This window comes from Pelodiscus sinensis, chromosome 21 (genome assembly GCF_052426305.1).
Source record: "Pelodiscus sinensis isolate ZL-2025 chromosome 21, ASM5242630v1, whole genome shotgun sequence".
In the NCBI taxonomy this organism is placed as follows: domain Eukaryota; kingdom Metazoa; phylum Chordata; order Testudines; family Trionychidae; genus Pelodiscus; species Pelodiscus sinensis.
Window position 1 is genome coordinate 12,865,596 of NC_143072.1, and position 283,226 is coordinate 13,148,821.

A 283,226-nucleotide genomic window follows, 5' to 3' on the forward strand; every position below is an offset into this window, starting at 1 on the left:
CCTCGTGGCGCTGGGTTGGTGACTGAGGCGGGGGCCTCGCAGGGCTGGGTCGGTGACTGAGCCGGGGGCCTCGTGGCGCTGGGTTGGTGACTGAGGCGGGGGCCTCGCAGGGCTGGGTCGGTGACTGAGGCGGGGGCCTCGCGGGGCTGGGTCGGTGACTGAGGCGGGGGCCTCGCGGGGCTGGGTCGGTGACTGAGGCGGGGGGCCTCGCGGGGCTGGGTCGGTGACTGAGGCGGGGGGCCTCGCGGGGCTGGGTCGGTGACTGAGGCGGGGGCCTCGCGGGGCTGGGTCGGTGACTGAGGCGGGGGCCTCGCGGGGCTGGGTCGGTGACTGAGGCGGGGGCCTCGCGGGGCTGGGTCGGTGACTGAGGCGGGGGGCCTCGCGGGGCTGGGTCGGTGACTGAGGCGGGGGCCTCGCGGGGCTGGGTCGGTGACTGAGCCGGGGGCCTCGTGGCGCTGGGTTGGTGACTGAGGCGGGGGCCTCGCAGGGCTGGGTCGGTGACTGAGCCGGGGGCCTCGTGGCGCTGGGTTGGTGACTGAGGCGGGGGCCTCGCAGGGCTGGGTCGGTGACTGAGGCGGGGGCCTCGCGGGGCTGGGTCGGTGACTGAGGCGGGGGCCTCGCGGGGCTGGGTCGGTGACTGAGGCGGGGGCCTCGTGGGACTGGGTCAGTGATTGAGGTGGGGGCCTCGCGGGGCTGGGTCAGTGATTGAGGTGGGGGCCTCGCAGGGCTGGGTCGGTGACTGAGGCGGGGGCCTCGCGGGGCTGGGTCAGTGATTGAGGTGGGGGCCTCGCGGGGCTGGGTCAGTGATTGAGGTGGGGGCCTCGCGGGGCTGGGTCGGTGACTGAGGCGGGGGCCTCGCGGGGCTGGGTCAGTGATTGAGGTGGGGGCCTCGCAGGGCTGGGTCGGTGACTGAGGCTTTTGGGCGGTTGGCCTGGCGACATGGGTAGTGCAGCAAGCCCATCCGAATGAGCAGCATGTGGGCTTGTGACACCAGTGGCGTCTGCTGGGGCTGAGGAGAAAGATGAACGGTGATGCCGGGGGCGACGGAGAGCAGGCCATACTCTCCGGAGGGGAGTTTATTGGCGGTGCTGGTGTGGGGCAGGCGGGGGGGCGTTTCAGTGGCGGGAAGGCTTGGAGGGGCTGGTCGCACCCCAAAGGCTCTGCTGTCTTGTACTAGGCCTGGGGATCCTCCCCGGACATGACGGCTCCACAGGGCTGCGTCTGGCCGAGGAGCCGCCTCCCCTCGCCGAACTCCAGGGGCCCCTGGGCTCATGCCGCCTCCGGTGTATCTGGGCCCGCTCAGGACGCCAGCTCTGCCCCGCTCCCCAGTGCTGCTCGGAGCAGAGGCTCTGCAGGGAGCTGGCCGGAGATTTCAGCCAGGCTCTGCACTCCCAGCCTGCAGTGGGCCCGTCGCCACCCTGCAGAGCTTGGCGTTGCTAGCTGCAGCAGCCTCGACCGCATGCCCGCTGGTGCTGGCGAGCCCTGGCACCAGGGCCGTGGGCGGACTGGCTGGAATGAGCTTTTCCAGCAGAGGGCATCAGACCCCTTCCCATCACAGCCTGGCATGGGCATCCAGGCGAGCAGGTCTGACACCCAGAGATGGAGGGGAGAAGGTGGAGCCTAGGAGAGGGATTGTTCCCGTATAGCCCCCCCTCCCCAGCTCTTTCCTCACAGTGACACGGTCCCACCCCCTGAGCCCCAGGGGATATGGCGCTGGGGCCTGGACCAGCTGGGGCGGGGCAGGGGGAAGAGAGGATACAGCACACGGACCTCTCCTGGGAACATCCTCCCCAACCAGTCTACGCCCAGCCCTGCTCCCAGCCTGGTCTGCTGGCTGACGCCACCTGCCTCGTCATGGCCTGCCTGGTGTCTGCCAGCCTTGCGGAGCGCAGGGGGCTGCGTCTGGAGAGCGCCGAGTCCAGAGTCTTTTTTTAGCCAGGCTGGAAGTGCTGCCGATGCGGGATTGAGCTCAGCTCCTTAAATAAGAGCTGACATCTGGGCCCTGACTCGCCTGCTTAATTATTAAAGCTCCCTCGGCTCGGGGCGGGGGGGGGGGGGGGGGCACCGGGAGCGGCTTTCCAGAGCCCTCTGGAAGCCACGTGCTGCAGGCGGACAAGCGCAGCGAGGGTTTGTGCCGGGGATGGCTTGGCTGGGGTTGCTAAAGGGGGGACAGCGCCGTTGCTTTGGACTGCTCCGACTGTAACAGTGACCTGTCCATCTCTGTCCGTCTGTCTGTCTATCGTAGCTGTCTGTTAATTTGGAGGTGCAAGGGAAGGCCTGTGTTTAGAGGAAGTACCCGCCCGCCAGCAGCCCAGCCCAAGATCTGAGACAGAAGGTGTTTGCGGGGCCCTAGGGACTGGCAGCCCCAGGGATCGGCTACACCCTGTTTGTGGCAGCAGGGCCATGGCTCGGAGGGATCCGGCTCTGCGGTCCAGGGGACTCGGTCCGTGTGAAGGACGCTGATGCAGGGGCTGCCAAGGGGGGATTTCACTGCAAGGCGAAACGGGGCCTCAGCCACGCTCCTCCGACTACCCCAGCAGCGGCTGGAGGGGCGGGGCGCGGGCTGCAGGCCCTGGGCTCTGACAGGGGCAGCCTCAGCAGTGAAGGAGTCAGAGCCTTTTCACACAATCATCCCTTAAAGGGAAAGGCTGCTGCAGCTTGCAGGTCCCTGCATGGCTGGGGTAAAGGGGGGGTCCTGCCAGGAGGAACAGAGGGGCAGCCCCCAGCCAGACCACAGGCCAACAGGGGCCAGTCCTGTATCGGAAGAGGCACTCCATTCGGTAGCACCGCTGCCCAGCTTCGATGGCTTCTCCCTGCAGCCTCTCCCCCAGCAGCCCGTGTCACCTCAGCCCGTGGGAGGGGAGGAGGCATAAGTCTGCCCCCCTCAGGACGCAGACCCTCATTCCTGGGCAAGGGTTGGCCTTGCCCCTGAAACACACTCCACCGGCTTCTTGTTCTCCAGCCCCGGCGGTAACCTAGCCACCAATGTGCAGTTACAGACAGGCAGTGGCGAGTTAACGGCCAAACACTGCGCAGGCGACGGCAGGCAATAGCTGTCTGGCTCCAGCCTGGAGAGCAAGGTCCGGGCAGGCAGGACTCTTGGGTTCTCCTCCAGCTGCCCCTGAAATCTCTCCTGGTTTGTAACTCTGCCCCTGGAAGTGTGACATGGCTGGACACACACCGCGCGGCCTTGTTCTCTCTCTTTGCCGGACTATTTCCCTAGGGCAGGGGTGGGGAAGAAAAGGCCTGGGGGCCAGATCCAGCCCCCAGCTTGCCTGGATTTGGCCCCCGCGCTCCAGCCTCCCCACGAGTCTGGCGCGCACAAAATTGAAAATCTACTAACCAGGCCCCGCCCAGGCTGTGGTGTGCGAGGGGAATGTGGGGCGTGTTTGATTTTTGCTTTGCTTCTCACCCGTGTGCAGCCCCCCAACTGATGTTTCCATGGGTCACTGACCCCTGACCCAGGAAAGGTTCCCTGCCCCAGCCCTGTGGGATGGGGGCAGTGAGTTAATTATCCACAAGGTGCTCTGAGGTGAGCAGAGGAAAGGTGCTGCCGCAAATGCAAAATGGGGCTGTGTCTGACTTCCAGGCCCTGCGCTCAGGCAGGGAATAAGGTAGATGGGTAAGGCTCCTCTCTCTCTCTAGCTCTCCTCCTAAGTGTCCATCTCTATCTCCATTTCCACCCCCTTCCCTGTCCCCGCTGAGCAGTCAGCCACTCAGGTGCCCCCGTGCTGGGTGTGGTGTCATTATCTAGAGGAGCAGATGGCAGAAGGGTTCCCAGAATGATCATCTCCAAGGGAGAAAGGCCTTCCTTGGGTTAAATCCCTCCCCTCCTTCCCCAGGGGCCGCTGCCGGGGAAGGTTAAAAATGTATTTCTCTCCCTCCGCTTTATTCATCTTCTCCCCCTTTGTTGTTGCTAAGTCAGCTGCACACGCCTGTTGTTGTGTAATTTACAAGGTGTTTAACGGTTTAATTAGCGAGGGGGCTACGGGGTTAGCTGGAAAGCCAGCCGCATGGGACAGGCTGAGCTGTGCCTCAGACACCGCACCGTGCTCCTGGGGCTGCCCTGGGGGAACTTGACCTATATGGGCGTGCCAACCCAGCTCCCATATGCTAGAGCCCCAGGCACAGGTGGAGGGGGGAGGAGGAAGCAGATGCCTGGGCGTGGGCGGGAATCTGGGATGTGATGAATTCCCCCAGGTCTCAGCTTGTGTCTGCCACTGTCCATCCTCAAAGGATCAGTGTTCCCAGGCTGTGGCAGTTTGAGACTGGAAAAGAGGGTGAAGGGGTGGGACAGCCACCCTGCCGAGCTGCCTTGCTGTGTCCAGGTGATTGCTGCTGGTGATATGGGGTTAGTACCTGTTGTGTGACCCCCCCCCCACACACACACACACCTGTTAATGGAGCAAGAAAGAAAGGGAGTCTGGGGCACCTCCCTCTTCAGCCACACCATTGCCTGGGGAGCTGATTTCTCCTCTCTACTGAAGGCAGAAAGGATCTTACAGGGGCTGGGAATGGAGACCTAGGGCAGCCCCATCCCCAGATCTCAGCACAGACTGAGTGGGAAACTGAGGCACAAGGCAGGGCCCATACCAGAGTGGGAGTCAGTGAGGCTGTGTGTAACTCAGTGATGTCAGGATTGATTGGTTGACAGAAGAACCTAGAGGCACTGCCGAGATCAGGCCTCTAATTTACAGGGCGCTCTACAAACAACCCCCACCCAAAGAGCTTATAGCCAAGAGACAAGGGTGGAGGGGAGGCAGAGTGGAAGTGAGTTGTCCAGGAGCTCCCCTCAGTGCTGGCTAGGGATAAATCTCCCCTCTCCCAGTCCTCTCTCCACTGGCAGCAGTCATGGAAGTCTAGATGTTAACAGATAGCAGAGCCCTCTATGAGTCCACTGAGGTTGCCACAAGATAGTCCTCTTGCTTCTTTTCTGGTGCTGTGCCTGCTGTGCTCTTTAGCACCCAAATGGGCGGTATCTGCAGCTTGAAAGGGGAAAAGCAGGGATCTTTGGTTCTGGATGGCTTCAGGCACCACTTGGCAGCTATTTTATTCAGGTTTTTACTCCTCCCTGCGCACCTTCGTCTCTGAGCCACTTCCAGTCGCCCAGCATAACTAACCTATGTCACGTGGCTGGTCCTCTCTCTCAGCCTCGCTGCAGGGGACAGCTCTGGAAGTAGGGAGTTTGGGCCAAATTCTCCACTAGGATCACTCAACTGAAGGCAAGGGCATTCTATGTCAGCAAAGAATTTGGCCCTTTCACTCGTGAAAGTCCTGTTCCTAACCTGATGTCACTGCTTGGCTCTGTGCAAAGGAGGTGTGAGATGCTGTCCAATCAGAACAGCTGCATTTCACACCCATTGTGCACAGTTGTGGTGGCTACCACTACCCAATGTGCAAATCAGTGGAGAACATATGAGCCAGTTTGTTTACAGGAGCTGATCTTACTGCTATACTGGCAGAGTTATACAGGTATAACTCACTGTGAGGACACTCTTACACCAGAGTGTTAAGAGGAGTGAGGGAATTGGTCTAATTCAGCTGGTGTAAATTCCCACCTTAGGTTATGCCAAGAAAAAGTTCTGTGATAGACAAGATTTTACCTTGCCGAGCAAAGTTCAGAGGAGAGGAGGAAGACAAAGGTTTCAGTGAGTGGCTGTTGAAATGTCTCTGTGGGTCTTAGAAATCAGCCCCATGCACCCACTGCATGATCCCTCCTCATTTCCTTTGTGTCCTTAACTCATTAATTATGGTGATTTAACATCTTACATTTAGGCAGTGCTCTTCACCCCCAAAGGCCTGGAAGCTGCTCTGCAGAGTGGTTACTTCTTACACCACAGCAGAACAGCCACCATCGGGGAGGGACATGGCAGCTGTTATCAGAGCCTCATTTAGAAAACGAAGGAGGCTGAATCCAGTTCATAGACTGACAGGATGCAACTAGCCACAGCTCAAAGCCAGGTAGCTGGTAGAGGAAGAATTCTCCTGGCACAGACATAAGGTAGCATGGGCAGCCCTCAGGAGGCTGCTGTGAAGGAGAACAGCTCCTTGCTGCCCTATTTTTGGCCAGACTGCAGCTCAGAATAGGGACGGCAAGCAAAAATGGCTGCATCAGAGTCGATTATAGCCCTCCGAGGCTGTATACTAAGCCCAGTGAAGTCATGGGTGTCTCTGCACTGGTGTTTTGAATCAGCCACTTGTCTCCAAAGCACTGTCCAGATATTAGCTATTTTACTGTCGGCATCCCCGGCCCCCCAAGGCAGGGACTTCGACATGATCCCCTCCCCATCATCCAGCTGGGAGCCAGCTAGGGAAGTGTGGCCCGGCCTAGTGCTGGTGAATGAACTAATTCCTCAGCACCGTGCCTGACAGAACCGGGGCTGGCTCATACCAGGAACCAGGCCTCCCTGACGGCCAGCTGGCTCACTGCCTCCAGGGAGTCATGCTAAGCAGTACAAAGCTCTCCTGTGTGGTTTCATTTATGTAGAAACCTGGCTGAGAGAGGCCTTTTAAACTCCTGGGCTTGAGTTATCCATTACCGGAAGGCTCCTCTCCACCACTGTGGCTGTGTCAAGTGGGCATGGGGGGCCCTGGGTTTCTCTGAGAACTCCGACCTGCGTTTAATTCGAGGAGTTTGTGTTGACCAGGCTTGGAGAGGCTCGTCTTTCCCAGTCAGACTCCTGGGCTCCCATACGTGGCTCTGGGCTGGGAATGGCTGGAGCACCTTCCTCTCAGACCTGGCAGGTGGCCACAGCGGTGGAGAAGTGACTCTGGAACATAGGGGATGGGCTTTCTTTAGTTTCTTGTGGGGATTTACAGAGAAAATATGCCCCGTTTCCAAGCCCAACTTGCTTGTTTTCCCCTGCGCTGGCAGCAAACTCACTCAACGTAGATCTTGCACCTGGGTTCCACACCAGCCTGGCAGGTAGCCCATCGGCTTGTAGACAGAGATCAGGCATGGGGGGAATATATTACAGTAGCTTTCTGCTTCCCGGCATCTAGGATGGGCAGCCCCAACAGCGCTAGCAGTGAGCACAAAGGTGGCTTAAAGCCAATTCCTGCCTCCTGAGTGGAACTACAGGGTGAATTTCACCCGAGAGGCCTCACCATTTCTATCCAGAGTGGGATGAGTCGGTGCCTCAGAACAGCTATTAGGGATGTCCATGGGTATCTCCGGTACTTCATTTCCCAGCATGGGCAGGACTTCCACATAGATCGCTGCATTCCTCCAGGTCCCAATCCAGTGGATGGATCTCCATCGGCAGACCCTGATCAGAGCCACAACTGGGCTCAGGATGAGCACGGGGGTCTACTCATGGGGATGACGGCAGCGGGGTCTGGGTTAGTAAATGCGGTGTTAGGCTTTCCAAGACACAACAGCTAATTACCCTAATTTCACCTGTCGGTGGGAATGTCTCTTGCTTTCCTTGTGGCTCGCTCTCAGCTGCCCATCGGGGCTACTCTCCCCTGGAGAGTTTTGCATAATTCCTTCTGATTCCAAGCACACATGAAGAAAGGGGAGAATGCTTCTTACATCTCCCTCAGTGCTGGCTTCTCCCACCCCCCACCCCTCCCAGGGATGGCAGACCATGCGAGTCACTGCAATAGATTTGGCGCAAAAGAAATCCCCTTCCGCTCCTGCCAGCACAGCCCCAAATCAAAGGATGTAAACCAGCCATGATAAGCATCAGCGTCTTTGAGCTCTGCCTCGCCCCATCCCCCGCTTCTGCTGTCCCTATCTGTGCACACACACACACACACTCCCCCTCCTTTGCCTGTGTACTCTGCTGTCCCTATCATTGTACACGTACACACATACACACACACACACACAGAGCTGCCAAGGGGGGCTAAAATAATCCTATTTTCTTTCTTTCTTTCTTTCTTTCTTTCTTTCTTTCTTTCTTTCTTTCTTTCTTTCTTTCTTTCTTTCTTTCTTTCTTTCTTTCTTTCTTTCTTTCTTTCTTTCTTTCTTTCTTTCTTTCTTTCTTTCTCAGTTTAACCAAAGGCCTTGCAGAGTTTTATCTTGAGCATACACTCTCTTAATGCTTTTTAAGCAAACAGCCTTTCAAGCTGGTTTCTGGTATTATAGATGGCAGCTTTCACCAGGGGCAGGAGGAGACTGACGAGGCGGTCTCGCGACTTTGTGGGGAAAAGTGCAACCAGAACTTCAGCAGGAGGCTCTGGAGGAGGCAGAAAAGGGGCTGCAACCTAGGGCATTCGAGGTAGGCGTGGGGAATGTACCACGTTCTCCTTCACGCTGCAGAATGGGCAGGTGTTGGGGATGGGGTGAACCATGCCAGGTACATGCCTATGCTCACGGTTCTGTGGAGGAGGCATCAACTTATATCCCCAATGGGCTGTGGGATCACAGTGGAATACACACTGGCCCACCGTGGTTCCTCACCCTCTGCAGGTGTTAAATAGTCCGGCCATTTGGTATCGGAATGGGACACGAGGGTGAGGAAATGCAGCATGTGGAGCATGAGCATGTACAAATGGTCTCTGGGCGTGGTTCAGAAACAGACTGGCTGCAGATCCTGCAGCCAGCTGGGGGTCCAGGGCCTGGGAGGCCGGGGTGGGGGAGGGGCATGGAACAGGGACCTGAGAAAAAGGGCTGGAGGGTTTGCATGGGGGGAGGGCATATCCTCTCACAGGACTTGCTGCAAGAAATTGAGAGTGGGCTGCGACAAGGCCACCTTTACTTCCTGGAGTACGCGCAGGGGAGTTCTGAGTGTGGAGAGCCCCATGCACTGAACGAGCACTCGGGGATCCACCCAGTCCCCCCGTCATAGTCCAGGTCTCCGATCCTGGTGGTTTCTGCCAGAACCAACCTCCAGCGCATTGAGGGAGACTCCGCCACCTGCACACACAAGGCTGGGGGGCATGAGCTACTTTTTAGCTACGCAAGGCCCATATACTCCAGCAGAGCAACACCAACATCGGCATTCAGCAGAAAAGGGCGGTAATTAACTAGCTCCAGGTGCAGATTAGAACACTAGAGCCAACAATCTCTCCAGCCTGACTGGGTCTCACGGTGGGAATGAGGCAGATTCCTGGTGGGAGAGAGGAGTCTAGTGGTCAGAGCATGGGTCTGGGAGCGAGGGCTGCGGTGTGCTGTCTCCTGCTGCACAGCTTTGGAGAAAGCACGGCCCCTCTCTGTAAAATTGTGATAAGTGATAAAGCCCTCAGGGGGCTGGCAGGAAGCTCGCATTCATTTATGCCTGTGAAGTGCTTTGAAATCGTCTGATGAAAGGCCCCATCCCAGCGCAAAGCCCGATTAATCTGCAGACAAGCGGGACGTTCCGATTCAATCCCTGACAGCGGCCGTCTGGCGTTTTCCTCTTTCCCTGCCCCCTCCATTGCCTCCTGTCTCCAGTGACGGATGCGGCCCCTAATTTGCAGGATGCTTTCTGGAGCCTTTTTCCTTTCCGCCTTGAATGCATCTGCCATGCACAGCAGCCAGACTGGGGGCCTGTCAGGCTTGGTTACCGTGGTTACACCAGCACCTACTTGGAGTAACCGAGTGAGGAATCAAGCCCGGGATCTAGAGATGGACCCAAGCCAACGTGAGGGGGGGGGGGGGGTCGAACTCTAGATCCAGCGCCAGATCCTGCTCCCTGGTGTGGATTTGAGTCTGGCTTAAATTGCAATATTCATCGCTGTGCCGTGAGCGCAAATGGAATTTCTTACATTAGAACATGAACGTGGGGGTGGAGGGGCGTCTGTGTGTAGCTCGGCAGCAGCCAAAATGGAAGGGTCAGTTTGTTTACTGCAGGGGTGAGCAAGATACGTACGGCCCGTGGGCCACATCCGGCCCACCAAGCTATTTGATCCGGCCCACGGCTGCCCTGCCGTGCTCCCACTCCCGGGTCAATCGAGATCCAGGGGTGGGGAATGTGCAAAGTCATTCGCTGTCCAGAGCGGCTGGGGGCTCCCTCCCCCTCCCAGGGGCACGCAGTGCCTAGAAGGAACTGCCCCTTTCGCTTGAGGCCCCACCCCTTCTGCCTGAGGCCCCACCCTTTTCCCAGGGGGCCAGGAGCCAGCCCATGACCACTACCCACAATTAGTGACATGGCCCCCCTGCAAAAATTATTGCTCGCCCCTGTTCTACAGGCTGAGCTGGGACACACTCCCCCGCCTTCCCACCCCCTTCCTCCCCTGCCCCACCTTTCACAGGAGAAGGCCTTCCCCTTCTGCAAAGTGCCTCAGATGAGGGAGAGGCCAGCGCTGGAGCTGAGAGAGCAGGCCGGTTCCCACGCAAATTCAGTCCTCTCCGAGGAGAGAGAGGCAGCCCCTCAGCAAGGCCGACGTGGGTGATGTGAGCCGCTGAGCGCAAGGAAGCAAGCCCAGAACCTGCCTGATTTATTTCTCATAGGCCATCAGGCAGCCATTGCACGTCGTGATTTCCAGCCATCACCGGTCTCCGGCAGACAGGGAAAGTCTCTGTGTGTCAGTAAGACTCATCTGAAAGAACCAAGTTTGGGTGCTAGGGGCGACCAGAAGAGCCTGAACTCAACGAGACTCTTTCTCTTGTCTTCAGTGGTGGAGGCAGGCCCAGAGAGGGGCATGCAGGGATGGTAGGAGACGGGTGCACATTTTCCAGGTGCCGTTGGGGGCAGCTCTGAAATGGAGTCTGCTCAATGCAATTGCCCTGTGCCCTGTAGGGAGGCAGGAGCTGGTGTTCCCATGCCAGGCAAGTGGAGCCGGCGATGCCTTTTCTAGCTTGCCCTGTGTTCTCCTGCCTCAGTGCAGCTTTGGGCTGCAGTACTGGCAGCTATCTTACTAGTCACTTATCAGCGGCCCAGGAAGGAGAGAGATTTGAGAGCATTAGCACTACTAACCCAGTTAGGTGTATATCACTCCAGCCTGGCCCAGGCCATGTATAGGGATGGAGGCAACGCAGGAATAAGCCGGAGACTGTGAATCGGGAATCCCAGCCGGGCCACTGACTCCCTGGAGAAGTCACATCACTTCTCTGTGCCTCAGTTTCCCTCCCCTGTAACATAGGGCTGGAACCCGCCCAGCTTTGGAAGGCTTGGAGGAATAGCGCTAGGTACATGCAGAGTGTCATTGCTCTCCTGGCTCCCTTTTCCAGCTGTGTGAAGTCTAGAAGCTTGGATCAGAGCAAAATGTTTCAGCATCCCACGCCACCGGCTACCACTATCACAGCTCCGGGGAGGGCTGCTGCCATCCACAGCCGAGAGGCCCCCTGCGGTTGTGGATCAATCCTGGCACAAGGGGGTGGTCTCATTAAGAAGCCTAACATCAACTGGCATCCTCACATAACGTGCTAGCTTGCATGCCGTCCACGGTGACAAGAAGGGACATTCCTCCTCATGCCGCAGCATGCGACTGGGGGATTTCCAGGAGTGTCCTGTCTGGCTGGACATGTCTCTCACGCAGCAAACCCCAGCTCACTTTGGGAGAAGCTGCTACAAATGCCGTTGTTTTGGCATTGGCTCCTCATCACATTGTGGTGCTTGGATGTGACACTCCCTGATTGTACCAAAGAATCAAGCAGGGGGATCAAAGAAGTTGCAACACACAGCTTCAAGCTTGTCCCATAGCCAGGCTGATGCCCAACGGTGTTAACCTCAGGGTTGTACTCTGGCCATTGCTCTGTTCTGTGGCACTCTGCGGGTTTCAGAGTTATCATTCCTGGTGAATTTTTTAAAAATGTGTCCATAAAATGCATGTTCCGACTGGAACAGTTATGAAAAAGTCCTCCATGAGGAATTCAAACCCCACAATAACGAGCAAAGTTTAAATGCTTAGAAAGATAGGAAGTGCATGCAGATGGATTAGATACAGAAAATAAATCCTGGAGGTAACCAAGCAGATAGATCAGAAGTGGGCAGATAGATTAGATAGGAAAGCTACCCTCAACACAGGACTCCTTAATGTTCCCAAAATATGTTAATGAGATGATGTGCCAAGCAAATTAATTAGTGCTTCAGCCTCTTGGGAAACCTGTAAGGCCAACCCGCTGGATCTGGGGTGAGAAGATAATAGTTTCTGATGACTACATAACATCAGCATGCGAATGTAGCTGGGCATTTGCAGAGACGGTTGTGCTAGAGGCCTGTTCCTCGAGTGCTCAGCCGGGTCTCACAAGAGCCCAGTTTTCAAGCTCCAGTGTAATGTTTGTCACTGACAGGCATGTAGCACTAGTGAGTGTGGTAGTGACCTGCTATAGCACTACGACATGAGATGCCTGGCAAGTGGCACCCAGGGTTCTGTGACATGCCTGAGAACTAAAGTTACTGACGTAAGATGGACAGAGGGAAAGTCCTTTGAAGTTGTAATGGGGACAGGTAGGGAACTCAAGAAGGCAGGAAAGTAGAACCAGGAGCACCTGAAAACACCATTCATACAGTTTTCTTACTGTCTTCAGGGTAACCAACCCTCGCGTCAGGCACAGAGACAGCCCTGTTGACCTTGATCACCAACCTGATCTTGGAATGTTCATGCTGGTGTTAACGTATATTATAGAGGGGAGCTAGGATGCTTATGGTTGTTTACATTAAAGCTGTGACACAGGTTGGGAAGACTAAAATGCAGTAATAGGCTTTGCAATATGCTTGAGGCCTAATGGGTCCCAGCAGTAGCAGGAAGCATAAGAGTTAACATGAGTGCCAAGGTCAAAGCAACACGTATCTTGTGATAAACAAGTAAGCCGCCAAAGGACAAAACCAATGGATTGCTAATGGAGTTCTGGTACATGGAACCACAGGGTTATCCACCTTAGCATGCTGGAAATGCACTGGTGCAAGTCACTTGTATAAGAACTCAGCACTGTAATTTTGGGCTGCTGGAATACCATACATGGGCAGGGGGCAGAGACTTATTCTACATACGGCCACTGAATACTGTGGGGGTATGGAAAAGGGATGTAAAATAAGGTACAATCTCTGGGGGCATGCGGGGGTGACAGAATGGCGGAACCCTGGCCTTTCACATCCCGCTTACGATGTTCTCTACTTCCTGGTCTTCTAGCTTGTCTTCAGTCACTTCTGATGGTCTCCATAAGGTTGGGAGAACCCACCAAGCAGGAGATCGGTCTGTTACATTTATCTGAACTTTGGAATTTTGCACCGTATGTTATTCAAGGGGCTACCTCTAGGGAGAGGGGTAAGGGACAGATAGGCCTTCTTCACAGGAGGGAATTTTCCTCTGTGTGTATCTGTCTCTATGTGGTTGTCTGGACCCTCTCTGATTCTGACACTGATCTTGTATTACGTACCTTAGCAGCTGTTCCAGATCAATATAAACCACGTGACTCTGTGCACGTCTGTGGGGCTGCCCATCTGAGATTAGGATCAGCTGGGCTGTGGTTTCTAACTGGCACTGTCTGAGCAAACCCTCTGAGCTGGAGTGTCCTCCCAATGCATTTTAATGTTCTTGTTTCCATCCACTATCTGCTCAGCAGGTTTTCTCCTGACAAGGGTATAGACATGACAAGAGTCCGTTCTTCAGGGGTCATCACATACTGATGCCCTGGAGGAGAAAGAATACTGCCTGGAGCAGCCCGTGGGGCATATTAGTTCCTGGCAGGGCAGCTGAGAGGGTGAATGTGACCGGTGCAATGGTGGGAAGCTGGAGCTGAGGAGCTCCACAGCACCTCAGATGCTGGAAACACATGGCGATAATTTTAAACCAGAGACTAGGAACCTGAGCTAAAGCCCACCATAGCCAGTGGAAAAAACTTCCAGGAACTTCTTGGATCAGGTTGTGAAAAGCAAGCACAACCATCTTCTTTTGTGATGCACGGAGCAAACGGAAAGGAATCTGCTATGGAAAATAAACAGGGAAAACTGGAACCTGTTTGGAAGAGGCTGTTGTAAAATTCACTGTGGGGACCTACTGCTGTCCAGGAGGAAACTCCACAAGCAGTGGAGAGTCCTTTCAGCCTCATGTTTCCTTGGCTGCCATTTTCCACTCCCTTGCTGATCAGCTTCCCCCAGTCCACACTGTGTGGTACGGCATTGTGCCTTCTTCAGTGAGTGGGCGATGTGGAGCTATCAATGGGGAAGCTACAGCTGGCTTCCTCACAACACCCTGCTTGGAGAGCCGGGGATGGCACAGTCCCTTCTAATTCCTGGTGAAATTTGGCACACAGAGGCCAGATGTGCTAACCCACCTTCAGAGGGGAGTCGGGGGCACATGAAACAGCTCATCAGTGAATACAAAAGTTTTCTTAAAAGATCTACTCTAGGGATTTTTGGGGCTCTCAGGGCTGTGTCCTACAAGAGGCCAAATGAGATGGTCACAGTGGTACATTCTGGCCTTGGAAACTATGATTAAGAAGTTACCTCTGGTGCCTCCGGTGTCTATTCTGGATATTCAGGTCCCTCCACAAACGAACAGGGTCTCTCGAGTCCGTCGCTCATGTCCCCTCTTTTCTGTTAACGGACCATTTCTTGGGCTTCCAACCTATCCCCCTTTGAATTCTGGCTGCAAAGGACTGATAAACAGCCAATAAACAATAGTCCCGTATTCTTGAAAGTCCCTTGTTCTCAGGCTCTAGAGCTGCCACCAAGATGCTTAAATGCGTGGCTGTGTTGCAGCAGTGGGCAAAACATTTCCCTCTGCAGTGCCCTGGCTCTGCGCAAGGTATTAGATTGTAAGCTGTTTGGGGCAGGGTGACTCTTTTTCTTCCATGTGTGTACCACACTGGACCCGAGTTGAGTCCTGATCCATGAATGGGGTGACCAGGAAATGTCACAATAGATATAATATGGTGGTATCAACAAATTAATTTAAGGCAGACACACACACACACACACACACACACACACACACACACACACACACACACTCTCTCTCTCTCTCTCTCTCTCTCTCTCTCTCTCTGCAGTGTCTTTGACAGGTTTGTTGTTTGTTTCCCCAGCAAAAAGGCATTGCAGGATGCTAGGGGAGTCAAGGCATCAGCATGACTCTCTCCTTCCTGCTGAAGTTAAGGGCTGATTACGCAGCCAATCAAAACAAGCCTCCGAGTCAGAGCCGATTCAGAATATTCCTTTAATATGTCACAAGCCATTTACCACGCGCAAGATGAGAGGAGAGAAGATGCGAAGAGACGACCTCTTCTCCCAGGCCACGGGAATTAACAAAGCCAGACATTTGAATGCTTTGGAGTTATTTTAACAGTGTAGGCATAATCAGGGTTATTAGGCCTTTCTGGGGGAACTACTGAATATACATTGGAATCTTGCAAGTCTTCTGGTTGTTTGTAACTGTCTGTAGCCAGGTATTCATTCAGAACAAGCAGCAGCCTCGACTTCTCGGGTTATTCTCTGTTCTCAGCTGTTCTTTATGCAGTCTCAAGTCACTGGGGTTGCATCTGTGTCAGGGGTGGAATCTGGAGACAAACGTTCATTAACCAGCCTTTGTAGCTTCCTCCAAGTTAAAACCTTAATGTACAAATTGCTCCGGAAGGCTGTCTGATCTGGTGGACTGGTGATCAGCTCGGCTTGACTGCTAATCCTACCACTGGCCATTTGCTGCGTAGACCTCAGGGCCAGCCCACAACATTTTGGCACCTTATGTGGGGAGCTCAAATGACTCTCCCATGCCCCCTCACTTGGGCCAAAACTTTGAAAGGTGTCAATTCTGCCTTCTTCCTGTTCTGCTCCTCTCATGGTACTGCTCTGCTATCTACCTATGCACCAGCAGCAGACACAATTTTCTACACTCTGGGTCCTAGTGGCGCCCCCCACAGTCTGGCACCTGAGTTGGCCACCTCAGTTCGCCTCATAGTAGGGCCAGCCCTGGTAGATCTTGTTGAATGACTTGACTTCTCTGCCTCAGTTCCCCTACCTGTAAAATAAGAGTAAGGATATTTCTTATCCACCTACCAATGATGTTACCAGGGTTTATTTGTTGAGTATTAATTATAGATCGTTACACATGTGCTTAATTGCACTGCCGGGTCCCTCAGTCCTAAAGAGCTGACAATACAAGTAGTACAATCTGAGTTGAAATATTTTCTGTGTGGAATGAATTTCTCTGCAACGTGGTATTTGTTTATCACTTTCATGCTCTGACCTCAATAAGTCAGTGTTTGCACAGCACAGGACAGATCCACAGGTTGCATACATTGGCGGAGCTATGATAATTTACCCCCATGGAGAATCTGTCCCATATATATAAATGATTACATACGTGTTATGTTATGTGTAGCTATTTATCAACACCAGTTGCAGTAGTAGCTAGAAGCTATTTTTTAGTATTATTTTTGCAAAGTAGAACAGCAATTCATTCAACCCAAATTTAGCAGCATTTTTTTACAGCAGCCTTCAAGTCCAAGCATTGAGAATCAAGCTGCAGTCCTGCCTCACAGTCAGAGGAGGGGAGGATAGTTTTACAACAGGAAAAAGAAAACCCATGTCCCTTAAAGACAGCTCAGTCCACAATGTCTCCATCCTTGGTGTGTTCCCATCTCCCCCCCAGCACCTTTGTGATTTCTTCCATGTTGCCCCTCGGGACTGCCTGCAGGTATCAGTTCACGAAGCTGCCGTCTTGTCCTCTTTCAAATCTCTGCTTCGGCCTCGTTTCTACCACAGTGTCTCTGGGAAACTGTCAGTGGATGTAGATGGCTTGGATTTATGTTAATACTAGCATACTTAGCCAGCGTTGCCCGGGTCCTCAGTGCAGGGAGCTGGCGGTATGGGGGGTGGCTTCTGGGATGGGGGGGGCACTGCAGGAGGCTGGGAGTGGAGGGGGGGAGTGTTTGAGAGGGTTGGGGGTTAGAAGGGGCTCAGGGTGGGCGGGTCCCGCGGGTCCCATCTAGCATGGGCCTTTTTTCTCCTCCCAGTCCTCCCCCTGCAGCTGCCAGGGGCATTTTCTCATCCTAACCCCTCCCTCCTGGCCGCCAGAGCCTTTTTTCTTCACCCCAAAGGCCAGGAGGGAGGCAAAGGGTTTGGAGCAGGGAGGCTACTTACCCAGTCTGCAGGAAGGCTACTTAGCCAGTCTGCTGGCTACTCCCTTGGTGGTATGGCTGGCCCCACTGGACACTGCACCACAGCTCTCCCCTGAGGGCTTATTGTCCCATCCCCCCCCCCCCGTGACCACTCTCAGTATCGTGTCCCTCCCTTAGCATGTTATGGCATACAATCCCTTTCCCCAGGCTGCTGATTGTCCTGGCACAACCAAGCCCTGACTCTACTTTAACTTAGGAGAAGAGGAAGCTACATACCAAATTTGGTGGTGCTAGCTCGTACCATTTAGGAGTTCTTGAGCAAACAGACGTGCACACAGACAGACACAAACTTCTAAAATATATAGAGAGATAGGTTGACCTCATTGCTTATTAATTAATTAAAAACTGAAATTCATCTATGACCTCAATTTTCCAACACTTATGATTCCACTTTACTACTGTATGCAATCCCATTCACTTGGGTATAAATTTAAGCACATATTTGCAGGATCATGCCCTAACTCTGCATCTAGCTGGTCTATCTAATCAAATATTTCCTGACAGTTTTCTCCCTTCCCTGTGACTTCTGTTTGCCTGTTGCACTCAGTGTTTTACTGTGTCTTAAATTAGACTGTAAGCTCTCTGGGACAGGGAGTTTGTCTTGTGTTCTGTTTTTATAGAACCTAGTATAAGGGAGCCCTGATGTGATTGGACTCTGTAGACACTGTCATCATATAAATGAAAATGACACGTGCTAGTCCTTATCTGAAACACTACTGTTAATACGGAACCCACATAATGGGGCTACAGATTTGCTATGTATACACTCAACTTCTTCCTATTCTCCTGTTTCTGTTAGTTTGAAATTTTCAAATACTTCCTTGTGTTCTGAAATGTATTCCGATGCCGATTTTTGTTTTCTTGCCATTTTAATGTCAAATCTTTTATCTTTTATCTGCTACCAGCTTGAAATGCGTCTTTGTTGGGTATGAGGTTCATCAATGTGTTCAGATGCGCGTGTACTTCCGAGTTTGTGTGCACGCCTGGTTTTTTTATTCTGTGTATCTTCTGGACTACTACAAAGTCTTACTTGAGCAGGAAGCTCTGTGTGTCTACACAGACTATTGTATTATCGTAACACATATATCTCATGCAGTGTGTTGTATTTTCCTAATAAAACATGTTATGTTTTATGTATTTGGATGATTGAAATGTAGGGTGAAAATTGGAAAAAAAAGCGAATAATACTTTTTGTAAAACCTGGGATTTATTAAAAACTGAAAATGAAGGAGCTTCCAGTAACACAACTCCGTGTTTGTACAGAGCCAAGCAAAATGGGGGTCTTGGGCCTTAAGGTAATGCAAATACAATAAAATAATAATAATAATTAATAATGCAACACGAGGCAGGAATTTCCTCCTCGTGTCCATTTATGAATACTTAGCAGTACATGTTTATATTGAGCTATAAATGTGTTCAGTGCTTTCCAGGGATTAAGAATAAAGACATGGGGTGAAATCCTGGCTGTGGATTGGGACCTAAGAGCAGACCTGACCAACTGAGCAGACCTTCCTGGCAGAGATGTCAGACATGATCACTGAGGTGTGGAGAGCCTAGTAAGTTTATGAAGGGCTTTATATGCAAGTATGAAAACTTTGACTTGTGGCTTTTAAAGTAACAGCCACGATGTAGTTCATAGGCGGCAGGTGCAATTACCGACTCCCTTGAACCCTGAGGAGGCACAAGGTGCTGTATTCTGCAGTTATTGTAGCCTGCTCATCAGGCGGAGGGAACCCCGGTTAGGACTGTCAGCAACTAGATGACTCAGCCACATCGTATCCTTCATGTCATCACACACTAATACAAGCATCATGATGTTGCTTTTTTTTGGGGCTGTGGGACAAATGGCCAAATTTCAATGATACTTTGGACTTCTGTAATAGTGTACTTTTCATCTGAGGATCTCAAAGCACTTTACGAGAATTAACTGGGCCTCCCAGTCCTCTAATATAGCAAATCAAGTATTGACAGGCCTAATGATTCAAAACTCATGAGGCATCTCTCCAAAATAATGAGATCGGGGTTCCTTTTGTTTGCGTTCTGTTTTGGGGTGCTTAGGGTCATGACACTCTGGTCATGTTTTCAAGCTTTTTTCTGCACCCACGAGAGCTAGAAACTCTATTTGTAAAGACAGTCTGAAACTCCCACATTTTCTGTAGGATTTGAGGCATAAAGAAAAACACCAAATATTGTGAGACTCATAACATAATCACGAGAAGTGGCAACTCTGGGGGAGGCATAGCAATGTTAAGTGACTTGCTCAAGATCACCTGGGAAGATGTGGCAGAGCCAAGTACAGAATCCAACCCTCGTGGCAGAATCACTTATCAGCATTTTTTCCTCATAATGGCAACATTGGATGGTCCTTAGGCATAGTCATAGTATCCCAGTATGGTGTGGCATGGAAGTGAGAAGACTTGAGTTCCATACTTGGCTTTGTTATTGAGTGACAATGGACAGATCACAAAGGCCTGAACTTTTTAAGCATTCACTCATCTGAGAGTTTTTGGCTGCCCACCTTGAAACGTCCCAGTCCCGATTTGCAGAAGCGCTGAGCCACAAAGACGACATGAGCTGTGTGCGTGTCACACCTCTGAAAACAACGCCCTACGCATGGCAGAATGGGCACACAAAAAAGCGGCTTGCTCAGCTCTTTGCGCCTCATCTTCTCTAGTGCTACAATGGGTGCTTGAGACCCACAGTCAGCTGGGATGTTTCAAAGGTGCGGTAGGGGCTTAGGAGCTACCATTGATTTTTCAGGAGGGTTTAGCCGCTGACTCCCATAGGATTCTCCGACAATCCCTATATGTTACATGTAAGCACAAGACATGATACAGTCTCCTCGTGTGACCCCCCCCCCCTTCACTACAGTGGGAGTCACCCATGTGCTAGAGCAGGGACAGGCCACAGAGGGGCCCAGCTATTCAGGTACCAATACCATTGCATGGAGGAGCTGCGCCCATGTCTAGGGGGAGAGGGCTGGTGGCCCCCCAGGAGCAGTGGCTGGGGCTTTCGCTGGGTGGGGCTGGAGGAGCAGACACTGCAGGGGCTTTCTGCTGAAGCTGGGAAGGGGCACAGACAGCCCATGCTGGGCTGGGGGGGCTCTCAAGGAGGGGGTGTCCCTGGACCCTGGGGGGAGCAGCTGCAGCCCTGCCAGGCGGCTGCGCTGGTGAGTCAGCACTCGGGCCTGCTGGCTGTGCCCGGAGCCCTGCAGGGGGGAGGGGGCGCGCCAGCCTCTCTGGCACCCACAGCCTGGGGGTGACACTGAGCCCGGGCCGGGGGGCGCCCCGGAGCGGGGCGCGCTGGGAAATGGAGTCTTCCCCGGCAGCCTGGGGCTGAGTCCTGCCCCGGGGCCGAACTGCCGCTCCCAGAGTGCCCCGCGCGGGAGAGGCGGGGGAAGGGGGCGGTGCCGGGGAGAGGCGCGCGGGCAGGGGGCGGGGCCGCAGGGGGGTTGTCCTCGTCGCGGGCGGCGCGCGCACAGCAGCCGGGTGCAGCCGCCGCCGCCGGAGCCGGAGCCGCAGGAAGAGGAGCCGCCGCTGTCGCCGCCTCAGCCGGAGCCGCCCCGCTGCGCGCCCAGGGAGCCGCCCGCCGCCTCCGCTTCGCCCGCGAGCCCAGCCCCGCTGCGCCCCGGCCGGCACCATGGTGGACCGCGAGCAGCTGGTGCAGAAAGCCCGGCTGGCCGAGCAAGCCGAGCGCTACGATGACATGGCGGCCGCCATGAAGAACGTGAGTCCCCCCCCCGCCTCCCCGCTGGGCGCTCTCCCCGCGGGGGGGGGGGGCGCCTCGCCCGTTGGGGGCCCCAACCCCCACAAAGCCCGTTGGGGTCCGTGAGCGGGGCGGCGTGGGGCGGGGGCTGCGCCCCCTGGCGGGTACTCCTCGTGAAGAGGGGGAGGGGCGGGGACCGCTGGTGGTGGGCGGGGGGGGGGAGGGCGGGGCAGGTGGTTCTGCTCTGGCGGGAACCGCTGGTGTGTTGGGGAGGGAGGGGCGGGGGCTGCGGGCCTCTGGCGGGAGCCGTTGGTGGGTGGGGGGGGCTTCCCGGGCGGGGGTCTCTGGTGCTGTGGGGGAGGGCCGAGGAAGGTTGCGCGTCCCCCCCCCCTCCAGGCGGGGGTGGGGTGGGGGCGGGGGCGCTGCCTCCTCCCCCGCACGAGGCCGCTCCAGCGGAGCCTGGCGCTGAGCGTGGGCTGTGGCTTGCGGGGCTCCCCCGGCTCGTGTCCCCTTTGGCTCTTCCCTCCCACCCCCCCCGCCCGGCTGGGCTGCCCCCGCTCTTGTCCTTTTGCAACCCGGCGTGGGGGGTGTCCCCTCCACTCTTCCTCCCCGCCTTCTGCGCCTGGAGGGGAGAAGGGATTTGGGCCCCTCCCCTGGCTGGCCGGGCTTGCTTAGTTAGCATTGTCCCCTTCTGAGGTAGGGCTGGGAGGGGGAAGCGGTAGCGCAAGCGAGGGGACATGGGTAAGAGAGGGGAAACCTCCAGCATTGCTCAATGTGGGTGACTTATGGCTCAGCTCTCCCATCCCATGTGTTTGAGGGAGGGGGGGGGGGGGGGAATCGGTTTGTGCTGCCTTCTCTGCAGGGTTGGACAAAGCAGTGGAGCTGCAGTCCTTTTTTCCCCCTGCCTTGTATCTGGGCGGTGCCCTCCCTGCCAGTTTTTTCCCATTAGTCTGCTCTTCTCTCTCTTCTCTCTCTCCTCTCCCCCCCCCCCACCCAACATCATCCTCTGCCACCTCCCTTAAACTGCTTCTCCTGACAGGTCTCAGTGAGCCTTCTTCTGGAACTTTAGATCTTTGGATTGTACATATAAAACCTCATCTTGGAGATTGACATGTATGTTATCTCTAGCAACCTATCTCACATCATTTAAATCTTTCTTTCTTAGAGGTCACAGTGAACCTACTCAGGGGAATTGATAATTGTATGTGCAATTAGTAAAAATCATACTGAGGAATTTTAATGCATGTCTTTCCCTATAGCTATTAAATTCTTCCTAGTTTCTCTAATGCACCTCTTTTTCCTGTTTCTGCCTGTGGCACATTATCCTTTGTTTGGGGGGGAAAAATACATGTCCTTCAATTATTTTATTTTTATGATGTTTGTTTCAAAATTTATTAATTTATAATTTAGTTTTGTTTGTTTTTATACTCCTAAAATAAAGGCTCTGTATTTAGCAGACTGATCTGATTTGTGATTATTAAGGAACATTAATACAGACACATTTTGAAAATCAATAAGTAGAAAAATCTCTTATCTGATCTTGCAAACAAAGCAATCGTGGGAGGCAGTATCAAGTCATTCCAGAAGATTCTGCATTTGTCATATTGCAGAGAGGCTAGACTGGGTGGAGGGAGGGAGGGGTAGCTTTAAAGGGGAAAACTGTTCTTTATATTTGCCTTGTTAGTCAGGTCTGAGCCTTTAAGAGAGAAGCTGGGTGTCCTCCCTTGCAGAAGAAAAGTGAATGCTGATCTTGGAATGTCGCAGTCTGTGTAGGATGCAGCTATCTGTGCCTGTATTGCACCATTTTGTCAATTACCTTGCATTTTTTTGAAGACAGAACTGTCAAAGCCTGACAGAATGGGGAAGGAGATACGCCAAATGAAATATGGAAAAATCAGAATAAGATAATAGCTTGACAGTATTCACTGGTGCTAATATCTGATGTTCTTCTCTACCGCAGTATGAATTTTATGCAGTTCTGAGACTACTGGCAGCTTTAGTTATCAGTTTAAAGCAGCTGCTTGTTTTGAGTGCAAGAATTAAATCTTTTATATGGGTAATTATTACTATGGAAGAAAGAATGTAATATGGCTGAGCACTTAACAAATGGAAGCCTTCTCACAGTATTTCATTTCTACCAAAATTTCACTGGCACACTTACACCTTTTCTAGATTTAAAAGAAGAATTCTCAGTTAATCAAGGACAGGGTTAATCTTTTATTGGCCATCACTGAAACAGCGGACTGGCATAATGCTGCATCTCCAATTGATGCAGTTCAACTAAAACTGATTCACATTGGGACTTGTTTGTGCTAAACCCTGCTTCAGCACATGAAAAGTAGATCTTTGTTCTTACAAGACTTGTAAAATACTGCTTAAATTTGAGCTCAATCCCATTAATGTACTTGTCAGATTTAGTTGTGCTTAATATTTGTCCTGTCCAGTTGTGCAGGAGGCTTATGACCTCTCACTCATTTCTGTAGCAACACGTGGGTGTCTTAAGTAATGAAAGAAGCTACAATGTACCCAGGTGGTAGCAAAGAGGATGCAAGTTGTATATGTTCATGGTAAACCTGAAATAATGATTCAATTGGATTAATATTCTCCCCAGAAAACTACCAGTAGGTCTCTTTCAGTTGTCCTTTCACAATTGGTGCATGTCACTTCCTGACAGGTAAATAAACTTTTACATCAACAATTTCCTGATTTTATAAGACATTAAATATTTGTAGTGATTGTTCAATTAGCTATGGCTCTCGAGTTTGCATTGAGCACTAGATATTTGAAGCATTAGCTTTTTAAAATGGCAATTCAAAAATTTTATTATCAGTCACTTAATGATTGATGGTTCTATGTGATGCAACTTCCAGTCACCTAATTCAGTGAGCACCAACATGTACTATTTTGGAAGCTCTTAAACGCAGGCATTCTATTAAGGGCTTCAGAATCAGTCTGCTACATTAGAATCCTGATTACATCACCCAGTGGGTAACCATCAATGTGCAAGGAGATTGTACTCTTCAGGCCTTCTGAAAATGCTTTAAATAGAAAAATGTACTGAATGAAAATGCAGTCTCTTTATTCAGTGTTTCAACTCTTGACTCTAGTAGGAACTGTCTATATTAAAAGCAGGATTGTAACTTGATAAAACCACTTAACCCGTTGATGCATTAATGTGCAGGGCATATGCAAACTGAACTTGTTAGTGATTCCTGTTTAAGCAGGTCAGTATTGCCATCCAGTCTTTGAGTTCTATATGGTTATTGAAATGTCCCATTAAAGTGTGGTGTACTGAGTTGCATTTGCCATAGTGGATCAGGGTAAAACTAGATTCTTGTAAAGCTCCTGGTGGTTGGTCTGTCTCTGGAGTAGTCTGTGTATTCTAACTATTCAGTCAGTCATAATGTTAACTTGTAACTTGATTTCTAGGAAGCCACCTAGAGAAGTTTTTTTTCTCCTTGAGTAGACTACTAAGTCTGAACAGAGTATCTGTATGGGCGCTTATGTCACTGATACAGTTCCTAAGTGGAAGTTTGAGCTCTTTTGTGTTTGAATTAGGGCTCTAAAAGGCTAGCCTTAACTCAGAGCTAACTGTTATACAACTGCTTATTCCCTGATGGATAGATCAATATCCATTAACTGTGATAGTGGTATTGCCTATGCAGGCTTTTCAGAGGTAGCATCCTTCCAAGTCATTAACTGTTCGGGGAATTGTTTCCAACTTCGGGTATATAGATCTATATCGCTGTTTTCAACCTATTTCTTCTGTTCTGACCGATAGGAGTGTCTTTCAACAGATACTAGCAATCTGTAAACGTCTGAACAGTTTTTGGAAGCATTTTAGGGCTTCAGGACTGGTCTTTGTGTTCAGTGTCCTGTGAGCTTATTTTTATAGGGACTGCATTTATGTAGTATGTAATAAGAGCAGTACAAACCGTTGTAATTTCCAAGGAAATTAAATTATGCCATTTTAATAGTGAATCACCTTCATATTTGAAACAAAGAGAAATTTGCTAGTCTTCACTTAATTTAAATTCATGGACACTAATAAACCCAATATGAATGTTTCTCTGGGAGAAGGTGTCCCCAATACTGTTCTTAAAGGAAATCCTCAAGCTTTGTTTAATCTTGCATGTAAATTGATGGAAAGAATGGATTTAGGTGTGTGTTTAAGTTTTCCACTAATGTCCCTTGTTTGTTTCTCCTATTACTTAATTCCATGTGTCTAAATGTGCCTGTATTCTATAATAGTATTAGGGCATAGTGTGATAGATGGACCCTATGAAATTCATGGTAACGAAAACTGTCACAGACCATGAAGTTGGGTCTTTGAGATTTCACTGGGGGGGAGGGGGTCAGAGTTTTTAAAATTAGGGGTCCTGACCTGAAAAAGTTGCAGAAGGGGTTACAAGGTTATTTAAGGGCAGTGATTCCCAACCATTTCTATGCCACAGACCAGCAAACCCATTCACAAACTTTTGGCAGACTGGCAACATTGTATTTTAATATTCATTATGCAAATAAAGAACATGCAGATATGCAAATAAGATGTAGCTGTCTGCCTTGCCCCAACTCAGGCCCTTGCTCCCCAGTGCCTGACACCCTTTGACTCCCACCCTTAAAGCCCATGCCAGCATCCTCTTGCCCCGTGATCCCACCCCTTTGCCCACACCTCCACACTCCCCAGAGTGAGGTTGCCTTCTCTAGGGAGCATGGCTGTTACTTGCCATGCAGGCAGTGGGAGTGGCCCTCCTTCACGCCCGTTCCTCCCCAAGCATGTCTTAAAGCCCCATTCATGGGGTGGAGGGGGGGAGCATAGAGCCCAGGCTGGCTGCCATTACTGAGGACAGAGGGAGACTCCTCCTATCGCTGTCTAAGACCCAGTGCTGCCACTGGCAAAAGCGGCCATGTAGGCGGGGGACTGGCTGTTGGTGGCGTTCATGTTCCCTAAGGATGTAATAGTGTAGTCAATTAACCAATAAGCTAAAGCTTATAGGTTATGCTTAAACTACACACATTTCCCCCTCCTCCTCCAGCCAGTAAATTTTTTTAGCAGGCTGGCCAGCAGCCCAGCTCAGTTATGGTTCATGCTGGGTCTGGGACCTACCCACACTGTGGCTCTGCATTTAAAGTGTATTAGGAGCCAGGTGGGTAGGTAGCCTATCTCAGTTCCGGTTCGCGCTGGATCTGGTAGCTCAGACCCCACCCCAAGACAGGGGCTGCTTCTACCCCACACTGCTACCCCTTATCAGAGGCATCAGCACAGGGCGACAAGTAGCTGCTCTGCAAGAGGAGCTGGTTTTTAAACTGGCTCCCCTTGTGGACTAGCTCCCACCTGGCACCCTACGCTGCTGCTGGTCCTGCCCCCAGGGACTAACCGATTAGTTGAGTAACCTCATGAATTCTTTTCAATTAACTGATATTTAACATCCCTAGTGCTCCCTCCTCCTTCACGCCTCCTCCCTCCCCAAGCGGGGGGGGGGGGGGGGGAGGAGAGAAGAGATGCTTCCTGCTCCGCCTCCTGCTGTCGCCTCTGCCATGCAGGACCTGAGCCATAGTGAATAGCTGGCTTCAGCTTAGGCAGCCCCTGTAGCTTGGTAGCCAGTGGTTCGTGGACCAGCAATTGGGCTGTTTTAGGTTCATACCATACTGTGACATCATTATTTCTTCATTGCTGCTGGCAGAGGCTCTGCCCTTTGAGCTGGGCTCGCAGCCAATAGCTGCAGCTCTCCAGCTTCCCAGCTCTGAAAGCAGTGCTGCAGCCAGCAGCCATGCAGAAGAAAGGGTAGCAATACAGCAACCCACCTACAATAAATGTGATGCCCTCCCTTCCTTTTTGTGTCAGGACACCTAAAATTACCCATGAAACTTCAGATTTAAATAGCTAAAATAAATGAAACTTATGATTAAGAGGCTATGCCCATGAAATTGATCAAAATAGAGTGAATTTTGTTGAGCTGTAGCAATAGATTAGTAATAACCTATTAGTAATAACATAGTGCATTATACAAATACATAAATATTAGACTTCTGCTTGAAGCATAGAATCTCTCTACTGAATTAAGAATAGAACACTAATAGCCTACAGTGAGAGGGGAGGTCATAATAAATATGTTCTTGGGAGGGCCTTGTACCAATTTCTGCTGTATAGGTTGGACCTCCCTGGTCTGGCGCTGTTGGACTCTGACTGGTCCCGAATGAATTTGCCAAACTGGGGAGATCCCCTACCCCTAGGGATGTTAAATATTGGTTAATTGAATAGTCACATAACCACATGGATTTGTATTGGTTAGTCAACTATTCTATAGTCCCTGAGGGCAGGGCCGGCAGCCACTGTGTTAAGAGGCAGCAGCATGGGGTGCCAAGTGGGAGCTGGTGCACAGCAGCCCCTGTCTATGGGAGCATCTGAGCTGCCATACCCAGTACAAGCCAGAAATGAGTTGGGCTGCCTGGCTTCTAATACACTTTAAATGAAGAGCCACAGCAGGGGTAGGTCCCAGACCTGATGTAAGCTAGGACTGAGCTGGGTGCTGGCCAGTCTGCTAAAAAACTTACGGGGGTGGTGGGAGGAAATGCATGTATTCTATAGCATTTTTGCTAATTGATTAATTGACTACACTATTACGTCCCTACCTGCTGCCAGCCCGCAAGCCTATTGCCTGCTGTGGGTAGGGTGCCCTAGCAGGCATCCTGCCTCCCCACCTCTTGCCTAGCTGCTGCTAGCTCCCTGGATGACCTGCCCTCTTGCTCCTGTCACAAGGCTCTGGCCCTGCATGCTGTGGGACTGCTGGGGCGGCTGCAGGGCCTTGGCCCCAGGCTGCTGATCCTGTTGCTCCCACCCCCAGCTGGCCCTCCATCCCATAGGCTCCTGGGCTCTCTGGTCCACTAACACATCTGTGGTCCTTGCTGAACCAGGGATGTTGCCGGACCGGAGTGTGCCAGTTTTCGGATCTGCAACCTGTACTAGTTTGCTAGCTTCTCACTGGTTCTTAAGATCTCAAATATTAATTGTATTACAAAATGTTTGGCTTATTGAAAGATCTCACTGAAGAGCAAAAATCTACAGAGGTATAGTTAAGAATAGTTGACTAATATAGGCTGTTCCAGTTCCAAGGGTCAATGTGGAAAAACATAAGTGTGGGTGAGAGATGAAAGGAATGACTAGGCAGGAATGAGTTGGTGGTAGGGATGGGAACAGATAATCAGTTACCCGGTAAGCATCACTCTTACGTGATGATGCTTACTGGGTAACGGTTAACAAGTTCTCCAGCCTGCCACAGGTGGAGCATTGCTCCAGCCAGGCTTGGTTCCCCTTCCTGGGATCCCACTTAATTAACCAGTTAAATGTTGGGTTAACATAATGTTTAAGTGGTTAATTGATTAATTTGGGTCTTTCATCTGTACTTGGTAGGCATGGGGAAGGAGAAAACTAGAGGAAATATGTCAAGTGGAATTGTGCAGGGCCTGGACTTGAGGGCGACTAATTTTTATATTTGTGCCTTCCTCAAACTGAAGGGAAGTGAAAGGTGGGGGAGGTGATTTTAGCCATAATGAGAAGTAGGGAAGTCAGAGGGGAAGTGGTTGCAGAGGATAAACTGGAGTGAAGTAGCAACTGTTCTTTATATCAGGACAGAGGAGCATCTACTAATGTGTAGTCAAGTAGTAAGATTATTATAATGCATAGGCACTAAGGGCAGAATTAAGGTTAAAGTACAGAGCAAATAGTCTTAATATGAATTCTAGAGGACTCTAACCATTATGGTTGTGTAGTTAGTCTTACATGTGAAAGCACCAAAGTTGTTTTGTCTGGAAATGGATGACAGGAGAAGGATCACGTGAGGATTACTTGTGTTCCTTCCCTCTGGGGCATCTGGTATTGGCCACTGTCTGCAGACAGGATACTGGGTTAGGTGGACCTTTGGTCTGACCCAGCCTGGCTGTTCTTATGTTTTCACAGGTGTAAGGAGCATATAAAATCATAGAGCTGGAAGAGACCTCAGGAGGTCAAGTCCAGCCCCCTGCCCAAGGCAGGACCAATACCAATATTTCAGGTTCTCTGTGTTAAAACTCTTCCCCATGACCTTAGCGCATGTCCACCTACACTAGTGTGTAAGACTTTCTTGAATACCATTTGTCTTCTACACCTGGTGTCCCCATTGTTTGGTGTGGATCGTTCACCAGTGAGTGAACTAATGTTAAGGACCCTTTCTCCAAATTCTGCAACTTTGAAAATTCTCTTGTGACTCTTTTGCTGGGGTGATACTGATGCTGGGTTCTTGTCTGCCATAAGAAAGGTCTTTCAGAGATCATGCATCTTAAATGAGTGAGGTTGCTATGAGCCTTAAGAAGGCGCTTACAAATAGTTAAACTTGACAAGATGCGAAGCTCCTGAGCCTGATATGCGAACACTCCCACTTGTTGCAAACTGTTAGCTTCTCTTAAGGCTTAATTTTTGTGCTGCTGTCTTGTTTCTCTGAATCCTTTTGAATTTCTGCTCCCATCCTTTTTCTGTTTGCTGAAGTGAAATAATGCAAGGCAACAGGGGGTCATGGAACACTGACTCGAAATGCTATGGCATAGCTACTTAATTTTTTATGAAAAGCCAGTATTGGATGTTGTGGCAAATTGGGCAGCAGCATTAAGTGTGTGAAGCATAATTTTACTAACCTAGCTAAAAATGAAGAAAAATCACTTCCTTAATGTTTGGCTACCTATCTCATGCAGCTGCAGGAATTGAGACTGCGGTGGAATCTGTGGAAAGGTATGCTGTAACTGTAATCTCTTCCTGATCTCTTTTTTGTAATTAAATTTGTAATACTAATGAGAGACTGACAGGGGGGCGGGATCATGTATCTGGACTGGATTGGCTAATTGGTTAATAAGCTTTGGGGGCAGCCAAGTTAGTCTGTATGGGGGAAGGGACAAATGGTCTGGTAGCACTTTATAGACTAACAAAACGTGTAGCTAGTATCATGAGCTTTTGTGGGCACAGGCCACTTCAGATGACTGGACATCTGAAGAAGACAAACTCTGGTCATCTGAAGTGGGCTGTGCCCACAAAAGCTCATGATACCAGCTACATGTTTTGTTAGTCTATTATAAAGTGCTACCAGACCATTTGTTTTAATTGGTTAATGTTATTCAAGGGACTAAAAACACTTGTGTAGGCACTTGGTACAGTTGAGAGATTTTGTAACTTGGAAAAGCAGGCAAGGCTGCTCAAACTCAGTACTCTATAATCCAACAAATGGTTTATTTGCTTTATCTTAGACCAAGTCCTCCAAAAATAAACAAGACTGTCCAATAGCCATAGATCATCTCACTGTCAGTAAGAGGTAGTCTTACTCTTGTGCTCTGACATTAAAAAAGGTAAATACAACTAACAGGTTAGTGATAATCTCTGTGATCAGTCCATGGATGATGTGGTTGTTACAACTCTGCTTGAAAGTTCAGGTCAAGACAGACTTTCAGATTTAAAATCCCTATGGTCAGCCAAGATGTTTGCTTTAGAACACAACTCTGGGGGAGAGAAACGTACTAGGGTGGTAGTTACTTTAATTTTGCTCATGTTCATGTTCTCTTTAAGGTGTGCTAAAGGTTTTTGATGACACCCACTGCTCATTTTACAGAGCAGGAAAGCACACACTAGGAATATTAAAATGCATTTTTTTTGTAAATGTGTAACTGCTCTCCTTGGCTACTAGCTCCTGCATGTGCCTCCCCCTCTCACATGGCTGCCTCTAAATCAGTTAGCAGTGCCATGGGGGGGCCTCCTTTTAATCTAAAAGGCAAGGTGGGGGTGGGCCTTGGGTGTAGCCCAGACTCCTTGGTTAACTGTTTGAACTTATACACTGTCACACCACTGTGTAAATAACACGGGAGCAGGATAGCTCTCTAAAAATACAAGTTACACTGGCTATCACCTTCAGCAGCCAAATCGTCTTCACTTGCTTACCTTCCAACAGAACTCCCCTGATTTTGGTTGTTTAACATATACGGGAAAATCTTCAGATTTATTTGCAAGACCGAAGCACACTGGATTTGTCTTTGAAATATATACCTGTTTACCATACTTAGCAGCACTTCAGTATGAGTGGCTTAGCCAATACAGTAATACTATAAAAAAATGAATAGTTAGAAGGTACATAGATCTTGAAGCTGAATAACACTAACCTAGCATGGCAGGATTAGGTGTAAGTAATGTTGGCTTAGATAAGAGACCTGCAGTTAGTCAGGAGCTATTGGTGGTGATTGCATATAAGAATGAGGAGGGACTCTATCAAAGTGAGCAGAATATAGCTTTAGGACTGTGTTCTCCAACCTTTTTAACCACAAGATCACGTTTTCAATTTAAGTGCAATGTAAGATCTACCACAAACCCTTACCCCACTTCCTTCCTACTCCTTCTTTGAGGCCCTGCCCCTGCTCCGCCCCTGCTCCAAGGCCTCACCCTGCTCAGTTCTATCCCTCTTTCTCCCTCATCCTCACTCACTTTCACCAGATTGGGGTAGGGGATTGGGTGCAGGCTATGGTCTTGAGCCAAGGGATTTGGAGTGTGGGAGAGGCTCCAGGCTTAGCCCAGGGCAGGGGATTGGTGTGTAGGAGGGGTTTCAGGGTGCAAGCTCTGGAAAGGAGTTTGCATGCAGAGGGACTCACATCTGGGCAGGTTGTTGGGTGCAGGAGCAGTGGGGTTAAGGCAGGCTTACTCCTGCCCTGGATCACTCCTGAAAGCAGCTGGCATGTACAGCAGGGCTCCATAGTGCCATGTGCTGCCCCTCATCTATAGGTACTGAGCTCGCAGCTTCTGCTGGCCATGGTTCCCCATTATTGATCAATGGGAGTTGCAGGAATGGTGTCTGCAGGCAAGGATAGCATGTGGAGACCCCCTGCTCTGCCTCTCAGGGGCTTCAGGGACATGCTAGCCACTTTCAGGGACGGCAGTTACCACAGGGATAATTGCTCCAGCCATGACATTAGACATTTTAAGAACTCACTACTCGAATTAAATTTACGCATAAGAGAAAAGGAAAATTATGAAATGGACAGATCAGTCAAAAAACCAAAAATAACCCAGTTTGCAAGCAGTAACAGAAGTAACAACCACCCCCCAGGTATGTGTTGGGTCAGGAGAGGAGAGTGAAGGACTGTGTGTTTGTGAGTGACAGATACGCACAGAGTGTGAGACAGTGTTTTGCATTGCCAAGCTTGCTCCCTCCCTTCCTTTCTCTCTGTGTGGAGATGGGGTACAGGAGTGGGGAGAAGGAGTACATCAGTACCCCCTTTTCCCTCCCAGACCCTGCCCAGAGAGCAGGAGCAGCACGAGAAGGTGGAGGTGTAGCTGGAAGTGCCAGCACTTGAGAGCTTCCTGGCCAAACCAGTCAGGATCATCTGTCAGGCTCCAAGATCTACCGATAGGTCCCGATCTACTAGTTGGTGACCACTGCTTTAGGACGTGCTGGAGCAAGCTACACTTCTAGTTTACAAGAGCAGGAGACTCCTTCCAGCTTGGCCATGACATTCATATAAAGTCATTCTTGGGGAATAGACCCTGTGTGTAGAATCACCAGAAGTCAGGTGTGGGCTTGAGGTGAGCCCTGCCTCAGTTTTTTCACTTGGGTATAAACAAATCCGAGCATGCTTTCTAGGGTTAAAATACCCTGTTTAGATGACTTCATCTTTTTCTGCTAAAGACAACACACAACTAAAGTCTTTTCTCATTGACTCTAATTACAGTGAACCACCCAGGATCACACTCAGGCCAGATTCCATCTGGGCATTCAGCCACATGCCAGTCTTCCCCCAACAGTGGGTTCTTTGCTGAGCAATTCCCTAGAATCACATGGTGAGGAGGGTGTCCAATGTCAATTGCATTTTCCTGGACTGCCTTGGTCCTTTGCCGTGGGTGCACCTTCTGTCTTTGGACTGTTCTGTCCTTGCACCTCTGTTCTCCAGGGAGACACGAAAGTAGCTTTCTAACCAGTGCTCCTGAAGAGGAACTGCTCTGCTCTAGGGCTCTCATAAGCCTTAATTAGATAAGGAGCTCCTGGACCTAATAAACTGCTGCCCAGCTCGTTAGACAATTGACTATCCAAAGATGGAGCTGAGGTGGCTCATTCTTAGAGCCTGTTACAGGTCAGCTGGATGTTGCACTCCCCCTCAAGCCCTTTTTGTCCTTGCCATAGCCCTGGCTGCTGCACTGGTGACAGTGGTTCATATTCCAAACCTGTGAAGTTACAGCAGAGATTAAGTGAATTTCAACAAGAAATACACCCTTCAACATTCAGCTCCACAAACCACTATAAACCAATCTTAAATTGATTACAATTCCTTGTGCAATTTCTCTTTCTACACAGACTATTAAACAGAAAACCCAGTGCCAATTAACCACTAAAACGCATCCTGTTGAGTTTCCATGCTATATTATAACCTACATTATTTGACACCTTTTACTGCTACTGTTAATTTGTCCTATGTGGCTTAAACTCAGGACTTCATTTTGCTCTTTGGCTTTTGGCCAAACGGGCTTCTCAAACTATGAAACAGACACTGTGGATGGTGACTTCTAGAGATGTTATCAGTTGCCAGTGGAGGCATTAAAGGCTAAGCCCAGTATCCTGGTGAAAGACTTAATGTTCACTATTCTAGGTATAGGAAGGTGGCTACTCCTATTAGTCTGTGGGCCCTGCTTGTTAGGCCTTGGTGATTTCAGATGGGACAAGGGAAAGAATCCAGTTTGTTCTGGGCTCAACTGCTAGGAGCAGGACTCTTTCTCTTAGGCATTTTGGCTCCCCAACTGCCACTCTTCTTTGGCAAGAAGACCTCTCTCCTCCACTACTGGCTTGTCTGTCATCAGGCTACTCAGTTCCTACCTACGCTGTAAATACCATAGCAAGTGACTGTTAGCAGGCCTGTCTTGCTTTCACCTCCGTGGTTATAAACAGGCGGTGTAACTCCTGGGTTGCCCTTAAATTCAAAAAGTGATCTTCACGTAAAAAAATTGGAAACCATTGCACTAGGGCAGTGTTTCCCAAATGGTGTTCCGCGGAAAATAAGGGTTCCGTGAGAATTCCATTACAATAACACTTTATTTAAATTTTTTTGTACACATTAAATGTGATTTTTGTTTTTAAATATGTGCAATTAAACTAAGTGGTATTCTCATGACCCTGTTTAGCATTTGTTTATTATTATCCTTACTTATTTGTGGTCTACTTTTTTCAGCTCCATATGACTGTTGTTAAGGATTCTGCAAATTTTTTTCGGGTTTAAAAGGGTTCTGTGGCCAAATAAAACTGGGAAACACTGCACTAGGGGGGTCTCACTGCTTTCCCAGTCTTTCTGCTTTTTTCCTTTTCAGAAAGCTACTTTACCTGGACTTTCATGTCTTTCTCCCTGCCTGTGTATTTTTGGATGTCTTCAGAGCCTGCTGCCATGCACAGCTTTCCTTAAATGCAGCAGTGTGAAAATGGCTCAATGCTGGTCAGTTTCACCACAACTGTTAATAGTCTAATAGCATTTTTGAATAAAACAGCAATATTGAGAGTCCTTGATTAATGCCAAATAATTGAACAGACAACACATTCTTTTGCTACTTGGTGTATTGGAATGGGGGTGGGGATTGGAGAGACTCCTCTTAGATCTTTCTCTTAAAGTGAAAGATTAGAACTTGAATGAAATGAATGGGTCAGCTTTAGGGCTGTTCCCTTGAGTAGTGAAACTGACTATGACAGTGTTTGTTTCAAGCTCAGACTGCTCTACCGCTCATGGCTGGGGGAGCATATGTTACTTGCTGTGAACAAAAGATTTTCAAGACTTGATACTTTATTGTGCCACTTTATCAAAGGAGTTGATGTGCTTCATATAAACAAACTAATTGTCTCAAGGCAATAAAACCACTTTAGAGAGTTAACAGGCAAAGGAAATTGTTAATGATTCCAGACAAGCATGGATAGACAGAACCTTGTTCTGTCTGCAAGGAGTATACTTCCATAAAGGCTTTGGGGAAAAGCCTAAAACTATCAGTTTAATTTTTAAACTTGGTATCTTAAGGATTCTCTCCTTCCCTAAATCAGGCAACATTCTTTGAGTTACTTGGGTTTGGACAGAACCGGTAATATTCTCAAGTGTAAAGTACTCAGATTTTCACACTGAGGCTCTAAAAAGATTGAGGAAGCATGTTAGTCATTGTTAGCTTCCTGTTTTGGTCATCATGTCATGTGGCTATGCTCTTGATTTCTAGCCTTTAGCTTTAGCAAGTGTCAGATTAACCCTTAGATGCTTGTGTACAACTGTTAGTGTGGAGTAGGGACTACTTGGTGGGCTGTCATTTCATCCTAAGTAAGGCTGTTGATCTCTTCAAAAGAAGGCTAGCTGAGCAAACGTGAATATTGACACAGGGATTCTAACTAGGGATGCAAAATCCTGTTCCGTGTTTAATGGATTGGGGGGGGGATGGGTGGTGGGACTGCTATAACAGGGCTGGAGTAGGGCTCCCCTCCCCCACCCACTGGGGATCAGGCTAAAACAGCAGCCTGGCTGCTGCAACTACTACTTCTACTCCCTTCCTCCCCCATGTGGCTGCTGGCTCCCAGCTTGCATGTGCTGGGAGCCTGCAGCCCTGCTTGCGGGGCTGGAGCAACCCTCCGCTGTTGCTGGGCTGCTTATGGGTACCAGTGAATTGTTACCCGGTGAGTGGCACCCGTTAAAGATTATGCTTCCTGGGTAATGGTTTAACTGGATATTTATTAACATTCCTGTTTCTGACTGGGCTGCATTGCTTTCAGCTCATGGGCATCTTGATGAAAAATGACTGTTGCAGGCCTGCTGATGGCAGGGCTCGGGGGAGAGCAACAGCACCGGGCTCTTAAATTACTGCCAGAGCCCCTGGGCGGTGCACTTTGACCAGTGCTGAAGGGGAGGCTAGTCCCAGCCCTGCTCCTTCTGTCTGAGACCCCAAGTAAGACTTGTTGTTGATAGAGGGGATAACGCGTAACTTATGCAAAGCTTGAAGGCAATCGAAATTAAGAATGGAATTCTGCTGTACTTCTGCATGTTATAGTTTCAGGGTGTTTTGAATAGAGAAGTGAAAGGTTAATTGGTTAACTGGTAACCATAATCCTAACAGGTGATGCTTACCGGTTAACCAGAACTGGTAAGCCAGTGGGGGCTGGGAGCTGGTGGCAACCCCAGCATGGGAGCTGGGAGCCCTGCAGGCTGAGGGCTGCTCCAGCTGGGCTAGAGTGCTGCTTAGCCCGGATACAGCTTAATCAGTTTATTGGTTAAGTATTAGGTCAACTAACCATTTAACCAGTTAACTGGGACTTTTACATTCTTAGTTTTAAACCTGATTGTGGCTGTCACATTTTTCCGGTGTCAATATGAATATAGTAATTGGTGTAGACCAGCGGTCTCAAACTCACTTTACCTTAGAGCCAGTGCTAGTCCTCAGATCCTCCAAGCAGGTCAGCAGTCCCCTCCTCTGGCGGGATTTGGGTTGTGTGACTTGTGCCTGCAACCCCATGTGGGCTGGATTGTGGAACTACTTGGGCAATAGATGGCCTGCAGGCTTTGAGTTTGAGACCCTTGGTCTAAAGCCTGGCCAAGACCATGTGTATGAGCCCCCTCCTCCACACTCTGAACAGTGATTGAATGTTCACATTGTGGAACGGGTGGATTTCATAAATATGCATTTGGGACACAAACCAGCTGAATAGTGACTATGCAACTAACTTCTTTAAGGAGTGCTTTCCCTGCACATACTGGCTTATTCTTGCTGAAGAAATTCATAATTGCTTAACTTCTTTAGTTAAAATTATTTTTGGACTAATTAGCATGCCCCTCCCTCCCTCCCTGCTTTTGTATTGCCTTTTTGGCTGGTAAGTGTAATCGGCGGTATGAAAAATAGTTCATTATATCAAATGACTTCTAAAATAACTCAACATAAATGAGTAGTTGCAACAAGAGTGGTCTTAGTATGGCATTTTCAAAACCACTGATTTACTTCCTTAAAAAGTCTTAAAGGTAAAAGGTCTCTTACGGGGGCGGGCGGAGGGGGGAGAGGGGGGAACTGGATAAACTATCCGCAAGTAAGGATTTCACTGACTCTCTCCAAAGTTACTATCAACAACTGCATACTGAGTCATTGCATATATTTGTACTGAGCTGATGTCCTCACTGAAATGCTTGAATTGGATGTCTGCCTTGGGGTGGTGATGAGGCAGAAAGCAAATGGTTTATCAACATTCGGTGGCTCCTTAAGGCTTTTAAAAATTTAGACTGCAGTTCTCTTCACGACAGTTCAGTTGTCTTTGCAATGTGCCTTGACACTTATGTGCCACTGTCTTTTACTGACTGGTATGGTGGAGCTGCCCTAGTATACATGAAATTGTTGCCTTTTAGTAGCTCTAGCATTAGAACCAGCTTGGGCAAATGCTGGCGCATGGGCCGGATCCAGTTCCCAGAGCTAGCCATGGCGGTCCACTGCTGCTATATTTGCATGCGCCTCCACAGGTGTGGGTGATTGCCGCTCTCGTTGGCAGGGAACAACAAAGAGGCCAATGGGACCTAGAGGAAATGGTTGCGCATCACCACCTTTGTATTGCCCATTCTTGCCTCCTGATGGCTAACAAGTATGGAAGCTTAATGGGGTGATATGTCTGATTACTTGTGCTTTTTGCATGAGTGAGGATCACTAAATATTTTGATATAGTTCCCGGTATATATTACGATGTTTCGTGTGAACAGCAAAGCATACATTTGAGACTAATCTGAGGAATTCGGAAAGTGAACATAATATAAGACTTTTTTTAAAGACATCCCTGCTAACTTGCAGCTGTTAATCCTTCTGAGGCTTACACTTCACTACAGTATTAAAACTAACTCTTATGAATTACAACTCATGTTGCACTAATCAGAGAACCAACTCTTGACTTCTGAACACTGAGGACATAGAGCTTTTATGTCTAATTGGTGTATACTGGCTTTTTAAAACTCTCTACTGGGAAAGCTACAACCTGCTATCATAAGTGGTGCATGACTGTTTCAAAGCTAAAACTATGACAGTGGCATCAAGCAGCTGAAAGGATAGGGAGAGTCCTCAGACATTGATTTATTGAATCTAAGCGCAGACAATAAATCAAAGGCTGGTGAATCAGTCACTGCAGCATCAATTCCCAGCATATTGGAGACAAGCCCTTAAGCTTGATTTGAACAAGGGACCAGTGGGCGCTCAATTGTCCAGATCACCCCCATTCTTTTTAAACAATACTGAAGCTTGAGAGAATCATCCTCCTACTTAAGAACAGTTGAACCCTTGCCTCTTTCATTGTGTAAAATAAGACTAAGCTGCAGGAAAAAAACGGTAAATGGACACAAACATGTCCAGAAGAATGGCTGTGCAAGATTCTCTACATAGTCTTGTGCATAGATCAGATGTCAGAGGACTGATTTAAGAGTAAATTAATTCCACTTAAGCATTTCTAAGACACTATGCAGAATGTATTTGAACCTGTGCTAAGGAGGTTTGTACCATGGTAATTTGGTAGCATTTTACAACAACTGCACAGATGTGAATGGTATACTAGGCAGTGAAGAACTGGGAGTGGGAGTTCTGATTTACTGCAGCAGGGTTTGCATAAAATCCTCATTCAGTCCTGTCTGACTGCATGCTGCTGCAGGCACAACCACAAAAACACTACCGTGGAGGAGCACAAGTGTAAAGTAGGTGGTAGGTGTAGTACACATTAAGTACCTTAGAAAGTAACAAAGTGCAAATTACAAAACCTTATAATTTGCCTACTTGAAAGGAGTATGAGGTGGATTTTTTTGTGAAATTGTCAGACAAGTTAGGGACTCTGTGTGTGTGTGTGTGTGTGTGTGTGTGTGTAAGGACAAGAACTGGCAATGGAACCCTCATCAGAAAAGGCTTGGTTTAAAAGGGGTCCGGGCCTAATCTAAACTAGCAGTTTTAAAAGTGGGTAAATTTTTAATCTGAATGCTTTAAACTATAAATCTCCTTTCTTGAAAGACAAGCCAATTAGCCCGTCATAAGATGGGATTTTCAGGTCTTCTCCCCTGAGCGCGCTCGCTCCGTGTCTCTCTGTCTCTCTCTCTCTCTCTCTCTCCTCTCCCTCTCTCTCTCCCCTACTGCTTCCCCCTCCTGCCTCTCACTCTCCCTTTCTCTCCTCCTCCTCCTCCTCCTCCTGCCTCTCTCCCCTCCGTCTCTCCCTGCCCCTCTTTCCCTTCCCTCCGCCGTGGCGCTCGGCTGAGTGTTGCCTGCTCAGCCTGGCTGCCGACAGAAAGGGGGGGGCGGGTGATGTACACGGCCGGGGGCAGAGCCATGTACGTCACCACCCTGCCTTCCCCTCCCGCCGCAGAGCCCAAACAGCCCCTTGCACTGCTGGCTCCACCGGCAGAGGGGCGCAGCACTCAGCTGAGCGCCAGAGCAGGAAGGGAAGGGGGGACAGTGACATACACAGCCCCGCTCCCTGGCCATGTACGTCAGCGCCCTGCCTTGCCCCTCCTCCCCCGCGGTGGCTTGGCTGAGTGCACAACACTCAGCCCAGCTGCCATGAAGGGAGTGGAAAGGGGGCGAGGCGCTGATGTACATCACCGCTCCCCCTTCCCATCCTGCTGTGGCGTTGAGTGCTGCGCCCCTTAGCCAGGCTCTGGTGGGTGAGCAAGCGGTGGCAAGCGGCCTTTTGGGGTCCGCGCTTCCTATCCATAAGGAGCGCGGACCCCAAATGGCCGCTTGCCGCCACTTGCTCCCCTACCGGGGCCCAGCTGATCATCTGAGTGCCACAGCAGAAGGGGAAGGAGGGCGGGGTGCTTACGTACACAGCCAGGGGTTACATCAGTGTTACAGACACTGGGCTACTATATATATGATGGGAGGAACAGTACTAGCACTCATTTCAAGTAATACCAGATACAATTGGTGCCATAATGTAGCTGGTCTTAGCTGTGTCTGTGATGACAGTGCATTTATTTGTCTTCTGCTCTGTTAAGCATGACAAGAATCTAGTTGCTAATGAGAAGGAATGGTCAAATTAAGTGCAGTATGTATATTCTGCTCTATTCAAAGTGCTGAACAATACTGTGCTCTCCTGTTGGGGGGGCTGTTCCTATTTCATACATTTTCAGCTAGGGTAGGATAGAAAAGTAAAGTGAAGCAGTGAATGAGTGGCAGAGCTGTTGTGGGAATGACTTTCCCTAGTACCGTGGTTTTTCAAACTGCGGTATGCGAGCTCTCATCAGGGAGCATACAAGAAAAATTTTGTAATGGCAGATAACACATGTTATTTAGTACTAGAAGTTTTACCTGGTGTTGCTCAGGTCCTTTTTTTGTTTGGAAAATAAAATGAAAATGCATGTGTGTCCTTTGAATCATTGCTCTGGTGTGAGGCTGGAGATGAGGAGTTCAGTATGCAGGCTGCACGGAGGAGAGAGGACTAGCTCCGCCCTACAGTTGTAGAGCTGGAAGAGAACTCAGGTGGTCATCAAGTCCAGCCCCTTGCCCAAGGCAGGACCAATCCCAACTAAATCCAGCTGAGACTTTAAATCCTCTAAGGATGGAGATTCCACCACCTCCCTAGGTAACCCATTCCAGTACTTCACCACCCTCTTAGTAAAATAGTTTTTTCTAATATCCAACCTAGACCTCTCCTACTGTAACTTGAGACCATTGCTCCTTGTTCTGCCCTCTGTCACTACTGCCCTCCATCCTCTTTGGAACCTCCCTTCAGGAAGTTGAAGGCTATCAAATCTCTTCTCCTCCCCTCCCCCCCTCTTCTGCAGACTAAACAAACCCAAATCCTTCAGTTTCTACTCCTAGGTCATGTGCTCCAGCCCCCATTCATTTTTGTTGCCTTCTGCTGGACCCTCTCCAATGTGTCCACATACTTTCTATAGTGGGGGGCCCAGAACTGGACACACTACTCCAGATGTGGCCTCACCCAAGCTGAATAAAGGGGAATAATCACTTCTCTAGATCTGCTGGCAGTGCTCCTCCTAATGCAACCTAATATGCCATTAGCCTTCTTGGCTACAAGGGCACACTGTTGACTCAATCCAGCTTCTCATCCACTGTAATCCCCAGGTCCTTTTCTGCAGAACTGCTACTTAGCCAGTTGGTCCCCAGCCTGTAACAATGCTTGGATTCTTCCATCCCAAGGGCAGGACTCTGCACTTGTTGGATCTCATCAGATTTCTTTTGGCCCAATCCTCTAATCTGTCTAGGTCACACTGGACCCTATCTCTGCCCTCCAGCGTATTTACCTCTCCCCTAGCTTAGTGTCCTCTGCAAACTTGCTGAGGGTGCAATCCATCCCCTCATCCAGGTAATTAATAAAGATGTTGAACAAAACCAGTCCTAGAATTGATCCTTGAGGCACTCCACTAGAAACCGACTGCCAACCTGATATTGAGCCGTTGATCACTGCCCCTAGAGCCAGACATTCTAGCTAGCTTTCTATCCATCTTACAGTCCATTTATTGAATCCATACTCCCTTAACTTGCTGGCAAGAATATTGTGGGACACATATCAAAAGCATTGCTGAAGTCAAGGTATATCACATCCACTGACTTCCCCATATCCACAGAGCCAGTTGCTTCATCATAGAAGCTAATCAGATTGGTCAGGCAAGACTTGCCCTTAGTGAATCCATGTTGACTATTCCTGATCACTTCCCCTCTTCCAAGTGCTTCAAAATGGATTCCTTGAGGATCCTCTCCATGATTTTTCTCGAGAGTGAGATAAAGCTGACTGGTGTGTAGTTCCCTGGATTGTCCTTTTAAAAAAAAAAAAAAAAAAAGATGGTCACTACATTTGCCTTTTTCCAATCATCCGAGATCTCTTCCGATCCCCACGAGTTTTCAAAGATAATGGCCAAAGGCTCTGACAAGCACCTGGCCATGGCGCCTGCTGCTCCAGTGGGCATATCCAAGTAGGGTGCATATTCCCCAGGTGTGGTGGGTCTGGGTTTGCCTGCCCCTTGTGCTCCCAAGCCGGAGTAAGGAATGGAGCAAACTCTGCACTTTTCCTTGCTCCCTGACAAAGGAACAGTCAGCAACATTCCTGTACAAATTGGAATCAGTTGGGGTGGGCAGAGAGCGGGCAGAATTTTAGGTCGGTCTGTCTCTCTCTCTCCCCAAAGGGAGTCTGGGGCAAGGGGCTGGGAAGCTTGGGACTGGGGCATTCCTAGCCCTTTCACTTGCCTGGTGATTCTCTTCTGTATGGTTTTCAGAAGAATCCCATTCAAGGCACAACCAAACCCTTACCTTAAATTATGATAACAGGATGCTATATACTAGGGATATGGTAGTGTAAATGATTAACCTTCAGCATTACAGGCAGGTTCTTCCTGCCTCCTAGCCCCACCCAGCAGCACGAGCAGGGCAAGTGGGAGCTGGTGAGCCCAGGGAGCTCTTATAAGCTGGTTCCCCACAAGCACCTGCCCCTCCCCCATGCTGTTGCCTCTGATGTGGGGGGAGATGCAGCTCCACAGAGCCAGTACACATGGAGAGCTGGCTTAAAAGGGTTCCCTGTGCACACCTGATCCCTCTGCACTGCTGGCTCTGCAGGACTTCCCCATGTGTAACCAATGAAATTTTCAGCAGTTACACATTTACCTGATACACACATTGTAACATCCCTACTGTATACCAAAGTTGGTGGTGCTAGCACTTACCATTTAGGAGAAGTTATTGGATAGGCTCCCTCTTTCAAATATATAGTAAAAGACTTGTCAGTCTTACCTTAGGTTCATAAAATATGTATCTCATATGGGGGAACGTAGTAGAGCACATTATGTGGAAAGAGGTATGCAGCCTAAAATGTTTGAAAACTGCTGCTCTAGTGCCATGTTCAGTTGGCTAAAATTTGCCAGTTATAGACTTTAACATCAATAAAGCACAAATGCACTTAAGCAGAGTTACTTCACTGATTTCCTCTGTACTTGAAGTGTTCAAGAATTGGAGTTAATGGCTTGGTCTAAAGTGTTTAAAAATACTCAGTACTAGACTAGATCCTGAAGACTTGAGACAGAATAAACTTAATGAACTTCCAGTCATACCTGTATTTGTCAGACCATTGCTAACCCATTTGAAACTGTCATCTAATGTAGGTCCTGATGTCCTGTGGTTGCAGAACAGAAATCCAAAGGCTTCAATACTTCTTCCTTTCAGCATATTTTTCACTTCCCTTTTCTCAGTGTAGTAGCCAGAGTAGAATAAAGTACAGGCAGTCCCTGGGTTACGTACAAGATAGGGACTATAGGTTTGTTCTTAAGTTGAATCTGTATGTAAGTCGGAACTGGCGTCCAGATTCAGCCACTGCTGAAACTGATCAGCAGCTGATTCCAGGAAGCCCGGGGCAGGGGCTTCCTGTAGTCAGCCACTGGTCAGTTTCAGCAGCGGCTGACTTGGGGACACCTGGGGCAGAGCAGCTGGGGTGCTGCTGGGTTGGTCCAGTTGCACCCAGAGCGGTGCTATGGGACCAACCGGCAGCGCCCCAGCTGCTGTACCACAGGCATCCGGAGCAAAGCCGCGGAGCACGGGGGCAGCGGGACAGCCCAGACGCGCCGTGGCTATCCTGGTGCCCTCGGGCTCCGTGGCTTTGCTCTGCTTTGCTCCCCGTCCCCCTGGTCTGCACCAGGGAGACGGGGAGCAAAGCGGCGGAACACGCGGCCAGCTGACAGCCCAGACGCGTCTGGGCTGTCCGCTGCCTGCGTGTTCCGCCGCTTTGCTTCCTCTCCCTGGTCTGCTGGAGACCAGGGAGAGGGAGGGCCCCGTTCGTAACTGCGGATCCGACATAAGTCGGATCCGCGTAACTCGGGGACTGCCTGTACCTCTGTCAGTCTTGGAGCCAAACTCCTGCTTCATACTAGTGGAGAACCTGCTCTCTTTCCTTCCCTTCCCCCCAAAGAAACAAGCTTTTCAGAGGACCTATTAGTTAATTTAGTAAAATAGTTTCAATTTTGTTCAAGTTTATAAAGCTTGTTTGTTCATACCTTGAACGAACATCTGACTCAGCTTTTCTTTAAGCAGTTAAATTATATATAACTTATGTTTTAAACTAGTGGTCACCATCTAGTCGATTACAATCAATTGGTCAATCCTGGGGAGACTCCCAATTGATTGATCTCTGGAGGAGCGGGGCTGCAGCCCGGGAGGGGAGGGAGATGCAAAGGTCTTGGTGAGCTGCTTCAGCCTGCAAGCATCCCCCTTCCCCCCACAGCTCCCACTGGGCAGTGTTCCCCATTCCCATACAAAGGGAGCTAAGGGCATGGCCCTTGCAAAGAGGAGTAGTGCATGGAGCCATGCCCCCCTCCCCCCAAGGGCCACAGGGGCATGTTGGCCCCTTCTGAGAGTGGCTTGGGGCCAGGGCAGGCAGGGAACCTGTCTTAGCCTCACTGTGCTGCCAGTTGGGAGCTACCAACCAGGGACCAGCCCCCCCAACCCCTCTCCCTGAACCATCTCCTGCACCCAAAGTCCCTGCTTCAGTCCTGAGCCTTCTCCCAGAGCCAGTACTCCTTTCCCCTCCTGCAACCCTGCCCCAGGCTCAGCCTGGAGCTCCCTCAGGCCAAGCTCAGAGCCTATGCCGCCTCCTGAACCCCAACCCCTGTCCCATCTGAATCAGTGGGGGAGGGCCTGAGGGAAAGGGTCCAGGTAGATCCTGGGTTTCCCTTCAATTAAAAAAGTTCTCTTGGGTGTAAAAATGTTGGAGGACACTTTTAAACTAACTTTCAAAGCCCTGCCTTGATTTTTCTTGTGGGAGAGCTGCCTGCCGAGGCCTGAGTGTCAGCACAAAACAGTTACAAAATTAGTGTGTACTTGCATGGAGGAGGTGTCTCCTTTTTCATTCTGGTGCGGCAGTCATTTGTCAGTTATCCTAACAGTGGCTTTCCCAAGCAGGAACAACTGAGGCAAACTTACAGGAGTTGCCTGTTTTCTATCCTGCTGGTGGCAAGCTGGCCTATTTTCAATAGCATGATAACAAGGTAGCAAAAGTATCACGTGCCAGAATGAAGAAAAGATTAACAGAGTGAGCAGGGGGGAAATTAAGATGGAAATAGCCCAGTAAATTGAAACAACTTCAGACTTACATGTATGAGCCAGAAGTGAAGTTCTGAAATGAGAAGAGGAAGGTAGATTAACAGGATTCATAGGTGTGTCTAGACTACAGGGTTTTGTCGACAAAACTATACCTGCGTCTACACTGCCGCTGAGTTCTGTCAACATCATGTCGACAGAACTCAGCAGTTTTGTCAATGGCTGTAAACCTCATTCTGTGAGGAATAACGCCTTTTGTTGACAGAGTTCTGTCGACAGAAGGTGTTGTTGCATCTACACTGTCCTTTGCGTCTACATTGTCACGTCGACAAAGTGGCTTGCTTTGTCAACAGAACTGGATGTAGTCTAGACGCTCATTGTCGACAAAAGCGTGTAGTCTAGACATACACATACTGGGTTTATCTCCAGGTGGCTGCTCCTGTACTCTCACTTGCTTCCATCGTAGCCCAGGTCTATGTTGAACACTTAGGTCAACACAGCTGTGATGTAAAAAATCGACATCCCAAGCACCGTAGTTATGCTGGCCTAACCCCCAGTGTAAACTTAGCTAAATCAGTGAGATACTCTTTAAGATCAGCCATGCTTGTCAGATCAATGGTTTGTCTACATCAGTATCCTAGAAGCCGACAGTGGCTGGTGCCAGATTCTTTGAAGGGTGTGAACAGGACAGGGCTGTTTAAGTGATCCATCATCTGTCATCTAGTCCTGGTGGATTCTAGCAGATGTTTAGGGATACCCCAATATGGGATTGTGTCCCTCACCATCTTTAATGGCCATCAACCTATCCTCCATGCTGCCATTGACTTAGCTACTGTTGCACTGGGAGGTAGTGTTTCCACAGCAACAGGGAAATCCCATGTGTTTCCATAGGCTGTCTGCACTAAGGGATTGTACCAGTGTAGTTGAGTTACTGTAGCTATGGTGAAGTATTGTCTGTCGTGTGGATGTGGCCTTAGTAGATATAATTTTTTCAAACTCTTGGAGAAACCGCTACAGTACATTATTATAAGAACTGCTACTGATCTGATGGAAGATACCATTATACACAGAAGTATGGGTTGGCTTCAGTGTTTAATTTGTAACAAGCTCAAGCAATTAAGTGCTGAGGTTCAAGGAATTTTTTTATATGCTTAACTCTAGCCTTGATGCATCAGTTATGCAAGTTAAGCACTGGTTAGTTTGTAATGAGACTAGGTGCTCTAGACTTGCTGTTGCCTTAAGTGTAAACATGCTGAGGCAGGCATGTGTTTCATGATGGCTAAATCTGGGAATCAATAACTACGTCCTTCTTTCTTTCCAGCTAGTGGACAAGGGTACAGATGAGCCACCTTCTATAGACACCTAGTGGAGTCTTCAATGGGAAGCCCTTTTTATATACAGGGAATGATGTGATTAGATTTAGTTCTGTCTCCTTCAGCTGTCAGGAAGAAACCACACTCAACTGTACATGGGTAGAAGAACTTCTGGGGAAAACTAATTGGTAAGAAGGCAGAGAAGTTCCTTTATACCTTTTTAAGACTACAAAACAAGGTAGAAATACATCCATATAAGTTTTTTAGGATGAAAGCTTTCTAGGACAATTTTACTCATATTGCTAATCGTGAACATTTACTGTTAGGTGGACAATCACTTGAATGTGGTAGAACTGAAGATCAAGATCATGTGTGGAATTTAGCAGCCTTAAATACCCTGACATGCTCATCGAATGAAGATTTTTAGATTCCATGATGTTACAAGATTGTGAAAGGGGTGGAATAATGATACGAAAAGAGCTAGTGGGTCAAACATCTCAAAAGGCACATGTGCAGGCAAGTGCTATTCATTCAGCCTGTGTCCAATTTGCGTTACAAATTAAATAACTGTCCACATCTGATTGTGAGTGAAGAAAAGTTTTTGGTTACAAGATAATTTGGAGACTGCTTGTGATAGGGATGAGGAGACATGGGAATGGAAGGTTTTACCAGCTATCAGTCTTTCTCTGTCACAGCTTTGGGGGGGAACCCCAAAATTAACTAGAAAGGGCTGCTTGTTACTCAGGGAGGGATGAAGGCATTTGTAAGCAGTTGATGGGGCTGAGCCTTGTGCTCCCATGACATTCAGCTGTAAGAAAAGCCTGACTTGCTGCTTGGTCTGTATGTACAAATTGCTTTTGGACAGATGAGACTATTGACTGTCAGGGGCTATATGTGTATAAAGTATACATGTACTAAGATTAGATTCTGTTCTCAGCCTTTGAAGCTTATTTTGGGGCCTTTGCTAGTGCCCTATGTATAATCAGTCAGTTTCCTTTATTTATGTAGAGGTCCAATACAGCAACAGGGAAGAAACTTGGCATGCCTCAGGTAGCCTGAATCTCCTCTTAACAAATATCTTGCTCCTTTTAACAAGTGTCTTGAAACTGGCTAGACTTGGAGTTGTTTTTAAAAGGTATACCTCCTTCAGTACAGAGTTCTGAAACTCAAAAGATAAAATGCTAGGCTATAAGAACTGATCTAACTTCATATCAAACGCTAAAGATGAAACGACAATTGTATTCTTGGGTGCTTGAGACACCTAGAAGAAAAGGCCAGTAGAATACTGAAAACTTCCTGCTAGACCCAGATATTAAAAATGTTTTAATTGCCAATGACCATAGTGAAAAACAGATTCAGCTGTCATAAGAATTCCCTCCAAAACTGAGCTCTATTTAGATCTTTGAAATCTCTGGCCACCATTAGCATTTTGTCTCTCTTCCTGATCGTAGAATACTAGGACTGGAAGGGACCTTGAGAGGTCATCGAGTCCAGTCCCCTGCCCTCATGGCAGGACCCAGTACTGTCTAGACCAGTGGTTTCCAAACTTTTCAGCCGCACTCCCCTGTTTTTTTGATTTTTGAGAAACCCTCAGCCCCCCCTTGCAAAAACTTGTTGAGCGCGCAAAAAAAACCTGACCAGGGTCAAAAACCAAAAATAGCAGCAAAACTTAAGGAGGGGATTGACCGGGGGGGGGGGTCACCTTGTGCCCCCCGAATTTCTTGGTGCCCCCCAGTTTGGGAACCCATGGTCTAGACCATCCTTGATAGACATCTATCTAATCTACTCTTAAATATTTCCAGAGATGGAGATTCCACAACCTCCCATGGCAATTTATTCCAGTGTTTAACCACCCTGGGAGTTAGGAACTTTTTTCTAATATCCAACCTAAACCTCTCTTGCTGCAGTTTAAGCCCATTGCTTCTTGTTCTATCCTCAGAGGCCAGGAAGAACAATTTTTCTCCCTCCTCCTTGTGACACTCTTTTAGATACCTGAAAACCGCTATCATGTCTCCCCTCAATCTTCTCTTTTTCCAAACTAAACAAGCCCAATTCTTTCAGTCTTCCTTCATAGGTCATGTTCTCTAGACCTTTAATCCTTCTTGTTGCTCTTCTCTGGGCCTTCTCCAATTTCTCCATCTTTCTTGAAATGTGGTACCCAGAACTGGACACAGTACTCCCAACTAATCAGCTAATTAGGCTGAGGCCTAATCAGTGCAGAGTAGAAGAGAAGAATGACTTGTGCTTGCTCACAACACAACTGTTAATGCATACTAGAATCATGTTTGCTTTTTTTGCAACAGCATCACACTGTTGACTCATTTAGCTTGTGGTCCACTATAACCCCTAGATCCGTTTCTGCAGTATTCCTTCCTAGACAGTCGCTTCCCATTCTGTATGTGTGAAACTGATTGTTCCTTCCTAAGTGGAGCACTTTGCATTTGTCCTTATTAAACTTTATCCTGTTTACCTCAGACCATTTCTCCAATTTGTCCAGATCATTTTGAATTATGACACTGTCCGCCAAAGCAGTTGCAACACCTCCTAGCTTGGTATCCTCTGCAGACTTAATAAGCATACTCTCTATGCCGATATTTAAATAGTTGAAGATATTGAACAGAACCAGTCCCAAAACAGATCCCTGCGGAACCCCACTTGTTATACCTTTCTAGCAGGATTATGAACCGTTAACTACTCTGAGAACAGTTATCCAGCCAGTTATGCACCCACCTTATAGTAACCCCGTCTAAGTTGTATATGCCTAGTTTATTGATAAGAACATCATGCAAGACGGTATCAAATGCCTTACTAAAGTCTAGGTATACCATGTCCACTGCTTCTCCTTTATCCACAAGACTCGTTAGCTTTCTTTGATAGGATATCAGATTGGTCTGACATGATTTGTTCTTTACAAATCCATGCTGGCTGTTCCCTTTCACCTTATTATCTTCCAAGTATTTGTAGATTTCCTTAATTACTTGCTCCATTATCTTTCCTGGCACAGAAGTTAGACTGGTCTGTAGTTTCCTGGGTTGTTCTTATTTCCCTTTTTATGAATGGGCACTATATTTGCCCTTTTCCAGTCTTCTAGAATCTCTCCTGTCTTTCATGATTTACCAAAGATGATAGCTAAAGGTTCAGATACTCAAGGAACTGATAGAGGAGGTATTCTAGGATGCATTTCATCAGGCCCCGGTGACTTGCAGACATTTAACTTTTCTAAGTGATTTTTAACTTGTTTTTTTATTTTATTTTCTAAACCTACTCCCTTCCCACTAGCATTCACTGTTAGGCATTCCTTAGGCATTCCTTTATCAGACTTCTTGGTGAAAACCAAAACAAAGATGTCATTAAGCACCTCTGCCATTTCCAGTTACTGTTTCTCCCTCCTCACTGAGCAATGGGCCTACCCTGTCCTTGGTCTTCCTCTTGCTTCTAATATAATTATAGAATGTCATCTTGTTTCCCTTTATACCTGTAGCTAGTTTGAGCTTTTGTGCCTTTGCTTTTCTAATCTTGCCCCTGCATTCCTGTATTGTTTGCCTATATTCATCCTTCGTAATTTGTCCTAGTTTCCATTTTTTTATGAGAGTGTGTGTGTGTGTGTGTGTGTGTGTGTGTGTGTGTCCCGCCTGTCCTTCCTGAGTTAGCTGTACCCTTCTGTACCAATATTTCAGTCATGAATATTATCCCACCAAGTCTCTGTGGTGCCAGTGATGTCATGGTTGTATTTATTTATTAGCACTTCCTGTTCTTCCTGCTTATTACCCATACTTCTTGCATTTGTATATAGGCATCTAAGGTACTGATTTGATCTTGTCTCCCAGTTCTGCCTTGTCGCTCCTTTCTCTCTGCTATTATAACCCACCCTCCCTCCCATTTCCGACCCCTCTCTTGAGTCTCCATGTTCTTCACTTACCTGTGGGCTTTGGTCACCTGTCCCCATCAAACCTAGTTTAAAGCCTTCCTCACTAGGTTAGCCAGTCTGTATCCAAATATGGTCTTCCCCTTCCTCGAAAGGTGAATGCCATCCCTGCTTAGCAGTCCTTCCTGGAATAGCATCCCATGGTCGAGGAAACCAAAGCCCTCCTGGCGACACCATCTTCGCAGTCAGGCACTCATCTCCAGGATGCACCTGTCTCTGCCTGGACCCCGACTTTTGACAGGAAGGATTGAAGAGAATACCACCTGCACTCCAAACTCCTTCACCCGTACTCCCAGAACCCTGTAGTCACTCTTGATCTGCTCAGTGTTACACCTCACAGTATCATTAGTGCCCATATGGATGAGTAGCATAGGGTAGTAGTCAGAGGGCTGGATAATCCTCAACAATGCCTCCGTACCGTCTTGGATACGGGCCCCTGGTAGGCAGCATACCTCCTGAGATGACATGTCCGGGCGACAGATGGGCACTTCTGTTACTGGTTAGAAGAAATTCTTAAATATACTGCAAAGCCACTTACTGCTCCACATGGGAAGATGGATCCAACCCTTCCACCCAAAACACTTCTTTTTTACATTGGAAATAAACTATTGCATAAACAAGAAGCTTAGAAGCAAAAAAGGGAGCTAGAACGTGATATAATGGAAAGGAACCTTGACATAAAGTGTTACTGAAACATGGTGGAAATGCAAATCAGTGGAGAATTGTAAATCCTGGCTGTGGTAGAGCATGTTAGGTTGTATAGGAGTGGGAACAGCATTAAACCTAGAATTCCATGGAATAGCCAAGTAAAACAGAGTGGAAGACCATGCCATGGAACAGTGTTTCTTAAACTTTTTAAGACTGAGGAACATCAAACAATTTTTTTTTTCATGGGGAACACCAAGGATGATTTTGGGGGGGGGGGGGGGGGAAAAAGCAGCCCCCAGGGAGAACTTTTCAAGCCAAAAAACAAAAACAAAAAACCCCCAAAACCAAAACCACCGGACCTGGGGGTCTGAAAACGTTCTGGGGGGCCTGTGCTGTATGGAGAGTACGGGGCCCAAACGGCCGCTTGCGCCGCTTGCTCCCCCATGGTGGCCCGGCTGAGCGGTGCAGAAGTCAGCAGAGTGCCACGGTGGGAGACGAAGGGGGGCAAGGCAGTGATGTGCGGTGTGACAGCGGCTCCAGGCCCTGTCCCCAGCTGTGAATGTCACCGCCCCCTTCACCTCCCGCTGTGGCACTCGGCTGACTTCTGTGCTGCTCAGCCACGCCGCCACGTGGGAGCAAGCAGCGCAAGTGACCGTTTGGGATCCATGCCCCCCATGCAGCATGGGGAGTGCAAAGCCCAAACGGTCATTTTGGCTCCGCGGTCCCCTGAGTGAGAGGCAAGAAGGGGAAGAGACAGAAGCAGGAGGCGGAGGAGACCTGAGAGAGAGGGGGGGAAGCAGGTGGAGGAGGGGGGAGAGAGAGCGAGAGACTGGAGGCTCGGGAGAGAAGACGTGGAGGAGAGACCTGAAAATCCTGTCTTATGATGGGCTAATTGACTAGTAGTAATAATAAACAAATACTAAATAAGGTTATGTGCTTGGCCAGGAGGAAGGGTAGAGGAGGGTCTCGGGGCAGGGTGTCAGAGCAAGCTGGGAATGCAGGGTCCTGGCAGAGGGAGGGCAGTGAGGAAGATTTGGGTGCAGGGTCTGGGCATGAGGGGGGACGCTTACCTGGCTTGGCACCCTGCTGCAGCAGGGAAAGCCTCCAGGAAGCATGCTCTTGTTCCTTAGGGTGGGGTGGAGAGCTCCGTCCCCCACCCCTCTCCATGCAGCAGGGAGACCAGTGCAGCTGCAGCACCAGGCCAGGCTTTCTGCTGGTGGGTGGGGGGGGAGTAGAAACCCTGACTGTCCCTGCCAGATTAAACTCTGCCACTTCCCCAGAAGACTGGGGAGGAGTGCAGGGGAGAGAGCAGCAGAGCCTGAGCACACCGGGGGTGGGGGGCACAGCACAGCCTGAACCGGGTTCCGCGCAGGCGGAAGTTTTAAAACACCGAGGTCCGGGAGTGGCTTCTCAGCTCTGGCCACCCCTTCCCCTCAGCAACAGTGGCTGCCTGCACATTTGGAGGAGGAGGCTGCACAGCACCCGAGGCCCTGTGGGACAGGGGCTGTCCTGCGGGCTGAGGTGGAGGGGGGCTGCTTATGGCCTCTGCATTGGGTGGGGGAGCAGAATTTTTTCTGGTCTCTCCACAGCACACCTGACTGCCTCGCGGCACACTGGTGTGCTGCAGAAAATACTTTAAGAAACATTGCCATGGAATGTGTAAGGAGACAAATCTAATCATAAGACTATAAACATGTTAGAAGGTTTGTCAGCAGCTCTGACTGGGGGAGGGTATTCAGTGAACGTTGAGGGAGATCAGATCCCACAAAGCCTAATAAAATTACATATGAGTTCATCTCTAAACTGGTCAGTGGGGCAAGGTTTAGAAGTAATTTGATACTTTAAATCAATGGTGGGGAACCCAAGGCCCAGGGGCTGGCTGCGGTCCACGGTTTGCCTGGATCTGGCCCCTGAGGCTCGGCCTCCTCCCCAGCATAGGGGAGCCCATGCTGGTACTCCAGCTCCCTCCCCAGGCCACCCAAGGAGAGTGTCTTTCTGATTCTCAGTCAGGGGCCATGCCGGTGAGTTTGAGGGTGTTTTCCTTGTGTGTGGCCCCTGACTGATTTTTGTTTTTATTTTATTTTTCTGTGTCCGCAGCCCCTGACCCAAAAAAGGTTCTCCACCTGTGCTTTATATGATAGCTTCTTGGAACAGAGCACACAAGGAGAGGATCTTTCCAACTAGAACTCAAGTACCACATAACTTAGTTCAAGGAGTAACTATAGTTGAACCACAGAATCACAAAAAAGGAGTCCCGTGGCACCTTAAAAGACTAACAGTTTATTTGACTCAGCTTTCTTGAGTAAAATCCACTTAGATGCATTGGAGTGGAAATTAGATGCAGGGAGATTTATAGATAGATAGACAACTTATCAGTTGTAGGACCAGTGTTAATGAGGCCAGTTCAGTCAGGGTGGATGTGGCTCACTCCCAGCAGCTGATAGGGAGGTGTGAATACCAAGAGGGAAAACTGCCTTTATAATAACCATTCTAAATTCTTATTCAGTCCCAATTTGATCGTGTTAAACTTGCAAATGAATTGCAGTTCTGCTGTTTCTCTTTGTAGTCAGACTTTGAAACCAGAAAGTGTATGCCCAAATCTGCTAGTCTTTAAGGTGCCACAGGACTTCTCCTTGTGTTTGCAGATACAGACTAACACAGTTATCCTTCTGAAAATAATAACAGTAAGTTCTTCTTGTGGGAAGAACTACTTTGAAAAAAGTCAACTGGAAGGTCATAGTTCAACTTGATTTTTGAAATACCTTTCTAATCAGAAGTGCAGAAACATAAACTCAAATTAACTAATGTATATTGAAGTTGAAAATAAATGAAGACATTTCTGTAAGAATTGAGGGGTTTTGAATTTTGTTTGGAGCAAATGAAGTGTAATAGAGATGAAGGAAGCATGTGTAAAATGAGTTCAGTTTTACATAATGCTTAACTGTGGAACTCATTGAAGTTTTGCACAATTCAAAAAATGAAGACCTACATCCTTGTGCAGCAGCTAGCAACCTGAAATTGTCAGTTAAGAACAAACTTCCATTATGGGCAGGTTGTTCAATAATTGTCATAGGGTGATTTACCTTCCTCAGCAGCATCTGGAACTGGTTGGAATAGGGTGCTGCACTACTTTCTTGGCTTCATTTAAGTTACTAAGGACTGGGGATGTCAATTAATTATTTAGCTGCATAAAACTGTAGTGGTGGCATGATTCTTTGATAGCCCCCAGGAGCAGAGCCAGCAGCCAGTGCACTCCTGGGGAGCCCCCTGCTACTCTGTGCGGTGGCCTCTGTATTAGAGGCAGCAGCACAGGGTGGCAGATGAGAGCCGGTTTCTGCACGGACTGTGCCAGCATCCCACAGAGGAGCCTCTATCTGCTGCAAGCCTGGGCCTGCTGCAGACAGGCAGCTCCACGGAGCCAGTGCTCTCAGGGAGCTGGCTTTTAAGCCAGCTCCCCCCAATCACCTGAGTCCTGCCTGCTCCCCTAACTTCCTCTGTGGGAGGCAACGGAGGGGAGGGGGGCAGGCAACTCCTGAAAGCTGGCTTAAAAGCCAGCTCCCTGTGCATATTGGCACTCGCCTGCCCTCATGCTGCTGGTTTCTCCCCTGGGCACAGGCTCCCACCTTCCTTTCCTCCCTCCCCCCATCAGAGGCAGCAAAGGGAAGGGGGCGGGGAATGCATATAGACCATAGAAGCCCAGGCTTATCAGTTAATCTTGTAGTTGATGTTGACTTCCCTGCTAGTCACATCAACACTTGGAAGCTTACTGTGGCACAGCTGTACTGATGCAGCGCTGCTGCTTTAAGATCTTAAGTAGTAACTCTGTTGCTGATGGGCGAGTTCTCTCTACATAATAAAGCCATTCCCAGTAAGCTACAGTAGCTATGTTGGTGGGCAGGGAAGGAAGAGTGCTGTCCACTCTGGTGCTTCTGTGGTGTAGTATGGAGTAGTTCCAAAGAGACTTAATCTTGGGGAACCTGAAAAGCTGACCTCCTAGGACTGCAGGTTGAGGCTGCCCCTGCTTCTCTGTTGGGAGCTTCATCTCACATCTGAGCCTGCCTCCCTGCCCTACAGCTGAGTCAGAATACTGCTTGTAATGCTGGTGGTAATTCTTTGTCATGCCACCCCACCTCTAAAATGAAGTTTCTTTACTGATTGTAACTACCAATGAAGGGTTTCATAGTTCCCTTCTCAATGCTTCAGATTGGTGAGCTTTCTCACCTTACATAATGAGACCATTAGATTCTATATGTCTATATAGGGCCCTCGTCCAACATGGTTCATAATAATTGAACTAAGTGAGGATAAAGCTGAGTTGTATTGATCTTAGTGTTTAGGCTTGTGCTTGTCGAATAAAATATTACCTTAGGTGTAGACCATCTTAGGTATCGTGTGTCTCTAATGTCCTAGTGAACAAAACAGCTACGACCCTGCATACAAGAGTTGTATGCACCTTAACATTTCAGATTCTGTTAGCCTGGGGAGGGCTAAAATTTGTTTGAAACTATTCTAGTATTAGAATGGCTTCCCTCTTACAGATTGTTTTATAAAAGAAATTTAAAAAATGGCTCTGTCTTTGGGAGTAAGAATTGTTTCAGAGGTACTAGCAAGCGCTACTTACAAATTACTGTGCTTGATGCTATGATTAAAGGTGGCCTGCAACACCCTAAAAATAGGGCTTGTCCTCCTGTACTCCTTCATGAAGGCTAGAGAGCTCATAAGGTAAATATAATAAACATGGTCTTGGCTTTCCATAAGCTCATCTTAGTGCATTTGGTAAAATTTTTTAACCCCTTTATCTCACGATAGCCAGCATTTATCTGAAACATTGGCTTGCCTTAAATAGGCATTAATAAAACCAAGCATTTTTAGCAGACTGACTACAAAGTGCCTTGATTTCTTAGCCCTTGCTCATGTGACTCCTGTGCAGTTTTGCTAGTTGGCCGACACATCATTGAAATTGGTTGTTTTGATGTTGATCTGTGTGGACATTCTAATTGTGGTTTTATTTTGATTTTAGCTGAAATTAGTAAATGCTTTAAAACTGCACGATATCAGTTAATCTAAACTAAAATTGATATCTGCGGTCGATTTAGGGGTCTTCATTAAATTCTATAAATTGACCGCGGTGGATCAGTTTGAGTGTTGATCCCTAGGTATGGTGCAGATGTAGCCTAAGTACAACTATGCTGCAGTAAAGTTGTTAGTGTAAACATAACCTAAATCAGGCCTTTATGCTGACAGACTAGAGCTGATTGTGGAAATGTTTTTATTAAGTTGTCCACAATCTCCATATCCTCACAGCTTTAATGAAGGACACAATCCCACTTTCTTCTTGCTTCTGAAAGGCTTTCAGTTCCTACAAACGGGCTTTTCTCTGTACTCTTTTTATCTTATAGAATTATCAACTTCAGTAGCTCTCCCAGGGCAAAGACCCTTTCCCCTTTCCAATTCAGACACTGGCATCTGTGCTGTTTGACCTATCTTGTGTAAGGTTTGATATTGCTGGAGAGAGGGGGGGGAGGGGGAGAGGGGGGAAGAGAGAGACCCCGACCGACCATTAACATGTCAGGTACTCCCTCAGCCTCTCCTCATAGGTGATATGATCCATTTTAGTTGCCCTCCGCTGGACCCTCTCCAATGCATCCACATCCTTTTTGTAGCGGGGGGGGGATTGTTCAAAATAAGTGAGAACAATCTTTAAGATCATTAAGATCATACATGGGGGAGGGGGGGAAGGAGTGCAGAATGAAATTATCACAAAGCAAGTCTCGTTAACTAGGATGAGGGTGGAGCCCCTCAGAACTAAGGCCAGCAACTACTTGATGAAGTGCAGGTCTAGAGAATACTTGTCTTAGACTGGCTCCAGTACCTTTACAGCTTTATACAAAACAGACTGAGAGAAATTGTTGTCGGGCAGCTGGGACTATTTACGGGAAGCACTGCAAATTTCATTCACTTTTGATACCAGTTTATCTTGTGACTTTAATCTCAGTTTATGCTTTTAGCCAAATCATATAGAACAAGATGGATTCAGTAAGAAGGAAGCATTGCTTTGTTTACTAAAATTAATCTGGTCTTGCTTGATTTAGTAGGGTTGTGACTTAATGGTGTAGATCATGTTCGTTTTCTACATGTGCCAGCAAATGCTTCAGGTAGATACATAGCCTGAAATATGGGTGTTTATAGACTAGCCATGCTGAGAACTACTATGTGGATCAGGCTACCTGCCACAACTACCCAAAGCAGTTACACTTGCTAGCTTAGGATACCTTCCACAAATATTGAAATTTACTATCTGCAGCTATGAAGGTTGTTCAGCAGAGTAGACAACATAGGCGGCAGCAGCATGTGTGCTTATCTTAACCTGACTCTGTTGCTCCATTCAAGCACTTTCCTCACTGCTGAAACTTTCAAGGAGAGTAACTAGAGACCGAGCAGTAGATTTGATGATGTGGGGACTGTTCATGAGGTGTCAAGCTCAAATATGACACTTGCCAGCCATAAGTTTGATTAGCTAATGATTGAAGATTATAAATTCGGCTGTTTGTAAACTGGCAGTCTAGTAGCAAAGTAGTTCCACTCTGGAGGATTTGGGTTTTTTGCTGTTTTCCCTGAGGCATCCCAGTCCCATGGCAATTAATCTTTCAGTGTACAGGCAGTCCCCGGGTTACATGGATCCGACTTACATCGGATCCCTACTTACAAACGGGGTGAGGCAACTCCACACTAGCTGCTTCCCCCCAGCAGACCAGGGAGACGCGAAGCTAGCGCCCCCCCCCCCTCCCCCCCCCCCCCCCCCCTCCCGGCAGACCAGGGAGTCGTGGAGCAGCTTTTCTCAGCAGACACCTCAGCTTGAGAATAAAGGACTGAGGGAAGTGAGGTGTGGGAGAATAAACTGAGCTCTGGAGAAATGTTTGGCTAGAGTTTCCCCTACAGTATGTACCAGTTCCGACTTGCATACAAATTCAACTTAAGAACAAACCTACAGTCCCTATCTTGTACATAACCCGGGGACTGCCTGTATGTATCATGATGTGTGGAGGGCTGCATGCTTAAACTCTCCTTACAACCAAGCACAAATATCTCCTATGTAGGAAAGAGCATACCGCTACCATGTGATCTTTTAACTGCTCACAGAGATCAGATTTGATAGATGTCTTGAAGAAATCCCAGACTAACACGGCTACATTTCTATCACTGTCTAAACTCAGTTTGCTGAAATATTTGAACATCTGAAAAGACAGCTTGCCTCTCAGAAAATTGCAAAGCTAAATGTTCAATAAGTTAGTTTTATAGTCTTAATATCTTTCAGCTTGTTTACACCAATCCTAGGAGTACAGGCATCTCCTTGTTTTACTACAGCTCTTACTTTCACCTCTTCTGCCTCATATTGAGGTCTAACATCCATCTAGTTAGTGTCAATCAAGGCATAACTTAGGCACCATCTTTTCATAACTGGAAAAATGAAACTAAAAGTGGCTAGATTTTCAAATAGGTTTTGGGTAAAGCTGCACAGTTTTATCATGTCCAGGTTGATGGTAAATAACAAATTGCTTCTTAGCTGTGTCTGAAAGATTTGAGTTTGTAATTCCCATCTACCGTCTTCCCCCAACCTGCTCCATTTGTGGGATGGGACTTCTGATATCAAAAGTAAAATGAACTAATCAACTAGCACCTTGTTCAGGTCATTCTTTTAGGGGTGGCAGGTGAGAACACCAGAATGTATGCGGTAGGGATAGAAAATGGGAAAGGGTACAGTGGAATTTAATTCAACCCTCTTTCCTCTCTTCCTTCTCACTCCAGGTTACAGAGCTGAATGAGCCACTGTCCAATGAAGAAAGAAACCTGTTATCTGTAGCTTACAAGAATGTGGTGGGGGCACGACGCTCTTCCTGGCGAGTAATTAGTAGCATTGAGCAGAAGACCTCTGCTGATGGTAACGAAAAGAAGATCGAAATGGTACGGGCCTATCGTGAGAAAATAGAGAAGGAGTTGGAAGCTGTATGCCAAGATGTCCTGAGCCTGCTAGACAACTATCTGATCAAGAACTGCAGCGAGACACAGTATGAGAGTAAGGTCTTTTACCTAAAGATGAAAGGGGACTATTATCGTTACCTGGCTGAGGTGGCCACAGGAGAGAAGAGGGCAACTGTGGTGGAATCTTCAGAGAAAGCCTATAGCGAAGCCCATGAGATCAGCAAGGAGCACATGCAACCAACTCATCCCATTAGGCTTGGTCTGGCACTTAACTACTCAGTTTTCTACTATGAGATCCAGAATGCTCCTGAGCAGGCATGCCACCTGGCCAAGACGGCTTTTGATGATGCCATTGCTGAGCTGGACACCCTCAACGAGGACTCCTACAAAGACTCAACGCTCATCATGCAGCTCCTTCGTGACAACCTAACACTCTGGACAAGCGATCAGCAAGATGACGATGGTGGAGAAGGCAACAATTAGACCCCCAAATGGACTGGCAGCCGCACGCTGATGCTACTACTGCAGTCTTTATTTTTTTCCCACAAGTGGGGGGGGGGTCGGGTGGGGGAGGGGAAGGGAGGGGAAACCTTCCCAGGGAGGCCCCCACGACCTGTCTTTGATTGCCTCTTTGACATTTTTGCCAAAACACCACTAGTGGAAAGTCAGGCTGGCTGTGCTGGTATGGAATGGCAGCCTCACACTGGCATATGGACTGTTCTGTAGATTAATAATACAAGTGGAGCTGTCTTTAATTTAACTTTATTGCTAGAAATAAAAGGGTTTTAAGATGAAATCACTTGAATGGAATGGCCCTCACTTTTAAAAATGAAGTTCTGTGGTTCCAGTAAGGTTTATGTGCATACGTCTCCTCAGTTCCAGTGCCGTATGTTTACCATGTAGGATACACTATGCCTGTCATGGCATAGCTTACAATCCCAAAATGAAAAGACTTACAATTTGGGGCTTCTGAAGTCCCAGGATTTAGGCCATTTAACTTTCTGTTAAGATGTTTATTTGGGTAGCTTACAGTATTAACACTAAATTACAGTTTACAGTATTTCTACATTACAGCCATATGTGACATCAAGCCATTGATTGTATATTTTCTTTTGCTAACTCTCTTGGCTTGCCATCCTTATCCAATCCCCTGTGGACTGGCTTGGCTATCCTTTGTCTCCCAAGGCCAGAAGACTGCCTGAGGAACATCAAAGCTTCTCTAGTTTTTGATCAACAAATTAACAGATGCTTGGCAAGCGGCTGTTTAAACTGAGTCCACAGCAAAAGGATTAAGAACTTAATTAGAAAGGGGGGAAACGTGAAACTAAAACACCACTAGATAAAAAGAATTCAGGTCTGTATGTCATGTACTGTTTGATATTTCAAAGACCATCCTGATTTAAGGTGCCATAGCTCCTTCCTCAGGGATTACACTGCCATTTCACTTTTTCCCTGACTTTCTCCCACTGTACCATGAGGTTTGTCAGCAGATTTCTGTAGCACCCAGACTCCTTGTGTTGTCTTCATGGAAGCTCGGTGTTCATTCTCCTGGGAAAGCTTTTGGTATAGTGAGTGAAATCTCAGGAGTTTAGAAACTCATTTGGTAGAGAAATCCACAAAGGAAGAGCTACAATCATAAACATTTCGATCAAATCTTGAGCCCTATTACTTAGTTCTCTTCTAAAACATCCTTTTTCCAGGTCCGTTTTATTTGGCTGGGAGAAAATGAAGCTTACCAGGTAATATTTACCCCCATCTGAGTAAAAGTTTTTTTTACACGATTGTTGGAAGTTCACTGACATTTTCTTCTGATTTTGCAGCTTGCTGAACTTCGTAGATTTTTAACTAAAACTACGCAGTAGAAGGAAACTGCACTCCATGAATGTCATTAAAACAGGCTTTCATTGTCCCATTTGGTAGTCAGTCTGTAAACAGAGCATCTTGGTGTTGCATATATAGTACAGCCAGTTTTATTGTACAATTGGATGGAGTCTGGCTCTGTTGGGCTTAGATCTTTTTGTGATGTGACAACATAGATAAGTCTTCTGTAAGAAAGTGAGCTAAGAGGAATGACCAGAAAAGTAGCTAAAACTCATAACCATTATATTGTCAGAGCTTTTTAATAGCATTTACAATGGAAATCATGCAAAGCTATGCTTATTAGAAACAAATGTACTACAGGCAGTCCCCGACTTACGTGGATCCGACTTACGTCGGATCCCTAGATACGAACGGGGTGAGGCAACTCCCGCACATGCGCAGCAGCATTCCCGGGGCTCGCTCACCTGGGTCCTAGGATCCTCCTGCTCCTTGGGCCGGCTCCGGCTGGGGTCCCGCAGAGCTGCCGGGCAGAGGAAAAGTGCCTCCCCACGCCCGCTGCCCCCCCCCCCACCCCCCTGCCAGCAACAGGCTGCCCCCTCCCCTGAGCAACAGGCTGCCGAACAGCAGACAAAAGCAGCCTCTCTGCCCCTCCTCCCCGCTATACATGCCGGGCTCCCGGAGCGCAGCAGCATCCCCGGGGCTCGCTCACCTGGGTCCTAGAATCCACCTCCTCCTCCTCCTCTTTGGCCGGCTCCAACTGGCCTCTGCCTGCAGCAGCTGGCCACAGGGACAGGGATCCTGCAGAGCTGCCGGGCAGAGGAAAAGTGCCTCCCCACGCCCGCTGCCCCCCCCCCCCTGCGGCCTCGCATCCTGCACGCCTCCCCCCTCCCCCCCCTGCCAGCAACAGGCTGCCCCCTCCCCTGAGCAACAGGCTGCAGAACAGCAGACAAAAGCAGCCTCTCCGCCCCCCTCCCCCTATACATGCTGGGCTCCCTGGGCAAACAAAGACTCCACCAAAACAAACAAAGTGCTGGCCTCATTGTGTTAGCAAAAAAAGGACCCTCCTCCTAGAACCCTGGGTGGTGTGTGGAAATAAAGCTATTAGCTCAAAGCATGGTGCAGAGCTGTTTGGTATTTGATGAGTTACTCCTTTAGTCCTGAGTTTGTCACAGGGACAGAAATAGATGTGAAATCTTCTGAACAGGGGAACAGACAGCAAAACAAACATTAGACTGGAGTTAACCTTTCCCTATGCTATCCAAAACTAAAAAAAATGTTTGGCTAGAGTTTCCCCTACAATATGTACCAGTTCCGACTTACATACAAATTCAACTTAAGAACAAACCTACAGTCCCTATCTTGTACGTAACCCGGGGACTGCCTGTATATGCAACATCAGCATTTACACAAAGTGACTTCAGCTGAAACCCACCTCTGTAAACTTTAAAATAGCCTGATTGGCTATTTCCCTACTGGAAAGATCAATAGGAAGAGGCTTGCAGCTTAGGTAATTGATAGAAATTTACAGTAAATGCCAGGGACTGGAAGATTTATCTAGGCTTCTTAATTTAACTTCATGTCCAGTGAGCAGTGTTGTCCCTACCTGTATAATTTGGAAGTGATTTACTGGAATTACAAAACCTATTTTTTATTTCAGCTTTTGCTCTTGCTGCTTTAGAAAATTATGCAGGAAAGATCGCACAAGAGGGCTAAAAATGGAGTGGGGGTGGGGACTTGGTTTTTAAGCAGCTTGAATGGTTTCTTTCATTTTTTTAAGAAATGCACTTGCCTATGATACTGTCTCTCCAGTGAAATGATACTGCTCCATTACTCTATTGATACAATATTGTGCATGCTAGTGTCGTATTTCTATACAGTAGCTTGAAATTTATTAACTTATACTGTAGATGTTATGTATTCCTATGACAAACTAGTCTTCAAAATTTTTTAAAGTTTTTTAATTTATTTTTTCTTTTGGGGGTAAAGTTTGCTCTACCAAATAGTGATCGTAACAAACTGATCTGTTATGGATGTTGCTATAGTGACATGCAATTATATATGATTTTGTTTTTAAAAAAGGAAAAGCAAAAGAAACACCAGTGTTAGCTTAATCTTAATGTCTGGTGTACGTCATGGTGAAATTATAACTATTACAGTGTAGGAGAACAATTACAATGTTCTTTGAATGAGCCTTTGTTTGTGCTTTTTGTCATGTTATGCAGTGAACTATTTTTAAGGTCTAATCAGTGATTATTTTTCCAACTCCGTGTTTCTGTAAGGAATTATTTCACTCACGGACCATTCTTAGCAGTTTTCCTCAGTGATGGAATATCATGAATGTGAGTCATTATGTAGCCGTCGTACATTGAGCAAATAAACTTACAGATCTGATGTCAGTGTTACTTATTTGTATTGCATTATGTGTTTGAATTTATTTTGTTCTGGGATATACTGTGTACTGGGGAACTATGTTGTAGCTTTGTTGCTCCCAGGAGATTAGAGAGAAATTGAGTTAAAATATTTTATTTGGACCAACTTCTGTTGATGAAAAAGACAAGCTCTCAAACTTACACAGCTCTACATAACAGAGGTTGGTCCTACAACCTTGTGTCTCTACTGGGGAACTTGGTATTTACATTCACCTTGTCATCAATCTTTTGACAATGGTTCAGCAGCTTCCTGTTTGTAATGCACCAACTCTTGGGGGGTGAACAAAAAACTAGTTACACTGTGCAGCATGACATTAGTTGTGAGTAGTTCAGAAACTCCACTTAAAGCAGATCACTAGAGATGTGGAGTAGCCCAAGACTCTTACCTTTATTAGCAAAAGAAATGGTTTCTGAAGAGATGGGCTCTCAAAGCCAAATGTGGCTGACTGCTAGAGAGCCTTGCATAGACTGTTAAGTACAGAAAGTGCCTATAGCCATCTTGCAGTTTCCATGCACTCTGAGCAGTTCATATAAATATAGCAAGAAGCATAATCTGACTCTTGGTGTGAAGATGGGCTGAAGCCTCACAAAAGTAATCTGGCAAGACTATATTTTCCATCAAGCATCACCTAGGGATCAGCAGTGTCTTAGACAATACCTAAATATATTATGTTGAAAATACAGCAATGTGACTGAAGACTTCTAGATCTGCGGAGGGTGCAGATCTTTTTGGTCTCTGAAATTCAGACCCATATGCAGCAGTCTCCATGATACCTAGTTTCAGGAAGGTATTGGGTGCCTGACAATGTGGTGTTCAGATCAGGTTACCAAGCATTCATTTTGAATTTTGCCTTTTTAGAGATGGTAAAGAGATGTTCAGCTAGAATAAGACTATTGTAAACTACCATGAGACCAAAACACATCTGTACACTTGAGTCAAGTGTCTTGGATACAGCTGTGGCAAATAATTTAATAGTGACCACTGCTGTGAGGAAGTAGGATGTTAAGATGTAGATGTCTACAGATAGTAATACATTTGCTGTTGTAATGACTCGCTTCTATCAAATCAATATAGTTTCTCGGGATACCCTTTGGATGAATAATTGTACTTTTGTTGCAGCCTATTTCATCTGAGCTTCACAAATTAGTTTGCAGTAAAATTGAACATTGGCATCCTAATTTAACGTCTAAGTGAAGAATAACCTGCTGGAAGCAAGCAAGGGAATATTTTTTAAAAAGTCTAGAATATACAACTCAAATGTACAAGCTTGAGCTGGGCCGAATACATTTGGAAGAGTACACATCTGGGACACTGGGTTTCTCAATAGGCTTCCCCTATCCTGTGAATGTTCATTTCATTTGGCAACTTCGGTGTAGTAGATATGTGCCATACTGTTTAGATGTAGGCCAGGGCCAAAGTGCAAAGAGTCTACCAAACTGTTCAGCGGTCAGTTAATTCTGCCATCTGTTTACAGGGTGACTTAGGCACCAGCTTCACAGACTGTGACCACACTCAAGATTGGGATTGAGGGTGTAGGGTTATTCATAGGGAAAAGTTATTTCAATAATTGGGTTTACACTACTGCTAGTGTGCAAGGAGTGTTTAGTCTCTGGCAGTCTGCTAATGTTGGTCCCAATCCAAGAATTGGCATAGGTAGGAAGATAGGGGAAGGTTGATGCTCTCTTGGGCCTTGTTTAAGTGTTGCCAGTATAGCTGTGGGCTAGGAGTAGGGAAGAACTCACACAACCCAGGTGCCCTCGCTCTGCTAGCAAAGCTACCAGTGTAGATGCAACTAGCACCACTGGCAGACTGCATCTGGCATAGCTAACCTCATTCGGGGAGGTGGTGGAGAAACTCCTATATATGCTGATTCTACACCGAGGCTAGGGGGTCAATCCCTTCCCAGTGATAAGGACAGGAGTGTGTATGGGGAGGTGCTACCTGGCTTGGAGGCATGCTGATGTGGATTAGCTAGCTCTCCTTGCCCCAAGTGCACAGCTGTTCTTTCCCCACACCCCACCCCTGCTTCACAGGCAGCAGCTGCTGCTTCCTCCAGACTCTGGCAGCCTGCTTTTTATCTTCAGGCAAATGCTGCTTTCCGTTTCTAGGAAGAGGCAGCATGTGTCCTCATCTAACTTTAAGAAGGCTGATGACTCACCCTAATGGGAAAGGGAGGTGGGTGAATCTTTAGCCCTGCTGCCTAAATTTCCTGCTCTTCGACTTGATCAGCTTCAGCAACTGTACGCACCATACATGTGAAACAAGCACCTTCCCTTTGTCTTTTTCCAAGTAACTTAGTCCCTTCAAGCAATGGTGCTGAGATCTTGGGTCATTCTGTGTTTTTCCCTTCATTCTACCTTAACCTAAGCTAGGAGTTGAAGTCAGATGGCCTTAGCTCAGGGCCCAGAGTACAGAGGGAAAAGAGCCTTCCAGCATTAATCATCTTGCTCCTCCATAGATTCTCTTCTTCCCTCCTCCCCCAACACCCACACACTAAGAGCCTGTATAACACCTCTTGGGGGAGTGGGACAGCAGCTGCGTCTGCCTTGCCAGGTTTACTCTGTTACTTCCAGGAATAGTGGTCCCAGAAGACTGGTGGGGGTGGAGTGAGCAGCTCCAGCACTGAAACACGAGTTGTTGAATGAATACCAGCAAGTGCACTGAACAGCAAGGACCTAGTTCTTCACTCCCAGCCCCAGATTTTTTTCTGCTTTAAGTTGCTTGTTGTGACTCACACTGTATTTTTGTGTGTTAAAGCCTCCGTCACTTGAAACCGTGCACCTCCAGTGTGTATTGACTCATCCTGCAAATGAGCTCAACTCCGAAGCGGGTACAGCGGGTACATTTACTATCTTTCAAGCTCTGAGAGCAGAGCCAAGAGCCCTGACAAACAAGTAGCCAAGTGTGACGTGGCCAGGGAGTCACTACTGCGGCTTCTGCCTGCAAAGCGCTGTTGGGCTGAATCTGCAAGCCTCTACGCCGCTCAATCCTTCTCAGGCGGCTGGTGCGTTTAACGTTTCTGGGTAACAGCCTAGCCCATGACATGAGGTTACTTGATGGCTATACAAGGAGCTGGGGCCGCCTTGCTCATCCGTTTCAAGCAGATGGGGGCAACTGCCTGTTTCTGCCTGGAGTGTAGGCTGTTATTTTCCCTTTTTGCCCACTTATGCGTCCCTCTCCCCCTGCACCTGTACTCCAAGGATGTTGTCAGAGCCAGCCTCCAGCAAGGGTCAGCGGCTTAAGCTGGATTAAACCCTGCAGGGGTAAGGCTCCTCTACCTGGATGGGTTTGTTCCTCTGCCCCTAGGAAAGAACATGCTTGGGAATGGCCTGCAGCAGGGAGTGATAACCCCTGAGCTTGGCCATTTATGGGATAAGAGGAAGGGGGGGGGGGCTCAAATGGTGGAGGATTTGCTTGACTTGGATGGGCTGTCCTGAGCAGGTGTCCAGTTGCAGCCTCTTGAGGGTGAGCCACAGGCCCATCCTCTGTATGCTGCCTCAAGAAAGACTAGTGCCTCTAGCTTCAGCCACAGCTGATTACTGACAAGCTTGAACCCCCTTGGCCTCCCAAGCTACTTCCATGCCTGCCTTAGCATGGGCACAGCCCCCATGGCATCCGTAGGCCTCCTGCTTAACGTACCTGCCTGCTGCCTAGTAAGTCAGGCCTGAGAACCAGAAATATAGGGCTGCAAGGGTGTGGGAGAAGCCAGCTATAAGCTTTTCCTCTCATTTCCCCACCACCACCACACGCACATGCTGAGGCAAGGTAAGTGATCCTGCTGTCTAACCTGCTCTTAGAAACCAACAGACTGCGAAAGCACAAGCCCCAACGGAGCCAGGATTCCCTCTAATCTTTTCCATCTGTGTGTGGAAGAAACTGTATGTGCACCACGGCATGTGTGACTGCACCACCACCGGAGTCAGGGCCTTGAGTCTGGAAGTTCTTTAAAAGCAGCTGCCCCCCAGACAACTGACCTATGAAAAGCAAAATCCACATTCCAATCACACCCGGAGTTGACTGGGCTGTTTCAAGGTTTCCCTTGGCTGTGGAATCCATGACGGAGCCTGGCGCGCAGGAATTCCTCCCCTCTCGCTGAAATGCTCTGACTCCTCTCCCAGCTCACGTGTTCTCTGCTTCTCGTCTTTCCCAGAATTTCCTTAAACGACCCAGAACTGTGCGCGCTCAGCAGGGCTTTCTGCCTTCCCCCTGCTCTTGTGAGGAGCTGTGCTTGCTGCACATGTAGGAGGGGTCCCACTGTACAGCTGCCTTGCTCTTCTAGCTGACTCTGGGCTGGGGACTTCGGGGCACTGAGGAGCTCAGCTGTGACCATGTGGCCCCACCCCGGGAGTCTGAGGGCCAACAGCGCTCCGTGGCTGTGTCTAGACTGCCAGTTTTTCCGGAAAATCAGCTGCTTTTCCGGAAAAACTTGCCAGCTGTCTACACGGGCTGCTCAAATTTCTGCAAAAGCACTGACTACTTACTGTAAGAAATCAGTGCTTTTTGCGGAAATACTGTGCTGCTCCCGTTCGGGCAAAAGTCCCTTTTCCGCAAAACTTTTGCTGAGACTTGTAGATTGCTGAGACTTGTTTTGTGCAAAAAAGCCCCGATCACAAAAACAGTGCTCGAAAACAGTGCTCAAAAAGTGCTTTTGCGGAAAGGCGTCCGTGCCAATCTAGATGCTCTTTTCCAAAAATGCTTTAACGGAAAACTTTTCTGTTAAAAGCATTTCCGGAAAATCATGCCAGTCTAGACGTAGCCCGTGTGCTGGATTCTGGCCCCTGGTGCGGCAGCTGAACCCTTCTGAAAACCATGCGGTTCCACATTGGCAAGCCTTGGCTTTGGGGCTGGGGCTGGGGCAGGGGGTGGGAGAGGCTGTCAGGAGTGTAAGCGTGCCTGCAAGCCGGGGGCAGAGTGCAGACGGACCACACAGCAAGATGCTGCCGGGGAAAGCTGGGCAAGCGGCCTGGCACAGCTGTGGGCACAGGCTCCCTGCCATGGGTCAAGCTGCCAGGGAGGGACTAGCCGCTGGCAGAAGTTTTATCCAGCCACTAGCAGCAGCCTTTCCTGCACTGGGGAGCTGCTGTCCATGTGCCTGGCTGTGTCAGCTCCGCAATGCTGCCACCTTCAGAGGAGCCCCCTGCAGCACAGCACAGCCCTGCCCTGCCGCCCGGCCCTCTCCAGCCAGGCAGGGGAGCTGGACCCGGGCAGCCAGTTCTTTGCTGCCGCCTCATTTAGATCTCTGCAGAGCGTGTGCAAAACACTCCTGATGTGCGTGTGTTGCGCACCAGTGGGGCACAGCTGGCAATGAGTATGCCAGGGACCAAGCACCGGGGCAGTGAGTTGGCAGCTGGGCCGTCTGCTGGGTTCTCGCTGCCTGCAGGTCCCTTGTGCCTTTGGCTGTCTTCTGAAATCCCGACCCGCATGGGGGGCAGCGCATAGCCCTCAGCCCCCAGCCCCATGGATCTAAACGGGTCCTGCCTGTGCCTGTTGTAGAGTCCACTTGCATCAGCTCTGATCGGTTGTGCCCTGTCCCTGCCTGCCAGCGTTACTCAGGGGGCGGGGGTCTCTTCTGGGCATGTTTCATCCCTGCCGTTCTCATGTCTTGCTTGCTCTTTTCCCGGTTCTCTCTGGGCGTCTTTCTCTCTCTGCTCTGTTCTCGTTCTCTTGCTTGTTCCCTTTTTTCTCTGGTTGGTTTCCGATGGCAGGTGCGGGGGGGAAGAGACGCTAGACCAGGGCTACTCAACACATGGACTGTGGGCTGCATGTGGCCCACGGCCTGTTTGTTTTGGCTCCCACTTGTGGGCTGCAAACAAAAAAGTAGTCAAGATAATGGTCTTCTGTTGATACGCGTTTTAGTAGTTAAATTCCAGGACTGTCGTTGCTCATTAAAAGTTCTGTCATATGGTTGGAAATCGGGTAACTTGCATCTTAAGATCAGCAGAACTGACTTAAATGGGGCCTGTGTGTTGCATAATTTTTGCTTTCATCTTTGTATTCATGCCTGTTGGTGTGAAAAGCTATTTGCATATATTTGCATATACATTTGCATGGATATGGAACCACACTTAAGTTGCAGCCCTCAGCATGTGCTGTGAGTATCACTGTGGCCCCCAGGGCTTCCAAAGTTGAGTATCCCTGCACTGGAGCAAAGACTGTTCCTGCCCTTTGTGCCCATCACACCTGCGGCTTTGCACCACCCCCTTGTCTCCATAGCCGAGAGGCCCTGGTGTCTTCGGCAGCGGTGCTCCAAGCATCTGATGAAGGAAATCTTCCCCCTTTTTCCCAGGGAGCTTGCAGCTCGGCCAGCGTTGGGCCAGAGTCCCTGTGTGCAGTTGGGAATTGGCTGCTGGTGGGTCGGAGACTGGGGAACGAGTCTGCTTTAACCAGTAACCGTGTGTTAGCTCCGGAGGGATTTCCAGGGGCTGGTCCCCCGGAGGGAACCCTTTCAAAGCGAGGCTGCTGTAGCGTGTTCTGGGGGGAAGGGCCTGAGCAGGGGGAGCCGGGAGTCCTGGCTCTTCCTGCGCCGAGGGCAGTGTCCTGTCTGCCCTCCCACCCCTGGCCCATTCCAGTGGGACTTTGGGGCAGGGACACTTGTAGTGGCTGGGTCTGTGCTGCTGCGGCGGATGGAATTGCCAGTTCGGGCTGGTGTCCCCAAGATGCCGTCTATCAAGCTAGCAGGCTCAAAGCGGCAGCCTTGTCCACTCCTGAGGTGGGCGGGTACGTTGGGGCCAGAAACAGAACTGGGTCTCTGCCGGGGCTGGTCTTGCAGCTCTTGTGCAAGCTGACTGTTCCCTTCAGTTTCTTAGCCCCAGGCCCCTTTCAGAGTAAAGTGCCATACAAAATACAAAGCACGGGGGAAGGGGAGCCCCAGCAGTGCAGGGCGGAGGAAGGGGAACCTGGCCCCTCCGGCCACAGAAGGACTCAGGCGGTGCAGTGACTTACACGGGAGAGGTGAGGACGCCAGAGGAAGGCAGGTGAGGCAAAGGCCTCAGCGCCGGGCTGCTGTTCAGAATCATAGAACACTAGAATGGAAGGGACCTCAAGAGGTCATCAAGTCCAGTCCCCTGTCCTCACAGCAGGACCCAGTACTGTCTAGACCATCCCTGATAGATGTCTATCCAACCTGCTCTTATATCTCCAGAGATGGAGATGCCACAACCTCCCTAGGCAACTTATTCCAGTGTTTAACCACCCCGACAGGTAGGAAATTTTCCCTAAAGTCCAACCAAAACCTCCCTTGCTAACATGTAAGCCCATTGCTGCTGCTTCTATCCTCAGAGGTCAAGGAGATCAATTTTTCTCCCTCCTTGTAACACCCTCTTAGATTCCTGAAAATCACTCTCATGTCCCCTCTCAGCCTTCTCTTTTCAAAACTAAACTCGCCCAATTCTTTCAGTCTTCCCTCCTAGCTCATGTCTTCTAGATCTTTAATCATTCCTATTGCACTTCTCTGGACCTTCTCCAATTTTTCCACATCTTTGTTGAAATGTGGTGCCCAGAACTGGACACAAGACTCCAAGTGAGGCCTAATCAGCGCAGAGTAGAGCGGAAGAATGACTTCTCGTGTCTTGCTCACAACACACCTGTTAATGCATCCCAGAATCCTGTTTCATGTTTGGTTTTTTTTTGTTTTTTTTGTTTTTTTTGCAACAGTCTCACATGGTTGACTCAAATTTAGCTTGTGGTCCACTATGACCGCTAGATCGCTTTCTGCATACTCCTTCCTACACGGTTGCTTCCCATTGTGCATGTGTGAAACGGATTGTTCTTTCCTAAGTGCAGTACTTTGCATTTGTCCTTTATTGATCTTCATCCTATTTACTTACCTCAGGCCATTTCTCCAGTTCGGCCAGAAGTTGGGAAGCAGGAAATCTGGCGCTCGAAGCTCAATGTCATCCCCAGCTGCACGCCAGTACTGGCAGGTGGACCCTTGTAATAGGACAGAAATGGGCCAAGTCATTTCCCATGAGCCACCAAGCAGCTGCTAGGCAGTGGGAGCTGGAGGCCCTTGTGCTGCAGCCAGTGCCTTAGGCTATGTCTAGAATGCAGAGCTTTTTGGGGATAGAAACGCCCCCTTTTCCAAAGAAAAAAAAGTCAGAAAAGCAGACCTGTTTTTTAGCATCCCTGTAAACCTCGTTTTACGAGGAAGAAGGGATGTTCTGAAAGAGGCCCCGTGTAGATGGGCCAAAATTCGGAAAAGCTTTCGGCAGTAAATCGGAAAAAAGTTACGCAATTATCTTTGTAGTGTAGACGTAGCCTTAGCTGTGAGAACCAAGTGCTTCTGCCCTGAGCCACCCAGGGCCCCCCTCTCCTGCCCTGAGGGTGGGTGAACATGGGACAGGGTATACAGCAAAATAACAAGTACACATAGTCCTCTTCTCCCCCTCCCCCGTCTCCTCCACACGCAGGGCATGTGATCCGCAGGGCGCTCAGCATCCAGAAATGAGGGCCCCCTGGGAACGGCGGAGAGGGGCCTGATTCCGGGATGAATCCGGAGTAACTTTGGTGCGATGGAAGATAGGCTGCTGGAGGGAAAGTACAAGTAAAAGCGCGAGGCACTCGGACACCCAGGGCGAGATGCAGTGTCAGAACTGGGCCAGAAGAGACTTGTCCGGCCCAGGGCTACGTGAGGCTGGTGTGGGGAGGGTTTTGCACAAAGTATTTTGTTTTCTGCTTTGAAAATGCCAGGCCTGGTCTGGGCCCCTGGCAGGGCTCACCAGGGCAGGCACGCCCCAGGAACTGGGCCCCTTAGCAGCTCTGTCTGCAGGAGCGTAGGACATGGCCATGTCTCGGCCCAGGGGCCCCCTGAGGCCTCTTGCAACCCTGAGTTTCTATGCTTCAGAGTCAGCAAACTCAGTGGGGATCGTCCCGAGAGGCCAGTTCACCCATGGGCCACTTCCTTCAAGTTTCTTCCTCAGCGTGTCCCTCCAGGCACTCCCTGCAGCAACCCAGCCGGCTCCCTGTGCCTGCCAGGGCAGTCAGCAGTGGGGCAGCCCAACTCGCCCGGCCTCCCGGCCCTACTCCTGCTGGGGCTCAGGAATAGGAGTCTCCCCACTAAGCCCCGCGCAGCCTCACCAGCCCAGAGGGGCTGAACCCTGCTAGCTGGCTACCAGCTGGTCTGCCTTTGCTAGGGCTGCATAGCGCGGCAGGTTTCTGCACATCTCCCCAGCTCCGTGCCGGGGCGTGGGTCTGCATGGGCACAGCTGGCCGTGCTCGGGCAGGCTGTACACTGGGCATGGGCCCTGGCATCCTGCTATCCCCGCAGCCACCTTGGCATCTCTCGTGTAGGAATCACAGCACCAATAACCTTCACCCGTTGCCCAGAACCACCCTGCAGCGTTGTTCCGGCAAGGACCTGGTGCTGTAGTCCCAGGAGATTGGTAGTTAGCTGGGGAGCTACCCAGCCCCTATTCTGCTGTCTGCACTGTGCATAAAGTGGGGGGGGAGCCATTTTTGAGTGGGGGGCTGCTGATTCACTCACAACCAGAGCCAAGGAGGCCCAGGCTAACAGATTTTGTGTGCTCCAGCCCTACGAGGAAGGGGGGAGGTCCCCAGTACTGCGGGGGAGGCAGCCCGGAGCCTCAAGGGCCAGATCCAGGCAAGCTGAGGGCTGTGTCTGACCCCCAGGACCTTAGGTTCCCTACCCTGGCATAATGCATCGGGGGCCTTGGGTCACAGCCCTCCGTTTCTTTACACCCATTGAGCCCGGTGGCGCCTGCATTCTGTGTAGCTCCCCGCTCCCCCATCTCTGGGTCTATTTCCCACTGTGGACGGGCCCGTCTCTGCTGAGCTGCCTCTGCTGTGTCCGCCCGAAGGCCGAGAACGTGGCTCCCCGCTGTCTCCTCCGACTGCCGGCACCCGCGCTCCAGCTCCCCCCAGCTGGTTGCCTGGCAGCGAGACAGCCGTGCCCCTGCCCCCCTGCAATCGGCCCCTTCGTCCGCCGCGGCGGCAGAGAACGCTGATGTGCACAGGGCCCGGCTGGAGAGACGCTTGCTGCGCCGCTGCGGGGCTGGACGAGACCGGGCCGGGGAAACCCGTCGGCAGGCAGAGTGGGGGGGTCGCTGCAGGCAGTAAGATTGCAGGCTTCAGGCCACAGGGAGCCCCTGCGTTCTCGCTGGCGAGAGGAGGGGATGGGCCCTGCGCCAGGCCTGCGGAGGTTGCCATAGTGATCCAGAGCTGGCAGCTCCATGCAGTTGCCATGGTGAAGGGTGGCCACCTCACCTAGGCGAAGCCCACGGGTCCTCCCCTGTTCGGGGGTGTGGGACTGGCTGCCTCCGTCCCTAGGTGGCATCTCCCATAAGCCCTGGGGTCCCTACAGCAGCCAGGCTGGGGGGTGCGAAGGTTTGCCCCTAGACTAGGGGTGGGGAACATCCTGGCCAAGGGCTGCAGCTGGTCCCTGACTTCCCTGAATCCAGCCCTCGCGGCTCATGCACCCTCCCTCCTGCTCAGACCCCACCCTCCGAGCCCGTTTCCCGCTGCCTCCTCCCACACACCGAATCCCTCGTTTTTGCCCCCACCTCAGAGCCTGGGGGGGGGGGGGCAAACATCTTTTTGCCCCAGTCCCCTAGGTTCTGGTGTGCGAGGGGAATGCGGCAAGTTGGAAGCCACCTCGGTGACTTTTTTTTTTTTTTTTTTTTTTTTGCATCTCACTTTTGTGTGGCCTCTGACTGATTTTTGCTGTGGGTCAGGGGCCCCCAATCCGGAAAGGTTCCACGCCCCTGCCCTCAACATTTCCCTGCTGTCTCGAACCCAGAGTAGGTATTGCAGCAGGAGGTGTGCAGCTGAGATTAGAACCTGCGGCTTGGACTATAGAGGCATGATGAGTCTGCAAAGCAGGGGACTTCACCCCCCCCCCCCACTCCATGGCATATCCCCTTCCTCCCTCCTAGCTGAGCAGGGGCTGTGTTTCCCCTCAGGGAAAGAGAAAGACCCAGGCTCCGTGTCGGAGAGGGCCCCACACTCCATGGCAGCCGGGAGCCCCAGGAACTGTGACTAGAGTCATGCGCTGGAGCAGGTTGTGCGGGCGAAATGTCACAGCTGGGTTCAGGTTTGTGTAGGGCTAGCTGAGCAGAGAACCAGAGCAAAGGGGCCCCAGGAGAGGTGTGAGGCTGGAAGAGTCCCCCTCTCCACTGGGCTCTCCCAGGGGATAAAAGAGGACCCAGTCTTGCTCACTCTGACTCTACCTGAGTCTCATGCCTAGGGGAGCTGCCCCCTTCCCCTTTCCTTCCAGCCCTTGTAGCAGCCTCCCCCGAGTCAGGATTGGAGTGGTGACTGGGTCCCACCAGGGCTGGCCTAGCTGCTGAAATGCAGTGCACCCCACCGGCCCCAGGCACCCAAAGGGTTTGGGGTGCAAAACCACCCCAGTCATTACAATGCCTAGCTCCCACACAGTCCTTGTCATCGGTAGAACTGGACGTAGTTTACAAAGGTCGGTATCCCTAGCCCCATTGTACAGATGGGGAAACTGAGGCACGGAGTCTGGGAGGGCTGCTGGGCCAAACCCTGAACTCCCTCACTTAGCGTCTACTTGGTCCAATGGGCATCATGCCCGAGGAAGAACTTCAGGGCCTGACCTCCTACCTGTCTGTGCCCAGCCGAGTGGCTGGTATTGAAGGGGATGGTGACTCTGACAGGCCCATCCCCTTCCCAAATGGCACTTAGAGCTCCACCTGCATCCCTGGGCTGGTCCCTTAGGCCTTGGCTGTACATGGGGTGTGGCGTGGCATAGCTAGCCCAGCTGGTTTCAAAAGCATCTGCAGTCCAGAGCAGCAATGACATTTAGGCCCTTAACCAGCATTGACTTACATTGCAAACAGGCCTGGGCTCGAGCAGCATCGGCCCCCTTGACCTACAAGTGCCCAATGGCCAGGTTTGTGAAGGTACTTACATGCCTCAAGCCCCCTTTGAATTAGGGGCTTCTGATAATGGTACCTCTGTGCCTCAGTTTCCCCACTTGTAAGACCCTTGTTGCATGGGTGGGTGAAGGGCTAGTTGACTACAAAGCGAGTTGGTCTCCTTGGATGGAGAATACCAGCAGGAAAACTGCTCCTTACTGACCTGTGGGAACATGGGGGGGGGGCATTAGCAGAGAAAGGGGGGGTCAGGAGGTGGGGGAGAGGGTGAAACAAGCCCCCAGAGATCCCAGGAGAGCCCTGCTGCTGTCACATCATTTCCCATGTGGGTCCCACCCCCAACTGCAGACTGCAGTGGCCCAAACTAAAGCCACAAACCCCTTGCATCCACCCTCTGGATCTCCACTGAATTGCTCCCACTTCTGCATCACTTCCGCCTGCCTCTCTCTGCCCTGTGCCCAGGGCTTCTCCTTCTGCTGCACGCCCATCCCGCCCCGATTGCCCTTCTGCTGTCCCAGCGCCCTCCCTGCCTCATCTTTTACCCGCTTTGCTCTGTGCCGTGTGTAACTCAGAGGCGTCGCCTAGCAGGAGTCTGTGCGTCACTTGGGAGTTAGGGGATCCTGAGTTCTACACCCACCTTTTGGTGCTGAATCCTTCCAGGGCCTTGGCCAAGTCATGTAACTGCTCTGTGCCTCGGTTTCCCCATCTGAGAAACAGGAGATGTCAATACAGCGCCACCTGCCCAAGCGAGGACCAAGCCATATCTGCCTTGAATATGAGTCCAGCTAAGCCTGAGAGGGCAGCTCGGTCAGCTGGTACGTATCTCATCTGAGCCAGTCCTACCCTGGGCTTCTGAACTGGGCCTCCGTGTGTCACCATCTCACATCCACAGATGCCACCTGCTCCACTTTGCTGGCTCATCCTTTGGAAAGCCACAGGCCTCGTTGTGGACACACTTAAGAGGCTGGATTTGTAAGGCCACTAGATCTGGTAGAAGGGGCTGAAACAAGGCACCAGGGAACTTAAATTGCCCCAGTTGTCCGGGCCCCTTTTGACAGAAGGCAGCGACCTCCCGTCTGACGTGTCTGGACGTTGTGCCTTTGCCTGCTCTGCACTGCGGGTTCTGAGCTTCCGTTGGGACTTTGCCCGGTGCCGAACGGGCTGGATCGTCTGTAGAGAGCTGAGCCACAATCAACGCCATCCTGTTTCATCGGGCAAAGAGCCAGGCCATGGGATCTTGCCAGCCCGCAGTGAGCAGCGACCAGGCGGATGCTACCGCCTAGCCACAAGATGCAAGTTGCAGCTGGCGCCGGACTGAGATAATCTAGAGCATCTAGGAAGGGGGGCCCCGCCTCATGAACCCGAGGCTCAAACGTAGTCTCCACCACTGACTGCGAGGCCTTGGGACAGTCCCTTAGCCTCTCCAGGGTTTGGTTCCTCTTCTGCAAAAGGCGGACAGCTGCATTTCCCTGCCTCTGGCGGGTGGGCTGGGAAGACAGATGCTGTAGGCTCTGAGCCGCTCAGGTACCGTAGAAATGGGGGCCAAAGACTGACTGCCACTAGACTTCCCAGGAGGGCTCTGCAGTTTGGAGCTGGGCACCCCGGGCTCGGTTTGAGGCTCCCTGCCTGAGCTGCTTTGGGAACCTGGTGGGTAACTCCCTGCCTGCAGCAGCCCTGCCTTGTGCATCTGTCCTCTGCCTGGATCCTCACACAGGTGCCTGGGCTTCTGGCCTGTTCTCAGTGCGGGGAGACCCAGGAGCAGTGCCCAGAGCTGTGACACCTCCCAGCTTGTATAGGCCACAGGGCGCCTTGGTCCTGCTGCCATTGATTTCAGTTGAACAAGCCCCCAGTGCCCATCCACAGTGTCACCAGTGGGCGGGGATGGGGGTTGGGAAGCAAGAGCTGCCCCTCCTCTCCTGTGGTTTGCCCCCTGCCCTGCCCTGCCTTGCCCGGGCGGCAGCTGTGCTGTCCCCAGCTGTGCTGTCCCCAGCGCTGTTTCTACAGCTGCTATCTGGGGGAGAGGCCAGTGTGGCCGAGCCCCCAGGCCTGGTTTGGTTACGCTCGGGCCCCTTGGGGTAGATTTCCCTGCATGGTGAAGTCAGCTTCCACCTGAGCCCTCCCCCACACTCACCCCCAAATCTGCTTGACTCCGGTCAGCAGCCCCAGCCCCCCCCCCCCCCCCCGCCCCGACAGGTGAGTCTGAGGCTGACTCCTGCTGGGTGGATGCAGCAGAAGCTGCAGTGCAGGTCTGTGCGGGGCTGGGCAGAGAGACCCTCCTCCACAAGCTATGCTGCACCGGGGCCGAGCACGCCCCTTTTGCCCAGGGGCCAATCTCTGAACCCGGGGCAGATACAGAACAGGGCAGCTAGGGCGTGATCCACCCGGGGCTGCTCCCTGCTTCTGGCTGGTGGAGGGTCGGGGCTGCTCCAAGCCTGAGTGATTTGCAGCCCCCGGTTCACGGTGAGGTGTGGACATCCCTTGGAAACAAATCCCGTGGACCTGGGGTTACAGTGCAGTCTAGACATACCCAGGCCCCTCGCTGGTCCAACGGGTCCACCTGGCGGCTCTTGGCTGCTCAGGGCACCATCAAGTTGTGGTTGAACATGCCCTGTACGTTGTACCCTGTCCCTGAGCTCCATGTAACAGCTCCTGCTCTGGGTGGGAGAGAATCCTGGACCTTGACCTCTGCCTCTTGCCTAAAGACGTGACTTGAGTTCCCAGTAGCAGTAGTAGGCTCTTATCCTAGGGGCTCAGCCCCTGGAAAGGGAATGTGGTGCGGTACACCCTCCTTGGGCAGGGGAGGTTCATCCCAAGTGTCCGAGGCCCACAGGACTTCAACCCCACCTCCCCATCTGGGCGGCTGCTTTGTAAGATTCCTCCTTTGCCCCAGGGTAGAGCCCTGACACATAAGCGCTGGCATCTCCCGCCTGAACTGGCAACAGTAGTAGGTTCTTATCCTCTCTCTGCACCAGGCACTGGAGGCTGTTAGGACAGCCTGTGCCAGCAAGGCTACAGCACATGCTGCTTATGCCAAAGGGGTGGTTAGCTGCAGCTGCCTGAGCAATTCCCCGGCCAATGAATCGAGCCCAATCCCAGCTCTGCACCCGGGGCGAAGAGCAAACCGTGCGGAGGTGAGGAATCCCGGCACCGAGGCGCCCGCCCAGAGCTGTGTGCACACGGGCCCAGAGCCTCTGCTGGGGTCAGTGGGGATGGGTGGGGAGTATTGCAGGGCTGTGCCCGTTCACACCACCTGTGGCTGGAAACCATTCACATGCACCCCCCAGCTGTAAGACAAGGGACAGAGCAACACTCATGGCCCCTCCTCAGCTCACCCTGAAATTCTGAGTCTTTCTCCGCAGGCCCAGGAGCCGCTTCTAAGAACATAAGAGCGGCCAGACTGGGTCAGACCAACGGTCCATCCAGCCTAGAGTCCTGTCTGCCCACAGTGGCTAGTGCCAGGTGCCCCAGAGAGAGGGAAAACAACAGGTAATCCTCACACAATCCCTCCCCTGTCACCCATTTCCAGACAGAGGCTAGGGACACCATCCCTACCCATCCTGGCTAATAGCCATTGACATAGGCTAATATCCTAACTTCCTGTATCTAGCTCTTTTTGAACCCTGTTAAAGTCCTGGTCTTCCCAACATCCCCTGGCAAGGAGTTCCACAGATTGACTGTGAGCTGCAAGAAGAAAAACTTCCTTTGGTTTGTTTTAAACCTGCTGCCTATTCATTTCAGTTGGTGACCCCTAGTTCTTATATTGTGGGAATAAGTAAATCACTTTTCCTTCTTCACTTTTTCCACACCAGTTGGGGAGGGGGGGTTGTTGGCCAAGTTCTTTATGCTCCTGGCCCCACTGAGTCCTGGGCGCCCCCCTTCCCCGCAGCCTTTGGGTCACTCTGGCAGGGGCATTTGACCCATTGGGGCATAACCCCCATGCCCAGAAGTAATCGAGGATCCCCAAGTGCCCCCCACTGGGAGAGAGATCTAGGAAGACCTGCTAAGCAATGGGACTCCCTATTCGGGCCCTCCTGTGCAGAGCTACCTCCAGGGTGGCGCAATGGCAGGAGGCAGGTTCCACAGGGACCCTGCAGCAGATGAGGGTGGGTCATGGGGGCTGTGACGCCGGTGGGGGTGTCCCACGGGGATCCGGCAGGAGGGGAGGGGCAGCGAGGGAGAAAGAACTCAGAGCATCTCCATTTCACCAGCCTGTTTCAGCAGGCACTGCAATGCAGGGGAGAGAGGACGAGTTCAGGGCTTGGAAGGAAAAGGGGGCTGGCTGGGAGAGGTGAGGCAAGCAGAGTAATGGAGTGGGCAGGGGGCGGAGCAGATCTGAATCTCTCCTGGGGGACTTCCCCGGGCCCAGCGTGAATGGGAACAAAGGGCACTGCAGCCCTAGGGCTAGTGCCAGGCAGGCTGCTGGGGAGGGGGGAAGAGGGGAGGTGACTCTCAAATAGCTGGAGCAGCGCAGGGGGCTTTACAGGCTTGGGGGGGTGGGAAGGGCCCTGGCAGGGCAGCCATGTGGTGCATTTCAAACCCCTAAGGAAAGCACTTTTCCCTGGGGGTCAGAGCCTGGGCAGTAGGGTGCAGGGATGCTAAAATGCGTTTGCGGTTACAGGTTGCATGCGGGAGGCCCGGCTCCTCGGTTCCCCGTGTAAACGGTTCCACTTGCGCACCGCTCCTGGGAAGGCCGACTGCAGCGTTAATCTGACCCCCTCTGCCTTCCCCGCTTCCCCTCGCCCTGGTCTAGCTCTGGGCCTCGTCCACATGCTCTTCTTTCTGCAGGCCACATTTCCAAGGGCCATGCTGAGCTCTGGCCTGCTCTTCCTCCTCCTCCATGCCCAGCTGGTCTGAACATGCCCCCCCAGATGAGGGCAGAGTCTCCCTGTGAGCCTCACGATCCAGCCTTTACGATTCTCCTCCGCTGCTGCCCCACCCGCCCTGCCTGCGCTTCCCATCAGCAGCGTCTTGGGTCTTTGTGGGCACAAGGCCTGGGGCATTGGTTCCTCTGCCTGGAGCCTGCGCTCTGCTCCGTGCTGGAATCGAGGGTCAGGACCAAGGTTCTTTTCCATCCATATACGGATTTTTTCCATCCATGTGATGGATACATTTTTCTGTGTGCACCGAGGCATGTGCAGATGTGCACCACCAGTAGAAACAAAGAATCCAGCTGTGGGCACTCGGCTAACCATGTTGCAAACAGCCAGCCGGGCGTGGGGGTGGGGGGCCAGACGCAGGGCCGGGTTCTGACACCGAGCTCCGCTGCTGCTAAGTAAATTCCCTGCTTAATAATTCAGGCCTCTTGGCTTCCACCCCCACCGCCTGCAGCGTCGCTCCCAGGCCCAGCCACGCCAAGAGGGTTCCTCTTTTGCGCTCTCCTGAGGGTTCTCACTGTGGAGCCCTATGGAGGACCCACCCCGCGGATTGAATAGCTGCAAGGGGAAGGGGGGAACAAGGCCACAGCATCCCAGCAATCAGCGAGGGGGAGAGCCCCACTAGTGCCTGGCTAGTGCGTCTCCCCCGTGGCTAGTCCGAGCGGCTCCCTGGCCTGCGGGAGCTGCACGACTCTGCGAGCTCTGCCAAGGGCAGGGTCCAAGAAAAGGTTTCCCCTTCCTGCGCATGGGGGACTGGCGTCAGCCCCGGCATCAGAGGGCAGCCTGCTTTTCCCAGTTGCCTGTCAGCGAGCTCTCAGGCAGCCCCCACCTGTGTCCAGCGGGCTGGAGGATGCCGGGGCGGGAGCAGAGCGCTGTGGTTTGGGGTTGGCCGACCTTAGCTGCCAGTTCAGTCGGGAACAAAGCCGGGAAAATATTTCTGGAAGAGTCAAACCGTTTCCACTTGTGCTTTTGGAAGCTGGGTTCACTGGGGAGTTTGGCAAGGCTGGTTGAACGCCCCCCACCCCCGATGACTCATTTGAGCGGAATTGGTTTTTTTTCCTTCATTTCAGCGAGGAAAAAAATGAAGCAAACTCCATTCCAGCCCCCCCCCCCCCCTCAAACAGAGCCCCTGGGGGAGTTTGCAGTTTGGCCGCCGACCTGGGTTCTTGCCTCCGCTGTCCTCCTGGCTCTGTGACTTGTGGATTTTTCCAGCCTGCAGCCCAACCACACCCCTCCCCTAGGGCTGCAAGCTGGACTCCCCCCCCCCCTGCAACAGGAGTCCCTCGCTGTGCCACCGAGCTCAGAGGCCATGTGACCAGGCAAGAGCCCTGCACTGATTTCAGATCCGTGCGACTGCCCAGTGGTGGCCCTTGACAAGGGCCGCCCCGCCCCATGGCCACGCCGCCACCTGGCACTGATGCAACAGCGACGAAGTGGGGGTTGTGTTCGCCGTGTTACGTTGCATGGGAGTGCTACTGACCTGCAGTAACCCCATGTGTGTGCCTCAGTTTCCCTGGGCACGGCACTGCTATCTGTGTGGGGGTGGGAATTTTGGTGTGACAGCCTCCCCTTGCTGCCCCTCCCGCCCATATGCAATGGCCAATGCCTTTCTTAACCTGAGCTGGGGAGGAGGGTGTGAGCAGGGGACGCCTTTGGCCCAAGCAGGACAAAAGGCTGGAGGAGGGGCTTGACTGGGAGGCTGGGACTGGGCTGCTGGGTGTGGAGTCCGGCTCTGTTGGAACCAGGCTGCGGCTTTACCTGCACAGCTCTGCAAGACCCTACTCACCTCCGGGCCGGAGCCTGCAGGGAACTCATCTCCCTCCCCCCTGCTCCCCAAGCCATACGAGAAGTTTCCCCTGGACTCAGGTTACCCAGCTGTGGGTGGGCCGGCAACCAGGCGCAGCCGCAGGGCCACCCCAGCGCATGGCTCACCCTGCTTGAGGCTCTAGCTGAGCACCAGTGTGGACACAAATGGCTGGAAACTGCTTTTGCGCAAGAGGGCCAGTGTAGACAACGCGATAATGTTTTGTGCAAAAAAGCCCCGATGGCGAAACTGGCAATCGGGGCTTTCTTGCGCAAAACTGTGTCTAGATTGGCAAGGACGCTTTTCCGCAAAAAGTGGTTTTGCGGAAAAGCGTCCGTGCCAATCTAGATGCTCTTTTCCGCAAATGCTTTTAACGGAAAAACTTTAACGGAAAATGCTTCCGTTAAAAGCATTTGCGGAAAATCATGCCAGTCTAGATGTAGCCGGTGAGTTTCCCCCGTCACAGGCAAATGCCTGCGCTCCAGGCTAACGTGGAATAGCTGTTCTTACTCTCCCATTTCTGCTACTCAGCTGGTAAAATCCAGCCCGGGTCCCTCTTCTCTGGTGGGCCGATGCTGGACAGTCTGTCGCTTGCAGAGTTTAACGGAAGCCTGTAGAAAGCCACTATACTCCTGCTCTTAGGAGCCCTTAACTGCACTAAAAGCCAGCTCCATTCTCTGGCCCCCTTGGGACATTCTACTTGACTACAGGAGAGGAGAGGAGAGGAGAGGAGCAATATTATTGCAATGGCCAAATATATCTCGTATGTCTCAGTGTTGTTTTGTGAGGCCAGCCAATGGTTTCCTGTGAAGCAGCCTGGGTGTTTATGAGGGGTGTTCATACTCTGCACTGGGCCAGGAGCACTTCATACTGGGTGGGGCGGAGGAAGGTCCGCCCCTCAGCCACACTGAGCATGCTCCAAGGGATGGAGCAGTATAAAAGGAGCAGCTCCGTTTGGGCTGGCCACTAGCGAAGGATTTATGGCAGGAGTGCTGGGGAGATGCTCCCTGCCAAAGACCCAGATGATGGGCGCTAGAGACCTGGGAGGCTGCTTTAAGCTGGCAGTGCAGGAGGAGCCCTATGGAGTGGCTGTTGTTCTGGAACTGGGTGACCTGGAGACCATGCGGCACGTTCCCATGACAGCGGTGGTAGGAAGTGACCCAAGGAGGGTGCTGGGGCTGTATCATCCCCTGAGTGATCTCGGTGTGTTGTGGTTGGATTCCCTGCCGAGTGAATGGTGGAGCATTTTGCTGCTTGCAGAGCCCTGGGTCAGAGCCTTGTGGAATAGGGTGGGCCTGGTCCCCCTCTACTGGGGCTGTGGCCCTAGACTACTGACTCTAGCCATTAGGCTGTGCTGCCCTATTCTCCAGGGCTGTGTTATAACTGTGACCATTGAGCTGCAAAGCCTCGGGGTGAGATATGCTTGTGACAGTATTTTATACACATCCTCTCCCTCTTGGTCCAAGCCCTGAGCCAGTTTTCAGGGTCTTGGGGGTGCTTCCACTAAGAGGAGAAACTGATGAAAGAATCCGGAATGTGGACAAAGAATCTCCTAAGTCGTGTTTTCCTTGAACGCAGGAGGACCAAGCCAGAGTCAGTCTTGTTGCCCATAGTTCCAAGCCTCTCTTAGCCAGTGCTCTGCTCAAAAGCTCCCTCCCTAGACTTGGTTTTGCAAAGCCATGGCACCGGTATGTCTGTGCTGCTTCTACAGCTTCCTTGCTGCTCTCTCTCCCACACACAGCAGCAATCAAATCTGTCCCTTGCCTGTGTTTGTGATTAGACCCCCAGGAAATCTCAGATCGCAACTGCCCAATTTTGCATGTGGGCTTCTCTTTGGATCAAGGTTTCTGAAACTTTTTAAGACAGAGGAACACCAAACAATTTCTTTTGTGGAACACCAAGGATTTTTGGTAGAGCAAAAAAAAGGAAAAAAAGAGGTGGGGGAAAAATTGAGCAAAACTAAATAAATAAATAAAGGTCGGGGGAAAGCTATTGAGGGGTGCAGGAAAAAAAGGTTGCCTGTTCTTTTAAGGGCAGCCATTTTGAACTCTTGTTCTCCGTGACACACCTCTGTCTTCCTCGTGGCACACCAGTGTGCCGCAGAACACAGTTTAAGAAACGCTGCTTTGGATGGTGTTTTTCCATTGTTACAGCTAAACAAAGGGAGCGTTTAATTGTTCTCTCATTTAGCCTAAATGGAAGGAGGCCACCATGCCCAGCAGTTTCAGGAATGTGGTATACCTGATGGACAGCATATTAATTCATGCGAGAGGCTGTGTGGCCTGGTGGGTAGAGCAGTGGTCTGCAATTCAAACTCCCAAATTCTGTTCCCAGCTCTGCTACTGACTTGCTGGGTAACCTCAGGCAAATCATTATACGAACCTCAGTTTCTCCAGCCATAGACTAGGACTAATGAGGATAGCCTCTCTTTCATAAAGGGCTTTGAGAACCACTGATGGAAAGTGCCACCTGTGAGCTAGGGGCTATCACATACTGATCTGAGCATGGGCCAGGGGCCAAGGTGCCTAAATTCTAGGCCCCACTCTGAGTGATACAATATTCCTGAGTCAAATTCTCCCCTCCCTTTCACCTGTGTCTGCAGTGGCTGGTGGAAGTTGCCGCCATCTTTTTCAGAAGGTGTAAAGCCAAAAGATCAACCGAAAACCTGGGCCGGACCCTCGGGTGGTATAAAAATCCCATTGCTCCCTTGGTTGCAATGGCTTTATACTGGCTGTGGATCTGTTTGTAGCTGAGCTGTCTAAATATTTCAAGGGGATTTATGGCTGAATAAGAAACTCCCACAGTGGCAATTTTCAGTCATTATAACCATATCAAGGCTTGTCATCTTGCTTAGGCGTTAGCACAGGCTGATGGGGCAAGCGGGGAGCGTTCCGGGCTGCTGGGAGCATGTGCAAGAGCTGCTGCTTGCAGCGTTGCACCAGTGGCTGCGTTTGGAGTCTCTTCTGCACAGGTGAACCAAGGCCGGTGTAATGCCGAAAGCTCTACTTGAGAAATTGTGCTACTTCTGAGCAGTGAGCATGCCCAGTAGGAGCTTTCGACATTACACCGGCACGCAGTGGGGGCTGTGCTGACGGACCAGGAAGGGAAGCCACTCGTCCCCCACTTGCGGCTGGTGGGGGGTGGCTGGCGAGCAGGGATCCAGCCAGCTGTAGGACCTGCCAGTACCGAGAGGGGCAGACAGAAAACACGGGACAACTTGCTTGTTTTTAAGAAAAACTTGGGATACCTCCAGAAGGGCTTAACTACAGGACTATCCCTTTAAAAACAGGATGCCTGGTCACCCTACGGGTGGGTGTTTCAATCTGTACATGGTACATGTGAACATGCTGTTGGTGGGTGTTTCAGGCTGCGGCCAGGTGGGTGTTTCAGGCTGTGCATGAGCACACACAGTAAGTGAGTGTTTCAGGCTGCGCAGGGCTCTCTCCTCCGGGTGGGTGTTTGTCTTTCTGTCCCATCACTGTGTTGGCGTGGGACTGCAACTCTCCTCCCCCTTCTCCCTCCCCCCGTAACTCTTTGCCAGCACCAGCCATCCGGCTCTTTGGGAACAGGCTGCCACATCACCCAGAGGAGATGGAGACTGTTACCATAGAGAACGGCAGCCTATGGCAACGAGCTGGGGAGAGAAGATGCAGTTGCCCAATGGGAGACGAGCACAGAACAAAACAAAGCTGCGCAGCAGGCTGGTGAGAACTGGCATGCTCCCTCCTGGCACAGCGTGAGCTGAGCCAGCAGCCTCCTCCCCCTCCCCAGAGCCTGCTCCTGACAGGCCGGCTAGAGATGTTGATGAAGACTGTACCCAGTCCACGGCTTCTCTGCTACAGGCAGGGGACACCCAGAGCTTCACCACGACAGCAGGAAATGCGGTGTCTCCACGCTCCAGGCACCACCATCCCAGGGGAGAGCTCCCTGTGCTCAGGAGCAAAGGGCCTGTGGAACTCACTGCCACAGGGTATTATTGAGGGGAAATGGAGCAAGTTGCACTAGCTATGACAACAGGACGAGCTGCCCTTACAGTAGCTAGGGCAAACACTGGCAAGGCAGAGCACTCTTCATGCAAAGGGACATAAGCCAACCACTCAGTGTGGCCCAGTACTGAGCTTCTATCCCCAGCTCTGGCCAGCTGCATGACCTTTGGGCAAGCCTCCGGGCCTCAGTTTCCTCCTATGTTAAATGGAGGTAATGCTGCCCACCTCCACCGTACAGTCTCCTGACAAGTGCCCCAGACCAGTCAGGTGCTGTTATTCCTGGGAGACTCGCTGCCTGTGGCTAGGAAGAGAGATGAACCAACGACCGCTTTGGGCATCGTTCCCTGAGTTGACGCTTTCCGGCCACTGTCAGAGACCACATGCCGACCTAGCGGGCCCCAAGGTCGGGTGCAAGGCAGCAGGGCCTGAACTCCAGCACATGGTTTGGGACAGGCTGTCACGGGTCCAGGCTACTCTAATGCCAGGGATAGAGGCAGGTGCTAGAGTTAACTGCTCAGAGCCTAGGGAGGCCATTAGGCAGGTGAAGTGACACAGAGGGGACACTCCCACATTCTTCCTGTCCTCACGGGGCCTTTGTGTTCCCCGGCAGCCCTTCGCCTTGGCCTAGCTCTCAGGGCCAGCCTCCGCTCGTGCCACAAAGCTGGGAACGAATTAAGAAAAGCCTGTGTGTGAACCACAGTGGTGCACAAGTGTGCGTGTGAACCACCAGGTGCGAACCACCGTGGTGTGCAAGTGTGCGTGTGAACCACCGGGTGCGAACCACTGTAGTGTGCGTGTGAACCACCGGGTGCGAACCACCGTGGTGCGCAAGTGTGCGTGTGAACCACCGGGTGCGAACCACCGTGGTGCACAAGTGTGCATGTGAACCACCGGGTGCGAACCACCGTGGTGCGCAAGTGTGCGTGTGAACCACCGGGTGTGAACCACCGTGGTGTGCAAGTGTGCGTGTGAACCACTGGGTGCGAACCACTGTGCGTGCACAGGTATATGTGTGAACCACTGCGTGCATGCAAGTGTGCGTGTGAACAACTGTGCAACTGCTCTCTGAGTGTAGGAGCAGGCAATATCAGCTGATTAATTCCCAGCTGGGGCTGGACCTATGGAGCACGAGGCAAGGACCGGGGTATTTCATGGCATGGCTGGAGCCTGGGGAAAGCTCGAGAACAGCCCGGAGGGCTTTGGCTCCGGCCCTGATGCCTGGGCCCAAAACAGACTGGAAAGTTCTGCGGAAGAGCTCCAACTCCCCTCCCTGCCGGCCTGACTGGCAAACTCAAGTCCCATGGGCCTGGAAACCGGCTTGGCAGTGCCTGGCTGGGGTTGGCGCACAGGCCGGTTTTCGGGGGAAGGCCGGCGGCTGCCTGTTGGCAGGGTGCGGATGTGACTGTCGCTCGTCCCTGCAAGGCAGCAGCGGGTAGGAGTGAGGAAGCAGCCGGGGCAGAAAGGGGAGCGGGGGAGAGCTGGGAAGAAGGGCAGACGTTGCCTTTGAATGCTTAAGTACGTCGCTGGGGCTGATGAACAGCAGGTGGGGGCTCACCAATAGCTGTCTGGTTGCTAAGCAACGAACCAGGGAGCTGTGGTGAATCAGAACCCTTCCCAGGCGCACGCTCCCTCGTGCACGTGGCAAAGACGCACGGATGAGCCCAGGCCCACGTGTGTGGACACAGGTGAGCACAGGCACGTACCCAAAAGCGCATGCATGAACATACACGTGCACGCCGATGTACATACACACACAGGTGCACGCACTGCAGACATGCACATCTACAGCCGCAGGCAGACCCGTAACCCCGGTAGCACACCCACACGGCTCTGCACGGATTCACACGCAGGGAGGAACTCTGACACACCCCCTCCGTCGGAGGAACACGTGCGGATGTGACTAGCACTGCAACACACGGACGGACAAGCCCCTGTTGATGAACTGCAGGCCAAGCTCTCTTCCCTGGTCATAGCCTCCTCCCCGGAGCCCACTGCCGGGGCTGTCACCTCCTGCACCCAACCCTCTGCCCTGAGCTCCCTCCCTCACCTGATCCCCCCCCCCACACGTCACCTCCATATTGGTGCACACAATAAAATTCATTCCACACATGGACATAACAAGTTAAAGGGAACCTGCTTGCGAGCCTTGGACTCCCCCAGTCCTCTAAAACAGGAGAGATAAGAAGCCTAAAACAGAACATGGTGTTACCGCCCTCACTGGACAGGGAACCCAGACTGTCTCGCCCGGCCAGCTGGAGAAGGTGACATTCACCCGTCACTGGCACGCCTTCCAGTCTGGATGGGACACTGCCTTTCTCTGGTTAATGTGGGAGGGAGATCCCAGTTCCTGAACGTGGGGCGGGCTCCAGAAATGAGAGGAGCAGCCAGCCTTCTCCTAACAGTGGCAGGCAGTATTCCCTGTAAGCTGAGCTTTGGGCAGCCGCTCAGGAGACATTCAGATACCACCCAGCTGATAAGCAGAGCGCCCACAGCTAGGTTTGCATTTTCACCGTTAGTGTCCATTGCACGCACCATGGTACACATAAAAAGTTTTATTCCGCACATGGAAAGGATAAAAATTTGCACATAGATGGAAAAGATTAAAGGAAGCATTGGTGGAAGGAGGCTGTCAGCCGGGGACAGTCGGGGCCGTCCCGAGTGGGTGCTGGGCCTGGGGGACCCCTCTCCAGTGCCCCATGAGTGAGGCCCCAGGCAACCTGTCTTGTCACAGGCCCCACCCTGCCCCCATACCCGCTCCATCCCTTCCCCAAGCCCCTCCCTTGCTCCTCCCCCTTTCTCCCACCCCCGAGCAGCAGGGATCATTCCCCTCACCGCACAGCTGTCTGCTCCCCACCTCCTGGCCCACTGCACCCCACTTCTGGGGCCGCAGCACTCTGCTTCTTGCTGGAGCAGAGATGTTGGGGCAGCACCTATGGATAGGACGGCTCTAGCCAAGGGGGCAGAGGGAGGGCACAATGGGGCCAGGGTTCAGGGCCACGCTGCATGCACCAGCAGCCTGCCCACTTCTGGACGCTGCTGCTTTTTGCACTGCTAGGCCAGCGTGAAACGTGATCTGGGCTAGAAGCCCCCAGGCATGGGCATCTGGCTCCAGGCTTGGACTGGTGGCGACACCACGAAAATCTCTTTGTCTCTAGGACAAAAGGGAGAGAAACTCTCTCCTCCCCCTCCCCCACTGACGGCTGACGCAGGAGGGGCGTAGGGTGTCTGCCGCTGCCACAGCCTGTCACTGCTTGTGCTCGCCCTGCGTTTCCGAGACAGCGCAGCTGCCAGGGGACCCAGTGGCTGCGGTAGATGGGGTACGGAGGCTGCCTGGGAGAGGCGGGACAGGTATTTCACAGCAGCACTGAGCGAGGGGGGTGTCACTCATGTTACGGCTTGGGCTGGGCTCAGCTCAGGGCGGCCCGGTTGGACCTGCCGCCTCCCCCGTTTGCCTGTGAGATTGTCAGCTCCTCGGGGCACAGACTGTCTCTGTTCTGGGTTTGGACGGGGGCCCTGGCCCAGGCCTGGCGCCATCAGGCTCTGCTGCTACACCAATAAATAACAACGCCACAGGCCCTGGCCAACCCGCTCGTCAGGCCTCAGGTCGTTGGGGTTCATGCTTGGTGCAGACTGTCCCTTCGGGCTGGGCTGTGGGTGCTGTTTCTCTGTCCAGGGTGTGGGCGCCGCACTGTGGGACAGTGCACCACGCCCAGCCGGCACACGGGTTACAATTGCACAGGACTCTTCAGGGCCACACACGACGCAGCTGGGCCCCCTGGAGACATTCAGGCTGGGAGACCTGCATTGCATTAGCTATACCCAGGGAAGGGTCCCTGACGGACCCCCGGGGCTATAAACCACAGAGCTTGGGAATCGCCTGCCACCCGCACGCCAGCTCACGCCGGCTAGGGGGCGCTGCAGTGCAGAATTGGCACACGGGCTTGCACGGCTCCGTGCGCTCTGAAGACTAAACCCAGTTGTTGTTGGGCTGTAAAGCTGCCTTGGGAACCCCTCCTGCCCCCAAGTACCTGGTTGGCTCAGAGAGGTTAGAGTGGAAGGCAGCACAAAACGGGGATAACCTGTCCCGGCCTAGGAGGAGAGGTGGACACGCTGGAGGGTGGGGATAGAGTCCAGAGAGACCTGGACAAATTGGAGGTTTGGGCCAAAAGAAACCTGACGTTCAACAAGGACACGTGCAGAGTCCTGCCCTTGAGACGGAAGAATCCCAAGTCCTGCTACAGGCTGGGGACCGACTGGCTAAGCAGCAGTTCAGCAGAAAAGGACCTGGGGATTTCAGGAGCTGAGAAGCTGGATAGGAGTCAACAGGGTGCCCTTATAGCAAGCAGGCTAATGGCATATTACGGTGCATTCGGAGGAGCATTGCCAGCAGGTCTAGAGAAGTGATTATTCCCCTTTTTTCAGCTCTGGTGAGGCCACATCTGGAGTATTGTGTCCAGTTCTGGGTCCCCCACTATAGAAAGGATGTGGACGCATTGAAGAGGGTCCAGCGGAGGGCAACCAAAATGATTAGGGGGCTGGAGCACGTGACCTATGAGTAGAGGTTGAGGGATTTGGGCTTGTTTAGTCAGCAGAAGCGAAGAGTGAGGGGGGATTTGAGAGCAGCCTTGAGCTACCTAAAGGGAGGTTCCAAAGAGGATGGAGAGAGGCTGTTCTCAGTGGTGGCAGATGGCAGAACAAGGAGCAATGGTCTCAAGTTACAGTGGGGGAGGTCCCGGTTGGATATTAGGAAAAACTATTTCACTAGGAGGGTGGTGAAATACTGGAATGGGTTACCTAGGGAGATGGAGCACATGACCTATGAGGAGAGGCTGAGGGAGTTGGGCTTGTTTAGTCTGCAGGAGAGAAGAGTGAGGTAGGATTTGATAGCAGCCTTCAACTCCCAGAAGGGTGGGTCTAAAGAGAGGGGGTCCAAAGAGGCTGGGGAGAGGCTGTTCTCAGTGGTGGCAGATGGCAGAACGAGGAGCAATGGGCTCAAGTTGCAGTGGGGGAGGTCTGGGTTGGATCTTAGGAAAAACAATTTCCCTAGGCAGGTGGGGCAGCACTGGGATGGGGTCCCTAGGGAGGGGGTGGAATCTCCATCTCTAGAGGTGTTTAAGTCCCGGCTTGACACAGCCCTGGCTGGGATGACGGAGCTAGGGTTGGTCCTGCTTTGGGACTCTCTAGGGCTCTGCCAGCCCTGGGATTCTGTGCCTTGCAGAGAATTCTGAAGGTTAAACCCACAGCCGCTGCTGCTGCAGAGAGAGAACGTTTAATTCAATCACATCTGTGGTACAGAAGTGCCCAGCTGTGTTTTTAACCAGGGCTGCCAAGTGCCAGCATAACGCTGACAGGCAGAACCGAACCTTTGTGCAGGAGGCTCGACCGCTTGAGCTAAAGACCAGCTGGCGCTCAGCTAAAGCCGTAAAACAAACTCCTTCTCGGTCTGTAAGTGGGCTAAGTGCCACTGGGTTACACCAGCTCTCTCGCTTTTGCCACACGGCTTAGGATAGCTGGTTGGATTCCTAAACCCCAGCCCCTAGACTCCGGTGAGGATACGGGACTCTTCAGCTTTCATTAAACCAGTTCTCTGGGAAGACTTGTGAATGGGATGCCCGAGGGCAGAAGCAGCCCAGAAAGTGAATAAGAAACCCACCCACTGTGATATTTTTTTACATCTCACAATTCCTAAGTAGATCTCCCGGTTTGGGAGGCAAGCGCCAGGACTCCTGGGCACGGGCCACAGTTCGCCAGTACAGGCTATTGATTCCGGGGCCGGCAGGAGGGGCTGGTGTAATGTCCAAAGCTCCTTCCTTATAGGAGTGTGCTCCAGGTAGCACTTACACCGGCACTCAGCCAGCAGGGCTCTGCCTCCTGTCCCGTTTTTGGCTGGGCATGGCCGTGGCTGGTGACCAGGCAGCAGCCAGTTACGTGTCCCCTCTGCTTCACCCCTTTATGTGCCCCTCTTCTCCTAGCTCTGCCCCTTCACCCACCAGCCCCACTGCTCCTCCAGAGCCCCCCCCCCACACACACACACACATACAGGACGCGGCCTGCTCCCAGCGCTGTGCAGAGAACCAGCCCCTGGTCGGAGCGCTCCGCTCACTGGCAACCTGGCCTGCAGGCTCCTTCCTTCCCCCACTACTTCTGGCTGGGCTGGCGCCCCATGAAAACCCAAGAGTCTCCAGCACGGGGCACTGGCCAGGAGGAACCGAGCTCTACATGTGCCAAAGCCCGGCCCAGCGCTTGCACGGAAAAGCCTGTCTGCTCCTCAGCTACGCTCTGCAGTGGAGGGGGGGGGGAAGCGATTTCCCGCCTGTTCCCACCCCAAACTTGCAGGCTCCACTCCAGCCCCCTGGGCAGGGGCTTAGCATCCCCTTCCCCCACCCCCTCCCGGGATCCTGCCCCTGGAGACTGTGGGGCTGCTCCAGCCCCCAGGCCTCCTCCCCAGCTCAGCCACCTCTCTGGACGGGTTCCATGTAGCCCCTGCAGCCAGATTCTCTGGCCCTGGTACAAAGCATCCTTGGGGCTTCTCACCCCTAGCTGCCCACCCTGTAGCTGGGGGCAGGGCCCATGGAGCGCAGCCGCAGCAGCCTTCCTTGGTGCTGGGGGCACTGCTCTGGCAGCGGGGGCCGGGTGGGCGTGTGCTCAGCTCACCAGGGCAGCAGGTATTGGGGCCCGTCTCCACAGGCCACGCTCTGTGCAGGAGATGGGTGTGGGGACAGGCTTTGTTTCAGGGCTCCCTGGGGCTGCTCCCTTCTGCCTGGCCCCCTGGTGGGGTCAGCCCATCAGAGCGGGACTAGCCCCTTCAGGGGAGCAAGGCCGAGGACACACACGTGGGATCAGTGGGGAGAGAGGGCCCAGAGAGCTGGGGATGAGTACTGCCGGGAGTGGGGTGAGCCGAGCTTGTGCAGCGCCCGCAAGGAAGACGGGAAGGGACCTGCCTGGAGAAGCCACTGAGCCCTGGATCGGAGGCTCACCAGCTTGGGGGAGGGGGAACCCTCAGCTGGGAGGCCTGGCTGGGGCTGCTGGCGGAGCATGGGGCAGAGACGCGTCAGGTTGCTCTCTGGCCCAGATGGAAAGGGGTGAAAAGATGGTGGGTGACCAGCCTGCAGAAGGGCTCTTGTGCGGGGAGCTAGAAATGGTTCTCCTGGAGGAGGGGGAGCAGATAGGGTTGCCAGATGGTTTACCCAAAAATACTGAACACCCCCCTCCCCACCCAAAAAAAAAAAACCCAGCAGGAAAAAAATTCTGTGACAGGGAAAAAAAGGGGGGAGCCCAAAGTTGTTGAAGAAAAAAAAACATTAAAACAGCTTTAAGTGCCTGCAGAGTCAGACTAGGGATAGCAAGACGGAAGAAGGTGAGCACTAAGACCCAGGGAAGGCTTCAGTTCTTTAGGCTTTTTGCCGGTAGCCATTTTGTTTTCTTCATGGAGGCAGAATGCAGCTTCCCTGCGGAACCAGGTAAGTGAGGCGGGGGTGGGGGCATCAAGGGCTGGGCCCAGTTGCTGAGTGTGACCAGTTACTGGGTGTCCAGTATTTTCACCTCCTGGCTGGGAAAAAAAAAACCAGACATTTTAGGTGTCCGGTATTTTCTGAATTTTTTTTACTGGATAGGAGGCGAAAATGCCGGACTGTCCGGGTCAATACTGGACACCTGGCAACCCTAGGAGCAGAAGCAGCCAGGTCCAGGGCTATCCATAGGATGTAGGGGGCCCTAAGCAGGACTATTAAAGTGCCCGATGGCAGCCGGGGGCGTGTGATTTTTTAGAGATGTGACTTTACAATTTCAGCAATGCACTCATGAAATGGTTTAAAGCTAATGTTAAGCTAAGGCCCTGTGGCCTCCCACAGGACATACAGACACTGACAGTCTGGACTTGGGGTGGGCATAGGCCGGTTAAATGGCTCCATTACCACTGGAATGGCTCTTCCCCAGGTTCAGTGTCTGCTCATTGCTCCTGCGGGCTTTGTCACTTGCAAGGTAACCAGATCCTCTCCAGAGGAAGCAGAGCCACAGAACAGGGCTAGGAAGAGTGGAGGGTGGACATTAAGACCCAGCGGTGCCCCAAATGTTCAGGTGCCTCTCACAGCTGCCTATGGGTAAGGAGGTGCCTATTGTACTTTGGGGCTAACGGCTCTTATCACACAGATTCTGTGAACTGGTTCATGTGAACATGGAAAACATCTGCCCCAGGTGGAATTTTGCATGCTTTGGCCTTGTCTACAGGAACAATGAGCTGCAAGCTGAGAGTTGAATCTAGCCTGCTGGGCACCAACTCCCCCCATCACTTCTTCTCAGAAGCAAGCCTAGATCAAAGCGTGTTAATGAGTCAGCTGTTTTCAGTGAGACAGTGAACCCAGGGCAGAGTCACACCCCAAACTGTCTGTGCAGACAAGCTCTGAGAGAGGGTTTGGGTGGTTTTTTTAAATGAACAAAGGACAGGGAAACTGAGGCAGGACACTGGGTGTGTTGCAGGGGCCTAAGGAGGGGTTGCCTGTCCTGCAGGGGATACTCAGAGCTGTGAGCTACTGCATTTATCTCTGGGCCTCAGCGAACATGTGCTTTGCTGGTGATCAGATGGTGTGTCAGCTCCCTGCCTCCCAGGCCAGCTCCTCCCTGCCCGCCCTCCTGCAATCTGAGAGCTCCAGCCCCCTCGCTCTCCAGCCAGGTTTCTTTGCCAGGCTGCGAAGTTGCAGAAGAGATGAAAGTGTCAGCCCATTGCAGCCGATTAAGCGAAAGGGGATAAACCCACCCTCTCCCCTTCTGCGCCAGTCCTGAGCTGGGTTTCGGGGGTAAACCTCCAAGGGCTGGCACAAAGGCCTTAGGGTAAGCGATCCCCGGCAGACGGGAGAACGGGAGAAATGGCTACAGACAAGCACAAGCAGCAATCTCTCTAGGACTCCGACCTACCCCTGCACCCTTGGGTCAAGGCAGCATCCTCATCGCTTTTCCTTGCAAGCTCCTCGCACTAGCTGGCTGCTGGGCCGTGCCCCTCCGCCCTTGCGTCAAGCTGCCGGTTTTGCTGGTCTCCCCAGGTGGCCCCTGAGGCTATGCCTGCAGCCTCCCATGGCTTTGGGGCTCGTGTGTGTCTAGGGCTTGGAGACCTGCAAAGGGGGAGGGTCTCCAAGCCCAGGCTCCAGCTGGCCCTGGGCACCCCAGGTTTGGGCAACGTCCCCAACGCACTCAGGCCTGCCAGCTGCCCCTTGTGTCCGCTTCACTCCAGCCCCCCAGTTCCCGACAGGCCGGGCTGGTTTGACATCCCACCAAACCCATGCAGCTCTCCCCGGCCCCTTCTGTGCACACACAGGGCCCTGGGGTGGGGGTGGGCAGGCATCTGAGGCTTGAGCTGGGAGGAGGGGCCAGGCCACAGGCGGTTTGGTAGCAGCGCTCCGGCAGGGCTGTTTGGGTGGGGGGGGACGTTGAGATGTGAGGAAAGCCAACCCCCCCCCCCCCAGCTCCCTCTGAATTCCACACATAGCAGAGAGGAGCAAGGGATGGGGCAGCCTCTCCATATAAGGGCAGATCCCTCCAAGGGCTGGGCCAGCCACCTCCCTGGGAGGCTGGTGAGGAGAATCTACTGCTCCCCCCCCGCCCACGCACAGTGTTTTGTCTCCCAGCCCCCACTGCCTGCTCAAGGGGCTGGGTTCCAAGCTGCGGGGGTCTGACCCCAGCTGTCTCTGTGTGTCCTGCTGATGGGGGTGGGCGGCAGATGGGAGAAAACCAGCAGGGCCCCCGTGGCATAGAAATGGCCAGGCCTGATCATCCCCTGGGACTGCCCGAAAGAGCTTCCTGCCCCCAGAGCATGAAGCTGGTTCCCTAGTCCACTGCGGTCATGAGCCGGATCAGAGCCTGGGGCCCAGTGCCCCGCCTGGGGGGGGCTTTCGTCCAGAGTTGAATCAGATGCCAGGGTTCTCCTGCTCTGATTCCCTTACCCCCTGCAGTGGGTGGACGTTCAGAACCCCCCAGCCTGGACCTCAGTCGGGTGGCTGGCTCCCACCTCCAGACGCTTTCGGTCTGGATGCCCTGACTCGTGGATGGGCTTGGAATTGGAGGCTAGACTTGGACTCGTTTTGTTATAGCCGGAGAGAAAGGCTGAGCCTCCGGTTAAGCCAAGGGACTTGGAAGACCAGCAATCTGTTCTCTCCTCTGCTACAATTTCTCTGGATGATCTTGGGCAATTCACTTAGTCGCTCCATGCCTCAGTTTCCCCGGGCTGCAGCTTGGATACAGTGTTCCCACCCTCTCTCCTGGGGGTGTCCGAAGAGTACCTCAATGCTATGTTAGGTGCTGTAAAATAACCCAGATGGGCAGAGTCTAATCCAAACGCCCCTGAGCTTAGCTCTGTTTGCTGTCTGGCTCTGGGCTTTCCAGCTGGCCCCCCTCCTGTGCCAGCTTGTATCGACCCCGCAGCACCTTCTGGGGCCTTACTGGGTTGTGATCAACCGCTGTTGCACGTTTGCCACAAGCCACGTCCACCGTGGGCCCAGGGTGATGCCGTTGTCACGCTTCCGATCCGTGGCTCTGGGGCTGCTATTTGTATTCATGGATCATTTTTGTACTTGACGAGCTGAACGTTAGTGTGGGGCTGAATTTCAAATGTTAGTGCCTGGAGGAGGCAGCCGGCATGTCTGGGGATGGGTCGGCTTCGCCTGGCCGCCAGCCGTGTCCTGAAACCTGGCTACAGAAGGTCCCTCCACCCCTATCAGAGCAGGAAGGAGAGCGGTCCATGCTCCTTCCGGAGGGCACGAAGAAGCTGGCTCTGCGCCTGCTCTCCTGGCGCTGGGGGGCTGGATCCACAGCGCTCGGGAACGGAGACGTCTCTTTGGCCAGATGGCCCCCGTGCAAACTCCCCAAATGGCCCCCTCAGGCGGTCCACCCCCTGAGGCGGAGAGGAGGCAGGGCTGGGGGTGTGGGGCAGCCCTAGCACACGTCTGCACTGGCTTCTGGACCCAGAACTGCCCCATGACATCACACAGCCCAGCAGGGGATACCAAGGCCTACAAGCTGTGCAGGCTTCCACCTTGGTGGGCCAGCCCCACAGCCCCTCCTTGAACATCACTGGCCTCTGGCCTCACAGCCCTGGAAGGCACAAAGGGCAGCGATAGGCCTGACCCAGCGCCCCCCAGATCTGTATCCTATGGAGGCTCAGGGCTGGTCTCTGCTGCTTGGGCCTGTCTCTGGCTGCTGCAGAGGGGAGAGGCCTCTGGGACTATCCTCTGTGGCGGCGGCCATCTTGGCCCGCAGCGGGGTGGAAGCGGGGGGCTGCCGGAGCAGGGGCCAGCGGAGCAGGGGCCAGCACAGCAGGCCCTGAAGCAGGCTCCGTAGCCGAGGGCCGGAGCACATCCATGCGCTCCACATCCTGAAGGATGCAAACCACACGCCAGCAGCCGCTGACTCCCCTTTGCTCTTCCGGGGGCTGCATGGTACAGACCTCAGCGTGGGTCTGCAAAGTGAAGCCATGCAGGTGGGGGGGGTCAATGGTCCCTCTATTTTTTTCCATCCATGTGTGGAATAAATGTTGTTCTGTGCACCGAGGTGCATATTGATGTTCACCACCAGTAGAAACACAGGCTGCCAGCTGAGGGTGCTCTGCTAATCAGCTGAGTGGCATTTGAATTTCTCCTGGGTGGCCGCCCAAGCGCTCAGCTGAGAGGGCACGCTGGTGGGAGAGGATGTGTAAAACTCCCCCTTTCCTCCTATGTAGCCACAGCTATGCTATCAGCTCTGCTAATGGCACCCAGGGGGGTGACGGTGCTGTACCAGCAGAAAAACACCTCCTGCCGGCATCAGCCAGGAAGCTGTGCTGGCCGTTGCTGGCTATAGCCATAACCCTGTGCCGCATGGCTAGCCCTTGGCAGGCCGTCTCTGGAGGACTGTCCAGAGAGCAGCTCGCTGATGCAGGAACCGGCCCTGACTGGTTGGGAAAAGCGTCACTGTGCTCTCTGGTTCGTGTCAGTCCAGCTCGGTTCTCTCTGGTTATGGCCGAGGAAGGGGGGGCTGGGAGCAGCAGCCCGAGCGCCTTTAGGGAGGAGGTTTTGATTGCGACAGATGGGAGAGCCAGGAAGGGTGTGATCATGCAAAGGCTGCGGCACCGAGACAAGCCAGACGCACTGCGCCCGGCACTTCTGCATCGCTGCCTGTTACCTGCAGCTGTGGGAGCGGGGACTGGATTCTAGCCCCGTGCGCTGCTGAGCGTGCCCCTGTAATTAACATGGGGGGGGGAGGTCTTCTGCAAATGGAGGGACAGGTGCACCATCAGGGGAGCGCTGCTCCCTGGGGGGTCACAGACCGGGGTCAGAGCCGGTATAAACAGGCCAGCGGACAAAGAAAGGGACTTGGAGTCGCTTCAGGCTGCCTGGCTCTGTGACCTTCATTTGAGCCCAGCCCCGACAAGGGACTGCAACCAACAGGCCAAAGCTCTGCAGACGGGTGTGATCTGCTCGTTGTTTTGTGAGCCGCTTTCTCTGCAGTGCTGATGTCCTACAGCAAGTCTCCTGTGCTCTGTGGAAGCTGTCTGGCCCCAGTGTCCCTGCCACACTCCCTGGAGAGACTGTGCCAGGCTCAGGCAGGCCAGACCTGCGCGGATAGTCACTGGGTTGCAAGGAGACTGCAGGCTGGAGGAGGAGGGACATGGGTCACCCCACACAGAGCAGAGTGCTGGAGGCCTGAGACCCAAACGTCATTCTGGAAGGCATTCACAGGAGTGTCGTAAGCAAGGCATGAGACATCATTCTTCTGTTCCATCTTTCTTCTGATTAGACCTTGGCTGGAGTGTTGTGTCCAGCTCTGGGCGCCACATTTCAGGAAAGATGTGGAGAAATTGGAGACGAGCCACAAACATGATGAAAGGTCTAGAAAACATGAGCAATGCGGGAAGGCTGAAAGAACTGGGCTTGTTTGGTTTGGAAAAGAGAAGATTGAGAGGGGACATGAGAGCGGTTTTCAAGTACCTAAAAGGGTGTTACAAGGGGAAGGGAGAAAAATTATTCTCCTTAACTCCTGAGGATCGGACAAGACGCAATGGGCTTAAATTCCAGTGAGGGAGGTTTAGGTTGGATATGAGGAAAACCTTCCTGTGAGGGTGGTTAAGCACTGGAATAAATTACCTAGGGAGGTTGTGGAATCTCCATCACTGGAGATAGGTCAGAGCAGGTTAGACAGACACCTGTCAGAGATGGTTGAGATCTGTGGTGTCCAACATGCTAGCCATTAGCCTCATCTGGCTAGTTGGCTGGTTGAGTGCGGCTAGGTCACTATAGTGGCTACTGCTTCAGAGCTGGTTGGACACCACGGGGCTAGATGGTGCTTGGTCCTGCCAGGGGGGTCCCTCCAGTTCCAGGATTCTAACAGCATGCCCATGAGCAGACCCCGCCGCTGTGATGGTGCTCCTGGCTAGCGCACACTGGCTCGGTGTTGGTGCGAGGGAGCTCCTTCTGGCTGGCTAGAGGCAGGGATCGGAAAGGCTGCGTGCTGATCCAGCACTGCTCTGACACTGCTGTGGTGTTCGCCAGGACCTCGGCTCTCGTTACAAGACAGTTGTCGCTAGTTGTGAAGAAAAGTGTCGCGGTGGGAATGGAGTGTAACCGGAGCAGGACCCCTGCCCTCCAGCCATAGTGGCAAAGCTCATGCAGCTGCTGGTTCTTTTCGTTGGCAGGTGCTGTGTTTGGATAGATGGAGGGGAAGCGTTCCCTCTCCCCCAGTCACTTATCTGTTTAACCCCAAAGAGGGTGATGGGTGGAATAGCCCATCCCCTTATTTCGTCCACCAACTAGTCCCGATTTCTGAGCACCCAAGTTTGGTCCACATTCATGTACCAGGGATGATCTTAACCCAGTCCTTGAGTTTGGACTAATCTCGCCTTTTTGTCCCATTGACATCTTTCCCCATCAACATTTATTGCTCTGACTACTTAGCCATGTGCCCACGGATGCCATCAACTGGAAGGCCCAGTTATTACAACCGTGACCTCTTGTGTTGGTGTCAGAAGTGGGTGGAATTTTGGGGAGATGCCAAGGTCTGCTTCCTACCCGTAGTCTAGCCCCATCCACCTAGTGGGCCTTTAGCCACATGATCATGCCTTGAACATCTGGACAAGACACTGTGAATGGTCTTCTTGTGGCAGCTCACGTGGGTGGAGCTTATTTTGTGGGTGGAGCTTGGAAGAGACCTGCCATCTTGTCCATACTTATGACCATTGGTAAGAAGACCGTGAACTACAGATTGTGTTTGGCCCTGGGATGTTCTTTACTCCCTGTTCAGGAGGACAGAAAACTCAGGAGGTTCTCCCAAGCTTTGCCTCCAAGCAGCCCTGGACTTTGGGGGAGTTTGGATTGGCAAAGAGTTTTCTATCCTGGCTGGGACACGGTGTTCCCTGAAAGCTGAGCGCTTGGGTGGACACCCAGGGGAAATTGGCAGAGTGCTCACAGCACCCACAGCTGGTAGCATGTGTTTCTACTGGTGGTGCACATCTGCACGTCTCAGAGTATATATAGCAGTGGTCTCCAACCTTTTTACACCCAAGATCACTTTTTAAATGACAGACCAAGCCAAGATCTACCGCCCCGCCCCTTCCTTGAAGCCCCGCCCTCTCTCTCCTCCTCCTCCTCTCCATCACTTGCTATCCCCAATCCTTATGCTGCTACTTTAAAAAGAAATTCCCACCATTCCTCGCAGCTACTCACCTGTGCTGTTGCTCAGTGAGTAGTTGCTCCTCAAATGAGGAAATCTAATGTAAATGTACTGCGCAGGCGCGCAGTTCAAAGAGGGCTCAAGAGCTACGCTTAGAGCCTCCGAGATCTATCAGTAGATCGCGATCTACTGGTTGGCGACCACGGATATATAGCAACATTTTTTCCACACAGGGGTGGAAAAAAGTAGAGGGAACATTGCTTGGAAGACTCCAAGTTTGGATGCTTCAGATGCCATTTGGGGTGGAACTTCTGGGTTCTTGTCTTGAATAGAAACTGTGGAACTTTTTTTTGCTTTGCCTGAACCTTTGATTGTTTCATTTCTCCATCCAGGTTTTTGTATCCTGCCCACCACCGTGGTATCTGATCTTTGAACAGATCCCTAGAAACTCGACCACATCTGTAGCCCGCAATTGAGCACTCTAAGAGCACAGCTGTGGTGCCTGCAGTTCCTGCCTGTGCTACAGTTGGTCAGTAGCAATATTAGTAACACAAGACACATTGGTCACGAAGAACCTGCCGTGGCTCAGCAGCTCCCACACGTGGCTCCTGTCCTTTGAGAGGGACGCCCCCTCGGCGCATGGCGGGACGGAGCGAGCGAGTGTCATTCTTGGAGTGCCTTCCGATGCGGCCACTGGCACTGAGCCAGGGGCTATAAACGGCCTGCATGACTCAGAGGAGAATGATTGCCCTGCAGGGGCTGGCTTGTGGACAAAGGGGGAAAGAGGAGGCGCAGTGGGGAGGCAGTGGCAGCCCGGCGGCACGGTGCGGCTTGGCAGTGAGGCTGGACAGTTGGACTGGGATAAGAAGACGCCGAAGGCGTTCTGCTCCTCCAACATTGACAGTCCGATGACCTGGTTCAGTGAAGCCTTCCAGGCTATGTCTACACTACTCTGATCTTCCGGGAAAAGCTACGCAAATCACGAACTGAGAATTGTGTAGCTTTTTCCGCTTTTTTTTTTCAGAAGAGGTTTTTCCAACATTTGGCCCGTCTACACAGGGCCAAATGTTGGGAAAAAACCCTTTTTCGGAACATCCTTCCGTCCTCGTAAAATGAGGTTTACAGGGATGCCAAAAAACCACATCTGCTCTTCCAAAAAAAAATTTCGGACGAGCAGACATGTTGCCTGGATGCGGCAGAGGTTTCCGGGATACCTCGATATCCCGGAAAAACTCAGTAGTGTACATATCGTTGAAACATGTTGGGATTGCCCTCCTTTGAGCCATGGAGAAAACTAGGTGTGGACAGGAAAGTGGCCACATGGGAGGGAGAGTGTTCTGATGGAACCAATGTGCTCCCTGCTCTAACCACTAGGGGACACAGCCCCTCAGAGGAGCTCTACAGGTGACCTCTGGGGGAAAAGCCAAAGATGAAAGCAAAATCTGTGGCCTTGCTGCCAGCAATAAGCAACTGCAAATGCCTCTGCATTTTAAAAAAAATCCTTCTTAACTTTCTGAATGGGGGCCGCCCCAGGACTGGAACAAGCGCAGGCACCAGGACTTGCTGCAGCCGGTTGGACCGAGAGTCCCTCCAGCCCGGGTCCTGCCTTGAGGAAGCTGTTGCCAGCACACGGTTTGTCGGAAAATGCCGGCTTGTGGAAACCCAGAATATTTGCTGGAACTGGATCCAGTTTGCCCAGCACTGCCCAGCACCGGGCTGCACGGTGAAGTCCATGTGCTGTGGTCACAGCCTGGGGGGGGCCTAGGGGCACTGCCTGTCCTGAGCCCCAGGCCTCCCACTCCTATCCCAGCTCTGCCGAGCAGACTCCGCCGGCCCCGCTGGATCCTGTTTGTCTGAGACATGGATTCCTGTCGGCTGACGCGGGGGCTGAGTCCTATCGCCCTCGTCCCACTCTGGGCCTGGGCTGGGCTCGGCTCCCTGTGCTCCAGAGATTAATCTTGGGCTCTCCAGGAGCAGGGGCTGTTAACCCTTTCCAGGCTGTGTCCTTGCCCACGTGCCGGCGGCACCTGGAGCGTTTGCTCAGGCAGCTTTCGGGCCTGGATTCTGAGCACCAGCCCCCCGATCCTAGAGGCTCAGGGATTCTTGTCAGGTCACGCGCGCCGGGAAGGCTCTGTCTCGGAGTCTGACTCAGGAAGGGGGATTAGTGCTGGGATTTGTCAGAGCGGTAATATAGTAACAGCAAGAGGCCGGGCTGCCCATCTAAGGCTGCGACCCTGCTTCGGGCTCGGGGGTTACGGGAGCCCTCCCTGCCCACGGTCCCGGCAGGGCCTTTGGGAACCCCCACCGGCTGATCCCTAGCAGCCCAGAGCACCCCTCCCCAGGGCAGCGTCCGCCTTCCCCAAGCCAGAGGGGAAATTCAGCACAAGCCCACGCAGTCGCTGAGAGGTGGTCAGGGCTCTCTGGAACCAGGGTCCCGTAGCCCCCCGTCCGCCACACTTAGAGCAGGGCTGCCTGGCACTTGGCATTGCCGTTTCCTGGGACTCCCCTAGCAACCGTGCAAGGAACTCTGGAAAGTGGTTCGTGGGATCGGCAAAGGCCGGGAGGCTTCCCCAGCATGGCAGACAGGGCTCTTGAGGCCCCCGTTTGTACAGCACCCTGCACCATGGGCCCTGGCCGTGGCACTCCTCAGACACTGCTCTAGCAAACCTGGCTAATAACAGCTGAGGCACTCCCAGCCCAGAGGCCTGGTGTGTCTGGCAGTGGCAGCCTGACTTGATGCCCTCCCAGAGAGAAGGGGGGTCAATCTAGGTCTCAATCTGGGGTAGCTGGGTGGGCTCCTGAGGGAGGGGCCTGGGTGGGCTGGCGCAGGAGCTGAACTTCTGGGTCTTGGACCTGAGGGTAGAATGGGCTCGTATGAGCCACATCCAATCCCTGCTTGGCCTGAGGGCATCAGCTGTGGTGCTCCAGCTTGGGCCTGCCCGTGAGAGTCACCGACCTGGGCAAGCTCCCCCAAGCTGGCCTGTGGGCCAAGCAAAGCGCCAGGCGGCTCCGGGGTTTGCTGCCAGCATTTGGCCCGGCTGGGAAAGCTGCCGCTGTTCTCTGCCCCACGGCGAGCGGGGGCTGCTTGGGCTTGGTTCTGGGCCCCGCTCTGTGGGGGTGGCTGGGCTCCTCCGCAGCCCACGGCTTCTCCCCCCTTCTCAGTTAGCCTTGCTGGGCACGACTGTCCTGCCGTAGCTGTTCACACCGACGCTGCAGGGGTCAGGAACGAGGGAGCTGTGGTTCCTGGCGTGGATCGAACCTTGCGGGGCAAACTTTGAAAGGGCCGGGCGATAGCAGAGGCCAACAGCGCCTGGAGGATTCCAGAAACACGAGGGCATGCGAGAGGAATGCCAGGAGCCTGCGAGCCGGGAGCCAGCAGGGAGCAATTCCTGGCGGGTGAGTCACACTTTGGAATAGCTCCAATAACACCCGGCCTGGCTCCCGCCTCCCTGCTGCACAGCAGAGCTGCAAACCTTGCTTCGGGTTCCAAACTCAACCCGCCGGCCCTTGCAAATACAAAGGTTCTTTGCTCGATCCCGGGCAGCTCCTGTGCCCTCATGGACTTCAGGGGGCTGACCCATTGCTTCTTTTCACAGTCAGGGATCCCAGAGCCGTGGCTGGGCTTTCCCCTCAGGACTGGGATTCCCCCCATTGCTAAGGAGGCTCCTTGAGGCCGGGAGAGCAAACAGTCCTCCCAGATCACTTCCTTATCCCAACCAACCCACGGGAGAGAATCTCTTCCTTTCTGGCAGCTGGGAGCATGGGGACGGCCCTGTGGCCAGGCCCCTGCAGCAGAGCTGGCCATGAAACACGGCACCCCATACTCTGTGCTTTAGTGCCAGGCCCACCAGAGCCCCTGCCAACAGCCAGGGCAGGACCGTGCCCCACCATGTGACACTGCTCCGTATGGAAGAACGGCCCAAGGACGAGGAGCCCAAGGACAAGGCCCAAGACTGTTCCCAGCCCAGCTTCCCAGCCTCCCTCAGGGGAGACACTGAGCAGGTCACTTAGCTCAGGCGGCAGCTAGCAGAGGCTGCTGGGAGAAACCACGTCCTGGTGCCGTGTGGCACGTGGACCTTCTGGTGAACACGGAGAGAATTTCTCTTGGGGCTTTGCAGCCCCCACCCCGGATGCAGCCTGGCACTATCGCTGGCTACAGGCTAGCCCCAGGGCCAGTGCACCCGGCCATGCAGCACACGGGGAGAGACACTAGGGGGTTGGTTTATTTGACTTTTTCCGATTTATTTGAGCAACTCAGTGGCTGGGCTAGTACAAAAAAAACCAAACAAAACCAAAACCAAAAAAACCCATGGCTTGGGGGGGGGGGGGGCACATAGTGGATTGCGATTTTCCTCCGGGCCAGGCGCTGGCTTATTTCTTGGCAGCTTCCTCAGGCTTTTTGGTGTCGGTCGGGGTGATCTGCGCGTGGCTCTCAAAGGTGACGGGGATGGTGATCTCGGCAGACTGGATGGCCGGCTTGGGCAGGGGGGCTTCCACCGTCAGCGTGCCATCTGGGGACAGCGAGGAGCGCACCGTGGTGGCGTCGATGCCAGGAGGCAGGCTGCATGAGGGAGAGGAGAGGGAGGGTGTGCCGGGGCCGGGGGCTCGCCTGGCAGTGCCCACTGGCACCTGATTCCTGTCTGCCCTCGATCCTGGGAAGCCACCCCCTCCTGGCCAGCAAGGGCTGAGCGTAGCTCCCTCCTGGGACCGCTCACCACTGCTCTGTGCCACCCCGGCCCCGGAGAGCTAGAACCAGGGGCTCCATCTCTGCTGCCCCTGCCCCCCCCTCACGGAAACATCATTCCAGCAGGGCCAGGGATGTGGGCTAACATATCTCCCCTGGGTCCAGCCACCACGCCCCTGGGTCCCACCTGGCGAGCCGCACTGCATGTGGCAAAGAAATCGCCCCCCCCCCCTCCTGCCACGGCTGAAGGCCCAGTCTCCCAGGAGCCCTCTTCTCCCCCCCTCCCCCCCGGCTGAGCCGGCCACTTACGTGTATTTTCTGGTGAAGCACCTGGAGATGAAGCCGTGCTCGTCCTGCCTCTCCTCGTGCTTGCCTGGAAGAGGAGGCGACAGACACAGTCAGGGGGTGAGGCCTAGTGGTCAGTGCCATGTCCCGGGCCCAGCTAGGACCCTGCAGCCGGAGCTTCCCGGGGGTTTACCCAGAGCGGAGAAGGTACTGACTCCTCCCCGACTCCCAGGGCTCCTCCACAAGCCGCCAGCCTGGCCCACAGACCCCCCCCGCCAGACTGCCCAGGGGACTAGTAGTCGCTTGGCTGGGGGAGCCAAGAGGAACGGGCTCCTTCGTTTCGGAGCGGGGAGGCTCCATTCTGAACAGGACCCTGCGTGCGCAACACGAGCCCTCGCTCACCCTGCCCACTCTCCAGCGAGGGACAGCTTGTTTTCCGCATGGGGTCGTGCGCGACCATCCGATAAGCAGTTTAAAATGCGGCGCCGCAGTGCGGGGGGCTCCTGGGGCTGCCCCCGTGGCGGCTGTGCATAGCGGTGCGATCGGCTAATCGTATAGTCGATACAGATTGTATCGATACAGATTGTATCGACTATTCGATTAGCTCGCAATCGCAATTTAACATCCGGAAGCCCAACTCCTATGAGAGCGCCTGTTCGCGCCAGATTTCCGCCACTGGCGGGGAAGGTTGTCCGGGCAGAGGCCTCGGTTGGCCTGTCAGGTTTTATTCTGTGTATGTCCAGCACCTAACACAGCGGGTCCCGGCCCAGGGCCGACCCTCCCAGGGGCAAGAGCGACTAGTATAAAATGCTGATTTGCCAATGCTCTTGTGTCACTCTGCACCCCACCTGCCAGCTCACAGTGGAGTTGGACCTGGCTGACAAGCTGGTCCATCTCCCCAGCCCTGCTTTCCCCCTCCCCCCAACAGGGCAGGCAGCTTCTATGGCATGCGGTGGGGCCAGAGCCAAGCCGGGCTGCCGTTCCTACAGCTCCCCAAAGCGCGGCTCGGCCTCCCCGCCTTCTAGGCCTCTGCTTCCCTGTTACCATGGTTACCCAGCGCACGGGCGGCTTGCCATTTACATGGGTGATTGCGAATGGAAGAAACCGCTGCCCCCCACCTCCACCCGCACCCGTGCAGCTGGGTTACAAAATCGGGAGACGCCTCAGCCACCCGGATGCTGCATCCTGGGCTCTGTCTGGTTTTCAGGGCAGGCGCCGGGCTGGGCTGAACAGCCGAGACCAGATAAGGAGAAACTGCAGATACAAACGGGAAAGGGGATCAAAAGCTGGAATTTTGCTGCTTGGGGGGTGGGAGATGCGTTCTCTGCCTTGGGGGTTTGGCCCCTGACAGTAGAAAACTGAAGAAAAGTTCCCAGTCCCTTTCCCCCTCCCCTCCCCTCCCACCCTGGATGCCAGCTTTCCTTTGCTTCTCCTGGATTTACAGCCTCTGGAAGGGAACGGGCCGGGGTATTTGGTGGCTCAATGGGAGCCTTCTGCTCCCCTGGTCCACAGCTGCCAAGCCCCAGGGTGCAGAGGTAGCCTCACTGCATCCTCCCCCACTCCCCTCCCCGGCCGTGTCTCAGGCTAGGTGGTTGGTTCGCAGCCCCTGGGTTTCAGCAACCTCCACTTCTCAAGCTAAGGCACGTACGCAGCCCTGTACCTCACAGGCTGCTCCGGCCGGGTAGGGAAGTGCTGATCCCCTGGGCTACTCAGAGGAGGGCCCAGCTCCTAAGGGGCATTTAGGCCCCAAATCCCGCTGAGAAGCTGGAGTTAGGTCACACTAGGCGTCTGTGGCAGAGCAGGGATTTGAACCCATGTGCTGGTATCTCAGCCCAGCTGGGTCCTGCCTTCTGAGCTCCAGTCCCCTGGATGCAAGGGGCTGCCCCTGGGTGAGCACCATCCGCCTTGGACTGAGTCAGTCCCTTTCAGCTTCGCCGGTGGCTGCAAATTGGTTCTGAGCATCGTCGCTCTGGGTCGGTTTCACCAGCAGGCTCGGAGATCCCCGGTTTGTACCAGCTGGTGACCTGATCACTGGCTCGCTGGGAAGAAACAGGGAAGTTGCAGCTTCTTGCAAAGCTTTCCTGCTGCCCAGCAAACCCCAGACTCTGGGGCAGACCCTCAGCAGGTGTGAACCAGCATCGTGCTTTGAAGTCACTCAAGCCGCACCGGTTTGTACCAGCTGGCGACTTGGCACTCTGGGACAGCTGGCTGCAAAACTTCCTGGAGCCGAGGGCGGGAGGGGACGGCTCAGGGGGACTCAGGCTGATCTTACATCCAAGCCGCGTGAGCTGCGCAGGGCTGGGTCACAGCACAGTGTGGTCAGGGCCGTCCTAGCCACATGCAGAATACGCAGCTGCGTCGGGCACCTGGAAATTCAGGGCACCCCTGGGTCCTAATGTCCATCCACCCAATTCCTCTTCCTATCCCTGTTCTGTGGCTCTGCTTCCTCCAGAGAGGATCTAGCTACCAGTGACAAAGCCAGCCGGGGCTAAGAGCAGACACTGAACCTGGGAAAGAACCATTCCAGCAGCAACGGAGCCATTTCACCCGCATGTGCCCACCCCTGGTCCAGACTGACAGCGTCTGAATGTCCCATGGGAGGCCACAGGGCCTTAGTTTAACATTTGTTTGAAAATATTTCGTTACAGGTTGGACCTCCCCGGTCCAGCATCCTGGGGACCTGAGAGGTCCCAAACAAGGGGCTTGCCCGACCAGGGGAGGTCAGGCCTCTGGGCTCTCCTGGGGCTCTCCTCCAACACACTGCTCCCGGCCCACCTGCTCTGGGGCTCCACTGTCCCCAGCCACCAGCTCCACTGGCCACCAGGGCTCCACTCCGGCTGCTGGTATGGCTCCCCATCCCCCGGACACTGGTCCCGCAGGCTGCCAGCCTGGCACCACTCCCAGCTGCTGGCAAGACGGACCCCAGAGTCCCGGACCAGAGGGGGCCAGCCTGCAGTGTGTTGCAGAAGTGGCTGAAAACGGCAGTGAGGGGACTCCTCCTTCCTCCCCGCACCCTCGGCTTTGCTCCCTGCCATTGTGATGGCGATTGCTGGGCTGGGAGATGTTTTGCCGAGCTCTCGTTTGGGATCTGAGCCAGGGAGGGAGAGAAAAAGCTGGAAGGGTCACGATTCAAATCCAGCAGCGAGGCCCACACGATTCCCCCGAGAGTGAAGCCACCATCTTTAATGATGCTCTAGAGGAGATTCGCCAGGCTGCCGGAGCACTCACTGCTAAGGGCGTGTGTGAACTTGGAAAGCCCTCGGGCCCAGACCCCCCAAGGGTACAAGGCTCCTCGCTTTCGAGAGAGGGCCCTAGGGGGTAGTGAGGGCTGGGGGCTAGGCTGTGAGCCGGGGACTCATTGAAGCTTGGGGTCTGTCCCCAGCTCTGTCACAGACCTGCTGGGTGATAAGTTATATTACAGCCCCCTGCCTCAGTTTCCCTCCTCCCCTTTTGTCTATTTAGACCAACTGCTTGTTGGGGCAGGGTCTATTTCTTACTATGTTTGTAGAGAACCCAGCCCAAGGGGGCCCTGCTCTAGGCTGAGGTCTCTAGAGGGGTCTGGAATACAAATATTCAGCCGGAATGGAATAACAAGCGTAGTCTTCCCCCATCCCATGGCTTGCATGGATTTAGGTGGCTGAGCAAGCCCTTTCCCTCTTCGACCTGCTGGAGCAAGCGGCTCCCTAGCGTGCGGTGGGGTGGAACATGGCCCCTCACAGGAAACAGAGGGGGCCGGCTGGCTGCATCCACTCCTCAAGGCTGTGGGGATGGGGGAATAAGGGGGGGCAGGCAACGGCCCGCTTGGAGGCATGAGCGATATAGTGAGAGGCGCCGAGTCGAGGGCTGGAGGTTCGAGAGAGTGAAGGGTGCACCAGTGCCCCACCATCTCGGCAGGAGGAATCCTCCAGCCTGAATGGAGCCTTTGAATCCTGGCCGTCCGGGGCCACAGGCGGCAGCCAGGCCGGCCTGAGGGGGGCTGCAGCCACCTCTCACAGACCAGGCCCAGTGGGGCCTGTGTCACTCACCTTGCTCTAGGGGGGCAGAGCCGGATTAAGACCTTTAGAGGCCCTAAGCACTGAAAAGATGATGGTGCCCCCCCCATGTAATTCAAAATAAAAACAATACTATACCGTAAAATCTCTTTTTTTTGGTGGCCCGGCTTTGCGGGTGCCCTAAGCACATGCTTAGTCTGCCTATTGGGTAATCCAGCCCTGTGGGGGGGCATGTGCAGCAGGCCTAGGGCTCAGCACAGGGAGAACAGCTCAGGCTCACAGGAGACGGCTGCCCCTCTCCAGAGCCAGGAGGAGCGGAAGGAAGCACTCACCGGTTATCTCCACCACACCCTCCTTGGTCTTCACCACCAGCTCCTCCGGGGCAAAGTGGTTGACGTCGAGGGCAACCTTCCAGCTGTCCGCTGTCTGCCGGATCTCCGAGATACCGCTGCTGAGCTGGCGACTCAGGGCCCGGCTGTAGGCAGGGTTAGGGGAGGTGGGGGAGGTGACGATGGGGCTGGGGACGGCCAGCGGCTCGGCGGCCTGGCTGGGCAGCAGGCGGAGGTAGCCCGGCCAGTTGGTGCTGCTCGGCCACTTGTACCAGTCCTCCAGCATTTGGGGCATCCCGAAAGACTGATCGAAGAGCCGGCTGCCCAGGTACCAGTCCCGCCAGGGGTCCCAGCTGGGGCTGCGCAGGAAAGTGAAGGGCACCCGGCGCTCTGACATGGTGCACTCCTGCTCTGGCCTGGCTGCTCTGGCTGTGGCGGGAGGGGAACGAGCGGGCGTCTCTCGAGCAGCCCCGCGGGCTGGCCCCTTATGAAAAGGCAGCTGGTTATTTTTAGCCAGGCAGTTCAGCTGGCTATTCATGGAGATTACATGCGGGCCAGTCACTGCTGATGAGCAGCAGGTCAGCTGTCAGGCTCTGCCCGCGTCCTCCCAGGCCCTTCGTCATCCCACGGCTACGCTGGGCCTGCAAAGAAGCGGGGAAGGGTGCTGGCTCCCCAGTATCTGGCTGCAGTGGGTTGGCTGGGTAGTGAAGACACGACTGGGGTTCAGGAGAGCTGAGTTTAGGGCTTGGGCCCTGCCACAGCCTGCTTGTGTGGCCTTGAGCAAGTCACTTAATCTCTCTGGGCCTCAGTTCCCCAGCTGTACAATGGGGCTGGGTGCAGGTGGGGAAAGAGGAGGGGGCTGCGAGGTGTGGGAGGGTGGATGGTGCAGTGACTGAGAAGCGCATGGCTGCGTGGATGGGCAGGGGCAGCACATGGGAGGCAATGGAAAGAGGAGGGAGGGGCGGGGGTGAGCTGGGGAATGAGGAGGAGGAGAGCCGTGAGATACAGTCCGTGGGTGGCTGAGGAGCAGTGAGAGAACAAGCTGGGCTCAGCCTGCCTCCAGCTCAGCTGCCAAAGGAGGGCCAGCGTCCCCCTGCACCCCTGCCCCACCCTGTGCCCTGTCCGGCTGCAAGGGGCCGGTACACAAGGAGCCCTCTCACACTGCCTGCGCGGGGCAGGGCAGGATCCGGTATCAAACCTGCCACGTCCTTACTGGGACCAGCTGCAGAGGATCCGGTGCCCACCCACCATGCCCATGACAAGGCGATTGATTGCCAGCTCCCAAGTCTCATCACTCTCAGCCTGGAGCTAGGCTGCCCCCCAGCCAGTGTTCCCTGGAAGCTGAGCGCTTGGGCGGCCATGCAGGAGAGGTTCAGATACTTCCCAGCTGATTAGCAGAGCCCCCGTAGTCGGTCGGCAGCGGGTGTTCCTACTGGTGGTGCACATGCCTTGGCGCGCATAGCAAAATTTATTCTGCACCTGGAAGAAATTGGGGGGGAACATTGTCCCCAACCTCATTACCAGTGCAGCAGCTCCTTCCACTGACTTCGCACAGTTCTGCTGAAGCTGGGGATTAGCTCTCCACTCGGGGAGGAGGGGGCGCACCCACTCGCGTGCTGGCTGAGTGCACTGCACAGAGCAGGATGGCAGCTGCCCACCCAGTGCTTTTTTTGTGGTGGTACTGTCCTGTACGCAGTACCGGCAGCTCCAGACACAGTACCGGCACCTCCAGTCGTGGTACCAGCACCTCCAGTCATGGTACCAGCACCTCCAGACACAGTACCGGCACCTCCAGTCGTGGTACCAGAACCTCCAGTCGTGGTACCAGCACCTCCAGACACAGTACTGGCACCTCCAGTCGTAGTACCAGCACCTCCAGTCGTAGTACCAGCACCTCCAGACACAGTACTGGCACCTCCAGTCGTAGTACCAGCACCTCCAGACACAGTACTGGCACCTCCAGTCGTAGTACCAGCACCTCCAGTCGTGGTACCAGCACCTTCAGACACAGTACTGGCACCTCAGGTCGTAGTACCAGCACCTCCAGTCGTAGTACCAGCACCTCCAGTCGTGGTACCAGCACCTCCAGACACAGTACTGGCACCTCAAGTCGTAGTACCAGCACCTCCAGTCGTAGTACCAGCACCTCCAGTCGTGGTACCAGCACCTTCAGACACAGTGCTGGCACCTCCAGTTGTAGTACCGGCACCTCCATTTGTAGTACCGGCACCTTCAGTCGTAGTACCAGCACCTCCAGTTGCAGTATTGGTACCTCCAGTCGTGGTACCAGCACCTCCAGTCGTGGTACCAGCACCTCCAGACACAGTATTGGTACCTCCAGTCGTGGTACCGGCACCTCCAGTCGTGGTACCAGCACCTCCAGACGTGATACCAGCACCTCCAGTCGTGGTACCAGCACCTCTCGACGCAGTATTTGTACCTTCAGTCGTGGTACCAGCACCTCCAGTTGTAGGGATAACATATTAATGTATTGAAAATGATTCCCCCAAATGGAAGTGACTCCCCATAATTTGTTCCCCACAACTTAAAGTGTTTAGATTTATTATTAATTCTTCTTCTTATTATTATTTGTTAAGATTGTTAAATGTTTAGATTTATTATTATTATTGCCCCTTTAGAATATAATATATTAGGTCATGTAATTTAGAACTGTTAAGAATATAATCCTATGTAGCCAGAAACAGCCCCCCCTCCTGTGTCCCAGGGCATGCTCAAGCTTGTGCAAGGGGCTGCTTGAAATTGACATTGCAGAGATACATTGTAACAATGCATTGTCAAGCCACTAACTCTGCTATGGGAGCCAAGCCCTGTAATTGACTAAGGGCATTGTTACATAATTGACGCCTGTTCTCTTTAAAACATTGTAACTTTACTTAGCATTCAGAATGTTTTAAGCAATACCACCCAGTAACTTTTGTAACTACAACTTTTATTATTATACAAAATACTGTATGGGAAACATTAATTAGGGAATGTATGTAAGAGAGAGTGAGTGCTTGGACGATGAATGAATGGTTCTGAGAGGTGCCAGCCTGAGAATACAGCAACAAAGGGCTGAAGAAGGCGTCAGGTGCCAGTGCAACCAAAAGGTGTCGAGTGGAGAAAACCAAGTACTGGAGGTCCACCCGATGAGATCACTGACGAGCACCTGGCAGCCACCCTGGAGACATCAGCATGATGCAGCAATTCCTATAGACTGGCATAGGAAGAAATTCCTATGAGAACTGGACTAAAAAACTATGGAATCAGAGTCCAAGGTTCTGCTGCCAGCCTACCATCACTTCAGATGCGCATCTGATCAGGACTTCGCTCCCCACTACCATCACTTGTTTACAGAATACCTGGCCAGTATTCTGTCACAAGCAACTTCCAGGCTGGTAATTATAACAAATACACAGAACCTGAATGAATGGATGAATGAATGTTTATATGTATAAGGGTTAAGTAGTTAAACAACGTTGTTTGCTTCTATCTTTTCTTTATTTTTTTTATTATCTTTACAATAAATGTGGCTTTTTGCCTTATCCCCCTCATAAGATCCTGCTTGCTTTTATTGGTACAACACAGTTGTAGTACCGGCACCTCCAATCGTGGTACCAGCACCTCCCGACGCAGTATTGGTACCTCCAGACGTGGTACCGGCACCTCCAGTCAGAGCTCAACAACTTTTCCCCTGGAGTACCGGCACCTTTTTCTTTAAAAAAAAGCACTGTGTGCTTGGGGCCACTGGGGATTGGCCATGGGCAGCTGGCCCAGCCCCTGCCTGCTCTGCAGCACCCCGTGGCTTTGCACAGCTCACAAGCTCAGTCCAAGCGCACACGTGTGCCTGCCCCCTGTGCAGCAGTGCCCAACCTACCTCCACACACTAGCCTGCACACTCGCCTCTCTTCCTCCACCAGCCCTGGTGTTGTCACTCTGCACTGTGCCATAGAGCTCTGGCCCTCCTCTCCGCTGTGGGAGCAGAGGGCCTGCGGGTGGCCAGGGTGCACGGGGAAGGCAGGCTCTGAGGAGTGCCTGCTGGCACTGGCTGCAACCTTTCACACCAGTGCAAAGCAGGGAGGAGGGCAGCATGTCGCACTGGTGCGAGTGGCTGCATGGGGGCCTGAGCAAAGGAGGAGCAAATCCAGTGTGTGCACGTGCTATCAAACCTACGCTTCATGGCGGCAGGGGTGGGGGTGTATTCTGCTATCCTGGGCAATGTTCCCTGTAATTTTTTCCAGTTCTGTGCAGAATAAATTTTGTTATGTGCACCAAGGCATCTGTGAATGTGCACCACCAGTAGAAACACAGGCTATGGGCAGTTGTGGGTGCTCTGCTAATCAGCTGGGCATTGGATGGCCACCCATGCACTCAGCTTGCAGGGACCACTGGTCCTGGGGGTGAGGGGCAGGCAGGAGAGGAAGAAAAGCAGGGATTCTACGGCTTGCCAGCCCCACCAGTCACACCACTGCAGGGGCTGAGACTACCATGCTCTAAGGCAGCTGCCAGCTTGGGCCGCTGCATGGGCCCGTCTGAATCCAGGCTGCCTGACCCCAGCTGGCAACCTCAAAGCAGATGAGATCTCAGGCACCGTCTGGCTCCCAGCCAGGCCCAGGGCAGGGACTGGGCTGTGGGGAGGGAGCTGGAGCGGCCCCAGCAGGCAAGGTTACAGCGAGGGCACGGCCTGGCCTCTCCTGGCTACCTCCCAGCGGGAACAGGAGCCGCCCGTGGCGGAGAGATTGACAGGCCCCATCTGCGGCCCTGCTCCTGTGGCTGCAGCAAGAATAGGGCCTGATTAGGCGGCTGGGCAGGGGGTAGGCCAGGAGAGTCTCTGGGATCCATCCAGCCCCCCCTCCCGATACCCACCACACAGGCGCTCCCAGCTGCTGCCAGAGGGCCGTCAAACTGGCAGCCCAGCTTCCCCTGCCAGCTGGCTGCAGCTACAGCCCCAGGCGGCGTGGGCAGCGCTGGAGCCCAGCATGTTGGGGGAGAAGGGGGGGGGGGTTGAGGAACAAGCCCTGAGGCGGGCCCCTTTGCAGGGAGGGGGAGCAAATGGGAGGGGCACTGGGCAGCTGGCCTTGCTGCCAGCCCCCCGCCCCACACAAGGGCAACCCCAGTTGTCGGCACGAAGGGCGTCGCCCCTTGGGGCAGGGCTTGCAAACAGGAACAGCTAACAGGGAGTTTGGAGAGGAAGTTCTCCAGGTAAAAGAGTAAAAACGGGACCCTTGTGGTAAGTGGCTGTCTGGAGTGTGTGTGTGTGTGTGTGTGTCGGGGGGGGGGGGTGTTTGCTGTGTGCTGAGCTTGTGTTTGTCTGGTTGGTTGGTTGGTTGGTTTGTTTGAAGGAGCTTCTAAAAGGTTTGAAATCTAGAAGCCTCTGTTAATTGGCTGAGCCTCAGTCAGGGGGCGGGGCTACCAGAGGTATATAAGCCTGTGACTCAGCAACCAGCAAGCTTGCGACCAGGAATAGCTAACAGGGAGTTTGGAGAGGGAGGTGAGAGGGCACTAGTGACTTCTGACCTTCTTTAAAACATAACTCTTAGAATAATCTATATTCCAGAGGTTTAAAAAGAATCCCAGTTTATACTTAAACTTATTCATTAGAAAAATGGAGACAGAAGCCCAGCAGCAGAGTGGGGGCTATCCTGTTTATTGCGTCGAGTGTAACATGTATGATTACCTGCCCTGTGGGCGGGTGGTGTATGTGTGCACCTGTTGTAAAGAGCTCCTGACCCTCAGAGACCGAGTTTGGGCTTTGGAGGCCAGGGTGGCTGAACTGGAGGAGCTAAGGGAGCTAGAGAGCTATGTTGATGAGACTTTCTGGGACACTGTAGTACTGTCCCACCTCCAGTCTGAGAGCCCCAGTGCTCTTAAGGAGGATGAGTCTCAAGGGAACAGAGCATTCAATGGCGGCAGAGGGAAACCATTCTGTAGTTTGGACCCTCCTCCCAGAGCATGTTGCACTGAGGATACCTCTGAGGGGGAGGGAGTGCCAGTTAGGAAGAAGCAGGTGTTAGTAGTGGGTGATTCAATCGTTAGAAACATAGATAGTTTGGTTTGTGATGACCGGGAGAACCGTATGGTCACTTGCCTGCCTGGTGCGTTGGTTGCGGATCTCTCGAGGCATCTAGATAGACTTATGTGTAGTGCTGGGGAGGAGCCGGTGGTCGTGGTACATGTTGGTACCAATGACGTAGGGAAGGGTAGCAGAGACGTCCTGGAGGCCAAATTTAGGCTGCTAGGAAAGAGACTGAAATGCAGGACCTCTATGGTGGCATTCTTGGAAATGCTTCCAGTTCCACACGCAGGGCCAGGTAGGCAGGCAGAGCTTCAGAGTCTCAATGCATGGATGAGACGATGGTGTAGGGAAGAGGGGTTTGGATTTATTAAGAACTGGGAACACTTTTGGGAGAGGGGGAGCCTATACAGGAAGGATGGGCTCCACCTAAACCAGGGTGGAACCAGACTGCTGGCACTAAACATTAAAAAGGCCGTAGAGCAGTTTTTAAACTAAGAGATGGGGGAAAGCCGATTGGTGCGGAGATGCACGTCAATCGGAGGGAGACTCCTCTTAGAGGAGAATCCATTGATAGAGATTGTCTAAGCTGTAGTCAGAAAGAGAGGATGGGAGAGGGCAAACCATGGGCCAGAGCAGACAAACAACCGCATACAAAGGAATCCAATGCAACAGGGAAGGGCAGACAAATAAGCAGTGGCAAATTTTTAAAGTGCTTCTACACAAATGCTAAGAGTCTGACTAATAAGATGGGGGAACTAGAGTACCTCGTATTAAAGGAGGAGATTGACATAATAGGCATCACTGAAACCTGCTGGAATGAGGAAAATCTGTGGGACACAATCATAGTGGGATATAAAATATATAGAAAGGATAGAGCGGGCCGGGTGGGTGGCAGAGTGGCACTGTATGTGAAAGATAATGTAGAATCAAATGAAATAAAAATATTAAGTGAATCAACATGTTCAATAGAATCGCTCTGGATAGTCATTCCATGCTCCAATAATAAAAAATTAGCAGTAGGGCTATATTACCGACCACCTGACCAGGACAGGGATACTGACATTGAAATGCTGAGGGAGATTAGAGAGGCTACCAAAATAAAGAACTCTATAATAATGGGGGATTTTAATTACCCCCCTATTGACTGGGATACATGTCACCTCAGGAAGAGAAGCAGAGAGAAAATTTCTCAATGGCTTAAATGACTGCTTCTTGGAGCAGCTGGTGCAGGAATCCACAAGGGGAGAGGCAATTCTCGATTTAGTCCTGAGTGGAGTGCAGGATCAGGTCCAGGAAATAACCGTTACAGGACCTCTTGGGAATAGTGACCATAATATAATAACATTTAACATTCCTATAGTGGGAAGAACACCTCAGCAGTCCAGCACCCTGGCATTTAATTTCAAAAAGGGGAATTACGCAAAAATGAGGAGGTTAGTTAAACAGAAATTAAAAGGCACAGTGACTAGAGCCAAATCCCTGAAAGCTGCATGGAAACTTTTTAAAGACACCATAATAGAGGCCCAACTTAAATGTATACCCCAAATTAAAAAACATAGCAAGAGACCTAAAAAAGAGTCACCGTGGCTTAACCACCATGTAAAAGAAGCAGTGAGGGACAAAAAGGTATCTTTTAAGAAGTGGAAGTCCAATCCTAGTGAGATAAATAGAAAGGAACATAAACACTGTCAAATCAAGTGTAAAAATGTAATAAGAAAAGCGAAAAAAGACTTTGAGGAACAGCTAGCCAAAAACTCAAAAAGAAATAACAAAATGTTCTCTAAGTACATTAGAAGCAGGAAGCCTGCTAAAAAACCTGTGGGTCCCCTAGACGATCGAGCTATAAAAAGAGCAATCAAGGACGATAAAACCATTGCAGAGAAACTAAATGATTTCTTTGCTTCAGTCTTCACGGCTGAGGACGTTGGAGAGATTCCCAAACCTGCATCGTCCTTTGTGGGTGATGAATCTAAGGAACTGTCCCGGATTGAAGTGTCATTAGAGGAGGTTTTGGAACAAATAGAAAAACTTAATGTTAACAAATCTCCGGGACCGGATGGCATTCATCCAAGGGTTCTAAAAGAACTCAAATGGGAAATTGCTGAGCTATTATCTGTGGTTTGTAACCTATCCCTTAAATCTGCTTCCATACCTAATGATTGGAAGGTAGCCAACGTGACACCAATATTTAAAAAGGGCTCTAGAGGCGATCCTGGCAATTACAGACCAGTAAGTCTAACTTCAGTACCGGGCTAATTAGTCAAAACAATAGTAAAGAATAAAATTGTGAAGCATGTAGAAGAACATAATTTGTTGGATAAAAGTCAACATGATTTCTGTAAAGGGAAATCATGTCTTACTAATCTATTAGGGTATGTCTACACTACCCTCCTAGTTCGAACTAGGAGGGTAATGTATGCATACCGCACTTGCTAATGAAGCCCGGGATTTGAATTTCCCGGGCTTCATTAGCATAAGCGGGGAGCCGCCATTTTTAAATCCCCGCTGCTTCGAACCCCGTGTAGCGCGGCTACACGGGGCTCGAACTAGGTAGTTCGGACTAGGGTGCCTATTCCGAACTACCGGTACACCTCGTTTCACGAGGAGTAACGGTAGTTCGGAATAGGACCCTAGTCCGAACTACCTAGTTCGAGCCCCGTGTAGCCGCGCTACACGGGGTTCGAAGCAGCGGGGATTTAAAAATGGCGGCTCCCCGCTTATGCTAATGAAGCCCGGGAAATTCAAATCCCGGGCTTCATTAGCAAGTGCGGTATGCATACATTACCCCGCTAGTTCGAACTAGCGGGGTAGTGTAGACATACCCTACGAGTTCTTTGAAGGGGTTAACAAACATGCGGACAGGGACATAGTATACTTATAGTATACTTAGATCAGTGGTCCCCAACCTTTAGAGGCTCCCGGGTGCCCGGGAGGTGGGGGCCACTCACGCGCCGGGCGCCCGTGGGCAGAGCCACGCATCCAGGGGCACGCCAGGGGACTGGGATGCCCTTGCACCCAGCGCCGGTGTGTGCCCTAGGGCCGGGGCTGGGGCCGCCCGAGCGCCTTGTGCCATGGGCCCGGGGCTGGTGCTGCCGCCCGAGCCACGCGCCTCTGGCCGGCACCGGCGCCGCTCGAGCACCGAGCGCCCGCATGTGTCCCGGGGCTGGGGCTGGGGCCGCCCGAGCGCCTTGTGCCATGGGCCCAGGGCCGGTGCTGCCGCCCGAGCCATGCGCCTGGGGCCGGCACCGGCACCACTCGAGCACCGCGCGCCCAAGCGCCCGCATGTGTCCCGGGGCTGGGGCTGGGGCCACCCGAGCACCGCGCACCCGGCGCCGGTGCGTATCGCGCGCCTGGGGCCGGCACCTCCCATGCGCTGGGGGTGGGGCCGGCCCAGGTTGTCGGCGGGCACACACGAATGCCCCGGCGGGCGCCATGGTGCCCGCGGGCACCGCATTAGGGACCACTGACTTAGATTTTCAGAAAGCCTTTGACAAGGTCCCTCACCAAAGGCTCTTGTGTAAATTCCATGGCCATGGGATAAGGAGGAAGGTCCTTTCTTGGATCGAGAACTGGTTAAAAGACAGGAAACAAAGGGTAGGAATAAATGGTAAATTTTCAGAATGGAGAGGGGTAACTAGCGGTGTCCCCCAAGGGTCAGTCCTGGGACCAATCCTGTTCAACTTATTCATAAATGATCTGGAGAAAGGGGTAAGCAGTGAGGTGGTAAAGTTTGCAGATGATACCAAACTGTTTAGGATAGTCAAGACAGAAGCAGACTGTGAGGGACTCCAAGAAGATCTCACCAAATTGAGTGATTGGGCAACAAAATGGCAAATGAAATTTCATGTGGATAAGTGTAAAGTAATGCACATCGGGAAAAATAACCCCAACTATACATACAGTATGATGGGGGCTAATTTGGCTATGACAAATCAGGAAAGAGATCTTGGAGTTATCGTGGACAGTTCTCTGAAAACTTCCACACAGAGTGCAGCGGCGGTCAAAAAGGCAAATAGGATGCTAGGAATTATTAAGAAAGGGATAGAAAATAAGACCCAGAATATATTACTGCCCCTGTATAAAACTATGGTTCGCCCACATCTTGAATACTGTGTACAGATGTGGTCTCCTCACCTCAAAAAAGATATTTTGGCCTTGGAAAGGGTTCAGAAAAGGGCAACAAAAATGATGAGGGGTTTGGAACGGGTCCCATATGAGGAGAGGTTAAAGCGACTGGGACTTTTCAGTTTAGAAAAGAGGAGACTGAGGGGGGGATATGGTAGAGGTCTATAAAATCATGAGTGGTGTGGAGAGGGCCGATAAAGAAAAGTTATTTATTAGTTCCCTAAATAGAAGAACTAGAGGACACCAAATGAAATTAATGGGTAGCAGGTTTAAAACTAATAAAAGAAAGTTCTTCTTCACACAGTGTGTAGTCAACCTGTGGAACTCCTTGCCAGAGGAGGCTGTGAAGGCTAGGACTATAAAGAGAAGCTAGATAATTTCATGGAGGTTAGGTCCATAAAAGGCTATTAGCCAGGGGATAAGATGATGTCCTTGGCCTCTGTTTGTCAGAGGCTGGAGAGGGATGGCAGGAGACAAATCGCTTGATCATTGTCTTCGGTCCACCCTCTCTGGGGCACCTGGCACTGGCCGCTGTCGGCAGGCAGGACACTGGGCTAGATGGACCTTTGGTCTGGCCCAGTACGGCCGTTCTTATTGTCTTCTGTTCTTTCTCCCCAGCCGCAGGCTGCTGCCCGGCCTCCTGTGGGGTGTGGCGCTGTCCCGGGCAGGGCGCCAAACTCCCCTCTCACTGCCCCCGCCTTTTATAGGAGCAGTTTTTGTTTGAGGCCCAATGAGGTTGGGGGGGAGGGGCGGGAAGCGGCCTGGCAGGCTCTGGGTGGTAGTTTGGGTGAGGGAGGGAGCCTGGGGTGCAGACGCTGAGGCGATGTCTGTTTGCTGCGTCAGGCTCTGGGCTTGGGCAGAGGGTGCAGGGGGTGAGGGGTGCAGGCTTCAGGACGGAGTTGGGGTGAGGGGTGCAGGATTTGGGGTGGAGTTTGGGGGGTGAGGGATGCAGGCTTTGGGATGGGATTTGGGACGGTGAGGGGTGCGGGCTCTGGGATGGAGTTTGGGGCATTGAGGGGGTGCAGACTGGGACAGAATTGGGGGGAGAAGGGTGCAGGGTTTGGGAAGGAGTTTGGGGGTGAGGGATGTAGGCTTTGGGGTAGGATTTGGGGGGGCAAAGCGGTGCAGCACTTACCTGGGGCATCCCGCCGTGGTGGGAGGGGGGCAGGGTGTTGCCATGTGCAGGCACTGCCCTCATAGTGCCCAGAGGGCTCAGGCCTGCTTGTGGCAGAGGCGATGCATGGCCCGCAGGGATGTGCTGGCAGCCCCGCAGAGTGAGTGGGCAGAAAACCACATTAGCCCTGCTGCTCCTCAGGCTCCCTCCCCACCCCGGCCAGCTGCCATGCCCTATTAAGTCACCCAGGGGTGGAGAGGCCTGGCCTGGCTGGCAGCTGGCACATGGCAGACAAAGCTGGCACTGGGCCTCTGGGGGCCAGGCTGCAGCAATCCGTTGCTATTTCCCCAGCACCTTGGTAGTCCCCTGCCCAGAATCTCAGCAAGGACTCTGCTGCCTGCAGATGTGACTGCCGAGTTCCCGCCCAGGTCAGCTGCTGTCCTGTGCTTTGTTGGAGTCTCAGGGGTGTGAGGCAGGGAAGGGAAACTGAGGCACGGAGAGGCGTGACTTGCCGTAGGTCACTCAGCGGGTCCGTGGCTGCGCTGGGTCTAGGACTCACGGCTCTCGACTCCCAGGCTGGTGCCTTGTTCCCCAGCAGTGGGTCTGCCGGGTGCAGGGGGCCATTTCAGATTGGGGGGGGTGCGACCTGTGCATGCTGCACTGGGGGACAGACTGAGAACAGCAGCTTCAGCAGTGTTACTGAGCATGCTCAGTACAAGCCAATCTTGGGGGAGGAGGAGACCAATACTGTATGCCCCTCCCCCCATCACCTCTTTCCAGGGGCTGCTAAGACTACGGGTGTTAGCACGTAGCTGTTTGCGAGAATAACCAATAAACCTGGGCTCCTTGGTTAATTGTAACGGTTACGTGCATCCCCCTCTGATACAGAAGCAGCAAGGGGGGGATGCAGCCGTCGGTGCTTGGGGGGAACGGTTTAAAAGCCAGATCCCCACAAGTGCCGGCTCCTGCGGAGTCACCTCCCTGCCATGCTGCTGCCTTTTTCAAGCCGGCTTCCCGGCTTCCCTCGAGCAACCGCTCCCACTGAGCTGCCTGTCCCGTTCTCCCCACCCCCCCAGTTACTGTCTCTAGGGAGGGGAGGCAGGACAAGCTAGTAAGCATGGAGATCCAGCTTTTACGCTGGCTGCCTCCCCCCGCACGCTGCTGCCTCTGATAGAGGGGGGTAGGTGGGAGCCGGTACATATGGGAAGTGGCTTTCCAGTTGGCTCCTGCAGAACTTCCTGCCCCCTCACCACGTTGCTGCCACTGTAGCAGAGATTGTCAGGACTCGGGCTCAGTCTCGGCTCTGGAAGGGAAGCGGGGTCTAGTGGGTTACAACAGGGGCAGAGACATTTGGGGTCTATCTAAGAACATCGGGACAGCTAGGCCTGGTCAGACCAAAGGCCCATCTAGCCCAGTGTCCCGTCTGCCTTCATTGGCGATGCCAAGTGCTTCAGAAGGCATGGCCAGACGGGGCACTCATCAAATGATCCAGCCTGTTGCTCATTCCCAGCTGCTGGCCAGCAGGAGCCCGGGACACCCTCCCTGCCCCTCCTGGCTAGTAGCCACGGTGGCCCTGTCCTCCTTGAACTTGCTTGTTTCTTCTTGGCGCCCTGCCGGAGTTTGGGCCTTTCCACCCTCCCCTGGCACAGAGCTCCACATGCCGACTGTGAAAAAATCCTTCCTTCAGTGTTTGAAATCTGCTGCCTGTACATTTCGGTGGGGCAGCTTCCTGGGGCGTTGGTTATTTCTTCGCTAACACATGTCCTCACTCTGCTTTTCCACACCACGCCAGGCTTTCTAGCCCTCCAACGCAGCCCCCACCCTCCTGCCGTCGCTTTTCCAAGCTGAAAAGGCCCAGTCTTGCTACGCGCTCCTCATTTGGAAGCTGTGCCTTGCCCCACATCGGTTCCGGTGCCTTTTCTGTTCCTTTCCCAAACCCAATAGGTCTTTTTTTAATCTGGGGTGTCCAGATCTGCCTGCAGTATGCAAGCTGTGGGCATACCATGACTTTATATAGAGGCAATATGGTACTTTCTGTCTTATCTGTCCCTTTCCTAAGGAGTCCCAAGAGTCTGTGAGCTTCTCATGATAATAATAAAACTGAATTAGAAAATACCCCCTGGCTTGCACACAGCCCCTAGCTGCCCCCCCCCCCCCGCCCCCTGAGCTAACCCCTGCCTGCAGCCCCTACCTACGCCCACCTGCACCCTGAGCTGTTTTCAAACTTTTGGAGCTGAGTCCCCCTTTGAATTATAATTTTTGATTGCGCCCCCCCCCCCACACTCTGCCACAACCAGGACAGGGAGAGTGGCCTGCTGGTGTGACTCAGTGTGGCGGTGGCATTGTCGCCCCAGTCCTGCCACATGGAGCTGGCTTGAGTCCTGCTGCCCTCCCCCCCAATAGAAGTCAAACGGCACCAATCCCTGCCCCCCCCCCCCCAGCCAGGCCCCTGTGGCCCGCTGTCCCCCGCTGGGCCCTGGCGTTTTTTTGGCACGTGTGTGTGGGGAAGGCCTAGCTTGAATTCGTGCCAATTTGCCAGGTGTCTCGTACTTGCCAAGGGAGGTTGGGTCTCCCCAAACAGAGGGCGAGTGACCTAGGGAGCGAGCGCCCGAGGGCAGCGTGGATTCGCCTGCTCTTACTGGCTCCTCAGCCAGACTGATGGGGGGGTTGGGCGGGGGGAGCTTTTGGGAAGAGACATCAGCCAGTGGTGTCCATGTGACCTGGGTGGGCCGAGCGGGTCAGCTCAGGCAGCTCCTTTCTGGCCTGCAGATGCCCCAAGCGACCAGTCCTACGGCGCCCCAGAGGAGCCACGCGCCCTGGCAACACCCTTCCTGCCCCTCCTGGCTAGTAGCCACGGTGGCCCTGTCCTCCTTGAACTTGCTTGTTTCTTCTTGGCGCCCTGCCGGAGTTTGGGCCTTTCCACCCTCCCCTGGCACAGAGCTCCACATGCCGACTGTGAAAAAATCCTTCCTTCAGTGTTTGAAATCTGCTGCCTGTACATTTCGGTGGGGCAGCTTCCTGGGGCGTTGGTTATTTCTTCGCTAACACATGTCCTCACTCTGCTTTTCCACACCACGCCAGGCTTTCTAGCCCTCCAACGCAGCCCCCACCCTCCTGCCGTCGCTTTTCCAAGCTGAAAAGGCCCAGTCTTGCTACACGCTCCTCATTTGGAAGCTGTGCCTTGCCCCACATCGGTTCCGGTGCCTTTTCTGTTCCTTTCCCAAACCCAATAGGTCTTTTTTTAATCTGGGGTGTCCAGATCTGCCTGCAGTATGCAAGCTGTGGGCATACCATGACTTTATATAGAGGCAATATGGTACTTTCTGTCTTATCTGTCCCTTTCCTAAGGAGTCCCAAGAGTCTGTGAGCATCTCAGCTTCTCGTTGGACCCTGCACATGGGGCAGATGTTTGTAGGGAACTAGCCACAAGGATCCTAACCAAACAAGTACCGGACACACTTGATCTCATATCGTCCGGCGGGAAGCAGGGCTGGCCGAGAGGGAGATGGGGGGGTGGGGAACTGGCCGGTGGGAAGCAGGGCTGGCCATGAGGGAGTTGGGGGGAGCGGGGCTGTCCGGGAGAGGTGTGTGTGGGGGGGGAACTGGCAGGTGGGAAGCAGGGCTGGCCAGGAGGGAGTTGGGGGGAGCGGGGCTGGCCGGGAGAGGTGTGTGGGGGGGAACCAGCAGGTGGGAGCGGGACTGGACCGGGCGCACGCAGCTCCCAGGATGCTGCCTGTCCCGCGCATGGTCCTGGCGGGGCACACGGGCGAGTCCAGCCCCGGGGATTCCATCCTGCCCCAGCCCCTGCACTGCCTGGCTGGTAGGCATGTTCCCCCAGTGTGAGCCTGTCTACCCGCCAGGCAGTGCACAGATACGTACTGATACTCATCATATATATAGTAGCCCAGTGTCTGTGCGACTGTAACACTGACGTACGTGGCCATGGCCCCTGGCCGTGTACATCAGTGCCCTGCCCCCATTCTCCTCCCTCCGTGGCGTGCTGTGCCGCTCAGCTGGGCCCCGGTGGGGGAGCAAGTGGCGGCAAGCGGACCCCAAACGGCCACTTGCTGCCACTTGCTCCCCCGCCAGGGCCCAGCTGAGTGCGCCATGGAGGGAGGAGAAGGGGGTCGGGGCTGGCCGGAAGGGGGGCGGGAAGCAGAGCTGAGGGGGGATCGGGGGCTGTGGGGCTGGAGGGGAGGATGGGGGGGCCCGGAGGAAGGGGGGCGGGAAGCTGGGATGGCGGGTGGGGGGGCTGTCCAGGGGCTGTGGGGCTGGCCGGCAGGAAGAGGGGGTGGGAAGCAGAGCTGGGGGAGGGATCAGGGTTGTGCGGCTGGACGGGAGGAGGGGGGGGACAGAGGAAGGGGGGCGGGAAGCAGATCTAGTGAGGGGGGTGCAGCCATTGGCCATAGCTGGAGTCCTTCCAGCTGCCCCCCAGGCAGGAGCTCCCTTTACTTGTCTGCAGAAGCCTGGCGGGGGCGGGGCTGGGAGCCACTCCCCCCGCCCTGTGTCTGCTCGCAACCAGAGGCTCCCAGCTGGGAGATGGGCCGCGACTGGTGCTGGGAGCCTCTGGTCCCGTGCTAAAGCCAGGTGGGGGGGGGGGCACGTGGTTGGGAGTCCCGGCCCCACCCGGCTTTTGCGCGCGACCACAGGGCTCCCAAAGCCAATGACGCTCCCAGTCGCTCCCCCGCCCCCGCCCGGCTTCCCTCCGACGCCCCGCCAGAAATTCACAAAATACCGGACATTGCCCGTGTCCGGTATTTTCTGAATTTTTCTACTGGACAGAGGGCGCAAATACCGGACTGTTCGGTAGAAAACGGGACAACTGCCAACCCCAGCCCTGGCGGGAGCGCCGCTCCCCAAGTGGCAAGCGGCCATTTGGGGTCCGCGCTCCCCATGCATGGGGAGCACGGACCCCAAACAGCCACTTGCTTACCTGCTGCGGCCCAGCTGAGTGGCGCTGGCGCTGCGCCCCGGTGGGACGGAAAGGGGGGTGGGGCGCTGACGTACGCGGCCAGGGGGCGGGGCCGCATACATCACTGCCCCCCCTTCCTCCTCCTGCTGTGTCGCTGAGGGGTGCACCCCTCAGCCAGGCCACTGCAAGAGAGGGCAAGGGGGGGCGGTGACGTAGACAGCCCTGCCCCCTGGCCATGTCCGTCAGCGCCCCGTCCCTCCTCCCCTGCAGCGGCCTAGCTGAGCACACAACACTCAGCTGAGCCGCCACGGAGGGAGGGGAAGGGGTCGGGGCGGAGTGGTGATGTACACAGCCAGGGGTGGGGTCGTGCACATCACCGCCCCCCTTCCCCTCCCGCTGTGGCACTCAGCTGAGTGCTGCGCCCCTCCGCCGGGGGAGCCAGCTACACAAAGGGCCGTTTGGGCTCCCCCGGGGTGGGAGGGGAAGGGAGGGCAGTGATGTACACGGCCCCGCCCCCGGCCGTGTACGGCACCGCCCCGCCCCCCCTCCCTCATGGCAGCCCAGCTGAGCAGGCAGCACTCAGCCAAGCACCATGGCGGGAGGGAGAGGGAAGGGGAAGGGGAAGGGGGGAGGGGAGACAGAGGGAGGAGCAGGAGGAGAAGAGAAGAAAGAGAGGGAGAGAGAGGCAGGAGGTGGAGGAGAGCGGGGGGGGGGGTAGGCAGTAGAAGGAGCGAGAGAGAGAGAGACGGAGCGAGCGCGCTCAGGAGAGAAGACCTGAAAATCCCTTCTTATGACAGGCTAATTGGCTAGTGATAATAATAAAACTGAATTAGAAAATACCCCCTGGCTTGCACACAGCCCCTAGCTGCCCCCCCCACCCCCTGAGCTAACCCCTGCCTGCAGCCCCTACCTACGCCCACCTGCACCCTGAGCTGTTTTCAAACTTTTGGAGCTGAGTCCCCCTTTGAATTATAATTTTTGATTGCGCCGCCCCTCCCCCCACTCTGCCACAACCAGGACAGGGAGAGTGGCCTGCTGGGGTGACTCAGTGTGGCGGTGGCATTGTCGCCCCAGTCCTGCCACATGGAGCTGGCTTGAGTCCTGCTGCCCTCCCCCCCAACAGAAGTCAAACGGCACCAATCCCTGCCCCACCCTCCCCCAGCCAGTCCCCTGTGGCTCGCTGTCCCCTGCTGGGCCCTGGCGTTTTTTTGGCACGTGCGTGTGTGTGTGTGTGTGGGTGGGTGGGTGAGGGAGGGGAGTGGCAAGCTTGAATTCGTGCCAATTTGCCAGGTGTCTCGTACTCGCCAAGGGAGGTTGGGTCTCCCCAAACAGAGGGCGAGTGACCTAGGGAGCGAGCGCCCGAGGGCAGCGTGGATTCGCCTGCTCTTACTGGGTCCTCAGCCAGACTGATGTGGGGGGCGGGGCGGGGGGAGCTTTTGGTAAGAGACACCAGCCAGTGGTGTCCATGTGACCTGGGTGGGCTGAGCGGGTCAACTCAGGCGGCTCCTTTCTGGCCTGCAGATGCCCCAAGCGACCAGTCCTACGGCGCCCCAGAGGAGCCACGCGCCCTGGCAACCGGTGACGCCCCCAACATCCACGCAGCTGGGCTGTGCTCGCTTAGCAACGTCCCTGTAACGCTGGCAACGGCCGCGCCCCCGTGGGGACCAGCCACGTGACCAGACGGGCAAGCCAGGCCGGGCCTGATTAGCTTTCTGCAGCAGAGGCATCGCCATGGTAGCAGCTCCACTGCGGAGAGGGTGCCTCTGCCATTGTCTTCCTAGTGTCTGCTTTCTTCTCTCATCTGTAGCTGCTCTAAGAGCTCCAACCCCCCTTTCCTCCTTTAGTAGCCACCTTGTTCCCCCCCCCCGCCCACTTCCCTGGGCCCCGGCTCCCTTTTTACGCCACAAACTGGCAAGCAAGGCACCGGTCCCCACGTCACTTTCCGGAAGCCCTTGCTCCGGCCTCGTGCAAAATCACAAGCACCTCCCTCTTCCCTGCAGACTGACACACCCACGGAGCTTTACCCTGGCTGAGAGTGTGTGCGCTGGTGGGTGTCAGGGTGTCTGCGCCAGGAGCAGTGAGCGCTGCCATGGAAACAGCGGGGGGGACGACCGCTAAAGGGGGCGAGGAAAACACTACAAATATAAAGGGTGTGATGCTGCCAGGTGCTGAGAGCACGGGCGGGAGATGAGGCGGGGCAGGGGAAGGAGGGGGCCTTCCTGAAGCATGGAGGAAGAAAGAGAAGACAAGAGGCAGTCGTGTTGACAGATTGTACTGCCTGGGGTGTACAGCCAGTGTAACCCCCACCCCACAGACCACGCCGTGCCCTGCGAGTCCATTACAATATATACTGTATGCTTTATTAGAACCCAACCAGCTCACTGAGTCTACAGCTGTACTCACAATCGGAAAAGGAGGGGAGAAAAAAGGCGAAAGAGGGGCCAATACTGAAATCTTTCCACAGAGTATTTGTTCCAGTCAGCTCCCCTGGCTGAGCAGGGGACAGACACTGTAGAAGAACCGGAGGAAGACTGGACATTTTCCCTGATGTGCTGTTGTTGTCTGGCCTGTGGCCGCCGTCGGGTGTGTCAGAGTAGAACACCAGGCTCCAGCAGGGAGGGAGGAAGGTGCCGCCTTTCCGGGTATCACCTTTTGCCTGTGGGTCTCCGCTGGCCGTCACCAGCACGTGTGTCTTGGCGGGGTGGGCTGAGCAGCACCAGGATCTGTGTATTTGGGTGTGTGGGGGGGAGGGTTTCGTTACCAGTACGTTGTCCTTTCTGTGGGAGTGGGAACCACACGTGCAAATGAACAGTCACAGAGGGACATGTTCCTGGTGTTGTGCACACCCGTGCTACAGCGTCACTGCTCAAAGCACGGCCCTTCCTGTGCACCTGTGTGGGCACCGGGTAGACCTGAGGTCACTGACTGCAGCAAAGCATGGCTTGCCTCCCCCAGGAACCCGTGAAGGCAACTCCAGCCATAGCACCCCCCTCGCTGCTTATACTTGCGGGTGAGGAGACGCCAGCCCAGGGCAGCTGGGGGTTGGAGAGAAGGCCGCCAGCTTCCAAGGTGCACATGACCAGGCTGGAAGTGCGCTGTGGTGAGCACAGTCAGTTCACGCAGACCCGTCCCCTGCGACGAGAGAGGATCCGACTTGCTGAGTTTGGGACCAGCTTTGCTTTCCATTGCAGGGGAGTGAGATGCCCAGAGACTCCTGCTGCCTGGACTGTGATAGCTACGTCTCAGCGGCTGGCGGTGGACTGTGGAACCATCTCTTGGGGGAAACAGTAGAAGCCCCATCCCCTGGGGGTGTCAAAAAGAGGCTGGGCTAAACTCTAGTCAGTGGCCTGAGGAGCATAATCCTGCCCTGGCAGGATATTTTGCCCCCTGCCTACCTTCGAAGGGTGGGTTGGTCTTTGAGAACGGGGTGTCACAGGGGCCCTAGGGAAGGATCCAAGCCGTCTCCCCCCCCCCAGAAGCAGACATGGGTGTGACCAGTGGGGATGTAACAGGAGGCTCTGCCTAATTAAAGTCCGGGGAGGGGAGAGTCTGGGGCCAGCCCTCTTTGCATGAGTTCCAGACCCATCTGGGAAGGGGGTCAGGCATTTCCTATCAAGGTCTGGAAGGCTACAACGGGAGGAGGGAATCTGCGATGAGCGGGGGATGGCATGTAGCCTGAACAGCCTCTGGGGCCAAGAAGCCTGCTTTGGTTTGAGTTGATGCAGGGGGGCCCTGGCGGAAGGGCCTGTGCCGCGAGTCCTCATGGGCTGGGCAGACAGTCCAGCAGCCTGTGGGACCCCCAGCCCGGGAGGCTCCCCCGAGCCTGAAGCCTGGGATGTGACCAGGACAGGTGACGGGTTTGCAGAAGTGAACACTGGCGCCCCACAGGCCGGGACGGGGGGTGAGGACGGGATGCGATCAGTTAAGTGTCAGGTGGAACCCGTTACCCATTCACTGGTTACCTAGGCTGAGCAAAGCCAAATTGCTGCGGGGGGAGCGGCCCAGTCCCCTTCCTGCTTCTAGCAGCCACCTCGTTCCTGCTTCTGACCCCCTGGCGTCTCGTTCCTGTTTCAAGTGAACAAGCCACTTGCCAATCAGAACCCGCCTTAGTTTTAATTCAAGCACGGACCAGAGCCAGTTGGTCCCACCCTCCTCTGGCCCGTCTGCCCTGGCTCTCCGGCACCATACAAGAAAGTGGCTCCTTAACACTGTGTCTCTTTTAGAACCGGATGCGCCCCCATCGTCGGGCGATGGTTCCTTAGGGCTGAAAACAGCGGATGGTCCAGGGACGCAGCCTGCGGTTACCAAGCCCTCGGCACGGTTCTGTGACGGTGACTCACAGGCTGCGACGTGGCTCTTGCCTGGGGCGAACGGAAGCGCCGGAGCCTTGCCCGCTTGCACCAGGCCAGGAGCTGGCCACCTGAATATTCCTACTCCGGAGCCAAGCAAGAGGCCTAGTTATCTCCTCTTGGACAGCCCTGTCTATGCAAAGCTCCAGACCAACGCATGGTCAATTAGCGGCAGAGGCAGGGGCAGCTCCCGAGAACAAAGGCCTTTCACGGCCTGCAGTGACAGCACGAAGGCTTGGCTCTTCGGCGAGGGCGCGGCGGAAGACGCCTTAGCAGCGAATTGATTTCCTGGTCCTTAGCTCTTCTTTCCCTCTGGGGGGCCTTAGGGGTTTTGAGCCCACCCACCTGGATCTTCCTTAACCGATTGTCTCCTGAAGCTCAGCTTCTATCAATAGCAGCGACGGATTTGAACTAGAGCCCTGGACCACTCGGGGTGGTTTGGAAGATGAACCAGAGCCAGGGCGGCTCAGTCTAGCCCAGACTTGGTGTCTCATGGCTTGGACCAGCTCTACCGTGAAATATCTGTTGTGTGCATGGGCCCGAGATCCTTGGTGGATCTCAACCTGGCAATCCCTGTATTCAGAACGTCCTACTTTCCGCCATCAGTTGCATGACGGGAACAGAGGCTCTTGTGTTGTTCCCAGCCCCCGCCCAGCCAGCTTCTGTTGCCCAGGGAATGGTTGCTAGAGCAACACGAGTGGATGCTTTGAAGCACATGGTTTCTCAGGGAGAGGGAAGAGGATTGCTCCCCTAGAGAGGGAGGTGGCCAGAATCCAGGCCTAGCCCTGAGTCAGACCCCACGTGGCGGAGGCTCCCAGGTACCACGCTCACTTGCTGGGGCTACGGTGGGACTAGCTGAGGGAATCACTCAGCGCACGTGCATGTCCACTGGCCCTTTGCTCTGAGAGCCACAGCACCAGGGCAGGTGTCTGTCACCCATGGCGAGAGGTGCTGAACACCCTCCGCTGCCACTGCCTTTGGTGGCCATTAAGGGTGTGCCACACCTTGGAAGAGCAGGTCCTGTGGGTGCAAAGCTCCATCAAACCATTGAACATTATCTGGTGTGCAGTGCCCCAGCATGGCTGCTGCTACTGCCTCTCCAAGCACAGCAACGAGCTGAAACTGAAATCCACCAGGGCCCCTCTAGCTATGGAAATCGCGCTGGAGGGCACGATTTCCATAGCTAGAGGGGCCCTGGTGGATTTCAGTTTCAGCTCGTTGCTGTGCTTGGAAATCGCGCCCTCCATGCAGCAGCCCTTTACCTAGTTGATCCTGCCAGTAGCATATGCTTGTCTCAAAGATTAAGCCATGCATGTCTAAGTACACACGGGCGTTACAGTGAAACTGCGAATGGCTCATTAAATCAGTTATGTCCTTTGATCGCTCCAAGCCTTACTTGGATAACTGGTAATTCTAGAGCTAATACATGCCGACGAGCGCTGACCTCCGGGGATGCGTGCATTTATCAGGGTCCATGCAGCGGCCCTTTGCGCCTGGCACGTTGTACCACATCCCACCCTAAGCTGCGTCTCGTGGCCTGGCTGGTGAGCAGCAGAAGCCTTCAAGTCCGATGCCCTCCATGCATACACGGCGCCTATGATGGGCCGTATGAAGGGCCGGGTGTGTGCCTCTGACAGCATTCCAGCGCCTCGGCAGTCGCACACACATACCCCCGGAGCCCGAGCCTCACTCTGAACACTCGCCAGTGCAGACTCATACAGGGGGACGAGCCAAGTGATTAGGGAACACCACGGTTTCTCCTCCTTGCCTTTCAAAGGCGTTTGTAATTGCCTTTCTGTCTGAGCAACTGGCCCCCACCCCTCTCCAGAGGAGGCGAAGACCAGACTGGAATAATAATGAACAGGCCCTCTCTCCCCTCCCTTTATCCTGCCCACAGATGCAGCTCAGGGATGCAGAGGGTTTTGCAAACGTTAATACCAGGCTCGCGTGGGGTGCGGGTGGGGGGGCCTGTACTCAGCCAGCCCGGCCTTAGGAGAGTGGAGGAATGAGATTGGGGCTTGTTCCCCTGGTGATGGACCATCAGAAGTCCACGCTGATGAGCGGTGTTGCACTCAGCTGTACCTACAGCTGAACTGTAGGGGTGGGTGGACTCATTCCGGTCCTGACCCTGATTGATTTCAATGGGGATGAGGCATCTAACTCCCTTGAGCGTCTGGGCCTTTGCCCACGACTGGCAGACGGCCTCGGCTTGGGAAACAGTCCCAGGCCTGGGATCAAATAGTAGCCACTTGCTGCCTAGGCGGAAGTCACCATGCTGGAAGCGGCCAGTGTAAGGGCTTGCTGGACACAGCAGTTAGCTTCTTTCTCAGCTGAGCAAGCTAGTGGATGCACAGCAAAGTCAGGCATGGAGCCTCCCGCTGGAATGAGATGCGTGCGCACAGACGCACTCACTGCTCAGGCAAATCAGTGCTCTAAAGGAGCAAGCAAAGCCTAGTGCGTTGCTTCCCCTCATTGGCTGCCCTCAAATCGCTACGTCACCTTTGCAACTGGATAGTGTCTCAGCAGGGACCCTACAGTGTCTGAGCGCTAAGTACGGGGAACTCATAGAGATGCAACACACTGGCTTAGTGTGTGTGGTCACAACTCTGGCCAGTGAGGCTAAGCGATACTAGACGCTCACAGCGAGCAGAGGGCTTCAGCTCAGGGGTGTGTTTGGGGCTGGGGGTCCAGGGTTTGATCCCAGCTGATGACGACCCTGGAGGTCTGTCGACAGTGTCTGTTTCACTTGTGCTGGATGGAGTGGGCGCTAAGCCTGTGGGACAGTCATGATGTTAGATGCATACGTGGCTGGGACGCATCAGGGAATTACGGGGCGGGTCCCTCTAAGAAATATGTGAGGGCTTGTTTGGTGCAGTGATGCACACAGACCACCACAGCGCCCCCTTGTGTCAGAGTGTGGTGTTGCATGGGGAGTTTTTGTCTCTAGTGCCCCCTGCAGGCTGTCTGTCCTTGCATCGCTCTGGCTGAGAAGCTGCTAGTCTGAAGCCCCGCCCCCCGGGCAGCACAATGTCCACATATAGGCCAGAGTCCCCCAAAATTGACCTGTGTTGTGCCCTTGCCCTGGCTCAAGTACTTAGCACTGTCCTGCCCAGCCTCAGTTTCCCTGGGGCCTCTGGTTCCACCAGTCTCTGCTGTTTGGGCCCTTCAAGGAACCTGGCAGCCAGTTTCCCCAGACTAAACTCACTTAGTAGGGCCCAGAGCTCTGCCTCGTAGCCCCCGGAGCTTTGTTTAGTTCCCAAAATGATTGGGGGACTGGAGCACAGGAACTACGAGGAGAGGCTGAGGGATTTGGGCTTGTTTAGTCTGCAGAAGAGCAGGGTGACGGGGGATTTGAGAGCAGCCTTCAGCTAACCTGAAGGGAGGTTCCCAAGAGGCTGGAGAGAGGCTGTTCTCAGTGGTGGCAGAGGGCAGAACGAGGAGCAAGGGTCTCAAGTTGCAAGGGGGGGGGGGGGAATCTGGGTTGGAGATTAGGAAAAGCTATTTCCCCAGGTGGGGAAGCACTGGAATGGGTTCCCTAGGGACAGGGTGGAATCTCCACATGCCCCTTGCGCCAAGGCTCGGCCAAGCTGTGATGAATAGCATGCCACACACATACATCGGCCCAGATTTCTGCTCTCCAAACTGCACCATGGCTCTGCGCACCTCCGGCTCCTCACACAGCAAGCATGAAACGAGGGAGGCCCCTGCAACCTGCTAACCGAGTGGGCTCCAACAAGGCAGCTGGTGCCTCTCCGAGCCACGGGGCCCTCCTGCAAACAGAACAACAAAGCCCAGCCTTTTGTCTCCGACCATGGAGTCATCCTCAGCAGCTGCTTCCCCTGCCAGGGGAGGCCTCTCAGCAGCCACCCTGCAGCCAGGCAGAAAGAACCTGTCTCGCAGAGATTCTGTGACAACAACAGCAGCACATTGTCCCGCCGGCCAGCAGCCCCGTGCCCTGGCCTGCCGCCTCCTGACCGACAGAGCGATGATTAAAGAGGATGGAGATCGAGTGTGGCATGAACATGTCCACGGGCGGCCCCGCTCCCAGCCCCTTTTCCGCACCACACAGAGCGCCCTCTGCCGGGCACCCGACCTCTTAAAATGCAAGCCGCCATCCCGGGTGTGCATTGTCCCATTGCTGCTTTGCTGTCCTGCCCCGGTCTGAGCTGGCGCAATTCCATTCAGGAGCAGCGGCCTCCTTTTTGGCAGGAGAGGTCTGCAGGACTGGTCTCAGGCAGTCCGAGCCAAGCGCCGGGGCAGGGTGAATGGCTGGAGCAGGCGCTGAAGGAGGTGGGGAAGGTGGATTGGGATTTGCTGGCTCTGACACCTCTGGTGAAATTTGGGCCCCAAGTAGTGGAAATCTCATGAGATCAGCTGACCCCCTGGGGTTTTCAGGCCCAGCCGAACCAGGACCAGAAAGCAGGCCCCTCTCTGTTCAGATGTAACCTGAAACCAAGCCCACGTGTATGAAGGGACCACTCAGGGCAACCAGAATAAGCCAGGTTACGAGAGCGCAGGATGGGAACATGCCGCTTTGTTTATCTGCCTCCCGAGAACGTAGAAACTGGCACTGAAGGGAGGGGCAGGGCAGGGCTCTATCCCATAACACCAGGCTGCTGCACCATGGTGAGGACACCAAGACGTGACCAAGAAGCCAAGAGCTGGCTGTGGCCAAGGCCTAGGTGTCAGCTGAGAACTGACAAACTCGCAGCCGGAAACCAGGCTGATGCATTTGTATATTAGGACAGATCAAAGTGGATTGTTTAAATAGAGAAGAATGTTTCAGATGTTTTAAACATCCTGAAAACTACTGGGATGCTGCATTAGCTGTCTTCCCGTTAGAAGACAATGGTAAACATTTACACTGTATGTACCCCACAGTGAAATGAGCCCCATCAAGTGAGAAAGAAGGCTTGTATCATGCAGTGAAGAACTTTAGCAGGACTGTGCTAATTCTTGTGCCTTTGAAGGCAAGTGGTCCTTGTGTGTGATGATCACAGATCACCAGTGACACTATCTGCGTTCTCCTCGCCCTCTGCCCTCAAAGGAAGAGTCCGTGCTGTAGTGAGCCCGTCAGCACGGTTTCTGGGAGCAGAAGCATGAAGGAAGAGACACCTGCTTATCTCTGGACTGTTTGGACAGAGCAAATGAGTGAGGAGATGGAGCTCCCTGGACTTTTCCTGGGCAGCCCTGAAAGACTTATGGGAAACTGGCAGATGACTACACATCGGCTACCATTTGGAATTCTAGCCCATGACTCACCCGTAGATCTGTTTTACCTGCTTTAGCTTCTCAATAACTCTCGGCCTTTGTTTAGCATATTTTGAAATTTGTCACATTTACCCAGCACCAAATTTCAAAATAACGTGCTATATCGAGACATCCCTTAACCCTCGTGGAACAAGGATTACAGGGATGCTGAAATAGCGTGTCCACTATTTCAAAGCCTATCTCAAAATAGCGAGCGTGGTCAAAAAATACTTCCAGTATCCCCAAATAGCCCTGCTGTGTAGATGTACCCTTAGTTAGTTTACTCCAGACTTGGTTACCAGAGTTGTCTTTGGCGTGAGCGCCGGGATGCAAATGAGCCTGGTGAGTGGGACTGGGTATTATTACCTGATGCTTTGTGATTTCTGGGGGAAGTGACAATTTTTCATGTAGCCCCAAGCTGGCCTCAGATCTCTGGATGCGATGCCATAGTAAGGCTGCTGTAATCACTGGGAGTTCGTGTGTGTTACTAGGTGGGTACATCCCACTGCTGGGGCTCTGCTCTGCTTTCTGACATTCTGCCCCGAGGCTGGCCCTCACGGTTGTGAGGCGCTCCAGACAGCATGACGGGTGTGTTTATTATACAGATCCGGGCAAAATACAGCCCGTGGGCCAGATGCGTCCTGCCACCGTCCTGCAGCCCAGTGGGAGCCTCAGGTCGGTTCTCTGCCTGATGCACCCCCGCACGCCCTCAAAGCAGCCAGTTGCGGGCCCATGTCCTTCTCTGAGTGCTGCGAGCCCCTAGGTAAGGGCTTCACATGCAGACTTGCCCCAGCACAATCTGGCAGCTCCCATTGGCTGGTTTACGGCCAATGGGAACTGCCCGGGCCATGCTTGGGGTGCAGATAGCACACAGAGGGCCCCTCCAGGGCATGCAGCACACAGAGTACATGGTCCCTGTAGCCAGCTGCTTTGAGCAGTGTGTGGGGCACACAAAGCAGGGAGTCTGCCCAACGCTCCCACTGGGCTGCTGGCTGGGAGCCACCTAAGTAAGTGTCTCTCAGCCAGAGCCTGTACCTGGCACTCCAGCCCCTCCCCCAACCATCTGCTCCCCCTCCTGCACTCCTGCCCCAGGTCACAATCTCCTCCCAGACCCTGAACCCCTCTTCCAGGTTAGACTCCTCTCTTGCACCCCTCCTGAACCCTGCACCTACTCCTGCACCCCAATCCCCCCCAGGTCACAACCCACTCCTTCACTCAAACCCACCCAGACCCCTCACCCCCTCTTGCACCCCTATCATCTACCCTGAGCTCCCTTCTGCATCCAGCCTCCATCCCAGACCCTGCACCCACCCCCGTTAATGTCATGGAATTCTGGGAAGCCCTTGCCCACTTTCCAAATTCATGGAGTGCCCCTCCCCATCAAAAATGATTGCCCACCCTTGGTTTGTTGTGTTCTCTAGTCTTGTGTATTTATTGTGCGGCTAAGTACTGAGCAGTGGTGCTTCAGGATCTGTGCAAAGTCTGTCTGTCTGTGCTGCATGTTACCCTATCCCAGGCCCTGCAGCATTACCTGGCTAGGACTCTGGGAAGGGTGGGCACATGCTACAGGGGAGTCTGGGGGCTTGAACCGCACTTCTGGGGGCTAGAGAGGGGCAGTCCTGGAGCATATGGGAAGGCAGCTTCTGGCGGGTCTTGGAGGTGCTGCTCCATTAGATCTGGGACACACTGGCGGCTGCAGGGCTGGCTGGGCATGTATATGTGCTCACGGGCTTTTCCTTTCCATCCATCCCCTTTGTTTTGGGCTCGAATGCCAAGGGCCGGGGAGCTGAGGTCAGGCGTGGCAGAGGTGTCGGCGGACAGGGACAGCAAGACACGGGGGCAGATCTGACTCTGGGGGCTGTTCTCCCGGTGATGCTGAGAGCGACGTCACTTTCCAGCTGGGGCTCTGCCCTGACAGGGACATCAGACAAGGCAGATGTGTGTATGTGGGGGGAGGGGGGAGCATGTGACCATGACTATCAACAGGGTTTGAACTCAAGATCTCCACTGCTAAAAGCTTGGGCCTGTGCTGCCTGAGAAAAGGGACGAGTCCAGCCGCTGGAACTGCGGGAGCACCCTTGGCCTCTTATGGGGCTCTGAAGTAGACAAAGACAGGGGTGCACCTGTCCACAGCCAGCATGAGCCCTCATCTGAGGAGGGATTCTGGCCTTCCTGTACTTGGAGCACGCGCTCTGGGAAGCAGCTATAGCACATGCTTCTCCTCCTGCGGGGAATGTTGCTCCCTTGGGTCATATGATATCAGGCGCCTCTGGGGCTTACACCACCACCTAATTCCCTATGCAACTTGGAACAGTTTGTAAGTGATGCGTAAAGAGAACCCTGGAAAGCTCTGGAGAGCAGGAAGGACCAATAAGTGAAGCGGGAGGAAGTGACCAAAATGATGCTAAAAGAAGGGGAGGAAAAGCCAGGAACTAGGAATTAAAGAAGGAATAAATGTAAACACTGGAGCACGATGGTCGCTCCAGGGACCGGTCCGATTTATCGGTGCACAAATGCCAGAAGGAGGCTAAGAGAAACAGGGGTGCAGAGTATACGCAAAGGGGGAAGTTCACATCTGGAGCTGACAGTCCTTCACCTGGGTGAATTTCACCCAATGTGAGTGGAACTTTTGCCTTGCAGGGTGCACTGGGACATGTCAAGAAAGCAAAGAGCTGAAAGTCAAGAGCTTAGAAGTGACCAAGGGAAAGGGCCCGGCTAAGGCCTTTGAAAGTATGTATCAAAGGAAGTTGGGAAGAAAGACCCTGGTGAAGAATGGGCAGACCTCAGCAGTAAAGGTAACAGACGTGGCCGCTCGCGCTGATAGCACAGTGGTTTTCACATTGCGCGAGAATTCTGGGAGTTTGACAAATCTTCCTGTCCTGGATTAGGATGAAAAGTCAAAATCTTGAAAATTTTCATGTATGAATGAACCAAACGTTTTCCTGGTTTGGACCCACTGGAATGTTTTTCATTTGGTTTTTCAACCCGCTTTTCTTTCCTCTAGCCACTGTCTGGCGTTGCCCACCATTTGGAACCAAATGTCGTTCTGATGCAAAACACAGAGACGTTCCTGTTCCGAAGGGTCAATGGGATTTCTGGCAAACAAATCTCTAAGGGAGAGATTGAAACCGACCCTGATTCCTGAACAGTTTCAGTTTCAACAAAGTGGCATGTTTGGGCAAAGCATTCCCGACCAGCCCTAGCGGGAGGCTGCAGTGGAAGCATATGAAGGGGAGTCACCAAGCAAGGCGCTTCCTTGGAATTCAGGTTGGGATTTCAACCTCCCCTCCCCATAAGTGTTTATATGTTCTGGTAGGACCGAGAGGCACTGAACTCGCATACAATCAGTGATGTTCCCTGTGCCTGAGTGCTTACAGTCGGAATAAGCAAGACTCACAAAAGGGGAAACTGAGGCACAGAGGGGGACTTGACTTATATAAGGCTACACCCAGGGCAATGCTAGACTGAGGAACATAACTTGCATCTCCTAACGCCTAGTCCGGTTCTTGATGCACTAAACCCAGCTGGCTCCCGTAGTCCCCAATGGGCCAGGCTCCACGCTAATACACATCAACCCGTGACATGATGCTATACAGATACGGTGTGTCTAGACTACAGGGTTTTGTCAACAAAAGTGGACTTTTGTCGACAAAACTATACCTGCGTCTACACTGCCGCTGAGTTCTGTCGACATAATGTTTTCTCAACAGCAGTAAACCTCATTCTATGAGGAATAACGCCTTTTGTTGACAGAGTTCTGTCGACAGATGGCGTTATGGCATCTACACTGACCTGTGCGTCTACACTGTCATGTCTTGCTTTGCGGCTTGCTTTGTTGACAGAACTGGCTGTAGTCTAGACGCTCTTTGTCGACAGACGCTTTGTCAACAGAACTGGATGTAGTCTAGACGTTCTTTGTCAACAGATGCTTTGTCAACAGAACTGGCTGTAGTCTAGACGTTCTTTGTCAACAGATGCTTTGTCAACAGAACTGGCTGTAGTCTAGACGTTCTTTGTCAACAGACGCTTTGTTGACAGAATTGGCTGTAGTCTAGACGTTCTTTGTCGACAGATGCTTTGTCAACAGAACTGGCTGTAGTCTAGACGTTCTTTGTCAACAGATGCTTTGTCGACAGTATCTGTCAACAAAACTTCTGTCGACAAAAGCCTGTAGTCTAGACGTACCCATACAATGTAAGTCACCCGATTGTAATTAACCCTGCACTGCCCGGGCTGCAGGTTTGATGTCCTGAAACAATTCTGGTCTGGACCGGTCCCTTCCCCACTGCCTCGCTTCCTGGGGAAATGGTTCCACATTCCCTCACCATAGCACTGAGGGCAAACCCTTTATCTTAGGCAGGGGAGCAGGCAGTCACCCACTCAATTCCCTGCAAAGAAGAGCTCTCCAGGGTGAGTGGGGGGCTCACGGCTTGGGCCTTAGAGGCTGCATGGATCGAGTCTCTGGGCTGGGTAAGACATGGCTACTCACCAGGGCAGGCAGGGAGCCAGGTGCAGGAGCAGGGGCCGTGTTCTCTATGATGCGGGCGGCCCCCCAGGGTAAAGGATGAAACGCAATTCCATGAGAAAGGCAGCATCAGTGGTGGAAGAGGAGCGCCTTGGCTCAGCCCGCCAGGCTGGGGGCTGCATCACCTGGAACCCGCCCGTCACCGGTAGCATCTCCTCACCCGTAGCGTGGCATCGAGGTCATGTGACTTCAGTGTGTTCTGAGGGGTGGAGCCTGGAGTCAGGACATGCAGAGGACTTCTCCGCCATGCTGGAGAGCACTGCTTCTCTATGGGAAGCAACTTGCCATGGAGCTGCCATGGCCGGGTGTCCCTGGGACCAGGTCGTTCCGCTGCAAGCCCGTGGGTTCTGCAAGCCTGCGGCCAGCTCCTGCACTGAACCTGTGGGATTGGCTGGATCAGACTCTGGGCCTGTGAGACAGCAGCAGTTACCTGCACAGCTGGGGCACTGGCGGGCCTTCGAACTGCACCCCAAAACCCACTCGCCATCCATAGCTTTTCAGAGGGGGCTGCACCACACCCCGGCATCTGCGAGCTCTCCCGTTGGCTCCATTCATAGGGGTTTGCTGGCAGCGGTGGCAAACTTTGTTCATTGGAGGCTCTGCATATGCTGGGCCTTGTGTCACTTCGGCAGGCGGGGGAGTGGAGACGTCTGCACGTGGCCCCTGCCCCACCCCAGGCCTCCCGCAGGCCAAGGTCCCAAGCAACTAGAGATGGTCCCACTCAGTGGCGATTCTGCACAGAAGCAGCGGATCCTCTTCTTTGCCTGTGGCCGGTTCGCGTCTCTGGTTTGCATCAATCCTGCAGCTCAACTGTCCCCCGGCCCCCCTTCTTCCCCTGCCCCGCCAGCCCTCCACTTCAGACAGTTGTGCTAAAAATTAAATTAAATGAAGCACAAGGGCTCTGGACGGATTCGATCAACATAAATAGAGACAAACCCCCTCCCCCCCCCCACAACCTGCCTCGCGTCCATGAGCTTTTTGTTCGTGAAAGGGCCCCCCACTCCGGGAGGCTCCGAGTCCGAGGTCTTTGTTAAGCATTTTGTTCCCTTGCTCCATGCCCCCTCCCCCTCCCCAGTATTTGTAGAAATGAGAAGCCCCCCCCCCCCCAGCCCCACGGCAGTTTGGAGGCTGCCCCGCCCCCGTGATGGGCGGCAGCAGGGTCGGATTGGCGCAGTCACCAGCCCCTGCTGGGAAAAACCTCAGTCTGGTCCCCTCCTCCTCTGCCCAACATGTGCCTCCAGCCAGGCTGGGCGCCCTCTGCGTCCCGCTCGCCGTCCTCCAGCTCCATCTCTCAGCAGCTGCCACGGGTCCCTCCCCCCTGCCCTGGCACCCAAGCCAGGGGTGGCTCCTTCTCCCTCCTCCAGAAGAAGGCAGGATGTGCTGGAAGGACCAGGGCGGCTCACGTGCCGGGGCAGGCATGGAGACTGGTGATGGGGGGGCCCCCGTGCCGATGGAGAGAGGGGGCGTGCCTGCTGCCAGGGGCGGCGAAGGTTCGGTCCGGCTGCTCCCTCTGCTGCTGGCTCAGAACCCGGCGCTCTCCGAGCTGCTGCGGCTGTTGTAGCTGGGGCTGGGGCTGTGGGAGTGGCTCTGGGGGCTGCGAGTCCGGCTCCGGCTGGTGCTGTAGCTGTCGTAGCTCCGGCTCCGGCTCCGGCTCCGGCTCCGGCTGTAGGAGTAGCTGCTCAGGGAGCTGGAAGAGGATGGACTGGGCCGGTAGTAGGGGATCGGGCGCTTGCGGGCACTGCAAATCAAAGGGAAACCGAGTCAGGGCTGGGCAAGGCGGGACAGGGAGCTGGATGGAATGTGGGCTTTGGCTTGAGCACGGGGGGGAAGCGGAGGTGGGGGCTCTAGCTTAGGCCAGCTGAGCCCCACAATTACCCTCCTCCCCAGACAAGGGGCTGCTCTGGAGTCCAATCTGGACGCAAACGGCCTGCGTTGACCCCAGAGCGGCAGGGCAGCCAGAGGCCAATGCGTCTGTTCATTGCGAGGCATTTCTCCTCAGCCTGTGACTGTTGCCAAGGCATCGGGTCCCCACCCCTGCCTGTTCCCCTCTTCCCCCCGTGCCCAAGCCGTCCTCCGGGGTTAGTCCTGGATTAGGCAGCTACGACAGAGCATGGAGAAGGTTAATTGTCGCTTGTGGTTTTGTTCCCCGACACCAAAGAGTTAAAGCTGCAGAAAAACAGAAGTTAGGGATTAGTGGGGGGCTTGGTCAGGCCAGGCCCTGGGGCCGGGGGGCCTGAGCTGCTGCTGCAAGTGTCCCGGGGTGAGCCCAGAACAACCCTGCCCTTGGGTTCTCCCCACTCCTGGTCCCAAGGGCAGGCTCAGCTGGGGAAGTCTCTCCTGCCGCGTTCGTTGGGCCCCAGGCTGTGGGGACGGGGTCGGTGTGAAGAATGACAGGGGGCTTCCTTGACCCCACAGGTGCCCGGTACCCCCCATAGGCCCCATTGGATCTGTAGCCTGCCAACCTTCTTCCATGGGCCCCATGGCCTCCCCCACGAGCCCCATGGCCTCCAAATCCTCCCCTGTCAGCCACTCCTAGCAGGCTCTCTCCTGGACGTCCACCATGCCCTTCCCCATGGGCCGCTGGGTGCCTTTCTCTGTGGGTCCCCAAATGGCCCTCCTCTTCACCCACCCCCTCCTCACCTTGCCCACGAGCCTTACCCCTCTCCTTAGCTGCCCACGGCACAGACCTCTTTCAGCCTGCCTCGCACTCGGCCCCTCTGCCTTGGCTCAGCCCCATTCACAAACGCCTCACCCCACCCTCCACTCGGAGGGCAGCTCCCACAAGTGGGGTTCAGGCTGTTAGCGCCTCAGTTTCCCCAGCTCCAAGGCTCACTGCAGCTGGCACTGGCTACTTGCCCAGGAGTCAGGGTGTGCCCCTCTTAGGCAGGCAGTGAAAGGTGGGCAAGGAGCAGATGCTACCAAGCTCCTCCCCCCACCCTCCCGATCCTGTGGGGGGAGTGCAGGAACCACGCGTGCCCCGGGTGAGTGGTGTTAGTGGGAGCGCGAGAGTGAGACAGACGGCACAGACACGGCTTAGCGCTGAAGGCCTCACACAGTGAATTCAGGGACACACGGGGGGTCCTGGACACCATGGTAACCAGGCCCACGGCGACGCTCTCCAAGAGGAACCTAGAGACGGGCTGGAAAAGGAGAGGTTGGCATCAATAATGGAGGGGGGAGGAATCGGCCAGACAAACGTACGGGGCTCAGATACAAATGTGGGAGCTCCAGCTGGGGGGACCTGGGGGTGCTTGAGGCTCCTTTGCAGGCAAGAGGCCTGTAGGCATCACCCCGTTTTTCTTAGTGCAGTAATGGGAGCCCAAGGACGCACGTCTCTGGGCATCTTGCCAGCTGTAAGGTATTTCTCCTTACAGCACCGCTGTGGGGCAGGGCCGGGATGTTCATTCCCAGTAGTACAGAAGGGAAACTGAGGCACACGACTTAGTCACCCAGCAGGAAACTGAGCACAGGCCTCGCAAAGCCACGGCGCATGCGCTAACTACTGGGCCATTCTTCTGCTGTTTATTTGGGCCTAATGTCCCATTTCTGCCTGTGTTCACTTCCCCACTGCCCCACCCCAATCAGCGCAGAAGGACTCAAGTTCCCTTTAAAAAAAATCACAGACTTGAAACTAAGGAAATATCAGGACACAACAGGCCATGTGTCTGGAGGGAGCCGGACTGAGCAGCAAAACCGGAATGGAGCAAACGGGCCGGAGGGCTGGGTTCCCCGGCTTGCACCCTGGGGCCGGTGCACACGATTCCGCGCCTCACCCCACCCTGCCCCCACCCGGCAGCTGCTGCCATTTCAGCTCAGCGCCCCGGGGCAGACGAGTTCCCAGGCCACGGGGACAGCCAGGAAACTGAAAATACAGGACTTCGGCGTGTGGCGAGCTACAGCTATTCGTGGGTGTGGCCTCTCAGAGCCAGGCTGGGCAGCTTCACAGCCTCCCGGACCGAGCAAACAACACATCTGGTACACTGCATAGAGAACAACCCATTCACTCTTAAAGGCTGCTGCAAGAGCGGAGGGCTCCGTTACGCCGGGGGCAGCTCTGTACAGCGCCATACCAATAAGCCATGGCACTGATTGCGTGGCAGTAACACAGATCAGACACAGCCGCTGCCGGCCCAGTAAAGCGCCTTACTGCTCCGTTTCCAGTGGGGCCACCTTGCAACACGGCTTCCCTTTTGCAGTAACTGCTTGACTTGCTTCCCCAGCCTGAGCCTGCAAACACACACTGGGTAGTTCCACGCAGCCCCAGGAGCGTTCCATGCGTAGGGGGCTCTGCGCTCCGGAGGCTAGGGTGCCCAGGAGGGCGTGTGGTGCTAGAAAGCCGGGAGTCCAAGCTTCCTGCTGGTGCAAACGGGTGAAAGTGCCTCGACTTCAGCGCTGTTTTGCCTCATGACATCGGCCGTGAATCGGGCCCCTAAGAAGGCAGGACCACACTCCTCTGGAGCAGCAAAGTCACAGGAATCGGTAATGCTGCCCTTTGACACTGGCAGGGATTTTGTTGGCTTCATGCACAGGGAAGCAATGTAGGAGAAACCTAGAGAGAGCTTTAGCTCACTGCTGTGGTGTCGATGTGGCTACCTTCTCCACTCAGGGTTGCCAGATACTTTCATAAAAAATACCGAACATGGCAGGGAAAAAAATTGGTTGAGCAAAAAGCCAAACAAATAAAAGGACCAAACTTGATGAGCAAAAAAACCAAAACCAAAACCAAACCGCACAACAAAAAAGAGTCACTGCGCCTTTAAATCCCCGTGCGGACACGGCAGGGGAAGAATGTCCCAAGCAGTCTTCGGTTTGAGAAAAACAGAAAATACTGGTATTTTATGGGGGTTTTTACCAGACAAAGGCCGCAAGTACTGGACACCTGGCAACCCTATCTCCGCCTTTTAACCCTTGAGACTAAGGCTCTGTCTGCACTGGGAAGGTTGGCGACTAAAGTGATGCCGACATGCAAAAGTGAAAAACGGCCAAACCAGTTTTTCTGCCTCTCACTGTTGACATTTTATGGACACAGTGCAAGCACTCTGTGGACAGACAGAGCAAAGGATTGTGGGTAAACTTTGTACAGGGCACTGTTGTGGGAAGGCAGAGCTGATCCCTGCGCTTCTTGGGATTCCCTCCGAGTTCTCCCACAGCCTTCTCAGCTCCTGGAAGCGGCATCATGAGTAACTCTGGGAGCTCTCCATGCTGAGGAATGTCAAAGCAGCACAGCAGCCTCTCCGGCTTCTCCCTGCAGCAGCAGCCTGCCTCCTGCTGTGCTCCTAACAAGGCAGAACAGAAGCACTCCACTGATTTGCTCTTTGTTTGCTCCCCAAATGGAGCAGCTTGCTCAGCTGTCAGACACTTCTTGGAGCTTTAAAAGGGATGGGGCACATGCCTGCAGAGCAGCAGAGATCACAAAACACTGAGCACAGTCACCAGGGCAGGCAGCGTGGGATACCGGAGGAAGCCAGTTCTCTCAACAAAACAAACAGCAGAGTCCACACTGGCTCTTTATAGACAATAAAGGGAGGGGAAAAGAGAAACATCTCTCACAGGGATGGAAGTTTTCTTGTCACCAAAACTGGCTGGTTTTTCCTGACAAAATACGCATTGCCGTGTTTGTTGACAAAAGGCAATTTTTGGTGACAAAACTCAGTAGTGTAGACAAAGCCTGAATGGCACAGGCAAACTAGTGCTAAAACCCTCACCACATGACCTGAGACTGGTTTTCCAGCTGTCCAAATATTAAGTCCCAGTGTCTCACGATGGACAGTAACTAGAAACACATGGCTTAGAAAAAGCACGCTGTCAGTTTAAGGTTTAAGTTTCTAGCTCTGAACAAGATTCTAGACTTTCAAACTGTGTCTGGCCTAGAATTAAATATGGCCTGTTTTGGGATTTAGGGCTAGGATGAGTTTAATTTCAAAGAGGAGGAAATTCTACATTTACAGTGCAAGCCGGAAACATATCTGTGGCAGTATCTTTGGCTGTACAATCTAAATAAAACGTTAAGTAAATAAATCCATATTTCCTTTTACTATTTTGAAGGCGCGTAGAAACTTGTAATTCTGGACTAGGATTTGGATGGTGCTAACCCGTTAGCAGCTTCATGTAGACAAGGCACATATGGGAAACTCTTGTTCTGGTGACTAGCTGCAGCAACCGGGGCTCTGTCTATGCGGCCGAGCAAAGGGAGTGTTGGGGGCTGACCCTGGATCAGTGAATGAGTAAAACCCAAGAGCCGAGCCAGTCTGGACTCCAGGCTGAACCTTTGCACCGTGACTGCTACCTTGTAATTCTCCTGGGCTCCATGAAGCTGGGAGAGTCCCGCCTCCTCTTCCTGATAGGGGAATAGCTCCTGGAGCGGCGCCTGGCCCGGGCAGGATCCGTGTCACTGTGCCGTGTCCGAGTCTCGTTGTCTTTCTCTCTGGATCAAAACCACACACATTAGAGGGGTGGGCATGCACCGGGAGGAGCGCGCATGTCTGCCACAGGCCTGTGGGTTTGCCCGGTGTGATTTGTGCTGTGTGAATCCGTATTTACTGGGGTATCTACGCTGACCTCATGGGTGGGAATCAAACCCAGGACCTGTGGAGCGCAAAACGCAAGCCTCGACTGGTTGAGCTAAAGGAACGACTCCAGCAGTTTAGAGGCAGTAGCTGACTCATAACCCCTGTTATCTTGTCTGGCCGCTAGGGTGAGACAAAGAGCCGAGTTAGCCCAGGTTATAGTGACGTCCCAATGCCAAATAACAGTGAGAGATGGACAGGCCTATTCGGGCCCATCGCGCAGGGGCCAATACAGGACTTTGGAGGTGGGGCTTCCATGGCTTGCATGCGTGTGGCTCTAAACCCAGACTGGTGGGCAGGCTGGCTCTGCTGGGACTAGCCCTGGGGACCACACAGAAGCCTCAGCTGGTGCAGGAGCTGGTCACATGCGTGTCCCAAGCTGCTCTGGTTGCCCCCACATCTCTGGGTGCAATTCCACATTTCCCGCCCGGTCCAGGTCTCCCAGCCCCTCTCATCCCAGCTGCTGCACTCAGCAGGGATGCTGGGGCTGATGGTCCCAAGACGGCTTTGCGCGGGAAGAGATGCTCTCAGGGAAGGAAGCAGCCTCCCACCCTTTGGTCTGACAGAGAATTTTGCACTTCTGGCCTTGTTCCAAGCTGCATTTATTTACTCAGGCCTTGCCTGATTGGATGAACTCTGGCCTTGTCTGATTGGATGAGCTGGTGCGTAAGGCGCTCACTCAGGCCTCGTCTGATTGGATGAGCTGGTGCGTAAGGCACTCACTCAGGCCTTGTCTGATTGGCACTTGCCCCCTTGTGTGTGCCAATGTCATTTGTGAGAGTGAACACCATGTGCCCATTCGTGTCCACAGATCTGTTGGCATCCTGACGCATGCCCCTGCGTGCACGTACTGCCCCCCCAGGATATACGTACTGCCCCCCCCCCCCCCCGCGCGGGGTGCTGCCGGTGCCTCACCTGCTCGCAGGTTTTTTTTGAGATGGAGACCGGCTCCGGCTCCGCGCTGCTCTTTTCTCCCGGGATCGCGACCGGGATTTGGATGGGGAGTCGCTGGAGCTCCAGGAGCTGCTCCTGTGACACGGGCTCCTCCTCTCGGAGTTGTGCCTCGAGTGCTTGGCAGGGGACTGGGAGCTGCTGTTTGGCCGGCCCCGGTGGTGTCTGTCCTTCACCCTGGGATGTCAGTGGATCAGAGAGCCAGTCACTACCTCCGCTCGACCACCACAGCCACAGCCCAGTCACCCGCTGGCTTTGGCCACGTTTCCAAGGGAACCGGAACACCCCACCCCTTTCTAATCGGAGCCCTGGAGCTCAGAACAATGGGGCATGGGCATCCAGGAGCCACAACGGCTGGGGCTGGATTTTCAGAAGCTCTGGTCACTCATAATGCCATGTGACATCACTGGGACTCTGAACAGTCAGTGTGACTCCTCACTGCAGCGTCAATTAGCAGGGTGCTGCTAACCTGGCCATCAGTGAGTAATGCAGGGCTAATCGTCATTCTGCTCTTTAGTAGAATGGCTATTTCTGCTGCCATGGCATTCCACAGACCATGTATAATTAAACTCTGGAACTCACTGCCTCAAGGTAATACTTAGGTCGAGTTTTAGCGGGATGACAAAAAGAGGCCTCCACCGTTCCATGAGGTGGAACAAATGTACATGAAAGGAACTCAAACCCTCATGCTTTAGGGCATAAGCCAATCCGTCTCTTTCAGGGGTCAGGAAGAAACTTCCCCAAGGAGCAGGTTTTGCCACCATTGTTCATTAAGGGCTTTCCAGCACCTTCTGAAGCATCTGGCACCACCAGGACATTTGACTGCATGGGCTCGGATACAGCCTGACAGTGCCTGTCTTCTTAGGATTGGGAAATGGGAGGCTACAACGTCTTTAGCTCGCTGGAGGTGGTGTATCAGCCCAATTCTCAAGGGGCTGCCCTGCGCTCCACAGGAGGACCAGAAAAGAATAAACTGGAAGCTGCTTGTGTTGTCTGGGCATGTTTCCCTGCTTACCTGCAATGTGCACACCTGACACCTGCACCTCTAGGCCTGATTCCATTCCAACAGGTGGTTCCCTGGCACAGGCCCAGGGAACCCTGTGCAGTACTAGCCTGCTATCCAGCTGCCATTTCCCCTCCCTTAATGCTCCGCCCCAGCTGGAGCATGCCAGGGTGGGGATGCCCTTGGAGCCCTGCGGCCTGTGCTCACATCTCTGCTGGAGGAGGTGCTTCGCCAAGCCACACTGGCAGGAGCGGGTGGATCCCTGCAAGCCCAAAAGGCCAGTTCACGTCGCTGGTGGAGCACCACGCCCTGCAGGCCGTAGCCGGATTGTGAGTTCCCCAGCACCCTTCCCTTCCTGGATCTGATTCTTACTTTTTCAAGGGTGCCCCGTGGTTTTTCTCCGCCCCCAGGGCCGCCGGGTAGGGGTGTGAGCAGGCCGACCCCTCCGAATCACTGCTGGAGTCCGTGTGGCTGAGCGAGCGGGACGACGCCTTGTGGGCCGAGGCCTTGGCCTTGCTCTTCCCCTTGTGCTTGTGCAGCGACGCCGACCGGGAGCGGCGTCGGTGGAGGTGCTTGTGCCCGCCGGAGCATCGGCCTCCTTTCTCCGGCGACACCGACCGGGGGCTCCGGGGCCCACGTCTGCTGCCCTTGGAGCGGGGGGACGGCAGCTCGGTCTTGACGTGCCCCCTGGGAGAAGGGGACGCAGAGTCCAGCCTCTGACAGGAAGAAAGAAAACAGGGGTGGGGAGGAAAGAAGAGAAGAAAGAAGGGGGGAGAGTCTTTAACGGGGAACCCCAGGCCCGGCGTGCAATTCACAACGTCAACGCACATTGTATAAGGCAGGCTACACAGAACTCTACTCTGAATCTGCCCTCCTTGCTCAGCCTTTCGACCTCAACAATGCAGCTCATGCAAATCTCCGCATGCAAAACACAAAAGAAATCCAGAAATCAAAAACTGGAGGGAGGGCGGGAGAATTCAAATGAAAACTCATTGGAACCGGAGTTTAAAAAAACCCCCAAAATCAACTGTGTGTAATCAAACAAACTCAAAAGCAAAAGAGGTTGGAAGGGGGGGGGGGGGGGAATAAATTGGGACTTAAACAAGGAAAAACCAACCGGGGTTGTTGAAAGAAATGGACCTGAGGGGCGGGAATGACGTGGAGGGTCTTATACATGGAGTTCGGGTTGAAACAAATCAGGGTTTCAGGAAGACAGCACAGAAAGATGGTGAGGGGTGGGGGCCGGGAGATAATAGGGGTGGGGAAAACAAAGCATAAAAAACAAAAAGAAGGAAGAGAAACATAAAAAAATAAATAAAGAAAAGAAAAGAAAACTCCACAAATGTCATTACTGAAATAAACGAATGTTTCTGAACTCTTCCTGGGAAACTGTTTTAGCTGTGACTGTCGAGCCCTGCTGAGTTCCCATCAGCGCTCTACATTGACTCCTGCTTTCTGCTTCCTTTTTTTTTCCTTTTTGTTAAATTCTGATTTTTTTTTAAGTCCCTCTTGGTTAACATCCACTTACCAAAAAAGTGGCATTTCCTCCTTTAGTAGGTAAGGTATGAAGAGAAGGGAAAAGCGGGGCAATATAAGTGCATCATTAGATTCACAAAAATGCAAGAGAGAACGAGAGAGAGAGAAAGAGAGAGAGAGAGAAAGAGAGAAAGAAGAGAAATAAAACGAAACAACTCACTTCTCCTAGGCCTCGGAAACATGTGAGAACCCAACCCAAGCTGTATTTGATCAGCTCTGCTTTGATAAGTACCTTTTTGTGTCGGCTGGGGATTTGACGGCTTTTACTTCAAAAATCAAGGTCAAAGCCTTTAATGTCTGCAGATTTCACCCAGTGCCCGGCTACTTAGGCATTCAGTGGCATAATATTGGCCTGCCAGATCTAGCAGAGGCCTTTAAGGACGCTCTTTAGCGGGAAGGCAGTGAAATCCCATGGTGTGGATGGGAGCGGGTGGTAGGAAAGTGATCCCAGCAAGTTTTTCCCCCCCAAGGGTAATATTCCAGAGTCTAACCAATGGCCCATGAGGCACAAGAGAGGCCTATGAGAAAGCAGCACAATTGTACATTGACTCTTAACTATGATATGATACGAGCCTGCAGGCCAGCTTGAATCCCATATTGCGTGGAATCACTGTCGCTGGGTATGAAATGTACACAGGGATTTGCACACATGGAGCTAACGTCTGGGGCCTCGCGGTACATCAGCCACACCAGCATGGGGAATTGGGGCACCTTCTCCCCTGATGGTAACCCTATGTAGATGAGAGAACGTGCCAAGGAGGCTGTCTGGCCCCAGGAGGGTGGCAGCCTTTTCATTTCGTTCCAGCGGGGTGAAGACGCACCCTGACGACTCAGCTGCACCACCCAGAGATGACTGACAGCTCACCTAGCCAAAGCCTACAAAGGACATTGCGATCCGCCTCATGTGCCCTGATAGATAATGGGCACCAAGAAATTGTGTCTGTGGTTTCACTGTCGTGCTGTTCGTGGCATTCCTGCTGACAGGGCTCTCGTGACACTGTATAAACAATAGCTAAGTCAGACTCCTTTGGAGGAGGGCAGCATTCTTGGCCCCATTCCACAGATGGGGAAACTGAGGCACAGAGGGGCTATGCTCACTACCCTAGACTACACAACTGGAGTGGCTAGCTTCTGGGCTTCCATTGCACCCTCTGCTCACATGGACGGCCCGTGGAAGTGTGTGACATGCTGACCACAGAACCCAAGCCATCACTGTTGGTGCAAACTGCCCCGGGACTTGCAGAGAGCTGTGTGCTTGTAACTCACACAAATGTCAGTCTGGTTTGCTAGGATGTATCTTCACCCCCACCCCCACCCCAAATCCACTTTATAGAACTTAGGGCTGATACAGCTTTGGGCGGAGGGGGGAGGGGGGGGACAAGAGCAAACTATGGGCCAGTGCAGTGTCTGCTAAAGTCACTGGGCAGGCTCCCATTGACTTCAGTGCAGTTGGATCTGGCTGTATGCAGCCGAATCTCTCCAGAATCTCTGCCAGCAGGGTTAGCCTGCTTCCTATGAGCCAATGAAGAGGCCAATGAAAAGCGTTTGACACAATAAGCTGGGGCACAAGAAGGGGGGAAAGAAGGGTCTCAAGTCTACCCTTAACTCTGCCCCACTCTCATATGCTTTTCACCTTTACTGACTCTTCCCCTGCCTGTCGCAACAGCACTCTTCACCAAGTCACACCTGCTAACAAAATTGCTTTGGTCCCATGCCCAACTTCCATGCTCCCCAGTGCCACTTGCCACACGTCCTTACAGCTCAGGCTGCTGTTTACCTTAGGCTCGCGGGAGACAGGGGCAGAGGAACGATGAGACTGAAAAGGACCCATTCCACTGCCTGGCTTCCGACCTTCACTGACTGCCTGGCCTGGAATGCCGCCTGCCACTCTGGTGCCATTTCCGCCCCCCCCCCAGCTCTGCCCATGCACCTCACCTTTGAGCTGGGTTAGCCCCTTGCTAGTCCAGCCTCAGGACCTCATGTGCCTCCCCTAACCGGTGCTAAGGACACTCTCCAGCTATGGGACCAGCGTCCGATTCTGTGCTTGGGGCTGACCAGTGACAGCTGTTTACCGAGACCCCTGCTGTTCCGGGGGGTTATTGGCTACCTCTCACTCTAATTTCCGGCTCCTAAACCCAAGCGACTCCCATTCAGAGATGCTGTCCATCCCAGAGGGCGCTGCCTGCTGCGTGGGACTACATTGGCGCACGGCCTCTTGGACCACCAGGCCCTTCCCTCGAGCGGCCCAGCTTCAGCAAATGGTGCGTAGGAGCAGCCCAGGGGCTGGGACATCCCGAGGGGCCAAGGCATCCCCCACGGGGTTCTGTGCCCAACTCCCATAGAATTCCAATAAGATGTGGGCAGCCATCTAACCCCCGGGGCTCCTCCAAAAGACCAGCAGGGGTGCCCCAGATTAGGCACCTACATTCATGGTTAGGCGCTCGCGGGGCCTGATGTTGAAGATGGCTGAGCAGCAGCTGGTGCATTCAGTGGCAACAGGCCTGGTCCCACAGGGATGACAGGGCATGGCTGGAGCGCAGTGGCTTGTGATGGTTGCCTCCGAGGCCTCCCTCTCCTGGTCTCTCTCGCAGTCTCGGGGCAAAGACTCCAGCTTTGAGCCTGATCCCTGCTTCTGCAGCCAGACAAGGCCCAGGGGCCTTTTCTCTCAATGCCCTTTACTGCCTGGCCTGTCTTAGCCATCTGACATGAGGGTTAGGGTGGGGTGCATCAGCATGGCTGGCTCTCCCTGGGAAACTGATTGGCAGCCACGCACTAACCACCACCAAGCCCAGATCAGATGCAAACTGGGCCCAGGGAGGGGTAATCACTCACTGAATGGGCATTTCCCCTCTCGTCTCCTGGCCCAAGGATGTCCATTCCCCACCCAGCTCTGATTCTCCTGTCCCAGGGTTCAGTAATGTCCCAGGGAACCTCCCCCCACTCATGGTTTATCCTCCTTCTCCCTGGTGTGCCACAGCCCCAGGCCCTCTTGTCCCTGCACCATCCCATCTGGAGAGTCCCACCTTGTGTCTACCTCTGGGGACTCCTCCCGTGCCCCACATCAGGTCCCTGATTTGGTCTCCCGGCTCGGGGGTCCCGACCTCAGGCGCTTCCCTGGCATCTCAGCGCATTCAGGCAGCATGAACAAAAACACCCGTCCTAGAGAACCGAAGCTGCAAGCGGCAGCCCTGAGCTAAGCGACTGGCCATGGCACACGCGGCTAGTGCGGCCACCTGCAAGAGTTCTCTCGGCTGCATGCGTCCGGTGCCAGGGCTGTGCGGCTCAGAGGGCTTGTGCTAACCTCTGGTGCACAGGAGCAACATGCGCGCTGCTCTGACAGGCCTGAGCCCCCTTCCATACTGAGACTAAGGTACGTGTTTGATGGTGATGGCAATTAACCATTGCAACGATTTCCCAAGGGCATTGAATTCTCTATCCCGGCAGGGGGGTTTCTAAAAGCTCTGCTCTAGAAACGATTTAAGGGACGATGTCTGGCCTGTGCTGTCCAGTGGGTCCTGCTGGGTGGGGTGATCACAACGGTCCCATCTGGCCCAAGCATCTACGAATCTACCCCAGGCACAAGAAGAAGTCACTCCCCTACGGGAGAGCGGAACACAGCGTGTGCAAAGCCTAGAGCGTTGCTGCCGTCGCCTCGTCCAGCACAGGAGTTTTTACGGTTAGGCTCCTGGGCTAGCTCACCCAACTGGAAAGGGGTTTAGGACTCAGCACCGCAGCGCCTAAGTGATTCGGGCACCAGGCGTGTGAAGGTATTTAGGTGCCTATGTCCCACTGAAATGAGACTTGGGCCCCTAAGTCGGTTAGGTGATGTGATGCTCTCTCAGAAGCCAGAGCCTTTGCAACGGGCTGTGGCTTTCATTCCAACCTCTCCCCATTCACGTCCATGATAAAGCACCCCTGGATTTCAATGTGCTTTGGATTCCACCCTCCCCACTGCACAGCTGGTTGACTTGAGGAAGAGGCCCGTGTCCAGAAACTGGATCGTGTCAGAACAGTTGGAGTGAGGGCAACTTCTGCCAGTGATGCCCAGCTTTCAGTGATCCACCCGTTAGGGTTCGGGCGCACCCTGGCCGTAGGCAGGGGAGATTGCTATCACTGAGTCAAGGTCTCCGGCTGAATCTTGCCTCGGCCATCCTGGCTCAATGCCGGGAGTCTGTGGGGGCGTCTCCGACATCTGGGATGCGAGGCGGGAGAAGGCTTCATCTTAAAAGGAACATGCTGAATTTTCCTGCCAAGCAAAGTGGTGATTAGCTGGGCTGGGAAGCAGAATCTGGGGAAAGCTCCGTAAGAGCTAAGTGAGGCTCTGGGAAGGACACGCCGGTGGGGACTGAAAGTCACCCTTTCTTGCTCCAAAAAGGACCTGGATGCGGCAGGGCACCTTTAACAAGTTGCTCCATGGACTGACTCCCCCAGGCCAGGCAGCCAGTATCCACTGAGCCAAGCTACACTGCAACGCCAGCCAGTGGACACAATGCCCAGCAACGACCGTGTGCTGGGGCGGGGGGGAGGGGGGGGAGACAGCCCGCTTCATCTCCCTTCCTCACATGCTCTTCCTTGATCCTCTTGGGGTGAGACTGCGCCGCTGTCTGGCCAGCTGATCTCTTGTCACGCTGAAAATGACAGCGCGCTCATTTCAGTCCTCGTAGCCCTCTGCCAACATGGGGAGCAAAACCGCCGCCCCGATTTGCTCAGCTAAAGCTGCTCTCCAGGCCTGCCGTGGTCTCGGCTAGCCCCACGAGGGACGGAAAGAACCATCCGAACATGCTTGGTCAGGGGTAAAAGCAAAATGGGCCAACATAGCACCATTCAACCAGTGAAGCTCAACGTCACCCATGAGTAACAGATTGCCAGGACCATTTGTCAGGGGGTTTATTATTTTAAACTGACGATGCCTTAGGGGTGGCTGGGCAGGGTTGGAAAACCCCTACGCAGGCTTAGAACCCCATCCTGCAGATCAGGGCTCCCCGTAAGCTGAGTGCTTGGGCAGCTGCCCAGGAGAGAGTCAAGTGCCACCCAGCTGATCCGCAGAGCAACCACAGCCAGCTGCATGTGTTTCTACTGGTGGTGCACATCTGCCCATGCCTTGGTGCACTGAACAAAATTTATTCTGCACACAACTGGAAAAATTAGAGGGGCCACTGCTACAGACCCTTACTCCCAGTAGTCGTGGTTCCTATCAGGCGGTGTGTGGCTGATTTTGGTAGGACTGCTTATAGTGGCAATCACGATGGGTGAAATTCACCCTTGTGCCGTGTTGCAGCACAAGGCTTATCCATGCATTGCAGGCCCTCACGCTCAAATTGTAAGACCTGTGAATTTCATCGCTGTGCTGATTTGGCAGGGCCAAGCTTGTCAGAAATGAGCCCCTAACGCAGGGCTGCTGAAGCCATCCTTAGCTACTGCCTCATGCCCACAGCAGTGAATGGGGTCTCTGCGAGGCTGCTCTTTGACAGTCGGCCAAATGTTGCAGTAATCGTTTGGGAAATTAGGCACGGGTCTTTGAAAGGAATGTTTCCCCCTCCCCGCCCCAAGGTTGCATAATTGAGTCCATAATTTACAGCCTGCTCTCTGGTCCCGCGTCAATGAAAGCCCATGTATTAAAGTCAAAGGGACAGAGCAGGTGCTGAAAGTTAAGAACGGGCTTAAGTGTTTTTCCATATAGGGACAATTTGCTGAATGAAAACTAAGTCCAACCAAAACGACTTCTTAGCCCGAGCCAGACATCACAAGTGGAACAAGAGGCTGATTAGACGATGGTGAAAAGAACATCTTTATATTTTCTTGCCCCATCCCCTTAATGACCTAAGGGACTAAACTTCCTCAACTTCCAATAAGCCAAGACACAAGCAGGCTGGACTAATCATTAGACTCGCTGGTCCTTCTTTGTTTTGTCTGTATTTGTCATTAAGTTTGTCGTGTTACCCAGCCCCTAAGAAAACCACAGAGGAAATCAAATGGACTAGACATAATTGTACCATTTATGGAAACAAACACAAAGTCGGAGGGCTAAAACACACAGAAATGCATTCTAACAACGGAACAAGAAAAGGGGCGGGGAGGAAAAGAAAGAAAGAAAACAATTACATGGACAGAAAAAAAGGGAAAGAAGAGCATGGCTTTGCAGCTAACGGGGAGAAATAATAACGAGTTAAAAAATTTATAGAGAGCCACCAAAAAGAGACAAAATGAAAGAGAGAGAAAGAGAGAAAGAAAGAGAAAATAACATTAAATCAAGCTACGGTGCTTTTCAACAGGCTCATCTGCAGAAGTGAACGTGCAGAGGCGGACAAAATACCTACCTTCTGCTTTGTCAGGGACAGGAGTGCAATAATAAAAAAGAAAACAATAAACTCCACATTTGGAGTGCAGAATGGGAAAAAGACAATGACTCTTTAGTAACGTGACTTAGACCCCTTTGTGATCAAGTTTGCTTTGTTCTGAATGCTTTGGCTTATTGGCCTTGGTCTGGTTCTCACTGATTTTGTTCAGTGGGCAAACAAGGCAGGCACATTAGGGGAAGGGGGGTCATATAGTGGTTTCACCAACCCTCTAAACAGCAGCGCTTCTGTTCTCTTTTAAAGTCTCTACGTACCATCACAAAGTCCCAAAGAGCATGCAAGTAAAGCAACAGATGAAGGCAGAACATGGCAAGGGTTACTGGGTTATTTTGGCACTGGGGTAGGCTAGGAGTGGCCCACAGAAAGAAAAAAAAGAGAGAGAGAGAAATACCAGAGAGTGAGTGTGGGAAGAGAGAGGGGCAGAGAGAGAAAGAGGGCAGCAAGGGAACCAACCAGAGGGAAAGGATGGGATGAAAATGAGAACGGGCCATTTAAAAGGGAAGTCAACTCCATTGGAACACTGACAATATCGTTTGTCCCTGATAGGCCAATACACCTGCCAGTCTAATTTAGGGGTGGGGTTTGATGACTACAGTTCAAGACACACTCCACTGATGCTGTCCCCCACCCGCCCATTTCACAAGCTCCCTGGCCGTTTCTTCTCGGGGGGGTTGAGGGACGTGCAATGGGGCCGGTGGAGGATGTAGTAGTAAACCCTGCCGAGCCCCACTCCACCACAGCACCTTGGCAAATTACAGCACGGCCAATGCTCATGATGTTACCCCAAGACTTATGCTAGTGGGCAGGGGCTTTTAAAGCATCCGATCTTGGAGTGGTAAATACATGAGAAACGCAAATGACAAGCCATGTTCTAGTCCCTGGAGTCGTGGGGCAAAGCTCAAAGCTGCCTTGAAGTTCATCATTAAGGCCGTGATGAACCAAAGTGCCATCTGATCTCGCTCACTCTGCATGTGTTTTTATTCAGTTGGACATAGTGGGTGCATTCATGTGAGTTTGTACAGTGCCTAGCACTATAGGACTTTGGTCTGTGACTGAGGTTCCAAGGTGCTACCACAATACAAGTATATAAATGCATAAGGAGACTACCAATTATATCTAGTTACCGACCTCTGTGACTTGAGAGCAGAAGCAAAAGGACATATCGGGAGGATTTTGGGGAAGAGGGGGTTAGATTTGGAATTTAGAAATCAGCCCAGTGACTTTTCTTCTCCGCACAGTTATCTTCCCTTTTAAATTCTCTGTTCAAAATATAGAGACGGAAATACAATGTTCAACAGTTGTCAATAATAAGATAACACAGCTGGTTTGTTTGTTTTTCTTCTTCACATTAACACACAGCAAAGCAAAAAAACTCTAGAACGACACGGTGACGACAACAGGAAAAGGAATAGAGAAATAGAGAGTTTGCATTTCTGTACGTCACGAAGGAAAAATAAAGACATGATTTTTTTTTTAAAAGGAAACCAAACAAGGAAAAAGCACGTTCAGTCGCCCGTCTCCCCACCCGCTTAGCCCTGCTTTTGCTGCGCAAGAAATGGAATTGTATATTACCGTTTTCAAACGGGAAGCTAAAGAAAAACACAGATGGGATTAAAAAGAAAATAAACCAAAGAGAGAGCGAGCGAGAGAGTCGCTGGAGAAAAGCACCGCCAGCGCTTGTTAACAAAAGGAACTTGTGTTTATTCAGCCGGGACTCTGATATGATGGGGCAGCAATGAAAGGACACAGAGATGGTGGGCTCTCTTGGGTAATTCCCTCATCAGTATCCATAGGACACACTCTGCCACTGCTACATCCACACATGACCTTTGAGCTGGGGGTTGGGATTTCAGGGAAGGGTTCACAAAGACTGAGGATGATCCATAAATCACCATGGGTTCGTGAAGGGGGGGTGGTCGTGCTCGTGGGGTGGGGACGTAGAAGCATAATAAAAATAAACCATATTAAAAAAAAACACAGTACAGCAGAAATCCAAGAGCAGCTTCAGGGATTGGACTGACATCTCTGCATTGGGCAATATGGTTGCTGGTGGGAAGTAGCCTCAAAGGCAGAGGGGGCTGGGGAGGGAGGAGAGGGACGGAAAGGAAGGGGAATATGCAAATGTAAAATTGATCGTTGAAATATGCTAGAGCTATGGGATTGCTTTTGCAAAGAGTTTCTCTGCACCCCTCTCTACCCATGCAAGAAGATCTCCAAAGCCCTTCTCTTCACTTCCTGATCTGCTACGGAATGAACAGGAAATCAACCCCAGCTCTGCCCCAAAGCCTAACCAAGTCAATGCAGAGACACAGGCTGACTTCAGTAGACTTTGGCTCAGGCAGCGTCCTGACACAGGAGGCAAACGGGAGGTCTCTAATGCAAGGCTTGGAAGCACAATTCAGAGTTCAAAGGCTCCCACCTGACTCAGAAAATGGTAGAAGCCAGGCTCAGAAAATGGGAGAAGCCATCTTGGCTAGAAATCTCTAGGGAAACCTGTCACAAAGCACCGTTCTCTGTTGCTGGAGCAGAGGGAAAAGAAGGATTTCCATCCCGTGGCAATTCTGGTCCCTCAGCAGTTGTTTTTGTCCCAAAATGGGATGAAACGCTGGGAAATACTGTCTCTTCTCACAGGCTGAAATGTTCTGAAAAATTCCCATTTGGAAATGGCAAATGCTTCTCTTCTGGCAAGTGACTCATGTCGACGTTCCCAAATTGAGACCTTTCCTTTCAACTGGTTGAAATGACCCAGAGCATTTCATTTTGAGTCCGTTCAACATTAAATAGCATTTCCCTAGTGTGCCGCATTGCCTCATGGGAGCTGGAGTTTGAGTCTGACATGCCCATTCTCCTCTATAGGCCAGGCTCTATGGTCAGACTACATTTCCCATGATGCACTACACCATTCATCTAGAGGAGAAACTTATGCTCCATCATGGGAGGTGTAGTCTAGCCAGGACTGACGACCCATAGGAGAAAACAGGCTCTTCAGATACCCCGGACTACAAGTCCCATGAGGCAATTCTGTAGGTTAATACTGAACTGACTTAAAATGACTTAAAACAGTTTGAATTTCAACAATCCAAAATCGTTGGGCAATTTAACCCTAAATGAAATATTTTGCTTCCGTTTTCCTGGTGGAAAAGTGAAAATTTTCTCCCAGAAAATTATGATTTTGCACAAACTATTTCCGTCCAAAATTGTTTCGATGGAAAGTTTCTGACCAGCTCCTTCCTTCCTTTACAGCAGGGGTCTCCAAACTACGGCCCGCGGGCCGGATGCGGCCCGCGAGGCCCTCTCATCCGGCCCGTGGAGACCTTTTTGTCTACGGAAAAAAAATTACGGAAATTTGCATGCGAGATCATCAAAGACCTCCAGCTGCAGTTTCAGCAGCGGTTTTCTGACTTGGATTCAAAGGCAGAAGAAGTGAGATTGTTTCAAAACCCATTTGAAGCAGATGTGGCCAGTTGCCCAGATGAACTGCAGCTGGAAGTCATTGAGTTGCAAGCAAATGACCTCCTTAGGGACAAGTTCAAAATAGGACTGGTGGGTTTTTACCAGTTTTTGCCCAAGGAAGACTTTCCTAATGTCAAAACTTTTGCATCAAGGTACCTTTCAATCTTTGGAACAACATACCTGTGTGAACAAACATTTTCAAGAATGAAATATGTGAAGAACAATTTGAGAACAAACTTGTCCGATGATAATCTCAGGTCACTGTTGATGTTAGGGACAACAAATCTAAAGCCAGAAATGTCTGCTATTTTGGCATCCAGGAAACAATTTCACCATTCACACTAATACAGGTGTTCATGTGTAGTGTATCAATGTGTTATTAAATAATAACTGAATAAAATAATATTAAATAAATAATTAAAAACAACATCCATGTTTTGATTGTTTTTTATTTGGACCTCAAGTGTGTAGTCGGCCCCCAAACTGCTGTTTGATAGTTAATGCGGCCCTCGGGCTGAAAAGTTTGGAGACCCCTGCTTTACAGTATTCTGCTGGGGGTGCAGGACCAGTTTTTTGTAAGAGCGGGAAGGGTCCTCAATGACAGGTCGTACTGCCAACTAAAACCCTCCAAAACCACACATTAGATCAGTCAATCAGTCATGAGATTGTCTTAAAAAGTCATGAGATATTTCTAAAACAAGAAATGTGCTGCTCTCGCTGAGGGAAGGCAATTCTGCCTAGTAGATCACACATGGCACTGGGAATCTAGAGAACTGGGTTCAATCGCTGGCCCTGTGGCTGGGTGACCATGCCCAAATCACTTCCCTGCCCTATGCCTCAGTTTCCCCATCTGTAAAGTGGGGCTAGTGACCTTCACCACCCTTGTGAAGTGCTTTGAGATCTCAGGATGAAATGTGCTATTGAAGAGCAAGGTTTTTATTATATACTTTAATTGCTTCTTATACAAGCCTCCATATTTTCAAGCATTTTTCCACAATTGTGAGAGCTAGAAACTTACGGAAAAAAAAGGAGATGCTCTTGTAATCATCACTTTAGGAAGTGGCATTAAGAAAAACTCCAGACAGCAAAAGGCCAGCAGTAAAACTGTGAAAACTGGCAACACAGGACAAGCTCATGGAGGCCAGAGCTGGTGGAGGAGCAAAATCCCTCTTCATGGGCATTTGCAAGTAAAAGCGCTGGGTTCTATTGGCTGGGATTGACGTCAGCTCGCTTGTTGCTCTTGAGTATTCAGCTGGCTGACGTGGGATTTCCAGAATCCTCACGAGCAATGATCTGTCCAGACCTTTGTCTAGAGAAGCACTTTGCTCACTAGTTTCCCGTTTGAGCTCAGGAACCAAACTCACGCCAGGGGGAGACATTTTCTGACCAACAAAGGGGTTAAGGGCACAAAATGCCTGGCACTTGCCTCGCCCTTTGCAGAGCTGCCATGCACCCCACCTGTGCCCCCGCCTGCCAGTGATGCACAGATTTCCTGCCCAAGCAGCTGGACGGGTGGGGAAAGGAAGCAGCCCAGCCCCTGCAGAGTGGCGGCCACAGCCCTGGGTAGCCTGGAGAAGCCGATAGTGAGCAGGGGGCTTGGAAGCAGTCCGGGGTGCCTCTGGGAGGGGGGACCCTTCTTTGGGAAGCAGAGAGAGGCAAGTTGGGGGTGGGGAATGCCTGAATTCTTGGGGAGCTGGTGGGCTGTGGCAGGCTCCCCATTCTGTCCCTGCCTTGCACTGTCTCAGCCTGAGCCCTTCCCCTCCTCTCCCCCAGCCTGTTCCCTGTGCCCCTCTCCTGCTCCCCACTGCTATGTGTGCAGGACAGGTTGCTTCCCTTCCCCTCTGCAGGCAGGGCACCATGCATGGGGCAGATGGGGCGCGGGGAGACAGATGAAACACTGCTGATGCCACAGCAGCCCCTGCTGGCCAGGTGTAGCAACTGCTGGGACAACCCAGCTCTAGCCGCCCTGGACAAAACAAAATGGATCCAACCCCAGCCACGCTGAAGACCAACTTCTGATCTACGACGCCCTGCGGCAGCGGCGCTCCTCTGGCCCGGTGCCCAGCAGGACGTAAAAGCAGGGTCTAAACAGGTCTGTGCGGAGTCTACAGCCCACCCTGGGTAACGTGGACAGGTGAGCCCTGAACAGCTGGGGTTCTGTCCCAGAAGTCCCTGTGGGTTTGTTTCCCAGAGCCCTGGCTGGAGCTGCATGGGCTGAAGCCATTAGGATTCCAGGATTAGCTGGGAAAAAAATGCAACAGCCTGTTTTACAATTCAGCCCTGGGGTTGTAAGGTCCCCTGGCCTCTTATACCAACAGCCCCTGGCGTGGGCCCAGTGGCTCCAGCGCACCACTCCAGCTGTGCATGCCAGCAGGTGCTAGGACACGCTGCTGAGTGCCTGGTGCCACGGGGTGCCCTGCTCACTGGCCATGCCATGCCACGGGCGTTCTTGCCTCATGGGCTAAGTCTGGTGCTGGCCTGTACCTGAGAGGATGCTGCTGTTGAAGAAGGATCAGTTAGAACAGTCCGAACCCCCTACCTCACCTTTCATTGCAAGATCTCAAAGCACTTCGGGTGACTCCACCCATGTCAGGGGGCTTCCTCTGGCTGCAAAGCAGAGGAGAGAGATCTGGCTCTGGGGTATGCGTTGAAGGCAGTCACACATCCCTGCTGTCAGCGGCAGGAGAACCACAGCCAATGAAAACAGCAGCTCATTGGAGGCCGCCAGCATCCCAAATGAGTCATTCACCTCTCGGACAGCGGAGGCTGGGCTACCTGTTTAACAGGCTGGCGTCAGTCATCATCTCCCTTTTACGGAGGGGAAACTGAGGCCCAGAAAGTTTAAGTGTTTCACCCAAGAGCATACAGTGAATCAGTAGCAGAGTGTGTCCTCATTTCATTATGCCCAGTGTCTAAAGTGGAGATTTTCAAACCCCACCATTTCCCCTTCCTTCCAGCAACTGGGAGCCGTCATCAAGCATTTCCCTGTCCCTAGCTCTGGTTCTGACATGTTTCGCTCAGTCAAGTCCAGCTGCCATGTACAGCAAGTCAGTCACTGCCAAAATCCCAGATGGATTCTGCCCTGGGGTCGAACACTGTGCTGGACTGGTCCGGATTTCAACTGGGGAGAACAGGGACTGGAGGGTGGCAAAGGAAGGCTGGTCTGAGGGTTAGGGCAGTAACAGAGTTTAGTTCCCTAAACTGCCACAAGTTCTTTGTGACCCTGGTCAAGTCACTTAGCTTCCGTTCCCTGGCTGTGAAATGGGGATCATGGCAACACTTTAACAGAACCGGCACCATGGATCCCGGCCTCACAAGCGACAAACACTGGAGCTTTCAGCACAGCCGGTCTCTGTCGGAATCTGCAGGGTCGCTGACATCGGAATGTTTTGCAGGAATGTGTCCAATTCATTTGAACGTCATTAACAACGGCTAACCAAATTGTGTGGGCTCTCTCATTGCCTTCTGAGAATGCATCAGATGTTTCATTTTGACTTTCTCATTTGGTTTTCTGTAGACTTTTATGTTAATTTTATTATTGCATATACTTAGCGTTAATAGTCATTTATACACACACACGCACACACACACATTATATTATTATCTAGCATTAACTAATGTTTCCGCATAATGAGAACAGAACATTTCAGTGTTTCCAACTTGAAATTTTTCAGAATTTCTTTCCTGTGACAAACGGACTTTTTGCTCCAATTTGGACCAGAAAAAAAGGGGACAAGCCGGACTCTCCGGTGGGAAGGGAATTCTGCTTTCCAGCCCACTCTCAGAATGTGGGTTCAGAGCTCATGAGGTGCCCAGGCACCACGGTGACGGGGGCCAAAGAAGGACCTGAGATAAAGAGGCAAATCATAGCAGGTCTGGGTCTCCCTTTACAAAGGCACTTCCGTGGTTTGGAACAAGGTGCAAGAGGGGAGGGCAAAACCAGCTCAAGCACCGTAGTGGCACATTGGCAAAATAAATCTGCTCAGAGGAGTTTAGGGCTCCATCCTGCATGGTGCTGCTCCATCGGTGCATGAGAATAGTCCCACAAGATGTGCAGCAGGGTTGGGCTCTCACAGAGCTGTGGGCGACTTCCGCCGTGAAACCCGCCCACCACATGGACGTGGGCCGGTTTGAGGACAGACCAAGGTTCTCCGCCTGAAGCCAGGCCCGGTTCTGAGGGACTCCTGCTCTGCATGGCCTCAGTGTGGGACCGACGGAAGCTCTGCAGCTCCTACTGGGTTTTCCCTCCTTGACTTTTTGGGGCTCACTTGAAGCTCCCGGAGTGAGCTCCACATGGAGAGAAACCAGGGCTCCCTCCCCAGTTCCCTGCCAAGCAGCAGGGCCCCATGGGCTCAGGAAAGGCCCCAAGCATCGTGCGAGGACGGAGGCTGGCGCCAAAGAGGGCGTGAAGACGCCAATATCTCTTGCCAGAAGGATTGAGGTTGGCCAAGATCACACTAGGCTGCAGGCCTGTTGCTCGCTCCGTTGGGTGGTCCGCAAAGAGCGGAGGGTGGAGTTAGAGGGGACGGTAGGGGAGGATCCCAATGGATGCGAAAGGAGGGCACCCGCTGCAGGGCGCTCCCTGACTCTACCGCCACTGGGCTCCTTTCTAAGCGGGCTTGTGCCGCTCTGGCTAAGCCAGCCGCCCAGATGCATTGTGGGAAGGGCGGCCTGCTTTCACCGCCTTCCTCAGCGATGCTGCTGGGCCGCGGTTAATGAGTGGGGCACACTGGGAAGCGCCACCCCCTGCCCCTCCTCAGCACTCTTGGGAGGAGTCCATGAGGATGGGGGTGGGGGAGGCAGCTGGAAAACCCCACTTGCTGCTCCCCTCAGGTGTGTGGACTAGGAAGTCTTGATACCGACTGCAAAATATACCTCAGAAAGTGCTTCCTTCTCCCATCCGCCCTGCCCTACGGTGACACACGGCCAGCCCCCCAGCACAGCGTGTGGCCGCCCAGGCCTGGGCCCTAGGTGCAGGCCAATGGTGATGGAGAGGGGGGTCTATCTATGGCCTGGCACCGAGAGCCAGGCTGCTCCCGTGGGATCGCGGCGCTCGCATGGTGGGTTTGCCGGCCCTGGCTTTGCGCGCGCCGGGTGAGGCAACGAAAGGAGGAGGACAGATGCCAGGGGGAAGGGGGGAGGTTGGTGGGGGGGAGATGTGGAGGAGAGGGGAGGAGGAAGGAGGGGCCAACCGTGGTAACAGAAAAGTGTACGTACATTCTGCTGCTTGTCGCCCGAGGTGCCGTGGCTGTGCCGGCCGTTCTGGGCGCTGCCCTTGTGCCCGTTCTGGTGCGGCGTGGCCGAGCGGCTGTCCCAGGTGCGAGAGGAGGACGGGCTGCGGCTGGAGCAGAGGCTGCTGGGCTTATGTCCGTCCTCTCTGTGCTTGGGGGTGAGTCTGTGGGAGAAAGCAGAGGGCAGATGGCTGCAGGCGGGCTACTGAGAGAGGCAAGGGGGCAGCTATGGGCTGGGTGAAGAGGCAGGTGGCTGGAAGGTGAGAACCTCGCTGACTGGTGGGACTGTCCCCTGTGCCCCCTGCTGGCCTTGCTCCGTGCCTCAGTTTCCCCCTCCAGAGTGGGCCCTGTTGCCTTCCCACACAGCCTGGAGGTGCTGCTGCAGCTCTGGCCAAGCCACTGACCAAACCTTAACCTCTCCCTGGGTAACGAGAGGCCAAACAATCCAAAGGCTTTTTCACTCGCTGGGCCTCTCTCCAGCCCAGCACTCTGGGACAGAGCCCTGGCCGCTCCCCTGGATTCCTTCCAGCCCCCTCCCACCCGCCTTTCGGGGCCTGCCACAGCAGCCCCTGTGCGCCCCGTGGTTCCTCCCCAAACGGCTCTCTGCCCTTCTGAAGCCCAGGGCTGTGTCTACACTGGGCCACTTATTCCGGAAAATCAGCCGCTTTTCCGGAATAAGCTACGAGCTGTCTACACTGGCCCTTGAATTTCCGGAAAAGCAACGACACTCTACTGTACAAAATCAGCCGCTATTCCGGAAAAACTATTCTGCTCCCGCTCGGGCATAAGTCCTTATTCCGGAACATTGTTCCGGAAAAGGGCCAGTGTAGACAGCCCAGTAGTCTTTTCCGGAAAAAAGCCCCAATCGCGAAAATGGCGATTGGGGCTCTTTTCCGGCAAAGTGCGTCTACATTGGCCACAGACACTTTTCCGGAAAAAGGGCTTTTCCGGAAAAGCAGCCTGCCAATGTAGACGCTCCTTTTCCGGAAAAACTGAAAACGGAATAGTATTCCGTTTTAAGCATTTCCGGAAATTCATGCCAGTGTAGACACAGCCCAGGTGTTTATTCCCGAGGCCCACCCCCTCCGGTGCAGCACCGCCCTGGCCCCCGCAGGGCTGGCTGGCCCGAAAGGAGCAGGCCGCAGACAGAGATACCTACACAAAGGCGTGTGCCCCCCATCCCGGGCCTGAGTCAGACCTCGCTTGCGGCATTTTACATGCACCTCTGACAGCTTCGTCTGCACACCCAGTCCCCGCCACTCCCACCCCCGCCTGAGGCCCAGGGCGCTGAGTGCCCCCCCCCGAGGCCCAGGGTGCCGAGTGTCCCCCCCACCTGGGGCCCAGGGTGCCGAGTGCCCCCCCCCACCTGAGGCCCAGGGTGCTGAACATCCCCCCTCCCCCCCCACCTGAGGCCCAGGGTGCTGAACATCCCCCCCCCCACCTGAGGCCCAGGGTGCCGAACATCCCCCCTCCCCCCCCACCTGAGGCCCAGGGTGCTGAACATCCCCCCTCCCCCCCCACCTGAGGCCCAGAGTGCCGAGCATCCCCCCACCCCACCATGGGCCCAGGGTGCCGAGCGTACCTGCCCGGCGATTTGGAGTGGCTGTAATCTGAGGAGAGCGAGGCGCTGGGGGAGCTGCAGCTGCTGCGCCGGTGGCATCTGCGGGCCGGGGAGGGGCTGGGGGATCTGCAGGGGAGAGAAGGAGCATGAACGACCTGGCCAGAGATTAGTGCCCGGCTCCCACTGCCCTGCATGGCCCATGCACCCGAGGGAGCGGAAGGGTGCCCGCTGCCACCAATGGGCTTTGGATCCGGCCCAGGGGGAGAAGCCACGGGGGAGGGGACTCTCTTCTCAGCCACGCACCAGCCCCGCCATGTCCCAAAGGCCTGGCCCCCCACTGCATGTCTTTGGGGGCCTTCAGCAGCTAGAGCCAGGCGAGCCCTCGCCCCCCTACGCTGCAGGCTGGCCTCTGAAGCCTCACCTCTTGCGCTCTTTGTTTTTCTCTTTCCTTTTGTTCTTGGGGCTCCGGGACCTAGGGAAGAGAAGAGAACTGAAAACACAGATGTCAGCGACGGCCCAGCCCCAAGGTCGTCAACGCTGGATTCAACGCTGCCCCCCCACCGGCCAGCCCCAAGGACGGTGCTCAGCCTTGCCGCACATGGGGCGTGTGTGTGAGGGGGTTGCACCCGGCGGGGGAGCCGCTGAACCGAAGAGGGGCCCTCGGGATCTCTGCCACCCCATCCCCGTGTTAGAATCTGGTCTGAGCCCATCAAGGCTGCATACGCCACTGTGAGGAAGTGGGGAGTTTTGGGAGTTCAAAGGGGGGGTGTTGCACACGGGGGCCACCCAGTGCCCGGAAGCTACTGGCTTAATGTGACAAAGGGGGGTAGTTTGCTGTGTCAGAGAACAGCCCAGAATTGGAGCCGTGGTGTCTGGTATCCTGGGGAGCCCGGCCCTGCTCAGAGGACACAGCGGCTGCGTCTAGATTGGCAAGTTTTTCCGCAAAAGCTACACTGGCCACTTGAATTTGCACGAGAACACTGACGATCTAATGTAAGATTGTCAGTGTTCTTCCGCAAATACTATGATGCTCCCGTTCAGGAAAAAGCCCTTTTGCGCAAATGTATTTGTGCAAGAGGGTCAGTGTAGACAGCTAAAAGCCATTTTGCGCAAAAAAGCCCTGATGGCGAAAATGGCGATCGGGGCTTTCTTGTGCAAAACCGCGTCTAAATTGGCACGGACGCTTTTCTGCAAAATGTGCTTTTGTGGAAAAGCGTCCGTGCCAATCTAGACGCTCTTTTCCACAAATGCTTTTAATGGAAAAACTTTTCCGTTAAAAGCATTTGCGGAAAATCATGCCAGTCTAGACGTAGCCAGCCAGTTCCAGCCAGATGACAGACAATGGGCTGCAGAGAGGGATCCGGACAACCGGCCCAGCCTATCCCAGCGAGGGGAGAGCACTGGACAGAGGAGAGGAGGCAGAAAAGAGAGAAACCCAGGCCACCCTGTTCCCTGGGGAGAAGACAATGGACAGGAGAGGGGCTGTTGCTGGGGGTATTGGAGGCGCTGCTGGGAGACTGGGGGCTATTTTTTGGGGACTGAGACCAGAGCAGGCAGGACTCAGCTGGCTGCAGGGGAGATTGACATGTGGGCTGAGGGCCCAGGCCGACTGGCCCGAGAGATCCTTTGCTGTGTTCAAAGCTCAATAAACCCTTCTGTTTGGTGCTGGCTGATAGTCGCTCTGGTCTAGAGAACAGGGGGACCCCATCCCCTCTGGGGGCGGAGGCCCGGGGGTCCAGAGGGAGTGGCCACCCCTGAAGGGGCTCACGGCGGAGACAGGCGGCTGAAGGCCCTGAGAGGCGCCGTCCCGGAGGCAGAGGGGCGGACCCCCCAGTGAGAGTGGGCACCCCAAGAGAGGGGGGTTCCGCCCAGGAGCCGAGGGGCCAAGTGTGGGCACGACCTGTGAGCCACGACAGCCGCACTGGGCCAAATTCTCTGCTGGCGTCGATGGGGGTTTCTCCACTGACATCAGCCGGGTCTTCGTCCCTGCAGCGACCCCTGCGGTTCAGTCTAAAGCCGTGCTGGGGCGCCGAGACCCTGCTGACCCGGCGTATGATAGCCTGGGCCTGTCCCTGGGAATTTCTAGCGTCTGGGGATTCACGTTGCTTTCCAATCCCCCACTTTGAATTTTGAGTTCAATCCCCCCCTCCCGCCCCCCGAATCCACATTCAAATCCCAAGCAGGGGATTTTGGCGCCAGTTTCAGTGTCAAATCAGGGAGCGGAGCCCTGAGAGCTGCTCGAGTCATGGGCATTCGCCGCCACCTGCGGGCTTGCCGCTGACACGGGCTGTCTTTCCCCAAGGGGTGTGCAGCTGGATGGGGAGCAGAACCCCGGGGGAGTTCCCAGAGCTGTGCCACGCAGGAGACCAGCCTCGCCGATCGCCGGGACCCCGGCTGGCCTGAGCATCTATGACCTAGGTCGGCAAGGTCCCTGAGCCAGGGGCCTCTCTCATGGCTTTGGGCACATGACAGGTGTTGCCCGTGGGTCTATGGGCAGCGGGTAGCGTAGGCAAAATACTGCCCACACGCCCTGCCGCCAAGGAAGGCTGGGGCCGTGGCAAGGCAGCCCGGCTTCCCCGGCCACAGGGAGGGCTGAGGCTGGGCCGCAGCAGGGCAGCCCCCCCCTTCCAGGTAGCATTGAGATGGGGGTAGGCAGGGCTTAGCTCTAGGGGCGGGGCCTCAGGCAGAAGGGGCGGGGCTGGGACTTGCCTTCCCTAGCTGGGCCTTCACCTACCACCCATGCATGGTTATACCCATTTGGCCCTCCCTTGCTCATTTTCCTTGGGGCTGTGCCCTTTTCACACTGGTGGCATATTCCCCCTAGCAGAGGGCAGCCATGCGTGGACACACCACCATCCCAGGGGGCTGCCAAGGCAAGGTGCCCCACACCCCTCCAACCCCAGGCAGGAAGGGGAGAGGGGCGTGTTCAGCCCGGGGGAGCCCTGCCCCCCAAAACAAATGTGGGGAGGGGAGCCGGGGATCGGGCCCAGCTCCCTGGTGCCCAAGGTGCGTCTACGTTGGAGCTGGAGGCATCGTCCTCGGCTTGGACGGACCCGCACCAGCTGTGATGGAAACAGCGGGCTACCGTAGCAGGGGAGGGAGGGGCTGAGAATTCAGATACCCCACCAGCCTGAGCATCTGCACCCTCCGCCGGGAAGCAGGGCAACAATTGCATGGGGGGGGGGGGTTGCTCAGGGCTGACGGGGCAGAAACAGGAGGAAGGGGGAGCAGCCCCCCAGAGCTGGTTTTGCCCTCCCCTCTTGCACCCTGTTCCAAACCACGGAAGTGAGCATGTGCTTGGAGTTGTTCTGGCGACCTCATGCTGCTGGGAGCAAGGGCTGGTGTCTTGGGTGGGGGTGGGGAGTATGCTGCCAGGGATCCCTGGATCTCTGTGCTGTTGAGAGGCAGGAATTGCTGGATCTCAAGGTGCTGCTGGGGAAAGTAATCCCTGGATTTCAGGGTGCTGGGGGAGGGATCCCTGGATCTCTGGGTGCTGCTGGGGGAGGGATCCCTGGATTTCAGGGGGCTGCCGGGGGGAGGGATCGCTGGATCTCAGGGTGCTGCTGAGGGGGGATGGATCCCCAGATCTCAAGGTGCTGCTGGGGGGAGGAATCCCTGGATTTCAGGGTGCTGGGGGAGGGATCCCTGGATCTCAGGGTGCTGCTGGGGGGAGGGAACCCTGGATTTCAGGGGGCTGCCGGGGGGAGGGATCGCTGGATCTCAGGATGCTGCTGAGGGGGGAGGGATCCCCAGATCTCAAGGTGCTGCCGGGGGAGGAATCCCTGGATTTCAGGGTGCTGGGGGAGGGATCCCTGGATCTTGGGGTGCTGCCAGGGGTGTGTGTGGGAAAGATACTGGATGGGGAAGTAAATTCAAAAGCTTGTTTCTCTCCCCACCAGAGCTGGTCCGATGAGCCTCAGGCAGGCACATCAGACAGGCTGCCGGGGAGTTCTTTGCCTTCCTCGGAAGCACCGAGCTTCTCTCTGTGGGGCCCGGGCTGGCTCCCTGGGGGCTATGACCCACTGCCCTGTCCCGGGGGGAGTCTTGGAGCAGATGTCGCCCGGCCTTGCCGAATGCACAGCAGGCTGGGATGTGCTGGGAGCAGCTGGGCCGGATGCAGCCGGCTCGCCCGGTGCCCAGCTGAAGTGACTCTGCACGTCTCACCGGTGGCCTCTGACGGAGCAGGGCCGAGCAGGGCTGGCGGTGTCAGGCAGGTGGGGTGTAGGGAGTTGCAGTCTGGCCACTCCACGAGCCCCCTTTGCTCCGGGCCCCCCATGGGCCTGCTGGCTGGAGGAGCCTCTGATGTGCCTATGAGCCAGGCTTACCCCTCAGCCAGCTCAGGGCACCGGCTGCCTGCTTCCTCCCCTCCCTGACCCAGGCACCCCCTGAAGCCCCACAGGAAGCAGGCGGATGTGCAGAGGCCAGGAGGGAAGCGAGGGCGCCAGGGTGGGACTGAGGCTCTTGCATCGTTCGCTCTCACCTGTGTCTTCTCTTCTTCCGGGAGCCAGACTCAGACCTGAGGGGGGACGGGGCAATAGAAATGAGAGACAGAGCCACAGGAGACGGGTTGAGATGCGCCCTGCGGGAGTCAGTCCCACCCTGAGGGACGGGAAACCGGCAGGCAGGGAGGGAGAAAAGAAGGGGGGTCGGTCCTTGGGAAGGGGTATGTGCAGGAGGGGAGGGATAATGCCTTCATATTTCAATGGTGCATCTATCTGCCCTCCTACAAGCCCTCTCTCCACCCACCCACGCCTGCCTAGCCAGCCCCCCAGCCCCAGAAAGCCCCTCTATTTATCCATCGCAGACACATTCATTTCTGTGTTTCTCAGCCACCGCTCTGGTGAAATAATTCCACCCGCAAACGACCTGCAGCTGAATCTGGGTAGGAGGCAGCAGCGGTTCAAACAGCCCCTCGTGCCATGGCCCAGCAGCTTGGCACAGGTGCAGGAGAATCCTCTGTCCCTTTGAAATGGGGGTGGGGGGTGCGTGGAGATTTCGCTCAGAACAGAATGACCTGACCCAGGACTGAGGCAGGACTCTGGGGCTAACGCTCTGACTCCTGCAAAACATACATGCCACGGGATCTCCCCCGCCAGGACCTCGATGTTACATCTGGTCCCCAAGAAGCCACCTTTACCCGTGTTCCCTGTAAACTGTGGGCTTGGGCGGCCACCCAGGAGAGAATCAAACACTGCAGAGCGCCCACAGATGTGTTTCTCCTGGTGGTGCACATCTGTGCATGCTTGGTGCATGTAACAAAATGTATTATGTCCTAAGACCCAAGTCCAGCTGCATTCTGCAGAGGACCTCAGCCAGTGCCGCTAACAGTCTCCACCCTCTGCTTCTGGTCCAGCTGGGATGAGTGAGGTGTTGTTGGGATCACACCTCCCGGGGGCTTGTTACCCTCCCCCCAAAAGAGGGGGAATGAAAGATTTATGAATGATCATTTATTCAACCTTTGGAATCATTTAACCCAATAGGATGGCAGCATGCAAATGACCCAGTCAGCTGCCTGGCAGGCTGTGGAAGGATTGGTTGAGCCACCTCGGATGCTAGCCAGCCATGAGAAGCTGTACTTGTCCCCCCGGGATGCTAGTCACTGCTGGATGCACCCAGGAAGCAGAGGGGTGGGTGTGTAATCTGGAGGAAAAGGACCCTGCCCTATGTGTTCTTGGGGGCCTCACCCTTCTCCCTGCATTGGCCCACCCCGCTCTGCCTTCGGGGGCAGGGAGAGTCTCCATCTGGATCCTTCCCATGTTGCTCTGCATTGGTCCTTGGGCAACGCCACTGACCAGCACCTGCTGCTCTGTCTGCTAGGACCACCACGCGCTGAGCCTCGATTCAGTCTGACGCCCAAGCTCCAGGTGAGACAAGGGGTCTGCACGGAGGGATCGCACCAGCGATTCGGACAGACTCAGTGTCCCCGGTGCTGGGCCTTAGCCCCTGGGGGGTAACACCGGGCAGCGCAAGCGGAGGGCCAGGGAGACGTGGCAGGGTGGCTGGGTTGAGGAGCCTGTGACAGCCACTGCTATAGGGCAGAGGGCCCACGCCCGGCCAAGGAAGGGGAGAGCTGGGAAAGGGGATGGGAGAGCTGGGGGAGAAGGGTGGAGGAAGGATGGAGCAGCAAGGGAAGAGTCACCGCCTGCCCCGTCCCACTACCTGTCTCGTCTGTGTTTCTTCCCATTCTTCTTCTTCTTCTCCTTCCGGAGGGGTGAGGAGCTGTCGCAGCTGGAAAGCAAACAGGGATGCCTTTGAGTGGCAGGTGGGACCTTTCTATCCCTGGCTGGGGCCTCCCGAGGGCTGAGAGTTTCTGGGACCAGTGTCTGAGAACACAACTCCCTCCTGCTGACCCCTCTGCGCCGGATACCCAGCATAAGCCCCAGCAGCCGGCATCTTGAGCCAACGCACACCCAGCCCAAACTGGGGAGGCTTCAGAGAGAAAGCCAGAGATCCCTCCCAGTGGCCAAAGGGATTTGAACACCGAATTATCACGGGAGCATAGTGTTCAAATCAGCCAGATGGCTTGGAAAGTCTCAGCCAAGGTGTTTAGCAAACACAGTCAAGAGCATTGAAGATGTTCTGCAAAACAGGGCAGAGGGTTTTCCGGGGGGTCCTTTGGCGGAAATTTGGTTTCCAATTCTGATTAAAAGGTTGGTTTTGAAGCCTTGTGGACAGCTCTAAAAACGGCTTTTCCTCTTGAATCTCGGCACCCCCCTGTGGCCGCTGCAGGCTCTAACAGGGAACCGGCTGCCAAGAGCTTGGGCCAAAGTCTCCTCACTCGCGTTCTGATTTATGCTAATCGTTGGCGCGGTGCAAACCCAGACCAGAATGAGCCCCTGCCCCAAAGTGCTTCCAGACGCCAGCTGGACTCGGCTTCCCCAAAGCCCCCAGTGCCGGCCTCATTCCCCTTCCACTGAAGTCACTGGGAAATCGCCCACTGCAGCTTGGGGCTCTTCGACCACTGGGCCTGCAGGGGCCCACTGGGGCCCATCCGAGCCAGCCTGCAGCTTCCGGGGCACTGAGGGTCTGATCCTGAACCCGGAGGATTAAGGGAAAGCATTTCCCTGGCCCCGCAGGGCGTCTCTGCCCTGCAGGCCAGGCTGGGACAGTAACACAAGCAGCCGTTCCCTCCCTCGCTGCTTTATCTGCATGTGGCTGTGCAGCTGACTCTGCTAGGGGCCCTGGGCGGGCCGGGCTCGCTGCAGAGCCACGGCTATTGTGCCTCGCACGGCCAGCTCAGGCGTGTCTCCGCAGTCACACCCCGCCTGTGCTGCGCACACCTGCCGATGCTGGGTCGGGCAGGCTGCAGCAAACGGGGTGTTGGCTTGGCACAGCTTCGCGGCTGCTCCCCCGCGAGCCTGCAGCGGGGGGCAGGCGCGGACAAGGAGGAGGCGGCTCCCACGTCACTCACCTGCGCTCCGATCCTGGCTTCCTTTTTTTGCTGGTGGGGGGGATGAAACAGATAAACCACGTGTTAGTGGCAGCGTCTTTCTGGTGGGCAGAGCCCAGGACCCAGCTGGGCTGGGGCCCAAGCTGCCCCACTTAGCCCTTCGTCAGGGGCCCAAATCCAGCTCACTTACCACCTCCCTCATGCTGAGAATCTTCTCCCCCCTCCCCCAGCCATGGGTGCTCACTGCATGTGCCCTGGTATGCGCTCGGCTGGGCGATGGCATAATTACATGCCACACTTACCGCATGCACTGGCAGGGACTGCCTCGTGGGGCCGCGCCCTGGCAGAGAGGGGAACCCGTGCGGCACTAGGTGCATCCCGAGCAGCCATTTGCAAACCCCCAAACTCCCATCAGAGCCCCAGCCGCAGAGGGCCAGGCAGGCACAGCCACAGAGGCGGGCACAGCCACAGAGGGGGGCACAGCCACAGAGGCGGGCACAGCCACAGAGGGACCTTTCACGTGCTAGATCGTGTTTGGTCGTCAGCCCCTCCACTGTTCTCTCCTGTCCTCGGCTTGCATTTCAGCTGGGAGGACCCCTAGTTACCCCAAGTGCAACCAGGGCACCCCATGGGGCTGGCCTGACGGCTCCGTGGGCCCAGGGAGACACAGCCCCCAACGTGGGGCTGTCCGGAGCCCACCAGGAATGGCTGCTCTCCCACGCGCCACGCTGAGCGCCTGAGCCCCAGCACCTAGCGCTTTCTGTCGCCGCTGGCCTCCCCGGATGCTCCTCTGCACCCCCCGTGCTGGCAACGCTGGGTGTTTGCTGTTTGTCAACTGAGCAGGGCAACCGGGACTAACACCCAGTCAGGATCTCCAGGACAGGGCTTAGAAAAGGGACTGTCCCGGCCAGAATGGGACACGTGAGCATCCTAATTGGAGCCTTCCCATAAGAAATGTGTGTGCGCAAGTCTGTGCGCGTGTGTCCTTCCCTTCGACGGTTGTGTGCCCGGGGCGATGCGTGTCTCTCGCTCTCTGTTGTCTGCATCTCTTTGTGTGTGTCCCTGTGCGTTCCTGGTGTGCATCTCTGGGTGTGTGCATGGTTCTAGCTCTGTTATCTTCCTCCCTCTCTCTGGGTATCTCTATGTGTCTCCCTGGCTTGTGTCTGGCAGGGACGGGGGGTCTATGCTAGTCTGCGTGATAGCGTCTCTCCATCTCTGCATGGGTCTGGCTCTCTGGGGGTGTCTCTGTGTTGTATCCCCCCACTGGGCATGCTCTCTCTGTCTGTATCTCTGTGTTTCTGCACAGGCTCAGTAACGGACTATCCTTAGCTTTGTGTCTCTAGCTCTGTGAGTGTTTTGTGTTTCCGGCTCTCTGACTCTGTGCATGTGTGTATCTGTTTGGGTCTCTGTGAATGGGGTGTGATGGTATCTGCTTGGCTCTCAGTGAAGGGTATGTGTGTGTGTGTGTGTTCCTGTCTCTCTCACAGCTATCTGCAACAACCCTGCATCTCTCTCCGCCTCTCCTTATCCACAGCAGCTCAGCCTCCCCTCTCCCCAGCTGACCCCAGCAATTCCACACCAGGCTGCGGTCAGCCTGACTCGGGAACACTCTGCTCCCCGCAGCACACGCTGGAGTCGAACCGGGCTCGCACCTAAGAGGGCGGGCTGCTGGGTAGGATTCCAGACTCGCTGGCCGCGGGGTCCTGCTACCGTGCCGAGGAGCTGGGTGACTGGTTCCCTCATTCGGCATATTCAGGGAATTGCTTTGCCTCCAAAAGCAGTGACGAGACGCCGCGCCCATGACAGGAGCCCTTTCCTTCTCAGCTTGCCAAATGGTGACAATTAACTTGCCACCCTCCCACTGCAACCAACTGACAGGGGAGGCCAGACCCAGGGGGTGGTGTTGTGCTGAAGGGAGTCCCGGGGAATGGGAGGGCAGAGCTGAAAAGAGGGGGGCTGCAGGTGGATGGAGAGGAGCTGGGCTTGGCAGGGGAGTGCTGGGCCAGAAGCACGGGGGGCGGGGTAAGACAGGGCACACACTCCTGGGGCAGGCTGGAGTAGTCCTTGTCTGACTCCTCTGCCTCGTTAAGCAGGTGTCTTTCCAGGCTGCCAGGAAGGCAGGCAGCCCCTGATTAATCACCAGCCAGACGGGCTCATTAAAGCTGCCAGCTCAGCTCTGTAGACAGAGTCATTAGCAGTAGCGAGGGGGGAAGGGGGGCTGTGCTGGAGATGAGTGTGAGGAACTGCAGGGATGGGACATGACATGAGGCGGCACCTCACCAGCTCAGAGACCCCACCCGCCCTGCTGGGGAATCCCCAGGGAATGGGGCAAGGGGCATGCCCGGCCTCCTTGGCTATGGAGTGTAAAAGGGGACCTGCTGCAGCTGAGGAGTCCCCCAACCTGCCTTATGCCACCCCCCACCCCTCAGTGCCTCAGACCAGGGCAGCTCCAGGGCGTGACCTAGTGTCCAGAAGGCGGCAGGGCCCTCACCGACCAATTCAGCATAAGCGAGAGCAGCCCGGTGGTCCTTTTGCTGTCCATGAGGTGTGGATTTGGCCCTGGGATCAGTGGTGAGGTGAGGCTCTAGGGGGACTGAGAATATTGCTGCCATTCGCCCTGGGAACGTGTGCCAGGATTTCTGGGAGGAGCTGGGACGGGCCAGACAGTGGGGTCTCCACAATTCATACGAGTTGTGGGGTGAGCCTGCCAGCTTGGGGCACGCAGCGTGCGAGCACTTTGCACCAGCAGCTTCCTCTCTGGGCTTCCCTGAGCTCACTTTGCTCTAGCTAGAGCCAGCAGCCAAGCCACGGCAGAGTTGGCAGGATCCCTGGGTACGTATGTGAGTGGCTGGCCTGTACCGCCGCAGCTTTGCTACTACCGGTAGGGGAACTCGCTGGATCAACGTGAGCCGGGGCAGGTCCCTAGATGTAGCAGGGGCACTTTGGAGTAGACATGCCCTACGTGTCCTTAGACAAGGCATTTTGTGGCTTTGTGCCTCAGTTTCCCCAAATGTAAGCAGGGTTAAGGGGCCTGGGAGCGACTCACTGGCTTTGGGAGATAGGCCAGGGCCACTTTACACCTCTCTGCGTAGCGCGCCAAGAGAGAGGGATTCAAAGTGCTGGATTAGTGCTAGGGGTGTTCTTTCCCCACCTTGTGTTTGGCAGAGGGGTCAAGTTCTTCCCCACACCCCCAGCACAGGGGGCTACAAAATGGCCCCTCCCTAGGCAAGATCTCATAGAGGTCACCAAGTCCACTCCCCCATCCTCACCACAGGAGCGAGCACCATCCCTGACAGATTTTGCTCCAAATCCCTGCTCCGTGAGTGGCCAGCGCGGAACCACGGCAGGTCATCGCGGGCCTGCGGCGGGACGGGCCAGAGCCTGCTGCTTGGGCACAACATGGGGGAAGAGCGAGGGCGGGGAGCTGGGGCAAGGGCAGGAAGCCGGACAGGCTGCTGCTGCCAGTACCTCCCCTCCTCTCCCGCCCTGCCTCTGCCCAGGGAACCTCCGGGAGCCAGCCTTGGGCACGGGAGGTGAGAACAAAGAATGGGGACCCCAGTCAGGCATGAGGGGACACTGTGGCAGGTGCTGCAGTGCTACTGGGAGAGCCCCGTGGCCCTTAGCCCAGCCCCACACTGCTGGCTGCCCCACCCCAGCGGGGTAAGGGGAGGGAGTGGGAAGCATGGGTGGTGGGTGAAGGCCCATCTGGGGAAGGCAAGCTGAAGCTCCGCCCCTTCTGCCCGAAGCCCCACCCTTTCCCCAGACCACACCCCTTCAACAACCTCCCGCCCCAGCCAAGTCCCGCCCAACCCCAGCTGCAGGTCAGGGCTGCCATGTGGCATGGCCCCAGCCCCTCCCAGGCAGCTGGGCAGTGAAGGCAGGTTTGGGAAGGCAATGCGTTCCCTTGCCTGCGTTACCCGCCGCCCATGGTGGGAAGGGTGGAGAGGGTGGCTGGGGAAGGGAAGCGAGGGGTCCCCAGGGAAGCTGGCAAGGGGCTGTGTGCTCAGCTTGGTTTGGGGCAGGTGCGTATCCTCCTCCCAATGGCAGGGTGCTTGGACTGAACCTCTTCTACTGCCCTCCCGAAACACAGTGGACTGGGCCCGGGGGGGAGAACTCACCGGCTCCGGCGATGACTCGATTTCTTTTTCTTTTTCTTCTTGGGCGGCGGCGAGGCGGAGCTGCTACACCTCCTCTTCAGCCTGCGGGGCAGGGGAGAGCTCAGGGTGGGGAGTGGTAACCGCTCACCCCCTTCCCCTCCTGTGCCCCATGACGCAGCCCTGCCCAGAGCCTGGGTGTGTCCCTCCACAGAGTGCGAGTGTTTTGGGCAGTGAGTCCATGTGAGGGGTGTGCATTGAGCACGGGGGCAGGGGGTGGGGGGTGCTGTGTGTGCATGTTGCTGTATCTCTGGGGGTGAGTGGATGCATACACAGAGCTCTGTGTGTGTGTGGGGGGGGGGGTTGTGGATATCTCTGGCCACATCTTTGGAATAAAGGTGTTTTTAAATCTGTTGTAGGTGACATATTAACTAACACAGATTAAACTCCTAGGCTACATCTACACTGGCCCCTTTTCCGGAAGGGGCATGTTAATTTCAGCTATCGTAGCAGGGAAATCCGCGGGGGATTTAAATATCCCCCGCGGCATTTAAATAAAAATGTCCGCCGCTTTTTTCCGGCTTTTAGAAAAGCCGGAAAAGAGCGTCTACACTGGCCCCGATCCTCCGGAAAAAGCGCCCTTTTCCGGAGGCTCTTATTCCTACTTTGAAGTACTTCAAAGTAGGAATAAGAGCCTCCGGAAAAGGGCGCTTTTTCCGGAGGATCGGGGCCAGTGTAGACGCTCTTTGAAGTACTTCAAAGTAGGAATAAGAGCCTCCGGAAAAGGGCGCTTTTTCCGGAGGATCGGGGCCAGTGTAGATGCTCTTTTCCGGCTTTTCTAAAAGCCGGAAAAAAGCGGCGGACATTTTTATTTAAATGCCGCGGGGGATATTTAAATCCCCCGCGGATTTCCCTACTACGATAGCTGAAATTAACATGCCCCTTCCGGAAAAGGGGCCAGTGTAGACGAGCCCCTAGTGTGTATCTCAGCATGTGTGTGGGAGTATGTCAGCCCAAAGGGGCAGCCTAGAGGTTGTTGTAACCCACTAACACCTGTTAAAAAGACAGACTACTGCTGCTTCCCACAAGGGTAACAACCCACTGCTGCCACCTGCTAGGATAACAATTTACTGCTGCTACCCACTAGGATAACAACTGACTGCTGCTACCTGCTAGGATAACAACTTACACTGCAACTCATTAGGATAACCAACTACTTCTGCTACCTTCTAGAAAGATAACCTATGATGCTACCTGCTAGGATAACAACCTACTACTGCTAGCTGAGTAGTCCCTGCACCTTGGAGGTGAGTGCTGTGATGCTGAAGGGCCAGGGTTCAAGCCTACGTGGCAGAGGGAGGTCATGGCAGAGTCTCAGCAGCGAGTTTCCAGGTTAGCACTGCTTAGGTGAGGAGTATCTGTTGTGCGCACAATACACAGCACCATGGACACCGGCCATGCTTCTCCCTGGCAGCTGACAGGTGTTCCCAGTGGCAGACGTAGCTGGAGAGGGGCTTTGGATCCAGTCCTAGCAGCCCAGATCAGGCCCCAGCCCTGCCGCTTGTGCCTTTAGCTCAGGGCCGGTGCTTTTGCTGCAGAAGGGAGCTAGCCAGGTTCCGCGGGTACCGGCAGTTTGTTCCTTTGGGCCCAGGTTCCTATGCCCATTGGCAAGGCTGCCATCTCTGGACGTCCTTACAAGGGGCTGTGCGGTGACTCCTGGGGGTGGCTGTGTGCGATGGCATGGCCCAGCCTTCCTTGGCAGAAAGCGTGGGCAGGGCGCGAGAGAGATGGCTTTGGCACTGGGCCAGCAGCACTGCAATTAGCATTTCTTCTGCCTCTCAAAGCTCGCACCCCCCCTCACACTGCGCCCCCAGAAGGAGGGAGACCCCTGAGAGCAGCAACAATGGACAGAAGTGAGCAAAGGGCTGGCAGGAGCAACTGCCGAGGGAAGCTGGAAAGAGCTGATGCAGCACGGCTTGGCTCGGCAATGGCTGAGTGAGCGCACGGCCAGCTGCAAACAGGCTGGAAAGAGCGAGGCGGGAGAGACATTTGCTCGGGGGAGTGCAGGGGGCATGCGCAATGCAGACGCGACGGGCTCACAGGAAGATGTAGGCTTTAGAGAAAGCATCCCCAGGAGAGGCGTGGGAACTCCATTGCTTGGCCACAGGAAACTAGATGGTCCTGGGGGGAGGGTTATGTGAGCCCATGTGCCTCCATAGGAAAGCTGTTGCTGCACATGCACTGAATGCAGGTGATGTGGGGGCAGGGCCTGTGGGGTCAGGTGCAGTGTTCCCTATAAGCAGATCACTTGGGCCACCAGGAGGGATTCAAATGTTGCTTAGCAGAGCGCCCGTAGCTGGCAGCATGTGTTGCTGCTGGTGGTGCACATCGGCACATGCCTCAGTGCAGAGAACAAAATTTATTCCGCACATGAGTGGGAAAAAAAACTAGAGGGAACATTGGTCACATGCCCCCCAGATTTGCTGCTTGGCTTGTACTGAGCATGCTCACACTGACTGAGCATGCTCAGTAACTGTGGAAGCTGGCTGCCCTCACTCCTCCCTCCCCCCATCAGCAGGCGTAGGTCATTTCTCTGTGCAATTGGCACGTGCTGTTCCCAGGCTGCGTGGCCCAGGCCGGGCACCACGCTCAGCTGTCTGCTGGCATGGTCACATTTCTCAGGCACCCATTTGCCGCACAGGGGGTCAGACCGTCCCAGACTGACACTTTTTCCAAGCCGGGTCACTTGTGCGTTTCCCACGTGGAACCTCTGTGGCCTCCATGTCTGAGAGCAGCCCGCGCGGGCCCCGATCCCGGTCAGGCAGAGCCGCGAGGAGTGCTTGGTTCTGGGCCACCTGCAAGCACCCTCAGGCTACATGTGCTCTTCTCCAAAGAGCCCTGGAGCGGAGCTGGTGCCAGTGCCTCCAGCACAGCCCTGTGGCCGCTTGGCAGCATCCCCCGTGACTTCCCTGGACTCTGTGCGTGTGCTGTAATGTACGTGTGTTTTCTGGGGCACCCAGGCGTGTATCTCACCCCTGCCAGCCCCCTGCCCTCACCTGTACTCTCTGTGGCTGCAGTGGTCTCGGTAGCAGTCGGCTGGGCAGTCACACAGCAGTAGGCAGCCCTCTCCATACACTGGGTACTCCAGGGCGTACTCCTCCCCATCCACCATGTGCTGGTTTTCTATCACTCTGCTCAAGGGAGAAGACGCAGGTTGATCAGTGTGGGGCTATTTGCTTGTCACTGACTATAGATCACGCCTGGTCCTGGGCCTAGCCGGAGCTTGGGGAGGGGGCCTGATTCGAGACACCTTCCCCATCAACCATACTAGGCCCTAACCACTGGGCTGTCTTTCCTCTGGCCCCGTGGGGCTTTGCCAAAGGCAGATCACTTGCAACGCGGCCACCCGAGCAATGCTGCAGTCTTACAAATGCCCCGAGGGTAGCTCCATGCACCCAGCCTGCTGCTTCCTGGAGCCCGGGCGCAGGCTCCGTGTCATTAAGGTGTGACTGCTAATTATGCCCCCCTCTCCCCCGGTGGAATTATTTCATGGCCTGTGTGTTCCTCTGGCAGCAGCAGCAGCAGCCCGCCAAGCCCCAAAGGCGACAAGTTTTCTGGAGAGCAGCAGAGCGTGCGAGAGGGACGATAACCCTTCGGGAGCCACAGAGCTGTGTGGGCAGCAGCCCCAGGCCATGCAGGCAGGGGAGCCACCCTGCTGGCAGGGAACTGGAAGCAGTTCCCGTGACTGCTCATTCTCAGCCTGAGATGGGATCGGAGCCCGCCCTGCCCCAAGGAAGAGCAGAGGCCTCCCTTCCTATTACAGGGGCATCCGCTCTGTCTGATCGGGCAAGGCATCAGCCAGCACAAGAGGGTGCTGGCCATGATGGGGGCTCTGGGCGCTACCGTAATACATCTAATAACTAATATGCAGCTCCCAGCACAGTGTTGTCCTGATCTGTAACGGGCTGCTAGGTGCTACCGTAATATACCTAATAACTAACATGCAGCACCCAGCACGATGGGGTCCTAGCTGTGACTGGGGCTGCAAGGCCCTACCGCAATACACCTAATAGCTAACATGCAGCACCGAGCACAACAGGGCTTGATCTGTGACTGGAGCTGCTAGGCGCTACCGTAATACACCTAATAACTAACATGCAGCACCCAGCACGATGGGGCCTGGTCTGTGACTGGAGCTGCTAGGCGCTACCGTAATACACCTAATAACTACATACAGCACCAAACACAATGGGGTCCTAGCTGTGACTGGGGCTGCAAGGCACTACCGTAATACACCTAATAGCTAACATGCAGCACCGAGCACAACGGGGCCTGATCTGTGACTGGAGCTGCTAGGCGCTACCGTAATACACCTAATAACTACATACAGCACCAAACACAATGGGGTCCTAGCTGTGACTGGGGCTGCAAGGCACTACCGTAATACACCTAATAGCTAACACGCAGTGCCCAGCACAATGGAATCCTGACGCTCTGCACTCATGGAGGTACTATCCGGTTGCTTCTCACCGTGAGCCCCCTCTTGGGCAGGACCTTGGCTCTTCCCCCTCCCCCATGGTGTCCCTCGCTGCATCCCCTTTGTTTAGTTCAGTTTTCCTTGCACATGGACAGGTTAAGGGGGGCAACTCCTCCAGAGTCACGCGCGGGCCAATGAGCGGCCTGTCCAATCACGCTGCTTCCTTGTTGGCTGACCGGGAGGGAATGAAACTGCCACTCAGAGAGTGGCGGGGACGAGCGAAGGGGGAGCCCCAGGCAAACCCCGGGGCAAGCCATGCTTCGAAGCCACGCGGCAGTCTCCGGGGTGGACATGCACATGCTAGGAAATGGGCTTCCTGTCTTTGCCCTGCAGATACCGAGCCAGGCTGGGGATTTCAGGCCACGGCCCCTGAGGCTTGGCAGCTGGAGACCCAAGGAATGGCTGGCTGGGCCCAGCCCACCTCCCATCTCTGCTCTGTTCCTGGGTGCTTCAGGCCCATGTGCTTGGTACAGCTGGTAACGCACAGAGCAGGCAGCCCTGCTCCACTCACACCACATGCCCTTGCGATTGGCTCCAATGCCCACAGAAGGTGCCAGAGAACAGACTAATCTTCTTCCCCGGCTGACACGGCGGAGGGCTGGTGCTGAGCTGTTCTGGGCTGGGAAGCGGAAAAGCCCTTGGGCAGAGATAAGGAGGCCAATCTCTGCCCCTTTGTGCGGATTTGTCTGGCCACAAAGCGCCCCTGCTTGCTATTTTGCAGCACGCTCTGCCTGGCTGCATTTCAGCGCTGGGCCTGTGCACCAGTGCACGGTTTGTAAGTGCGCCAGGATCCTTCAGGAGGAACAGCGCTCGATAGACACATGTTATTGTCCCCTTAAAATCCCTCCCAGTCTGAACTCAGCACAGGGACATTACTGCTGCATGGTTCTCTCTCCTGCCTGCCAGTGCCTGGGTGTGTCCACACGCGTGAGCTGGAGGAAAGCTGGTCGTCTGGTTTGGGAGTCAGAAGAATGGAGGACCAATACTTGGCTCTACCACAGATTCCCTGTATGACTTTCTGTGAGTCACTTAATTGTTCAGTGCCTCAGTTTCCCATAGTATGGTCTAATCTATGTAGATGGCAGCCTTTCTGGGGCTGGATCTCTCTCTCCAATTATGCATACACAGCACCTTGCACAATGAGGCTTCAGTCTCACTTGGGGCTTCCAAGAAACAACAGGCAGGTGGTAAGAGGGCAGGTCCTCGTATTGAAAGGTAAGAGACAAAGGGTTGGAATAAGTGGTTGTTTTTCCCAGTGGAGAGAGGTAACTAGTGGGGTCCCCCAGGGACCCGTTCTGGGACCGGTGCCGTTCAACACATTCATAAATGGTCTGGAAAAAGGAAATGAAGAGCAAGGTGACAAAAATGGCAAACGACACAAAACGACTCAAGTTCAAAGCTGAGTGTGAAAAGCCACAAAGGGATCTCACAGAACGGGGTGGCGGAGTGGCAGATGGAATCCAGTGCTGATCAATGCAAAGGAATGCATATTGGAAAACAGAATTCCAAGTGTGCCTGCAAAATGACAAGGTCTAAATTAGCGGTAACCGCTCAGGAAAGACAGCTTGGAGTCATTGAGGATAGCTCTTTGAAAACATTCGTTCAATGTGCAGTGGTAGTAAAAAAATCTGACAGAATGTTAGACACCCCAGGGCAAAGGGTAGATAAGAAGACAGAAAACATCATAATGCCATGATGTAAATCCACGGTGCAACCACCCCTTGTTTCCTTTGGGTAGGTCTGGTTGCCTGATCTGAACAAAGATATATAAGAATGGGAAATAATATAGAACTGGTCAACAAAAATGATTAAGGGCATGAAACCGTTTCCTTATAAGGAGAAATTAAAAAGACCGGGACAGCTCAGTCTAGAAAAAAAGACAACTAAGAGGGGATATGACAGAGGTCTATAAAACCATGACTGGTGTGGAACAAGTGAATAGAGAAATGTTACTTACCCCTTCCCATGACACAAGAACTGGGGATCACATGATGAAATCAATAGGCAGTACTTTTAAAAGAAACACAAGGAAGTACTTCACACAACACAGTCAACCTGCGGAACTCACTGCCATAGGAAGCTGTGAAGGCCAAAAGTATTACTGGGTACAAAGAAGAATAAAATGGAGGATGAGCCCATCAGTGCCTATCAACCAAGGTGGTCAGGGATGCCATCCCAGCAACCAGCCCATGCAGGTAGCCCGAGACATCGACTGCCCTGTTTGAGATCATGACAGCAGTTGCCAAATGACATCAACGTCAAAGTTCCATAGGGATCAGCCCTCATTGGCTGGCGTGAATGAGATTGAGCCAAGGTTGCGCGGGGCCCAGGAGCCAGCTGACGATGGGAGCCTGGATGTTTGTTGTTCATCCCCGGTAGGTCTGAGGAGGGTTATCTGGGATTAGCAGGGGGTGAAGAAGTCACTGAAGATCGCTGGGAGAGGGCGCTGCCAGGTTATCGCTGGTGGGGCTTAGCCGGTGTTCCGTGGATTATCCGAGCGGAGAGGGGGATGAACAGCAATCCGGGGATTCAGCGGGATTATCTGGTCATCACAGGAACTGCCTTGGGGGACCTTGAAGTTTTTGAGCTGCTCACCAGGCTCACCGTGGGGCAGGCAGGGACATTTGGGGGTCACCTTCCGTCCACGTGGGGTCGGAGGCCACGTGGAGGCTCTCTGCTGGTGAGTGCAGGGGATTCACGACGGCTGTGGCGGTTACCCAGCAGCAGTAAGGCCGTCAGGGGCAGTAGGACAAAGTTACCTGAAGGTCGCACGTGGCCTCTTGAAGGCAGGATGGTTTTGGTGCTGCCTGAGGCTAGTCTGGGGGGTACCAGGCAAGCAGCTGGCTGGCACCAGCTGCAATGGGGCAGGGCCCAGCTTGCCTGTTGCAGAGACACTGGGAGAAGAAGGGGAATGAGAGGAACAAAACCCTTGGGGTCTTTCCTCCCACCAAGGGGCTTATCTGCTTAATACCCATGGAAACCAAGGCATTCTACGGACTACAACGAAGGGCAACAGGATGGGGGCTGGTGACTTGTATGTTGGCCGCGCCCTTGGGTTTGAGCATCTCAAAGGGCCTTGCAGATGCCCACGAAGAGACACACAGAGCCCTGGAGAGCAGGTCAGTGTCACAGTGCCAGGGTGCCCAACGCAGCGGGACAACACAGCTCCATGGTCAGCCCCAGGAGCAGCACGTTGGGGCCGGCTAGGTACGGGGCCTGCTTTTCCCAGGGGTACGGTGGCTGCTCTGGACATCAGGCCCATGTGGATTCCGGGGCCTAGCCCCAGGCACCTGCATGGGAACACTTGGGTCTGGGTACCTGGCAGCTGATCACACAGTCACTGAGGTGGAGAATCCGGGTTAGCTCCCCCCAAGTCCTGCCCCCTCCCCTCTCCACTACACACTACTCCTGTGTAGACTCAGAGACACAACAGTCAGCAGGGACCATCGTGATCAACCAGCCTGACCTACATGTTGACACCTACAGAACCTCACCTACTCCCATAGGTGGCACGGGGGGGCACGTGCCCACCGCAGAAACTCACCTACTCCCATAGGTGGCATGGGGGGGCACGTGCCCACCGCAGAAACTCACCTACTCCCATAGGTGGCACACGGGGAGCACGTGCCCGCCCACAGAACCTCATCTATTCCCATAGGTGGCACATGGGGAGCATGAAAGGGCCCCGGGACTTAACCACAATGTATTTTTAGGGTGCGATTTATATTATGGCTGCTAAAGGCTCTCCTAAAGCGGCCGGAGTTTGCCCCTCTGCTGCCACCGAGAGGGGGATGCCACGCGTCACATCTCTCCATGCACACGAGCCTTGGGCCCCTGGGAGTGTCACCCAGTTAAGAGCTGAGGGAGCCATTGCCTGCTATAAGGGAGTGAAAACCTGGGTGCCATGCACCTGAAGTTGGAGCAGGCCCTTTTCCTCTCTCCTGCAAATTATCCTTCCTCCCAGTGGCCAGCCAGGGAGAGCGGCTTTTCTCAGGCAGGCTGCCTTCATTTCTCCCATGGCGTGTTTCTCGCTGATCAGCTTCAGTGACATTTGGAGATAGCTTTTGCTGAGATGCACTCACAGGCCAGGAAATGCCCTAACTGCAATACATACAGGCTGTGTCTAGACTGCATCCCTTTTCCGTAAAAGGGATGCAAATTAGACACATTGCAATTGCAAATGAAGTGGGGATTTAAATCCCCCACGCTTCATTTGCATAAACATGGCTGCCGCTTTTTTCCGGCTCGGAGCTTTGCTGGAAAAAAGCACCAGTCTAGATGCAGATCTTTCGGAAAATAAAGCCTTTTCTGAAAGATCCCTCATTCTTCTTAAAAGGAATAAGGGATCTTTCGGAAAAGGCTTTATTTTCCGAAAGATCCCCGTCTAGACTGGCGTTTTTTTCTGGCAAATCTCCGAGCCGGAAAAAAGCGGCAGCCATGTTTATGCAAATGAAGCAGGGGGATTTAAATCCCCGCTTCATTTGCAATTGTGATGTGTCTAATTTGCATCCCTTTTACGGAAAAGGGATGCAGTCTAGACACAGCCACGGTGACTTGCTGGAGTCAGGCAGGTGCTACTGCTCAGCACTACGGACAGCTCCCAGGCAAGGCAAAGCCAGGACAGACTCTCTGACTAAAGTCAGCCCATCCCACGTGTTTCTCCCATTAGCTCTGCTTAACCATTGAGGACCAGGCTTTGCTGCCTGAGTGATTTCCCCTCTTCTCCTGAAACCTGTAGAGCACATAAACCTTTCCCTTTTAGTGACAGCGGGCCCCCCTCAGGAGAGTGGGGCTGTTTGGCTGGGCTGGAGGGCCTTAGAAAAAATTGCTGGAGCAGGAACTCAGAGGCAGCATGGATTCTATTCCTGGCTCTGCACTGGCCTGCTGCGTAACCTTTGACTGCTGGATGCCTCAGTTTCCCCATATGTAAAATGGGGAGAATGCGGCTGACCTGCTTTCGCTCTGCCTTTGAGATCCCCACAATGGCTGCAAAGAGCTCTGGGCGATTGTGATGAATCACGTACATCAAAAGAACACGATTATGGTTGCAGAGCCAAGGCCTTGGCAATCAGGAAATGCCGGCCTTAGTGTTGTCTGGGCAGGGCTCATTTTGCCCCCCTTGTGCACATGCTGCATGAGCCACATGCCCGTGACCACATGCTATTTCTGCTACAGGATCCCAGCCTCATGCAATGAACACACCAGACTGTGCTCATTCAATATTTGGTCTTCGCATTGCTCAGTGTGGCCCTAGGCCTGAGCTACTATCCATTATTCAACACCCCCCCTCCCAAAAGACAAAACTGTGCCCTGCCTGGGATTTCTATTGTGTCCGAGTGCTTCACAGCTGTTAGTGCATCTTCCTGCCACCACGGAGGGATGGAGGGGCGGCACGATCTCCGTATCACACATGGGGATCCATTCCTTTCAGGGGCCTGCTCTCGGGGTGAGAGCTAGCAGCTGATTGTTCAGATCACATCGCACGACATGGGGAAAGACCAGCTCGACCCCCAGGGGAAAGGCAGCGACATTTATCAGCTCTGAGACTCCCCTGCAGGGGGAAACGACTACACTGAACTACTGCTGCTGCTACCACTGGATGGTCAAGAGGCATCGGGCAAGATTCTACATGGTTTCTGTAAAGGGAAGTCATGCCACACCAATCTACTAGAGTTCTCCAAGGGGGTTAACAAGCATGTGGACAAGGGGGAATCCAGTGGATAGAGTATACTTAGAATTCCAGAAAGCCTTTGACAGGGTCCCTCACCAAAGGCTCTTTTAAGCACAACAAGCTGTCATGGGACAAGAGGGACGGTCCACTTATGGCTTGGTAACTAGTTAAAAGATGGAAACAAAAGGCAGGAATGGTCAGTTTTCAGAATGGAGAGAGGTAACTAGTGGATGATCTGGAAAAAAGGGGTAAACAGGGAGGTGGCAGAATTTGCAGATGATACAAGACTGCTCAAGATAGCAAAGTCCAAAGAAGACTTGCGAGATCCCTTTGTAATTCTTCACAAACTGGGTGACTGGCAACAACATGGCAGGTGAAATTCAGTGTTGATACATGCAAAGTGGAACACATTGGAAAATGTCAGGTCAATATACATATGAAATGATGGGGTCTAAATTAGCTGTTACCGCTCAAGAAAGATCTCGGAGTCGTTGTGGATAGTTCTCTGAAAACATCCACTCCACATGCAGCGGTCAAAAAAAGCAAACAGAAGGTTGGGAATCGCTAAGAAAGGGTTAACCAAAGCAACAGAACGTATCATATTGCCGCTGTATAAATCCATAGTACCCCGCATCTCGAATACTGCAGGCAGACGTGGTCGCCTCCTCTCAAGGAAGATATATTGGGATTGGAAAAGGGCAACAAAAATGATAAAGGGTTTGGAACAGCTGCCGTATGAGGAGAGATTAATAAAACCGGGACTTTTTAGGTTGGAAAAGAGATGGGAGGGGGATAGAATAGAGTTCTATAAAATCACGACTGGTATGGAGAAAGTAAATAAGTCTTATTTACTCCTCATAATACAAGAACTAAGGAGTCACCATATGAAATTAATAGGCAGCTGGTTTAAAACAAACCAAAGGAAGTATTTCTTCATCCAGCGCACAGTCAACCTGTGGAACTCCCTGCCAGAGGATTTTGTGAAGGCCAAGGCTATAACAGGGTTCAAAAAAGAACTGGATACATTCATGAAGATTAGGTCCATCAATGGCTATTAACCAGGATAGGCAGGGAAGGAAGAGCAGGTTCTGTGTGTCAAGTTGGGAATGGGAGACCGGGAATGGATCACTTGATGATTCCCGGTTCTGTTCACTCCCTCTGGGGCACCTGGCATTGGCCACTGTGGGCAGACAGGACACTGGGCTAGATGGACCTTTGGTCTGATCCAGTCTGGCCGTGCTTATGTTCTGATTCTTATCCTGTAGGAGGAGACATGTCTCTGTACAGCCTGAGCACATTGGGGGGAAGGACTGGGCCCCCGAGGCACTATTGAGTCACAGAAGTGATGCCAACCTTGCTTAGGCCTGGGACCATCTGTTGTGTGTTTGTACAGCCCCTAGCATGCTGGGTCCTGGACCGCAAATGGGATCTGAGGCGCTACTGCAGTCACCAGCTGGGGTTTCTTCCTCGCGAGTCACCCTGCACCCAGCATAGCCTGCCAGCAACTTCAGCCCTCAAATTCTGCCCCCCCCCCGACCCCAGCCTGTTTTCTAAACTTTCGAGACTCTCACCCCCTTCCCAGCAGCGGATGGGGAGACAGGAGATGGCTTTTTTAGTACTTAGATGCTGCCTCCCCCCGTCCCACTCCACGGCGCTCCCCGAGCAAATGGGCCTGCCGTTAAGATCCAGGTGGGTGCCGGGCAAAGCACTGCAGTCCCTGGTAAAATTGAAAGAATGCCGCAGGTGCCAGGCAGCTCCATTCCCTCTCAGAGGGGCAGCGTGTCTCACCACCTTTCCCCCTCCTTGGCACGCCCGGTGGCCTTGCAAAGTCTGCCATGAGTGCCACGGCTCCTGACGCCCAAGGCGAGGCTCCTCAGCGGGTGCCCGCCGGCAACCACAAAGCAATGCCACTGAAGCCAGTGGAGGAGCCGGCCCCGGCAGCACACGAATGCAGCCAAAGTCTCAGTGAGGGAGGGCTGCTTGGAGACAGAGGCCCAGGGAACAGAGGGCTGGGATGATCTCTACTCCCCTTTGGCGTCTGGAGCCTTATTTTGCTTCCCAGGGTGCAAAGCCCCCCCACGGGCCAGGGACCCTGCTGTGCTGCTGGATGTGCCTGCTGTATCCTTCCACCAGCTTTGAGATGCTCACCCCCACTGAAACCTGGGTGTCCCCGGAGCTGTGCCCGGCCGTGCTTTCCAGCCCAGCTGGCATGTGGCTGCTGAAGTTTCTGCCCCTCCCTCTCTCCTCCCAGTGCTGCAGTTCTTCCTCACTGTCCTGATTTCCTGAGCCTAATGAGGCATTAATATTCAGTGAACCTACGGGATCTATTCCTGTCCCGGCCTGACCTGCTTTCCAGGCTGATCGATGAGGTGTGCGTGCCAGCTGCGCTCGCTGGGCCATTTAGCATTTCACAGATAAATCACCATCAAACTGGGGCAGAACCCAGAGCTGACAGGATCTTCCTGGAGCTGGGATGGGGAGGGAGCGGGGGGACCAAAATCAGAACCTGAGAATCAGGGAATCTGCAGCATCAGTTGTGCCTGAATGATTTGAGAATGGAACCCCGCCTTTCTCATCCCATTACACCCACCCCCCCTGCACGCATACACGCACACGCAATGGGACTCCTGTAAAGACAGAATCTTGCCTAGGATGAGTCATAAGAGCATAAGAACGGCCGTACTGGGTCAGACCAAAGGTCCATCTAGCCCAGTGTCCTGTCTGCCCACAGTGGCCAATGCCAGACGCCACAGGGGGAGTGAACAAAACAGGAATCCTCACATGATCCCTCTCCTGTCATCCATTTTCAGCCTCTGACAAACAGAGGCTAGGGACACCCTTCCTACCCACCTTGGCTAATAGCCATTGATGGACCTCACCTCCATGAATTTATCTAGTTCTTTTTTGAACCCTGTTCAAGTTCTGCTCTTCACAACATCCTCCGGCAAGGAGTTCCACAGGTTGACTATGTGCTGCGTGAAGAAAAACTTCCTTTTGTTTGTTTTCAACCTGCTACTTACTAATTTCATTTGATGCCCCCTAGTTCTTATGTTATGGGACCAAGTCAATAGCTTTTCCTTATTCACTTTTTCAACACCAGTCATGATTTTATAGACCTCCTTCATATCCCCCCTTAGACACCTCTTTTCTAAGTTGAAAAGTCCAAGTCTTTTTAATCTCTCTTCATATGGGACCTGTTCCAAACCCTTAATCATTTTTGTTGCCCTTTTCTGAACCTTTTCCAATGCCAATATATCTTTTTTGAGATGAGGTGACAACATCTGTACACTGTGTTCAAGATGTAGGCGTACTATAGTTTTATCGAAAAGCAATAAGATATTCTCTGTCTTGTTCTCTATCCCTTTTTTAATGATTCATAACATTCTGTTTGCTTTTTTGACTGCCGCTGTGCATTGAGTGGATGCTTTCAGAGAACTATCCACAATGACTCCAAGATCTCTCTCTTGAGTAGTTGTAGCTAAATTAGTCCCCATGATATTGTATGTATAGTTGGGATTATTTTTTCCAATGTGCATTATCAACATTAAATTTCATCTGCCATTTTGTTGCTGTCACATTACCAAATTGGAGGGAAGCAGCCAGATAGCTGCTGCACCCCTAGGTGGGGGTGTTGGCCCCAGAAATCTGTATGAAAGGGAGCCATGTGGGGTATTGAATGGGAGCTTGTTGTTTTCTGATCCTGTGTACACTGTTTATGTGAATATATAATGTCTGTGTGTGTAGATCTGTAATCTGTGTGGAAGCTGAATATTTCTGTGAATGTGGTTAAGCATGGCTATGGACAGGCTGAGTAGCAAAGCCCTGTGGAACAATGACTCTCAATAGGCTATGGACACACCCAAAGAATGGGATTTGTCACCTGAGGGCAGCCAGCAGGAAACCTGACCAGGTGACTTGCTGCATACTGGAAGAGGCCAGGAAGGAGTATAAAGAGGCCATGTGGTCGATGCCATTTTGTTCTCAGCTCAGCACTTCATCCCAGAGGCAGCACTGCAGGGATTGAAGAGCCCGGAAGACCTGGGAACCCATCCTGATCGTAGGATGTGCAATAAGGACTTGTAACCAGCAGCTGCAACATCTCTGCTAGAGCCTGCATCGAGAACTGGGAGATTCGGTGCATGTAACGTACTGTACTTTAATAACCTCACTCTCAAGCTTTTCTTTCTTGTAATAATAAACCTTTAGATATAGATTCTAAAGGATTGGCCCAGCGTGATTTGTGGTAAGGTCCAGAGGGTAAATTGACCAGGGATCTGTGGCTGGTTTCTTGGAACCGGACAGAACTTGTTCGGGGTAGGTGGGATTGGGTGCTAGGACCCCCCACCTGTGTATAGGCCCGGGGCCATCTGGGGCACGGATATTGCTGGGGTGTCGGAGGGGTTTTGCTCGGGAGGCTTCAGGCAGGCTGCTGAAGCGCTCTGTGAGACTGGTTTGTGGCCTGTTTGGAGAGGTCGCCAGTCAGGGGGACTGTAAAGAGCCCCGGATTTGAGCAATTCGCCCTGAGCGGACGCCCTAAGCTGTGCCCAGACACGGCCCGTCACAGTTGCCCAATCACTTAGTGAAGACCAAAGCAGACTGAAGAATTTCAAAAAGATCTTGCAAAACTATCTTGAGCAGTTTGGTATCATCTGTAAATTTTTCCACCTCACTGTTTACCCCTTTTTCCAGTTCATTTATGAATATGTTGAATAGGACTAGCGCAGTACGGACCCTTGGGGGACCCCAATAATCTTACCTTTCTCCATTCTGAAAAATTAACCATTTATTTCTATCCTTTGTTTCCTGTCTTTTAACCAGTTATCAGTCCATGAAAGGTCCTTCCCCTTTATTCCATGACAACTTACTTTATTTAAGAGCCTTTGGTGAGGGACCTTGTCAAAGGCTTTCTGGAAATCTAAGTACACTATATCCACTGGATCCCCTTTGTGCTCATGTTTGTTGACCTCCTCAAAGAACTCCAATAGATTAGTAAGACATGATTTCTCTTTACAGAAACCATGTTGACTTTTCCCCCAACAAATTATGTTCATTTGTGTGTCTGACAATTTTATTCTTTACTATAGTTTCAACTAATTTGCTCGGTTTTGACTTTAGACTTACCGGTCTGTAATTGCAAGGATCAACACTAGAGCCCTTTTTAAATATTGGCGTCACATTAGCTATCTTCCAGTCATTAGGTACAGAAGCTGATTTAAAGGATAGGTTACAAACCACAGTTAATAGTTCAGCAATTTCATATCTAAATTCTTTCAGAACTCTTGGGTGAATGCCATCTGGTCCCGATGACTTGTTACTATTAAGTTTATCAATTTGTTCCCAAACCTCCTCTAATGACACCTCAATCTGGGACAGTTCCTCAGATTTGTCACCTAAAAAGAATGGCTCAAGTTTGGGAATCTCCCCAATATCCTCAGCCGTGAAGATCAAAGTAAAGAATTCATTTAGCTTCTCCGCAATGACTTTATCATCTTTGAGTGTTCCTTTGGCATCTCAACTGTCCAGGAGCCCCACCGGTTGTTTAGCAGGCTTCTGATGTACTTAAAAACATTTTGTTATTACTTCTTGAGTTTTTGGGTAGATGTTCTTCAAACTCCTTTTTAGTTTTTCTTATTATATTTTTACACTTGATTTGACAAAGTTCATGCTGCTTTCTAGTTTCCTCACTAGGATTTAACTTTTAAATGATGCCTTTTTATCTGTCACTGCTTCTTTTATTTGGTTGCTAAGCTATGGTGGCACTCTTTGCTTCTTTTGCTGTGTTTTTAAATTTGGGGTACGCATTTAGGTTGGTCCTCTTTGAAAAGTTTCTGTGCAGCTTGCAGGGATTTTACTTTTGTCGCTGAATCTTTTACTTTCTGTTTAACTAACTCCCTCACACGTGTGCACACACACATGCCCGCACACACACAATGGGACTTATCCTAGGCCAGATTCTGACTTCAGAGGGGTCACTCCCCATGTGGAGCAGTGTAACTGAAGTCAGTGTGTTTACATGCCTGGGGGCAGCCAGTGGAGTTACTTTGCATTTACGCCAGAGGTGATGTGAAAGTGCGTGGGGGAACTCTGGATTTATGCTGCCCTAACTCTCATGACACCAAATTCAGTGCAGTGCACAGCAAGAGGGGGCCAAGAGACCAAGTGTAATCGATTTACACTAAGGATGTTAAATAGTAAGTAATTTACTAGTCGACTAGTTGATGGAATTTTCCATCGATTACTCGACTAGTCAATAGGTACTTCTGCATTCCTCCTTTGAAATGTACAAGAGACCCTGCTGGGGCTCTTGTACATTTCAAAGGAGGAATGCAGAACTCCACATGCAGTTTGGGGCCAGCGGAATGCAATTTGCGTAGCTTTTTCCGATAAAACCTGATAGTGTAGGCCTAGCCTCAAGGGGGGTGGGAAGCTGGCAGGACAAGAGAATGCAGAGACCAGGCTTGGGGAAGGTGGGAATTCACCCCCGTGCAGTCCCCATTCCTGCCCAGCCGAGTGCCCCTTCCATACTCACATCTGGCGCCCGTGCTGGTCCTCCCTGGTGAGCACCCCTTCCTTCTCCATGAGCATTTGCCGGAAGGTCCCCACTTTCTGCCGGATCTCCTCTTCGGCATACCTGTGGCAGAGAGAGAGCGGAGGAGTGAGGGACGCTGTCACCCCGAGGTTGCGCTGGGACACTCCTGCTCCGCTGGCAACACCCCCTCTGTGCTTCCTGCACTCCCCTTCCCCCCCCCCCCACTCTGCTTTCCAGGCTCACAGCTCCCCGTGTCTGGAGCCACCTCTCTGTGCCAGGCCTCGCCAGATGGAAAATCTCCATTACACCTCCCCCAATTGCAGGGTCCTGCTATACCCTTCCTCCGCTGTCCCCCACTCCCAGCAGTTTCAAGGGGGGCACATGGCCAAAATTAGGACTTCAGGGCTGGGATCCTGTTAATGTAAAGGGGCCGGATCCTGAGCATAAACTCCCCACTCAGGGGGCATTCAAGGGTGTGCAGGGAGTGTGACAGGGCATGGCTGGAGCAGGCTTGCTCTGGAGACCCTGGGCTGGGGGGGAGCGCTCTCTCTAGGGGAAGTTAGAGCAGTCCTGAGGCTGCCCAGCTCTCTCCGGGGACCCTTAGCTGGCTCCAGGATGCAGCCTGTAAGAGAGACACCAAAGGGAGCGTTTCCATGCTGTCTGTCACAGGTGCTTCAGCTCAGCTGCTGCCTCAGTTTCCCCTCTGGTTGGCCCTGTGACCTGTCCAGGAAGGAGTCACTGCCAGGCCCAACACAGAGACATCAACCACAGCCCCCAGTTCCCACATGCCTCTGCATCTCAGTCAGCTCCCCAGGCATCCCCTGCCTCTTGCAGTGCTGAAAGGACAACACAACCTCCAGGCCTGCTGCACAAGCCATCTCCTTCCTCCTGCCCCCCAAGTCCTATAGGCCTCCCCTGACTCCTTCCCAGCTGGGCTCTGATAACCAAACCAGGCTAGCTGGCCGGCCCCCAACCCTTCAAGAGCACCCACCTGGATATGCATCCTAACAGATTTGCCCTCCCCTCCCACCTAGATCCCATCACAAAAAGAGAACAGGGCCTCTGAATCCCCTCGGCATCCGAAATAATCTCAGCTTTAGAAAACCGACCCCCCCACCCCAAGCTTGGAGCCTTGCCATTGGCCATCCGTCCTCGTGCCCCCCTCACTTCGCCCCACCCCGTCTAAACTTGCCAGAGTCTAGCCCTGAGAGGAACGCTGGCTGAGGGGTTTTCCACACCAGGCGCTCGTCGCCTCATCCCGCAGGCGGGCAGCAGGCAGGGCACCAGGGCTGGCCCTACCATGAGGCGAACTGAGGCGGCCGCATCAGGTGCCAGACTGTGTGTTGGGGGGTGTCATTAGGACCCAGAGTGTAGAAAATTGTGTCTGCTGCTAGTGCATAGGTAGGTAGCAGAGTGGTACCATGGGAGGAGCAGAACAGGAAGAAGGCAGAAGTGAGACCTTTAAGAACATAAGAATATAAGAACGGCCAGACTGGGTCAGACCAAAGGTCCATCCAGCCCAGAGTCCTGTCTGCCAACAGTGGCCAGTGCCAGGTGTCCCAGAGGGAGTGAATCTAACAGGTAATGATCAAGCGATCTCTCTCCTGCCATCCATCTCCACCCTCTGACAAACAGAGGCTGGGGACACCATTCCTTGGCTAACAGCCATTTATGGACTTAACTGTCATGAATTTATCTAGTTCTCTATTAAACCATGTTCTAGTCCTAGCCTTCACCACCTCCTCAGGCAAGGAGTTCCACAGATTGGCTATGTGCTGTGTGAAGAAGAACTTCCTTTTATTTGTTTTAAACCTGCTGCCCACTAGTTTCATTTGGTGCCCCCTAGTTCTTATATTATGGGAACAAGTAAATAACTTTTCCTTATTCACTTTCTCCATACCAGTCATGATTTTATAGACCTCTCTCATATCCCCCCTTAGTCTCCTCTTTTCCAAGCTGAAAAGTCCCAATCTCTTTTAATCTCTCCTCATATGGGACCCGTTCCAAACCCCTCATCATTTTAGTTGCCCTTCTCTGAACCTTTTCTAATGCCAATATATCTTTTTTGAGATGAGGAGACCACATCTGTATGCGGTATTCAAGATGTGGGCGTACCATGGATTTATATAAGGGCAATAAGGGTACGTCTACACTACAGCACTAGTTCGAACTAACTTAGTTCGAATTAGTTAATTCGAACTAAGCTAATTCGAACTAACGCGTCTAGAACTAAAAACTAGTTCGAATTAGCGTTTTGCTAATTCAAACTAGCAAGTCCACATTGAGTGGACTCTGAACAGGGCTTAAGGATGGCCGGAAGCAGTGCAGGCAGGGCATAAGAGGAGGACTTAGAGCATGGAGATGCTGTCTCAGGCTAGCCGAGGGCTGCGCTTAAAGGGTCCCGACCCCCACCCCGGACACACAGTTCTAAGGGGTGCCCCGCTTGCAAAGAAGTTCTGGCTTGGAGTGCCCGGACTACCCACACTGGGCACATCACACCACTCGGTCATCAGCCCGGCTGCACTTGCCGCAGGCTGCCATCTGGGGAGAGGGGGCAATCGGGGGGCTGCAGGAGAGCTTCCACCCCCAGAAGCCCGCAGAGCCAGCCCAGTCCTCCCCATCGGGGGCTCGTACCCCATTCCTCCCTCACCTCCTTCCACTTACCCTTCCCTAGCCCCCCTTCTTATTGATGTACAAAATAAAGATAACGTTTCTTCCAACATTGACTCTGTCTTTATTGAACAAAACTGGGAGAGACTGGGAAAAGGAGGTGGGAGAGGGGAAGAGAAAGGCTGGGAGAGGGGAGGGCAACTAACATGATCAGGGGTTGGGAACAGGTCCCATATGAAGAGAGGCTACAGAGACTGGGACTTTTCAGCTTAGAAAAGAGGAGATGGAGCGGGGACAGAATAGAGGTCTCTAAAAGCAGGGGTTGGGTGGAGAGGGTGCATTCAGAAAAGTTCTTCCTGAGTTCCCATAAAGAAGGACTAGAGGACACCAAAGGAAAGGAATGGGTAGCAGGCTTCAAACTAGTAAGAGAAAAGTGTTCTTCACAAAGCAAATAGTTAACCTGTGGAACTCCTTGCTGCAGGAGGCTGTGAAGGCTAGAACTAGAACAGAGTTGAAAGGGAAGTGAGATCAAGTCATGGAGGTTGGGTCCATGGAGTAGTCTTAGCCAGGGGGTAGGAGTGGTGTCCCTGCCCAAAGTTTGTGGAAGGCTGGAGAGGGATGGCACGAGACAAATGGCTTGGTCACTGTCTTCGGTCCATCCCCTCCAGGGTCCCTAGGGTTGGCCGCTGTCGGCAGACAGGCTACTGGGCTAGATGGACCTTTGGTCTGACCCAGTACGGCCATTGTAAGCTCAGGGCTCAGGGTCGGGGGTCTCAGTGGACCCCCTTGATTTTCATGCACACCTGCTCCTGGGTGGCCAGGCTGGCAGCTCTCCTGCCCTAGACGGCCACTTTCCTGTGCCTAGTGCGGAGATCGTGGACGAGGTCCACGATGTCCGCACTAGCCCAGGCAGGTGCCTGCCTCTTGCGGTCCAGGGCAAGCTCCCGGGAGCCGCCAGCCTGGTCCCGGGAAGAGGGGGTGGGCTGGGGGACATCCGGTGGGTGGCTCGAGCCATGCCAGGTGCAGGGTCTGCTGGCTGGGTGCTGGCAGGCTTGCACCTGGCACGGGCACCATAGCCAGCCCGTGCCCCTTTAAGGGGTCTGGGGCCGGGAAGGGGGCATAGAGTTTCCCTGGTGTTGGCCAGAGTGGCCACCAGGGAAACCTGGGAAGGGCTAGCCTCCCACTAGTTCGAATTAAGGGGCTACACACCCCTTAATTCGAACTAGCTAGTTCGAACTAGGCTTAATCTTCGTAAAATGAGGTTTTCCTAGTTCGAACTAAGCGCTCCGCTAGTTCGATTCAAATTCGAACTAGCGGAGCGCTAGTGTAGCGCCTATTAAAGTTAGTTCGAACTAACGTCCGTTAGTTCGAACTAACTTTGTAGTGTAGACATACCCTAAGATATTCGCCATCTTATTCTCTAACCCTTTTTTAATGATTCCTAACATCCTGTTTGCTTTTTTGACTGCTACTGCACACTGCGGGGATGTCTTCCGAGAACTACCCACAATGACTCCAAGATCTCTTTCCTGATTAGTTGTCGCTAACTTAGCCCCCATCATACTGTATGTATAGTTGGGGTTATTTTTTCCAATGTGCATTACTTTACATTTATCCACATTAAATTTCATTTGCCGACCTTTCGAAGTTTTGCCCCGAGCGAGGGGGCATGGGGGCATCATTTGAGCTCCCCGCCTCAGGTGCTAAGATGTTGTGGGCCGGCCCTGCAGGGCACCTTGCTGCAAACAGTTCCATGGCCCAGCAAACAGGCCGGGCCATGGACCAACCCCCGGGGTGGAGGGGGGAGCAGACGGGACAGAGTTTGAGTAACACCAGTCACAGCATTTAGCCATGGGGGAGCGATGGCCAATGTCAGAGGGCTCTCTACTCCAGCAGAAAGAGGCATGGCTGGATGCTGGAGCCAGACACATCCCGAGGAGGAATAAGGGGTCACTCTTAACAAGGAGGGCACCTAGCAACAGGCACAGCCTGCCCAGCAAGGTGGCGGATTCCCAGCCCCTCAGAGTCTGTCCCTCAGGGCCGGGTGGCTTTCTAGACACCATTAGTGCTCAAGCCAAAGTGCCCTGGTCGGACAGAGCAATCAATGGGCTGGGGTTTCCAGGGGCCTGGGGTTTCCAGGGGCCAGGCTGGACAATCAGGATCCCTTTCAGCTGGCATGGCGGAGAACCCCCGACTCTCGCCCCAAAGGCTCTGCAGCCCCTTTGTAAAGAGCTCTGAGAGCCGGGGGGGGGAAAGCTAGGGTAGCACATACAGGCCCCAATCGAGGACAGGGCCTCCTCAGTGCAAGGCTTGGAAGAGACGGTCCCTGCCCCCACCAGCCTGCAATCCAAGGATCTGTCTTCACTGTAGCCAACACAGGCTCTTAGGCCAGTGCTGCCCTGACCCATCCACTCACAAATCCCTCCCACCTGAAGATGGTAGGGCTCTCGACCCGGGCCTGCCTCAGTTTCCCCTTACGTTGGCCCTGTAGCATTTCCAGGAAGGAGTCCCTGAAACTCTCCCCCAGTTGCTATGAACAGGCCCTCTGGAGTCCTAGCAACACACTCGGTACCAGAGAGACACCAGAACTCGAGTGGGGCTTTGTGGGGCGATGCCTCATGCCAGCTGAACCCCCCAAATCAACCCTTGGTAAAAGGGGAAGCAGAGGGGCCAGGAGGTGCCAAGGTCACCTTGGTGGGGATGAAGCCACAGCCCGGTGCACCTAAGACCCTCTAAAGCCGTGGGGGGAGGGGGACCTTTTTTGGGTCAGGGGCTGAGAAGCAGAAAGACACTCCCCACGTCCCCCTCACACAACAGTGCTGAGGGGGGCGCAGCCTAGTGGATTTGTGAGCTCCAGCCCTGTGGTGGGGCAGCAGGGGGGCTGGAGTGCCAGCATGGGGTCCCCAATGCTGCGGGGAGCCCTGAGCCTGGGGGGTCAGATCCAGGCAAGTGCGGAGCCACATCTAGCCCCTAGGCCTTAGGTCCCCCGCCCTAGAGGACAATCAGGCTGGTCTTAGAAAGACAGTTGCAACTGCCCAGAGAGGTTCAGGAAGTTTCTCTTTGCGCCTGGACTTAGCCCCTTTCCCCAGTGACACTGAAGAGGGAGGCTCCGTTCCCAGGCCCTTTGGGGTCCGAGCATGGACTGTTTTATCCCTCGCTCGGCATCACCACTGGCAGGCACAGGCCGGGCTGTGCTCCACAAGCAGCAGGAACTCCCCGCTTGTGTATTCCCCTCTCGGAGAGCAGCCACTCTCCCACTTGCTCTGTGCACCTCGCGGTGCAGGGGCAGCGCCACTATCACTATTATACACGGAGGCCGAGTGGCACGGGGTACGCACTCATCCCAGGGCGCCTCCGGCTGGTCACTTTGGGAATGAGCTCCTCAGCCCTGGAGCGCCCCCTTTCAGCTGGGGTCATGCCTGCTGGTACCATCCTAGGACAGTGGCCCCGCACTCTGGGGTTCTCCCCTCCCAGGGAACCCCCTACACCCACCTTTTGCCTCAGTGACCCATTGTCGGTCATCATCTAGCCCGTGGGTTCCAAACCTGGGGGGCATGAAGAAATTCCAGGGGGGCACGAGGCGACCAAACCCCTCCCCTTAAGTTTTTCTGCTATTTTTGTTTTTCGGTCCCGGTCAGTACCTTTTTTTTTTTTCTCAAGTTTTGCTGCTATTGGAGGGGGAGGGAGGAAGGAAGCGTGAGGGTAACCCTAAGCAAGTCACCTCTCTGGGCCCCCATTTTCCCTCCCACCCCTTGTGTGTCTGTCTAGGCAGCCTGAGCTCTCTGGGGTAGGGGCTGTCTCATGCTCAGTGCATACACAGCACTTAGCACGCTAGGGCCCTGACCTCGGCTGCAGCCTGTACGTGCTATTGTCAAACAGAGAATTAGGACAATGGTCTCTAGACACCCAATGTTGTGCCCTGTCCATTGGACCATACCGCTCCGGGAGGAGTGCACGCTGCTCCGTGGCACACAGCCGATGGGACCTGTCAGAAGGAAGGAGGAGATGGTGGACGGCTTCCTCCCTACGGGCTCTGCCTGCTTGGAGAGATGCACAGCAAGCAGAGAACAGCAGCCCCATCTCCCCCCTCTCACAGGCCTGCCCTGCAAGCCAAGAGCTATCGACCATCTGGCAAAGGCAGCAGGGAGCCCGCCGGAGTCACAGCTGGAGCAATGGCCTCTGCCCACCGAGAGGCCGTAACTCAGGATTAACAGTTCGTGCGAGCTAGAAGATGAGAAAGAATCACCCCATAAATACCGGAGCCAGCAGCCTGGAGCAGCCTCTCCATCCATGGCCAAAGAAAACATGGCCAGGGTTTAATCGCTCAGGCCAAGTGACAGGGATAAAGCGGCCCGGTCCCTGGAGAGCTTGCCCTCCCTTTGTCCTCCCCCATTCATCCTGACAACCCGCAAGGCCAGTATTTTTCTTGAGGGGCCTTGGCGTGCTAACACCAGGCCTGGCTTAGCGCTGTTCCTGTCTGGCCTCGGCGTGCCGCTGGCTTCTCTCTGGCAGCTTTTACCTCAGACCCTGAAGGCCAGAGGCCTGCTCACATCTGCCTTCAGGGCACCGCACTGTAAAGGTACAAGGACAGCACAGGCCCCAGGAGAGGAAGGGCAGCCCCATAGTTAAGGGACTTGCAAGAGTCTGCGCTCTGCCACAGGCTCCCTGAGTGACCTTGGGCAAGTCACTTGGTCTCTCTGAACCTCAGTTTCCCCTCTGTACGATGGCACTGCCCTGCCTGCCTGGGGTGATAAGAAGACAGATATGCATGAGGGGCTCAGACCACAGGGTGAGGGGGTCACACAAGCACCATGGATACAAGGGCGTCAGGTCCCCACTTGGCAACCCACCCGGAGAGGGGCCTATCCCAGGAATATCTGGGTCTGAAGCTAGTTTCTGTGAGGGGCATGTGGCTGCCGAGAGCAATGCTCCTCCTTCCTCGTGGATGTCGGGACTTTGAACTGCTTCAGCGTCAGGCTTGAGCAGTTGTTAGCGTTAGGTCTAGTAACGTGCTGTTAGACCTGTTGCCATCTCGTAAGGCCTAAAGCCTAAGGCAAGAGTCAGGAACCTTTCTTGGATCGAAGGCCACTGACCCACAGAAAAATCAGTCCAGGGCCACAAACAAGTGAGAAGAAAAAACAAAAAACAAACAGAACCCCTCACCGATGTGGCCCCCCTGCATTCCCCTCACATGCCAGAGCCTACGGGCCCCAGCCTAGTAGATTTTGCACACTCCAGCCCCATAGTGCGGCAGTGGGGGGCTGGAGCACCAGCAGGGGCCCCCCAGTGCTGGGGGTGGGGAGCCCTGAGGCTCAGGGGCCGGATCCAGGATGTGGGGGGGGGGCTGCATCCGGCCTCCTGGCCTGAGGTTCCCCTCCCCTGGCCTAAGGCCTTTGTCTGCAGACAGACTGAAGACACCCCCACATTCCATCTAAATTACATTCCAATGGCCTCAGTCATACCAGGCCGTTAAGACTCTGTCCTAAGGAAAACTTAGTTTGACGGCATCTCCTCGGGCAAGAAACTATCAAGAGTTGGGTTGGTGAAATCCTCATTCCTTTATTGTTCTTTCATTATGGCCCCTACTTCCCTATTGTTTGTCTGTATGAGCTGTCTGGCTTTTAATTGTTCCTGTCTGCTATATCATTCATTTTGATGATGATACATATCAGTTTTGCTAGGTGTAAATCAATTAAGGTGGCGGGGTCCAATTGGTTAGAGGATTCTCTTACAGCTTGTTAGGACTGGTTAGTAAAATGTTAGTTAATCGGTGAAGGTGGAGCCAAGCAGAACTCAGGTTTTACTCTGTAAAATGGGGCCCCAAAAGGAAGCTCTTTGGAAAGCAACTCCAGGGCACAGCTCCAAGATCAGAGCTGCCAGACCTCACCCCTGTGCCCATCACAGTGTGCAGAAACTGGAGACCCCAGACGGACCCGATCCTGACAGGCCATGCAGAAAAGCGCATCTGTCTTATGGGGCATGATGACATTAGACGCTTTGCATGGGCTTTCTGGCATGTGTGATTGTTTCTAAATAGAGGAGACGTAGGATATTACAGTGTAAGGCTCTTTTGCTGGTAAAAAACCCTGCAAACCGGCAGAGTGTAAGGTTACGCCAGTGCCCCAGGAAGAGCTGAGGGTGGAGGCCCCCAGAGCGAATGGATACCAGTGAATTTTGGGCAGGTAACAGCATGTGTCAGAACTCAGCTTCCCCTGCCGTACTGAAGGGGGAGTAAAACCACTGCTTTCCATGCATGCCCACAAGGTCCTGTGTGACAGGGCTGCAGGCAGGCGACACGGTCAGATCCTGCCATGCCCGGCACTGAAACCACCACGTCCCTTGCGCCTGTAGCTCAGGGCCATGACAGGACACAACCCACGGGAGGGGCAGGCTGTGGCAGCCCCTCGCTGGATGCAGGCAGCAAAGTGCAGCCGCAGGCCACGTTCGTATGTTGTCAATGCCCCACTTGCCCGATGTGGGGGGCAGGGAGACGGTCTCCAGGGTGGAGCCCTCCCCTAGGCAGAGGCAGCACAAACAGAACTCACGATGTCGGGCCTACAGAAACAGACAGGGGGAGGGGGTTAGTCAGAGCGACCAGATGGATGTGGCACCCGTCACCATGGTGACTGGGCACTCCTGGTGCTTTGGTGGAGATGCTCCAGACCCCAGTAGGAGACGCTAAGTGCCCAGCCCCCTGTACCGAAGAGCAGGAGCTAGGTGGCCAAGGCACCCCAGAGGGGGAACTGAGGCAAGGAGAAATTGTGTGACCTGTCACTGGCACCGCTGGGGTCAGATCCCCCGCACTCCAAGGCTAGCTTGTGGCCTAGGGACTGGATGGATTTGGCCTGGCACTGGGGCCTGAGCAAGGAAGTTCTTCCCGTTGGGCTCTGTGAGGGAATCCTCCATTCAGAAAGGGCCCGGGGACCTTCTGCGTGGAGAGTGGTCCTCAATCTCAAATCCCACCCCGAGGATGGTTTGTGCTTGAGAGGGAGGCAGGCGCTCCCCTGACCAAAGCCTCCACCACTGCTTGGTTTGTCACCTCCTCCTGCATGGAGTTGAGGCCCACGTGTGCCATCTCCGATCTAGGTCCCCTTGAAGCCGCCTCGCTTGTTTCTTTTACACCCCCGTCTCCTCGACCATTCTCGGGCCAGGGACAAATGGAAACGCAATTTCTCCCTCTCAGCCACGGATGCCAGTTTATGCCCTAATAAATAAGACTCTTAGGGTACGTCTACACTACAGCGCTAGTTCGAACTAACTTAGTTCGAATTAGTTAATTCGAACTAAGCTAGTTCGAACTAACGCATCTAGAACTAAAAACTAGTTCGAACTAGCGTTTTGCTAGTTCGAACTAGTAAGTCCACATTGAGTGGACTCTGAACAGGGCTTAATGATGGCCGGAAGCAGTGCCGGCAGGGCATAAAAGGAGGACTTAGAGCATGGAGATGCTGTCTCAGGCTAGCCGAGGGCTGCGCTTAAAGGGTCCCGACCCCCACCCCGGACACACAGTTCTAAGGGGTGCCCCGCTTGCAAAGAAGTTCTGGCTTGGAGTGCCCTGAGTGCCCACACTGGGCACATCACACCACTCGGCCATCAGCCCGGCTGCACTTGCCGCAGGCTGCCATCTGGGGAGAGGGAGTAATTGGGGGGCTGCAGGAGAGCTTCCACCCCCAGAAGCCCGCAGAGCCAGCCCAGTCCTCCCCATCGGGGGCTCGTACCCCATTCCTCCCTCACCTTCTTCCACTTGCCCTTCCCTAGCCCCCCTTCTTATTGATGTACAAAATAAAGATAACGTTTCTTCCAACATTGACTCTGTCTTTATTGAAAAAAACTGGGGGAGACTGGGAAAAGGAGGTGGGAGAGGGGAAGAGAAAGGCTGGGAGAGGGGAGGGCAACTAACATGATCAGGGGTTGGGAACAGGTCCCAGATGAAGAGAGGCTACAGAGACTGGGACTGTTCAGCTTAGAAAAGAGGAGACGGAGGGGGGACAGGATAGAGGTCTCTAAAAGCAGGGGTTGGGTGGAGAGGGTGCATTCAGAAAAGTTCTTCAGGAGTTCCCATAAAGAAGGACTAGAGGACACCAAAGGAAAGGAATGGGTAGCAGGCTTGAAACTAGTAAGAGAAAGTTGTTCTTCAGAAAGCAAATAGTTAACCTGTGGAACTCCTTGCTGCAGGAGGCTGTGAAGGCTAGAACTAGAACAGAGTTTAAAGGGAAGTGAGATCAAGTGATGGAGGTTGGGTCCATGGAGTCCTATTAGCCAGAGGGTAGGAGTGGTGTCCCTGGCCAAAGTTTGTGGAAGGCTGGAGAGGGATGGCACGAGACAAATGGCTTGGTCATTGTCTTCGGTCCATCCCCTCCAGGGTCCCTAGGGTTGGCCGCTGTTGGCAGAGAGGCTACTGGGCTAGATGGACCTTTGGTCTGACCCAGGACGGCCATTGTAAGCTCAGGGCTCAGGGTCGGGGGTCTCAGTGGACCCCCTTGATTTTCATGCACACCTGCTCCTGGGTGGCCAGGCTGGCAGCTCTCCTGCCCTAGACGGCCACTTTCCTGTGCCTAGTGCGGAGATCGTGGACGAGGTCCACGATGTCCGCACTAGCCCAGGAAGGTGCCCGCCTCTTGCGGTCCAGGGCAAGCTCCCGGGAGCCGCCAGCCTGGTCCCGGCAAGAGGGGGTGGGCTGGGAGGCATCGGGTGGGTGGCTCTGTGCCGTGCCAGGTGCAGGGTCTGCTAGCTGGGTGCTGGCAGGCTTGCACCTGGCACGGGCACCGTAGCCAGCCCGTGCCCCTTTAAGGGGTCCGGGGCCGGGAGGGGGGCATAGAGTTTCCCTGGTGTTGGCCAGAGTGGCCACCAGGGAAACCTGGGGAGGGCTAGCCTCCCACTAGTTCGAACTAAAGGGCTACACAGCCCTTAGTTCGAACTAGCTAGTTCGAACTAGGCGTTAGTCCTCGTAAAATGAGGTTTTCCTAGTTCGAACTAAGCGCTCCGCTAGTTCGATTCAAATTCGAACTAGCGGAGCGCTAGTGTAGCGCATAGGAAAGTTAGTTCGAACTAACGTCCGTTAGTTCGAACTAACTTTCTAGTGTAGACATACCCTAAGGTGCCACGGGACTCCTCTCTGTTCTAGCTCTCCACAGGGCGAGCTTAACGTGGGTCTGTGAGTAGGGCGTAGCCCGTGCGTTCTGGAGCCAGCACCATCCGGCCACATCTCAGCGAGAGAAGCCGGAGCTCTGGGGACATTGAGCAGGACGGGAACCAGCTTTTCCGTCTTGCCGGAAATTCTGTGATTTGGAAACTCCTTCTGTTCCAATGGAACGAACACGATGGTTTTACCCTTCCCCTGCCCCAAATTTTCCTCATGAAACAAAATTGTGAAACAAACCGCAGATGAATTGTTTCATTTTGATCAACTGGGAAACACTTTGCGTTGCTTTTCACGTTAAAACACACACACACACACGCTAGGGTGGAGAACTTTGAAAACAAGACCAATTCGAAGCAAAAACCAAAGGAAAAAAGATTCAAAACATTCTGGTCCAAAAATGTCAACACCCTGGCTGAAATCTCCCCGCCTCTGCTGAATCCTCCCTCCCAAAAACCCAACCCAAAAAAAAGTCGGGGGAGGGGGAAAGAGGGGGAAAGAGTCAGGGGAAGGGGGAGTTATTGAGGGGGAAAAAAGGGTTGGGGGAAAGTTATTGAACCAAAAAAAAAAAAGGTCTCCTGCCCCTTTAAAGGTGGACATTTTAAATTCTGTTGTTCTCCACAGCACACCTCCGACTGCCTCACGGCACACTGGTGTGCCACAGAACAGTTTAAGAAACACTGTTCTACCCCCTTTTGTGGAACATTCTGTGCTAGGGGACTGATTAGCACTGAATTAACAGCCCTGGATGCTGGAGTTTTTACTATATCCCTGGACCAAAGCCATCTGCACATTTAGTCCATGGCAGACATGGGGGTGGATTCAGGAGCGAGGCTGCTGTTTGGTGTAAGCTGGAGTTAAAAGGTTTAAGGGACTTAATTCACTTCTCCTGCGCACGCGGGTGGATTTCAGCCACTGCCTAAGAACATGGCTGACCTGCGCTGAATGAACAAGCCTGAACCTGCCTTGGCCACAGCCGTGAAGCCAAGAATCTGGAGCTCTCCGGTGGGAGGCCACAAAAAAGCCAGGACCCAATGTGCAAAGCAAGCAGGGTCTGGAGCAAGATCAGAGAAAATCAGAGAGAAAACCCCTCGGAGGTTCATTGCGTGACTGATTTTTGTAAACAACTTTTTTTTTTTTGCCCTGTCGGGCTGGCCTCAGCATCATGTGATTTCGCCCTGGTATTCTTAACATTCCTGGACTGTTTTCTCCGGGACAGATCCTGCATACTGCCGAGCGCTTGCTCTGTCAGCTCAGCGCCGTCCCTGGATTTGGCCCTAAATGTGGAAGCGCTGGTAATTAGGAAATGAATTATTCTGATTCATCTAACTTCAAATACCGCACGGCTGTGGAGAGGTGGGTGCTGACTGAGGCAGGCAGTCAGTCAGCAGGGCTTTGAAGAGGAGAGCGGAGGTGCAAATGGGAGAGACCCAGGGCAGTCTTAACACCGAGCAGAAATGTCTGAAGACAGCTGGATCCAGTGGATTATTTGAAGCGTAGTGGTCAGAACACAGGACTGGATGACTGGAGGGGGGGGGGGTGTCTAATCCTAAACCCAGTCGTGCTTCGGTGGTTGTGTTTACACGGGGTAGTTGTGTGGATGCTTTTGTAACAACGGCTTCCTGTGCATTAGTGTAAAGCTGCTCCCAATCCACATAAGCAAAGCAGCTGGCCTCAGATGATCCAGAGGCCTGTACCAGTTTAACGACATCCGTTTCCATTCACAGCTTAGGTTAAACGGGTGCAACTTTCGGATAGGCACACAGCCAAATGGATTTGAATTCAAATTTAAACCAATACAAGTCAGTCTGCGCGGCCTTTTGCGCCAATTTAACAAAACTAGTACAAAAAAAATCACCCTATAGACCAGGGCTACTCAACACATGGCCCGCGGTGCGGTTTGGGCTTACGTGGGGCTCAACACACGGCCCACAGGTGGGATCCTTTGAACGTGGCCTCCACTGACAACGCCCTCCACAACGGCGAGGCGGCTCCCAGGCGGGGTGAGCACTGAAAGACGCAAGCGGACGGGCTGGCTGGAACAGACGGGTACAGGGTGTCGGCGTTTCTAGCCCTGAGGGAGGAGATGCCAGGAGCACCGGGGCATTGTGGGAAGTGCTGGCTGCTTAGCCTGGTGGGCAGAGCCTGAGAGGTGCTGACTGGCTCACGCTGGCCACGGTTGGGTTCGGCGGCTTAAGGCTTAATCTTTGTATTAGTGCCCGTCAGTGTGAAAGAAGCTTATTTGCGTGGATATGCAACACACTCAAGTTGCGGCCCAGGGCATGTGCTGAGAGTATCATTGTGGCCCCAGAGGCTTCCAAAGTTGAGTAGCCCTGATCTAAACTAATGCAGCTCTGCATGTAGGCAGAGCCAGAGTGCCGGATGGTCACTGATTGGCTGTGTCTCCAGTCTACAATTCAGAGATACAAACACTGCTCCAAGGGCTGGTCTGCTCTGGGAAACTGACCATGGTTACATTCCCCCTGCATGCCCCTTCTGTTCTGAAATGTGATTTGTCCTTTTCATATGTGTTCACTTTTTTTTTTAATTATATCCTTTGGTATATATGGTTGTGACAATTTTCTTCCACTATTTGATCTGAGGAAGTGGGTCTGGCCTACGAAAGCTCATCATCTAATAAACCATCTTGTTAGTCTTTAAAGTGCTACATCGTCCTGTTTTTTATTCCCTTGAAAGGTGCTTCAAAGACGAAATCTACAAGTGCCAAAGCCTGGCACATCCCAGCTCCGTAATCAAAACAACAACAGACCTCTTCAGCCCCGGGCTCTTTACAGGAAAAATCTCGCCTCTTTTTCTCCTTGCAAAGCATCCACAAGCAGAGTGGGGAATTCCCTCCCCCCCCCCCCCCCCGCTTCAATTTGATTTGTTATTGGAAATAATTTGCCAAATCATTTCCAACCATCCTGCTCCGCATGCACCCCAACGGGGAGATTTCCCTTTGAAATGTGAGCTATTTCGATGGACACCGTGTGAAATAACATCAGATAACCTATTTTAATTGTAGAATAGTGATAGAAATGTAGCCGTGTTAGTCTGGTGATGCTGAAACAAAATACAGGACTGTGTAGCATACATAGCTATGTAGCTACATAGTCCTGTATTTTGTTTCAGCTACACCAGACTAACATGGCTACATTTCTATCACTATTCTACATGCAAGGCACTACATTTAGCCATTTGGAATGGAAATCCATCAACCATATGAAAAAACTTGCACAGATACAGACAGACAGCATCTTTCTATCCAAGTGCAAGAAGATGGACATTGTACCCAAAGGACTGAAAGTGAACAATCCATTAAGATCAACATACCGCACTGACTACAGTGAAAGACTGCCTCACACTATCCAAGAAATTAAGGAACCACCTGATAAGTATTTTATACAAGAAACAGAAAAACATCAAGAATGACATTTCTAACTTAGAGAGTCTCATCTCAAGACAAACATCCACACCGACTGACACCTTGCAAGACTTTTGTTCCACCAGACAAGAAATCGACTATACACACTTCTATTCCCTACAACAAAGAAAAGACAATGTTAGTCTTTAAAGTGCTACATAGTCCTCTATTTTAATTGGACAGTGTCATGAAGTGGGACTCTTCTATCATATTTTGTGAGGCCCGCCTGTGCCTCAGTTTTCCCTAGGTGCAGCAGGGTGTAGGAAGGTGAAAATGGCATCTAGCTATCAGGGGGGCTCAGGCCAGCTTCTGAGAAGACCATGGCAAACCCAACGGGACTTTGATTCCTAACAAGTGACTATGGCTGGCCCATCATTCTCCGAGGGCAATGTTTGCCCAGCTGGAGAAGAGAGGCCAGAGGAGGACCCCAGGGGCTCACTAGCTCTAGGCCGGTGGTTCTCAAACGTATTTGATCCCACCCCACTTCTTAGGGTCTGTAGTAGTTTATCCCCTTCATTCCCACGAGTACATAGACCAATAAAACCCACCACCCACAGGCCGCTTTGCTTCTCACAGAGCCACCGCTCCATCGTCGGAAGAGCACACACGTGACAGACAGTGCAATGTGCACCCCGCGCCGCAGCCGCCGGAGTCCCGCCCAGAGGCATGGAAACGCAGCACGCCGTCTGGAGTCGGTGCCCAGCACCATCTGAGGGCCTGCTGGGTCGGGCGGAGCTTTGCTTTGTGAGTGTGTTGCTGGGGAAAATCGGCACAGGCTGGGTTTCCCCCTTAAAGTTTCTCCCGCACACCCAGAATACACTCCACCTCCCTCTCACCGCCCGTTTCAGAACCTCTGCTCTAGGACTCCCGGGCTGCATTCCAGTGGATTAATAAACCCGGCTGTGGCCGAGCGGCCTGCGGATGCCCCTGAAGGAGCACTGCTCTTTCAGGTGGCCATCTCTGAGGGTCTTGCTGGCCAGAGCTACGCGGCTTACCCTGGTGCTGGAGTGAGACCCATAAGGGGGCTGCAGGGGTCCTGCTTAGAGACTGTGCTCAAGCCAGGCCCAGAGTAGCCCCCATCCTGTGGGTCTGTGGCTGGCATTGAGCAGGACACCCGTGAGGTGCACCTCCTCATGGCAAGGAGTGGGGGAGCAGGCCCCTGCCTCAGTTTCCCCACTAAGTGCATCCCCACCTTCACCTGGCTCAGCCCTCCCGTCACAGCTAGCAGAGCCCTAAATCACTGACCAAGAAGCCACAGAACAAAGACATCTATGGACAGCTGGGTTTGCTTTTGGTCCTTTCTGGGTCATCCATCTCTCGGCCACCTGGACTGCCAGGGCCTGGCCTAGAAACCACCAGCAGGTGCAAACAGGCCGGTCAAGCAGGGGCCCTAGCTTGGCTCCCCCGGCGAGCACTGCTGGCCTTTTCTCCTCACTACCAGGCAGGCTCTGCCCCTCGCAGCCCCTCCTGACTGCCTGACACCTGCTGCAGCTGATGGGTCTCCCAGCAGCACACGAACCCTTCCAGCTCTGTGTGCGGTTGGCAACCCCCTCGCAGACACGTACACCCCATGGTGGCTGTGGTGCCCCTAGGAGCTCCTGCAGTGAGAATGCCCCGAGTTCGCCTGAGCTGCGGCACATGGGCAGCCAGCCTCGGCGGGGGAGAGAGGAAGGGCAAAAGGCAGCTCCTGCCCTGGGGGCTTCCAGTCTATGTCCTTGGCAGGCCTAAATGGGTGCATCTGCATTGATTTCAGGGGGCACCACTGAATTGCACCAGCTGAGGGTCAGACCTGCCTTTTTGGGGGCCCCAGAGGTTCATTACCTCATTGGTGCGGGGGGGAGGGGGCCTGCACCATGCCCAGAAGAACGGAAGAAAAATGCAGCATCTCTCCGCTTCCCTGCTTTCATTCCGATCAATAAACCAGCTTCCTTCCTTCTCCCAGAGGACCTGCCCATCCCACGCGCTGCTGACCATCCGGCGCGCACCAGGCTCGGCAAACGTAGCCAGGGCTGTCCTCGGGGCTAGGCGCATGCTGCCCAAACCTGGACCCAGGGGTTTGGGTCAGTGCACTAGAGATGGCGTCAGAGCTGCAGCTGCGCCTGCGAACCATCCCAGCTCCACCGCTGGGAACCTCGTTCAGGAACCAGCTGAGAAATGCGGCTCAAACGTGGAACTTTTCTGGAGTGCCAAAGCCTTTGGATGCAGACTGGGGTGCGTCTCTCGCCCCAACGTGTCCCGTGCCCGCTGCAGTGCCAGGGACATGAGATAACACAATCACCACTCCCCCGCCCTGAGACGCTGGCACGGCAGACAGCTGGCATGAGCAGATGTGAGCAGCTCAGGCCAGGCCTGCACTGATGCCCTTGTCGGGCTGAATTTATCCCACCTCAAACACAGCCCGTCCCAGAATTCCCCATCTCCTGGGCTCTGCCACGCCAGCGACATGGCCCCAGGGGCTCTCAATGTCCCCACTCGGTAACCTGCCCCGCCATCGGCAAGGAGCGGCTCCTGGTTTGAAAGTTGGGTGGATTTTTAATGGAATGCCTGGAAGGGAGGCAGAGCAGCCCCCTCTGGGCGGCTGGGATTGGCTGTGCAGGCAGGGGCTCAGACGCCGTGTGCAATCGACATGACAGGCGGGGGAGAGGGAGGTATGCCGCCACAGCTCAGGCCTGAATAAATCAGGCGCTGCGCTCCAACTAGCCTCGCTCACGCTCTCAACGGCGCAAGCCTGAACACATGCGCCAGCTCCAGCCGGCTGTCAGACAACAGGGAGCCCGCGGGGCGGTGAATCGGGGCAAACGGGGAAGGAAGAGAGCAGGAGGGAAAAAGGCAGAGGAGTGTGGCCGACCCACTGTAGAAACATACATCGAAATGCACAGCAGGAAGAGAGCGGCCAGGCTGGGATCCGCCCAGAGATTAGCAGGATCCGAGAACCCCAGCGCTGCCCTGACTTTGAATGTCTGGTGTCACTCGAGGGGGAGTTGGGGTGGTGGGGGAAAGACTTGGGTGCTGGCAATTCCCTCCCTTCCTTCCAAGCCATTTCTTTCCCGTGGTTCCTGGCGGGAGCTGGGCGGGAAATGGAAAATGTTTGCCCTGGACAATGTTTCCAGCTTTCGACCATTTTCCCATCCCGGCTCCTGGGAAGAAAAGCCAAAACCTGGAATGATTTTTGCCAACTGGAAGTTTGAAAAATCTTTTGGCTCCGTTCCGCCCTGGAGCCAGCCCCACAAAGGGAGCGTGGCCCAGCCCAGGCCTCTGCAGGCGGAAGGAAACCGGCTTTCTCTGGGTAGTTATCGATCAGAACAGAGCCCCTGGGACACACTGGAGCCATGCTCAGCCTTCTTCGTGGCAGGGGATTTATGTGGCACGTGAAGCTCCCCATTCCCATGCCCAGCGTGGCAGCCAGACGTGGGCAGCACCCGCCTCCCACCTAACCTCATACCTTGGTCTGTAGTCAACGAAACTGCACCATTTACACCAGCTGGGGCACTGGCCCTTTGGCCCCCAGGGAGCTGCACCCATTTACCCCAGGGGCGCACACTCCGGGGCAGTGAGGCTGCAATGCACCGGCGGTAGGTCTGCCCCCCAAGTTATCCGGCAGGAAGGAGAGGGGTGGAGAAAGCAGAATGCCTGTCACGGAGGGGGAAGTTTTGACATCCACTCCCCGCGGCTCCATGCTTTGATTCACACCGTCCTCCGCTGCGCCGAGGCCTCCCCCAGCAATCACAGCCAGTCTGCTTCCCTCCCCTGCCCCCCCCGCCCCTGTCAGTCAGTGTCAGCAAAGGCTGGACACCGGAGATGCCCTGACACGTCTCAGTGCTGTGGCGTGAAGCAGCCACTGACAGCCTGCATGCAGCGCCTGTGTGCAAAGTGACCTCCCCCCCATGGGTTCTGGGTCTGGGTCCACTTCCCCTAGTGCACAGGCGGCGTGAGGCGACCTGAGAGCTGACCCTGGCTCAGATGTGGACGGGCGGTGTGACCTTCGGCAACTTAGGCACCCCCCTCCCTCCCTTAGTCTGTTTAGATTGTAAACTCACTGGCACACGCGGCCCCTCTCCCCCAGCTGCTGCAGGAGCTACTTCCATCAGAGAAGCTGGCAACTGCCGCTCTGCTCGGCCCTTCTCTCCCGTTCCTGGGCTGGGTGGCTGGATTCAAGGCTCCTTCACTAAGAAAGAAAAGCCTGCGAGGATCTCGGCCGGAGCAGCTTGGGTCCCCTGGTGCATCAGACCCATGGGCTTCCGGATGCTCTGCGGAGCAGGAGGATCTGGGTGACCGTGGGCTTAGCAGCCCTGCTCCACAGGGCCTGGTCTTGCCAGATTGCTGGGGTCGGCTGCCCTGCCACCAGGAAGTGCCAGTAGCCACGCTCTGCCCTGCCCAGTGACGGGCCTCCAGCAGGTCAGAGACACTGACAGATCGGCTGCACTCATCCTGGGGAGCCCAGGCCCGGGGGGACCCGGAGCTGGGAAGAGGAACAGGGAAGACAAGGCAGGAAAGCAAAGAGCACAGGGTGAAGGCACATGCAGAGTCAGCAGGGCTGCAGTGAGCTGCCCCAACAGCCCCCAGGAGAACGGGGGGCTGCATGCACCTGGGGACCGGAGAGGCGCACACGGGCTGCTGGGGGGCTCAGAGGTGTAGGGGAGGGCTGCAGGCTTGTGGGGTGAAGGTGTCTGCGCATGCGGGGAAGCGGCAGATGTATGGGATGCTGAGCTTATAGCTTGGTCCTGCCTTGAGGGCGGGGGGCTGGACTCGATGACCTCTCAATCTCCCTTCCAGTCCTATGATTCTGTGATTCTATGATCACCACCACAAGGTCAGCATTTTCCAAGAGCTCCCCGAAGCTGCTTCCTCTTCCAAATAGAGGGTAACGCCACTGCCTTTCTGGGGCCAGCCAGGGCAGGTTCCCACCCTCCCCATGTGCCAGGCCTCAGCCCATGGCATGGTGATGCTGGGGGCTGGGTGCTGGCAGAATGGCTGGCCTCCCTTCCTGGCCCAGGCTGGTTACGGCGATTTAATCTCCTGAAACTCTTGGAAAGTGTGGCCCTCGCAGAGTTCCCCCAGCAATGCGGGCTGGGCAGGGCGGAAGGAATTCATATGAATGAGTTCATTGACACCGAAATGGCCTCGTTAGCACGCCAGCTGGCGACAGTCCCTCCAGCCTGCCTCATCGCATAGCCCCCCAGGCCCTAAAGGCAGCCCCCCATCTCTGCTGGGCAGAACTCCAGCCCTGCTTTGGACAGCTCGGCACCCCCCGCGGGCAGCGCTGCACGGGGGTTTCGCAGCAGAAGCTGGCAGTAGTCAGTGGGTCTGCCACTCTTGGGGGCCAGGCGCAGAGCGGGTAAGGTGTGCACGCTGGAGCCAGTGTGCCAGGGCCTGGCACAATTGGGCACTGCCCTGGGGGGTGGGGCAGTCATGGGGTTTGCCAGGATAGGGAGGGAGAGAGGGAGGGAGGGAGAGAGGGAGGGAGGGAGGTCAGAGAGGAGCAACCCCAAAGGGCTGGCCAGGAAGCTGCATCCTTGGACCAATCTATTGTCCAGTGACTCAGTTTGTCTAATGTGTTATCCTACATCTCAGCCCCTGCAAATCCACAGAGACCTGCTTCATGGCCAGGGGTGCCCACAGCCGCAGGTGTGGGTAGGGCTGTGGATAGCCGAGGCTTAGTCTTGCGGATACACATATGGATGCAGATATGAATTTTGTATCTATACAGGGCTCAACCCATACATACCCATCACACATCCATCCATCCATCCATCCATCTATACACTCAGCATCCATCATCCATCCCCCATCCATCCATCCATCCTCCATCCATCCATCCATCCTCCTACACACTCAGCATCCATCCATCCCCCCATCAATCCATCCCCATACACACTGAGCATCCATCCAGCCCCATACACACCTACACCGAGGCTGCTGATTTAAGGTGACTGATAGAAACTCCATGAAACTCAGCAGCTTAGCCAAGCTCCGACCCAACTCACCACATGACTCGAGCTCCATAAGTCACTAGCTGGGAGGCCGTGTCTCCAGCCCTGTGGGCTATTTGGGGGGCTCTGTCTCTCCTTGCACCCCCCTTCCCAGTTCTTCAGCATCCTTCAAAAATGTGGCACCAGGACTGGATCAGTCTCACTTGGTTGCCTGCAAAGGTACCATCCCCTCACCGCTCACTGCCCCCCTCGGCATCACTCGCAGGTTGTAGCGTGGGGCTGCAGCCCAGCAAAGCCGCAGGGCCATTATCAAGCCTGGCAGGACAGCGCATGCAAGAGAGGCTCAAAGGCCTGGGGATGAAGAGAAATGGCCAGGACGAGGTGATTTGTCATGTTCAGGAGAAGGGCTAGATGGGCCTTTTGCCCTGGGCAACGGGAACAAGGGCGGGGATAGTCCGGGGAGCAGCAGGGCTGGGAATCTAGAACCAGTGAACGGCCTTGCCTCCCCATGCAGCAACCTGCCAGCTAGCAGCTGTGAAGAGTCAGCCAGACCAATGCCGGCGTTCACAGGGAGTCGAAGGCAGGCCGGCCCTTTCAGAGGCTTTGGGGTTCAGCTCTGACACTGGGGCAGCGAGCGATTGTCAGGGACCTTCGGAGAAGTAGGAAAGGTCGCAACACAATGAGGCGGAAGGATAGTTCAGTGGTTAGGTCACAGGCCTGGGTTCAAGTCCCTACAGACTCCCCCTGTGACTGTGGACAAGTCATTCAGCCTCAGCTCTCCATCTGTAAAATGGACGTAAAGCCCTGTGCTGCCTCCTGGGGGTATGGTAAGGCGAGGTAGGTTACAGACTGCGAGGCTCTCCGCTATTGCTGTGCTGGGGCCAGGTACTGGCCTAGCTAGGTCCCTGCTCAGTGCATGGGACTGGCTGGTCTCAGAGCAGGTTTTAAGCAGGGGATGGAGAAGCAGGAACGCGCCCCTGAGTGTGGGATGTCCACACAGTTAACTCAGATCTCCTGGGCTTTGACTCTTGCTGCGGCACTGCAGAAGAACAGAATGGATGGAGCCCTTATGGAGAAGGCAGGACCCTGGGCCTCAGCAGAACTGGGTCCTTGTTCTCTCCCGGACTCCTGGCTTGCTCTTTAAGAACATGAGAACAGCCAGGCTGGGTCAGACCAAAGGTCCATCCAGCCCAATGTCCTGTCTGCCACCAGTGGCCAATGCCAGGTGTCCCAGAGAGAGTGAACAGAACAGAGAATTATCATGTGATCCCTCCCCTGTTGCCCATTCCCAGCCTCTGACAAACAGAGGCTAGAGACACCATTCTTGCTCATCCTGGCTAATAGCCATTGATGGACCTAACCTCCATGGATTTCTCTAGCTCTTTTTTGAACTTTGTTAAAGTCCTGGTCTTCAAAACATCCTCTGGCAAGGAGTTCCACAGGTTGACTGTGCGCTGCATGAAGAAAAACTTCCTTTTGTTTGTTTTAAACCTGCTAGCTATTCATTTCATCTGGCGACCCCTTGTTCTTAGGTTATGGGAACAAGTGAATAACTTTTCCTTATTTATTTTCTCCATACTAGTCATATGATAGACCTCTATCCTAGCCCCTCTTGGTCTCCTCTTTGCTAAGCTGAAAAGCCCCAGTCTTTTTAATCTGTCTTCACAGTCTCTCTTCTGGAAAACAGCAGTAGGGATCCTTCTTTCCTCCCCACCTTCTTGTGCATTTCAGTTCGAAGCCCCGTCTCAGTCTGTGCTAGTACAGTGCAGCCATAAGCTGACTCCCGGGCATCAAGAGGCAGTACAAAGAATGATGTTACATCAATCTGTGGAGTGGTCCGGAATGAGCAGGGCACCTACGCAGCTAGAGAGGGCTCGGAAGAGCAGATTGCGTCTGCCTGCTGACAGATCTTCTGTGACTAAACTGCTTGGTGACATAAAAGGTGGAGCGAGAACTCAGACGCTCAATTGCTGCCGGAATGCAGCCGGCACCTCCTGTTAGCTCCATCCTGGGCTGCTGCACTTCTAATACAGTCTGGCTTATTGACGAAGTAATGGACAGTGGCAACACATGTCACAGGGGGGTTTGTGCCTCTCTCAAGTGGATCCTCTCCACGGGGGCTGCGACTTTCTTGTTTCCTTTCCAAAAATGGGAAGCGTGTTAAATGCAAAGCAGCCACCCCATGGCAAGCCAGGAAACGAAGGCAGGAAATGCAGAAAAGAGATGGGAATGGGATGTATTTATACACACTATAAACCGGAGTTTCCAAACTACTTGGGCCCAGATCAAAGGTATTTAGGCACCTGACTTCCACTGATTTGAGGATCTGGACCTCTAGGCCTCGGATGCATGCTGGGTGCTGAGCGCTGTTTAAAATCTCGCCCTTATTCTAGCTCTGCTAGAAATCAGGCCAGGTGGGTGCTGAGACACGTCAATCTAATCCTGTGCTGACGGGTGCTAGTGAAACCCCTATGACAGGCCGCGAGAGGTTATATTTCGTATTCCTTTGTACGTGGGTGCGCATGCTCATGTTTTCTGTTTGTTAATTATTATTCTAGTCGTACCCAATAATTATAATGCCTAGCTCTTACACAGCAGTTTTCCCCAGTAGCTTTCAAACCACGGGGGAAACTGAGGCACAAGGGGGCCGGAAGTGACTTGTCTAAGATCACCCAGCAGGCCACCTGGCAGAGCTGAGAATAGAATCCAGGTTTCCTGAGCCCTACTGCAGTGCTCTATCCACTAGATAACACTGCCTCTAGAAGCCCAACTCAAGGACCAACTCCTTGGGCACTGCACAGCAAAAGTAACAAAATATACACTCCCTGCCTTGGAGATTCTTTGCAGTGCCGCATCTGTTTCATAGACTTTCTTCCTCACTCTCTTCGAGTCAGCTGGATCCATGGATTTCAAAGCACTTTGTGAAGGAAAGGCTGCCTCTTAACCCTCATTTTGTAGCTGGGGAAACTGAGGCACGGTTTGGTTAAGCGTATGGCCTGACAAAATCCAGACGTCCTGAAACACCCCTGATGGGGCCCAGAACTCAACAGTAAAGTGTCCGTGGCCAAGCATTCCCCTAGGGGACAATCTTGCACCGACAGGCAAGTCCTTGCCATCTCTACGGTCTGTGATGCTACCCGTCGGGCCCTGTTGTTTGGATTAGCACCTTTGGAGGAGGCCGGAGAGGATCTAAAGAGCTGAGGGTTCCTTGTGCTGCATCAGAGGGGACATGCCCCACTGGCAGCGCCGGATTTAGGGCAGGTGGAGCGGGCGGCTGCCCCGGGCCCCGCGCTTCCCGAGGCCCCGCGCATGCGCCTTGGCACCACGGCGCATGCGCTGTGTCAAAGGGGGGGACCCCGTGAAATTTTGCTGCCCGGGCCCCGCGGCGCGGCCCTGGGCCCCGCCGCACTCTCATCCGCCCCTGCCCATTGGTTAGTAGCCAGAGACCTGGGCTGGCAGCTGTGTTGCGGTGGTGCAAGAGCACCCCCTAGTGGTCAGTGGAGATAATCCTGTCTCTAATTCCCCACCCCTCCTCTCTGTGACCTCTGTAGATCTTCCCACCCGCTTTCTCCCAGCTTTTTGATACCTTCACAGCCAGGCCAGGATGGGCCTTTCAGCCTTTTGTCAGCTAACGAGGACCTGCCAAAGCCTGCAGTGCTAACGCACAACCGGGCAACCTTGCACACTGGTGCCTTACCGTCTATTTGCCTGGGTCCTGTTACATTATTTGGGCAAGTGGAGGCCCAGAGGCAGGACTCCCTGGGCCCAGGAGAACCAAAGGGTTCCTAGCTGCGACTTCCACTGTAACCCAAAGTTCCTCAAAAGCAGGCCAAGGCAGAAATATAAAGCGGGTGGAACCCCTTTGAAAGTCAGACTGCGCTCGCCAGGGTCGACCCTGGAAGCCCCGGTACAAGGCGAGGTAGCAATCTGCTGGTGTTTAGATCCAGCGCCTCTGCCGGCCACACTGGAGAACTCGCCCTCCCCCCGTAAGTCAAGGCTACAATACAGACGCTCAATAACGCAATTGAACAAGACTCCAAAGCCGGGGCTCGGCCAGTCGCTGTCGCTCAGAAATCTGCACCAGAGCACTTGCTGGAAGCGAGCCCTGGCTCCGCTTGCTGCAGTCCTGATGCCCTGTGCACGGACCACTCTCCCAATTCAGAGAACAGGCCCCAGGATAAATGTCAGGGTTCAATCTTGCTGTCCTTCCTCGTGCCCCTGGGGCCCGGGAGTCCAATAAGTCTGCTCCATTCATAGGGCCACTTTTCATTCAAAAATCCAAGAGGGTCCCTGTGGTGGGTGTCAATTAAGGGTACGTCTCCACTGCAATCAGAGGGGTAGCTGCGGCATGCGTAGAGACCCCCAAGCTCCAAGAGCAGCAGCAGCGAAGCTGTGACAAGTACAGGCCAGCGCTGCTGTGACTTCATTGCTGTTGGTGGTGCTAGCTAGACCCAAACTAGCTTGGGTCTGTCTCCCTGCTCCAGCCCCACCTCTGACTGCACTCAGACAAACCCACCGATTCAGTTAGGGGCAGCCGGGCTAGGTTTTAGGTTGAGTAGCCACCTCCAAGGCCATCAAAGGTTTTGGACCCATCTTAGTCACCCACGGACCGTTTCTGTATGAAACGTTGCTAAAATTCTTAGACAAGCCTAAAAAGATCTAGAAAACATCCCTCCGGAGCTGAGCTTTTAGTAACGCCGCTAAATTCAAACCATCAAAGCAAAATAAAACCAATGAGTGGACTGGAGTTGGACCAGCCAATTCGTACTACAATCATCAGCCCTTAGAGACATCGTAAGGAGGAGGCGAAGGAGACAGCTAGATCAGGCTGTTTCATTCTAGATCCCAAAGTGCAGGATCAGCCCCTTCATGCAACCCCCCTAAAGCTATGGGCTGAGAAAGGCCTGGGCACAATTTGCCACTTCCCATCTGTGGCTCTCCAAGGGCTTCCCAGAGGACGGTGGGGGTTATGATCCCTGTTTCAGAGATGAGGAAACTAAGGCCTGGGGTAGGAATATGACTTGCCCAAGGACACCTCATGGGCCAGTGGCAGAGCCAGAAAGAGAAGCCAGTTCTAAAGGGAAGGCCAGAACATCTGCAACCAAGCCAGCTGACTACATGTTCACTGATCAGTACCATAAAAACCCAATTTCTGTCAGCGTTACCATCTTTGCTTGGATCTGATTTGGGTTGGGGTCTGACACGGCGCTTGGGGTCCACAGGGAGCGCACAAAGCAGCATGCTTTGCTGCTGCCAGTCTTTGGCTGAAGGTGGCAGAAATTTCCCACGACCTCAGAATCACGCAAGATTCCCACCCTCTCCTGCTGGAAATGCCCCTGCAGGTCTGACCACCACCCAGACTCTGCCCCCCTATCCGATAGGGAGGAGGGAGGCAGAGGTTCCTTTCTGGCCCCGTCACTACACCAGCCCCACACAGCCTGCCCTTCCTGCCAGCCACGCATCTACATCCGGCGCAAAGAAAAGACTCGCTCCGAGCGAGAGGCGCGATTTCAAGTGAACCACTTGGGAAAACAGCCAGACCACAATGTTCAATTTCAGAGGGAAAAATGTTTTTTAAACGAGTTAGTTGCAGCCTTTGAACCACGCCCCCGCCATGCTAAAACCTGAGTTCCTCCCCCTTGCACGAAAGCGGTTAGCTTGTGGCCGCCGTAGGCTCTGGGATTCTTATGCGGCGCCACCGCTAGCGCGCAATAAGCCCTACCCTGCGATAGTGGCAATTACGCGAATTCAGACACCTTTTGTTACCCTAAATGGAATGGGCTCTAGGGCCAAAAGGCTGCCGGGGTCTCCTAAACCTAGACCCCGTGGCTCAAGGGATGGTGATGCTGAAGGAACACGTGGCAGGCGTTAGCTCGCTGCCCGACCGGAAGGGGCTCCGATGATGAGGAGCATCTCCACGGAACAGAATAGACCAGTCGTTACATTTTCCCCAGGTCGGGCCCCCACCGATCTATGGAGGGGCTCTCCAAGCCAGCTGGAAACCCAGCCCTGGCCTCTGCCACAAACCGGCCACCCCCAGCGTTTCATTCCCTGCTGCTGGTTCATGTTGCGGCCCTAATGCCGCAGAGACTAGACCTGTCAGGCCAGCGATGGGCCAAGCGTGGGGAGGCAGGAGAGCCTGGGTGGTCCGAATCGCACCCCCCGTTTGCCTGGGCTGAGCGTGACATCCAATCCCATCCAGCGCGCCGAGCAGGTCGAGTGCTGCCTCCTCCGCCCCCCTGCAGGCCAGGGAATAATTGAAAAACTCAATAATTTATCAGCGACTTTCACCAAGAGCGGCGGGAAACGAAGCCAGCCAAGCAACACCCTCTCCCGCCTCCACTGGGAGCCAAGCCAGGGAGCCTTCCGATCCTTCCCAAGGCTTCATTTGCTCTGCAGCCTCCTGCCCAAGCCCTGCAACCCACAGGAGGAGGTCGGGGCTTCCCAGCACTGTTTGGCGGTGGAGCTGCGCCGAAGCCCTGGCGCCGTATTGAAGGCTGAGCACATGTCAGGCCTGGCCCAGCAGCAGCCAATGGGAAGATGCACTGAGCAGGAGCAGAGCTCTGGGGGTGTCTTCCTGAGGAGACACAAGGCCTGGGAAGCTAGACACAGGCCGAGCGCGTAGATTTGAATCTATGCTCAGCCCCCCTCGAGGCTGGCCACCGGAGTGAGCTGCACTTTAACACAGCCGCAGGATCGAACCCACTTGGTCAGTGCCCGCGGGGGTGGCCGGTCAGGTTTGACATCGGGTTACCATTGTGCAAAGCCTAAACCAAGCCAGAAAGGAGTGTAGCCTGGAGGTCAGACTCGCTGCTGGGCTTTTCTGACTTGTCAAGGACTTTTCTTGTCAGAGACAAACTTTGCACCACGCCCCCGCCCCCTTTGTGTACACAAGGTTAGTGCTAGTCCCTTAGTACCCACAGGCTGCATTTAGCCTCACAGCAGCCTGGAGAAGCACAGCTCAATGACCTGCTGGTGTGCTGATAGGGAAACCGAGGCACGGAGCGACAACATGACTTTCCCAGTCTGGGTGTGAGAAAAGAATTGAACTCAGGTCTAACTTCGTGCAAGGAAGCAAGCAAACCCATGATGGAGGACAGGTCCACCGATGGCTGTTAGCCAGGATGGGTAGGAAGGGCGTCCTTAGACTGTTTGTTAGAGGCTGGGAATAGGTGACAGGGGGTGGATCTCTCGATGGTTCCCTGTTCTGTTCATTCCTTCTGGGGCACCTGGCACTGACTGCTGGTGGCAGGCAGGACACTGGGCTAGATGGACCTTAGTCTGGCCCAGCCTGGCCGCTCCTACGGTCCTGTCAATGACTCACTCAAAGCACAGGCGATCCTCCCTCCTCCTTCACCTCAAACCCATGTTATTTCTGCAGCACCGAATTCCTAACCTGGATCTTGCCAAGGGCCCTGGGTGTCTGCAAGATCCAGCTTTCGGAAGAGCCTAGGGCTGGATGTTCACGTGCTCAGGGCCAGTCGCCCCCACATGCCACTTAAAAATCTGGGAACCAGGCACCTGAGGTGTGTGGCCTTTGTTCTCCGTCAGGCCAATGACGTTGTGAGAGGCGCCCTCTCCTCTCCCCACAATAGGAAGGGAGAACAATGTAGCCAACAGGAAACACATATTTACTGCCTCGTCTCTCAGAACCACCCTCCGGTACCCCGGCTGCCCTTTGCCCGGGGACTAGGAGTCCCTTGAGCCTGGAGGATGTGACCCAGACCGGGAGCAATGGGGGCTGAAACATACAACATGAGACAGTGGAACTCACTGGCACTGGATTTAGCTGAGGCCAAGGATTTAGAAAGATTCAAAGATAGAAATGTATTTGTTGTTCTCCTAGGCAGGGGTGGGCATAGCCACTTGATCAAGGCCTGCCCTGGAGGGAGGCGGGGGGTGAGAGACTGTGTGTCCCTGCCCCGTCTCCAGGCCCCGATTGGCCAGGGGTCAGGGGAGCTTACAGAGTCTCTCCCCACACCAGGAGCGTGTGGGCGTAGATGGAGCCGCCAGCTGTTCAAAACAGCTGGTGGTTCGCGTTAGGTGCCGCGTGACCCTGGCAGGGGGCGAGAGAGTTCACGCGCTCCCTCACTCCCAGGCCCCGCCCCCTGCTTCAATGATTGGCCTGGGGGCAAGGTAGCACGCAGAGTCTCTCGCGCGGCCCTGAGTGACACGTGGAGGGAACCCATGTGGCTGGGGCTGCTGCAGGAGGGAGCCTGCCTCAGGGACCCTGTCGGGCTGCTGGCCGGGAGCCACCTAAGGTAACTGATCCCCGGCCTGAGCCTGCTTCCAATCCCAACTCCTGCCTCTGACACCCCAGCCCCTCCCACTTCCCAACTCCCTGCCCCAGGTCACCACTCAAATCCTCTGCACATACATCCCACCCCCCATCACAATTCCCTCCCGGCCTCTGAACCCCCCACGACACCCCTCCCCCAGGTCAAAATTCCCTCCTGCGCCCCTCCTCCCTCCCGGCCCCTGAACCTCCCTGACACCCCTCCCCCAGGTCAAAATTCCCTCCTGGCCCCTTCTCCCTCCTGGCCCCTGCATCCTAATAACCTGCCCCAAGTCACAGCCCCTCCCTCACCTAAACTCCCTCCCAGACCCCACACCCTCTCCTGCACCCCAGTCCCATCCCCCGAGCTCCCTTCTGTACCCAACCTCCCACCCAGGCCCTCTGCATAGAGCAATGTGGCCCTTGGCTACTTTCCAAAACCTTGGTGTGGTCCCTAATCAAATATTACTGCCCCCTCCCCCGCTCTAAGGCGCCACAGGATGACTCGTGCTTCCGAGTGCGAACTGTTAACGTTCATCCAGTCTGGAAGGGCAAAACCTCCCAGCCTCCAACAAGGATCAGACCTGCACGCGGGTGAGGTTTCCTGCACCTTCCTCGCAGGCGCTGGGCGTGGTCTGAGACGAGACCCTGGGCGAAGTGGCTTGCGGGCATGACCAGTCTGGCGCTTCCTGTGTCCCTGACTGAAAGGGGAAGGCCAAGGCATATTTCCAACGCAAGCCACCCCCTTCTCCTCACCCAGCGCTCGAATGATTAGATCCCCTCCCCCCAGCTCCGTGTGCCCTGTTTTAGCGGGGACGCGTTCCGAACCTCACTCCGCTGGGCATTTCCTCTGGGTTCAGTCCTATGGCTGAACTGTGCCTGGTTTCTCCAGTCCCGCCTGCGCCCTGACGAGAGACACGCTCTGCGTGGCTGCGCTGCCAGCCAGAGAACCTGGCCTGGGGCCAGGCTTGCTGCAAAGGAATCCGGGCCAGCCTTCGGAGCCGGAAGGATGGAGACAGCCTCTCTGCGTGTGTGAAAGCACCACCACCCTCCTCCCGGCCCTCCGCTGGCAGCCCCAGACAGCTCTGGGTGCTGTCAGTGCCGATGTCGTCTGGCCTGCCTACCCAGCTGCAGAAAGGCCTACGGTGGGAACCTGTCAGCACAGGCCGGGAGAGAGCGACGGAGATGGAAAAGAAGGGTCATGTGTGGAGAAGGCAGACGGTTCCCCTGTGATCGGACACAGAGCGCCTGGAGAACCAGGAGGCAGCCGCTTGGCCACCTTGTCGCTTCAAAGTGAGACAGACACGCGTGGACACGTTACGCTTCGGGCTCACACTCCGATCGTTCTCTGCAGTCACCCACAGGCCGGGCTCAGTCGGATCTGGCCCCCGAATACTGTGGGGCAGATCCCAAGAGGGCACAGACCCGCCTGGATGGGGGAAGAGGGAACGAAGAAGAGGCCCATCTTGGGGCAGGACTCGGGGCCAGAGGGGGTAGATCCCTGTGCTCCTCGGGGCCAGATGGGGTAGATCCATGATGTGCTGGGAGACAGGCATGAGCACAATTGGGAAGGAGGAGGGTGGAACAGGGGGTCCGTCATGGGGCCCCGTGTTTGGTAGCAGCAGCCTGACCTGGGTGCTATCCCAATCGGACACAGCGACCCATCGCATCAAGGGGTGTGTCTAGACTACACCTCTCTGCCGACAGAGAGATGTAGATTAGGCACATCGAAATTGCTAATGAAGCCGGGATTTAAATTATCCCATGTCTCATTAGCATAAACATGGCCACCACTTTTTTCGACATTTTGAAAAAAAAACGGCAGTCTAGATGCGGATCTGTTGAAAATAAACCCTCTCTCGACAGATCCTATAAACCTCATTTTTTGAGGGTCGAAAAAAGCAGCGGCCATGTTTATGCTAATAAGACATGGGATATTTAAATCACAGCTTCATTAGCAATTTCGATGTGCTTGATTTGCATCCCTCTGTTGACAGAGGGATGGAGTCTAGACGGAGCCGAGGAGAGAAACCGCCACATGCACCGCCTCCTCCCCCACCCAGCCTCTCTGCCACTTCTGCCTCCCCACGACGGGCCCGGGGAAGGCGGCAGGGCCTGCAGCACCTGCGCTCTTGGGTGAAGCCACTCGGGCCCAGCTCCTCAAAGGGAGTGAGGTTCTGAACTTCCATTGGACGCGCCGGGCGCTTGGTACCGTGGGGGCCTGCGCCTTCACCTGGGCCAGGTGATATGGGGCGGAATGAGGCAACGGCCCATGGCCCCAACCAGAAGAGCTTCTGCTTAAACTTCAAAATCCCCACTGGAGGTGCACAAGGCACCAGAGAGATGCTAAGTCTTTATTATGACGGAGCAGCCCAGGCCTGGGTGGTAGTGGGGCGCGTGGTGGAGAAATTCAGTCCCCAGACCAGGCTGTATGTGGGGCTGGGGACCTGGGAGTCCCAGACACGGCCCTGCTCTGGGGGGAGGATGGGAGATGGCCTGGCTGGCATGTGGCCTCTTAGGACCCCGCGCGGCAGGAGAGGGGTGTGTCTAGGCTGCACTGTGCAGCGTGGGCTTTGCTAGGCGGGAGCCGGGTCCCCCACGCCACCCTCAGGGCTGTAGCCTCCTCCAGAAGCCCCATCACTCACCCTTGCTCCTCCATCATCTCCTGCAGCTCCATGCACTTCAGCTCCACCCTCCGCTTCCGCTCGTGATCCAGGATCTCCCGGTGAGCCTTCTTCACCAGGCTGGGCTCCACCAGCCGCACCTCCTCCTCTGGCTTGGGCCAGGTGCCGGAGGCGCCGGGCTGGGCAAAGCCATTGGCCGCCTCCTGGGGGGACGGCATCTTGGCCCCGTTGTTATACAGTGCCATGCGGGCGGCCGCCCTGCAACTCCACAGCCCCTGCAAGGGACAGAAACACCGTCAGGGGAAGTCAGTTCCCACTTCCCAACCCGGAGGGACGAAAAAAGCCGGCTGAGCGCTAAGCCACCTTGTTAAATCCACACTGACAGCTCCGTGGGGGAGGAGCTGTTCTAAGCTGCTTCTCAGCCCTGGGGGGAGCCCAGCCGACAAAGGCGGCCTTTCTAGGCCAGGAAGGGGCCAGGAATTGGGGGTGCAAGTGAAAGGAGAGTGAACGAAAAACGACGGGCCCAGATCCCAGGTCACCCAGCCATCAAGGCATCACTCGAAGACCCTCCTTCCGAAGGCCATCCCATCCCTGGCCCCGCTGGGGTGCCACTCTGCTTTGCCCCCGTGGCCTCACTCAGCCACCTGACTAGAAGCGGCATCTGGATGTGTCGTGTCAACAGGATTTCCAGCTCAAACCGGATCAGTTCACTAGCCCAGTGTTTCTCTGCCAGTGGTCCAAGTACCCTCAGGGGTACCCGAGAGACGTCTGGGGGGTACGTCAACACCCCTGAAAATTGGAGGAAACTGAATTTTTGTTGTAAATTTTACAGCCCTTTATTATTTTTGTACTTTTTACACCCCTAAATTTCATCACCTGCCTGGCTACAATTAAGTCGTTTAAACCAATATGTTGCAATGGTAGAAAAAAATTGTGTGTGTCTGAAAACTGTAGGTACTGGGGGCACTTATAATTGTTTTAAGGGGCACTTTATAAAAAAAGGTTGAGAAACACGGCGCTAGCCCATGCCAGGGATGTGGCAGCCAGGCGGGGCTCTTCTCCTGCTGATGCAGCATCACCAGCCATCAAGGTTCTGCTCCCCTTGGCGATGCCCATGCAACCCCCCAACCCCATCTTCCTCTTTGCCCCAGGCAGCCCCCACCCCTCTGAGCCAGGAGCCTACAAGCCCGACTGGCTGGGACTTTGCAACCCACTCTGCGGCAGGTGCTGACTCCGCAGGGCTCTTTTCAGGTCCTCACGCCAGCAGGCCCACGGGACATGTGACAGGAAGCAGGGATGTGGCCCCTGGACGTGGCCCCGGGACGTGGCCCCAGGACATGGCAGGGAGAGCGGCCTTTCAAACCGCACAAGGCCAGAGTCACCCACACCTGGCAACGCTCAAGGGAGCGACTCCAACTGGATTCCAATCTGGGTTCCCAGGAGGGCGAGGCAAGGGGACCACGCACAGAGCTGGGGGAGTCTGTTACTGGCTAAGTGCTGGCAGTGCCTAGGGGGTAAGATCACAGAATCCTAGAGCTGGCAGAGCCCCCAGGAATCATCGAGTCCAGCCCCCCTGGACCAACCAACTCAATCATCCCCGCCAGGGCTTGAAAACCTCTGGGGATGGAGATTGCACCCCCTCCCTAGGGAACCCATCCCAGTGCTCCCCCACCCTCCATTTTTCCTAATATCCTAGACCTCCCCCACTGTCACTTGAGATCATTGCTCCTCGTTCTGTCATCTGTTACTGAGAACAGCCTCTCTGCAGCCTCTTTGGAACCCCCTTCAGGGAGTTGGAGGCTGCTCTCAAATCCCCCCTCACTCTTCTCTTCTGCAGACTAAACAAACCCAAATCCCTCAGCATCTCCTCGTAGGTCATGTGCTCCAGCCCCCGAATCATTTTGGTTGCCCTCCACTCGACCCTTTCCAGTGCGTCCACATCCTTTCTGTAACGCGGGGCCCAGAACTGGACACAATACTCCAGATGTGCTCCCCCCCCCCCCGGTGCTGAATAAAGGGGAATAATCACTTCTCTAGACCTGCTGGAAATGCTCCTCCTAATGCAGCCCAATAAGCCATCAGCCTGCTTGGCTACAAGGGCGCCCTGTTGACTCCTATCCAGCTTCTCAGCTCTGTAATCAACTGTAGCCAGTTGTCCCCAGCCTGTAGCAGGATTTGGGATTTTTCCATCCCAAGGGCAGGACTCTGCACTTGTCCTTGTTGAACCTCATCAGGTTTCTTTTGGCCCAAACCTCCAATTTGTGCAGGCCACTCCGGATGTTGTCCCTACAAGGGACGTTATGCTGCAATTAATTAGCTAATCGAATAGTCAATGGACTTTCCATCAACTACTCGATTAGTCGATGAGGGCGCTCATTACCCTCACTGCAGCTCTGCAGTTTAAATGTAGGAGGAGCTGGGTGTGCAGGCAGCCCGGCTCTTACTACATTTAAACTGCAGAGCCGCAGCAGGATTAGCTTCCAAGGGCAGCGCGAGCTGGGTTCACACAGCTCCGGGACCGCTGCAGCTCTGCCTCTCCTAACCCTCCCCCCACAGCAGAGATGATGCTGGGGAGGAACCGGCTCCCCTCCCCTCCAACGTGTCTACCTCTCCCAGGGTATGTACATAGGAGCATCTCATGCTCTTGAGCTCTGGGTTCAATGCTAACAGCCAGCTGAGCAGGGGCGGTTACCTCCCCTCCGGCAAGGGCAGCATTAAAACCGCTTCCCTGCACCTCGATTTGATCCTTCCTTGGGTAAATGGGGCTTTTGGTCCTCGGCTTCAAGGGAAGCCAGAGTCAGCCTTCTGCCAACGCTTGTAGATGCTCTGATTCCCCGCCCCATCCCTGCCCAAGACATGCAACTGGAGACCAGATCTCCGTTCTTTTGATTTCCTGGCTGCCACAAAGCACCACCCGTCCTGGCGTCATCGTGTTAACTGGATTATTTCATTAAACACAAGCTCAAGCCGGGCCTTTTGCATGAGGCTGGGAGGTTCTGTGGTGGCTACATTGAATCCTCATGGCAGGAAAACCCAGCTGAGCTCCTGTGCTAAGGAGAAAGGCTTGAGAGCGCAGGACATGCTGGGAGGAAAGGCACAGCTCCCTGCAAGCTGAGACGGTGATTAGGTACCGGTTGCAAATTAGCAGGCACACGAGGAAGTCTCCCATATCCCCAGAGCCTGCAGGTGAAATCTGGCTGCTGCGTGTTGCTTGGAAAGTAGGCTAGGAAATTCAGTTCAAAACTTAATGATGATGATGACCAGGTGCCCACTGCAAAAGTCTTGGGGCACAGAACGAAGACAGGAACCTCTCCCCCGTCCAGGGAGCGAGTCCCCAGAACCCTACAGCCTCCCCGCAGGTAGAGGACAGAGACAGAGACAGGGACTTGTGCCTTCCAGAGCCGGCACTCCGTGGAACGTCTGGGCCAAGAGGCTCCCCTACCGCCTGAAAGCATGTCCGGACTGTGCCTCTGTCTCTTAGCCGCAGTGCATGGTGGGAAAAATCAAGGGAGCCAGGAGCTTCTGGCCCATCCAGGCAAGGCATCAACAGCTCTTGCTGCTGCGCCCAGAGCACCTGGGAGCCGAGAAGTCCAGCCCCGAGCCAAGCGTGGGCCCACTTGGCCAAAGAGCAGAGACCCATCCATCACCGAGGGGGCAGTTCCAGCTGGTGCTGGTTTGCCAGGGAACAGCGCTGCCCATCTGGAGGGAGCTGCGGGGGGAGTTTCGGCAGAGCCCCCCGGCCACCTAGCCCCGCGCCCACACATATGAGAGATAACGCCCCTCCCCCAGCACTGACGCCCACACTGACTTCACAGGCTGGGGCGCTGTCTCCCCCTATGGCGAGTGCTTGTTCGCTGAAACCGTCCAGCTCCCAGGCCCTGAGCGGGATGGGGGCCTGCCGAGGAAGGCCAGGAGGGCGCAGTGCCTAGGAGAGGGCATCGCCGGGCAAGCCAGGCCAGGCCCAATGCCCTGAGATCCTTCCACAGCTCCAGGGGATGCCAGTGCCTCCCCATTGCCAGCTCCCTTCCTCAGCCGCGGGACACGCCGCTGGGCCTGGCAGTCGTATGCGCAGGCACAATGCAGCGAAGTGGGGCTGCCCCCCCACCACAGCTCATTGCTCAGATAGTCACCATTTTCCATGTATGCAACAAACTGACCCTGCCTGTCTTGGCAGAGTCGTTTAACCTCTGCGCATGGGCCCCGAGAAGTGGGCACTTTCCCCACAATTCCACAGAAGCCACCCATGGCTCTGAGCCAGTCATCGCACAGCCCTGTGCCTCAGTTTCCCCTTGGGAACACTCGTGGGGGGCTGCACTCCACTGCGGAGTTGCAAGGTTGGATTTATTAGTGCCTCTATGTGAGATCCTGGAAAGGAACCGGCAGCTTTGAGCACAAATATAACGAGCAGGTTGGCGGAGGTCGCGAGGGGAAACAGGATGGGCATTAAACACCACTCAGAAAGGCGAGCAGGGCGCTCAGCACCACGAGAGCGCCACCAGGCGGGATGTGGGGGGCCGTGTCATGACTTAAGGTGACATGCGTCACAAGGGAAACTGAGTGTGGTAGCTATCTGGACAGGAGGGCTAACAGGAAGGGACTTCTGTAGCCCAACAGGAAAGGGCTGAGTTGGGGAGCTCAGGGTGCAGGTCCCCTTTCTGTGCCTCAGTTTTCTTATCTGTGAAATGGGGTTATGCTCAATGGATCTAGGAACTGGCCTGAAACCCACTGAAGTCAATGGCTCCCATGGATGTCCTGCCTGGGCACAGGGAGGGGACTGGTGTGTTTCATACTAGGGGAGGTAGCCCCAAGAGTTGGTTCCCCTTTTTCAAGGCTCTTGTGCTCTCGTCAGGTGCTGTAAAGCACCCGATAGACTGGAGATTGGGGGTGCAACTTGCCCCAGAAGCATGTCCTGCATCAGGCCCCAGGGTTTGGCTGGAGGAAGGGCCGAGTCAGGCCTGCAGGGTGGCACACGGCTACGGGGACATATGGCTCTGGGCCACAGGGGTACATGGTGGCCACAGGGCTCTTTAACTGCTCCAACTTTATTTGCAAAGGGTCAACGCCCAGAGCTATTTTAATTCACGCAATCCCATGGACTGCCGGTTGCCAGGCAACGCAGCCTTCTGTTGCCGCCTGTGCGGAAGCTTTTAAGGAGGTTGCGGTTGTTGGAGGTGGAATGGGGGAGGTGGTGGGGGGGAGGGTGGGGAGACATGAGAAAAGCGGCTCCGATGCTGTGCAGAAAATGCCACCTCCGCCTGTTCTGCTCAGGGATGCTGGCTGCCACCAAAGGGGGGCGGGGGGCAAAGGATGTGTGTGGAGATCCACACATCCTATTGCCACAGGCCGTGTGTGGCTCTGGGAAAACACAGCATGCAGCAAAGCCATTGCGGCTGGCTGGACACGCTTCCCACCCCATAGTCTAACCAGACAAAGGGCTGAAGGGGAAGGAAAGACACCAATAAGTAACTTGACCATGGACAAACAACAGCTGAGTGGCAGACTTAGAACTAGAGACCAGGTCTCCTGGCTGCTAGTCACAGGCCCTACCCACTAGCCCATACTGCCTTATTGCTGGGGGTATTGAAGAAGCCTAGAGCTCCGTCTCTTAAGGCAAGGCTGGAGGGTGCATCCCATCTTTTGGGGGAAATTCCTTAACTGTGCCCAGCATGCCTGGGGGCCACTGTGCTCCGCCCCAGTGAGCAAAGCATCTCTGATCACAGCTCTGTGGAAGTGTCCCTGTACCACGGCTGTAGCCCTACATGTGGAGGCCTGAACACAAGTGGGCCAGAGCCACGGCTGGTGTAAAGTAGCGTGGCAGCCACTGGGGCCAGGATGACTTACAGCAGTAGAGGATTTGGCCCAGGAATATTACCCTTCCATATTTGTAGGAAGCCTTTTTCTTCAGTCCTTTTTCATGGGACAATTTCCTCAGGGGCATGAGCTGCAACGGCCAAGCAAAAGGTGGCAGGCCGAGACCAGGCCAACTCATCACCCCCCACCAATGGAGTGAACAATTCAGCATGGCGCAGAAGTCACATGACAGACCACCCTTCCTCTTTTGGGCAGAGTCTAGTACATTTTTCCTTGGCACATATCTGCTTTGTCGCGCAGGTGGAGGAAGACAGAATCCAGCCACATCTCGCCAGAACAAGAAGTTTCCTGCTCAGGCTTCTCCCTTGTGAGCGATTCTTGTCCCAAGAAAAGTTTGGCTCCATTGGTTTTACCATCAGAGACTAACTTGTGCCTGGAGAAAGCTGCTGCTGGGCCTGGAACGTTAAACCGGAGAGGGGGAGCCCTATCCAGGAGCTGGAAATGCAGAGGTTCTGATGCCATGCTAGATGCTGGATCTTCCCCTCTGCGCAGCGCATCGGCTGCGTGGCTCTGAAAATCCTGGCCCTGCAGCATCGGCCTACAGCAGAGATGGGAATCGGTGCCCGATGCTGCGTGACATATTACGTAACCTCTCCAGGTCCCTTCCGGCTCTGTGAGTCTATGAGTCACCAGCCTCCTGCACAGCAGCCATACGCTCAGCTCCAAACATCAGGGTCATGGGCGGAGGGAGAAGGCCCAGCTGAGGAAGGCAAGACCAAGCCCCGCCCATTCCACCAAAGCCACACCTCTTCCCCTGAGACCACGCCCCTTCAACAACCTCCCCTACCAGAAGCCCTGTGCAACCCCAGTTGAGGGCTGGGGCTGCCACGCTGCAGGCCCAGCCTCTGCTGGGGAGCTGAGCTGCTGCGGCTGGGTGGCTGGGCAGTATAGACATTACCCCCTGCCCATGATCAGGGCCTAGCGAATCCCCTTCCCTCTCTGCACGCACACGTGGACCCTCCAAAGCCCCAGTGCCCCAGGAGCACCGGGAGGCAACAGCACTTGGCTGGACAACAGGCAGCTCTGAAACAGCCGGTTGCCTAGGCTCTGACTCCTGGCTCACACTTTGATCCCAGGACTGTGAACAAACAGACTGGCTGAACATCCTGCCCCGGTTCCCCTTCTCCTCTTGCCCACAGCCCCAGCTCTTCACCCCCCCTTCCTGCTCAGGCCTGTCACCACATCCCCTGGGTGGGGCCAAGTAGGGTTGCCAGATGGTCTCCCAAGAAATACCGAACACACGAGCTCAAAATTTGTTGAGGGAAAAAAAAAACCCCACCCACACCGAACACACCTCCTGTGCGGCTCCTACCAAGAGCCACCGAGCTGGGAACAAAGGGGGAGGCAGCAGAGCCTGCTCTGCAAAGCAGCCGCTTGCTACCCAAAGCAGAGAGGCAGGCCCCAGGGCAACACAATGGCAGGGCGGGGGGGGCACCATGGGTAGGAAGGTGACTCCCCCATAGCCAGGTCTTTGGGTGTCCCCGTGGGAAGGAGCAGAAATTCCACCCCATGGAAGGCACCTAAGTGCAACCACAAAGCACCTGCGGGCGTTTCTCCTGCACTACGGCACCACAACGCGCTTGACCAGCGTTCAGGAGCAGGGACGGGGCTTCTCCTCCTCCCCACAGCATCACTCCTCCTTGGACGCAATCAGCTGAGCGCTCCCAGTGCCGATCGCAGCCCCGTCTCCCAGCCACTCCCCCCGACCCCACCCGGCTTCTGAACCCAACCAGAGGCTCCCAGCGCCGATCACAGCCCCGTCTCCCAGCCACTCCTCCCGACCCCACCCGCCTTCTGAACCCAACCAGAGGCTCCCAGCGCCGATCACGCCCCGTCTCCCAGCCACTCCTCCCGACCCCACCCGGCTTCTGAACCCAACCAGAGGCTCCCAGCGCCGATCACAGCCCCGTCTCCCAGCCACTCCCCCCGACCCCACCCGGCTTCTGAACCCAACCAGAGGCTCCCAGTGCCGATCACGCCCCGTCTCCCAGCCACTCCCCCCGACCCCACCCGGCTTCTGAACCCAACCAGAGGCTCCCAGCGCCGATCACAGCCCTGTCTCCCAGCCACTCCCCCCGACCCCACCCGGCTTCTGAACCCAACCAGAGGCTCCCAGTGCCGATCACGCCCCGCCTCCCAGCCACTCCCCCCGACCCCACCCGGCTTCTGAACCCAACCAGAGGCTCCCAGTGCTGATCACGCCCCGCCTCCCAGCCACTCCCCCCGTGCCCGCCAGGCTGGAAAAACAGAAAATACCGGGCAGTGCACATGTCTGGTATTTTCGGCATTTTTTTACTGGACAGAGGGTGCAAAAACCGGACTGTCCAGTAGAAAACCGGACACCAGGCAGCCCTAGGGCCAAGACGATGGACAAGCGGCACTCGTGTACGGGCAGCCCGAGACACCTCTGGCCAGGCTGCTCCGAGGAAGATGAATTGCCGGTAAAATGGCCCAGCTGCAACATGGCGCCCAACCTGCTTCCAAACTTTCACCTCCCACTAATGAGCTCACCACCCTCCGGGGAGCAGCACGTCCAGCCAGGCCCTTTTCAGGGAGACTTCGAAGCCGTTTAACTGCACGATGGCAGCACTTTGCTGGGGCTTGGGGCCGGCCACCTTCTCGGAGCCATTCGCCGCAGCTACAAAATGGTTTCACACTAGGGAGGGGAAACAGCAGCTCTCTTCAATCCCAGCCCTGGCAGTTTCTTTCCATCGTCCCTATTTCACCCTTCCCATGCTCCATGCTCAGCTGGGGCTGTCCTGTGCTGTTCACAGCGGCCGTGCCCCACCCCAGAAGTGGCTACAACTCTGCAGTGCCGCAGGCCATTGCTATTACAGGTATCGCAGCAGCACCCAGCAGCCTGGGCTGAGATCCAGGGTGCACAGAGGTGCACAGTGCAGACACCCGGTCCTCACCCTGCACAGCTTCCGTCAGTAAGTGCCAGAGCTGGGAAGCAGGGGCTTTGGCGAGTTAATTGCCCATGGCGCACAACAGACACGGCCGGGGACTAGTCGCCCGCACTCCTGAATCCCAGCCTTGCTCAGTCCCTCTGTGAGCTGGCCCAGGTGCGAGTCAAGCAAGAGCCTAGTATGAACTACTGGGCCATGCTGGGTGGGGTGGGGACCAGCAGATCGCATCTTTGCCAAGACCCTGCCGGGGCAGAGGTGAAAAAGCCACAAGTGATTCTACGCTGGGTCCACAACCAGCTACCAGCTGATCCAGGAACAGTCTTTGAACTGCTGATCGCTGTTCATCCCTTGTCCCAGCCAAAACTGGTGCTCAGGGTCACCCCACGACCCCACCCGCCTCTCTCTCCTCCCCTCTTTGCTCTCCTGCTCTTTCCCCTTCACGGGTCCCTGCCTCCTCCCTCCACCATCAAATTGCTTGTTCTCTGCTCCCCAAGTAGCCGGCCGGGCCATCAGGCGGAACATGACACCTGGGTCTCGGCTCATGCTCCTGCTTTAAGGCCTCACAAACTGCACCGTGACAAGTAGCGTCACCTGGACTCTTACAAATCTCAGCTGAAACGCTGGGGTGGAGGCAAGCCCCTAGTGAGTAATGCCCACGGAGCGGCCGCGCCATCCTTGGAGCACGGCCAGCTCCCCCCCCAGGGGTGTGCGCTGGGTCTGAGCCAGCCACAACGGCCACCCAGCAGTTTTCAGACTACGGGGTGCGGCCCAGGACTGGGACGTGGAATGTCAGGCCCTGGGTCTCCTTGAAGCAGGGGGATCAGGTGAGCAGTGGCAGGGAGGCTAAGGCAGCTACCGGCCCATCCTGGCACCACAGACTGCGCTGGTCACCAGAAGCACCTGGCAGCAGGCCCGGCTCCTGGGGGGCTGGGGCACACAGGGCTCTGTACACAGCCCCTAACCTGAACACTAGCCCCACACTCCCATTGGCTGGGAGCCTGCTGCGGGATGCTTCTGGGGCGCAACATGGTCTGCAGTGCCAGGAGAGGCAGGAAGATGCCTTAGCCCGCCCCTCCTCCGCTGCACCGCTGACCGGGAGCCACCCAAGGTAAGCCCCTCCCGCCACCGCCATGAGCGCCCCCCCCCCCCCAAGCTCCTCCTCAGCCCACCCTGGAGCACACACTCTATGTTGGGTCATGGGCATCAAAACTGTCAGGAGAAAAAAAGGCTGAAAACTGCTGGTCTCCACTGCTAGGGCAATAGCTTGAGTCGTGTCCCCCCCCCCTCTACCCAGGCTGCTCCCAGCTGCAATGTAGACACACCCGGCGGGGTCCCTTTAAAACCACTTCATGCATTTCAATTAGCTGGTCAGAGCAGTAAAAACCAACCCCACCACCAAAACCACAGAGCGAATGTAGTGCTGGTGAAATATGCAGGATTCTCTCTCTCTCTTCCCGCCGCCCCCCGATCCATCCCTCCCCATCTCATCTAAGCTAGTGACTCTCAACCAGGGTACATGTACCCCTGAGGGGCAAGCGGAGGTTTTCCAGGGGTACAGCAACTCAGCTGGAGATTTGCCTCGTTTTACAACAGGCAACAGAAAAAAGCACCAGCGCAGACAGTACAAACGAAAATTTAGCACAAGCCTTTGTTTATATTGCTGTACCTACTGCACCCGGGAACGTAAGCATGAGCTTTATAGTCCCCTCAATGTATTTCATAATGACGTGGTAAAAATGAGCGCCAGCCTTGGTCAGTACTATGAACGCATATTGGAGGGTGAGGTTTCCCCAAAGGCAAAAATAGCTCAATTGTGGGTGTGAGTCTTGATAACAGGACCTGACACTGACAGGCTGCAGTCTCTGCTAGACCTCTTCCCTCCCCCACCTCCATGCATGCCTCCCCCCCACTCCTGCTCCAGTCAGGCGAGGGAGGCCAGGCCTGGCAGCTAGCCACAGGGCTGCGGTGCTGAAAGTGCCAGTGGAGAACTGCCGCTTTCCTTCTGGGAGTTACCTCTGGGTATTCCTGGGCCTGAAAGTCACAGCAGCTGGGGTCATTTAGGACACGGTGAAGCAGGGGCAAGCATGCACGGTGGTTGGAGAAGTGGAGTCCGGATGAGTGGTGTGAAGCTCAGATCCATTTGAAATCAGCCCCGGCTGGAGTCAGACTGTTTGCCAGCCATCAACGGGCCACCCAGAGCCTGTGCCCACAATGTTCAGGGGAGCTGGACACGAATTTGGGGGCTCTGGATAGCTGAGATCTTGCTGAATCTGCCCGTTGCTGGGGCCCTTCAAGCGCCAGCCATCGTCCCAGCTGGCTAGTCCAGCATGGACAGTTCTCCCCTCCTGGTCTCACCCTGCCCCCCGAGGTGGCTTGCCGGTACAGCAAGGCCCAGCAATGAGACGACCAAACCTGACCTTGTTATGTGGTGAAACGTCAGGGCGTGGGAACCTGCACAAAGCTGCTCTGGCCCAAACCATTTGGAAGCTGGTCGGGAACGGCACTTGGAAGGGGTCGCACAGCCCTGCCCAGGGCTCCTGGGTTCTGTCTCCTGGACTCACAGGGCCCCCTTTGCCACAGTCGCTGAAGCCTCACACTCTGCAGTGCTATCCTCACAGCACCCGTGAGAGGCAGGGCAAGGCTGTTCCTCCCATTGGACAGATGGGCACCGAGACAGGGGCTAAGTGACTTACCCAAGGCCACCCTTGCTCTGCTACTGACTCACTGTGTGACTTAAAGCAAGCCACTTAGCCCCTGATTCTGCCAACACTAAGCCTGAGAACTGCCATGGAAATCAATGGGACTTACTCCCATGAGAAAAGTTAAGCATGTGCCTAGGGGCCTGCAGGCCTCTTTTTGTGACAGTTTCTTCACCTGTCAAACAAGGGGAACATGAGGGAGCCCTTCCAGGTTGTCGAACCGGACCAAAGTGTTTCAGGTTGCATCAATTCAGCACGAAACTGCATTGCTCTGTGATGCCGCATTGCCTCATGGGAATTGTAGTCCAGGTGTCTGAAGCCCCCAGTCTCCACAATGGGACAGGCTGTGTGGCTGGACTACATTTCCCAAGGAGCAGTACAGGTGCCCCTCTGACTGAGCTGCATCATGGGAGATGAGAATCTTCAAGGGAGGAACCATCTTTTTGGGATGGGGCTTGTTTTAGTGCCCCGCACAATGGGGCCTTGCACAGACAGAGATAGTAAAGCCCCGCTCCGAGGAAGACAAGCGAAAAGGCAATAACCCCACTGGCCAGTCGCACCGAACTAACCCTGAGGGGAAAGGATGCATTCAAAAGCCTTTGCAAAATACGAGTCTTTCCTCCACTATCCCACCACAATGCATCGAAACCTGGGGTGGGGAAACTCCGGCCCATAGGCCGCATCCACCCCCTGCTCAATTTCCACTGGCCCATGTTAGTCTCCAGGCCATGAGCCAGAAGCCCTAAGCCTTGGTGCTGCCCCACCTGGCTGCCCCTGCAGCTCCCATTGGCTGGGATTCACAGCCAATGGGAGCTACGGGGGTGGTGCCCTCAGGCGCAGGAACTGCACTGAGCCAGCTGGCCACACTGAGGCAGCATCTGGGAGCTCCAGGGGCCCGGGGGAGGAGGATGCCTTAGCTCTGCAGCCTGCCACCGACAGGGAGCCACTGAGGTATGCAGCACCCTGCTGGAGCCTGCATCCTTCACCCCCTGCTGCCCCCCAGCTCCTGCTCTGATCCCCTTCTGCACCCCAGTCCACTCCCAGAGACTGCATCCCCCAGGCCCAGGTTCAGAATCCCTTTCCACATCCTAAATCCCTCCCTGACCTCGCACCTCCCCTGCACCCCAACTCCCTGCTCTGACTCCTCTCCCGCACCCCAACATCGTGCCCAAAGCCCTTGGCCCCGAGCCCCTCATTTCTGGCCCCACCCTGGAATCTAGGGAAAACCTCCTGCCTCTGTGCTCCCTCACGGGGCTGGGTGTTGCCCACAGCCAACTTCTTCTGAGACCCGCAATAGGAAAATGATTCCCCAGCCCAGCCTAAACGTTCATCTTAACTCCCTGGCTTCTGCCCTGCGCGCACTCCCGCCAGCTCTGGGCGAGCGCTCTGTGAAGAGGTATTTGAAGAGCCAGGGATGAGAGAGGAGAAAAGAAAGGGCACTTGAAATAATTCACCCTCTAACAGGCACTGCTGGGCTCTGCTTCCCAGAGCAATCTCTGGTGAAAGCCACCCAAACCAGGTACAATCCAGGCACCCGGCCTGCATGCTGGCTGCTCAAACAGCAGAGGCAGCTGGATAGGTGCTTCGCCCAGAAACTGGGGGGCTGGCACTCAGGGCTAGTGCTAGTGGCAGGGTAATTTCCCCTCCCTTGGCAGCAATCAGATCGGACCTCTGATTTCAAGGTCTGGGTTCTCCTTATAGGAAGTAGCCAGCATCAGAATACTCAGCTTTCCCTCTTCTAGATCGGCTCCCACCCCCTTTTCTCCAGCAGATCGCAAAGCGCTTCCCAGGACAGGGTCAATATTCCCTCTCCTGGAGTCTCGCCCGTTACTCACTATTAGACTCAGAGTCTGGACAAAAATCCACGACATTTTACCTCTGCAGGATTTATGAGGATCCACGACATTTTACCTCTGCAGAACTCTGCTGTAGCAAAACTCTTCTTACAGTATCTCGTTGAGCCAACAGCCTGGTCTAACAGTGCATGGACACAGGGGGGAGAGAGAGGCAGGGATGTTGAGAAGGCCAGGACTTTAACAGGGTTCAAAAAAGAACTAGATCAATGCCTGGAGGACAGGAACATCAGTGGCTATTAGCCAGGATGGGTAGGGAGGGTGTCCCTGGCCTCTGTGTGTTGTAGGCTCGGGATGGGTGACAGGGAGAGATCCCTGCATGATTCCTCTTCTGGTCCCTCCATCTGGGGCACCTGGCACTGGCCACTGTCGGGAGACAGGACACTGGGCTAGATCGGCCTTTGGTCTGACCCAGCCTGGCTGTGCTTATGTTCTGTGTCCCAAAGCAGCAGTGTCCTCGTGCGAACAGAGTAAGCCGGGGAAGAGTGTCAGGCCCGTCCAATGTGGGCAAACCCCCTGGGGAGATGCCTCCAAGAGAGACAGGCCATGACAGAGTTGTTGGGCCACATCCTGTAGGGTGCCGAGCACCCACCGCGTCTGGTAGGACCAGGGAAATGCAGAGGCTCCAGATTTGGCCCCTTGTGAATGAGTGACCCCACCAAACTGCACAGCAAGCACCCACTCCCTCAGCATTACCCAGGGCTTTTCTTTCGCCGGGGAGGGGGAGACAAAGCTGTTACTAGAGCACCCCGAAACTCCCATGGCTGGTGAAACAGGCGAAGGAGGCGGATTTGTCCTTGCCTTGCATCTATGATGCAGACTCAAATGGCCGTTTCAGCCCACCCCCCAATTCTGGCAAATTCACATCCCCCCACCCCCTCAAGAGATGATCTTTGCCCCCACGTTTTGGGGGCTGTTCAGCGCATGGCACCGAGGGGACCTCGGCAGGGAGGGAATCCACCGGGCCTTAAACTGAAAGGAAACTTCACCCAGATCCCTACAAACCCTACTTTCTGGCTTTGCCTGGCTCTGGAAGCGGCCTGCAAACAATGCTGGGAACAGGGGGATGCTTGAGAAATCCACTAAGGTCTAAGTAACTGAAGGGTTGAGCTCGAAACACCCCTCCAGGACCCTTCCTGAATCGGGGGAGCAGGATCTGGCCCCACACGGGGGGCGGTTAATTCGGGGTGATGCAGAGGCCGAGGAAGGATACATGGGTGACCGCGATCCCTGTGTTCTCCTGAGTGCTGGAGCTGCCTCCTAGAGGCGCCGGCTACAAAGGGAGAAGGGAGACTCCATGGCGGCCTAGGGGCCCAAGCCCTCCAGGGCTGCCCCTGGGGCGATGCGGCTCTGCACCGCAGCCAGTGCCCTCTGGGCCCCCATCCGCCACACCTGGCTGCCGCCTTACAATGGTCCGAGCCTCGTCCTTCGCAGCCAGCAGAGAGAAGCTTAGCTCAGGAGCAGCCGGCCCACCCCCCAATGAGCCTGCCTCCTGCACTGTGGGAGCAGGGCTGTGTCTGCCGCAGCCCCGCCAGGCCCAGCGCAGAGCCGTTGCCGGAGGCCCTGTCTGAGAAGAGGCCCTCAGAGCCAGCTTTCCCTCCACAATGGGCTGACCCACGCAAGCACTTGTCTCCTGACGGCTCGGCCTTCCCAGCCTTGTCTGATTGCTTAATTATAAGGCCGGCTTTCTTATTGCATGGCTCTCAGCTGGCAGCCTCTGTGGGCAGAGACCAGCCAGGGCAGGCAGCTGTTTTTATTACCCGTCCAGGATCGGAGCGCTGTCCCAGTGAGCTGGGAAAGGCCCTGTAGAGCTGTTCGACCACAAGGCTCCATGCACTGCCTCTCCTTCACTACACAGGCGCCAGAGCCACTCTGGCTTTTGCTGGCTTTCTTTTCACTGAGTGCGGCTGGACAGAGCTAGGCAGCCGAGCCGTCCACAATGCAGAATTTCCCCCTGGGAGAATGTTCTGCAAGCTCAGAGTTTCAGAGCATCCCACATCGGAGCAAAGTGTCCAACTCTTGGGATTTTTTGGCTAAATGAAACAATCTGCTTCTTCGAGACAGGCCCAGCAAGAACCCCACCGGCCATCCCTGACAGCCCCCAGCTCAACCCCTCCAGGGCATCCTTGACAATCCGCCACCTCTCCTGGAAAATGACACTTCCCTCTCACAGGCCTCGGGGGACAGGCCTACTGACAGCACCGCAACCGGAAGCAAATCCTGTCCAGCAGCTACAAACCACACCTCAGACGCACTCACCCCCCTTGCAACAAACCCCAGTGCCAACTCCATCCACACATCTACACTAGCGACAGCATCACAGGCCCTAAGCGCCAGCCACTGCATCAGAGGCTCATCCACCAGCACATCCTCTAATGTGAGCTGTGCCAGCAAGTGCCACCAATGCCCCTCTGCCATGGCTATTGGCCAAACCGGACAGTCTCTGCCACCAAGGATGAATGGATACAAATCAGATATTCGAAATGGGAACACGCAGAAACCCAGAGGGGAAGGTCTTAACCTGCAGCAATGGACTTGTAAGTAACCATCCTTCCACAAAGGAATTTCACAAGCCAACCACAGAGACAGGCAGCGGAACTGACCTTCACATGCAAATTTGACACTGTCTCCCTTGGCCTGAAAAAGACTTGAACTAGTCAACACATTCGAACATCAGCTTCCCTTACATTCAACACCCCATTGACATTAGAAGGTAAATACGGGACATTTCCAGCCCACTCAACCTCATTAGCACCAGGATTACAATTGACAGGACATTTTTCCCCTTCCTTTTCCTTCTTATTCTGAGGGGGCCCCCTTTTTTCCTCCACACGAGATCATCTCATCTGAAGAAGTGGGTTTTGCCCATAAAAGCTCAGGATAAAATATATTTGTGAGTCTCTAAGGTGCCCCAGGACTACTTGTTAATTCCCCAAATATTTTGTTTTGACTTATCACAGAGTCCTAGAGTTTAAGGCTGGAATGGTCCATCAGAGCATCTGGCCTGTCCTTCTATATGTCACAGGCCGCTAAGCCTAGTCTATTCAACCCAATCATCTATATTTAGGCTTGGAAGGATTAGATTGTTATAAATAAATGTCAGCAAATGTCAATTTCACCAGGCCCACACAAACCCACAACTGCCTAGTTCCATCGATAATCATCAAAATCCACAAAGTTAAGAAAAATGCAGCTCGAGAACTTATTCCAGGTTCATTTAAGGAGATTTACTTTGTCTGTTTTGACAGGTGATGTTAACAATTTCTGTTTGATGGTTCTAAAACTTCAGTTTTCGGCAGCTCAACCTTTACTGCCACGCACATGTCTCCCGCCCCCTGAAGTCTGATCCCCCCTGGTTTTCTGCAACTGGGAAAATGTAAAGTGCACACAAATAAAAATAAGCACTTAAAAATAAACACTGATCATTTCTGTCTATAAAGGTAAATAAAAATCAAATTCTGCCAAGTCTCCCTACACTGTGTCAGAGCCCTCCGGAGGCTAACCCGTTGTGTGCCACAGGCAGGGAACAGGGGTTTAATGGGTAGAAGATTTACCCGGCATTGAGTCCTTAACTAAATGTTGTTTTTGGGGAAAATAAAATGAAAATGTCCAGGTTTCATTTAAAGCATTGGTCTGGGGTGGGCCTGGGCATGAGGGGTTTAGGATGCAGCTGCACTGGGGAGAGAGGACACCCCCAGCCCTCCCTCACTGCAGCAGCATGGGACCAGGCGAGAAGCACCTCTCCATGTCCACTGCAGCTCCAGCGGGCACAGCTGGGGAGGGTGCATGTCCCCCAGCTGAGGTAGGTCCAGGTTTGTCTGCCCCTGCGCTCCCCAGCCAGAGTGAGGAATGCAGTAAACCCTGCACTTTCCCTTGCTTCCTGCCAAAGGCGAACAGCCAGCAATGTTCCTATACAAACAGAAGGGGAGGGGAGAGGGAGCTGCATCCCCCATTGCCCTGCCTAACGGGCACCTGGGGAGTGGGAGGCTCGGAGCTGGGGCAGCCTCGGGGAGGGAGGCACCCCCAGCCAGCCCCTTTCACCTGCCTTGCGATTCTGTCTGGTTTCATGAGAAGCCCATCCCAGGCAGAACCAACCCCTGGCCCTGCTTTAAGTTAGGAGAAGAGGAAGCTGCGTCCTGAATTTGGTGGTAGCTCAGACTGTTTAGGAGGGATTTTTGAACCGGCAGGCAGACGGACACACAAACTCTCCAGTCTATAGGAGACAAAGAGCCAGACAGAGACCGAGCAGAGATTCCAAGCCCACGGCACCACAGTGCCATTGAAAATGGGACTCTGAAGGGGCTCGCCCTCTCGTGAGCGCCCCTTTGTGGCCGAGGGCACGTCTGCAACTTCACTGCTTGGCTGGTCTCTAGAGGCTATGTCTACACTCGCAGCTTCGTGCGCAAGTAATATGCAAATGAGGCTAAGCGTGGAATATCATCGAGCCTCATTTGCATACCTAATGAGCCACATTTTTTTCAGAAGAGGCTCTTGCGCAAGACAGAGCTGTCTATACTGCCCCTTCTTGCGCAAGAAAAACCCTCTTGTGCAGTGCCGTTACACCTATTACTTTTCAGGAAGAACGGCATTGCGCAAGAGGGTTTTTCTTGCGCAAGAAGGGGCAGTGTAGACAGCTCTGTCTTGCGCAAGAGCCTCTTCTGAAAAAAATTGTGGCTCATTAGGTATGCAAATGAGGCTCGGCGATATTCCACGCTTAGCCTCATTTGCATATTACTTGCGCAAGAAGCCGCGAGTGTAGACATAGCCTAGGAGTGGAAGCGTGCCAGAAAGCTTTCTGGTCAGGTGCCTGGGACTAGGCTTCCTCTGACACCCTTCTTGTGGCTGTTGGGGTCTGGGGGAGAGGGACCCAGGTCTGCCCACTCTGGATCCTGGCTCAGGGACCCTGTAAGTAGGTCACTGTGGTCTATTGCTGTCTCGTCCCCTGGCCCACTTCCCCAGAACGCAGCTCTGTCCAGCCCTTTCTCTCTGGGCTTTGCCGTCAAGTTCTCCCTGCCCCCAGACCAGGGTTCTGCAAGGTGCAGTGTATTAACGGCTGGTCTTCACCCGCTGGACCAGGTTCGGCCCAGGTCTGAAGTCCAGTGTCCACTTGGAGCTGTCCAAGGTGCTGCTGTCCTCCCAGTCAGCCCTTAGGTCTGCCTGGGTCCAGCTCCAGTGAGGAACTGCCAGGCCCTAGCCCAGCAGCTTATTTTATATCAGCTTGCTGGGTCCTGATTGGCTGGAGCAGATACAGCCACTCTATTCTGCTTGGAGGACCTATCTTCCCCACAGTGGGGCAAGGCCTCCAGCCCCTAGCAGGGGGCGTCGGGCCTAGTCTACCCCATCACAGGGATGTAGGCTCCTAATCACTGAGGAGTTTTTGAAAATTGTACTGCAAGTGACTTGCTGAAAGGAATCCCTGGCCCAAGCCCCAACTGGGTCCATCCTCCTCACTTTATTGTTCAAATCGTTCCACCACCATCCTGTGAAATTTGAGATTGATGTGTTCCCGTAACTCTGTCAAACTGGCATTTTCTCTTACAAAGTTTCTGACCAGAAAGGGGGGAGGGAGTAGTCAAGTGTCCTGTGCACTGGATAGGGAGTCAGGAGATATGGAGGCAGTGGGGGACTTGGCCAAAGATTCCTCTGTGACCTTGGGCAAATCACTTGGGTGTGTTTGAAAAACGGATCCCAAATGACTTAGGCGTATGGGTCCTTCAAAAGATTTCAAGGGGAGTGAGGTGCCTCCAAGGGATTGAAAACCCCTCTGAGAGCCTATCTGCATGGATAGACTCCTAAATACCTTTAAAATCTGGCCCCCAGGGGGCTAAGTCCCATTGAATTTCAATTATCAGAGGGGGTAGCCGTGTTAGTCTGAATCTGCAAAAGCGACGAGGAGTCCTGTGGCACCTTATAGACTAACTGAAGTGTAGGAGCATAAGCTTTCGTGATGCATCTGACGAAGTGGGTCTTTGCCCACGAAAGCTTATGCTCCTACACTTCAGTTAGTCTATAAGGTGCCACAGGACTCCTCGTCGCTTTTATTGAATTTCAATGCAATTTCTGCCCATTTTTGCAAAAATGGCCTTTAGGCGCCTCAGTCATTTCAAAGCTTTTGAAAATGTTATTGCTTGCCTCTTCCTTTTCTGTTGGTAAAGTGGGGTCAGTAGTTCTTCCTTTATGAAGCGAGATTAAAAAGACTTAGACATCTCAGCTTGGAAAAGAGGAGACTAAGGCGGGGGGGATATGATGGAGGTCTATAGAGTTGTGACTGGTGTGGAAGAAGTGAATAGAGAAAAGTTATTTACTTATTTCCACAATATGAGAGCTAGAGGTCACCAGATGAAGTTAGTGGGCAGCAGGTTTGGAACAAGCAAGGGGAAGTTTTTCTTCTCCCAGCCCAAAGTCAACTTGTGGAACTCCTTGCTAGAGGATGTGGTGAAGGCCAGGACTTTAACAGGGTTCAAAAGGGAGCTAGATAGATTCATGGAGGTTAGGTCCATCAATGGCTATTGGCCAGGATGGGTAGGAACGGTGTCCCTTGCCTCTGTTTGTCTGGGGATGAGTGATGGGGGAGGGATCACATGAGGATTACCTGTTTTGTTCCCTCCCTCTGGGCCATCTGGCATTGGCCACTGTTATCAGACAGGATACTGGGCTGGATAGGCCGTTGGTCTGACCCAATATGGCCACTCTTATGTTCTTTCTTCCACTCCGCACTTTGTGTCTCACTAGGGTTACATACAGCACCTGCCGGCATAGACACACCCCTCCCCACTGTCAGCTAAGGCCTCTGCTTACTGCTGGAATACAAATAGAACTGAGCCAGGAAGTGGGCTTCCAGAGACGTGGAATGCGGTCCCAGCCATGCCCCAGCTCACTGTGGGACCTTGTCTGGGTCTCTGCCTCAGTTATCCAATCAGTAAAATGGGAACAACTCCCAGATTCCAAGGCCAGAAGGGTCCACTGTGATCATAACCTGACATGGCCATGAGGCTACCTACCCTCTTGGTAACATGCTTGGAAATTATGATTAGGAAATGTATCTGCCACCCCAGATTACCGGGTTCCCCTTTGTACAATGACAGCCCCCCGGGCCTCAATTCATTTTGAACATTGCGTTGTTCTTACCCCAAGCAGTGAGGGAACAGGACATGGACATTTAGAGCAGTACAATATATGATATTTCCATCATATTTTTCCATACTAGCTAGCTAAGGGTACATATACTAGCCCCCTAGATCGATTTAGGGAGGCTAATGAAGGCAACCGAAATTGCAAATCAAGCCCGGGATTTAAATATCCCGTGCCGGATTTGCATGTTCCCGGCCGGTCGCCATTTTAGAAAGTGACTAGTCCAAAGTAACTGCCCGCGTCTACATGCGGCAGTGAAACGGGATTCCACAATAAAGCCCCTAAATCGAATTAGCTGGTAAACCTCATTCCACGAGAAATACCACCTAATTCAATTTAGGGCTTTATTCCGGAATCCTGTTTCACGGCAGTTACTTCGTGTTAGTCACTTTCTAAAATGGCGACCGGCCAGGAGCATGCAAATCAAGCGCAGGATATTTAAATCCCGGGCTTGATTTGCAATTTCGGTCGCCTTCATTAGCCTCCCTAGATCGATCTAGGGGGCTAGTGTAGACGTACTCTAAGTGGGGACCTGCAGAGCTAGCCAGACAGCTGGATGGAGGGGGAAATGGAGCGCTGGCTAGCTAGCGAGGGACACATGGGGACAGAGGAAAACAAGCAGATGCAGATCACTTTAGCAGGAGCTCCCAGACACGAGTGAAGGGCTATAATTCAAACTTCCTAAACATACCCCCGGCAATCACCCCTAACAGCACAGCTGCCATACTCGGCCAGTGCTAGAAAGCAGTTTGGGGGAGGCGTGAACTGAACACGGGTCCGCGGAGCCCTTTGGTGGGCGGAAGGAGTAACCCTCCAGCAGGATCGGGAAGAATGTCGAACCGGCAGTGTGGGGGAGGGCTGGGGAGATGGAGGGTTTCTCAGCGAGGGCTTGAGGACATGTAGGAGAAGGGGAAGGTCTGGCCAAAAGGCGGTTGTGCGTGCACGAGGCCTGATGGAACATTTAGGTGCATTTCAGCCAGATGTTGGCCTTGGCTGTGATTTAGGAGTTGTGGACTAAGTGTCAGAAGAGATTACGCATGTATCTGGTTTAGGGATGTTAAATGAGCAGCCCATTAACCCCATGAATTCTTATCGGCTTCTCGACTATTCTATAGTCCTCAAGGGTGGGGTTAGCAGCCAACACGCTCCGACTCCACTCCCAAGGAGCCCCCTGGCACTCCGCGCTGCTGCCTCCCCATCAGAGGCAGCAGCACAAGGTGGCCCTATCTGGGGGTGGGGTTTGAGCTCCAGGACCCGGCCTGAGCTGCCTGCCCGCCCAGCTCCTAATACACTTTAAATGCAGAGCCACAGCAGGGGTAGGTCCTGGACCCATCGCAAGATGGGACTGAGCCAGGCTGCTGGCCAGCCTGCTAAAAAATGTACTGGCAAGGGGTGGGGGAGGGAAATGTGTGTTGTCTCTAGCATTAACCTGTACGCTTTTGCTTATCGGTTAATCGACTACATGGTTACAGCCCTAATCGGGTTACAGTGCAGCATGGATCCACTCAGCCGCCAGCCACCGACATCTCAGAAGACCCTTCCTGCAGCCTCAGGGTGCTAACGGTTACTTGGCAAACCTGCATGGGAGGTTGGTTTAATGCTGGCAGACTGGCTCGATGCAGGGGCTCCCGTATGCACGAACGCAGCACTGCTTTGATGGCTCAGATGTCCCGGAGGGCAGCTCTGGCTAACTGAAGTGCTGGATAACTGAGGGAACATTCAGCACAATTCACAGCCACAGGCCGACCCGGCCCTGGCTCAGATTAGAGGGAATTTGGGCGCCGTGGGGCTAGTTTAGGTTTCTATGTGAAGGAGCAAAGGGAGTGGTCTGGTTTTCTGCCCAGCTGTGACTGCGTCTTCCCCTTCACCCTCTGTCCGAGCAGATCCCTCATCCAGCCGCAGCTCACTGAGATCCCGTCCAGCCCTACACGTCTGACCCCTCGCCAGCAAGGACAGGCTTCTGCGCTATTTGTATGGGCGGGGCCCAGCTCAGTGGGGCCCTGATCCTTGACGAGGGGCTCACAGGTGCACCCATCATCATAGGATGCTGAAATTCTCCGGCCGCTGTGCTGCAGCGGGTCAGGTGATCAGATCAGTCCATTCTGGCCTTGGGACCCACGGCCCTCGGGAGCAGAGGGAACCCTGCAGGGCTTGGCTGGAGACTACAGCCAAGTGCTCCCGGCCCAGGCCAGGTTTCTCCAGAGCCGGCACCAGCAGCAGGCCAGCCAATAGACTTGCTGGGCCCCTGGGCAAGGGGGGAGAGGCTCCATCCTCCTGGAAGGGGCTGGTCAATGAGTGGAAGGGTGGGTGGGGTATCCCCTGAGCCACGCCACGCCCCCCATCCACAGCACACCACGCCACATGGGGCTTGCGGAAGCAATTTAAAGGGCCCAAGGCTCTGGCTAGGTTAGGGTTCGACTCAGGCTCAGACCAGAGGAGACCACCATGATCATCTAGTCTGGCCTGCCACCCGTTGCAGGCTACAGGGCGTCTCCCACCCACTCCAGTGACAGGTTGCTCGCCGCCGGCAGAGTGACCGATGTCCTCAAATCAGTCAGAGGATCCACCATTCACACTAGTTCAACCTGCAAGTGACCCGGGCCCCAGGCTGCAAAGGAGGCAAAAACCTCCGCGGGTCCCGGCCAATGTGACCCAAGGGAGGAATTTCCTCCTGACCCCAAATATGGCGACCTGTTAGCCCCGAGCATGCAGGCAAGACCTGGGAAAGCATTCCCTGTAGTAACGGAGAGTGCCTCTCCCAGCGCTTGTCCCCTCACCAGCATATTCCACGTTGGTTTGGCTTGTCACAGGCCGTCTCAGAAGAGCCCTGCCATAAACATACGAGCCCTGTCTTTTGTTCAAAGACAACGTCTGAAATGGTGGGAACACTTTAACATTTCTGGGGGGTTTTTAACAAAAAGTTTCCTTTGGACATGGCCGTTTGATTGCAGAGTGCCAGGCATTCATACCTGGGAAACTGTTTTTTAAAAGGTCGAAACCAGCACAAGACAGGTCGACCTCAGGACAAAATGTTTGGGCTGACCCGACACAGAGTTCGTTTCAGGCGCCCGGCATCTGAAAAACGCGGAGATGATGTTTCACCAGGGTTCAGGAAGGGAACAAATTTCCAACCTGTCTGTGGGATGGAACAATCATTTCCCTACCCTGTTCTGCCCCTCCACTGCAATGCATTGCACTTCCCGTCCAAGCCCTGCTCATTTGACCTCAGCCCCACTGCAATGCAATGCACTTCCCCTCTAAGCCCTGTTCAATTGACCTCAAACCCCAGCTCCAGTGCAATGCACTGCACTTCCCCTCCAAGCCCTGCTCATTTGACCTCAGCCCCACTGCAATGCATTGCACTTCCCCTCTAAGCCCTGCTCATTTGACCTCAGCCCCACTGCAATGCAATGCACTTCCCCTCTAAGCCCTGTTCAATTGACCTCAAACCCCAGCTCCAGTGCAATGCACTGCACTTCCCCTCCAAGCCCTGCTCATTTGACCTCAGACTCCAGCCCCACTGCAATGCACTGCACTTCCCCTCCAAGCCCTGTTCAATTGACCTCAGACCCCAGCTCCACTGCAATGCGCTGCACTTCCCCCCTATGCCCTGCTCAATTGACCTCAGACCCCAGCCCCACTGCAATGCACTGCACTTCCCCTCCAAGCCCTGCTCATTTGACCTCAGCCCCACTGCAATGCAATGCACTTCCCCTCTAAGCCCTGTTCAATTGACCTCAAACCCCAGCTCCAGTGCAATGCACTGCACTTCCCCTCCAAGCCCTGCTCATTTGACCTCAGCCCCACTGCAATGCAATGCACTTCCCCTCTAAGCCCTGTTCAATTGACCTCAAACCCCAGCTCCAGTGCAATGCACTGCACTTCCCCTCCAAGCCCTGTTCAATTGACCTCAGACCCCAGCCCCACTGCAATGCACTGCACTTCCCCTCCAAGCCCTGTTCAATTGACCTCAGACCCCAGCCCCACTGCAATGCACTGCACTTCCCCTCCAAGCCCTGTTCAATTGACCTCAGACCCCAGCTCCACTGCAATGCACTGCACTTCCCCTCCAAGCCCTGTTCAATTGACCTCAGACCCCAGCTCCACTGCAATGCGCTGCACTTCCCCTCCAAGCCCTGTTCAATTGACCTCAGACCCCAGCTCCACTGCAATGCGCTGCACTTCCCCTCCAAGCCCTGCTCAATTGACCTCAGACCCCAGCTCCAGTGCAATGCACTGCACTTCCCCTCCAAGCCCTGCTCATTTAACCTCAAACCCCAGCCCCACTGCAATGCACTGCACTTCCCCTCCAAGCCCTGTTCAATTGACCTCAAACCCCAGCTCCACTGGAATGCGCTGCACTTCCCCTCCAAGCCCTGTTCAATTGACCTCAAACCCCAGCTCCACTGCAATGCGCTGCACTTCCCCTCCAAGCCCTGTTCAATTGACCTCAGACCCCAGCTCCACTGCAATGCAATGCACTTCCCCTCCAAGCCCTGCTCAATTGACCTCAGACCCCAGATCCACTGCAATGCGCTGCACTTCCCCTCCAAGCCCTGTTCAATTAACCTCAGACCCCAGCTCCACTGCAATGCACTGCACTTCCCCTCCAAGCCCTGTTCAATTGACCTCAGACCCCAGCTCCACTGCAATGCACTGCACTTCCCCTCCAAGCCCTGTTCAATTGACCTCAGACCCCAGATCCACTGCAATGCACTGCACTTCCCCTCCAAGCCCTGCTCAATTGACCTCAGACCCCAGCCCCACTCTCTTAGGCCTGGGCCCTGCCTCTTTTCTGACTCTGTTCACGTCGAGTCCACTCGTGCCACCAGAACTCAAACCCGGAGCCCTAGCTCAGCTTTGGAAAGGAGCCATCGGGGATGGCCTGGTCTGGAGCTGTATTTCTCTCCAGCCCTGGGAGAGGACAGCAGAGCCATTCCTTATTCCCAGTGCCAGATAATCCACTCAAGCGAAAGAACCATCGGCAGGAGAGTAAATCTGCTCACAGGAGATATTTATGGCTTGCGGCTGCTGAGCCAGGCGCCGGATCGGGCGGGGGGGGGGGGAGATTCACCGGCTGGGGGGAGATTCAGCCAAGCTGTGATGGGGGGAAGGGACGTTAAGGGAGACGTACAGAAGAAGTGCAGTTCCATGGCGTAACAATGGCCAGCATCATGAGATGCTGGGGAGGGGGGGGACAGGTGACCCATTATACCACCAGCTCGCTACCCCCAGGCAAGTGATGCTCCCTGCTGCCCTAGGTGCTGTACATATGCATTAAGACAACCTTCCCCTGCCCTGCTCCAGGCTGGGAGTGGCGCAGTGGGCAGGGCAGGTAGACTACTCTGAATCTGGGCCCGGGAGATGTCAAGGGCCAAACACAGGCAGGATTTCCCTCCTCGTGCAGCAGCTGCCACGAATCCACCCTCGGACGGCGGCTTGGAGTGGAAGCCGCACACCAGCGGGAGGCAGGGACAAGCCTGGGGCGCAGAGGAGACTGTGCAGATGGACACAAAAAGCCCGATCAGCTGTTTGCAGGGCAAGCAGCTTGTCTGTGTGCCCAGTTCTGAGCAACCCCCAAAGAACTAGCCTCGTAAGGCTTGTCAGCGGCCACCCCTTCCCCCGCGCAGCTGCCTGCTGGCGATTAGAAGGCAGAAGCGAGGCCCGTGTGATGCTCAGGGACCACAGTGCGCTGAAGGCACTTGCCAGAGATCGGCTGTGTTTTGTCCAGTTATAGCCAGCTGGGCCTCACCCACACAGGCCTTGCGGCATTTCACCCAGACTCTCTGCCCTCACAGGCCAGCTGTTAACCCAAGGGAGGGCATGCAGCTGTAAAGGATTCTAGAATCCTGTTTACTGTCAAGGTTTGGGTTTGGATGTGTGTGCTGGGAAACGGGCAGAGGTGTTGAAATGCTGCATTTAAATATACATAGCAGCAAAGAAGTGAGTGTAGCCACCAGCTACCCAATAGCTTTATCATCAGTATCTCTTGGAAGCTGGCTGGAAGCTAGTCACACCTCCATTCAGGGCTTTACTTACAATCCTCTTGAAACTTAACTGGGTGGAATGCTTTTTGCAAATTCAGAATAAGATAGCGCTCTGGTCTCTTCAGCAAACAGTTCAACAGAGGTGCCAGAAAAGGGGCCTCAGCACCCTACATCGCACACTCCTTCACACCCTATTACATACGCCTTCACACCCTACTGCACACACAATTACACCCTACCACACCCCATATCCATACCCGGCAAAGCTGTTTGGCAGCTGAAAAACTGGCTCTGTAGCCGGTATCCAAAGGGGCGCAAGCACTGGGACCCCACCATCTCTGTCCTATATAGATCAGCCAGTCAATCCAGAGAGTTCTCGAATTCCTGCCTTTATAACTTGCCCTTCTCTCTCACTTGGCTTGGCTCTGGGGGGAGGGGAGGGCGCGCCGCTGCCCCTTCATGAAAGCTTCCGCACCAGCTACTGAGTATGTCCATGACCTGGCAGTTTCTGGACCCCTCTGGCTGAATCGCCCTGCCCTGCTTTCTGCACACATGCCTCCCCAGCCGATTCAGCCGCAACCCACAGCTCCTCCCCCTTCCTGTGGATGGCACAAAGATGGAGCCCTCCGGGAGACAACCCTGTGGTTACAGCCAGGCCTGGCTCAGGAGCCCGGCATCCCGACTTGCCGTATTCTCCTCTAAGAGCCAGACCAGGGTTCATTCTCCTTTGCACACGGTTCCTACCACAGCCCATCCTGCCTGTGCATCCAGCATCACCAGGAGCAGCTACCCCTGCAGATGGGGAGTACACCCATGTGATCCGCAAGAATGTCACAGTGCCAAGTCGTGGCCAAAAGGCGGGGCTTTGCACCCAGGAATTCCGCCTCGTGTATGAGGTTGGCAGGTCTGGCTTCTGGATCGAGGACGGGGAGACTGCCCATGGATCTGAAAGGACGAGGCCATTCAAAGGGGTCTCCTGCAGGCCCAGGCACCCCCATGGCCCATCTCAGGCCACTCCATGGCTGCTGATGTGCTGACTCCCACATGCGCCAGGTGGGAGGAGACGTTTATCTGCCCCGACAAGCCCCAGCGCACTCTGTGGGGGCCAGATTTTCAGAGGGGCCTGTCTGTGCTGGCGGGCAGTCGGCAGAACTAGCTGCAGACTCAGGCCTGCATCAGTAGTACCCACCGTAGGTCACCCTGCACCTCTTTGGCCTCCCCAACCAATGGCGCAGCGCTCCCAGGGGCCCCGGGCACAGTGCACACTGCTGGATAAAGAATCCCGAGCGTGGGCCACCGACAGGCAGGCAGCTGCTGGTTTAAGAAACGGCGCAGCCCTCGGAGCCTCCCGTCCAAATCGAAACAGGATGGGGCCCCTGTGGGCACTTCCCCACATCAGGCCACCACCGCCAACAGGATGTTCTGGTCTCCGATGTCCAGGCAGGTGAGGGCGAGGTGTCCCGGGCAGGGCTTCCTTAGCCAGGGGAAGGCAGCGTCGCCCACGGTGCACATGGGCAAGTCCATGTCCCCGCCCCTGGTGGTGCGGTGGGGGAAGAAAGGGCCAGCCTGCGTCCACTGGAGGAGGCTGGCGTTGCAGGACATGCACCATTCCCAGTCACGTGAGAGCCACAAGGAGCCCTCCATTCTGGAAGGAAGTCGGCTCTGATCAAAACAGAAACATGCATCCCCTTCCCACCTGCCAGGGGCACCGCGTGGCCTCGGATGAAGTGTGTGCGTGTGGGGGTGTTTCTTGCTGTGGGCACTGATTGGCACGCCGAGGGCTGGGGGCTGTTTCCTTTTGTGTTAGGGCTTAATGAGGCGGTGGAAGAGGGAGGCTGTTACAGGGGGCCAGCGAACAGCCTGGCGCATGGATACCTCGGAGGTGGGGACCAGAAAGCCCAGCTTGGAAGTCACAGCCAGCGGGAGGTTGAGGAGACCCTGAGCTGCAGCGAGCGGTGCCCGGTGACCTGACGGGCCAGTTCCAGCCAGTGGGGAGGCAAAGGAGGGACGGGAGGAGAGGCTGCCAGGACAGGAGGCTGAGGGCCAGAAGACAAAAGACAGAGCGGGATATCGGATGCCCAGCTGGAAGGGGGGGCAGTCGTGAATGCTGGGGGAGAGCAGCCAGCACCCCCCGCCAGCCAGAGACCTAGGTGTGTGGGGCGGAGGGCCGCTAGACCCGAGGGTGGCTCCTGAGCTGGGTTCAGACGCTCAATGAGCCCTTCTGCTTTACACGGGCAGAGAGTCGCTCTGGTCTAGACAGGAGGCTGCCCTATTCCCTCTGGGAGTGGAGGCCCTGGGACCCAGAGCGAGCAGCCTCCCTGCAGGGCCCATGGCAAGAGTCAGGCCGGCTGAAGGCTCAGAGAGGTGCGGCTCCAGGAGGCAGACAAGCCAATGGCTTACCCACCCCCCAAGGACCTGCCCCAGGGAAGGGGACTCCTCCCAGGTACCGTACGGTGCTGAGCCGGAGCGCAGTCCAACCCCCCAGCTCTAGCAGGCAAGCGAGGTAAAGAACAATTCTCCCCTTCTCACTGGTGGCAAACTGAGGCCCAGAGACCCCACGGTCACACAAGACAATGGTGCAAGGAAGCAAGCACAGTGCTCTCTGCCCCACAGCTGGCCCCCCATCCACTGGCCCATCCCCCCCAGAGCATCACAAGCACCCCTCCTCCTCCACATGTCCTTGCACAGGAAGTCCGAGGGCAGCTGAGCCAGCAAAGCTGCCCAGACACGGTATCCGTGGGCTCCACCTGTGCTGCGGACAGCATCGCATTTCCTCAGCAATGCGGCAAGCCCAGCCAGGGTATGTCTACACTACCCCGCTAGTTTGAACTAGCGGGGTAATGTATGCATACCGAACTTGCTAATGAAGCCCGGGATTTGAATTTCCCGGGCTTTATTTGCATAAGCCGGCCAGCGCCATTTTTAAATGCCGGCTTGTTCGAACCCTGTGCCGCGCGGCTACACGCAGCACGGGCTAGATAGTTCGAACTAGCAAGCCATTCCGAACTATCTGTACGCCTCGAACAAGCCGGCATTTAAAAATGGCGCCGGCCGGCTTATGCAAATAAAGCCCGGGAAATTCAAATCCCAGGCTTCATTTGCACATTCGGTATGCATACATTACCCCGCTAGATCGAACTAGCGGGGTAGTGTAGACATACCCCCAGAGAGAAAGGGGTGCCAAATGGCTCGGCTCCGTGCTGGGGGGAGCAGAGGCAGCTGGGGCTGGCCACGCTGTGCCTAGGCTGGCTTTCCACCTTCCAGCGACACCCCACATCCAGGTACCGAGGCTGCAGCTGGAGCTACTGGCGGGTGTACGCGAGAGATGGTCTGAGCGTGGGGAAGCGAAGGCCGGACGGGAGAGGGTAACAGGAGAACTGGGCCTCACTTTCTCCGATCAGCGGGTTTGGGTGGCTCCGTGGCGCACAACCCCAGGCATGTGGTGGCTTGTGCTTTGCTCCTGTAGGAGCAAAGTAAGAGCGTGAGCAGCATGTATGTGAGGCGGGGGAGGGCATTGCCTTCCCAAACCGCCAGCCTAGCCCCGCCCACACTCGGTGTGGCTTCCCCCAGTGCCCATGCACTCTGGGGCCGCGCAGTGCCCCACCTCCCTGTGGTGCTGGGGGGAGGGGAGTGGCTTGGCTGCTGTGGGGGCGGAGCCTGGTCAGAAGGGGGCAGGGCTGGGGACTTGCCTCTCCCAGCCCTACCTTCTCCCACCACCAATAGCGGGCAGCACTGCTGGAGTGGAGCTGTAGGTGCAGGGGGTCCGGCCGAGGCTCGAGGGCGCTGGCAGGGGCTATGGGTTGGGACTGAGGTCCTGTGGCAGAGCTGCACAGGCAGCGTCCAGGCCTGGGAAACAGGGGTTGGGGGAGCCGCCAGCTCACGAATGATTGCCTCCTCACACGCCTTAGCATATACATTATAGGAAGGATCCAGGGGATTTTTATATAACTGCCTGGCTTGTAAAACGCAGCCCCCACATTGCAGCCTGGAAGAGGCCGGCCGTGCATTAAACCCCTGGGAAGTCTCCTCCTTGTTCAGTCTCCTGCAAAGCCCAGGACAGAGGGAACGGGGAATGCAACTGTGGGAAGCCACCTGCGCGAATCCCCCGGGAAAGAAGCAGGGCAGGGAATTCCAAACCCGGACCTACGCGCCCGTCCAACCAGCCAGGCCTGCCCCCAGTTCAGATGCTCATCAACCGCTGGATCATGCGGCGCCTGCAGAACGCGACCGCCCCGCAGAGAGAGGGGCTGGGAGAGAGAGACATTGCCAGGAGGCTGAGGAACCGGGAGGGGGTGGAACAGGGGTCTCTCTCACACACCCCACACAAAAGTCAGCTCCACCACAGGGTTACTTGATGCTTGCCAGGGTAAGTCTGCACTGCCACTAAACCCCTGCGGTTGGCCCCATCAGCTGACTTGGGCTCATGGGGCTCAGGTTTGAGGGTTCTAACCTTGCTGTGCAGACATGCGGGCTCAGCTTGGAGCCTGAGCTTTGGGATCCCTTCCGGGTGCCAGAGCGAGGACTCCCGGCCGCGCCGAATGTCTACACTGCGATTACAGAGCCCCGTAGCCAGCTGCCATGGGCCAGCCGCAGGGTTACGGGCAGGGCCAGCCCACCGGTGGTGGATTGTGGTGCAGCCCCTGGGTTTAACACAAGACTCGAGCGGCTATGCTCGGTTAGACCCCCCGGTCAGGAATTGTTGAACCCTGGGTCCCGGCCGGGGGCACCAAAGTGTGCATTGCATTATGTGGGCGCGAGTGCAGCCACCCCATCCCAGAATTCCCTGCAGCCTCCCCACAGGTGGCCGCTCTAGCCCTTTGCTCTGACTGACCGGAGCACCCAGGCGATACTTTTGGAAAACTCCCGGAGCCGGAGCCCAGCACGGCTGAGACGACACGGCAGAGCTAGAGGGCTTGAGCCCTGGGTCCCTGCTCGACGCAGGCTCAGACCCTCCACCCCCATGGGGTCCTGAGACCTGCGTCTGCGCCCTGGGTTAGCGCACTGTGTGTGTAGACATAAGAGAGGGGAGGCTTGAGCCCGAGTTAGCTTTGCACTGCAGTGTAGACCCAGCCAACCGGCACAAGAGCTGAAAATCGGGGTGGGGGTGCGGTAGCACCCCGGCTTGAAGAGGTTTCCGTCCTACACGGGGTTACAGTTTGGTCCAGTGGCCCTCAGCCTCCCCTCTATGCGCATCGGTCCAGCCCCCTGGCTCAGGGCTAAAGCCTTTAGACTAGGGATGTGAAAGCCCAGTTACTCTGTTAACTGGTTAAACGTTCGCTTAACCAGTTAATTGGCTAAAGCGGGACCCAGGCTGGTGACTGCTCCAGTCCGGCCGGAGCAGCCCCCAGGATTCCCAGCCCCTGCCTGTAGGGTGCCCGGCCAGCCCTCAGCAGGGCCCCATATCCAGGTGAGAGCAGCCCCTGCCTGTGGGGTGCCTGGGCCCACCTCAACAGGGGTTGCTCCAGCCCCGCACAGGTTTCTGGTTAGCCATTCCCCTCCCTACTTCCAACAGGCCAGATCCGCAGCTGTGCACACAGCTCCTGGGACTCCAGCGGTGAGGGTAATGGTGGGGGATCCGGGTCTGTTCCCAGCGCCAGGCTCCGGCCCCTTGTGCTCTCCCGGCGCTAGAGGGGATGGGCAGGAGCACGGGTGCTCTTAACCCACGGGAGGCTTTTCCTAGCAGCAGTGAAGCCAGGTGTGTTACACTGGCCGGACCAGGGCACACCCAGCTCCTGGTTCCCCCCACAGCAGCAAGCCAGGCCACTGCAGCGTGGCCCCTCCCCTCCTCCTGTGGGGCTCTCCAGCAGAGGGGTCAGGGCCTATGTTATGCAGGGAAACAGCCTCAGTGATCCCCACGACCCCTCCTGGCCTGAAGTAGCCAGCTCCATGCCTCCAGCTGGGCCCCCTGCCGTAACGCTGGTGACATCCGGGGAATTGCCCCACGGACAAGTTTGCCTCTTGAGGTGAAGACACTGGGGTTTAGGGGCTAACCCCCTGACTGCGGCACGCAGGAGGCTGGTCCTCCCTCTGCCACTGACTTGCTAGGCAGCCTCAGGGGGAGTCATGTCTGGGGCCGGCTGAACGTTTCCCGTGGAGCAGACCTGGGTTAGGGCATGGTGATGCAGCCACCCGGACCAATTTCGGGGGCACCTATTGATGTAGTCAGCATTCCTGGGAGACATTACCTGCGTGCTGTGGTTTGACTAGATCAGGTTGACAGCTGCCGGGATCGTAGTATAACAGCCATGGGCAGGATCCACTCATAACAAATTTCTGGCAGGTCATTCCACAAAATATCCCAAGGTTTTGACGTTTCATCCTGATCCAGGACAAAGCCCAGGTTTGTAGCCTCACCCTCTTCCTAATTTCACCTGGGTCTCTTATGCCAATCGCTCCAAACCACGGTTTCTCCAGCTTGCAGAGCCCTGCAGGAGGGCTGTGGGAGAGGTAGGGGCACCGACACTCATTCTGTGCCAGTATTTCTGTGTTTTTCCTTCTCTTGATTGCAAAGCTCGGCTGGATTTTTATAGGCAATTTAGGACAATAGGGGGAAAAAATACCCAGACGTGAGTAATAATAATAATAGGCAATAACAGCAACCGCTGCACTAAAGGGAGAGGTGCAGGCATGAAAACAATTGAGCATAAAAGCACCGCGAATATAAGCCAGCTATAAATAGCCAAGGAGCAGCTCCACAGAAAGCTGAATGGCAGCAGTCCCCCCGGTGCCAGTCATGACAGGATGCAGCCCTAAAAAGGCACTGGCTCAGAACCTCTCTGGAGGAAGGGCTTCTGGTGCACGCCCCGGCTCCCCAGGTAGCCTGCGAGGCACGGAGCCCTGCGTTCAGCTCCCCCAGATGATGCAGCTGGTCTCTAAAGCTGGGGGGGGCGCAATTTGGGGGCCAAGGATTTATTTTTTTTAAACGTGGGAAGGTGTCAGTTCATCAGAAGTGAAACATTTTACAGCCCTGCCTCGGTGTGCTCTTGGGATGACTTGGGGCAGGGCTCCGGCGCACGTGATACAGGCTAGATGGTTGCTGGGGGCCCTCCTGGCCTGGCAACCGCTGAACCAAAGGCAATGGTAGCTCAGGAGGGCTGGCAGGTGGGAGATGGACCTGCAGGTCCAAACCAGAGGGTGAGCTGAGGGGGCTCTTTCCCTCCCCTTCTGGCTGGTGGGAAACATTTTGGGTTCTGAGTTTTGCCCTGGAACAAAAACCAAAATGCCAAAAGCCGCCTCATGCGCCCCCGGGGGCCGTGCTGGTTTCCCCGCAGGCTGCCAGATGCCCAGGGTGGAGAAAACGCCCCCTCAGAGCCCGCCAGCCTTTCCCCATCAGAGAAGAGCAGGGATTATTGCTCAGCTGATCCCACCACTGCAATGCCAGCTCCTAGAGCGGGGTTTGGGGGAAAAAGCACCTGCCCAGGGCTCAGGAGACCTAAGGCATTTATACCATCCGTACACCAGAGACCCTGAATACCTCCCAGCTGGTCACCTTCACAGCCCTGCTGGGAGGCAGGCAAGGGCTATTATCTCTGTTGTACAGATGGAGGAAACGGAGGCAGGGAGTGGCTAAGTGATTCACCCAAGGTGGCACAGGCAGTCTGTGGCAGAGCGGGGAATTAGCATGCAGATGGCCAGACAGCACCTTGACCCCACCGCTCAATTTTATGACCATGTGCCAACTGCTCACTCTGTCCAATGGGGATAAGAAGCCTTCCCTTGCCTGCTTTGTGCATCTCTTAGTACATGCACCCCATAAAATCAGGCCCCCACCTGCAACTCGGAAGCGAACCATAAGAACCGGCCTGCAAGACCATCACTGCAGCAATACCCTTGCCTGGTGTGATCAAGTCCTCCAGCAGCTGTTACCCATCCCTGGGCACAGGAAAGTGACCAAGGCTTTGCCTGCATCCACCTGGGAGCCAGCGCTAGCAGGGTTTGCAGAGGAGTGCCTGCCAGGCCCAGAAGAGAAGCCACCAATGCAACTGCACCAGGCTTGCCCCCACCACAGGGGCACTGGTACAGAGCTGAGACGGCCGAGGCGGATACCCTCCCTCCAATCCCTTCCCCCAGCACGGCAGGATCCGCCAAGAGGGACAAGACACTTTTCCACATGCCAAACACACAGCAATGCCTTGGAACTTAGCTTCATTTACAAGTTTGGGAGCCATCACAAAGGTCTGAATAAAGACATTACCTGGCTAGCACCCTGCCTTCCAATCCTAACCACTTAACCAACCAAACAAGGGGTACTGAAGAACATTTGCATCCCGTCAGCTTCTTGTAACTCGACCACTAATTCACTATTCCCCTGCCCCCACCCCCTATTTATTCTTGGATCTGGATTTTGAATACTCCAGTCATCTGAAGTGGGTTGTACGCAGGAAAGCTCCCAGTCCCATCAACATGTTTTGTTAGTCTTTAAGATGCTGGCAGACTCTTCATTGTGTTTCAAGGTTTTCCACTGCCAGACGGACGCCGCTCCCCCTCTGAAGCGTTCGGTATGGTGATCAGACACATGCGCCTTCGTTCTCAGGCCCCACTGCAGCCCAGAATCCGCCCGGCCCCAGATGCTGCCTCTACTGAAATCCCTCTTCAGGCTCCGCTCATCTCCTGCCACTGAATCTTCCCCAGGGTTTCCTGAGTCCCTCTCCCCGGCGAAGCCAGAATCGGGCAACGAGAGCGTGCCAAAAGACCAGGGCAATTCCGCCTCCATCTGCTCTTGCCTTGCCTGGTTTCCTCCCCTTCTCAGCAGCCAGCGAGAAATGGCATTCACACGTCCCTTGGTGTAGCTCCATCCAGAGACCCCACGGACCTCCCAGCTGCTCGTCCCCATCCCACGCACAGTCCCTAGTTCCCAGCTGCAGCACCTCTCTCCCTCACCCACCAAGGCCCCCCAAAATGTCTAGCCAGTCTGGGCACCCAACACGAGATGCTTTAGAAGGGCCCGTTTTCAGCAAGTGCCGGACACTTCGTCCTCTACCCCCCAGGTCTTTTTAGGACCATGCAGATGGTGCGCCCTCAAATCACTAGTCGTGGAGGCCCACGAGCAGCAGGAGCCCACAGATCTGAGAAACCAGGCCTGAAAAATCTTGACCCAGCAGCCACTGGGGCGATGGCTCATCTGTTTGTTAACGTACTTGGTCAAGGTCTTCATAGAGAGACAGTGGGGCCCCTCAGCACCTTCAAAATGACTTGCCCTTTTAAGCGTCACCGTGACAGCTTCCTGCTCCCTCTCCTGGGGGGCTCCCAGGGCTGGTTCCCTGCAGCATCTGGGGACAGTCAGGGGCAGATGCCCCATTAACGTGCACTGGGCTGTGCTTTGGGAAGCTGGCAGAATGGGGCTGGTTCCATTGGCACAGCCTTGTCCCCGCGGGCTGGCGGGTCCTTTCTCAATCCAGCCCCTTGGCTGATCAGACGAGGGCCTTGCTGGGCAGGCAGCCGGACACAAGCTTGTCTGTCTGCCAGGGGCCGGATGGCGTTCCCCTGCCAAAAATCAAGCAGCCCTGTCAGGGCCTGCTACCGCCACGGGGGGGGGGGGGGGGGGGGGGGGAGGGAGAGAGAGCGGGGGTCTGATCAAGCCACGCCTCCCGCTTCTCCACAGCTGCCTCTTGCTCCCCCGATTCCATTGGATCTGCGCTGCGGGATCACACATGGGCCTTGTCAAGGGATTTTGATGCCAACCCCCTGCCAAGGGAGCGAGAGAATCGCCCGCCCTTCCTCCGTCCGCCTGCCCTGCGCTTAGTGCCAGCTTGCCTGGCCAGTCCCTGGCCATGAAATGGGGAAGGCAGGTCCGTTTTGCCCCTGCTGCAGTAGGCCTGTAGGATGCACCTGCCATGCGGGGTAAAAGGCAGGGTGGCTTGTGTGCAAGGCACAGGAGCAGGGGTGGGGAGATGAGCTCCCAGCTCTGCTGCTGCCTTTATGCAGGCGCGTGCCTCAGTTTCCCCTCTATAGTACTTGCTGATGCGAAGGGCCCGGGGCTGTCTGCTGTTCTCTAGGGGCATACTCACCAAGGGGGGGGAGGGAGGGGGTCACAGAGCAACTAGGGCTGAAGCCGCAGAGGCCTGCCCTTTAGAGCGCCGGGTACACGGGGCCAGGACTCACTGGGCAGGCATGTGCCATTTATGACTCCAGCATGAAGCACATGGACTCACACCCCAGCGCCCCAGGCAGCGAGGGCAGGCGACTGCATGCACGAGCCAATGGGCAGCCCTTTGAGAGCCTAGTGCAGGGGTCTCCAACCTTTTAAAGCAGGAGATCACTTTTTGAATTTAAGTGCCATCCAGGCTCTACCTCAAACCCAAATACCTTTGCCCCACCTCCTTCGCAGGAGTGTACATGACCGGGACAGGGATTCAGGATGCGGGCTCCAGGTGGACACGGCTTACCACAGATGGCTCCTGGGTAGTGGTGCAGTGGGGCTCAGGCAGGGTCCCCCCTGCCCTGGTCCTGCACCGCTCCCAAAAGCAGCCAGCTAATTCCATCCCAAACCCTGTTGTGCCCCCCATCCCTGTTCTGTAATGATAAAATACATGGTAGGAGAGGGAACAGCACCAAGGCAAAGGGCAGGAGGTGCGCAGCAGTGGGAGAAGGGGAAGCAGAAGTGCTGCACGTGGTAGCCTCTTGGCCAAACCAGTCAGGATCCCCTGTCAGACTCCAAGATCGACCAGTGGATCCCGATTGACTGGCTGGTGACCACTGGCCTAGTGGGAAAGCAGCTAGGGCTGGATGGCATCTCACTGCAAACCCTCTTCCCTTGCACGTCCCTCTCCCCTGCCAGGGCTGCCTCTGGAGATCAGACACCCTGTTACATTGGATGCACCAAGGGTGAGAGAGCCCCCACAGCCAGCTTGGCCCACACGCTGGACAGCACCAGAGCCAACATCCCAAAGTGCCCCTGTCTGAGCTAGAGTGCCCAGACTCAGCAGCAGGGCCTGTAACAGACTCATCGCTGCTGTGGATCAAGGACCCAGTAGGTTACACTTACAGCAGAGGCAGGATGGACAAAACATGGCCCAGAGGAACAGAGGTGAGGGGACATGCCCAAGGCCCTTCACAAAGTTGGTGTCAGAGCCACGTTTATAACACAGGTCTTCCAACCCCCAGACCAGCAACCCGGCCCTTAGGCTGCACCCCCACATCAGGCATAATCTGTTCCTGGCAGGCAAGCCCCACTTCTCCCACAAGGAGGGAGCTGTGCCCGGCCATTGCTCATCACCATAACTATTGCTAAGCATAGGGGGGCAGGTGCCCTCCGCCTTTGGGAGGGGCCTGTGGGTCACAAGAGGGACTGGAAGGAGAGTGAAATTGTCTCTCCCCAGTGCCGCTCAGTCAGTGGCAGCTCCCAAGCAGATGACTTGGAAGGACGTGTGTTTGCCCACGAGACCAGGAGAGCCACAGCTTGGGTGGACGCACAATTAGGCAGGTTTCCCTCCTCCTAGAGCAGGTAGCGCCAAGCAGAACGGTTCCCATCCCCGCACCGTTACATAACGGGGAGTTAGACACGCAGCCAAGAGTCGTTCCGAAATCACATGCCCTAAAGAGCCTGGACGTCAGCGTCCCCGTCTCCAGCCACCACTGGGGACCAGGCGCCGTGGGCTGGAACTCGCTGCTTCCGAGAGTACCGCTGGGAAAGGCCAGGAGTTTGGGAGGAAGCGCCCGGAAAAGTGCGACGCATCGGTACCCGAGGAGCTGCATCTGGGAGTGCGACGTGGGAATCCCGGCGGGAGCACGATGCAGCCAAGCGGGGAAAGAGAAGGGACGGGACCCACACACCCGACCAGCTACCTACGAGCGTGCACGAGCCCCGGCAGCCTCACAAAGCAAGGAGCAGCCCTGCCCCTCCTAAGCAAGGGAGACCTGCTGCTCCCGGGGGAGGACCAGCATCTTCATGGCCCGAGAGACTGAGGTTCCTCGCTCAGGCAGGACTCCCTTGGTCTCCAAAGGAGGCTTGGAGAATCCCCAGGGTGCCCCGTTGTGGAGCGCTCCCCCAGCCGTACTGAGATGGGAGCTCCCTCTCCCTCTCCGTCTGGGGCCCTTGGTCCCACTCCAGCTCCTGGCCCATGACAGACACGGCTAAGCAGGGACATCCCCTTTACTGTGGACTTCTCGGGGGCAGAGTGTCTCTGACACGCAGACAGACAGTCAGCGACTTTCCTAGCACTTCCCACAGCCCCTAGCACCAGGGGCCATGACTGGGGCTCACAGGTGCTCCCGTAATAGAAATAATCCAGAATCTCTCCTCCTACCCCGTTGGGCCCAGAGCAAAACCCCCTTGCAGAGAAAAGCCAACCCCACCCCCTGCAGCAGATTGGAACAAGGCCCCGTCTGGACCCAGGCCAGAAGCCTTGACTCCCACAGCCTGGGTGGGGGCAAGAGGCCTTTTCCCAGACACCCCTCCATGGCTCAGCACGGCAGCTGCAGGGCTGGGACACAAGGGGACACAGCCCCCAGGCCTCCGAAACCGGCGTAGCTTCCCTGCAGGCCCTCAGAGCTTGAAGGCCCATAGCTAGGGGCGGAGGGGGGTGGGGGTGAGCAGCCAGCAGATTCCTGCATCCCTTGCCCCCCTCTGAGTTCCATCCCCCCACGGGTCAGGGGGGCTGCAGCCACAGATCACCCCCTCTGCAGGCAGCCACGTCAGACTGAAATGCCCAGGTAGGCACAGCTGCAGCAGCGGCCCGAGGAGCAGCGGAGGTGGTACCTGCATGGTTGAGTGTGGGCCGTGGACCTCACTTAGCCTCAGAACACAAGTTTGGCACATTCACTGGCGCCGCCCTTCCCCTCCCCCCCACTCCCCCGAATGGAGCTTCTGGCTGGTTCTGGAGCCACTGGGGGCTTGCCCAGGTACAGTGCAGCCCTCCCACCCCCCTGCCCATTTCCTGTGAGGGGTCAGTGCCTGTGCGAGATCCCCCTCTGCCGCCAGAGACAAGAACAGAAGCCAGACGGCCTGGTCTGCAGGCCCTCCTTTGGCATGGAGCCAGCTCCGCTTCCCTGATGTGCCCCCCACCTAAGGCAACTGTGCCTCAGTTCCACCCCCTCGGCCTTCGACTCCCTTCAAAGTCGGAGCAAGTGGCCTGCTCTGAGCCAGGCACTAACCTAACCCTAGGGCCGGCCAGGGCTGAGGGCTACAGGATGCCCTTAAAGCCAGCATGGCCTTGGTGCCAACACAGCTGGGACTGCGCTACCCATCTCGCCTGGGCCTCTTCTCCGGCATGACAAGCCATTAGCTGATCGCGCCCAGCCACGCCCTGGCTCCTCCACTAGAGCCCAGGATACCTCTTCCCCTGCAGCACGGAACCACCCACCCGGGGCCTCACGTGTGCAATTCCCCCTCGGCCCATGACAGCCCGTGTAGGCTTGCCAGATGCTTTCACCAAAAATCCCGAACATGGCAAAAAAAAAAAAAAGAGGTTGCTGCACCTTTAACAAGCCCCGTGCTCCTCGCGTCTCCCTGCCCACGCCAGAGGAAGATTGTCCCAACCGGCTTTCCATCTGAGAGAAACAAACATTTTACATGTCCGGTATTTTCTGTGGTTTTTTTTTAAACCAGACAGGGGCCAGAAAAAACAGACTGTCCAGGCAAAAACTAGACACCTGGCAACCCTACCTAACAGCCGCAAGCTCCTGCCACCACCTGGCCGGAGCTGGTGAAAACAGGCCAGGCTGGAAGGGGCAGGCCCAGCAAATCCCATTTACCTCACAGCGGTGGCTGCTTGCCTCCCGCTTACCCGCTAATTCCTCCCTTCCCGCCTGAGCCCAACAGCCCCCTTTACAGGACAGAATCCAAGCCAGCCCACTCACTGCTGGGCAAGCAGCTGCCGATTAGCTCTCCTGGCCAACTGCACGCTGAGTCAGCCGACGAGGGCCCCGAATTACCCTGGGCTACGTTCCCAAACCCACGGCCAGGGAGTGACTCCACAGCCTAGCGCTGCTGGCCCCTTACCCGCCCCCCAGCAACTATACCCCATGGGATCCCTGCAGCTACCTCTGGGGCGGAACATGGCACCAGCTGGCAGAGCCTTGCTGGGCACTATTCAGCACCCGCTGTGCTCTGCCCCAGAGGTGGATGCAGGGTCTGCTCCATGAAATCGGGTTGTAAATCCCCTTTCTGCTAAGCTCATGGGACTGGGCAGCATCGCTGTGCGATTCTGCACACTGCAAAAGATTCCAAAGTGCTTTACAAGCGACTCACAAGACACAACGCAGTCGTGTCTACAGGTGGCAGCCAGTCAGGGCCTCATTGCGCTAGGCATCGTGTGTGCCTGGAATAAATGACCAGCCTTCGGTTAGAAGAGACCGAACCAGGGGAGGAGACAAAACCCAACACACACACACACACACACACACACACACACACACACACACACACACACACACACACACACACACACACACACACACACACACACACACACACACACACACACACACACACACACACACACACACACAATGGAGCATGACCAGTAGTGCACAGCAACGGTAGGCACGCACAGAAGCAAGTGTACATCTACATCCAGCTGGAACTGTAGGCAGCGTGTCTCAATCCCAGCTCTGGGCCTCGGTTTCCCCCTCTGTATTATCAGGGCAATAAAGCCCCTCCAGCAGGGAGAGGTGTGTGTGAACAGAGCAAGATGCGGGGCTCAGACGTGCCCTGTTGCCCCTGGTATGCGAGACAAATGAACCCGAATGCCGGGCTCAGAGAATACAGCGATGGACCCACATCCACACACAGCTCAGGGACAGACACGCAGCATCTCCCTGCACCTGAGGCTGCTTGCAGGGGGAGCATCTGGGGACTCAGAGACCCAGAGGGGCTGCAACGCCTCTCCCGGGAGAGGGATTCGCTGGCCTAGACTGGACCAGTGACCTTGGCTGGGAATCAGAGGATAAATGGTTCCCTCCCACCTGGGTAGGACGGCACCAATCCCAGCATCCCGGCTGCGGGATTCCCATTCCCAGCCCAATTCCCCAGGGGAGAGACTGGGGGAGGAGAGCTGGAAATGGCTGTCACGGAGCCGCCCAACAAGCCTGGGAGGTAAGATGGCCCAGAGGTGCCGGTGAGCCAGCCAGAGAGGCGGGAGGATGAGCTGGCCTTGTCGCTAAAGGCTCCAGCAGGCTGGACCCAATTTTGAGACTGACTCTCATGGGGCATCTAACGCCGTGGGCCTGTGCCGGTCCTGCCAGGGCGTGGATCCCTTGCGGCCTGTGGGAAAGTTGGGCCAGGCCCAGCAGGCTGAACCCACAGCTGTTCTGAGGCATCTAGGGACGGCCAGGGCTGGGGAGGGCCCGGTGAGCCGAGCGTGACAGGTTTCACCCTTCCGGGAAACCGAATCTTGAGGAAACCTTCCCCACCCCATTGGGCTCAGCAGGGCAGGGACGCTGCAGGGGCGGAGGGAGGGAATCCCAGGTGCTGCTCAGTGTGGAGCTGCACATGGATTGGATTCCAAGGGGAGGACAGCCCCCGGTGATTTGCTCTGGGGCAGGGACCAAGGCTGCGGCCGATCTCAGAGCGCCACTGTCCGTGTTCAGCTGTGACTTCCAGAAGCTGCGACCCCATCCCTCCTGGCTTGGTAGCCAGGGCTGCACTGCTGCCACGGCACAGGCTTGGCAGTGATCCTGCAGCCAGGCCAAAGCAGGCTCGGGGCCTGGAAAGCGGAGATCCTCCCCTGCTGAAATCCCCCGCCCCCCCCGGCTCTGGGGAGTCCATGGGACAGTTCCCCAGCATGCACTAGAGAGCACAGCTCTGCAGGAGTCACTTTTGTAGCAGAGATCAGAGTCAAGTCCCTTTTCCTCTCCCCGGAGTGTCCACGTTTGGGATCACACCCCCAAATCGCTCCAAGCATCTGTCCTCAGAGTGCAGAGATTTGGCGCTTGGGAGGCCAGATGGAACCATTCCCAGCAGCCAATCAGATCTCTGGCAAAACAGGCCAACCCCCCCCCCCCCCCCGCAACCTTTTCTGCCTCGAGCCCATAATTTCTCTTTCGGCTGCGGGCCGGCCAGCCCAACGCGCGGGAGGCCAGCCAGCCGGGGAAGATAAAGGGCTGGTCGAAGAGCTTGTCGAATCCAGGTTTCAGCAACAACATGGTTTTTCAGCCTAAAAACGGCTTTGTGGGAAACTTGCCATGTTTTCAAGCCAAACCCCAAGCCGACCTGGGTCAGCGGTTTGCCCAAGACACTCAAACATCTTTTATTTCAGGGTGGAGTTTGGGGATCCAAAAATGTCGGGTTTTGTGGGAAACTGGGCGAGAGGTTGGGGGGGGAGGAAAATGGACATTTCCCAGGTTTTCCTGGAAAGAAACATGGGCAGTCTTCGAGCAGCTCTTTCTGTAGGCCCCACGTCTGTCTGAACTGGGCTGCCAGGGGGCTATAACCCAGCAACGATGGGGGGGAAGCACTCGGAGACCGCACCCATAGACCAATATGATCCTTGCTGCCCAGAAACCTCCCCCCTCGTTCTGTGCCTCACATCTGGCCAGGGAGGAAGGCTGCTCTGATGAGCATGAGTGCACAGATCATCATACCTGGGTGCACTTAAATCTGTGGTCCCCAACCTTTTGGGGCTGCTGGGCACCCAGTCAGTGTTCCCTATAAGCTGAGTGCTTGGGCAGCCAACAGGAGAGATTCAAATGCCACCCAGCTAATTAGCAGAGTGCCCACAGCTAGCAGCATGTTTCTGCTGGTGGTGCACACCTGCACAGGCCTTAGTGCACAGAACAAAATTTATTCTGCACATGTGTGGAAAAGTTAGAGGGACCACTGTTTCCCGTGGAGCTGGTCAGAGCAGCAACTGCTCAGCACCTCTGACCATCAGCCTGCGTGATTTACCCAAGCTCAGGGTATACGAGATAGACTGTGGGGTGGGGGGAGGAGGTTTAGACCTATCCAGGCTTCCCCTCTTCTCCAAACACAGCTTCAGGCTGCCTGATGATCACACTGTCAAGTCCATTCACATGTGCACAGGCTGAGTCCTGGCAGCCTGTTAGAAGGGCCCTGGGATCAATCGGCAGGGCCTGCACAGCCGGGGAGAAGGGATTTCTCCCTGTGACCTTGCCCCCTCTCACTTTAGCCTGGTGTGGGGCAGCAACACTTTGTCATTTCATAGCCCAGCAACGTGAAGTTGCAAAGGCAGCCGCAGAGCTGTGCTAGCCTCTTGGAGCTGGGACCATCCTCCCTCAGAGAAGCACCCGCAAGACAGCCCTCCGTGTCTTGCTGGGGAGGGGGGGGGGGAATTACCCACAGCAGCCGTGGTCTCCATGGATCGGCACGCCTGATACTAGTACGCAGAGGTTCAATATTCCATCACAGGCGGAAATTGCTGCGAGTGGCAGATGATTTGTGCGTAAAGAGCCAAAATTGCTTCCCCTCCCCCCCGCCTGCTTTCACAACTCACAAGGTTTACACGGAGGGGAGAGAAAAGGAAGCAGATGGGCTGGTCTATTCCCCCCCCCACACACACACACACAGAAAAAGCAAAGCGAGTGTTCACTGCGCTTTCAGAAAAAGCCTCCAGGAACAAGTCAAGTCTTCAAGAGAGATCCCAGCGTGTGCATCTCCTTTGCAACATGCTGCCTGGATTCCACTGCGCCAAGTGACGGACGCCTCCCTGCCGAGGTCATGGATATTGAAGTTTAAGTGTCTCTCTCCCACTAGCTGGAGACTTCTGCTTTTGGGTCCCTCCACCCATGCCTCGGGGTGTGGCACAAAGACCCAGGGCCACCCCTAGAAATCCAAGGGAAGCCCAATGACCTAAGCAGCATGGCAGTGCTGCACACGGCCAAGTCTGGGGGAGCCGAGCTCCTCCCTCCCAAACCAACGGGCCGATCACTGACTGCACAGCCTCGCCACGCCTCTTCTCCATGCACACGCCTTCCCCAGGGCCACTGAATGCAGGTTACTGTGGCTCTAGCAGCCCCTTTGAAACGGCCTGAGCTGGGCCAGCACGGAGCTCCTCTTCCCTGGCACACAGGAGAGTCAGAGGGTCACAGGGATTTAAAGCCATTTAGTCTGGTCCCCTCGTATCGCACCGGCTGCCAGCTCGAACCCGCCTCCCCCCGCCCCCAGCACGTGCACACTGAATCCAACAGCCGGAATGACACCAAAGCATCACAGCCCCTAGGAGCCTAGACCCTTGTGTGCCACAGGCAGAGAACAGAGGGAGAAGGATCTGATGCTCCTGCAATGGCACGGAAAGGATTTGAGAGCCAAACCCAGACTCTCACGCTACAGGGGAACGTAGCAAACCCCCCCCCCACACACACACACACACACCATCACTGCCAAGCTGACCCGGGGGAAATTCCTTCCCAGCTCCCATATGGCAATCAGCTAGGTGCCGAGCGTGTGAGCAAGGGCTGGAGAATCTTGCAAGATGCAGCTGAGGTTTGGATCACAGCTCCGCCAGCTTGGGCCTGATCCAAAGCCCTCTGGCTGCAGTGGGGGCTGGACTGCACCCTAGCTCAGGCTGCGCTGACTAAGACCTGGTTAACCCAGGGCAGTTCAGCGGGCGCAGCTGCGGGCCCCTCCAGCCAGCCTAATGCCTTCTGAACCACACCGGGCCTCTCTAAAGACCAAAGGCCGGGGACGTTTAGCCAACATCCTGTGCTTGCACAGTGCCTGGCGCACTGGGGCCCGGCTCTGGGCGCTGCCCCGCGAGCAGCAGCACTCAAGCTCACTCAAGGCCTAGAGACGGGTCAGGTGAGCGGAGAAGGGCCACTCGGAGGTCAGCAGCCCATGGTGCTGCCAGGCAAGCAAGGTGCCCGGGTGGAGCTGTTGCTGGCCCGACTTGCACCTTGATCTCAGGGTCTTCGGAAATGCAGCCAAGGCGGAACTGAGGTATGAACAAGCTTTGCTCTAAGGGAGCTGGGGGGCCGGATGGTGGGATGGCTGAAGCTGTGCCATCGGTGAAGCCGCCTGCAGGCTATCGCTTTGCTCCTGAAGACTCCAAAAGAGCCCCCTTTCCAGCCCTCAGCCCAGCCCAAATCCAGCCCTGGGGCAGAGAGGTTTCTAAAGGGCCAGGCAAACCTCTGCAGGAGAAGCCAGGAGGGTGGGACCAATGGGGACAGACTTTGACTGTAGTGGGGACCCCCCCCAAACAAAGAAACCACTCTCGGCCGTGGGGCAGGTAATCAAGAAACCCTCATACGCCACAGGCACATTTCCTCCAGGTGATTTTCCCGCAGGACGAGAAGATGCCCTCGAACACCAGTCCCTGCAGGGCCCAAAGACCAGCTCCGACCTACATGGGGTGGGTGTAACCGTGGCATTCAAGGCACGCCATCGCCCCTCACGGACGCCATGGGCTCTGCCAGATGCCCCTGCTGGGAGGCTTTTGCACGGCTCCATATTCAGCTGTGGCACCAGGAGCGGAAAACCTCCCCCGCTCAGTTCTCTCCTCACGCCAAGGTCCCCAGCCTCCGCCCGGGAGGGTAAGAGCCTTGCACGCTGAGGTAGCCAACAGCTGGACGGGACTCGGCAAAGGAAGAGCCAGGCGCTCGGGAAGAACGTCTGGGGCTTGTAGGCCACTGCCTAAACCCCTGCCTCAGGTGCCACAGGCTGCTCCTTCACTTCCTGTCCTAAACTGGCCATGCTGTTGTAACCCCCACAGCAGCGGCAGCATCTGCTCTGGGGAGCACCGCGACGGCAAACGCCACTCAGCCACGTTTGCGCCAGAGCCAGCAGCAAGCACGGACTCCACAGGAGCAGACCTGGCCCCCAACCGCCTCCTAAGGGCCTGGAGACCGTTTGGCGCCATGGAAACGACTCCTTCCTGCCCTGAACAGATCCCCACGAGGGCCCTGGGCACCTGCGTCTCACTCATGCAGGGCTCCCCCTCGGCCGGAACATGCCATGTTGCCTTGCCAGGCCGTGCAGAGAGGCCACCCCGCATCCCGGAGTGAAAGCTGGTCTCAGTCAGCAGCTGGCAACCCGACTTCCCCTCCCGGGTTTGGGGGGCTCCCCCGGGAACAGAAGCCGCCAGTTACCAAAGGGGAGGCAGCAGTAAAAGCTTCCAGCTAAATTATTCATTTGCCTCAAGCCACCTTATCCCTTCCGCTGCAATCCCACGGGAGACAGGCTGCGTCACCCGCCCAGCCAGCCAGCCATGCAGGCTGGGCCCCCTGCAGCCTGAGCAAGGGGCAGCCGGAGACACAGATGCCCTGCTATGGGGGTTACTGTAGGCAGAAAGGGGGCAAATGGCCCCTGGGAGGCAGAATGCAGAAGCACAGCTGCACATGGGGGACTTGCTGGGGGAGCTGTGTCCAGGTGGCAGTAGCTGTTAATCCATGTGTGGAATACATTTTGTCCCGTGCACCAAGGCATGTGCAGATGTGCACCACCAGTAAAGTCACATGCTGCCAGCTGTGGGTGCTCTGAATCAGTTGGGCAGCATTTGACTCTCTCCTGGGTGGCGGCCCTGGCCCTCAGCTTACAGGGAACACGGGTTTGCATGTCAGGGCACAGGCACCTTGCTCTTCTCAGCTGTGGAACCACCTCCTCCATAGGACCCCCCCCTTCCTCCACATCACCCCAGCCTGATGGGAACTCCCCGCCCTGTGACTTCACTCCTAACCATGGCTCTGACCCCATCGGCAGCACCCAGCCCAGACACACGTCGGCGCAGACACACGGGCCACTCCGGGGGCCACGTGGCCTGGCCCAGCCCGGAGCCTGACATGAAGTGTAGCTGGGTGCACAGCCCCCTTCTCAAGTGCCCTGCAGTGACCCCTGGCACTGCAACACCTAGGGCATGGAGCTGGTACCAGCGGATGGCGCTGGCCATGGCAGAAGGCAGGAATGTTGGCAGGGCAAAGGCAACCAGCTGCCTCCTCACCAGAGCAAGGCCACAAGCACGTCAATCCAAGGGGGGCAGCTACCCTAGCAACACTGCACTGCCCTGCCCCACTGCTTTGCCAGTGGGACACTCACCTGTCGACAGAGCAAAACACCCTGTGCCGGCAGGGGCAGGTACCAAGGGGCGTGAGCACTGCTGTTCAGCTATCAGGTTGCCCGTGACCCACTTCAGCCCATCACCCTGAAGATCCAAAACCCAACAGCCAGAGCCGGTAGCCACAGCCCCAGGGTGCAGGGCAGCAGCTCTTGTAGGGGACCCAGGCCCACATCAGTGGGGAATGAGTCACCATTCACTCAGCAGGGAATCTCACCACAACACACAGCACTCACTTGGGTGGCAAGTGCCCCTCATGCTCCCGCCCTGGGTCACTTCCTACACAATCCAGTGCTGGGGTGCTCCACATAGTCTCTGAGCCCTCTGGCTCCACAGCAGCAGCCTCTCCCTGTGGCTCCCCCAGCCCCGGCAGTTCAATATTAGCACCCAGATCTCCAGCTGGGTTATCTCTGGGTCTCTTGCACAAGATCCTTCCTCTCCAACATCCAGCACAAACTGAGCTGAGCTACTCCCTTTTATACTGCTCCAGCACTTGGAGCATGCCCAGTCTGGGCGGAGGGGCGGGACTTCCTCTGCCCACGGGGTTTTAACCCCTTGTGCCTCAGTGTGGAGTATGCCCACCTTGTCACAATTCCCAACAGTCTGTTTGGTTCTTTGGCTGCCACTGCCCATTGAGTGGATGTTGGCAGTGAACCATCCACATCTGAGATCTCTCTTTTGACTGAGAACAGCTAATTTAGTCCCCAGCATTTTACAGACATAGACAGGATTGTATTTTCCAAGGGGCATTACTTTGCATTTATCAGCATTAAAATTCATCTGCCATTTTGTTGCCCAGTCACCTAGTTTTGTGAAATCCCTGTGCAGCTCCTCACAGTCTGCTGTGGATTTACCTATCCTGAGCAGTTTGGAAATGTTGCTACCTCACTGATGACCCCTTTCTCCGGATCATTCATGACTGTGTTGAATAGGACTGGTCCCAGCACAGAGGGCCCGCTGGAAACTTTGTAACTGGAAGGTTTTTAGCACAGGTTAGACAAACACTGACCAGGAGGGCATAGATCAGTGGTTCCCAATCTTTTCACTAATGCAGACCCCCAATCACCCCCCTGATCCATTCACAGACCCCCAATCGCCCCCCCAAACCGTTCACGGACCCCCATCAAAGCCAATTCTAGCCACAATTCTAGTAGTCAGCAGAGTATTTTCTCCCTTTTCGTTTACTTAGGTCTGTTTGATTAGACATTCCACTTGTGGATGCTTCACTCCGCTCATCAGTCTCCTCTCTCTTCAGTGAGCCTGATTTCAGCCCCAGATCCATGCTGAATGTGTGGCTAACGTTTGTATACGTCTAACCGTCGCAATTGGTTTGTCACACAAAGGCGCCACAAGATAGATTTTCAGACCACAATTAATAACATTATTGGAAGATACTTAATTTTTAAATAATAATTGATTGTAACTTTGCGATTTATTTAAAACTTATTTTCTATGATCGTTTTTATTATCTTTTATTTTTTTCATGGGCCCCCTGAAATACCGTCACGGATTGGACCCCGGGTTGAGAACCACTGGTCTAGATCAGTCGTGGTCCTGCCACAGTGCAGGGACTGGCTGGGCTGACCTATCAGCAGGGCTCGACAAATAATACAATCTACTCGCCCGTGGCATGGCTGGCGAGCGGGTCTCGCCGCGGTTCGGCAAGTCCTGCCTATCAGGGTCCCTTCCAGATCAGAAGTTCTATGTTTGGAGCTTGTTATAGCTGCATCAGTGACTGCTGGCGCTTTAGCTCATGCCTTAGCTTTAGACATCTCCAAGCTCTGATGTACCAGCCCTTGCATGCCTGCACCTCCCCGCTTGTCACAGTAACATTAGCGTGAGGTGCAACGTAAGAGTTTCCCTTAACCCAGGCCCAACCACAAATCTCTGCTGAGTTAGAGCAGGGGGTGCGTTAACGCCGACTACCCAACCCAGCCAGGGCGGGTGGAAGCGAGCAGAGCATGCTGCTGATGCAGTGGGGAACACAGCTGCCCCGTGCCATGGATCCAGTCGCTCTGTGCAGCACTGGCTGAATTTCTGCTGCCGTGCAGGGCCCTCACAGCCTTATGCCAGAGAGCGAAGGCTGCTCCTGGGAGCCAGAGTCAGGGAGACTGTTCAACAAGCCAGGAGAGGAGAAGAGCAACCTGAGTGAAGCAGGTTGCTTCCTTGAAAGGTGTTTTTCAAAAGGAAGTTTTTCTTCACACAGTGCACAGTTAACCTGTGGAACTCCTTGCCAGAGGATGTTGTGAAGGCCAGGACTTTAACAGGGCTCAAAAAAGAACTAGATACATTCATGGAGGTTAGGTCCATCAAGGCTTATTAGCCAGGATGGGTAGGAGTGACGTCATAGAATCACAGAGCTGGAGAAAACCTCAGGGGATCATCTGGTCCAGTTGCCTGCCCAAGGCAGGACCAATCCCGACTAAATCAACCCAGCCAGGGCTTTGTCAAGCCAAGACTTAAAAACCTCTAGGGATGGAGATTCCACCACCTCCCTTCCAGGGACCCATTCCAGTGCTTCACCACCCTCCCAGTGAAATAGTTTTTCCTAATATCCAACCTAGACCTCCCCCACTGCAACTTGAGACCATTGCTCCTTGTTCTGCCATCTGCCACCACTGAGAACAGCCTCTTTCCATCCTCTTTGGAACCTCCCTTCAGGAAGTTGAAGGCTGCTATCAAATCCCCCCTCACTCTTCGCTTCTGCAGACTAAACAGACCCAACTCCCTCAGCCTCTCCTCATAGGTGATATGCTCCTGCCCCCTAATCATTCTGGTTGCCTTCTGCTGGACCCTCTCCAATGTGTCCACATCCTTTCTGTAACGGGGGCCCAGAACTGGACACAATACTCCAGACGTGGCCTCACCAGAACCGAATAAATGGGAATAATCACTTCTCTAGATCTGCTGTCCCCCTGACAGAGGCTGGGAATGGATGACGGGGAGGGACCACTTGGTGATTCCCTGTTTCTGTTCATTCCCCCCGGGGCACCTGGCATTGGCCGCTATCGGCAGACAGGACACTGGGCTGGATGGACCTTTGGTCTGACCCAGTCTGGCCATTCTCACGTTCTTATGTCCCATGAAGTCCTGCCTTGCGAATTCCTCCGCAGCTCCCATTCACGGGCGGGGTGCGAAGGCGGTGCCGGCGACAGCACGGGCAGGTCGCTCCCCAGTGGGGGGTTCCCTGTGTGGTGCAGACGTACCAGGCTGACTTCAAGGTCGCCAGAGCGGCATGAGAGCGGATGGTTCAGGATCACCCGCCAAGGGATAACCGCAGAGAGTCCCGGGAGGAGGGACCCCCAGGCCTGGCTCCACGCTCCTAAGGATTCTGTTGCTTCAAACGCGGGGGGTCCGAACCCCTCGGCTGCGATCCACGGGAGGCGCCGCGCTCTGCGGTGCTGAGTCTCTGATGGCACAGCAGCGTGTCCGGCGAGGAGGACTCTGCCCTTTTAGCTCTGGATGGTTGCTCCTGCTAAGCAGGGGTCTGTCGTGCTCCACTGGCTTTGCTGAGAGATGTTGCTGCAGACCAGTGGGGCCCTGCCATGAGCTCTGACTGGTCTAGCCTCCTTTGACTGCCAGGCCACATACTCTGCTACTGGCTCCCCAGTTTTCACCCCAGATCCCTACAGCATCACCGTCCCCAGGGCCTGCGGGGGTGGCTAGTGGAAGGAGGGTCCCCAGCATGGCCAGGCCCTGGGGGCTTTCACAGCTGCCCCATTGCACAGCCAGAGGGGCACGGCGTGGAGGCAGAGCTCAGCCGACTGCCCTGTTATTCCGCGCAGAGCCGATGCCGAGTATCTTCTGGGTATGACACAGACCCAGGACGGGTTCCAGGTGCCACCTGATTCTATTGCAACCTCCAAAAATGCCTGGCAAATGTCTGACACCGCTGGTTCCAATTGCCTGCTTCCCGCTAGCGTCGTGAATCCATGGAGCCACCCTCTGCTTGGGACATTAACCAGGCTACTCCTCAGGGGCCGGGGATGCCCCATAAAGACGTCAGCCTCCCAGCCTCACTGAAGCAGATGACAGGTTCTAAGCAGCTGTTATGCAAATCAGCTGTTATGCAAATCCCTCGTGCAGGCGGGGGAGAAAGAACTGGGGGCGAGCAAGGTGGTTCCACACCCCTGGGCTGGGGAGGGAGTTGGGGGGCATGTTTCTGGATCGTAGGGAGCTGCCAGTAGCTGCCCATGGCCAGAAATGTTGTTTCCTACAGGGACCTCAACCCTACTAGATCCCAAGCTGGTACCTTGGCCAGTGATGGGCCCCATCCAGAACTCCAATAAGCACAAAACTTCAGCCCAGCTTCGTTCTAGAGAAGTGATTATTCCCCTTCATTTGCTGCGGGGGGAGCCACAGCTGGAGTGTTGCACCCAGTTCTGGGCCCCCCCATTGCAGAAAGGGTGTGGACGCATTGGAGAGGGTCCAGCAGAGGGCAATGAAAACTATGAGGGGGCTGGAGCACAAGACCTACGAGAGAGGCTGAGGGATTTGGGCTTGTTTAGTCTGCAGAAGAGAAGAGTGAGGGGGGATTTGAGAGCAGCCTTCAACTTCCTGAAGGAGGATTTCCAAGAGGCTGTTCTCAGTGGTGGCAGATGGCAGAACAAGGAGCAATGGTCTCAAGTTGCAGTGGGGGAGGTCTGGGTTGGATATCAGGAAAAACTATCTCACTAGGCGGGTGGGGAAGCACTGGGATGGGGTCCCTAGGGAGGTCGTGGAATCTCCATCCCTAGAGGTGCTTAAGGCCCAGCTTGACAAAGCCCTGGCTGGGATGGCCGAGCTGGGGTTGGTCCTGCTTTGGGCAGGGGGCTGGACTCTGTGACTCCTGAGGGCTTTGCCAGCCCTGGGATTCTGTGATCCTAGTCTCCATTTTTGCAGGTCCGGGTACTTGCAGCCACAATTATTTGCGCCCAGAAGAACAGAGGTCGGGTCTGAAAGTCTGGGGAGCCTCTCACCGGGAAAGCACATTGCTGGGGCTGGGGGTAGGCACGTAAAAGGTTACCCAGCTTTACCAGCATGCTTACCGGGTAACCGGTTAACTAGAGGGCTGGGCCCTGCCAGAGCAAACCCACCCCATGTGCAGGACCCCAGCCCTTCATGGTTCACTGGTGAAACATATTGTTTGACCAGTTATATTTGAAATGGGTATTTACATCCCTGGGGGGAGAGTAGGATGGAAATCTGCAAAGGGGGCGTGGCAAGAAAAGATCTGACTCCAGTGCCCGAGGGCTGCTTTGCAGACACGTCTCATGCTGCTGAGGTCAGGGCACAGTCACCAACCCGCTGGGGGAAGTGAATGAACAGAGCAGAGCTGTTCTGAGAGATCCAGTCCCAGCCTCTGGCAGTCAGAAGCTGAGAGATACCCAGTGCATGGAATTGCATCCCTGACCATCTTGGCTACTAGCCATGGATGGACCCATCTGCCAGGAATTTCTCTAGTTCCCTTTTGATCCCTGCCACACTGGTGGCCTTCACCATGTCCCCTGGCAGCAAGTGCCACAGCTGGACAGATTTCTTTCACTTCCAGTGAAATCTTTGCCCTTCTTAAATAGCCCTGCGCGTGGCTGGTGTGTGCTCACAAGCATGGCGCGGCAGCCAGGAGTGGCGGTTTCAGGTGTAACTGGGCTGCACGGCTTCTCTGGGGACAGCAGACCTGGGATTTCGAGGAGCAGCCAGTGTCAGGGGCTGGCTACCACAGGGGATTGATTCAAAGAAAGGGGGCTGCACCTGTCATTCATGTGGAAGGCAAAGAGAGGGCCGGCTTAGGCAAGTCTGTGAGTGGCTGAAAAGCTGGGGGTGTCAGGGCCCCAGGAAGACTCCCTCACATGGGAACAAGGAGTGAACAGGGGCCAAATTCGCAAGATGGGCCCCCTCGGTGGTTTTTGCATTCACATTTGACCGGAGGATGAGAACCAGGGTTCTTGCCCCTCTTCCTCTCTGACTGCCCATGCAGAGTCAGCCCTTTCCAGACACCTCCCTTACACTGCCTCCACAACAGGGCAGAGGAAAGCCAGTTACAATTAGGCTTTGGGAAGGGTTTGGAGATCCTTTGGCTATTAGTGACATGACTTAGGGCCAGAGCCGAGATCAGAGTCCCACCCACTAGGTGCTGTGCAGGGCAAGTCCCTGTCCCAAAGAATGAACTGTCTAAATGGGCAAGTGAAGGTGGGAAAGGAAACTGAGGCACAGGACAGGAATGTGATATGCCCATGGTCATCTAGGAAGTAAGTGGCAGAGATTCCAGCCAATACCCTGGATCTACCAGACCATGCTGCCGAGGGGACGGGTTCTATCGCAGGCCAAACTCTGGAACAGGCTTCCAAGGGTGGTTGTGGAATCCCCACCACTAGAGATTGTTAAGGAAGGTCTGAGTCAACTTGGTCCTGCCTCGACATCTGGGGCTGGACTCCCGAAGTCTCCTCTAGACCTACATTTCTATGCCCCTATGAATGCGGACAGCCTTCAAGCCATGTGACTGCAGAGCTGGAGACGCGTCTGGGCAGGCAGGCTCACCTGCTCAGCTTTATTCATGGCTGTCCGTGCCCATCACCATGGGGTCTGAGCTCCCAGGACAGGGAGTTGGACACAGATACACTTTCAAGTAACCCTCCCCAGCCAATCAAGCAGCAGTCTCTAAGCCATGCCGGTTGGAGGAGCCGCTCCATGGCAAAGCCAGGCCGCCTGTCCTGTGCACCTGTCCCTGCTTCATCATGGCATGGGACCGGCCCCCTTCGTCACCCCAACCAGCGTCAATATCAGTCACCGCTCTGCAGGGAAACAATCGCCCCCACACAACAACAAACCCAGGTAGCCTCTGCTGCCTGCCTGCTGCTGATTAAAGCGGGTCCCTCGTGGCATTCAGCAAAGCCCTTTCATTAATTCTCCCCACATCCAGATGCACCAGACACAAAAATGTCAGGCTCCGAGGGCCTGGAAAGGGGTCACGCGCGCAGGAAGCGTGCCGGGCCAGCTGCCACGATGCAGCCGGTAGCGGCCGCCGGCTGGCTCCAGCTGAGCGAGGGCAGCCTGCCACACCAAGGGGGGGGGGGGAACTGGCAGCTCCGTCTGTGTCTAACAAAGGTACCGCGATGGTCCACAGAGCTGTAGGATCTGAGAAGCATCTCAGCCCTGCCACTGTCTTTATCCCTGCCCGGAGAGAACATTTGTATCCGCATCCGTGTCTGTAGCCTTGGCTTTGCTGCTGTGTGCGCTAGGGATGTAATCGTGTCGTCGATTAACCGATTCATCGGTAAGCGAAAGCGCGTAGGTTAATGCCACAGACCTACACGCATTCCCCTCTTCCCCACATGCCAGGAAATGTTTTAGCAGGCTGGGTAGCAGTCCAGCTCAGTCCTGGCTCATGCCGGGTTCAGGGCCTACATTTAAAGTGTATTAGGAGCTGGGTGGGCAGGCAGTCTGGCTCAGTCCTGGCTCACACAGGATCTGGGAGTTCGGACCCCTCCAGGCAGGAGCTGCTGCCATCCCATGCTGCTGCCTCTGTATCAGAGGCAGCAGCGCAGAGTGGCAGGGGGTTCCTTGGGAATGAGGCCAGAGTGCACTGGCTGCCGCCCTGCCCCCGGGGATGGTAGAATAATCAACTAACCGATAAGAATTCATGAGGTTGCTCGACTATTTGATTAACCGATATTTCACATCCCCAGTGTGTGTGCAGCTTGTCAGCTGCATTTCCCCCTCCCTGGATGGGAGCCAAAGACTTAATAGATTTTGTCTTTCTGTGCCTTGGTTTCCCCATCTTTGGAGCAGGAGCAATGCTACTTCCTTAGGCTGCCCGTGGAGAGCTGCAGCTTGGAGGAGCCCCGTACCATTGTGCCAAGTCCAAAAGGACCGGGTGTTCTCACAGGAACGCTGTTCCCCGTTTGGGAAGGTCGGTACGTTTCAAACCAGGGAAAGTTTGTACCTGCTCCCATCATGTCATTAGTAACACAAGCAAACCTGTTCCCAGGAGACTTCTCAGGGCTTTGCAAGAAGAAAGGCAAAGCAGCCCTGTTAGGAAAATCAATCGGGCTCTTTTACATCTGGTCTTTCTGGCACGTCTGAAGGAAATCTACAGTGCTCCACCCCAGAGACAGGGGCGAGGGGATGGACTTCCCTCACAGTCAGGGGGCGGTTTGCTATTGATTTCAGTGGGGCTGGGGATTTCAGCTGGGCACAGTGGAGAATTTATGCCAAACTGAGTCACCAAACTTGTACCTTTTGAGCTCCTACAAATCACAGGCCACCCCTTCGCCCACCCCCATCAGCACCAAGCCCTGCAACCAGAATGAGCCCCCAAAGTGTTACCCATCTCAGGAGATTAAGCTACTGTGTGCCACAGGTGCAGGGTGGGGGAAGCGCCCCGGGCCCCACAATGGCAAGGCACTGACGTGGGGAGTAGCATTTGGCACCGCCCACGCTGCAGACAACAGGGGACCTCTAGGAATCTGTTTCTGAAGTTCGAGGGCAGCTTTTCGGAGTGGGGAGCTTCCCCCCTGGAATCCGGGGCCCTTCTGTCATCGGGGGAAATGTGCCTGAGACTCTAGCTGGCAGCCTGGGCGAAGCAAACAGGCGCGTTTGCTTCCTCTCAAGGGATTCTTGCCCAGTTCCCCATCAGCGTGATGCCGCCCACCGCCTGCGGCTCACTAGAGCCAAAGGGACTGAAACGCCAAGTCCCATCCGTATGCAAGAACCCCTGTTCCCAGGTGAGTTCCAAAGCGCCGCCTGGGTTCTCCCATTGACAAAGTTAGATACCAGGCAAAACCTTCTAGCCATGCACGGAGGGAGGCTGTGTCCCTTATCCTGCCTTCCCTTTGCACAAGCCAGCTCCATTTCTGGGGCAGCTAGTGTTGGCTGTCCTGCTGCTCCCGGGTTGGGAGGGATTCGAGCCCACCACTGGAGGTTGGACAAACCCCTGCTGGGGATGGTCTAGATTTACCTGGTCCTGCAAAAAGCCGGGCCTGATGCACTCTCCAGGTCCCCCCCAGCCCTGCATTTCTACAGCCCTATGAGTCTAAAGTATCCTCCTAGAGATCCAGCACACCTCTTCCCTCCCCTCCCCACCTGCAGCCCACAGAAATCCAGCTCAGGGTCTCCTCCCCTTCCTCCAAGCAGAGGAGGAGACCCAGGGAGTCCTTGCTCTGCTGAGCAGAACATGGGAGCCAACTTACCCGGTGGTCGGCGTGCCCCTCAGTCGCAGCAGCCTGGCTCAATCCAGTCTCGCCTCCCTGCCTGTGACTGCACGGCTCCTCCGCCCCCCAGGCTGCACGTTTCCTGGGAACGAGGCGGCAGTAACCAGCCCTGTTCTACGCCAGGCATGAGCCACTTTGCCTCTCCGTTGAATGTCGCCTCCTGGTTGGAGGAGCAGTGTGGCCTAG

The 283,226-nt window shown here is 54.5% G+C and overlaps 3 protein-coding genes across 3 annotated transcripts; 1 reads left to right on the top strand and 2 right to left on the bottom strand.

The window, feature by feature from the left end:
• The first annotated feature begins 20,449 nt into the window (after nucleotides 1–20,449).
• On the top strand, nucleotides 20,450–62,816 carry YWHAG (tyrosine 3-monooxygenase/tryptophan 5-monooxygenase activation protein gamma). The gene is made up of 2 exons (XM_075904956.2): nucleotides 20,450–20,710; nucleotides 58,431–62,816. Exons 1-2 carry the CDS (start codon nucleotides 20,624–20,626, stop codon nucleotides 59,085–59,087), a joined length of 744 nt encoding a protein of 247 aa, XP_075761071.1. The 5' UTR covers nucleotides 20,450–20,623; the 3' UTR covers nucleotides 59,088–62,816.
• Nucleotides 62,817–104,207: 41,391 nt separating this feature from the next.
• Nucleotides 104,208–109,760, bottom strand: HSPB1 (heat shock protein family B (small) member 1). Its single transcript, XM_075904955.2, has 3 exons — nucleotides 109,293–109,760; nucleotides 104,993–105,056; nucleotides 104,208–104,560 (listed from the first exon to the last, which is right to left on the bottom strand). Exons 1-3 carry the CDS (start codon nucleotides 109,684–109,686, stop codon nucleotides 104,371–104,373), a joined length of 648 nt encoding a protein of 215 aa, XP_075761070.1. The 5' UTR covers nucleotides 109,687–109,760; the 3' UTR covers nucleotides 104,208–104,370.
• A 21,334-nt stretch (nucleotides 109,761–131,094) lies between these two features.
• Nucleotides 131,095–226,731, bottom strand: SRRM3 (serine/arginine repetitive matrix 3). The gene is made up of 14 exons (XM_089772103.1): nucleotides 226,482–226,731; nucleotides 194,459–194,560; nucleotides 180,778–180,912; nucleotides 177,746–177,826; nucleotides 173,649–173,678; nucleotides 172,397–172,465; nucleotides 170,718–170,753; nucleotides 166,659–166,709; nucleotides 166,259–166,363; nucleotides 164,663–164,840; nucleotides 148,473–148,816; nucleotides 147,062–147,274; nucleotides 145,867–146,004; nucleotides 131,095–141,318 (listed from the first exon to the last, which is right to left on the bottom strand). The coding sequence occupies exons 1-14, from the start codon at nucleotides 226,703–226,705 to the stop codon at nucleotides 141,102–141,104; spliced, it is 1,923 nt and encodes a 640-aa protein (XP_089628229.1). The 5' UTR covers nucleotides 226,706–226,731; the 3' UTR covers nucleotides 131,095–141,101.
• Between the last annotated feature and the right edge of the window lie 56,495 nt (nucleotides 226,732–283,226).

What these genes read in the sequence shown, in the direction of transcription:
- YWHAG (XM_075904956.2), top strand. Translation starts at nt 20,624, where the DNA reads ATGGTGGACCGCGAGCAGCTGGTGCAGAAAGCCCGGCTGGCCGAGCAA. An exon ending in TGGCGGCCGCCATGAAGAAC is followed by an intron (nt 20,711 to 58,430) that starts GTGAGTCCCCCC and finishes TTCTCACTCCAG; the next exon opens with GTTACAGAGCTGAATGAGCC.
- HSPB1 (XM_075904955.2), bottom strand. Translation starts at nt 109,686, where the DNA reads ATGTCAGAGCGCCGGGTGCCCTTCACTTTCCTGCGCAGCCCCAGCTGG. An exon ending in GGGTGTGGTGGAGATAACCG is followed by an intron (nt 105,057 to 109,292) that starts GTGAGTGCTTCC and finishes CTCCTCTTCCAG; the next exon opens with GCAAGCACGAGGAGAGGCAG. An exon ending in TGCTTCACCAGAAAATACAC is followed by an intron (nt 104,561 to 104,992) that starts GTAAGTGGCCGG and finishes TCCCTCATGCAG; the next exon opens with CCTGCCTCCTGGCATCGACG.
- SRRM3 (XM_089772103.1), bottom strand. Translation starts at nt 226,705, where the DNA reads ATGGCACTGTATAACAACGGGGCCAAGATGCCGTCCCCCCAGGAGGCG. An exon ending in GACCAGCACGGGCGCCAGAT is followed by an intron (nt 180,913 to 194,458) that starts GTGAGTATGGAA and finishes TCCCTTGAGCAG; the next exon opens with AGTGATAGAAAACCAGCACA. An exon ending in CAAAAAAAACCTGCGAGCAG is followed by an intron (nt 146,005 to 147,061) that starts GTGAGGCACCGG and finishes GTTTTGATCCAG; the next exon opens with AGAGAAAGACAACGAGACTC.